Source organism: Poeciliopsis prolifica, unplaced genomic scaffold (assembly GCF_027474105.1).
Source record: "Poeciliopsis prolifica strain line A6 unplaced genomic scaffold, Auburn_PproV2 SCAFFOLD007, whole genome shotgun sequence".
Lineage (NCBI taxonomy): Eukaryota > Metazoa > Chordata > Actinopteri > Cyprinodontiformes > Poeciliidae > Poeciliopsis > Poeciliopsis prolifica.
Genome location: NW_026562382.1, coordinates 1,971,649 through 2,178,020, shown reverse-complemented (window position 1 = coordinate 2,178,020; position 206,372 = coordinate 1,971,649). Strand labels below are relative to the sequence as shown.

Below are 206,372 nucleotides of genomic sequence, written 5' to 3'. Positions count from 1 at the left end.
AGCAATAACCTGTGAGATGTTGAAGGCTTGGTTGTTTTAGAACGGCGTTCTTCTCCACAACTTTGTCCCTGACTTGTCTCATGTGTTTTCATGATGTTTGCTCAATAATATTCCCCAACAATCCCATTGAGGCCTTCATCGAACAGCTCTACTTACCAGTTTGGTGACTTCTGGTTGTCAAAATTAAGAGCACTGAATACATTTTGGATTTGAATATGTGCAACATTTGTACAACCGTGTGACGTTTTTCCGTACACTTCACGTCTTCGCAGATACCAAAACGATCGATTGAGAAAGCAAAAATACATTTCTTCCTGCCTGCTTTCAGATATTTTTTACGTAATGGCGTTGGTCAAGCGGTGAGATATTGTTAGAGATAGTTTTCAAATGAAGGTGCTTCAAGGATGTGAATTCTCCATTTATGATCTTATTGACTTTGGTTGTGAGGCATGAGAAGCGTCACCATTACTGTGTTTCATGGCGGTGCGGTGCGACGTGTTCAGCACATCTCCACATCCAGTCCACAGGTGATAAACAGTGGCAACGCCAGACGACCGGTGTAACAAGACAGCAACACCCTCCGCAGGCGGAAACGAGGTGAAAACAAGGCAGCTGACAGCTGTGATTTGCATCCAAGGGCCATAACAAGCCCTTGTTACAGGACCGAAGGAACCGAAGACGCCTTCAATGAAACGAGGGGACTGGAACGGAAAGCCGATGAAACGCCCGAGTGTGGTCGAAACATTTTAATTGAACAGTTTTCCTAATGAGGGAAGCAATTTTACTGACTGAAATTTTGACGAAGATTGTGAAGTTTCATCCGGGCATCAAAAGCAGAGGCTCTCACTCTGGGAGAAGGACTCGTTTTTAAATCAGTCTTACTTGTGAGTCAACACTGTTCCCATCATCTGGGAGTCAGTAGAAAGTGGGATGTGAGTCATGAGTCAAGCTCTGCAACGTCACTTTGTCAGAGATAAACACTTACTGTCGACTGCGGGTCAGTGTGTTAGCTCATAAACAGAACGAAAGCCGGAGGAACCCGGTTCGACTCGTTGTCGGTGTGAACTCTGGCGCCCCTACCTCTCCAGCGCCCGCCAAAGACTCTCAGAACAAAAAGAAATAGATCCTCCTAAAACTTTCTCAAAATACTTTGACGAATGGGTCACAGAACTTACACATCAAGAGTATCTATTTAGAAGAACAACCCGGAGTGGACTGTCGGACATTTCAGGTTTGACCCCAGTCAGTAAAAGGTTTCTCCACACAAACCTTCTTGATTTTATTGTAATAAAAACGTATTGGTCGTTTGGAAGCTGTGTTTTGTTTTCAAATCTAAGATTAGATTTCAGTGATTTTAGCGCGAACCAGCTCACTTGAATTACAGTTTGATGTTTGTGACCCCAAATTAACCGATTACTTTGTCTTTTTCTTTTTTGTAGTAGCACAGCAGCAGAGTGGTGCCGAGTTTCTCATTATTTCCCCAACCCGTCTGTTGTTTCCTGGCCAGATTCCTGCGACCTCCGAGCACGGGAGGAAAAGCCTCGCCTTGGTTAGAGTCGTTTGTGAGAAAATCATAAAATCCCAAACGTGCTCTGCATGATTTGCACGTTCAATAATTCCGAGTCCGCCGAGATGAGCCGTAAAGCATCCCGCGTGAACATAACGTCGGCTCAGGTGATGAAAGTCCCCCTTCACAGCCTCAATAAAGAGATTGTTTTTGCAAAACACAACTGAAGCTTGATGAATAATTCAGATAAATAAAACCTGGGTGCCGTTCTCCAGCAGCTCCGTTTAAAAGCAACAGGCGGACATGCCAAGCCGCACCAGGTGATAGTCGGTGCCCAAATCATTCACTCGGTTCTTTTATGGCTGCTTTTTAAGTTCGGTGTAGCACACACGTTGAGATTTTAGAGACTCTTGTATGACAATTCTGGAGCTTTAATGAGTTCTTTAAAAAAAAAAATGTATGTAGTCAATCATCCTTGTGTACTGTCCACATCTCCCCTATTGCTCTCTGCTACGCTACAGCTTCTTCCTCACGGCAGAGCCTGCCAGGAACGCTCAGCCTAGTTAGCATAGACACCGATGACGGCGGATAAATGGACGTCCCATAATAATAAATTGTTTCTCAGCCATTAGAACATCAACTAGCATGCGCATAACTACAATTGACAGCGCTAGGACCCTCCTCCTGGCTCTGATTGGTTGTTTCTGAAGTAAACTCAATGATTTGATTAAGACTGACTTAAATTTGTCAACTTAAACCAACTTAATAACTTAATTGAATCACTCGTCACCAACTGAAGCAGTTCAGTTGAGTTTGTCCAAACGTTTTCGTTTCTCAGGGTGGTGGGCATGAGCTGGACAGTCGGTCGCTGCCACCTTCTCGAACTTGGACATTGATGAAGATGAGTGAAGGTGAGACGACGACGGAAGTTTAGCATTGGTGACTTTCAGGAGGAAAAGTAGACGTATAAAAGCAATAATAATAATAATAATAATAAATAAAACAATGTGTTGGACAACCTAAAGTCCACATCACTTCAAGGTGGCTAATCTGGCCTCGCGAGGCTCACTCCGAGGTGAGTCAGAGGTGTTGTCGCTGTCGCATGCAAGCTGTAATTAAGGTGAGGAAGGTGTGGGTGCTGCAGCCTCTGAAGGGGGCTGTTGATTGGTGGCACACGGCAGGAGCATTAGGCGACCTGCGACGTGTCACCAAGCAGCACACTCCTGATGACTCGGCCAAACGTTCACACCCGTCCCCAGCGGTGTTGACGGGTTAGTCAGGGAGGATGTGTGTGGGATCCTATTTGCTGCTCGTTGTCCTCACAAAGACAGACAGAGAGTGAATATTAGTGGCTGAATATAGGTCTGGCGTAGCCGCTATGCTTTTCAGTGTACTATTTTTTTTTCTTTAAGAAGTGATGTGAGGAGCTTTTTAGGAATGAGAAACTCAAATATTATGTTGCATGAACTGCAGCTCGAAGTGCACGAGGCTGGAAAACGTATTTAATCCTGAATCAGTTGTAATCTGCAAAATAAAATTTGTGTTGACCGCAACCCAAAACTGTCTCTGCTCCACATTTGCTCATGGATTCACAGGGTCCACAAATGCACACATGCACATGCATATTTCATTTCTATCCATTAGTCTGCTAAAATAAAAAAACGTTTCCTTTTTTTCCATTTGCTTTTGAATAGCTGTATTGCCATTAAAAGTTCCTATATTATGCAAATGATAAGCTACTTAGGCTGCACGAAATGTTATTCACCTTATCTGCTCTTATTATGTGAAAATATGAATATTTAAGGCTGTGCTGTTTTTGTCCTATCTACACATTTTAATGCCTCATGCAGAGGAAGCAGAAACTTAATTTAAACACCTAGAAATGTACTGCTTGACCTCTCAGTGACATGTTTCCCTTCCCCGTCTTCTTTCTGTATTTCATGGGGTGGTTTGTTTACGATCCGGAGATCTTTAATAAAACTTGCCCTCTGCATGTCATGTATGTTTTCACTTTGAGCTTCACCGGTGGTGGAGCACCGCCGTCTCTCAAGGTGGCCTCCCCAAAGCATTTCCGTTTTGCTACCAACACATCAGTAGAACGGTGTCTCGAAGGGGATCAATTAATGCTGCCCTTCTGGTTGCGGCAATGCATTGCTCCTCTCCTCCCCGTGGAAGTGGCTGGCGTGAGAAATGTACGCTGGATGTGATGACTGAAGTCACTCCTCGGGCTGCGGGGGTTGGGGAGTGGGTGTGCTGGCTTGAGGCTGGTAATAAGTTTGTTTTCCCGTTAATCATGCCTGACTGCACCGTGCAGCTCCAGCTGGCTTCATGGCCCGAGAAGCTAAGAGCTTCTCAGGCATGAAGAAACGCATTCTGTTCTTCCTGGCTGCGATCTGCTCACTCATTCAGTCATTCAGTGACTCATGGGGCAGCAGAACCAAGTGCAATGTTGTTCAGGAATTTTGTTGGCTTGGAGGAAGGAGCATTGCACATAGAGGGAGTTTAGTGAAGATGCAAAATGTGAGATTTTCTCAATCCTACATCACAAGTGGGGTGTTTCTTTCCAAATTCTGATTTGGAGTGAAATTGTTTGCACAGTCCAAATTATACGCCTGAAAGCAGTCAGAGCAACAGATGAAGAGCTTGTAATTTCTATGCGGCTGTCTAACAGGTTCATTAATGTGGGGTTGCCTCATCACTCAGTGTGAAGAGCAGGCGCAGAGGCAACATGGGCCTCAACGCAGGCGTCCCCTGTTTGAAACCCGGCTACCAGCCGTTTCAGTTGCTCCACGTCTTCTCCTCCTCCTCCTCTCTCTCTTGAGCCTTGTTCCTGTTCATAAAACCGATTCGTAAAAAGTTTAAAGAAGAAAGAAAGTAAAAGAAAGGTAAGACTTTGGCAGTGTGTAAAGCACATCTTTAGAAGTCTTTAGACTGCCATCTAGTGGTTCAATCTGTTCTGCTGCCTGCCTTAATCCTTTTCTGTTTTTAAATGAGGTCACAGCATGAGGTTTTAAAAACTAAACCAGTGTGATTTCTTTATTCAAAACTGTGCTTCATTCATAAACATGTCCTTAACATTCTTGATCTGAGTTCATTCGGATCTCCAGGCGGGAATGGATTGTTTCAAAAACCAACGGAGACTTAAACATGACTGAGAAGAGAAAGGTAAGATCAAGCAAGGCTGCATGAGAACATGCACAATAACCAATTTTCTTCGAGAACATTATTATATTTTTAATGAAAGTCTCAAAAGTGTTTGTGTTAGGTCCCCGTCACTCTGATGTCCCAAAATAAAATTGAGCACACTCGTCCGCGAGCGTCACAGAAAAGTCCACGTCCAGTATTCTAGCAGGTGTGGATTCAGTTGTCGTTGCAACAAAAAGGTAAACAGATGAAACCGAATAATTGCATGCAAATAGGATCTGTGTTGTTTTCTTTATGTAAACTTGAACTGAACATGTTGCCATGGTCACCACAGCATCTCCTTTATCCGGCTTCACGTGTTACCCGCCGCACGCTCTCATTATTAACTCCCACCGACTCCACACACACACACACACACACACACACACACACACACACACACACACACACACACACACACACACACACACACACACACACACACACACACACACACACACACGCAGCTGCTTCAACACACACAAAGAGCGGACGACAGGTGACGTTCAGGGGCCTCCGCACATGTGTTGATGCTGCGTGGCACCGGAGCCACGTGAACGCCACAGCGGAGACGAGTGAACCTGCAGCGGTTGCACAACTGTACCTGCTGTGTGATGTCCGAGGAGAATCACTCGGGAGATGAACACGCCATGAAGCGATCTGGGGTGGCGAGGGCTCGAGTGTCAAACCCGACACACGGTTCACACAAAAGAGGTCAGAAACACATATTTTTAATATTTTAATATTCAGAGCCAACCACGAGAATCAACTCGTTTCAAGTTTAAGCTCCGTTTCACACAAACCTAAAGGCCTCGGCTTGATGTCTGTCAGTGGAACTGGACCGCTTTATCGAGTTTGTTTCCTATTAGCAGCTTTAATAGGAAATCAAAGCTGCTCTTTTACATCGCGTTGCCTGACCAAGGCACATTAAAACAAACCTTCATCTGCGCTTTTTTCCTATTCTTCCTCTTTTTTTACTCCCTCCCTGAAGGATGAGTCCTTTTTTTTTTAGACATTGTTTTGCTTATTTATCTGCTGACAGGAGCTTTGGACGTTTGGATGCTCACTGCAGCTCATGATACCGACGAAGCATGCGGTACCTGCCGCGGCCACCAGGGGCCCCCCACGAGCAATTTATTTATATTTGTCAATAAAATAATAATTTCTACATACATTATCAAATATATATTATTGTAAAATCAAATCACTTCATAGTGAAATTGTGTGTCTTTGATATTATAATGACAGAAATTTTTACTAAAAAAACAAACAAACAAAAAGTAAAATAGGTCGGGGGGCCCCTAAGTGGCCCTGGGGCCCTAAGCAGCTGCTTAGTTTTCTTATACCTTGGGCAGGCCCTGCACCAGGCAGCTACATGAACCCATCCAAGAACCGAATGGACCCTTAGGACAAATCAACGTGAGGGACGTGTCAAAATGTCCTCCAAAGTGAAACAATCATTTTTGGACCTGAAGAGGAATAGATCATCAGAAAGGTGAGACTTTCCCACGCTTCTTACAAGCCTTGGAGCTGGAGCTATTTCAACAAGTAGTTGAATTTCAATTTATTTACCCATGGCTGACACAAAACCATTGGATAAAATCTGGTTTAAATGCCTCAGCAAGTGCAAGTCTCAGACAGCATCTTCTTTGAAATGTATATATTTTAAATTCCTATCAATACAAAGGGACTGGACGTTAGCCCTTCTCGGAGCACGTTCCTGTCTTTTTCCTGCAGCGCAACGGAAAGATAATTTTCCTTATTTTGATTCAATTCTGGCAGCATGGAGCACAATGAACTGCACTTTGCTCCTGACTCAGTCCAGCTCTGTGATCCATTCTGGAAGGTGGAGGGATTGTTTCCTATGATGAGTCTGGACTGTAAGTAGATTACCAGTGAGCTACTTATCAAATATAGAATGCATGAGTCACAACATCTGAATAGCGTGAACACGAAGGCTTTCTTTGCACCCTTTGTAATATTATTCATAGTTATCTAATCTGATTGGTATTTGCCTCATCAAAATAGCAAAACGTGTTTTCTATGATGTTTCGGGACATTTCTCTCACTCCTGATGAAAGCAGAAAATGTCCTTTGCTGTTCTTCTCCAGACCACTCGACACGACGGCTGAGAAATGATCCCTCGCTGAAATCTTATGCCCACACTGAAGACGCTCTGCTGCATTTTAATGTTAAGACTAAAGAAATTGTGCAACAGGGTTGAATGTTTGTGTAAGTCGCTGCAGGTAGTTTCATAGGGGGGGGGGTGAAAGAAAAAGAAAAGCAAACAAAAACACAACTTCACTATCATCAGACATCACTCAGATCTGCATATGAATTTCTGTTTGGGGGCATTTTGTTCAAACACTTATCAAACCACGCATAGACACCCCACCGGCAGAGAACATATAGGGCAAAACGGTGGTTTTACAACACGGCAGAGAATGACTCACGGGCGTTTTTGCAATCATTATGCAACTTTGCACTTATTAAACCTGCTGGGGAGGAGAGACCGGACAGAAAGGAGGGTCATGAAGAATATAAAAACTAACAATATGTAAGGTTTCTCCTGTCCCGACTACATAACTTCATGGCTTAATTGTGGTACATGTAATGTGTTTGACTGCTGGTTATGAAATATTGGGTTCAGAGCTTTATGTTTTAACAGCGTGTCCTATTTCTTACAGTCGAGCATGTTACTGAACCGTTCTTTATCTAAAGGTACAACGGGAGCAAGTGGAAAAATCAGATTTACATTATGAATAACAAAATGTTATGTTACAGAAGGACAAAAGATGTATGCGTTATAGTGTTTCTATGACTTGAGCAAATATGAGCGTTTGCTTGTTTAAGGCTGACCTGCAGAGTTTAGGGTCAGGGTTTGGGTTTGGGTTATGCTTGTGTAATTTGAAATGAAAAGCTTAAATTGAGAAACAAATGTCCATTAGCGACAATTCCCAAAACATTGATTCAAGCACTGAGAGATAAGCACCAGCCGTTCAATGATTTTATGAAATTTTTATGCCTTACAGCATGACATGCAAAGTCACATAACCAATGGAACGAGCTGATTGTAGGTCCAGTACTGCTGTGATTAAGCTATGCTAAACTACAACAAGGTCTATCAACCAATTCATCTCACAAGATGTCAAAATAAAGGAATAAATGTTAGTCTAAAAAATGACAGATTCTTCAATTTTTGAGTCATTCTTATGACAAGTAAATTAAAAAAAAAGTGGAGGACTTCTGTTAAAATCTAATGAGGGCATTTCAAAGAGGCTAAAAGGAGTTCTTGTAGTTAAAGATAAGATCTCTCAGTGTTCAAGGACACATGAGGAGTGAGGGTGAACACCACACTGGTGAACACATGTGGGGGTTTTTTACATCTAAAGAGATGTTTTTTTAAATGTTACCCACCCTAAAATGAAGTATTCTCCATCACTCTCCTTTGGACTGTCCGACCCTTTAGACCAGCGTTTCCCATCCCTGCTCCTCAAGGCGCATTGCTCTGCATGTTTCAGACGTTCCCCTGCTTCAGCACACCTGATTTTCAATTGTAGGCTGATCAACAGGCTTTGACCGAACAGCAGCCACCTGACTCAGGTGTGTTAAAGCTGGACAACACCCGAGAACCAGGGTTGGAAAACTCTGCTTCAGAGTCAAGGCTGAAGAATAAAGATATTTCTAGAAACTCTTTGACTGCACAGTCAGCTAAAACTAGAGTTTTGCATGTGCAAAGTTTAATATAAGAACGAACTCAGGACATCGTGTGTAGCCTGTTGTGGAAATGATTTCTAACTCTGGGAGGAATGGCAAATGTTTTACTTCACAGCAGATCACAAAAACTGGGCCACTGTACATATTCAGTGACAACTTTAGGCTATTTTGAGGAATTGGGACAAGTCCCTTATAAGGACTTTATATATAAAGGTTGTCTGATGTTCTGATTCTGTCTATTTAACCATCTGGACTCTTCAAAAATGGCTAATGGATAGAAGTTTAAAATTTATGGACTCTTTAAATATGTAGTCAAATCACAATGAGCAGATTATATTTACCAGTCAGATATTTTACAGCAGGCTGAAAATAACCCCAAAATTAAAATAATGTGGTAATTTAATCTATCTAGTTTGTGCAGCTGGTTTGGTTACACTTTGACCTCTTTTATGAGGTCAGTTTTTCTTTTGTCATTTATGATTTTTGTGTTAAAATAAAAACCCTATTTTTTCTAAATATATCCTGTGACTCCTCCTGTTTTAACTTGGTCCATCACAGTGCTGGACTGTAAAAAATTTAACTCTTAAATTAAATAATTTAACTGTGTTTTATAAACTGACAAATAATACATTCTCTTGGAAGCATTTATTTATTTATCTAAAGCATAAATGTAATACTCATTTATGCTTTACTTGGCATGTATTGAATTGTGGCATTTTTTGTACTCCACACATGGGTCACAACTTGATCAAGGGTCCTTGATCTTTTGATCTTTTTTTTTTAAGCCAGAACCACGATATGTGTTCAGCTTTTTCACAACAAAACAAGAACCGACGCCGCGCTTACATAAAACATTACATAAAACAACGAATCAGGCCCACAACCGGACTCAAGGGGCGAACTGTGTGACCCACAGACAAACACGACGCTTTCTCCTGGTTTGCCCAGGAGAAAGTCGGGCTGTGCGGTCACGCGTGGAACCTCTGCGCGACAAAATAACTGCGAACTTATTCTGCCAAACCCCAAAACAATCCATTCCCTGCTGTCAGCGAGAGGGTTATACAATATTATTAAGTTATATAAGTGAGCCACATAACGAGCCAATAGCAACGCTTCTCGCGCGTCACGTGGTGTCTCGCGCCTGCTTCGGCGAATTGTATATGAAATCCAAAGCAGCTTTAGCAGCCGGACACAGTCAGCGAGCGGACAAGATGTTTCTCCTCGGCGGAAGCTTTCCTCTAACTCGTGTTTTTTCGGTTTTTCGCCGGGAGCTATGATTACCGGAGTCGTGAACGGACAAGGATTTGGGAATATTGCGTGTGTAAGAGTTCGTTTGAGGAGTTCGGCGAGCGGTAAAGGAGCAGTCGGCGTTAGCTAATCTGTGTTAGCTAAAGCTTATATAAACCCGGCTGTAGCTAATGCTCATTGAAGTCGAACTGATTTTGCTCAGGTAATTCAATTATCGGACATGAGTTTGATACCCAAATATTAGTATAAGTTACTAATAAAATAAGTTTTTTTTCCACCCCTGTTCAGCTTAAAGGATTTAGTATTGGTGTAACGGAACACCTCTGGGGCAGTTAAATGCCCCTTAAAAGTGCCATTTTTCTATTTTGTTTTTACTCGTCTCCTATGATTTAGTAGTGGGTAGCAGATTGACATGGAGTGGTTGAAGATTGCATTTTCTGTGAAACCTTTTAGATAAACTCTGATTCATCGTCATATGTTGGGGTGGGGGTTGGATTTTATTCTTTTATGTCACATAGTTTGGAAAAAGCCTCAGTCTTGTTCCAATGGCCGCGGTTGGGAGGCAGTCAGAGCGCTGGTCTGTTTTAGGATCAAAACTTTCAAATGAACATTTTGGAAACGAGGTGAAATATAACAGCAGAGAACTTTATCTGCGCTGGTCAGACCAACATTGAGCCTCCGATAATATACATTTAAGTCACTGTGAAGAGAGAAGATGGAGACGGGGGTTCTGCCTCACCAGGGCGACCTGCTCCTCCACCCGCTCTCCTGCCCTGGAGCCGCGGGGCTCTGCCCCGAAATGCTCGAGGTGGCCGAGGAGGCCAGCCGGGCCGGGGACTTCAACCTGGCCGTAGAGATCTACAGCTCCCAGCTCGCAGACCTCCAGCAGCCGGACCGGGGCTTGTGTCTGCGGAAGGGCGACTCTCTGGCCCGCGCCGGGCGGATTTCGGAAGCGCTGGAGGCGTACTGCACCGCGGCCAGCCTGGGCAAGCTGCGCCCGGAGGAGCTGCCCGTCCTGGTGGACTCCGTCGCCCGGACGCTCCGCGGGAAGGAGCTGGGCCTTCCCGTGACCCTGACCGGCCAGACGAAAAAAAGCGACGGCGGACAGGACGGGGCTCGCAACGACGGGGAGTGCGAAGACGACGAAGCCCTGGATTTGTTTTCCTGCCGCCTCTGCAAGTGTCTGCTGCAAGAGCCCGCAACTCTGGAGTGCGGGCACACTTTCTGTAAGCGATGCGTGGAGGACGACGCCGTCAAACATTGCGTGAGCTGCAAACAGAAACCGAGCAAAAGCGACCGGAGAGTTAACGTGGTTCTCAGCGGACTGCTGGACAAACTGTTTGAATCTGAGAGCAAAGCCAGGAAGATGTGGATCGAGGGGGAAGTTCTGTGGCGTAAACAGAACCTGGCGGAGGCTTTGGAGCGATATAACGCAGCAGTAGATCTAGGTAAGTGTGTGTAACTTTTTTGTTTTGTTTTGTTGCATGTATACCTTTTAATAAAAGCTGAAGTGACCTACTTTTAGTGCAACTACCTCGTGTCAACGATAGTCGGCGCCCTTCTGCTGTGACTTTATTTTTGGTTCCGAGAGACAAAAAAGTCAGCCTCACTGCTCTCTAGCAGGAGTGTTTCACAAGCTGTTGGATAACAGCTTTCATAACATGGAAATGCTGCACCTTCTTATTGAAATAACCTTACAAATATAATCTGTCTGCTGTTCATTTTCAGCATTGTTGTTGTGCTGTTGCTTTTTTAAATAATTTGTAATGCTGCTGAGCCAAAATGCAGAATGTTCTCCTATGTTCTGGCATTATATAAAGAGTGCCAGCACGCCTCAGTAGCCACAGGCCCGGGCGGGGCTCACGTTGCACAATTTGAATTGCCAGAAAAAAATCTGAGCTGAGACCCTCCCCACATCTGGCCTATATATTTATGTTTAAAATTATTGATTTTTTTTTTTTCCAAACAGTTTTCCCTTTTGGTGCCTGGAGTTGAATCCCAAAATGAATGTCTTCCAGCGCTCTGTTGGCACTACTGTAGATATTTTCCTCTCTGTGTCAATATTGATTCATGCCTTCTGTGTTGTGAAGACCTCTGGGTGACAGAAGGATGGAGTGCATTCACAGTGTTGTCACTGCCAGCTTCTGTTTTCCTAATACAGACAGCAGGAGGCCTTCTGCTGTCTCATACAGCATGGGTGTAACTGTGCCATAAATAAAAATGCATCTTTTGCCTAAAGTATTCCTTTTATTTAGGCTATTTAGGTGTATTATAAGCCTGGCAGGCCACCAGGCTTCTCTTGTGCCTCCACCAGGCTAAGCATGGCTTAGGTCTTTTTAAAATGTTTGCATATTTCAAGACTTTATAGTTGGTGTTATTCTTCAAACCTTTCATTAACACAATTATCAGGTGATATTTTCAAAAAGTTTTCTGGGGGGAAACCTTGCGATACAGTCCTTGTCTCTCTTCCCGTTTTCTGTTTAGTAATAAAGATCAATTTGGCCTTAAAAATCTTAAAAAGAGATTGTACAGAAGAAGATGGCTTTCTGTTTCTACATTATTCTTTTTCAACCCTTCTTACCATGTTTACAGATTGTTTTATATTTCCGTCGTCCTGTTGCGCTTGCTTCTCTTTAAATAATGCCCTTTGAACCTGTGACTGCCTCAGTGAGTCAGCAGCTTGTAGTCCAAGACGTCAGACCTCTTGTAATAAAGGACTTCTGAGGTGTAATTTTATCCCAAGCATCGCTATTAAGAAGCTTCAGGTCTTCTCTTTAGTCTATGTAGCATTAAAAAAAATTTGATTGCAATTTTATCCATAAAAAGTGATGCTTGTGCAAACAGGAAATGGACTTCCCCCTGAAGAACGTGATAATGTAATGTACTCTGAGTCATAGATAAGGATTTATCACTTAGAAGGGGTGAGCACATCCATTTGTTAGTGATCATAGAAAGAATTTATGGCTTAAAAAAAAAGTAAATGAATCCTTGTTCCTGGTGCTAATAAAATTCTAGCTGTATCAACATGGGTTTTATTTTTAGAAGCGAAGTCCATTGTGTCGTCGCCGCATTGTCCCGTGGAGGCGTTGTGAGAGCAGCCCACAAATCGCTGCTATGTCAAGGAAACCTTAAAGTGCTGTACTGTTGATAAAAAGGAATCACTCAGTAGAACAACAAGCACACCAAACTGAACTTGAAATGCTGGCAAGATAAAGTTTGTTTTTTACACCACCAATGTGCCGCTGGATTCTGCTGACCTGTGCCATCTGATCATTGAACTCGACACCGAATGGGTCACAATTGTAACGCGATGCGTTCCACTCCCAGCAGCTCTTGGCTGAATATCTAGGTTACTCTAGAGTCCATGATTTGTTTCCAGTGGCCGCCATCTTATGCTGGCATCGGCTGTTGGAGAGTAATTGGTTTAAGCCTAAAATTGGAGCCATTTGAGCATCCAGATGGCAGGGATGTAGATATTTTAGTTCGGGTATCAATATTGATTCATTCCTTCTGTCTGCTTTGGGTGACAGAAGGAAGCTTTGCCACCTTAAGCCTCTGTTTCCCCGGTACAGGCAGCAGGAGGCCTTTCGGTGTCACGTGTAGTATGGGTGGAACTGTCATAAATACTAATACAGATCTTACCCAAGGGTAAAAATGATTGTTTTATACTTCGTATAATTGATGAGATGCGAAAACAGCTTTTTAATGTAGGCTGAGTTCCATAAAAAGGGATAATTTAATCACTAAAATAATGTTGTACAATTATTTTTGGGAAATTGTGACTATTTTGTTTCCATCCAATGGATAATAACAAAAGGATGTGTTCAGCAGTTTCCCGTTAGTCAGATTTTTTTTTTTTTTTTATGAAGAAAATAAATGTGTTTTAGACGTGCCAACGTTTGACTGAATAATGAGTTTACAAATCTATGTATAAAAATAAATTGGAACAAAATAACACACCTCGGCATATCACTACACTTAGTTTCCTAATTCTAGGATCTAATTTGACATACTCTTCAGTATAAAATTATTTGTAAGGCTCGGAATATTTTGATTAAAAAATTTTTTTATTCAGACGATAAGTTTGTTGCAGATTTTATCTTCAGTTCCCTCCAAAAAGATTCTCAGAATTTCGGCTAGGTCGCTCCAAAGTACGATTAAAAGTATTTTGGAGCCTAAATGTACAGCACAAAAATACTCTGCTTATTTTCTTCACTTTCTGATGCTGAATTAGACTAACCTTTTCCTGTTAGGATGGGAAGAATTATTTCTATTTGCTAAATGCAAGAGTCGTTAGAGATTCCTCTTACTACCTTGTGGAAAGTCAGACGTATACTAGGATTATGATGCATTTCGATTATATTGGACAGAATCTAAGAAAATGTGGTGAAAAAAACCCCAAAAAACTATTCAGCTATTACACTTCTATTGTAGGGGTTTTGCTGTACGAGGGACTGGTGCGCTTCACATAATGAACACCTTCATGAGGAAAGTATGACACAGGAATATTGAAGCGACATCTTAAGACGTCAGATGGAAAGCTAAACGCTGAGCAGGTTAGCTAATTGGCTACAAAATGACCAATACAAGAAAAACAAGTCAGCGCTTTAGAGAGGCCTCTAAAGCTTTGACCTTTGTCCCAAATTCATTGGCAGAGATAAAATAAGGTTTTTGAGTACAAGGCGGCCTCCAAGCCCGACTCACTCACACCAGTTGTGTTTGGGGGGGAGGGACGGGCAAAAATTCCTGGAAATTGAGATGTTTGTCAAAGAATATCCAAACCATTGACACGAGTCGTACAGTTCAAACTAGGGCAACTGAATGACTCTTAACACTTTGAAGGAAGCGTTTATGCACACCGGTATACAGCCTCTCTGCTTTCAGCTGGATACAAGAGGAAGTACAGTCGGCACGTATCAATCAGATGTTGTTTGTTGTTCCAAAACGTGTGCAGCCACTTTTTATTTGGGACACGTAAATTCTTCCATCTGCAGACGTCATAAACTAATTCAGCAGAGTCATGACAGGCCGAGCCAGTTGTTTGCCAGCTATTCTGGTTTTAGAAGAACCTGTGTCAGTCCTGCGTCTGAGCACAGATGGTTCACAACACAATCTGTTCACATTTGTGACAGATGAATTCAGCTCTTAAAGCGGTACCATAATCTGTTTGATCCTACATAATAGGTTGATTTTATTCCGTCAATTTCAGGCAAACGTTATTTACTTTGACTCAGATATTGTAATGGTCTGTACACAATGTCCCAAGCTGGTGACGCGCCACTTTGTTGCTTTATTGCCTCACTTGTCTGACCTAGAAAAAAGGTTGATCCCATAGAAGACTGTCTGACCTTGCTCTGTGTTTTGTTCTTTCACTCCTGCGTCTACAGCGCCCTCTTCAGGCAACCTGCTATATCAACGGGCTGAACTGCACATGGAGATGAGGAACTTCAACCAGGCGGTGGAGGATGCTAACAGTCTGTGCAGGATAAAGCCGCTATGGACAAAGGTGAGTTTCCGTTTTGTAATGAATGTAGATGACACAGTTGGATGTATGAAGAGCTTTTTTCTCCAGGTGTGGAAAAGTATGAAAAGTTGCATTTTAATTTGGAAAAATGTTTGTTTTTGACACTGATTTTAAATTGTATTTATTCCAGCAAATTTGCTGCTAGACTTGTATATTTTTTAAACTAGAGTCAATATCCTTCAGATTTCATTAAGTTCTGTCAGGTCTCAAAGAAAAGACTAGATTTTAAATTTTATAAAAATGAAATCAATATTTTTGATTTAACTTTTATAATTTTATAAAAGTGAGGTATCAATAGTCCAAAACCTGAGCCTTAAACATGAGATGCAGCGAATGGCTGACACATATTCAGGCTTTGAGGTCTCACCTGCCAATTCTGGTTAAATGGTATTTGTACATCAAAGATATACAAATACATTAAAAGATGCAAATACACAAATAATTTTGTTTCCTTTGTTAAATAAAATGAAAATTTTACTGCCTAATGCAGTACAGTTGCATTCCTAAACCTGTACCACTTGATGAGTTTTGACTAAGACACATTTGCAGACAAACGTGTTTTATTTTTTTAAATCTTAAACACATGTTTTTGACAGTTTGGGTTGAATTACTGCTCTGAATGTGGAGGCTTTTTTTCACCAAATTGCCTTTTTTGAGTCTGTGTACAGCCAGCAATTAACCAATTACTAAATTGATGATTATTTTCGTAATCGATTAATCATGAATAATTTTTTTGGTTCGTCCAAATGCCTGGAACTTTACACCTTTCACATTAATTGTAATGTCAAACAGTTTTTATTTTTTCAAATATATGCCTTGTATGGACTAGCTTATAAATCCACATAAGGCATTTATATACTAGTTAGCAAACGCAGTAGGTTTGGTGAAGTTAGGTTAGTCAGCCTTTGATTGTTTGAAATAATGAGTTTGGTGGGAACGCAGTGTTGAAGTTGCTGAATTTTTCTTGCGCGTTTCAGGCTCACTGCCTCAAAGCCACGGCGCTGAGTAAAGCCGACCGAAACGACGAGGCCTTGCAGGAATACCTCCTTTGTCTGGCGCTGAAACCGGACTGGACCAAAGTGAAGCTTGAGGCTCAGAAGGTCAGACAAACAACTCAATGGCAACAAAGCAGCTGGTCGCCGTTCCATCTCATCCCACATAACCGATTGAGCCGCTCCGGTTTTGTTTGCAGGTGCTCAGCGCGGCGTTCTCCTCCGTGTTCGAGAACGAGGACATGCCCACGCCGCCTCACCCCCTGCAGGGCGGGCTGGCCACACGCCTGATCAAACCCCCCGCCCTGCTCCAGTCGCTGAGGCCGCTGACACAGAAACCGGGCTGCTCCTCGCAGGTTAACGCACACACAGTGCAGCCGTCGACACGATTCTGTTTCTTTTAAAATCCCGCACATCTACGTCTGTTTGACACGAGGACACTTAAACTCACTCTGCAGCTTCTCATTCTGTCTCATTTGCAGGATTCAGAGTTCAACGTAGCAAAAAGCTCCCCTGTGGACGGACCATCTTCCGAACTTTCTCCCATGTCTCCCGCTAAGTCAGACGTGCCTTCCCCTGTGGCTGCAGGGGAAGGCAGCTCCAAAAGTCTGGCCAACGTTCTGGCTTCACTGCCGGCGCCCCACGGTGGCATGAAAAGGAAGCACAGTGGTGACGGAGCCGCCGCACCGTTCAAACCTCCGTCCAAACTCTCCAAACCTGGTAGGAGAAAATCCCATGGCAACCTGATGTCTGTCACCATAACAAGTTTTACTGGGCGATAAATTGTCTTATTATTGTTGATAAATGATAATGTTTTGAGACTAATTTCAAGTGATATATTAATGTTAGTTCATCCTCTAAAAAGACCAGTGCATATTAATTTAGTAAAGAAAGCTTAATTCTGGAATGGGAAGATATTTAAAACATTCAAAATAAATCATAACAACCAAAAAAGAGGAAAAAAATAAATAAATACACAACCAAAACCATAAATAAAATGAATCAACAAAACTGCCCTCCAAAAAATATTAACTATGAGGAGGAAAATTATTATTTGATTAATTTCTTATTGTGACATTTTCAACCTGATGCAGCATCATTTTACACACACATTCTGCTTCATAAGGATGGGATTTATTTAGAAGTTTTTAATAAAATAACTAAATAATTCAACTAATAAGTATTTATTAGGTGTTTTTATTAATGCCGTCCAGTTTGGTCATCTCAAGGTGCAAAGAAGCCCCTCCCCCCAAAACAGAGATACTGTTATGTCGGAGCGCCCTCTTGTGGCTTCTTTTATGAACTCCATTCATTGGATCTTCAGATAAAACATGCTGCATTTTGCGGCTTGGAAATGCCGTGTTTCCTTTTGTCAGATCCAGCATTTTGAGCTTGAATGTGAATAAGTGGAGAAAACGCTTCACATTTTAGAGAACCAAGCAGGAGCACTGCTATGAAAAACTGTTGCACATGCATTACGGAGCACTAAATCACCAGAGGACATACTGTCTTTAAAAAAACATTATTTTTGTTTTTCTCCAGATGATGTAAAGGCGTTTCAGACGGCTTCAGTTTGTGGAGGCAGAGTGGTTCCTGTTGATTTGCTGGACAGTGGAGACCTGGAGTGTTCACTCTGCATGAGGTTAATGTAGTTTATTTTTCATCATATGCTGCAAATTTAACAAAGAGATGCAAAGATTGTATAGCTTCAAACAGGCAAATAGAGTGGACAGTGTTGCCAGTTGAAGGCTAACTGCTTTTTTTTTTTTGCTTTTTCTCTGCATTGTGCTGCAGATTGTTCTACGAGCCTGTGGCTACTCCCTGTGGTCACACCTTCTGCCTCAAATGTCTGGAGCGCTGCTTGGACCACAACCCCAACTGTCCTTTGTGCAAGGAGAATCTGTCTGAGGTACACAGCTGAGCTACGCTGCAGAGAGCTGAATGAAAAACTGGCAGTAGCTACAGACGCTAGTTCAGCTACGGACGCTAGTTCAGCTACGGACGCTAGTTCAGCTACGGGTGGTTCTGTGCAGCTTGGAAAAATTTGTAATTTTGAAAAAACCCTGTCTTTCCAGAACTAATTTTTTCTTTCTTTCACTGTGTTTTTTTTTTATTTTTTTATTTTTTTTGCTCTTTGTGTCTTTCTTTTCTCCTCCTTTGTTTTTCCCTCTTTCTTTATTTTGCTATTTTTTTGCTAACTCTGTTTTTCACTCATTTTTTCTTTCACTTTTTTCACTCTCAGTCTTTTGCTTTTTTCTTTCGCTCTTTTTTGCCTTTCCTAACTTTTTCTCTTTTTTCTTCTTTCCATCGTTTTTCTTTCAATTCGTTTTGTCATTTTACTCTTTTTTTTTTCTTTTGTTCTTTTTTTCCACTCTTGCTTATTTGTCATTTCTTTCCTTTTCTGCTTCTTTTTTCTCTTTCCCTCTTTCTACTTTCTCTTCACTTTATTGTATTTTTTTCTCTTTTTTTCTTCCTTCTCACTCATACATCTCTAGTGAACCTCAATATTTTGTATTTGAAAACCTTTGCAGCCATCTTGTTTAAGGACTAAAGAATGAAACTATGATCTTGGTATGGAAGGAGTAACATGTTCTATGTGTTCTGTTACAGTTTCTCGCTAGCAGAGGTTACAATAAGACCTTTCTGATGGAGGAAGTCCTACAGCGTTACCTTGGAGACGAGCTGGCAGAGCGGAAGAAAATCCATGAGGAGGAAATGAAGGAGCTGTCCAAGTTAGTTTTCCACAAATCACAAATTCTTGAAAGTGTTAAAGGGTTTATATGTGTAGTTAATTCGATATCAGAACAGCGGTTCTGATATTGATATTGATCTAAGCATTGCATCCTGGCAACCAAAGCACACACTATAGGTTGGAAACTTTCCAGTTAGTAAACAATATTCGTCCTGCCAGAAATTACAAAGGAAGAATATTAGAAACTTTTTCTTCATTTTGTTTTTTGAGCTACATGAGCTCCCTAAAAATAAACATCCATAGTTGCTGATTCTCTGCAATGTGCTTTGGTTTTAAATGGAGCTTTTGCAAAATTTTTAAACTTTGGGACTAAAAACAAAAACCTGCATTTAGTGGTAATTATCATTTCTTGTCTCTGTGTTTTGCAGTTTGAACCAGGAAGTGCCCATCTTCGTGTGCACCATGGCCTTCCCCACCATCCCCTGCCCGCTTCACGTCTTTGAGCCGCGCTACCGCCTCATGATTCGCCGCTCCATGGAGACGGGCACCAAGCAGTTCGGCATGTGCATCGCCGACGAGCTCAGAGGCTTTGCCAACTACGGCTGCATGCTGGAGGTTGGTGGCCAGCTTCTCCAGAAAAATCCACCTTCAAAGTTCTATTCACTTCGCAGATTCTCCTCATACTTCAGACTTGATTGATTGGATTATTTTGCAGGTGCGTGATGTCAAGTTCTTTCCCGACGGCCGCTCGGTGGTCGACACTATCGGAGTTTCTCGGTTCAAGGTCCTCAGCCACGGACAGAGAGACGGCTACCACACCGCTAAGATAGAGTACCTGGAGGACAGGAAGGTGAGCTCTCTGATCATTTCTGGAGTAGTTCTGATCTCACACTTCGAAGTCTCAATAGAAGCTTTTCTTTAAGTCGAGAAAACTCGCCCCGTCGCCTTTATAGATGACCTGTAGATCGGTTTACATTTAAATAAATCCACAATTGTATTTGATCAGTAATTGTCTTCTGTCGTTCTGAATGAAAATAAAAAACTGTCTTCATAATCAGGTTGAGGGGGAGGAGATGGTGGAGCTCCTGAAGCTGCACGACTCTGTGTACGATCAGGCCAACAACTGGTTCACGTCGCTGAAGGACAACATGAAGAGTCAGATCCTCAGCCACTTTGGACATCTTCCCAGTAAAGATCCAGACCCACAGGTTGGGAAAACCTTCTAATTATGCCTTTTCCACTCAAACAAAGCTGCATGTTACCTGCTTTAATGCACTACACTGCAAAAACACAAGGCCTTAGCAAGTCATTTTGGTCTAGTTTCTGGTACAAACGCTTAAACGACCAAACTAGCTTTAAAGTAGCCGACTCAGTGTTTCACTGATCAAAAAATAAAACTCTGCTTGATATGTTGGAATGCAAACTATTCTTCTCAGATTTTTTTGGATTATTTCAAAAATAGAAAAACATGCCTCCATTTTATTTTATACACTTAGGCACTACTTTTTGATTGAAACCTCCCCAAAAATGCATAATAAAAATTAAAGGGGTTTGAATACTTCTGCTCATACCACATACTTGTTGAGAACTGAGGTATTTAATAAACAGGCACCAATTCAATATAAGTATATTGGACCAATATTCTTTTTCAATATCGCTTTCGATATTGAAAAAATTCTAGATTAGATATTGGTGACAAAGTGCCTGATCCATAAGAGTAGATCTAGTCAGTCTAATTCTACGCTTTGTGCTCTGGGCGACATCATGCTTAATTATTAATTTGACAGTACATTAAGAATTCCTGATTGCACTTTCTGAAACATTTGAAAGGTTTGCTACAGTCAGTCTTCAGTATCGAATCGGCCGATGCTGAACCTCCAATATCGGAAGCGGATCGGCGCGTCCCCAGCATTTAACGGTGTCTGTGTTTGGTTTTGTTCCCCTTGCAGGCGGTTCCTGAAGGCCCGGCCTGGTGCTGGTGGCTCCTGGCCGTCCTTCCCCTGGAGAACCGAGCCCAGCTCACCATACTGGCCATGAACTCCCTCAAGGACCGCCTCATCGCCATCCGAAGGGTCCTCATCTTCGTCACCCGCAAGAGGCCGCGGTGATTCAGCCTCGTTTCGACCAGCTCGGGTGTCTATGCAGTTCAGAAGCCTGATTTCCCTTGCCGCCGTTTGACTCCACCCGTTTACTTTTCGGTTTGCTCCTTTTCGCCCCGTGTCGGTCCGCTCTGAGATGTTGATGAACATGTAGCCCTTCAGAGCACGTCTTTCTGCAGATGGCATCAGGTTGGTCGTGGGGGAAAAAACAAAACAAAACAGAACTTGAGTCATCATCACATCATTTTGTAAAGATGTGCCAGACTTTTTCATTGAAGGAACAACTTGCAGAAACATCGAAAGCAAAGCAGCTTCAGGATGAATAACAATTCCCCTCCTGTCACACACTAAGCAGTATTCACCGGAGAGGGGAACGGGAGATGGCCCACTACAGAAATCTGCTGAAAAATTATGCAAAAACAAAAGGTTTTTTTGCATAGCGACATATATAATGAATGTACTGAATGTTTTCTTCCTTTTTTGTTTCTCCTCCCCTCCCTTGCCTTACTAACTTTACCGAAATATGTTCAACAAATTTCCTTGTAGAAGAACTAGCAAATGCTGCCTCACTTTAAGTATTCCTGACCGAGCCAAAACCAGGCCAGGTGTTTGGCGTGTAGCTGAGGACGATGTCATAACGACAGACGCACCGAGCCAAATTTTGTTGCCAATTTCCACTTTTGGTAAAACTTCTTATTCTGTTTTTACAGACTCTGACATAGAACTAACAGCGTTAAAATGATATGTGATCGGGAAGCAGCGTTACACTGTGAGTGTGTGTGCGCACGCATGTGTGTGTAAGAGAAAGTGTGCACAGTTGCCTGGAAACAGAATTTCCAAAATGGATTCCAAATCCCACTTGTTTCAAGTCAGAGGGCAAAAGCTCTGAATAACAAAACTAAGGATGCACCGATCACGATTTTGGCCAGTACCAATTTTTTTTTTTTTTTTTTTAATTGAACTGATGCTGTCAGGTGTTATGAGGTCACAATACGCCTTTCAGTGCTCCAATTTTATTGAAAACCATTGAACCAAAGACAATACTGTCGTGGAATCTTCAGTTCACTATTAAATATTTTCTGACAATTTTGACTTAATTTTATTTTTGTTTTTTCAAATGTCTTTTTTTTACTTTACTGCAATCTACTTGAGACTTCTTCCCTCTGTGACAACGTCCACACCAAAGAGCATTGACGGTAGTGCTACCTGGTATGTTGGGCTTTATGCAAGGTGCGTTCAGAGATCGGGACAAAAAAAAAAAAAAACAGATTTCTGAGTTTTCTACCAACCAGGACCAATAAGATAAAAAAATGTAATAAAATTCAGCAATTCCTCGGTGCGTCTCTTGTCATGGCAGCTGTCGTGGGCGAGGACGTGATTCAGCGCAACCTTTCGACTACAGCGTGCAAACGCGTGTTTAATCCTGGCTTGGACGGATCCAAGAACTTGCGTTGCGCAAACTCTGGTCACAGTAACGGAAAGACTGATAGAAACTCATCCAGATGTTGCCGAAGTGGCACATGGTGTCCTATTGTAGCAGACCGCCGGGACAGAACAGACGTAGTTTTAGGTTGTCCATGCACTCTTCTGTTTGTGTCTCTCTGCTCTGCCTGTAGCTGGGTGTCAGTGTGTATAATTTGGGTGAATTATATGTATCAGTGTAATTCAGAGGCCTTTTTTAATGTCTTCAAGGAACAACTTCATCTTCTTTCTCTTTCACTGTCTGTAATATTAACTTGCACACAATAATAATGCAATTCCCGCCCCATGGGGGTTTCCTTATAAACAGTAAGACATATTTAAGCAACCTTGAAAACTTTTTTATTATTATTATTTATAATTCTGCATCATTTAATTTTTTTTGCTTCTTCAGACATTTGCTTTGAAAAATAAACCCCAAAACACCATTTATGGCCAACTTCTACCTTAGTTTTTTTTTTTTTATGTGAACCTAAAATGCATCTTTTTTTATTAAGCAGTCGTGCAATTTCCACAGAATCTTACACATTGATGAAAACAACAACGAAAAGCATAACGATTCAGTTCAAAGTAAAGCTGCGGAGAGCTTTTTGCAAAATACATTTAAAAAATCAAGTCAGCGCCTTAATTTGAACTGATTTTGTAAAGTCACTCTCCGGAAAAAAAAAAAAAGCCCGTATGTATGCAGAATGGGGTCCAAGATGAATGTGAGCGGGGGACGTTTCAATAACAGTTTGCGTGACATTTCTGTGGATGGCAACATGTGGACATGCTCGTCTTGAGCAACATATTTACTCGTGAATACAAGGGGGCTCCTGGCCTACGTAAGCACTATGGCGTTGAATAGCAGACCAGTGAGGAAACCGATCAGGTGGCACGTGCCCACGCTGATCCATCTCGCGAGGCGGTTGCATTATTCTTGTGCATTTTTTCTCTACGTTATTCTGTTCCTTCGAGAAGCTTGAGGCTCCTGCGGTTTTCACAGCGTGCTGTGACTCTCCAGTATATTTGTAAAGGGCGCTCTTGTACCTATTTTTATTTCAAATAAAAAGAAACTCATCACATCTTGCGTTTGTGGTTATTTCATTTACAAATGCCGTCATAAAGAGAGCGTTTTTTTTTTTCCGGACCCTTTTCCCCGGCAGCTCCTTGGATGTTAGCTCCTGAGAAGAATTCAGAAAGTGTAGAAATATTGTTTCTGGATCAAATTCTCCCGAGAGCTTCATGGTAAACGAGCGCTGACCTGATCCGCACTGCCAGGCCGTTGCTAGATGATTGCTAGAACTTACTTCCGCTTAGAATTGACTTCCGCTACGCTTGTTCCGGTCTTCCACGCGAGAGGGCAGTGTTTGCTAACTTGTGCCGCGAACTGAGTGGACGGTGAGTTCTTTGGAGCAGTGGTCACTGCTGTTTAATTAGAGAAAATCAAAATACCTTTTTTTTATTTTTCATAAAGAAATTAAATGTTCTAAATCTGGAAAAAGGTTACAAAGCTTTGAAGCTAACTTTCAAATGCTAACAGGAACAGAATTGCCTGAGCTAGTCTGAGCCAACTGACAAATTAGCCGAGGGTGAGTTTATAGGTCTGGAGAGCACTCTGTAATTGAGACGTCTGTCCAGCCTGAAATTCTAACCATATTCCAACTAATGATGGCACATAAAAGCAGTAAGCTGCACCCAGTGTCTTTATACCATAGTTGCATCTCAAGGGCCTCACCCAAACAAGCAGCAAGATCCTTTTTTTGTCTCCACACACAACCCAAAGATAGTTCATTTTGACAACAAAACTGGCCAAAATACCTCCATAGCACTGTAAATAAATAAATAAAAACTCACCAGAAGTTGTCACAAATGCTTGACTGTTAACTTTTCTTTTCTCCGATAAGGATAAGCATAATTTAAAAACTGCCTTTCGCATTTACTTGTGTTGTATGTGACTGATGTATAAAAAAATGGTTTTATAGTCTGTAAAATGTAAGTGGGAAAAACATGCAAAAAAAAAAAAAAAAAACAGGACAACACATTTTCCACTCCATTGTAGATTTATCCAAGTGAAAATGCTTTATGTCAGCAGCATCACTGCGGCAGCTGAAACATCTGTCTTGGCGAGACGGGTCTACATTTAGTTCTGTGTTTTTAACCAGCACTACTTCTGCAATTTGACTGCAATAACATTTTATCCGGCTGGGAAAAATGTCTCGTTTTCTTCTTCTTTCAGTGACGTGGGTGTGGGAAAGTAGAAGAGTTAGTCACTGCACAGAACACAACACATCCAGCAGCCTGTCCATAAAACTAACAACGTGAATATTGTTCTGCAACAAATAAACAACTTGTTTTTTGGGAGCAGCGACGGTTGTAAAATGTAACAGCTCGTGGGAGAAAGGATCTGCCGTGGCGGCCCTTTGTGCACCTGGGACGCGACATCCAAAACAGGCAGCGGCGCAGCTTTATTTATCTTCCTTCTCAACATGAGATAAAGCATTTCCTGTCAGGTGTAAAAAGAAAATGTGTGAAAGTGTTGCTATGTACAGATGGGTTTAAAATAATAGCAGGCCGACATCAACAACCAAAGGTTTTGGTAGAAACTAAAGGTTGGTCATGGGAAATAATAACTGTAGAGTAAGAGAAAGCCGTTGTTGTTGTTATCATTATTAACATTATTATTATTATTATTATCAATGTAAAATTAAAAATGTAACAACAATAATAATAGTAATAATAACAGTTTTTGATATGGATCATTTAAAGGTGATATGAATGAATCTACGGTAGCCGCAGAGCCCCCAAATCAAACTGTGCTCCGGCTCCCAGACATTTTTGGCTCGGCTCTGGCAGAGAGCTCATTCTCCGTCTCTCTATCTCTCTCTCGGTCTCTGGGCTTCCACAAGGCTACGCTGTCCCTGTGTGGGGCGGCGATGGAAGACAGAGGGACAGAGAGACTTATGGACCGAGTGGGAGGGAGGGAGGGCGGAGAATCCCGATAGAGAGACCTGCACACAGACAGAGAGAGAGAGAGAGAGAGCGCAGGACAGGCAGGACTCGGAGTCCGGCAGGCCGTCAGCAGCGCAGGCTCCACGGTCGGTATGTAGCAGCGGAGGGAGCTGTCTGTCTGTCTGGGACTACAGGAGCAGAGGGAAACGCTGTGAGCAGACCCAAAACGGCCGTGGGATTTAACACGAAAATGAGACGCAATTCGTCCACTTGAAGGAGACCGAAAACGCGCCGTCGCTCCTCTGATTTATCACCGCTTCTTTTCTTCTTTTCTGCGAAAATGGCGAACGACTCTCCGGCTAAGAGCCTGGTGGACATAGACCTGGCATCACTGAGGGTGAGTTCGTCCTGGCTGCACCTTTCCTCGCAGTCGTTGTGTGTTTTTTTTTTAATGAGGGAGATGAGCGCGCTGCGCCGCGGTGACACAGCCCCGCGGTGGCTTTTCTTTGTCTTAATATCCGCTGGCAGGAGAGGCGAGCCGGGCGCTGCCGGCTTGACACACCAAACAAACCCGAACGCAATTACCAGCACGAGATCAATTAAACGCGCCTCTCTTTATGTGTGTTTTATGTCCAGGATCCAGCTGGGATTTTCGAGTTGGTGGAAGTGGTGGGAAATGGCACCTATGGACAAGTGTATAAGGTTGGTGAAAACCTCCATCAGTGTGTGTGTGTGTGTGTGTGTGTGTGTGTGTGTGTGTGTGTGTCACAGTGATTCAGCTGAGAACAAACCGGCGGAAACTGAAGCACAAACATGCAGCGATGTATTTTTTCCTCTCTCAGTCTCAGGAAAACGTTTATTATAGCCCACCATGCCCCTCCCCGCCCGCTCGCTGCTTCCTCTGGGACCGGAGCGGTCTGGCCTGGATTATCTCTCTGATAGCGTTTTTGGCCTCTCAGCTGCTTCTCTTCCAGCCCGTATTATTTGATGCATTCAGCGATGCAGACAGTTAAGAGAAATGCACACTATTTAGTATATTTTTATTCCATTAGGAGTTCCTCATCCACCCGCCCCTCCTGCCCCTCTCGCTGCTCCTCTCATCCACGCCCCAGTTAAATATCCCCTCCACAGGCCATGCTTGGAGCTGGGCTGATCGGGCCAACCCCATCCGTGCAATGACAGGCCTTTACCACGCTGACCGACTTGTGCGCCATTGGGTGGGCGGTGTTTCATTGCGCATTTGTGCACACCATTGCCCAGCAGGCCATTCGCTGGAGTGGCTCTGCGCTGCATTAACGGGGATGTAGGCCTGCACATCCACTCACATCCATGTAGCAGAGAAGGCATGCGATGGGGGGAACCTGGTGCTCCTGCATCCCAGATCCCCATCAGGGAGGAGCAGCATCAGGATTCTATGGTCGGCTGATAGAAATGAGGGGAAAGAAGTCAGATCTGACTGAGTTTCTGTTGATTATAAAGGCCTGTTGGAGAGCTGGTTGCTTAAAGAAATCTGCTGTACTCTTCTGAATGCAGTTGAGTGATTTCTGTGTTTTATTTAACAATAATAGCTACAGAGGGACTGTCTAGTTTTTTGAAATATCGGGAAAGATGTCAAGAGATTATACCTACAGCATTCACAAAAAACAAACCTGTGATTTATTTGACAGGCTATATGTCTGAGCTCTATGAATTAAATAAATTATTAGAGAATTGTGGGTTTATCACAGCTGATGTCATCATCGAAGCAGCTCCCAGTTATGTTGTTATATATGTAAGTGTCTAGCGTTTATGTGGGGAACTGGTCAGCTGGCATAAACACTTTCTTTTATCATAAGGCTTGCAAAATGTGGAAGTTTGTGGTCACACAGCAGTGTGTGACCACAAACAGCAGGTTTTGATGTTCAGTTCCCCCCCTTTTTTTTCTCTTGAAGTCCAACTTTTTATTTTTATGTTTTGTGTGGTTGTTTATAGTACTATTAAATGGAACTTCTGTGCAAACGTCCACGACACGCATGCACAAAAGAAGAACATAGACGTCGCACAGCAGCGTACAGCAGCGCACAGCAGCGCACAGTTTACAGAAGTAATAACGGATAGCGCCGTCTACAGGTCAATTTTTAAAGTTGTTGAACCGCCTGCTTCGGCGACTGTTTGCTTGGATCCACTGCGTTCGCGACGAAACAGTTGGATAAAGTGCGACGCTTTGAAAAGTATCGGATACGTAGATGTTTCTTTGGGTGAAAAGATTGCAGTTCTTTCAGAGCGCCATGAAAAAGTTGGATATTTGTTTGTTGTGTGAATGTCAGCTATAACATCTGGCATGCAGTATTCAACAAATATTGCATTCCAAACGGTTCTCTTTGATAGCGATTTTGCAACCGTTATGATTCACTCGGTTGATTATGTTGTAAAGCACACGATATTTGGTGTGGTACAAGCTACATGTTAATTGCCTTGGGAAAAAAATGACATTTGGGCAAATGATTCAGAACGAATAGTAAGGAATTTTCAGTAAGTTGTTACGAAATGTATTTATTTATATTATGATTGGACAATGCATTAACATTGGTATCAGATGATGTTAGTAACACACATACAAAAGCGGTCACAGCCATACAGTTACAAAAAAACTAAGTAATCGTATTAAAGACGGTTTTATCATTATTACAACGCTACCACAAAATATCGTGATAATTATCGCGATAAAACTTTTAAGTCCACATCGCCCAGCCCTACAGTTACATTTATGGGGACCTCTCTGTGTCTCTTGCCTGACTCTACAATGCACACACAGCCCAGGCTGCTGGTGGAAAAACTGGAGCTGCTGCAGCAGAACTGGGTCGGAAAATGTGGGATCTTCCAACCCAATTAAAATTGTTTTGTTACTCAGCGGAATAAATATGCTGGACTCTTTCTGAAACCGCTGCCTGCGGGGCAGCTCTGGGCACGCGCCTCGAGCGCAGCACCCGGACCGTACGGCGTCAGCGGCCGCGGAACGATCCCGAGGTCGGTCGGGTCTCCGCTTTGAGTCCGACTTCAATTTGGCGCGTTTGTGGACGGTGAAGCCGGCCCCGAGGCGAGTTCTTGTGGTTGCCCGCTCTGCTGTTGCACCATAATTTGAACAATGAAGCCCTCCTCCTAATTAGGCACAGTGGATTCACTGGGTTATAATTTTTTTGTTGCTTTGGGAGCCAGCATTCCCCTCCTCTCTCATACCCTCCCCGAGAAGCAGACGTTGACCTGCTCCGTGGAGTTGTTTACCCCTTCTTGAGACTGGGGGCGGGGGCCTGGCGGCGGCAGTAAACGTTTCATTAAAACCGAGTGTTTGTGGAAATGCTCAGACGCACTGGAACACAAACTAAACGTGACATTTCAGGTCTAGTTCCCCAGGATTTAGTGAATCATACCCACGCCTGCCGCGTGGGTCCTGACTGAATCTGACCCAGTGACTCGCACGTGAGTGTGCGTCTTCATGTGCGTTTTGGTTTGCAGAAGTGCGCTCGATGCCCAACACTTGGCAATTTGCTGCGCTTTCTTGACCAGCGAATGGCTGAGGAGGGTGACCGACGGAGGTTTTGCAGCTGTGTGCGCCAGCTGCAGCTGTTGGGATAGAAACATAACACAGAACGTGACGTTAGGGGAGGAGGGAGCAACACACCAGAAAGAGGAGCTCTCAAGTTAGCTATGTGGGGGAAAAAAAAAGACTGGAAAAAGCATTGATGAGTGTGTTTTTGCACCGTTTGTATTGGTCTCTTGCAAAGGGGTATTTGGTCAATAAATACAGTGCCTTGCAGACATATTCACACTCAGCCCCGTCACAGGAACAAAATTGTGCTGGACGATAAATCGCCCGAGAAATTATTGCGATGAAAGATGATATTGTTGTTTTTAGACATTTTTCAACTGATAGTACTCTAGCGATGCACGTTAATTCTCTCCAAGACTAGTAAACTTGAACTGAACACTCCGCACTGGAAGACATTATAATCATCCAAAATAAAACACAACAATTAAAAACAATAAATATTACACAAATAAAAACCAAGGTGTTGTAGAAGGTGGAAGGTGTCAAAGTAGACTCTTTTTTCTTCTGATATGCAAACATTTTTCTTCTGATATGCAAACAATAGCTGCAGGGGAAAAGTAACAAATGTGTTCGTTCACACCATGGTGGCAGCATCATGGTGTGGGGATGCTGTTCTCCAGCAGGTCGGCGGAGTTGATTGGAAGACAGATGGAGCTTAATACAGCAGAATCTGCTGTTTGTGCTCAAGCCCAATCAAAGTTCAGATCGAAATCCAACTGAGAACCTCTGGGTAATACTTCCTTCCCCTCTGTCACGTAAACTCCCCCCACTATGATAAGAAATGTGTTTTTATAAAAAAATAAAAATAAAAAAAAAGCACAGCGAGTGTAAATATGTGCACAATGTGCGAGTTTGTCCACAGTGTAGAGAACTTTACCATTACAGAACAGGAATCCAACAAGAAATGATGATTTAAATGGCATTACAAGCGAGTGCGGAGGTGAGATATTTCATGTTTTTGTTTTGAAGTAAATCACCTAAAAGAGAGAAACTGGATTTTAAAAAGCCTCTGGGGGAAAGACCACACTCAGCTGGTGGGTCTGGAAATCCCCCTTTCTGAGGAAATGGTTTAACCCATTTAGAACCGGCTGAATTAAAGACGTACTCTGCCTCTGTTTTTTTTTTTTCTTCCCTCCCCCCCCAAAATTGCTGCTCCTCTAATCGTTTCAAGCTCGCCATATTTTCTTCAAGTTCTCAAAAGGTAGAGGAAGCGCAAACGGATTCCAACTATTTTGTTTTTCTTCCCCCATGAAAAGTGGGCCAGAGGACCGGAGCTCGTTGCAGTGAGTGTGTGGATGTCTGCGGGGGAAGCAGTGAAACGGAGGAAGTCATCAGCGCAGCCAGGAGAAGCCGGTGGCTTTGGTGCGATGGTTGGATTAGAAAACCACAGCCCTGTTCCTGTCGCCCCTGTCATGTCGCAGCATAAATAACCGCTGCGTTTGTGAAAACCTCGAGAAGTCCAGCTGAGATTTGGAATTTAAATAAAAAGTTGGTGGGAATGCTGAGACGTTTTGGTGTCGGTACAGATCCACTCCGTCAGTTTGTCCAACAAAACTCCCAAAGTTTTCGTTTGAACTAATGAACATAGACAAACATACAAAAAGGGTCTGTTGTAAGCTTTCTGAATGATATAGTTTGCATATATTAAAGCTACTTGCCGGACATTTTGGTAAAATCAATCAAACTCACTTGCGATATATTCAATCACCTACAGAATGATATTTTATTGTCAGTTTTTCCAATTCCTTTTCTGATTTAGCTGAAGATTATTATTTTATCAAGAGAAAATCTACAAACGCACCCATACTTCTGATGACATCACAAAAGGCATAAAGTAACCATTTGGAAGTCTTTTTGTCAGTTTTCCGTCTCCATTTGCTTTTTATTCAAAAATACACTTTAAAAGTAATTACTTGTACGTGTGTACATGCATGTTTATCAGAACACATGGAATTGATTTGTAAATATAGACTGGAAGGATTATATTTCTTTATAAATAGATAATATGAAAAACATGGGTATAACTGCAACAACAGAGACTAAAATCAGCTTATTTCCGCTTAATGTAGTTAGAACATTAACACTTAATACAAGTGATTATGTCCAGCAATGTTATGTGCAATAGTGTAATTGCTGAGCTTCTTCTTGTTGTATTTTCAATACACTTAAATTTGAGTGTAAAGGCAATTTAGAGGTGAAATAAACAGCGTAACTAATTAGGAGTTATACAAGTAAAAGTGAAAAAAAAACAAAAAACAACGTGACAAGTTTGCAAAGAGGCACCAACGGATTTGTATAGGTGAAAATTCAGAAGATGATTTGTAGCTATGTTATGCAAACTTTAAGAGAACTTTGAAAATATTGTAAGGAAAAAAGAAGAAGATGCGAATTAGACGTGTTCGCATCTACTAGTTCAGAGCGAATCAGCCAAGCTACTCAAAACGTCATTTTGACAGATGTTGCGTTACGTCAGCATGGCTGTAATAAATAGAGAATGGAGGCTGGATACCAGCAGAACTGTACAATTTACAAACATGTCAGAAAAACGCAGGGAGCCTCTCAGGAATGTGTTGCTGCCAGGCATGTTGTAGTTGCTCGGTCTTGTTACCTGGATACTGGTGACTCTACATGCTGGAGAGAAAGAAATGCAACTCAAACGCGCGCCAAGAGCGTTCTCAAGTGACTTAAATGTTCAGAACTCATCTGGCAAATGTGTTTCTTTCTCGACCTTTAGCGGAAAAGCCAAAATCGTGAGCAAATTATTTCAAATTCTGCTGGTTCCATCAACCTTTTCTAACATGATACTTCAACGTACACCTAAAAGAAAAAAAAACTAAACTTTGATGGAAGCATGGTTACTGTTATTGTCACCATCTGTCAAAACAATGCAACTAAAATCCACACCTAATTACCCGCCTGCATTTTGATCTTAGTAAACATGTGACGGTTAAAACGATACACCACTCGATAGCATCTTTAAGTTCAATCCTTTCTTCCCCTCTCTGTGGGATCAGTTTGTCTGCTGAAAGCATAAATATTGAGATCTCATTTTATGTCTAATATGTTAAAGGCAATCTTTAAAATAAAGAAAATAGAGGCTTGTCCATCACATGTCATCGTTTTCGAAGCACAGTGCACTGATTTAAAACAAGCCGGTCTTAATAAATTTCATCTGCAGGAATGTACAATAAAACTCTTAACTTTAGTCATTACAAGGATAAACTGTCCATATCAGGGCTGTGATTTGCAATGTAGAAGTCTCTGATACTATGATATTCGTAACTCAAGCATCCCTGATGTGGCGCGCTTCACCACATCAGGGAAACTCCGTCGTCAGACGTTATGCATCGCAGGTGAAAGGTTCTTGTGCGCTGAACATCTGTGGCAGGAGCTGCAGACATGCGAATGCAACGATTCACTGGCCTACAACTTAAGCCGAGGACGCCAAAACAAGTCAAACTAGATATGAAACAGCAATTGGAGCAACTGGAAGTGGGAGGAGTGAATTTTATTTACGGTTTTGGTACAGAAGACGCGCAGCCTCTCGAGTCGGTTTCACTTCCTCTGCACCCCATTTGTCTGACCTTCGCACTGGAAGGATGCTCGTTTCTCCGCTCTGCTTCGCTGATAAAGTGAATCTGGGTGTGGCTTTCCTCCAGCCAAGCAGAGCCCCGTTAATGTGCAGGCACCAAGTGCACAGGCGATCCTGCACACAGGATCACCCGTCTGAGTGTTCATGCTCGGAGGGTTGGTGTTTTTAGCCTCCAGGGACTCCATTTAGAGCCTCACATGGAGTTTAGTTCTTCTGTATTTTTAATGTGTTAAATGCTTTCACTCGATATCTCGCCAGATTTATGCCACCTTCATGAATCATGTAGGATTCTCCCTAGATTAGGCCTGTTAGTTCCAGTATTTAAAAAGAGAAATAAATGTAATCTGAAGTGTTATTATCCTGTCTTGATCTAAGCTAGGCCTTCTATTGATTACGGTACATCTATTGTCATGGCTACAAAACTAGCAAAACCATCGAATAGTAATTATTTCCTTTCATTTAAAACAGAGTAAGGAAGAAGAAGCCCCATATTGCCAATAAGCGCAGGCTGTTATATTTGTTGAAAATTGAAATGGTAACTCTTGAATTTATATCCATGTTTACTGAACACAAAATATTTTTTACATTTGCGTCGAGCCCATTTTTCCTCATCGTTTTCTTTCTGCTCTTTTATCACAATCCTCCCATACCTCTCCTGGTCACTAAAATCTATTCTAAGTGTTGACATCAGGGTAAGTTCATCCAGCTGATTGAAAAGGCTTTCTGCACGCAGAGGGGGGATGTGGGGCCCTTGAAATGCAGAATCCAAAGCAGCAGTCGTTGCTATAGGTTCACTTTGTCGCTGCAGTTCCTTATGTTCAAATATTATGGTCACATTGTCTTCAAAGTATTAGGGTGATTGTGGATGGAAGGAAAACAGAGGAGTAGATTTCAGCCAAAAAATGCAGGAATTTTGGGATAAAACGTGGACATTTTTGAGCTTCATTTCAGAATTTTTCTCAAAAATACGTGGACATTTAAAAATGTGAAAATGTTTTACAATTATTTTTGTTTTGTTTTTTTAAATGTCCATATTTTTTTTCTCTATAACATCTTTGCAATTAATTTCCAAATTTATGAGTTTTTTGTGCAAGTTTTTGACTTTCACAGCTCAGAAATTTTCTGTTTTTTTTTTCTTTTCTCTAGAACATTTTTGAGATTGTGCTCAAAATTTGAGTTTTTTGGCAGGAATTTACTCCTTTTTATTTCTCACTACAACATTCTTGTAGTGAACAGAGTAAACATTGAACAGAGTAAACATAAATTCACAAATAGATTGTAAGTTGTTTTTGTGAAAGATATTAAATTTCTGCTATTCAATGGGAAGCAGGTATAGGAAACCAATGTTGGCACGACCAGCTAGCAGTTCTATCTTCTCAGGTAGCTAATGCTTCTTTTTTTTCTCTATGTTATACCTGTTTTGCAATGTATGCTTTTCAGAAAATCCACAATAAAACCAAGATAAAATACACCAATAAGTAGAACATCACATTAAAATATACCAACACACACATAAAAAGAGAAAAGCAACCCTTACAGCTAGTTCAGTCGAACAGAGGAGAGGTAGGTTTTCATGGACACTTTGTTCAGAACCAAACCAGTTGTGTGATTTTGGCTCTGAATCTGGATTTTAAGTGAACGATGGGGAAGGTCCATGATAACCAGGGAAATGTAAGCAGGACATGGGGTCTTGGAAAGGGGTCTCTCAGCTGAGTTCTGGACCTTTTGTAGGCTGGACTCGGAGCCACAGTTTAGGCAGGAATAAACGGAGGCAGGTCAAAACAAAGCCATGTTTGCTCCAGTTTCCAGCTCCTCAAAAGGTAGCGGGAGACTTTGTTTTTTTGCTTTTTTTTTTTTGTGTGTGTGAAAGTATCCAGACAGAACTGCAGCTGTAATTTGTTCTTCATATTTAATTTGATTGTAAAAGTTGAAATCCAGGTTTTTTATCAGATGGCTTGATATTCTTAACTAAAGCTTGAAGAGATTAGACAATATCACTGGGAATTCCCTCAACAGCAAAAATCTTCCATTATGATTTTAGCTGGATTAAAATAGCCAGCTCCTAATCTCTGCTAAACATTTGTTCAAAGTATTCAGAATGTTTTTCTTTTGTAACAGTAGCTGAAACATTGTCTGTAAAAAGTATTCGCCCCCTTGAGTGTGTGACCCTTTTTCAGCTGTATCAGTTTTCCTGCGCACTATTTAGCTTTTATTTAAGTATGTTGAGTTAAAAAAAAAACTTTAATCAAGTAAATTTGTGAAAACAAAATTTACACGGTTGTCAATTAGTTGCACAAAGGAGAAATTTTATCGGAAACAGATTTTCTTTCTCTGAGTCTTAAGACGGAGGCTCTTGATAGCGTGGCCCCGATTCCTTAACGTGGAGGAACTACAAAGCTGTCAGGAGGAATGGACTCATGCAAAGCTGGCTCACCGGCCTTCCGGCTATTCAAACTGGAATGTTAGCCGTGCCTGCCGTGACCTTTCACGGCGCAGGAAGTGAAGCACGGCCGCGGCCGACCGCGACAGCCGCAGCAGTAGAGCGAGCGGTGTCTCCACTCCGGACTTTTCGTCACAGTCCGACATGCAGTTATTACTGTGACCTTTCCAAACGGAGGAAGAGGAAGCTCCGCAACTGATAGCAGCTGCAGGAAGTCAACTCTGCCTTGATTTGTGGCTGGAAAGTTGTTTATGAGCTGATTCAGAACTTAGCGTAACGTTGGGTTCTAGATTGTCTTTTGTCAGAATAAGAGGGTCGTTTTTTTGTTTTTTTAGTGCAATCTACTGCATGATTTTCTTTCTTTTTCTAACAAGGTAAATCTTTGCACTGTTGTTAATGAGTTTATTTGGAATGACAAATTCTGCCTGCTGGCTATAGTTCATCTAAAAATAAGACCGAGCCTCTGACATTATCTGGGTCACGTCCTATAATGCTCACTGCATGGACTGCTGCTGCTCTCTGGAAATATTTGCACATCAGCTGGAAGACTTCTGTGATTTATTTCCTCTTGTTTTCGTCACAGATCACATTTCATTGAAGATGTTTTTTATTTTTCTCTCGCTCTTTTCTAAGCATGTTATATACATTTTTTCAATTTGATTTATAAAATGCAGGATGCTTTTATGGTCAATTATAATGGTCAAAAAGAGAAGATATCTGTCAAATTGAGAAGACTTGCTATGCAACTTGCTTATTGACTCATAATTGACATATTTATTTCAGTAATAAATAAATAATAATGATTCAATGCTAATATGGAAGTTATTGCTGAAGATTTTACACATAATACAACACTACAGTTTGAAGTGTCAAACTGCTTATTAGGATAATAACAGATGAAGCAGTTGAGCTGTTGCTTTATAAAATCTCACTTGATTTTATCCACATGTAGCTGTTGGCTTATCTACATGCAGACGGAATTTACAAAAATACAAAAATTATTTTATGTCACAATTACTGCATGTACATAATATTTCATATATAAACCTCATTTAAGGAGATGGAAACGATTTGTACAAGAAATTGTTTCAGTGTATAAAAAATTTCATGAATGGAAGAAAATATAGATGGAACAGGATATTTACAATCATTATATTGCAAAAAAGGTACTTCCCCCCCCCCCTCTTTGTCAGATTTCTGTCCATTTCAAAATGATTTCTGTTTGCCTGAGGCCTGTCACGGTTACAAATAGTCTCAGACGTTATTGCGATAAACAATAATATTGTTGTTTTGAGACCATTTTACAGTAATATAATGGAAACGGCATAATAATGGAAGAGCACATTCTCAAAGATCAATAAAATTTTAACACTGGAACCGGAAACCCTTTTAAATACTCACAACAAATAAACAAAACAACAAATATACTGAATTATGAAATCTCTGTAAAGAAAGGTGCCCTTTGAAAAAAGGGGCTAGTTGAGAGCAAAGCACCAGACTGAAGATGTTTGTTGTCCAGATTTTGGTGGAAAGAGAAACGAGAATTAGAGGAGAAGCGCAGAGGAAGGTCATTGGAGACTGAGCATCGTTCCCTCTCAGCCCTGGTCATGTGTTGCTGGGATGAGGATAAAGGGAGGCTGGGTGAAAATCGGAGGGAGTGCGCTATGATGGAAGCCAGTCCACCATGGTGACCGTAATCCTTCAGAATGAGATGAAGCCATGCTAACTGCAACTAGCTAGTGCTCGTGAGCTAGCAGTCACCTCAAGGGACTTCCTAAACTGTGAACTTTTAATATCGCAACATTTCTTATTACCAGCTCTTGTTACACAACTATTACTTGTATTACAAACAAGATCTTTTATTTTCTCCATGTATTCAAGCCAGTTAGTTATTTATGAACGTTTTTGACAGGAAGCAGTTAAATGAAGCGTTACTAATTAGTGATGTCTAAAGTAGCATTAATTAGGGCCAGTGTAAAAGCTTTACTGCTTCCATGTTGATTTGTGAGGATTTGCTAAAATTAATAATTGAAATAAAAGCAATACAGAACCCAATCCTATTGTTTCCCTTTAATACAAATACAAAGAAGAAGCCAGTTTGATTCGATCTGATTTTCTACAAGGTTTGCATATCAAGATGTTTAACTCATTTAATCTTTAAAGCGTCTCCCTAAAGTTTATGTTTTGCTGAAAAACAGACTTCTTATATAATTGGTTTTTACTAATGGATGGACCTGCTAGGAGTAATCAGTCAGTACAGTCTTTAAGTAGTAGCTATAAATCTTACATCACGCTTCTGTCTAAGGGAGAACTACATTCCATCTGATCTGAAAGGAATATAAAGTACACGCGTCCTTTATGTTTTATTTATGTTGACAATCTTCATGCTCGGACTGTCTTTCCAGCAACACTAACATGCTAAAGTTTGTAGATTCTCAGTCAAATGCTTCAGATTTGATCTGAAAATGTGAGACGGTCTTTGTCCCCCGCCGACATGTGACTGTGAATCCATGCCCCTCGGTTCATAAACCTACCGCTCCTTTTCGTTTCGTGCCTGCTGGCTCCTGTAGAGATGGTTATATAATACAGAGTGGTAACATGGTGGAGGGATGGACGCTTGCGGACAGTGTGACCAGATGGCTTGTTGAGCGTATTAGCTGCGTCTTTGTGTGTTGAGGCAGTGCAAGAAGGCCGCAGAACAAACGCAGTCGGATTTAGGTGGGGTTCACAAAATGTGGACGAAGCAGCATTGACTGGTTGAGTTATTCTAAATCAACATTTTTATCAATATCCTTCCCCACCCCAACCCCCACACAGCAATCACTCCAGCTTGTAAGTTTCAGTTTGATGCACCACTCTGCTGAACAAATAATTTCCTAGTTCTTTTTGTCTTGTCGTTCATCATCTTCCTTCTGCTTACTGTCCGCAGAAAAGTGGATGCACGGGTTGGCCTGATCAGAAATGTTTCTTGTTTTCATTAACTTTAGCAGAAATGTCGCCGTGTCAACATTTGTGGTGATACAGTTAGCCCAAATGCATGATCATTTGTTTACGAGAACGAGGACAAGACAGAATTTTTAAACATTATTTGGGACGATTGTAAAGCTTTTTCACAAATAGAGTAAATATTTCACAAAACAACCTTATTTTATTTTTTTTTTAAAGTGCCATCAGTGTAGAACCTTCCAGTCCCATTTCACTAATGTACATAATTGGTTTTCCATGCATGGATTAGTAAATACTTGCTTTCACTGAAAGGTTTTATGAATCTCCAACTGTGTCTTATTAAGATATGCAATATTCAGGGAAGTTGGTACAATGGTCTGACTTCAATACACAAATAATTTAAAAGTATTAATCTATTTCTCCAAAACATAGACTGGAGATTTTGATCTGGATTTTATTCGATCATTACGGGTGATCGAATAAAGTCCAGACTCGTATAAACCTGTCTAAAGCTCTTTGTTTTAGTGTCATACCTAAATACTAAATTTTGTTGATCAGTGTTACAAATCGTTTGAATCTCTCCTGTCGTTATATTTGTTTTTTCCTTGATTAAATCGTCAAAATGACTCTATTTAAACTATTTGATAGTGGTGATTTCTCTGATGCTAGCACGAAAACTTTGTTGCTACGTATTAGCTGACCCAAGAACATCTTTCTGTTTTACATCAACATAATAATCTCAGTCCATTTCTTTTTGTAGTGTCTGAATTTTAAGTTGGTCATGTGAAACACAGCAGAATTTTTAATAGCAATGTTGGATGTTCTGAAATTTGAAGGCCAATTTCATTTCCAGATTCAAACACTGACTTCTTTGACCACTGCAATGAAGCAATACATTTCTAGAGCTATGTTCAAATTATTCATCTTGATGTCTTGGGCTTCTTTTATTTTACTCGTGTTGACAGCCTCTGAGTCAGGCTTCACTTTGACAAGAGATATCATGGCAATTTAATATTGCAAGATCTCATTCCACATAATCTCATTACGTCCCTAGTAGGAATTATTTAAATCCACCAGAGTCACTGAACAAAATTACCCAGCCTTTTTTTTTTTTTTTTTTCGCGGAGTCAGTGTTGCTTTTCAGGGCACGTTCAAAAGTCTTTGTTTTTTTGGGTTTTTTTTTTTCTGAACACAGGAAATCTCATAATTTCTTTTTCCATGTGAATGTACATAACTGCTGAAGACTCGTCCAAACACTCATATTTCCAGGGTTGGATAATCGGTCACGTGTTTCCAGCAGTTCTAGACGGGTTTCAAGCCTTTCTTTCTGATTCTTCCCAGCGCTCATCATGTATTGATTTTCCACAGCAGCCGCTCACATCTTGTATAAAAGCCTCTTCATGCTCTTATCTGTGACCTCCTGCTGCCTGATAAACTAACTAAAAGCCTCTCTGTTTAGATCCAACATGGCCGCCACTTTGGCTGGGTGGCAGTCAGAAGGTTATTTTCACTGGCAAACTTGCATACTCTTTCTGCCTTGTATATTTTGCATGAACGGGATGTATACCAGTATGTGTTCAACAGCCTCTTGGTATGTTGATCAGTGTTAAGAAATCATTGGTATATGCATACCAATGTGCATCAAAGCTTTGAGGTTTTCTGAAGGGTAGTGCATGCAATATGGCTTAAAATAATTTTAAGGATTTCAATAGACTGGAAGCTCTATGAGTCATAATATTTCTTTACTCTTTTTTGAGTGAAATAAATAGAATTTTATCACTTTGAAAAAGTCTTGTACCTTTCAATGTTGGTGCAAAGATCTGAAGTTTTGTGGCTGATTTTCCAACCTGCGTTTTTGTAAAGCTTTGATACCAAGCTTGCTTTCAGAGGAATATTTTGAAGCGCTTTTCTTGGCTTTTAAATAAAATATTTATATTATGAGAGAGTCAGATGCTACATCAGTCTGTGTAAAGGAGATGAGTCACTATAAAAAAAGGGCTTATAAAAGGATTTATAAATAGGTTCTCAGGATACCTTCCCACCCCAATTTTTTTCTTTTTAAACAGATAAACACATTTTAGAAAAGGTCGGTGCCTAAGAAGGACATTTAACTTTCACTTAGCTTCCTCTGGCTTCGTTTTTAAAAAATACCCCACTGATGCTTGAAAATAGCTAGCCTTGTGTTTTCTTTTCTCAGTAATGGCATCCACACCGAAGCGTGTTGCTGTTAGCACCGCCTGATAGAGATTAGGTTAGGTTTCTCAGTGCGACGCTATTTTTAAGGCCACAAGTTTTACTGTACTTCCCCACCTTGAAGCGACTTGTTTTCAGTGCAGTTACCATTGATACGTCGTCTGTTGAACTTTAAAAAACAAACTGCCATGAAGAGCTTGGTCACATTTAAACTTCAGTGATTTAAAACAATGAACTATAAACTACGTGTGTGAGCAAGGTGTAGGGAAGTTTTCTCTATTTTCACTTAAAAGCAGCCAATTGAATTTTACATCCATGCTTGTTGTTTGCAGTACGTAATGAGCCAACAGAGGCCAATCGTGGCTCATAAACGAAACTCTTTGGTCAAAGTGTGAAGGGATTTAATATGACTTCCTTCGGATATCTGGAGGAAGGTCTCTTAACCTAACCTTGTGTCTCTCCTAACCTCAAACAAAAACTAAACGAAATGGCTTAATGAGGGCTTTACAGTAAAGAACATCGACGACCATCCAGGACTGTTGGCTCTCGTTTGAAGCTGGTTCTTCTGTGCCTAGGCTTAAAAAAACCAACAAAAAAAAAGTGGTGTACCAGATAAAAACCTGACTGGTGTCCAAAGTTTTGGCTTATTGCAGTCCCCCCTGGACGCCTGCACGCCGGCTCACTCCTAGCGTCTGGCCAAGTCTCTTAATGACGGCTGTCAGCCTGTCTGAGCTCCTGTGGGCTGGCTGGACACGGTGGGCGATTGCTGTGAGTGTGTGTGAAGTTCCTTCGTGGGACGGGTTACTGTATGGGTGGCCATCTGGAGAGGACGAAGGGTGGGAGGGGGGTCTGTTTGTGCTGAGTGCAAGCTTAAGGGAAGTCTTGGGGAACAGACAGCTGAGAGAGAAGTCATGGTTAGACGGCATCTTTGTTTTGGGGACAGGAGTTGGGTTCGGATTCGCTTTGACTTGTTTAAAGTATAAAAAACCAACCACCTGAGGTCTGTATTTGGTGGGTGCTGAGGTGAAACCAGACCATCTAGTTGGATTATTGTCTCGGTTTGCGTGTCAGCACACAGTGTTAATGGTCTGAAACCTGCGCCTTTCCAGCTGCCGCCTTAAAATCCCTTAATTTGTGCTGTTTAACTGTTTGGGAATTAATAGATTTTTCCACACTCAGGGATCACCTTTCAGAGCATAAAGAGCAGTCTCCTTTCATCCCCTTCTGACTGTCCCCCTCCTCTTTCTCTACACACACACACACTTGTTGCTGTGGTCATAATAAATCCTATTCTGTTGTCCTGGAGCTCCGCGGCTTCGTTCAGCCCTGCATGCGGCGAAGGCAGCTGGCGGGCCCAACTGACGGCCTCATTATTATTAGCTTTTTGTTTTCATCTGCTTCAAAAACACTGAGCCGGTCTGAGCCCGTCACCTGACCGCACTCCGAGCCGTTCCATTGGACGGCTGGGTCAGCTGACCGCGAGCGTCGGCTGCGATTGGCTAGGAGTTCCTCAAAGCACTTCCTCCTGTAGCCGGGCAGACTGCACACACTCCCATGAGGACAGAGGAGGGTTCGGAAACACACACACACACACACACACACACACACACACACACACACACACACACACACACACACACACACACACACACACACACACACACACACACACACACACACACACACTCATGGATAGGATGAAACCATGAGAGAGAGAGGCAGTTGTGGCCTGAAGTACATTTTTGCGCAGGAATCATCTGTTTTTGTTATAAAAGCAGGCTGTGGGGGAAACATAAGGGTCCATTTTTGTCAGGCAATAAATATATATATATAAAAATCATGAACAGGTTGAATCAATCTGCATTTGTGATTGTGTAGCGAAAATAGTGTCTTAATCGGTGTTGTCGTTTGGTTGAAGGGACTCTGTGAAAGAGGAGGTTTTCTGAAGCATGCCGCAAATTCTTCCCTTTGCTCCTCACCCTCATTAAATCTGGGTAGAAAAAAAAAAACAAACAAAAACAATAATGGGATGAATGCAGCAGATGCTGTTGTGACTGTTTCGAAAAAACCCAGCACATTTAAAGGACGAAGGATGATAAACAAGACATTTTAAGGAGTTGAAGAAGCAGTTTCACCTTCTGTAATGATATTTTGTTTTCTTTAGTGATTATTAATCTAGCTCCTGGATGCAGGGCCAAATGTATTTGTAGCTCTCAAAGTTTTCCACATGTTACAAATCACATTCATAAATGTGGATATTTTTATGTGGAAGGTGGAAAGAATACGATTCATGCTTTATCATGTCCCTCCCCCCAAATAAAGAGTGTCGAATGCATTTGCATTAAATTCCTTTTTATCAGACAGGCAGATAAAAACCCTACTAGATAAAATGAGTCAATAGCTCTACATAAATATGAAAAGAGTATGGCACGACTACAAACTTAACAAGATATGGCCGTCAGCCTCCAACAGGGATGTCCAATGTGCGGCGCAGTTGCCGTTTGTCTCACTAACTGGTTGAAAGTTACATTTCCATGTAAATATTGTCTCTTTGGAGTATCGTGTTTTCCAAGTCAGTTGTCTTTGGAGGTGTCAAACTTTTTCCCCATGATTGCATCTATATTTGCTTTTGTGGGGCCACAGTTATGAGAGCGTTTGAGCTTTGCAGCCGTGTCTTGACACGAGAAAAAGAGTACGAGAGGAGCAGGAAGCAGAGAGACCCACCCACTGCGCTTGCAGGGGCACATACTGCTTTAACAGCGCCTAATAAAAAAATCAGTCATTCTGACGGCATCACGTCAAACAAAACAGGGAGCTGTGGCGTTGTCTTATTAGAAATGGCAATAGGGTGCTCTGGCGGTGCAGGGGCAAAGAACGACCCACATACTGAAGTCTTAGTCCTCGTGTTGGTGGTCGCAGGCTCGATTCCCGACCTGGCAACATTTGCTGCATGTCTTCCCCCTTTCTCATTACCCTGTTTCCTGTCAAACTACTTTCAAATAAAGGTCACTAGAGCCAACAAAACTTAAACAAAAAAGAAAGTCAAATAAATATTTTTGCAAATCCCAGGAAGTGTGTATTTGGGCCTAAAAAGCAATCATTTGATTAAAAGTGCTATTTACATGTAAACACTTTCATGCAGTTAGCTAGCATAACGATGCTAGCTAACTGTGTTTGTGTCTGTTATCTTCTAGCTCAGATTTACCTCTGGAGAATCATTTCTGTGTTGTGTGTGTGTGTGGCTTTTGGATGTGTTTGGCTGTGTTCTGATCATGCTGACAGCAGCTGGTAGATGGGTCACTGCGGGGTCAGACCCCTGCCCCCCTGCCATTTCTCCCCAGGCTTTAGCAGGTTGCTGTAGAGACTGATTTGGAAAGTGCTTAGTAGGCAGAAGCTAAGCTTCAAAATAAGTGTAGTCTGTGGGTGATGCAGTAGGTAGGAGTCCCTAATGTTTTAAAGGGATACAATTAAGCACTAATAAGGGTTTTATGCTGTAAAGCTTGATTTTTACTGGTGTGTGTTATCCTGGATGTGCGTGTTTATATGACAGTATACATGTGGTAGTAATTTAGCATCTAAAGCTAAAGGAGTCAAAAGTTTTGTATCAAACCAGACTATGCTACTCTGAAAGGATTCTTTTGCCTTTTTTGAGAAAATGTCCTGAAGTACCCATGCCAATCCAGTAGATGGCAGTCAAGAAAACAAAAAAAAACTACATTCAACATAGAAGAAGAACATCACAATCATCAATTGTGATGATTCCAGGCGTATTCGCAAAAGGTTCTTGTTGTTCAGGCTGCGCGTCCACACAAATATGGAGACTTGGGAAACTAGAAATGCTAATTTCAGAAGCCAGATTCCAGAGTGGATGAATCCCATTTGAATAAAAATAAAAAAATAAATAAGTTCTGCAAAATTTTGAGCTCCATCTTGAACCGGCTTTGTTTAATTCCCTCACAATTGCTAAGCGACAGGATTTATGTCGAGAGGGAGAGAGAGACAAACGTTTCAGATGTTTTCCTGCTTTAAAAGCGTGATTCAGATGAATGCTGGTCAGCAAAGCCCTGTGAATTAGCCATCAGCTGTGATTAGGTGTGTTGAAGCAAAAAAAAAAAACATAAAACATAAAACACTGGTTGGATATGATCTTTTTTGCCATGTCTAGCAATGTTTTGGATGGTCACTAAGGGGCAGGTCGTTCACAACCGACAAATCAAAACCAGAGATTCATCCAGAACAACAAATGTTTTACCTGATGTTATTTTTTTGATGTCCTTTTGTATGCCTTCTCAGTCTTTTATCTTGTTCAGATCCACATGAGAAGGTTGTGACTCTATTGTTTTGCCATTGGTTGACCACAAGAATCCAGCTGAAAACAATTCAACAACCCTGTCAAATCTGTGTGTTTTAAAATAAATAGAAAGTTCTTTCACCAAAAGCTCAAATTTCAAGAAAAAAAAAATCAAAGAAAAGAGCTGCAAGATATCAATGACAGCGGGGACGTGCTGAGCGAAAATGCAAATGGAGTTCGTATTTCCTGTTACTATTCACGGAGTTAAAAAGAGGATCTTATCTGGAGGACAGGACCGTTGTGTCCTGCAATGATCCATTGTCATTTACAACTTCCAAAGATCCTGAGTGGGACAAGGAACGCTGTTGGGTTTCTTTTTGTTGTTGTTTTTTTCCATTACCTGTGTTGCTGCAGGTGTGTGTTGGATGTTCAGTGAACTGTGCAGGATTGGCCTCAGATTCAAAGAAACACATGATCCACAACTAACTGTTTTCTGTCTCTTTAAATATTGCTGGCGTACTTCTTACCCCCGGGAACAAGTCTGGACATGTTGGTGGACCACTCTGGCTGCTGCACTTGAGTGTGTGTGAATGTGGGTGGTTTGCAATATTTTTCTGTCCACTCTGATTTTATACTTTGGAGTGAAATAATGAGTTTATCTCTTTGTATTAGAATTACCTCCTATATTTTTGTTATCTGTACTAAAGATTAGAGCAACATGCATGAATATGCAACTTGAAGAGCAGAAGGTTTGGTTTATTTTTCCATTGTAGGCCATTTTCTGCTAGACTCTAGGGGGCAGTGTAGAGTGCCCATGTTAAACGTACCACAGGACAATCACGTCAAGCATAAATCAGCTGTCATCGTTACTGCAGGAACAAACGCATGCAAAAAGTGTTTCAGGCTGTTCCCCCCAGTGTATTTTAAGCCTGGCGGGCCGCCAGACTTTACTTGCACCCTCACCAGGTGAAGAGTTTGTTTTTTTCATTTAATATATGTTTTTTTTTTTTAATACAACAATAACAGACGTGCTAAAGCGTCTCTTTGGTGAAACGGTTGGCAGAACAATGGCAATGAAGTATTGGCAACTTGTTGCCAACAACAAAGACTAACAACTTAAGCAAATAAAGTGACAAGTCACGGATAAAGGATTAAAAAAAACTGTTAGACACAAAATCTCTATTTATTTCAATTGTATTTGTTTTACGCTTGGCTTTTCTTTGTAGTTCGTATGTAGGTTTTGTTCATAATGTCTTCCACTAACATATTTTCACATTTCCTGTCAACTTGAAACATTTGTTTCAAACTCGCCAACACGCTAAGTCGCTAAACGACTGACGAGCCCTGCTCTCTTCTGGGGAAAACCGTGGTGTGTGGATAGCCTTATAAAACCAAACTGCATTAAATCAACACAGGAGATCATCAGAAATGTATGCTTAAAAATTGCCTCAAGTTAAATCAAGAGGAAAATGTGTAAATAGTAATTACTCGGCACACAGTAACATCACTGGGCTTTTGTCTACTAAATCTCTCATGGTTTCCCTTTCAGTCGGAGATATAATTAACACATCAAGCCATTCATTTCCTCTGCTTTCTCACACCATGTTCTTCCCCCTCTCCTCTCCTCTCCATGTCACACACTTGTAGCTCCCTCTCAGGGGAGAGTGGCATTGGTGCAAAGTGCTGATTGCTGTCAAGGACTCTGCCGCATGCAGTCTGCTCCGTGTTACTTGACCTGATTCTGTCACACACCACAAGGATTATTAACACATAAAAAGGTAGATAAACGTTCCCTGAAACAATCCGCCGGTGCTAAGGTGGCAGCTTCCGGATGTGGAGCGATGGTATTTCTTCCACCGGGAGTGAGACTTGCTTTGTATAAATATAAAGGACAAAAATAGTAAATATGCCAGATTCTCACAAGATATATTTCTTAAGCCAAGCGAAGGACTCATTGTTGATCTTTTCCCATCATGCCATTGCTCTGCAGCGAAACCGCTGTGTAATCGCCCCGACCGTCCTCAGTTCCCCCTGCTGTCGCTTGTCATGTCTCCTCCTCCGCGTTCTCCACCCGGTGATTAAAAAACCCTCGGTGTCCCGCCGCCTCCCATATTGTTTGATCCCATGGCAACTTGTGAGGCATGCTGGGATTGACGGTTATTTTTGGCCCCTCAGCTGATGAGCTGCGCAGGCCCCTCAGACAGGAAGTGCCCACACTTTGGAGGTGATGAAAGAACGCACAGCGATGCTGTGGGTCAGTAGGAGTAAACGATGGCACACGTTAAGAATTCCCTCTTTACCCCTTGACCTTTGGGTCTGTAAAACTTGTATTGTTGATGTTAATTTTTTTGGCTCTGCAACGTTTCATTAATTTCTCTTTGTTCAAATTTCCGCCGTTTTATATATAATGTCTCTTCAGTGAGGATGGGATCAGGAATCTAAACTTAATTCTATGATGTAATTACAACACTGGTATTTTGGGGTGTTTCTTACATAAAGGTAAGAAACGCCCCGGTAGACTCGACTAGATTGGGGATCAAGATTTCCACGTTTGCGATGGTTCAGCTGGTACATTTTGTCAAACCAAACAAACTCTTTTAACAACCCGTTCCCCTCCTCGTCTGTGGTGCTGCACCAAAAAGCACAGACACAATAACCTCTGAAGAAGACATGAGCGCAGCTTCCTTCTTCATAAAATGTAAACAAAAATGGTGCGGCATCAGATTCCAGCGGTTGTAGGACTCCTCTTTTGACAACGAGTCATTTCTCCCGCTAGCGCCAGACTCACAAGCTTGTTTTGGTTGCATTTACCCACAATGCCCAGCGCTCTTGTCCAGTTCCTGGAGCGGTCTTCAGACTGCTTGGCATTCAGATATGTATTCGGACCAGAGTTCACTGTCCTTTGTAGGCAAACGTACTGGAGTTCGATTGAAGCGAGACTAAGCAGGGCTGCTGTGAATGCGCTCTTACACTCGCCGCGCTTGCCGAACATCTCGGATGCCTTGGCAGCAGCGTGTTTGAATCCTGTGACTTCACACTTTCGGATTTAAAAATAAACCAGAGGCAGAAACAAAAAAATATGATGTAAGCCTGCAGCCAACTCTTCCTAGGACAACACCTGAAGGAAAATTATTATTATTATTATTATTAGTTGTTTTTTTTTCTTGTTCAGTGGAGGATTCAGGCGCTTTCTGCCGTAATCCCGAACTCCACTTCACTTGTGCAAATCATTTGAAGTTTCAGAGCGGCGGCGGGTTTGCCTTGGCAGAGGAGAGGAGCAAGGCCGAGGGGGGATTATCTGTCGGAGCAGAACCAAGGACGGTTCTGATCGTCACTGGCTGGATACGCTGTAACCCCTAAATCTGGCTGCTCTCACCACAAGCGTCCTTGAATTCTCATGTACACCATCCAGACCGTAAGCTGCTTCTCGATTAATGGTAATGTTTAGCTTATAAATCATTTTATCACTTCTCTACATTTCAGAAGCTAAAAAAACAACAACAAAAAAGCCCCCCATTACACCTCATGCAATTGTCAGCAGTGAATTACATCAGCAACAGGAACAAAATCCCTGTTCGTCTGCCATCACACCTCTTCATTCGCTCGCTCCCTCCTCGGCTCGCTGTAGGTTAAATCCCGCTCTATTTTTAGAGAGCGGCGGCGGAGCTGGATTGTAGGTCAGTGTGTTGAGAGGGAGGAGGGGCCCCGCTTTCCAAAAACATCAAATCATGCTCAAAAACATGCCAAAGGGAAAGAAAAAAAAAAGACATACAGTGCTCTTTAAAACTGTTCACACCTCTTGAACTTTTTCACGCCTTTTCATGTTATAGCTACAAACGTCGGTGTTTTTCACTGGAATTTTATGGGATAGACCAACACTAAATAGTGCAAGAAGTGGCAGGAAAAGGACACTGATAAAATCTGAAATTTTGTATTCGATCCTCCTCTGTAAATAATTCTTTGAACGTTGTAAGTATAGTTTGAGACCCGTTGGTGTATTTTTCTAACAACGTTAAGTCTCTAGAAACTCCAGACATTTTGCCCATTCTTTGCTAAAAATGTCAATCTATAAGACTGATTAAAAAGCATTGAACTTTAAAATATTGTAATTGTTTTTGTTTCACTTGTTTGATATTGATTTATATCTCCTTTTTGTCATTTTGTTGTATTTACTGTCAAGCTTTCAGTTTCATTCAACTGATGAAGGTCGTTCTAGAGACGAGTGTTGTGAATTAGCTTCTATAAAATCACTGGGATGCAGGCGTTAGATCTATGTTTTTGTATCTGTCCTTATCAAATAAACAATAAAATATATAAGTTATGAAAATCTTTTAAGTCAGCAAATTCTGAATTTAATTTAGGCATTCAAAGCAATTTGACACCATTTTGACATTTTCACTTAAAATTTCATCACAAAAATGTTTATTGTTCAAACATAAAATTAGGTTTTCTTTGCTGCATTTTCTTTGTTTGGTTTAACTGACTGCATGGCCACAAATACACCACTGATCTTAGAAAACATAACTATTTGGAGATGTGCTACTTCTAAACACTAGTTTCATAAAGGAAAGGTTTTTTTTTTTTATCATCACAATGCACAAAGTAACTGCATCAATCAGATTTTCCAATTTATTGATGCTCTTATTAAGCCAACATTATGAGCTAGAGATATATTGTTCAGGTTGTCAATCAGGTGACTTGTCAAGGCAATTGGTCGCACTGTGTTTTATTTTGTCTTACCAGAGTAAAAGGGGTCGAATGAAACTGCATTGAGCCTTTTATTAGTAATTTTGAAAAGCCCACATTATATGTGCCGGTGTTTTAACAGCGGCTGGACAGGCAGACAACTGAAAATCCCAATAATGTCTTCGTTTTTCTTCAGCATCTTCAAAGACGAAATAAAATCAGCCCCGAAGTGTTTCTCATGACTTTCTGTCTCAACATTTTTGCTTTATAACCTATTTAAACAGTAACTCACTTCCCCCCTGTCACATTGGCCCGTTTTGTTCCGTCAGAGGGAAATTGTTGGGTGGAGATCAGCAGGGCTACGGGCTAATATTAGCAAAGCACGCCGGTACATTTTAGTCATGTAAACATGGGCCGTTGTGTACATTTTGTAGCGTCCAGACTCTGTGTTTCTATGGCGTCTCTTCCAGCGTCGTCCACTTTGATTTGACGTCGACTGAGGGTTTTGTCTGATTGCGTGTCATCTTCCGCATGTGCCGCCACTCTCCAAGTCTCGCAGTTCCTTTTGACATGTTGCGTCCTACGTGAGTCCGATGCCAACAACGAGTTTGAGCCAGATCCACTTCCCTCTGTCGGCTTCTCAGATCACCCAGGAGCCAGGCGGCGCTGGGAGACTGACTGTTGACTTTAGACTCTGACTGAGTTGCTCTTTATCCCGCTTCTCTCCGCACATCTACAGTGACATAAAGGAAGGTTGTTGTTTTTTTGTTTGTTTTTTTAACCACAAATCTGAGCACTTAATTTTTATTGTTGCCCCAAACAGCTCCCTTTGCACAGTTTTGAATTGTGATTTGTTTTTCATTCAAGCAAGTTCCCATAGTCAGAGGATTGAAAAGTGATGCTTTAAATCAGTTTGAAATGACGTTGAGCTTCTGATCGATGACCAGCCGGTGCAGGTTTTAGCCAGTTCCAGTTTCTTTTAGTAACCACAATCAACATTTGTCTCACATTAAACAGGCAGATTGTCATCACTACAAAAATATTGCGTCACAATTGCCCCTATTCGGATTTTAATAACATATAGCTGTAATAGTGTTATCTATCATCAGACGAATTTCTGTTTTTCTGTCAGGGGAGAAAAATGACCTGCTTCTTTGAGCCCTTTCACAGTTTTACGTCGTGTGCGTTTTGTCTAATTCTGAATGAGCGTCGATCAGGGAGGGAACATCTCTGTCCTGTAACAGAGAGCCAGTGTCGGATAAGCCAGGGTATAGTTTCCTCTCCCTGCCACGCCACCCAACACTCAAGCTGTCTTTTTTTTTTTCTTTCTTTCTCTTTTTTTTTTTTTTTCAATACTGCATGTTTTTGGTGGCCCTTTAAAACATCTCTGTCTTAATTAAGTGCGCCTCACCCTTCGCTATGCTGGGAAAAAAGAAAGGAGTCACCGTCTGTTATTACGGCCTTCTGTGAATATGAAACCTTCTTCTTTTCGGGCCTCACCGCTCGCCTTTGCAGCTTTCTATATTTACCCGAACCAGAGCAAGAGCCGCCCCCCTCCAAACCCCTCAAAAGAAACCCCTTCATTACCCTCCCAGGCCTTTGAAGAGGTGATAAAAATGCCAGTTTAAATAGTTCCAGCGGTTTGGATATCACCCTGCCCGTGCCTGAGAGATCATTGGCTGTGATCTCGAGGAAATAATCTCAAGAACCGCCACATCTCTATTCTGCGGACAAGAAAATTCCTGTCATGCCGGCATCAGACTCCAGACCGCTGCCTTCCTGTGATTTTGTGTTTTTTTTTTTTTGTTTTTTGCGTCTCTTCATCTGGCAGCAGCTTCCTGTCTTAGCTAAACATGTCACTGCTGGAAAGTGGGGAGGGGGGGACACACACGGTCTGGATCCTGACTTTTAATGACAGAGAAGTAGGAGACTTCATGAAGAAAAGCGATCAGTTTCCTCGGCCCTTTGAAGACGCGCTGCTTCCTTTCTTCTTCTTCTTCCTTCCTCCCGCTTGTACGTTCGGAGGATTTTGTTTGTCTGCCAGGTTTCCCAGCGCGCTGCAGTGCCCAATGCACCATCTATCAAAGGACCGAATCATTGAGAGAGCTTGGGGTTTGGCTGGAAACTGGGACGGGACTTTTTTTTTTTTCCTTTTTAATTTTGCTCAGTCAGAAGAATCTATATATAATTCCCACTGCAGGGGTTTAGCCCAGCCTTTCTGTCCTTATCACGTCTTTGAGTCTCTCTACATCCTAATTGGATGTTTAGAGCAGAGCTTTAGCTTGTTAAGCTTCAAGGTAATATTGATAGAAATAATTATACAGGAAGTCAAAGTTTAAAAGAAGTTATTAGTAGCTCCAACTGCATAGGGGATGCAATAAGCATGTAGCAGACTTTTTGATCAACATGCACTGCACTAACACTATATAAGGCACCAAAACCCACTGTGAAATATGGAGGTGGCAGAATCATGCTGTGGGATGATGAAGTATGGCTCATTTTTCTGGTTTTAATTTGCTTAAGAAATATGGAAACCACAGGTGTTTTTTCTTCCACTATACTTTAAAGGGGAAGTGTTCTGCAAAATTGACTTTTTTGAGCTTTACATCATGTTATAGTGCTATTTCTTGATCAAAAACATACCGTGATTTTTACGTTTGATTCGTCAGTGCATGCCGGAGAAAACCTGGAATCTCCAGGGTAACCATTCAGCTGTGCAAAAATGCCTGGTTGGGTCTAGCCCCGCCTTCAAGACACACACCTACTCCTCAGAGCTGTAGTTTCCAAGCTTCCCTAGCTTCTGCCTCACAGAGGAGCCCTTCCCTGTGAGTTTTGGTGCATTTAATGAACACATAAAAGAAACAGATTTTTCTTCATTTGCCATGCCAGTTGGATCCAATTTAACAAAAAAGGGCTGCAATTCCTGCAAGAATCTTTACTGATCTAATCATAGACTGATAAGCTGGTAATCTCTCTTTGTAGTGCAGATTGTGTCCTCCTCAGTTTGGTTTGGCAGGAGACCTGACCCAGAGCCACTTACTGGACATCCACCAGTCAACCGGACAGAGACAAGAATCAGATAAATTTGTTTTCGTCTAGTTCATCCAACCACAGAACTCCCACTTTTTATGTCTTTAAGCAAACAAGCCAACAGCATATTCCCTGATGGACCAATAAAAAAGAGTTTCAGAAAAAATTAATCTGATAAGGGTTAGGGGCCGAAACAAGCAAACAAGCAACAACAAAAAGAAGCAATTGGTCAAAATCAGTTTCAATCACTTTCTTTCCTGTGCGCATTGACATGTCACTCTGTGCTTGTTGCAGGCGGTAATACATCATGGGAACGAGTAAACACTTACACACACACACACGCACGCACGCACACACACACACACAAGTATATGAGTATATACTCATATATACAGTTTAACAGATGTGTTAAAAATGATTCAAAGCATTTTTTCTGATTAACACAAACAGGTTCGCAGAGAAAAACTCCTGATTTCTATCTTTCATTCACCCAGTCAGCCATCAATAACTAAAATACCCAACATATCATTTTAGATCCAGGTTAATATGTTTTAGTCCTCACAAAAAAAACAGGCAATTCATTTAAGCAAAAAAACAATAACACATTTTGCTAGGTGGTAATTTGTCCCAGAAGTTAATGTGAAAAATCATCGTTTTGAGACCATTCTCATGTAATATAAAGGCAACAACATTATAGTGAAAGAACACATCCTCAGAGATCAATAACTTTAAATGCAAATGGACATTTCATACTTGAACTGGAAGGCATCGAACATATCCACAATAAGTTAACAAAGCAAAGTATGAAGTCTCCAAAAACAAAATTGCCCTTCAAAAAAAGAGGCTGAGAAAGGCTGGTAGAAAGAGAGAGAGAAACGAGAAAACGTTAAAACGAGCATGTGGAAATGATTGTTTTAATTTATGATGCGACTCCATGTTTATTGCGACAGGCCTGGTCAAAGCCACTCGTTGGGTGTGTATCCATAGTGATGCAGGACTGGATTGGTAGCAGAGTGGAAGTAGGCCACCGGCGCACACAAACAGGGACACAGCTGATCACCGCGGCGCTGTACGCGTGGCGTCATCAAACGAGCCTGGTCTGACGCACGCGCCGCCCTTACACTCGCGCTCTTTTCCTCCCCCATCGGATGGAGCTGAGTGAGCACACACATGCTCCTTGATTTAGGCAGTCAGTGAGTGCTGCTCAGCATAAATGCTAACTTTTTATTCCTCTGTGAGTGTGTGTGCGTGTGTGTGTGTGTGTGTGTGTGTGTTTCCACGTGGAGAATGAATTAACAAGAAAGAGGTTTCTTCAGATGTCGTTGTTCCTGTTGCTTTGCTGTGATGTTTTTGTTGGTTTTGTTTCAGACATGTTCAGATAGAGAACAGAACGCGTCCTGTTTGACATTTTGAGTTAAAAAGCTCAATTTAAACAATGTCGTTACCCCCACCTCTTCAGTCGTTAAGAGGGGCTAAAAACATGCTGTTCTTTGACTATCAGGCAAATGAAGTTAACATTTTAGTCTGGCTCGGCCCCGCTCTGATTAATCTCCTCACTGGTTTCCTGGTTGAAATTAAGCAGCTTCTGGCCCCCGTGGATTAGTTGGCCTCTCTTTAACACGGTCGACTTATTTTCTTCGTGCTTCAGTGCTCCTTTTTTTTTTCTTTTCTTTTTTTTTTTTTAACTCAGATCGTTTTGCATCATTTTTGCTTTCAAAAATTAATCTGGGAGTAGATGGTGGACGCAGGGGGATTAAAAGACACCTAAATGGAGAAATTAATATTTCAAGACTAATGAGCCTGGTTGCATGGATACAGTTTCCCTGATTATTGTTTTCCTTACTACAAAAGATCGATTTATGAGGAATGCTCACCAACAGTGAAAAGTTTGTAGTTTTGCCTAGCTTAGTTTTTTTTAAAATGTTAAGAATGTGGGTAGAGTCTTTTATCCTCTTTTTCTTAATTCTTTCAGTTTAAACAATGTCTTTTTTACACTCAACAAAGATGGAACCTCAGTATTAAAAATCATGCAGAGCATCAACAGTCTCTGGAGGGGAGAGGTCATGTGGATCAAGGTTGAAACTGACGGTGGAGTCGCATAAACCTCCGCCGTACAGAAGCAAATGATGTCAGTTTTGCAATCTCCTAGTCCAGATGTGAAAATATTATTGTCTTTGGATAAATGGAATATGCAGGAGTGAAAAACCAGCCTGCCAAGCACTAAGAGCATACTCGTGGCCCAATTGCCTCCTAACAGGAATTACATAAAAGGATCAAAAGTAACACATTCTGAAGGTTTTTCCAAATCAAAGATTCAAGTAACAGCATCATAAAAAGTGATTTTTGAGAATGTGAAGCAGCCAAAGAGGTAGCATCATGACAGCAGTTTGTTGTCGCTTATAGGGATGCTGCAAAGCTGCGTTCAGGTGTGTTGCCCGCCTTGTTGCATTGCTGGTTGTGTAACCTCGAGACGTTCATGGTGCCTGTTTGAACGTGGCCTCTGCGGGACGAGCGTGAACGGTTGCGATGCTGCAGTGGAAACATCAAAACCAAACTGCTAAAGTGTTGCTCAGCCAAAACCCACAGCAAGGCCGACTTGAGGCAGAATTCAATTACCCTCCAGCAGGAAGACGGATTATCTTCCGTCCTCAGTAACATTGTTTTGTCAGTTTATTAAACCTGATCCTGAATCTGCCACTGGGCCTCTATAAACGGATTTGTGCGATTTCCCCTATTCATATCTGAGCAAACCCTCGTCAGCCGAGATCAACTCTAATGAGCGCTCTGGTCCATTGTGCTCTCTTTGAACCAACGGGGAGCTAGGGAGGCATCAAAAAGGGGCGGAGTCACAGTAATAACAGTGGTGATAGCGTCAGACAGCGAGATAATTCCTCCAGTGCACTCAGTCACTTTAACCAGACTCACACTATCGCATTTCGACTTGGACGATGAAGGTTTTAATGGGTTAACACGTTTAGTTGTTCCACTGAGGAATCTCCAAGGTTGTATTTGTACAGAAACGTGCACACATGTGGGGTTTTTCACTCTATTACACAGTTAAACTTTTTTTATTTGGTTGAATTTCCACTTTTAAGTACAGTAACCTTTTTGTAATCGCTCCACGTTTCTGTGTTTGTTTTTTCTTTTCTGCTTTTGCTTTACTCAATCCATGCAAGCAGCCTGAAAAAATAATGTCACACGGATTCTGCTTTAAACCACTCATCTCTTCTGTCTTCCATGTTTTCTTTCCAAATCCGCCTCTCTCCCGTCCTTCACGCCTCTCTCTCTGCCTTTGTCTGTGCCGTATCGATGTGTTTTCTCTGCCGATCCTCCGAGCTCAGATGGGTGATGGAGGAATGTCATGATGAATGGAACAGTGGGAGGACGCTTTTATTTATTTATTTTCCCCCTTTACAATAGCGGTACAGCAGCACCTCCTCTTGATGTTCTGGATAAAACTGAACATTTTTGTTCCCATTACCTGCAGGTTTCTCCAGCATGTGGGAGCCCGACTAACACCAAAAAGAGCTTCTTTTTATTCTGTACCAACTTCTACACCAGCAGAGTGTTATTTTAGCATGATGTGGTTGTTCTTGGTTCGCTGATCAGAAAGGATGTTTTTTAGCTTTCTGACTGGATCACCAGTCGGGGCCAGTCAAGCTTGGAATCACTTGGTTCTGTCCAACAGCAGATTTCCGATCATTGATCAGATATAAAAACAAAGATTAAATGCAATGACGTGAAATATGTGATCTTGACTAAATGAGCTTTAGTGGCAATCTGGTGTTTCTCATTGGCAGCAGTCCAGAAAGGTCATGGAAAAGGTCAAGGACACAGAGGGGTTAGAGGTATTTCGGTGGACCCTTCCTCTCCCCTCTCTATCCTCTGCAGGGTGTCTTTGTCTGCTGTATAGCAACTGAAGTTTATACAGATTAGAAAAGGGTAGATTAAAAAATAAGTATGTCTAGTAGAAATTGAAAGCGAAACTAACTTTACTATCCAACTAAACTTTGACCAATTATTTATCTTCTGAAATTTCTTTAGTCTTGTGTGACTAACAAGAGGTTTGCTGCTGTCTTAAAAAGATGTTTATGAATCTCTCGAGTGAAGGTGCAATTAATCGTTATCGTTTTAATGTGGCTTAAAAGTAATTTAAAAGAAATGTGGCTCGTTTACTTTTGGTGTTTTTAGTTTTTCAGTAATCGGAAACAGTCGATGCTTCTTTTGATCAAAGTCATTGTGTTGGCGTTTCAGTGTAAATCACAGTGTGAACTCACTTTAAATGGATTGCCGAACTCAGCATTTGTTTTTCTGTTGTTTTTTGTTTTTTTTCCCCCAGCTTTCCATGTTCAGCTCTGGAAAAGCCCTCAGGCTGCGGTTTGCTGGCTTGGTTACGAGCCGTATCCATTTCAATGACACGTCGGTGTTGCATGCGTGTCTAAAAATGGGGTGATCGCTCATTACGTTATGGAAATTTATCCCCATGCCCAGAATTTAACCCCTTTTACTACAATGAGATCTAATTATGGACGGTATCCAGTGCGACATGCCTCTCGACTGCTTCCTTTCTCTCTGAATTTATCCGCTGTGTCACTTTGTGTGTTTGCGTTTCAGTTCGTACTGTATTTAACCCAAAGTTTTTCCCAAAAAGTACACTTGCAAGTAAACTCAACAACAGGCACTTGAAGGTTTTCTTGGAATAAAAAGGCAGTCTAGTTTGGGTTTTTTTAATCTCCATCGCAGCCCTCAGTAGAGATTTGTAACTGACCAGCCTCTGGGCTGTTCCCCAGAGAGACACTGTTTTCTTGGCCTACTTAAACCGCGTTGCCTGTTTGAACACTGCGACGGAGCAAAGCAGCGCCAGAACCTGAACTAAATGATCAGCGAAAACTTAACCTCTCTAGAGGCTGAAGACCGGAGGGGAAGTCATCGTCGACAGTCAAATCCTGTCAAAATCCTGAGGAGTCAAATCCTGTCCAAACGCATCATCTGTAACAATAACTGAAAAAATATCTTGAATTTTATGTCCTCCTTCCGGTGGGAATGAGTAAATGCATCGAGCGAATTAGAACACTAAAAAGTAACTGAATAAGGTTTTCATCAGTAATGATCTTGAACGTGACAAACAATCTCTCTATCCAGCATTAAACCATAAGAAGATTCAGTAAAGTGGTCCTCCAAAATTGGTAGGATTTAGAACCTCTGAAATTGATCAGAGCTGCCGATTTTAGTAACTAAAAAGCCAAACACACTTTAATATGCACAGAGAAAATCACCTGGATACAATGCACAATTTTTCTTATTTACACTCTTGAGGGTATGACCAGTCAATGCCAAGGACTGACCGATCATGGATTGGCCAGTAGTGTGTCAAGTCGTGTTGTCTATGAATTTGAACTTTCCAAGTTGCATTTTTTAATATCTGTCTGTCTGTCTGCCTGCCTGCCTGTACGTACGTACGCACATACAGACACACATACATACATACATTAGAGATGCTCTATGAAAACGTTCCAGAATATGCAAAGATTTTACAAATATTTTTGAGTTATGTTCCACAAAAAATCAAAATCAAAAATATACGACTAGGTGTAAATTCAAAAACTGAACCGCGAAAAGTCTGCTGTAAAACAACTTATAAGGAACCAGCCTGTCTGACTCTTCTGTCATTGTGAGTCTAAGTGACTGAAAGAAATCTGATTAAGGAAAAAATATGCTAAGATAAACTTTATCCAAACACTGGATGATCAGTTCCAGTAAGAGCATAATACACTGGCCTTAAATGTAAATGAAATTCTTTGATGCATCTTATATTTACGTTTCACCATAAAAGTATTTCACTCTATTTATGCCGTTCTCTCTCACTTTCCCTAAAAGCTATCCAATGAAATATGCTGTGAATCTTGATTGAAATCCTGTGTTGGAAGTTTGTGTTTTTACATTTCCAGTTGAGGAAAAGTGGTGAAAACTGCAGCTCTAGAGGAAAATTAGGAGCCTTGACTTTACCTTGACCCAAGCAGTTTCACTCTACTCTGCTAAAAATGATCATCATTACAGCATTGTAGATGAAAGGTTGGAAATCTTTTGGCAGCTGCTGTGTGGAACCATTCATGAAAAAAAGGAACTATTCTGACTTCTCGCTTATTGGAAATATCTAAAAATGATGACGAGCATCTAGCTCACCACACGCACCGGCGGTTCGATCAATAAGAACTTGTTGTTGGCTTTCACATTTGCTGAGCTGCACAAATTAAAAGTGTGCGTGTGTGTGATTTTTTTCTGCATGCTTTTGTAAAAGTGTGTCCGTCACAAAGCTTGCACCTGGCCTCCTCGTCCAGGCTCCCAGAAACCTCAGAGATGAAATAAAGAGGTCGTTGTCCTCAAAACCCGCAACCAGGACGAGTTGAGCCTCAGCAAAGTCAGATGTATGCTCCAGTTTCATCTAATCAGACAAGTTATTTTGAAGTGTGTACATTTTAGCTCGAAATGATTCAAGGTCTTCATTCACACTCGCACACACTCGTTGTCATCCCAGCTTCTTTTTTGTTTTTCTGCATTAAACCGTGTGACACTTTACCACTAGCCCCTCCTTTCTTCTCCAGCTCCTCTTCACAAGTAAATTTTCTCTCTCCTCCAAGTCCTTGTGGTTGTTCCTCTCAGTCTAAAAAGGCATGGAAATAGATTTTAAGTTGTTTGTTTTTTGGGGTTTTTAGCATCAAAAAGTTTCTGTAAGCAAAAATTTAATCTGAAAGATTTTTTGGGCTTTGATTTTTTTGAAGATAAAGAGACACCATCTGATCATAGAGGCCACATCATGTTGTACTTCACGAGAAATTAATGTTAAAAGATTTCTCAAAGACGTCTTAAATAAAATAAAAAAAAATATTGAGCTTGCGTTCAAGAAAATCTGGACATTTGATCACATTTTAATAAAACGCCTCGTCGTTTAGAAAAATAACTCCATGATGCCTCATACTTTGGATCATGTGTTAGTCCTCCCGAAGTCTTAAGAGTCGGGGTCATTTGGACCCCGCGTGCGCTTATATGAGGTTTGTTGTTTTTTTTTATCAATGTAGTGTCAGATTAGGATTTGGTATTGGCAATAATCTATTCTTAAATTACTCTGGAAGAGGAAAAAAACTCTTGTCTGTAGCATTTAAGAGTTCTAATCTCAATAAAAAGTGTTTAATATAGAATTTTCTCCTACTAATATACAATAATAATAATATTAAGAACAAAATAATGCTGATAGAATACTTATGTAAATACTAGAAATATAAACACATTTTTCATTTTACGTCATATTGCACATCATGGGTGAATTTCTACTACAAGGCATCATGAAATGGTAAACAGCTGCTTTGCACTCAGTATGAATAGTTAATGGTTTTAATGGTTTTCCATGAGAGCTGGTGGAGGAAGTACGAAGAGTTGGCAAAAGGAAATGAACGTTGTAGACCCATAATTTATTGCCGTTCTGGTGTAGAAAAACAGACTTGAAGCAAAATACAGACACAAGCTCTTCAGCTTGAGCCATCATTGGAGAGCTGCAGGTTTGGTCATCTTCTTAAACTTTGCCTGCAGATTAATGTTGAACATCAGCAATATTTAAATCAACTGTCTGCAATACGGTAGATGTGAGTCGATCTAGAACGGATGCAAAAAGAGAAATCATCAACTGACAGGCTGCTGGTCATGAACTCACCGTCGCGAGCCAATCTGATCCATCGAAAGGTTCTCACTTTCTGCGTTCTCACTTATTACACCTGAGGAGAGCCAACCTGTTACCGTCTCCATCACTTCGTCTTTGTAAAAAGACGCTTACATACTCTTCTCTTTTTATTTCCAAAAATAATACAAGACACACCATTTATTTTAAAATCTCAGTAAATGGAACCAAACAGGGATTTCCTCTCACTTCCCCGAGTCCTTGCGGGTTTTTTTTTTTTTTTCCATGAAAGATAAAATTGTGATCCAGACGTCTGAGAACTGTGGAACCACGCCGAGCGCCGATAAAGGTAGTAGTCATGGGAGAGCAGATGACCAGCGGATTATATCATACTGGCATGGAGTGTGGAGTCAGCTGGGAGGTGTTAACGGGAAGCTTCAATGAGTGCTTTATCTTTAACATGCTGTCTTACGAAAGCTCAAACAAAGTCAAATGAAAGAGTTGGCAAAAACTGTGTTTAGTTTCTTTTATTCCTCCTTTCACAGTCATTTTTTCACGTCATTTGGGGTCATTTGTTTCCAATGATGTGCATTTTATTTTGGACCTTCTTGGTCCTGACTGTCCACCCACCCGTTTGCTTTTACTGCTCCTCTTTAAATCTCTTGTCTCGCCATACGGTTAGAAAGCCAAGCACAGAGATGTTGGAGTAGGGAATGTAATCTTTGCCTTTTGCAGTCATCGGGAGAGATGATCTGAACCTCCTGCTTGACACAGACAGGAAATGAGTGTACAATAGTATTATAGTACAATAGTATAGTAAGGAATTGAGCCTTTGGCCTCAGATGGCTATAAACATTTTAACAAGATAGCGTCATGTGAAGGTACTTACATTTATTTGGCAATCGTTTCTTGTTCTCCACTTCTCCATTTGCTAAGTGCAACAAAACAAATGGTCATAGTCTGCTTCATGAGGTCTGCTACTAATTTTTGTTAATCAGGAAGCCACAACCGGCTCCAGTTGCGTCTGGTCCAACTCGCTCTCTCTGTCTTTTTTTTTGTTTTTTAATTTAGCAATTTTTGTTTCCTGATTGGTTCCGGATGAAGCACGTTTCCTTTCCTCCAGCTCTCCCCATCAAAACACTTACCTCATTTCTTTATTTCACTTTTCGTTTGTGACTGACAATGTCGTTCCAGAATAATCGTCCTTTGAGGAAACATCTATATCTATTCGTGACTAAAGCCGGCCTAGAAACAAATCTGCGTGTAAGCGCCTTCGCAGATGTAACACAACTGAGAGCCAATTTCTGTTTTAGCGTCACACTGACACCAACTTTCTGTAGAAATCTGATTAGGTCTATATCTGTCATCAGCAGATTGAGAGCCGTTTTAATGGCAGACAGATGGGATTTCTCTCTCTGGGCCGGCCAGGTGTGTGCCTGGGTCTGCGTCTCGGTGTCGAACAAAGGAACCAGAGAGGGTGATGTCATCTTCTAGCCGTTGTGGGTCTGTTTTGTGCGTCGGGACTACAGAAGGGGATGGTGGCGAGTGTGGAGGGGGGCTCCATACTGAGGTCACCTTTCTCAAACACAAAGAATCGGCTCAGCTACAGAAACATGTTCACAGTTGAAACAACATCTTTTGGGTGATTAGTTCAGTGACACATCATATTTTCCCCCCCACACACAGTGTGTGTGTGAACACAGTTATAAATGTGGGGTTCTTTTTCACTTCAGAGACTCAGTGTAACTCAACCCCAGGAAGGAAAAAATCACGTTTCTTCATCAGTGTCTGTCATGATGTAATCTGCATGATACCAGCTGCTGTCTTGAGTGTGTGTTGATGTGTGGTGTGTGTCCACCTGAGCTCATTTGTCAGCGAGTGAATGTATGTTCAGGTCGTCGGGGGTCACATGCGATGTTCCTCATGCGGCGCTTAAATTGAACAGTTTGTGAGACTGGGAACAAAGTCTGATCTATTCAGCTGGTCTGTCATGGTTGAGATTTGACTTGAAGAGTGTCTATGTGCCGTCATTTGGGAAGAGATGAGACAAGCAAGAAATAAACGCAAGAGTTAATCGAGGACTGGAATGTATGGATAGAGCCAAAATCAGATTTGATCGTTCTTCAACACTCTGATGTTGGTGTCTGAGGGACACAACTCAGATAAATTCATTAAACACATTCAGTAGTTAGTCATTTTATTATAGTCACAATTAAAATGATCTTCTGCAACCTCAAAGGCTATGTTACAGACAAGTTGCCTTCTTGGAGAGTGGTTTTTGTTAAGAGGTTCCCTGTTAGTTTTGACTCTGTTGTGTTCATCTTCAAATTTTCTTTATAGTTGGGGGTTCAACAAATCACTGTCCTGTTGTATGCTTTTCTCCAACACCACTTGCTTTAGCTTTAGTTAGAAAAAGTATTTAGTTTTGTCCACTTTTAGACATCATTCATAATGTTGGTTGAATGAAAGTTTGATGTTTCTATTTCAAGACGACTCGGTGAACAGGGGACTCTTTCTTTCTGTCCGTTTGTTAGGTTGCCTTCTCTTTACCCAACGTGTCTCTGGTGCTGTAGCACTTACAGGTTAACACCAGCTCACATTTGTCCTCCTGTCACTCTCAACCAGCCCTGACCTTTATTTGCTAACCCCGCCCTCACACGTATCGTACACACATTCCCACATGTCTCCAGTGGCCAAGCCCAAATGGGTTAATCTCTCATCGTTGAGTTTGCGGACTTCACCCATTCGTTTTAGCCCCCAGAGGGCCGAAGGTTTTGGGTGTCAAAGCTCCCGTTTTCTCACAAAAGAAAGTGGGATCATGTGGCAGTGCAGACGTGTATGACATGACAAGGTCCAACAGTCCAGCTGCGGTGTTATTTGGTTATTGCTTTTCTGTCTTTTAAAGGCTTTTTAACTCACTAATTACTGGAGGCTCTTTCTGTCCAGCTGTACTGGGTATAACAAGAGTATGTTTGTGCTCTGTTGGTGGAGGGTTGTGTTTCTTTTTTTTCCCTCCTTGCCTGAATGCACACTGAGTTAAGTCTGTTAAAGAATGCCGAATGTTTGGATGTTCGTCTGTGATTCTCTATGCCATTGTGGCAGAAAATAACATGCTTCCAATGCGGTTTTTGGTTTTATGACCAAATGAATCACCCCGAATGCTTTCGCAGCCTATAAAACTGTCATTTCGAAGGCTTTTTTGATTCCTAGCATCACTTTGCAAAGCTGGTCCACAGAGGAAATTGGTCATTTTGTGCTTTTGTAAACAAAATGGAGGAAGTCAGAGTGTCATCATTGTCTATGTGTGCAAAGGGTTGCCTTATAGCAGAACTATTCACACAAAAAATAGGCACATATATTGAGTAATTACCCAGAATCACTGGTTTGTGGTTTTCTCATCTCTTTCTGTTTGTTTTCCAGGGTCGACATGTCAAGACGGGACAGCTGGCGGCCATTAAGGTCATGGACGTCACAGAGGTCAGTGAGATCACTTCATCTTTTATTACCGTCAGATGGGATTGTAAATTCCAACAAGTTGGCATACAAACCATGCTGGTGTATATTGGTGGTGGAAGTGAAATAATTTATGCAGATTTGAATGGTTAAAATATTTGGGGAAGCGCATGTTGTCCAACTGAAAGCTGTAAAATTACACTTGAACGATTTATTTTAATAAACGAAAATATACAGATGTTCTCAATGAAGTTAAAACTTGGCTTTTACTTTGAGTTTTTGACCAGGTGGAGCCCTTAAAAATTAGAATAATTCATTATAGATGAGTACAATAGAATGTTTTTCCCTTTAGATTGCAAAAATATTAGTTTTGTGTTCCTCTGCAGAATTTTGATCATCAAAGCATGAATATTTGCTTCTTCTGGAGCTTTTTATATATAAATATAAATATTTATTCGAAGACCTAACAAAATGGAAATATAGATAAAGAAATAAAGAATGACGTTATCTCAGTCATTCTGTCCAAATAGAACGGTCTGTTCTAGTTCGTGGTCTCCATCCCATTCCTGTCGGACAAAATCCGCTTCTTTGACCAATCTTAAAAGTTACTCAGCAGATTTGTTGAAGCCGTGCAGAGAAATCCACTTATTGGGAAGCTGTTTCAAAATCCCGCCATGACATTTTGAGCGAGAGCCTCGCTGTGGCCGTCAGCAGCAAATCTGCATTTCTAACCATTGAGATCAAAGAGCGGCAAGCAGGGGGATAGATCAGCGATGTTTATGGATTCATGTGAGCCGCATCGCCGAGGAGAAATGCAAGTGTTGGGGAATCAGGACATGGCAGGACCTTTTTAACTCTATTCCAGTCGAATGTTTGGATTAGTCTTTTTTTCCCTCTCGCTCCAGCTGTTATCTAAAATAAATGTACAGTTCCATTCTGGACGCCCGCCAAGAACGACAGCTGGATGGAGGAAGTTGGTGGCACTGGGACGGATTGAATCGGCAGTTCTGGGGAAACACTAAGCACTTCTGTTCCACATTTCTTTGGACGTAAAGAAAGGAGTGTTCAAATGTCAAGGATCCACAAAATCCCATGACTTATTTCTTCTAGACGCATAGGTGTCCACCTTCAACTCCCTGTGTATAATACACATAAGTGGTCTGACCCACATACAGCTTCCTGTTCTACATATTGTTTGGCAGAAGAAAGCAGGGCTGGACGAAAGATGACCAGCTAGGAGAGGAGAGAGGATGTAGACTAAAATTAGGTTCACATGGTTTATGTGTTATAAAACATTTGCAGTTGGGGTAAACAGACTCTGTAAGTTGTGGGGTTGTAACATATAAATGTTCTAGTCTTCTTAAGGTTTGCTGTACTTTATAGAAGCACACCTAACCTTCTTTCTCACTGTGCAACCCAAGATAGACTAACTTTTTTCTGTTCTATATGAGAAAGAACAAAGTTATTCCTCCTTGTTATAAATGTCAGACGAACAAAAAAAGGATAGTTTGGATGGTTCCTTCAGACAGTTGCTGCAACTTGGTCAGGTTTGTAGGCCAACTTCCTCACATGCATCTTCATAGCCCACATTCTGCCCACTCCACTGGCTGCGACATACCAGTATTGTTACGGTGTTGTACGGGACAACACCGTAACAATTTTAGAAATTTTAGAGATCCCCTCTAAAATTTGTACAACTGCACATTTTAATGGTTCGAACACCACAATCCAATTATTATGCACATCTTGGCACTACTGCAGATCTACTGTCTCCCTTATTTCCGCTCTTTTTGGTACAGCCAGTGGGAAATAAATGGTGCTTCCGGATTGGCTGCTTTGTAAACACCAGCCTATAGTAGTCAAGACACATTACGCCAGTATTTCAGCTTCCCAAACTGCGTTTTCTTTTGAATATTGTAGATACTTTTGAGTAATTGGATTTTCCTCCAAAAATTTGCCGTCTCATTCCACAGAAAATGCTGAAGTGCGGATAGCCGAAGCTGGAACTGTGCAATCCTTCACAACAGCATTGAAGAGGATGAAGCAAAATTAAGAAATGAGACGTTGATGATCACGTGGCTTTGACTTGGCTTTCAGGAGACAAATAAGCAAACTGGTTGTTTCACATAACCACTTCAGAACTGGGTTAAGCACCAGAGTCAGTTAACCTCTTTCATGCATTAAAAATCAACGTCACACCAATAGCTACACCGTAACGTTGACTACGGTATAGATCTAACCGAATTGGTCTATTTCATAAGAGTTTTATGCCGCGGCCTGTCTGTTGAGCGATGGTTCAGTAGCAACCTTCTCCCATGTTTAGAGAAGACTGATGTCAGTGCAGTGCTGGGACGAGAAGACTGGAATGTTGTGGGTCACCGCTTGCAGTGGGACGGCTTCAGGAGCTTCTGTTTCAGATGGATAGGCTGCAGCCGCTTCAGGTTCGAACTCATGTCTGTAGCACATGCGTCAAGTTAATTCAGTGGCCTGCTTAGTTCATCTGTTTTAGGTTGCTGGAAAATTACTCAGGCACACTACGAACTCTCTTGTGCTTCAAAACTACACCGCCCATCACATGTTGTGAATATGCATTCTGTTTTGAAGCGATTGCTCCTCCAAAGCAGGAGTTTGTCTAAATGGATGTTATCCCAATCAATGAGCGCTGATGGGTTGTAAGAGGACAAAATTGAAGGGAGGGAACAGAGTGAGAGAAATCATGGTAAGAAAGAGTCTAAGAGCTGAGATAAGGAGAAGAAATGGGCGAGTTTCCCCTCTGCTTTACTCCACTAAGAAGGTTCATCTAAAGTGCAGTGGGACGGGCGCCTGCTGCTGCCTGCCTAATTTTTATTTCCTCAGCTCTCCTGCTTACATCTCTGTACATCCACCCTGTCAAGACCAGTGTTGTATAAAGTACTGAAATCTCAGAATCAAGTAAAAGTATAGGTAACTCTCCAAAATATGACTTTGGTAAAAGTCCAAGTCACTGAATGAAATGTTACTTGAGTTAAAGTCTTAAAGTATCTGAAATGTCTTGTACTTAAGTATGGAAATTACTGTAAAAATGGATGTACTCAAGTAATGTAATGAAAAGTGTAAGTAAAAAGTAAAACAAGGCAAATGCAGTTTGAATGACATTTTTTATATTTTGGTAAACTTGTCAAATTCAAACCCCGAATCTGACGCCACAGATTGACGTCATGACCGTCTGAACCAAAGTCTTTGAATGGAGGCTGTTTGTAATTTGGTCACCAATCCCTTTTCTGTCTTGCAGACTGTAAGAACAGTCTGCAAGGTTAGATTATCATTTCTGCCTTTACCCCTCTACATCTATCCCTCCATCTTTTTAGATGTAGGTTTCATCATAGACTGAAGACGAGGGTTCATTGACAAGTCCAGCCACATGAGACGAAAAAGAAAAGTATTAGTGCTTTTTTTTAAAGACGTAGTCTTTAAAAAAAAGCGACAAGGCTTGACCTTGCCACTCGAGGGGCCTTTTTTAAAAAAGACAAAAGTCTTTAAAAAAGAGGCCATGTCACTAATACTTCCCTTTTCCATCTCTTTGTGGCTGCATTGTCAACGAACCCTCTTCTTCAGTCTATGCTAAAGCCTACATCTACAAAAGTAGATGTAGAGAGAGGGTAAAGGCAGAAATGATAATCTGGCCTTCCTCCAAGAGGTTCGTTCTTACAGTGAGCCTGCAAGACAGAAAAAGGATCAGTAAAGGTCGCAAAAGGCCTACATTCAAAGACTCTGGTTCAGCCGGTCATTGACGTCAGTCCGTGACGTCACAGTTCTATTTACATACAATCTGTGACGTCACAGTATTTTAATGTAGGCCCTTTATGGGTGACCAGACGTCCCTGATTTTCCGGAAAAGTCCCCGATTTTAGCATTTTATGAATGAGGGGAAGAAAAAAAAAAGTTCCCTTTATTACGGTGGCCGGAAACTTCATTGCCCCTTTTCCACCTGCTCGGCAGGGAGTGGTAAAAAGCGTGTTGCGCGCAACCATAGCACTTACGGTAGCTGCTCGCTCCTGTTAACGTTACAGAGAAGACGAGCATCGCAGCCAACAGCCAATAAACATCAAGAAAAGCAGCGCGCGCTGCCAGAAAAGACAACAAGCTGGAAGAAGAGAGCTCGAGTTTTCACCTGCTGACCTGATTCGGTACAACGTGTTTTGTCTGAACGGGGCTAATCTTTGCCGTCATAAAGATTTGGATCAATAAACAAACACATCAAGACGACGAACAGCTACAGAATTAGCCAGAGAGAGAAATCGCAACAGGGTGATAAATCATCGCAAAGGAAGATGTTTTGCAATTAACAAATGGTCATCGTCGGGTCGTATTTTCCAAGTGTAAAGCAGTGCTTAAGTGTTCCAACAGAGGGTGCTGTTGTTTTCTCTAAATGCTGGCACTACCGCAATTCTGACATGTTGTCCTGTCGGGGACACCGTAGTGCCGGAGATTTTTGTGCGCGAGCTGCCGTATTCCTTACGGTGTGTTTACCGCCTGTAAGGTAAGCAGCGGCTCTGTTAGCCCGGTGTAAGATATACATTACATTAATATAATGAGCTGGTGATGTTTGATTATTTTGTGAAAGGAAAACGATTGAATGCTGACGGTGTGTTTACTGCCTGTAAGGTGGACGAAATAAATGCGCCAAAGTCTCCCCACAACGAATAGCCGCAGGAAGAACATTAATGACAAACTCAAGAGAATTGTGATATGAATGGTTACTAAGAAAGAGTCCAGAACAACCAAGTCCAGAAAGTAAAAGTCCAAGGTCAAGGTGGGCTTCATGTGAGATGACCAAGGAGGAAAGCAAACAATTAAAAAGTGAGACTGGAATTTATCAGAGACCTTTGGACAGAAGAGACAAAAGGTCCATCAGCTCTAAGGTCACAGACACCAAACCTCTAATAAGTTTGAACCTTTTGCAGTGTATAACAGCATTCCTGCTGTTATACACTGCTTAAAAAAATAAAGGGAACACTCAACTGTTATTTGAGTGTCGAGTGTTCCCTTTATTTATTTTTTTGAGCAGTATATTTGATTTTTAATGTTTAAGTATTAATAAATATGTAAACCATAATTGTCCCAGTTTCTTCATTTTATCTTGATACATTTGCTCTTTCTCTATTGCTGAGTGAGAAATGTCCAAAGATTTAGTCTTGGAAATCTGGTCACCTTTCATGCAAATGAACATTTCCTGTATGTCAAAATGAACTTCACTTCAGTCGTCAGGATGGATGAAAAAGTAAAAGGGCCCGCATGCAAATGCCGTAAGTAAATAGTACTGTGATGTCACCTCCACCTGATTGGCTCATCTTGTCACGTGATCCTGTTGCATATTCAAAGCCCTAATCATACGTCACAGAATGACGTCATGACGTATGAACCAGAGTCTTTGAATGTCGGCCCTCTGCCACCATTTGGTCACTAATCTTTTTTCTCTCTTGCGGGCTGTTTGTGAGAACGAACCAGCTAGAGGAAGGCGAGATTATCATCTCTGCCTTTACCTCCCTCTGCATCTGTCCCTCCATCTTTTTAGATGCAGGTGCTATCACAGACTGAGGACCAGGGTTCGTTGACAAGTCCAGCCACATGAGACGAAAAAGAAAAGTATTAGTGCCTCGGCCCTTTTTTTTAGAGACTTAGTCTTTAAAAAAAGACGTGGTTTGAGTTTGCCACTCGAGGGGCCTCTTTTTTTGAAGACTACGTCTTTAAGAAAAGAGGCCATGGCACTAATACTTTTCTTTTTCGTCTCATGTGGCTGGACTTGTCAACGAACCCTCTTCTTCAGACTGTGCTAGAACCTGCATCTACAAAGATAGATGTAGAAAGAGGTAAAGGCAGAAATGATAATCTAGCCAGCCTCTAACTGGTTAGTTCTTACACCCTGCGAAACAGGAAAGGGATTAGTGTTAATTTTAACTCTTTAGTACCTTAGTTAGACATTTAACCCTGCGTAACACTAACTCTTATTAGACATTCAGTAGAAACTTACTGAATACCAGGTTGGTCTGTTCTGCCAACCTGGTAATATCCAGCAATCTGCATGTGTTAAAAAGAAAATCTACTATATCTTATTACATGAATTGCATGCGATACTTTTTCCACCTTGCACTTTGAATAATTCTACATACTGAAGAAATATGTGTTAAACGTACTGTTATTTGTATTCTCATGTATGCCCAACCTTTTGATAAGCTATCTTTGAATGAAAGCGACGTGTAAACATGAAAGTACGTTATTCCACGTTGAAAAATGTTTTATAATTATGGGTCATGTTTCAAAATAAATTCATCTTTTAAAATCATTGCCTCTTTATTAGATGTTTATTTTCCAAAGACTTTTTAAAAGTTCCAAATAATAATATGTCCACCTCTTTAGTAATAGATTAGATTAGTAATTATCTTACGTAGAGCTCTTATGAAATTGAAAAAGTAGAATGGGAGAATTGATATTTAGAATAAAACACCGACAATCTGTGTTAGTGACAGCACTCACTAACACAGATTCACATTCAGATACTGGATGTGAAGCAGTTCATCTGCAGTCAGGGAATACCATTATCAGATTTAACCATACAAAAGGTTAAACTTGTTTTTTTTTTTTTTTAAATCACTGACCATAACATTGACTATTGCTTCTGTTGTAAGTCCCGGGTGTCAGGACTACTGTAACAGTAATGATACAACCTGGAGGACAAACAAACAGGAGTCAGTGTGACCGGTGTACTTCTGCGTTGTGTGTGTGGTGATCGGACAAACCACAAAGCACCAAGTCTGGGTTTGGAGGCGATCTCCATTTATTAATCTGTAAATCGGGAGATATTAGCATTAGCACATAGAAACAGGTGCATCCTATTGGTGGTGATGAACAAGCCCAGGCATCAAAGTCAGCTACCGACTTTGTTTCAGTCAATCAGTAGGTTGGGTCAAAACACTTGCGTTTCTCTCGCTCACTTTTTTGTAACGAGTAACTAAACCACACATTGAAAATGTATCGGAGTAAAAGTATGCAATTAAGTTCGGAAATATAGTGAAGTAAAAGTGAAAGTTATCAAAAATTTTCATACTCGAGGAAAGTATGAAGTACTCCAAAATATACTTGAGTAAAGTGAAGTATTTTTACTTAGTTACTATACAACACTGGTCAAGACCATTCATTTAGTTTTTTTATTATTAGTATTATTACAGTTGATCTCGTTCTACTTCTCTGCTCTTTTTACTCTAAACCCCGTTTGTTGTTTCTGTTACGAGCCGCCATCTTTGTTGGGCTCACGAGAGAGAAAACGTGACAGAAATAACACAGGAGGACAGGAGACAGATGTGACTGCAGCATCTGTATGCTGTGTCTCCAGCTGCAGCTGGTGGCTTGACGTAATTGACCAGGGTTCAGGTGGAAAGACATTGTTCTTGATTAGTGAGAAACGAGAAATTTCTCTCAGCTCCTCTGGGGGATTTGTCTGCTTTTCTTCACATTTTTGTTCTCCTTTACCTTTTCGTCTCTCTGGGAGTATTTTGCTTGTAGGATGAAATGAGCACTCTGTCACCTCCCACCCCTTTCCACCACTTGCTGCAGAAGGGTGAAACAAAAACCAATGTTTGAGGACGCCTGTTTCCAAAGATAGCTCGCTAGCTATCTCAGATAGATGGGTAGAAAACGGTCAATAAAGGTGATTGTATTGCTAATTCTGAATATTGCAGCAGGAATCATCACTCATCAGACCAGGGAACCTTTTGCAACCTAGATTCCTAAATTCATCAAATTTGTGTTTGTGTTAGGAAGTACTTGTTTAGTTCAGTTGTTCTCAATGATTAGTGAGTCAGGCATAAATAATATTTCATCTCATGCTGCCTGATGCAGATTTACTTACCTCAGAATACTGAATGCTTGAAGTGTTTTAAGCATTTAAAGATACAAATATACTGTAAGAAGGAACTTTGTCTCTTCCTCCACATTGGAACATATCAGCATCTTCAAATCTTGAAAGGAATGAAGTTACTTCAGTAAAAATAAAAAAAAATCCACACAAAGTGTCTGGTCTTAATTATAATTTTATAAATCCTAAACACATCGTACTTTTCTATTTTAGATACACATAAGAGGACACATACTCTGCAAATTCTTACTTTGAATGAGGGTTAGCTAATGCCATATTTCACTTATTGACTCAGCAGCTTCATGGGGTCTGTACTTTGCGTTTTGTATTCACAAAAATCCTTTCAGTATTTCAGCAGAAGCTAATTCAAATATTTAGGATGATGGACCATTTTGGCCTAATGGTGTAAAAATTTGGCAAATTAAACACTTGCAAATGGAATAAAAAGGAATTTGTTTGATTGAAACGTCGGTAGGCGAGTTCATCGGCAGGTAAAATGTCATTATGTGATCAAAGATATGGCTTATCACACATTTTATTTTCAGACATACAAAATATCTAAGGTTTATAAATCTACATGTATCCACACACTGTCTGCTACTAAAACAAATAATTACCCGTGTGTGTCGTGTTCAGATCAAACCTCCTGCTATCAATTTCTTGTGTTGCTGAGTAACAAGGAGGGGTTTTCAGACATGTCCTTTTTTTTATTTTTTAGATATGAGAAAAAAATGCTTTAGAAATGAAGAGGGACGGGGTATTTAAAAAGATTGTCCAACTCCTTCAGAACGACTCGGTGTTTGCTAGACATGTCAACGCCTGTTGGTCCCTTGAGGCCAAAACCTTGATTTCTCCATCACATTTCTGCCTTGTGGCTGTCCACTCCCCTGGTGTCGTGGTTCTCTTAGCTCGGCTCCCATTGTGTGCTGTAATATTATAGCAACAATATGGCTGCCACCGAGTCTCCCCGCATCTGTCATACCCAGGAATGATAATGAGAGGCTTCAGGGCGCTTTGTTTTGAACGAATGACTGCACTTAAAGGAAAGTAAGGGGAACAGGATGACGAAGGAGAAAAGGGAAGCAGCTACGTTGTAATAATTAATAAATGACTGTGGCACTGAAGTCATTATGGGAGGCAATAACGGAAAGTGATGCTGCAAGGACAAGAAGGACGGAGACCAATGCACAAAATAAAGGTGCAGGGTCCAAATAAGCTGATGAGGAAGAGACGATAGTTTTTATTTTTTTGACCGGGTCGTCCTTTGTTTTCATCGGCCCATATCTGATGAGTCAGTTGACTGATGGTGGCCGGGTGGGTATCTCCTGGTGGTCTGCTGCTGATGAGTGGATTAACAGACGAACTAGCTGGCTGGAGGTCTATCCCCACTGGATCCCTGACTGACTGGTTGGCAACCCGCCTTCTGAAATATCTGGCTGCCTGTTGGATTTCTGAAGCAGAAACCAGCTGACCAGCTGCTTGACAGTGACTTGAGGAGCTGACTGATTGACTGACTGTCTCACTGACTGACTGACTCACTGACTGACTTACTACCTGACTAATTGATTGACTGACTGATTCACTGACTGACTGTCTCACTGACTAATTGACTGACTGACTTACTCACTGACTAATTGACTGACTGACTCACTGACTAATTGACTGACTGACTTACTCACTGACTAATTGACTGACTGACTGACTGACTAATTGACTGACTTACTCACTGACTAATTGACTGACTGACTGACTATTTGACTGACTGACTGACTCACTGACTAATTGATTGAATGACTGACTGACTGTCTCACTGACTCACTGACTAATTGACTGACTGACTCACTCACTGACTAATTGATTGACTGACTGACTGTCTCACTGACTCACTGACTGACTGACTGACTGACTCACTGACTCACTCACTCTGTCCTCTCTATGAGAGTCAAATCTGACTCTCTCCAGACTGCTAAGGCAACAACAACAAGCTTACATGTTGTAATGTTTGCCTGCTACAGCTAGCAGCTGAATAAAACTGAATATTTATAGAACAAATCTACTCAAAGCTGTTTAGGTTGTTGAACTTTTAAATCCAGGGAAACAGTAAACTTAGATTCATTTTTAGCTGCAAAACTGAGCTGAAAATACGGCATTTTTAGATCAGCTTAACATATTAGCAGCTTAAGATTTATAAAAATAGGGAGTGGTTTGATAAAACAAGAAGACTTAGGCAGTAATGCTCTGAAAATGACAGCCAGGATATAAAAAAAACAGCTTTCAGACGACTTGGCATAAGGTCTACTGGATGTTCTTTATTTTAGAGATATGAAAACTCTTATTTTTAAACGCTGGAGTTTGGCCGCATTGCCCTTTAGCCTTGTTCTAAAATGGCATTGCAGCTTTGTTCAATAAAAATCCTGCTAAGGAAAGAAAACGTCACACATCCTAACAAGCAGATGGCAACCTGCAGTAGAAATGAGCCAACTTTACTTGCATGCGGTGGCTAGCCTAACCGCCCTCGGGTAGAAACTACTCCAAAGTAACGCAGCAGCCAGACGACTTTTTTTGTTGTTGTTGTTTTGACTCCCCAGTAGGTTGTTGTTAACAACCTTATGCAATAGTTTTCAGTCACATTGGTTGATACGGAGTCTTTGTTTCTGCGAAAAAGAAAAGAAACCCCACCTCAAAGCATGTGTTGATGTTACTTAATTGAACACAGAGCTCTGCTTGTGCTTCTTCTTCTTGGGTTTCTTCCTGCATATTTGCATGGCACAAACTGCACAGAGAGGCCAAAGACTGGGTAATTAATACACATTGGCAAGAATGGGATTCTCGTGGTTTTAAAAACTTGAGTAAAAGCTGCTGCAGTGTTGATGCTGACTACAAATTACTCTCATTTTCCTGACTGTCTCTTTCCCTTCATCCCTCCATGTGAGATTTGCCATTTCAAATTCTTTTTACTTACAAAGATGTTGTTGGTGTACAGAATGTACATGTAGGGCACTTCAATGAACAGAAAATGAAACTGCAGAAATAAATGACCATATGAATTATTGTAGTAATTACGAAAAATACCAGTCTGAGTGTTTAAACCTATAGTTTGAAACCACAACATATGACATGATCGAATTGCATTCATTCAAGACTAAAACGCGTCAACCGATCACTTTTGCTAAAATACAACATTGATTTTTGAAATGATCGTCAACCACTTCAGAAATCAATTAATCGTTCACCAGAGAATACAAGCTATAAATAAAAAGACCACTTGGTGTGAAAAATACAACTGACTGTAAAATAAAATGTTTATTTTCTTATTTAAAAATTAGTTGAATTACTTGTTTTTTTCCATTTTTTAATGTGTTGCTAACATATTCTGATATTGCTACACAGATGTAAAGGAAGAACCCTCTAAATTTTGTATTAGTTTTCAAGGTGCTTATTGCAGAGAATATTATGGCTTCTGAAATTAGCAAGTTAGTTTTTCCCACTATCTGTTTGAAAAATAAACCATTTTAAAACTAAACACTTAGAACTGATGCTGCCTTTTTTACTTACAGTGTCTTGGTCAAACAGTACAGCACAGATGATTTAAGTGATTGTTTCTTCACTTTGATGGGGTCTGAGCTGACGATGCTGTCGCTTGTACAGGGAAAGGTTGTTTTGTACTCAATGATCTGCAAGTTCAACAGAGAAGGAACATCAGTAGTGATAAATGTCATAAAGTCCCAAGCCATGGTGTGAAAATCCAAATGTTTTTCTTCTTCAAATCCTCTGAGTTTTTGGATGTCGAAGCATGTACCGATCATTTGTAAATCGAAATGCGCTTGCCACGGTAAAAATGTCAAGTCTTGTTTGTCAGTTCGGTTGATCAAGCTCGGCCGCAGGGCAGCACCGAAAACTGTCGCCGGGCTTCAGTGACGAGGGAGCGATGGAGAAATAACCACTGGATCTTATTATGTTGTATGTAAAACCCAGAGAGACGATGGTTCTGTTTGGGTCTGTTATGAGTTTCAGCTGTTTGTTTGGAATGGAGGGACATAGTTCGGTTCCCTGTGTGGACCGGTTTTCCATAAACACACTGGAAAACAAGTTATGGGAAAAAATAAATACATTTTTTTTTTAAGTTTTCAGTGAAGAGGAGGAAGACCTTTTTCTATATAAATGACGGTTTCTCGCTAATCAATGAGGAACAAGCCTGAATTTGAGAGAAAAAAAAAATTTCTAGTCAATTATTATTTTTCTCAAATTTGGGCTTTGTGTGCTTCAGTAAAGGACAACATAACCATTTCTTTATCTTGAACTTATTTTAAAGACACAAAACCAGCAGAGATGGAGTACAAGGGAGTGTTTCATGCCTTTCTGTTCCCTCAAAAAGACAAATTTCAAGAGGATATTAAAGTTGATTTGAAAAGACAAGACAAAAGACAAAATTATGTTAAAAATGTCACCCAGTTCAGTTTTTAGTTTTTATTTTTGGGTTTTTTTGGTTCTCGAAGAAAGTTTTTGTTACTTTAACCACAAGAATGGAAATAACTTCTGAGATTGATGCGTAAAACAGGGAATTATAGTGATGTACTTTCAACGTGACATGACTGCATCTGTTATTCTTCCATAGGATGAAGAGGAGGAAATTAAGCTGGAAATCAACATGCTGAAGAAGTATTCACACCACAGAAATATAGCCACATACTATGGAGCTTTCATCAAGAAAAGTCCACCGGGCCACGATGACCAACTCTGGGTGAGTTGACCTCGTTAGTAACACTAAAAGTTCTGTACCATAAGCATATATATCTCCATTGGTGTTATATCCTGGGTCACGCTAATTTGCATACAGACTCCACAGATGCTGCCGCAGTGATGCTGTAATAAAATGATTAAACTCATGCCGTGCTGCACAGAGGCTCTGTCTGCGCTAGTGAGCAAAAAAAGAAGAAAAAATAGAGAGGAGATTCTCTGTAAAAATTTAATTCTGCATGTTAGCTCAAGTTTATCGTAAACATGTGCATTTCTATCAGGGCCCGCAAGTAGGAACTGGTGGAGTCAACCTGAGTTGGCAAAGACAGGCGGCGGTTTCTAGTTAATCTGGTTTCGGCTCAGGTGTTCAGTAAATACAGGCTGCATGATCAGGTGAATAAATGACACCACCGTGCTGTCAGATGACGCTTCCCCTTTCTTAGTTTATGAGCAGTGACAGCATAACTGGGTCATTTATTCGCAGGACGAGAGTCAACATTATCTAAGCTACCTAAAACATGTTCCCTTCATCTTTCAGGAAGTTGCATTTTAACACAAAGCTGCACGCTTTATTTGACGGGAACCTGGTGTAATGAATAACCGCAGTAAAACAATAGGCTGTTATGAAAAGAACTGGTTGTATAAAGGAACTTAAATCATTATTGTGGCACAGCAGCTGAATAAGAATAATGAGCATCAAAATGTTCATTTGGGATATTTTCAGCTGTTTTTATTCACTTCAGCTGTGTTTTATTAGTCGTAATGTAGAGTGGTGGTGTCATTTGAACTCTAGTGATAGATTACTCTCACAATAATGAGAAATAAATGAGCAGCGGTTTAATAGTCAAATCGTGTTGCTTGAACAGATTGGTGAAGCCTTTAATAATGAAATGATAAAATCCCCCATCTGGAAAAAGGGTTGCATTCAAGTCTGGTTTTAATGAGCTAATCAGTTAAACCAGACAACAGCCGAACAATGTTAGCTCAGTTTATATGACAGTAATAATTCCCAAAAAACAGATTTGCTTATTTATTTATTTAAAAAAAGGGGTTTTAATATAATTTAAATTAAACTGTTGTAGTAGAGAAGGGGAACAGCCATGAAATGTTTTATAAATCAAGACAGATTCTTGATTCTTTAAAATGTCAAAAAATCAAAACGTCTTTTAAGGTTCTGTCACACTTAAGAGACATGACAGAACCTAATACTCTCCAAATTCTCCTTCACTTTTTATTCATACTGAGAATCACATGCTGTCTTTTTTGATATGCTAGCAAACAGTGACAGCAGTTAAATAGCGAGGTCTGACGGGTTCGTATTGCTGATCATTTCTGAATTTAAGATCAGTTAGTGTCCTTCACATGTGAATGCTAACGAGAAAAACCGATTAACGGAGTTGCTTGTTCTATGACCAGTGGGAGCAATATTTCCGTTACCCCACAGCACAGCCATGTGTTTGTTTTCACAGCTGCTCCTTTAACCTCCTTTAACGGTTTCCACTCGTACATCACCATGCTGTCCACTGTGTGTGCATAGGAGGCACAAAGCCCCGAGTTTTATGATGATTATGTTGTTAAGTGAGCATCTCTGAAGATGCGGCTTCCTCTTCTGAGTGGAAGCACTTAGCGTCCTTGTGAGGCATCTTCAGGTTGACGTGTGGAGATGCAGAAAAGCACCACAGGCTTTTAAGTCACATATAACTTTTGGGTCTGTGCAAAAATGTAAGGGATAAAATGAAGAAGTAGCTGAAACAAAGTATTTCAAGCATATTTAAAGATCCTGATTTTTTTTATCCGAACATGTATGAGGTGATTGCAAAGGATTTCAACAGAAATTTGCTGGATTTGTTCTCTCATAGCTGAATGTGTGAAAGTTGTAGGATAAAAACAAAGCCAGGAGTAAAGTGAATGTCAAAGCATCTGAAAGTATGTTGAGGGCTCTAAGGTAGCATTTCTCTCAACAGGAAAAATAACCAAAAAAAATGTATGAAGCAGCAACTCTCACCAGGACAAACAACTCCAGTAAACGACCCAGATTTTACAGAGGAGGCAATTAAAAGGAAACTCTGCTTGGATTCATAATGAAGTGCTCCAGATAAGAAGGGCTGCTACCTGGCACGTCAGCATTTCTTGAGTATTTTAGAGTTTATAGGTGACAACAGTTCTGACGGGTTCAAGCCTGAAGTTTTGACAGTAATTTCTTAATTTGTCATGCTTTATTCCTCTGCTACAAAAAAAAAAGAACTCTATCTTGAAAGAATATTAAAAGGAGGCTTTGATTTGTTGCTGGAAAACTGAATCAGAAGAAGAGAATAACCTTAAAGTGTTGGATCTTTATGGTGTTAGACCAGTGGTCTCAAACTCCAGTACTTAAGGAGATGTGCCTTATTTCGTCCTACATTGAACAAATTAAACGACTAAACTGCCTCACTAGCATCCAGTCAGGCTGTAGAGAGCTCTGCTAACGAGCCGGTATTGGAGCCAGGTGTGTTGAAGCAGAGAGACATTTAAAAGTTGCGGGACAGCAGCTGTTTGAGACGACTGTGTTAGGCTGTCCACAAATTCTAGGAAAGTTGTAGATATTAACAAAACATAAACACGGCGTTTCTGGAATCCCTATAAAATAAACTGTACTAAGACTCAACATGGTGTTAAAATGGTAAATTTGTTTCTCCTTCTTTCATGCTAGTTTTCTTATTAGCACAAGAGCTCCAGTCTGAATTTAGCTAATTTTGACCTTAAGATCCAGATTTTGGCCAACTGGGATTAGGAGCAGAGGCAACACCATCATCAAGTTTATGTTTTTAGTTAACTTTAGCATCTTCTACTAGCAGTTTGTACGGTTAGCACGCCTAGCAACTAACTGTGCAAATGATTAAGGAGTTCACGTTTTTAGCTCGCATCTATTAGCGGTCGACATAATTTGAACAGTAATCTCGCTTGGTGCACCTCAGCTACAGATAGCACCCACCACAATCAGTTTGCTTACTCTTTAAAACCCACTGGTTTCTATTCAAATGCAAAGTTTTTAGGTGATGGCCGATGAAAGGACCAAAGGTGGAGAAAGGAGAGTGCTTATTTAGAGATTTGCATTGTTTTTCAGCTGAACTAGGCTATATTATTAGTTTAGTGAAAGGCAAATAAGTTGGGTGGTTTTGCCTTATTTCTTGACATGTTTGTTTTGGGGGAAACAAATCAACATTTAACTTTAGGTCATTTGAGAAGTGTCAGATAACGAAGGATCATCTCTAACTTGTTATCTGTACGTTCTGCCCTTCAGCTTGTCATGGAGTTCTGTGGCGCCGGCTCCATCACCGATCTGGTGAAAAACACCAAGGGCAACTCACTGAAGGAGGACTGGATCGCCTACATCTCCAGAGAGATCCTCAGGGTGCGCTACCAACACTTTCACTGCATTGTTCTCTGTCATAGGCTTTCCACATCATCATTTGTATATTACAAAAACAAAAAAAAACAAAAATCATATCTCCTTTTGATTTTGCACTAGATTTGCATTTGAACAAATAGCGAGTATGCAGTGGAAAATGTTCTTTGAGATACGCTCATGTTTTGTCATTTAAATTCTGTGTTTGTGCAGGGATTAGCTCACTTACATGCTCATCATGTGATCCACCGGGACATCAAGGGACAAAACGTGCTGCTGACTGAAAACGCTGAAGTCAAACTGGGTAAAAACGCTTTAAGATGACACCATCTGACCAGGCACTAAATGATCGATTTTGGCTCATTGGTTAAATGGTAACCAATTTTTTTATTTCATTAAAAAAAAAATCCTATTTTGGTCTTTTAACATTGTTGGTAATCTTCCAGTAGTCCATCTTATCTTCATTTCTCTAATTGTTTTCAATAAGATTACAGTGTATGATCAGAGGTACTCTCTGTGAACTCTCTGATTTCTGTCCTGTGACACAAAGTGGAGGCCATGTGTTTCCACTGCAGCTGCGATAAAACACTGGAATTTATCTTGTGTTTTAAAATATACAATATTTTGTAAATATAAGTCAGATAAAATCTGTTTATGTCTTACAGATATAAAGAGAGATAAAACTCCAGCTGTGTGTTAAGTAAAACTGGAATAAAATCTAATTTTATGTGCAGTTTTCACATCAAAACTGAATTCTTTTATTTTCACAATTCAGCACAGAAACTGAGAGGATAAACTTGCTTGTTCATATGTTTTATCAAGTAAAGTTAGAAAAGCGACAATTAAAATATTAAATGATCATGTAGGATTTTCTTCCACCTGTTTAATTCTCACCTGTTCTCAGAAAGTGAAATAAGTCTGAAGTGTTCATAGAAAACATTATTCACACTATGACTATGTCTTTCATTTTTCAAACCACTGCAAAGTCAATTTTCAGAAAAAACAGCATTTCTCTGTCGCAGCTTTCCAAAAAAAAAGAAAAACAAGAAGAAAAAAATGCCACCCATGATTGCACTTTTCTAACCGTAACTGAGGTCAGCGTTCGGCTGGAATATGATGGATTACAACTGTATGTTTTTTTTTTTTTTTTTCTTAACAGTGGATTTTGGTGTGAGCGCTCAGCTGGACCGGACGGTGGGCCGAAGGAACACCTTCATCGGGACGCCCTACTGGATGGCTCCGGAGGTCATCGCCTGCGACGAAAACCCCGACGCCACCTACGACTACAGGGTAAGGACGAGCAGAAGAGCTGGGGTAACAAGGCCCTATGAAGCAAAACACCTGCAGTATTTGTATTTACAACACATGACATTATCCAGGATGTATGAAACAACATCTCCTTTTATTATTATAAAGAAAACGTGTGGGTTTTTGTAGAAATGCCTCACTGACCCTGACCCTGTCTTCCAGAGCGACCTTTGGTCCTGCGGCATCACTGCCATAGAGATGGCGGAGGGAGCGCCCCGTAAGTACATCTACGTTTTGCTGGGGATTTAGCCGGGGATTTATTCAGGGTTTCCTCTTTGATTTTTTTAAGGTGTGGCACTTTAATGCGTTAATTTTGATTAATTAGCTACATAGATCTTAACGTGTTTAAAAGTATTCTTGTAAATGATTGCATTTATTTGTTTGTTTTTATTTATTTTTTGCGTGTTTCTGGTACGGCCGTAAATCTGCCGCACAAGCTGTATCTGCAAACAAAGCTGCTTCTCTAGGCTCATCCGATCGTGTTTAAATTTTAGTTCAAAACCACAATCTGATGAGATGCAGGAAAAGACTCTTGTTGTGCTATCAGAAGTTAGCCTGCTCAAGGCGAAAATAGCATCTCAATGCAAATCAATACGTCCCCAATGCTAATATTAGCTCTCACATCTTTAATGAAGGTTTTGTGAATGATCAGGGGTTCTTGGGTGTAGTGTCACCTTACTGATGGCTAAGTTACCTAATTAACAAATTAGAAACAATCAATATATTTGTTGTTGAGTACATATGTTTATTTATGCAATAATTTAGCATTAAAGAGGGTTATTGAATTTGAAATGTTTATGCTTTGATTAGTTTTGATTCTGGATTTATTTACAGGCCCTGCAATTAATTTGATTAATTTTATTTATATTAAAAGAAAAACACTTGGTGAGTTTCTACTTGTGTGTTTCTGACAACCTGGTGAAAATACTTTGAAATGTTGGATTTGTCAGATTTCCTTAAAACAGAAACAGCCACATGTTTCTGCAGCTGACAGTTTAGCCATCCTAATACATGCTAATGTTAGATTGTGTGAAACAAACGGTTAGCGAGGGGCATCGAAGTAAACACTTTTTAAAAAAATCGGAACACGTGGTTTTGTTCACAACGTCTCTGTTTTTTGGTGTCCTTCGCTGCAGCTCTGTGTGACATGCATCCGATGAGAGCCCTCTTCCTCATCCCCAGGAACCCTCCTCCTCGACTGAAGTCCAAAAAATGGTGAGATAAAAATGAAGCAACCGACCTCTCTTGCGAATACGTAGAGGCAAAATATTCCAAACTTTGACGTTTAAACGGCGTTACAGGTCGAAGAAGTTCTTCAGCTTCATTGAGGGCTGCCTGGTGAAGAACTACACCCAGCGGCCCCCCACTGAGCAGCTGCTGAAGCACCCCTTCATCCGGGACCAGCCCAACGAGAGGCAGGTCCGCATCCAGCTCAAGGATCACATCGACAGAACCAAGAAGAAGAGGGGCGAGAAAGGTGAGTTGTACCGTTTGCAGCTGATTTGAGGTCAAATTTTAGATCCTTACTATTTGTTTTTGTTTTTTCAATTCACAGATGAGACAGAGTATGAATACAGTGGGAGTGAAGAAGAGGAGGAAGAAGCTTCTGAGCAAGAAGGAGAGCCAAGGTAAACGCACTAAAAGATTTAGTAGGACTCGAAAAGTTAAAAATACTGAATTCACGCTCTTTCTGTACTTAAGTAAGCATGACCTGAAGAACAGAGAAAAATGCATACGTCACGTTTACATCACGTAAACAAGATCAGCCTAAGAGAAAACACATTTTTGGACAGTACAAAACGTCAACGGGAAAAGAAGAATAACTACTTCGACAAGTTTAGCACAAGAAATATGGATATGTTTGGGGGGCAAAACATAAAGTTTAATCAAACCATTTCATTCAGCAAATGACACAAAATAGAGAATACACTTAATTTCTTAAAATTTAATATGGCTGAAAACCGCTGGAGAATCTGAAATCCAACCAGACTGACTGGAAGCTGGAAAATCAGCAAATCAGTTCGATAAACAATCTAATAAAAACTGCAAAACATAATGAAATACTGCGATGTTTGGTAATTTTCCAATATCTTATGACCTGTTTAACATTTGACTGTTTCTAGCTGGAAGTGTGGGGGGACTGCTTAAATTTGTTTCATGTGTTTGATTGATTGAAAGCCTCCGCTGTTCATCAATAGTTCAATTTAAGTGACACACTTTTAAAAATATACAAGTCACACAACTTAGATGTCCTGTCTTGAAGCAAAAAGTGTCATTTTTATATATTTTAGAGGTGGATGTAGCGCCAAGATCACCAAAGTTGCTAGATCCCAAATGAAAATGTGAAGGTACTTTCACTGCAGCATTAATATTTGGTGTAGACGCCACTGTAAGGAGCTAAACGTCACACATCCTATCCTATTGTCAGAGAACCTGGGTTTATATCCTGTGCATCATTTTCAAACAGCGTCCCTATTTGTTTCCGTGTTAAACGCTTATTATTCCTGTCGTGTCTGCTGCCGTGCAGCTCCATAGTCAACGTTCCGGGCGAGTCGACGTTGCGCCGCGACTTCATCAGGCTGCAGCAGGAGAACAAGGAGCGCTCCGAGGCCCTGCGCCGCCAGCAGCTCCTCCAGGAGCAGCAGCTCCGCGAGCAGGAGGAGTACAAGCGCCAGCTGCTGGCCGAGAGGCAGAAACGAATCGAGCAGCAGAAGGAGCAGCGCAGGCGGCTGGAGGAGGTGACGAGTCGAAAACCCAAACGTCTTGTTGTGCTTTAGGCAAACTGTTCAAATGTTCTCTGTCTCGCAATTCATCCAGGTTTTTTTTTTCTTTAACAGTAAGTGTCCCAAAAATTAAGAAATAGATACAAGAAAGGCTACATTTTACTGTGCAGAAATCAAACCAGCAAAACATTTTCAATCAGCAAGTGAAGCTCTTTAAATTTGCATAAATCCATCTCAAACGAAACATAATCATGAGAGGTTTTCTTCGAGATTAACTAGAATGTTGCAGTAAACCTTTACCGTTGCTTTCTTCAAAACTGTTTTCTGAAAACATGCAGTCTAGTTAGGAAAATACATCAATTTCCAAGGATTTTTATTATTTAACTCAAAAATGTTGTTTCTATCAGCTTTAAACATCCAGAGACTGAATGTTTGCAGATTTTACTTTGCAAAAGAGGCAAAGAAAAACTAGGCGGGCTGCACAGTGGAAGAAAATAGATTGATTAAAACATTTTGGATCAATAAAGAGTGAAAAACAGCAACCTAATCCTAAAAGAAGACGTAAAGTGTCATCTGAAATAACCCACACTGCCTTTGTGACAGTGTGTCCCAGGAGAAAGTTTTAAGACTCGGTTGATCGTATAAATTCGAAACCCTACATGCTTTATGGTCTTACCAAATCTTCCACCTCGTTACTCCTGTTCGCCCACAGCAACAACGGCGCGAGCGCGAGATGAGGAGGCAGCAGGAGCGCGAGCAGCGCCGACGGGAGCAGGAGGAGAAGAGGCGCATCGAGGAGATGGAGCGCCGTCGCAAAGAGGAGGAGGAGCGAAGGAGGGCGGAGGAGGAGAAGAGGAGGGCCGACCGAGAGCAGGTACCAGAGCAGAGGATGGTAGATATTCACATAGATAAAATGAGAAATATGAACATATCGTTTCAGACTGGCTTGTCCTTACCAGTTGTGAGTATCTCTTTAAAAATGTATCGGAAAATGAAAACGAATCCCGACAAACTCCCAAAGTCCTACTTCCTACCCGCCTGAATGAGTAATCTAAGCTAACTTTACCTCTCATAGGAACCTTGCATGTTTTCCTTTGTCTTGTTATAGTTTTTCAGGTGTGTAACTGTTGCGTTTGATTGACAGGAGTACATCCGGCGGCAGCTAGAGGAGGAGCAGAGGCACCTGGAGATCCTGCAGCAGCAGCTCCTCCACGAACAGGCCATGCTTCTTGTGAGTTTTAGCCGTATCGTTCCATCGCAGCGCCGCTGGCACAGCCGTCTCCTCTTGGCTCCGCTGTTTATTTGCTCTATTGTCTTATTAGTCACACTCTTCCGTCTGTTTTTGCATCCCAAGTGTAATCCTCCGAGTGTCACGTTTCATTAGGCTGGTAAGTTGGACGGCAGGAGTCCCTCTGTGCAGATGGTTTCTGTTTCCATTTACCTCGCCGGCCAACCGAGTGCCGATGTTTAGTTTATCTTTTTTTTTTTTTCTTTTCTTCATTTTCTGGGTTTCAGAGATCCACGGGGAGCCGTTAAAACCTGAGGTCAAAACATAACGAGTTTTCTCAGGGTTTGAAAGGGGAAGTCGGGATGTTTACAGGGCCCTCAGTGATGGAGATGCCGTCACCAGAAAACCAGTCATCCAGCAGGAAGAGAGGGTTTCCCCCTCGCCCTGCCCCCGTTTGTCTTCTGTAGACGTTGGGTTGCTTTGTTTTTTAAGGATTTCGTCCCTTTGGGTTTGACAGTGAATACTCCTTTAATGTAAGGAAGTGACTGTCATCACCTCTACATCATTGTCAGCGGCCAACACTTCCTTGAGAGTCAGTTTATGAGCCCATAATAAAAATGAGCTTCCTCATTAGCTTATTTCAACAAGTCAAATATTTATGAATTACCCAAAACGGCACAAAATGGTGGATGGTAGTAGCATTTTAGTTTCCCTCAAACTGAGACTGAGTTGGCACTCAGAAGAATAACTTGCTAATAAATCCTAGTCATAAATTGTTGGTGAATGTTTGGGGTCCCAGAGGAAGTAAAAGCTGTTTTATTGTCCTCTATAAAATCAGCAGAATAGTCGGTGAGGCCCGTTCAAACCCAGCCCCTTATGGTGACTGTTCTTCTCTTGTTTTTTTTAAATTGAACTCCGGCCTCCCTGTACTCAGGAGTATAAATGGCGGGAGCTTGAGGAGCAGCGGCAGGCTCAGAAGCTCCAGAGGCAGCTGCAGCAGGAGCAGGTCTACCTGCTGTCACTGCAGCAGAACCAGAACCAGAACCCGGACGGTAGCAAAACAAGCCAGCAGCAGAGCGCCAAACCCCCGCAGAGCCTCGAAGCAGACAGGGTAAAGCCCCCGCAGACGCCTGACTCGGATCCACCCAAACAACCGCAGGGCATTAGCAATGAGAAGACGCGGCCCGGCCCGGAGAAAACGTCAGAACCCAGGCTTCCTGCGGCTGAGCGACAAGGCCCCGCACCTGACTCTGAGCCGGTCAGAGAGGTGAACGTCCTCACTGAACGCCTTCCCTTCGACTGCAGCAACAGTATTGGCTTTGCTTGTGTGAACTTACTTGCTTTGGGTCTGTCGTGTTTTCCTCCTGCTGCTGAATGGGTGGGTGCTTGGTAGATGCCGTCCTTTCCTACAACTCACAACCCGCATGATGAAACTCGGTTCTCACACTCTTAATAACGGTAAAGCTGAACCAACTAAAGACAACCGTTACATTCACGAGAGTCTCTGTCGGCTTTTCTTTTGGTTCAATCCAAACGCAAATACCCCTGGCAAAATGATGAATGTACTCGGCTTATTTCAAGTATCAATTCTTTATAATTAAAATAAATAATATTTGCAGTTCTCTTCTTTGTACTGACCAAATTTGTCACTGACGGGTCAATGCAACCAGATCAATGTGGCTAAAATTTGATCTGTAAACGTAAACCTCAGTCAGATGCAAGAAGAAATTCATATACATCCTAACATTGTATATATTTACAGATTAATGCTCAACACTCAATGATGATCTGCACGTCCTTAAAATGTCTTAAATTTATCTATGTAATATTAAAGCCTTAAAATGTCTGAAATTTGCTTAAAGATGTAAGTTGACTTTAATTTGTTTCTCACAGGTCTTACATTTTGTCGTGGCAGCACAATTTTATCTTATATTATGTTTTTTTCCTGTCAAGTAAACATTTGAGTCGTTTGTACACATTTTAAGTCTGTTCTGTCGCAAGATAGCATTTTTTGCATCTATCTTGGGAAAGTGTGCATTTGGCACCAGCTCACTTCTGTTGCCAACCCATGCAGCGTTGCATTTTGTGCACTGCTTCAATACAAAACATGCTTTTTTTTTCTTTTTTTTTTTTTTTTTTTACACATTTCTGTTGTGATCTTAAATTTTATTCAAAATGATCTTAGAAAGGACTGAAGTTTGAGTCGGTGAGGCCTGCAGGAACCCTGTCAACGGAAAGCAAATAATTTTGTTTTGTGATCACGACTTGACCGATTTAGTCTAACAGTTTACATAACCAAAGCAAATCCCAGGGCAATGCCTGAATGTCTAGTTTAATTTCTAGTAGTGACCTGTGTTAAAGTTAAAGTCATTGTGCTTTCCATGCACTGTCGATACAGAAGTGCTTGTTAATGTCATACTCTGTTTATGGAGGCCTGTGAACTGAACGCCTTCCATTCATTTCCCAATAACTTATTGGTGATGGACTTGGAGCTTAATCACTGACTATTACTGCCTCAGATTCACTGTAAGGTAATATTCTTACAGTGGTCATATGACTTATAAATAGGTAAATCTTTGGGACTGTAATCAGTCTATTCTATACACAAAATGTTACATCCAACTGGTCAAGTCTTACAATGAAGAAAAGGGGGTTTGAAAAACAAAATCTTTAACAACTATGTTTATTAGCATTCAACATTTTCCAGTCATAAGCTGTCTTTATTACAATCAAGAATCAGACGAGTGTAGCTGATGTCTTGATCGAAAGAACAAATCTTGCTTTAAACTTCTGGCCATTGAAAAAGGAGCCCTCATGTTTTCATAACTCATCTCTGTTACTTCTTCTGGGAGTTTAGAGCCTGATGTACGTGTCTTAACTTCTCCTCTCTTCCTTTGAGAAACAGCATGTCACTTTTACTGGTCATGTTGCTCTCGTCCTCGCTGACTTGTGGGTATAATGCAGGGACAGTAACACTGCCGGCCTGGTAAAGAGTCTTTTGTTTTCTGCTCGTCCGAATAACCCTTTTTTCTCTGTGGGGAATTAACTAACCAACCGTGCCGTCTGATGACTTCTGTCCTCGTCGCAGTTCCGTCTCGTCCAGACTGCGGGTTTTCTGAAGCCTCTTGTGTGTCGCTCCGCAGGCCGACGAGCGGTACAGGAAGAACATTCAGGGTTCCCCGCAGTCGGCTCAGACCAAACCCCAGCAGCCCCCGGTGCCGCCGCGCTCCGAGTCTTCGCACGCTAACGGGAACGCCGCATCGGAGGCGCCCGCGATGCTCCGACCTGTGGAGCCGCAGGTAACGACAACGTCTCCTGCTCAGCTTTACTGGTCATAGAGGCGCAGAGATAATTGTTTGCTCGTCATGTGAACATCTCCAAAGTGCAAAGTACTTTTTTTTTTTTTTAACTCTGAGCAATGCACATTTCCTGGATCTGATCTGAGGTAAAAGTCTCACTTTTTTGCACATAGTCAGTCCAATTTCTTCTCATGACAATTTAGATGCACATTTTACTTTTGAAGAGTTTTAAAATGCTAATATTCACTTATTTGTGTTTCTCACTTTACATATTTTTAGGTTTTCTGCTTATAAAATATGACTATCTGACCTTTGAGACCTAGTTTTTCACTAACCCTCTCATTTTCAGGTGACTTCAAAAGCACTCCATTGTTTGCTTGTTGCCGTAAAACATTGATCAATAATATTTTGACTAATGGCACTTTTTTTTCTTCAGTATTTACTCTTTGCAGATCAGGAATTTTAACTAACCATGTTTTGGTCGTTTCTTCTGGATCCACGGATAAAGCATTTTTTTTGTGTGCTTCTCCATTTTGAGTCTCGTCATCACCTTCCTTTTCAGTCCCCTCCCAAAATGACTGCAGTGCTCTGAGGAAAGTCTTTAAATCTCCAAACTAATACTTTATTCATTTGCTTTGTTCATATGACACGACATGCCGGGAACTGTTTGCGCGTTTTATATTTCCTGTCCTTCTTTCCCCACGATTGAATTTAAACTTGTTAAACTGATTCAGAAAAAAAAAAATATATATATATATATATCTGTTTTACTTTTGAATGAAAAAGCTCACGTCAGAGTTTTATTTTATGGGAAATGTCCTGGTTGTGCTGTGAACAAGTCCTCCAGCATCAGCTTCCAAATGTTTGCGCTGGGAGTGGAAGGCTCCTGGGTAAAGTCATCTGTAATATTTACATCTCTGCTCTGTATTTGGCATCTCCGCTTCATGTTCTGCTTCTCGTCATTGCGCTGCTGGTATTCAACAGCATCTATAATTTACAGGCCTCCAGATTCCTCATCGGAGTGACTCGGGCTGCGATAGTCTCTTCCCAGCGAGGGGCTGAAGCAGCTTTGCATGAATAACTGCGGCTCATTAAAGTCAATCGGCATGAACGTGCCACACAGATTAAATGAAGCGGAGAAAGCGGTGCCGCCGCGTTGTGCAATCGGGGTAATTATATAAATCACGTGCGTGTTATTAGACTTTCATTTTTAATGTAAATGTTACGTCCGCCAGGACGCCATATTTAAAAGGACACGCAGACAAAAGGATTCCAAGAAAAATATTCCTTTATTCATTTTTTTTTCTTTTCTTTTAAACTTCCTTGTCCTTTTCTACTTGTTTTTTCTTCTGTAAAGGAAGGAAAGAACCCCTCTTCCCGTGTCCCAAAACGTAACAAAAAAAGTAAGAGAAAAAAGTTCAACAGAAAGGTGGACCTGGTGAGCCGGTCCAAAGAAACAAAAAGGTACAGCAGGGGGCCAACCCTATACAGGGCCGTCGAAGCCCCTGCTAGTACCAGATTAAAGAAAATAGAAAAATAATATAAGCTATTAACACAAATGACCGAAAACAGGACAACCGGACTCACCAGGCCAAAACAAACCAAAAAACAACCCAAAAAATCCCCATGGCAGGCAGGAGGCGTCACATGGGTCCAAAGGCCGACAAAGTTGGAGGAGCCTCCTCCGGGCGCATCCCTCTTGGAGGTGGAGATGGAGGTGGATGAGCGAGCTAGAGAGAGAGCGGCTGGGCGGGCCAACCATTACAACCCAGCCTATATATATAGGCCGTCCTCGCCCACCAATTAAAGCCAAACTAATTACAAAAAGAATCACTACACTAAAAATATATTAAACACAAAACCACTCAACTTAAATCAATACAAAATTATTTAAGAAAATAATAATTAGAGAGTGCCCAAAGAACATAACAGTAAAGCAGAGCAATCTGCTTTCTCCTCTTAGATGGTTGTCAGTGAGCTCCGATGTGGGTTTGTGGCCTAACATTGCCTCTCTTTTCATTCATATAAATATTTAAGATAATTGATTGAAATTATTATTTTTTTACTTTAGCGGATTGAAAACCTTTTTGAAACTTTTTTTCCTCACTTATACTCCCATAATCCCCATTTATGACATTACTAGAAAATAGAGGAGGTAGTTATATCTCACGATTCAGGTGAAATATAGGATTCGAACTTTACAACAAGAGGTTGGTTTTAGAGGTTTTGCTGCCCGGTGGAGGGTTTGTGTGCATGCAGAGTGTTTGTCTTTAAATGCATGTTTGCATGCCAGCCTGTGTTTTAATTGTACGACTTTATCTTTGTTCTTTTTTACAACATTAGTTGTGGAGAGACTAATACAATTAATGTACTTAGCTGAAGCTTCAGCTTTTTTTACAGCTGCAAGCCTAATTATCTGTTAATCAAAGTGAAGTGGCGTTTCTGTCAACGTGTGTCGAGAGTCACGACAGAAATTGATTAAAAATACATTCTGGTGTCTTTGCACAGCAGCAGAGATGCAGGAGTAGCTACTGACGGCAGCAAGCAGGAGTTTGAAGACTTGTTTTCATTCAGCCGTTTGCAAAACCACATTCATGACAATATTTCTGCACGTTGCGGCATGTGCAAGAGTCTAATAATGTGGTTAAATTTTGATTTTTGTAATTCCACTGTCGATTAAAAGAAAAAAAAACCATGGCATTAGAGGAGGGTTTTTTTGGCAATCAAATCAGAAATTTTGAGATGAACTTCTCACATTTACAAGGAAAATCCTGGAAATTCTCTGACATTGAAAGGTCATAAGTTAGCTTGAAAAACACTACAGATGTTCACAATTAAATGCATAAATTTGCAGTGTTGGAACAAAGGTACAGAGCAAGAACAACACTGAAGTTCATAGAAATTACACTCAAATATTTGCGTCAAAATGTCACACAGGTCCTAAGGGTTAAGCATTTAGCTTCGGAGATGTGCATCTTTTCCAAACTGTGAGTGTAAGTAAGTACAATAAAAAGTTCTCCTGGGTGCAGACTTGCCATTGCTGCCTCAAACGACACGCCTGCGACGGTGAGGAAGAAGCTGCAACATGTCTGCATCACCATGTCAATAAATATAGAAAAACCTTGTAATACGTAAGAGTTAGGGAGCTACGGTTGGAGGTTTTAAACTTCAGTATTTTTGCTGGTAACCTCTCAAAACCTGTCTTGCATGCAAGTCTCTTGCCAGTTTATTTTTTGTTCTCCGTTTTGAAGGGGCTCTGTAAAGGTTTGGAGCTTTGTTAGTCACTGCTTTGCTAAAACATACTTATATCTTTGGGTATTAATGTTACATAACACACTTCTGCAACAGATATTGCGCTCTGTTTCATAAATGTAGCAGATACCTGTTTTTTTTTTTTTTTGTTTTGGAAACATTAGTTATTCTTAATCTAAACCCTTACATTTAGGGAGTGAGACTGCCAGTTGCATTTTCTTACTTTTTGTTTTTCAAAGGTTTCTGACACACTGACAAGATTAACAAGAAGAAGGAGATTTGACCCCAGCTCAAAGTGTCCAATGTAGCATCCTTGTAGCCCGTCCCGAATTTAATGAGTGTGTGAGAAGTTTAACTATAGTGCTTTCCTTTTGCTTCTGCATTATGTCATTTAATTATACTACCAGATTTTAATCCTTACCAGCTGCAAAAGGGAGTTTATGAATATAAAGTAAGGCCTGTCACATGAAGGATTGCAGCTAATATTACAGCTCCAGTGTAATGTCTTTTATACAATCATTTAAATATTAATTATACAACATCCTTCTTCATTATTGCTACCAGTTTCATAGCGTCAAAGTGAAAGACTAGCAGCTGTGTTGTAAAAGGCAGAAAAGCCTCTCGCATGAAGGCCTGTAACCTTGGCAGGAGGCTGAACATCAGTAAGCGGTCCTCTCTGCTGTGCTGAAGCTGTGCCTCTGGAGCCTTTTCAGGCAAGCAGCTTTAGATAAAGTAAATCATTTTAAACTATAAATCATTTTAAAACTACCATGTATTTTTTTGGAAATTTTAGTAAACAGATTAAACCGTAAGAAGTAGATAATTTACAAATCACAATGAGTGTGCCATGCCTTTAAGTTTAACCCGTTTACTCTAGTAACCCCAAGTACAATTCGAAGGCCTCAGAACAAGCAGAACCACGAAGACGATGAATCACAGCATAAAGGGCAGTGAAAAGGTTATTGAAAAGGTTAAAGCAGGTTAAAAGCAATAGTCCAAGCTTCAAAGTCGTTCTCAGTTCATCATCTGAGAACGAAAAGAACAAGGCACACCTGCAGACCTATCAAGATGCAGGCATTGTGCATTGAGCAAAGATATAGCACAGTCTTTATGGACAAAGAAAGGAAAGTCCAGCATAAGTCACCGTTAGAGATCTACGTAGGTAAGCGAGGGGAAGTCGGTGATTCTGCGTGTCTCAGAAATTGAACACTACCCCCTTACCGTAAACACATCATCATGTCGTGGGCATGAGTTTCTTCAGGAAAGACGAGGAAGTTGGCCAGAGTGGGTAAGAGGGACAAATGGAGCCAAAGATGTGAGTCTACCTTCCAACGAACTGAACCAACAGCCAGAGCTACAGGACAATGGATTGGGTTTACTCAAAATACATTCTTGTGTTTGGATGAGCCAGTCAAATTTCAGGCCTCAGTACGATTAAGAATCCGTGACAAACCTAGAAAATTAATGTTCACTGATGCAAACATAAGCAGCAGAGAAACCAAAGGGCCAAAAGTGAAAGGTGGTTCTACAAAACATTGATTAGAAAGTCCAAATACCCATGTGTGCCTTACTTTTAGACATTTTATTGTAAAAACAATAGAAAGCATTTAGTTTGTGTCTACTACCTAATAAATTACATTGAGGGTAATGATGCTTTTCCGGTGAACTATAATTTCAGTTCATGTCATAGTTCCTCAGCTACAAGATGCTCCAACCTTACAAGACCCTAAGAATGAATGAATACCCCTTCCTTGTTTGGGTTATCTGCATGCAGACTGATCCGTGCTCCCCACTGTGTTCTGTCTTGTCCTCTAAAAGGTCCGTTCCCATCTGGCTGCTCTCAAGAGCAGCAGCAGTGTGGCCTCACCAAACTCATCTGCTTCAACCCCACCCGTCATGTCCCGGTCGCACTCCTTCACCGAGCCGCTAACGCCTAGCTTTGAAAACCACCGCCCGCACAAAAGCCATGAACCCCACCAACACCGTCATCCTGCATCCTCCTCATCATCACCGTCATTCTTACCATCAACGCCTGCACGCACTGAGCCACAAACCCATCCCCAGTCCCGACCCATGCCCCACGAAAAGGTCCCGTCAGAGGACGGCCCGCCCAGGGTAAGATCGGGCCTCGTATGGAGTGGTGGAATGTTGCTGGGTGACTTGATTGCAATTTGTATGTTTGTTTTTTTTAAACCAATGAGATGGCAATTCTGGTCTCAAACATTTTAGTGTTGGCGACAGTATTTCATCATCTTATTTATTGAAGAAAAATGTTTTTGACTTTTTTATGGGTTGATTGAGCAGATGTGAGAAATTTCATTCCCCCTATTTATGTAGATACTCTTGGAAAGAGGGAGAACATATCTGAATTAGCATTAGCTCAAAGAAAGTCCGTCTCACCACTTTCTTTCTGACTATACTTGGCTGCCTGACCACTAAGACATGGTGAAGCTACACACCATGACGTCTACCTTGCTACGCTGTAGAAAAACGTTCCTGTTTCTCCACCAGTGAACCCAGACGGCTAAGTATAGGCAGAACACTTACTGCTCAGCCCACGAAGACCTAAATCCAGCCTGCAGAGCCAAAGTTAGCTCTTCACCCGCAGATATAAAAACCTGTCATGAACAAAATCATCACCCAGCCATGTTCCTGTCGTTAGGATAATTCAGTTATTTCAGCCTTTAGGCTTTAAATGACTCCTTAGTAACATATCAGCATCATGTCTGCTTTGACCCTGCTGTTTCCCACCGATCATGCTTTTGTGTGAAGTTTGAAGAGCGGCTTAGATGATGCGATGAGAACTGGTGTGTGTAGTTTACCGACGAGTGTGTGAAAGATGTATATTTTTGATCAGGACTCCGCCTGACCAGGCTGCTGCTGTTGGATCTCCACAGACTGTGTTCTGCTAATGACGCGTTGATGTGTAAGCCGGTCACTGTTTTTATCACAAAAGGTTCCTGTCAGGACAACGTCAAGGTCTCCGGTGTTGTCGAGGCGAGACTCGCCTCATCACCATAGCAGTGCCCCACAGAGCAGGGACGTGCTCCGAAACGCTGGCAGGTAAACACCAAGAGGTGGAGGATTGTTTCTGTTTAGTTTTTCAACACTATGGGAACTTTTTTCTTTTTTTTTAGCTTTTGGTTGTGTTATTGTTATGGAGCCTTTAGAATATTATATTATTTGTGGATGTACAATATACTGCATTCTAGTGGGATTGATGTAAAGTGAAAACAAAAACAAATTGACATAATCTACATTCATATCTAAAACCACTGAACAAGCTTGTAAATTCAATGTAAAACCTTCTAGTGGAGTCTGACTGTCTATGAGTTATAGGAGTAAGACTTTCCTGCAAATATATTAAAGAACAAAATATCTGAACAGTTCTCACCATAACTATCGTCATCCCAAGAGCATTAAGAATAAATCTAAACTTTTTATTTTTTACATGACCTATGTACCAAACAACTTTTATTTAGGTTCATGTATTCTTTACAAAATGAAAATGACAATAATTTAGGATCAATTCTAAAACTTGATCAGGAGGGGGAAGAAAATGAAGTGCTTTCTGTGGACATTGTGCTTCGTTAACATTTATCTCAAGGCTTTTGTTTCTCACATCAATTCTTGTGGAGAATATACTTGTTAGTAGAATTAAGCAAGCAAAATTAGATCTTAAAGATGTTTCCTTGTAAAACGCTTCCAGGAAATGAGTTTGGATGTTCAGCAGGATTCTCCTTCTGGCTGTGTAGTTAAAAAGTTTCTTAAATTGGATTATTTCTTTATTGAAACTGAAAAATATATACTTATATAAATACAAACTTTCTAATGTCAGGAATCTGAACTCCCTCCAATTACTTATGATTTTTGCTCTCTATTGGTCATTTTAGTTATTGTCTGCACCGTTTTATACTTTTCTGCATCAAGAAATGAAGCAGCTTGCCACTTAAAGAGCCTTACTTTTATGACTAATTCTAGTAATTAGAGACTTATAGGTGCGTTTAAAAGAAAAACCGAAGTATCAAAAAAATCGTAGAAAACTTGAATTCTTTTCTTTAGCATTTTTTGTAGTTTTAAGCATCACGCAGCCACAGTGTCTCCCCGGTTGAGGGTCTTCCTCCCCGTGTGGTCGTTTCACGCTGCCTCTCTTGCCTCTGCAGTTCGGCAGAGCCGCGGCTCCTGTGGGAACGCGTGGAGAAACTGGTTCCCAAAGCGAGCGGTAGTAGCGGCAGCGGAGGCTCCAGTTCCTCCAGCAGCTCCAGTAACTCCAGCTCTCAGTGCGACTCTGGAGAGAGGTTCAGGGCCCGCTGTGAGTTCCCACGCACTTTCGACACCAGACACACGGCAGGCCGAAGCGGAAGCCGTAGATAATCCCGCTGTAGCGAAGAAGCTCCACCAAAACAACCCGGGCACATTTTTAAGTTGTAGATACATTTATTTATTTATCAATCTGACATTACCGCCTCCTCCACCCTCTTCAGCTTCTTCCAAATCGGAGGGCTCGCCCCTCCAGCGACCAGAGAATGCTGGGAAAAAGCCGGAGGAGAGGAGGGACTTGGTCAGACCAAACAAACCAGCGGTGAGATCAGAACCAGAACCGTGTAGCGCTCTAGCTGCCTTAGAACTAGAACCTGGAGCTTTGGGGGTTTGTTTGACATCTGAAGTGTGTGTGTGTAGTTTTTGGGGTTTTTTCCCCGCTCTTTCTGCTCTCCATCCTTGAGCGATCCAATCAGATGTTCGTTGTTGGACCGAGCCTCCTTGCTCCACTTCTTGTTTGACTCCTTTCCCCGCCGGACTCTCTTGGCTGCCATTTTAACCCACGCTTTCTGTAACATTGATAAAATGATTCACCTTTTCCATCTTTACAGCTCTTTGTTATGGTTTAATCATTCAAATTAATCCACTAACCTTCCCTCCAGCAGCTTGGAGAGCATCCGCTTTACAGTCATTTCTCTCCTCGCATCTGTTTGGCTTCTCATTGGTTGGTTTTTCCTCTATAACTTCTTCCTCTCCAGCAGCTTTCTGTTTCCTGCTTCACTTAAAGACAATCAATAATACGACATGCTGTCATCTCCACTAACAACCGGCGTCAAAATGGGGCAAAACTCGCATAAGCAAACAGAAAATCCTTTGAAGTGAAGAACTTTCCCACCTTCCCGATCTTGCAGGACCTGACGGCTCTGGCCAAGGAGTTGCGTGCAGTGGACGATGTTCGTCCTCAGAACAAGGTGACGGATTATTCGTCCTCCAGCGAAGACTCAGACACCACCGACGAAGACGACGACGAAGAGGTGGACCAGGAGGCAGGCGAAGAATCGACGTCTGGCCCGGAGGATTCCAAAGCTGTGTACGTAGCCACAGACCGAACAAACCAGCCTAAAAAGCACCAGCGCTTTATGCTGCCTTCTCTCCCGCAGCTCTTCCAAGCTGAGCAACGGCGAGACGGAGTCGGTGAAAACCATGATAGTCCACGACGAGGGCGAGAACGAAGCAGGAACGACTCGGTGCAAAGACAGCACGCTGGTTGTCAGACAGGTACCGGCCGAGTGAGGAGGGAAAAGAAAGAAAACTGAAACATTTATTTACTGCACGCCTCCTGTTTTCACCATCATGCTGTTGTTTTTATTCATATCCCCAGTGTCCTTTCATCTTGTTTGTATGTGTTTGATTATTTTCTGTTCCTGCATATTTTGCAGTTGTGATGACAGTAAAAGCCTAACATTTAAAGCCAGTTACATATTTTTATTTTTATTTCATTTAAAATGAAACTAACAAAAAAATCTTGTTACAAAATAAATTCTTTATGTAATATAGGTAAAGCTGACATTACCTTTTCAAGGGATGTAAACATCCCTTTAACATTTTTCACATTTCTTCATGTTCCAACCACAAGTTGTAGTTTTTTTCTTTCTTCTTTTTCATTTTAACATATTAAACTGTGGCATCCATGTGTTTTCAGTTCAAGGTCAAGACAATGATGTTTCTACCAGTTTTGACCAAGAGCCTCCATTTTTATTGCGTTTTTCTTTTTAAATGCCAGTCAGATTGAAATAAGATCTTGAATTTCAAGTTTCACGTTTTGCCACAAATTCTCGAGTGGATTGCGGTCTGGACTTTAACTGGACCGTTCTAGCATGAGCTCTGATTTAACCTACCGAATTGTCTGGAGTTGCATCAATAACCGTGTTCATGCGTGATTTTTCATTAAGTTTTTTATTAAATGGAACCACCGCAGTAGCAAAATTGTCTTTTTTTTTTTTTTAACATCAGGAGAGTGTTGACAAAGATTTACCCACATTTGTAATGGAAACGCAGCTTCTAAGGTCTGTGGTTGTAACATGACATGTGAAAAAGTTCAACTTACCATTTTCATGCACCGTAAATGTCAATCCGTCAACCCGAAGACGACTGCTGTAGTTTTAAATAGTTCAAAGGAAGAGCAGAGATAACTTCAGAGTCTAACCCAATAACAAGCTACTAACCAGAGTTTTTCTTTTCACCTGTAGATTAGCCACTGTAGCTTGCCCTTCGCTCCAGCTAACACGTTCCCGTTCCCTGAGCTCATCAGGAACACACATAGACCCACAGTTGTCTACCCCTCTTTCTACTTCCAGAGCGCAGGTGACAACAGAAAGCGCGCGGCCCCCGCGTCGGGCCAAACGCAGACCCTTAGCCTGCTCGTGGGCTTCCCTCCGAGCCCTGGCTCGGCGCCGGCGCAGGGACTCATCCTCCACACCCCCAGCCCCCCACACCAACACCACCACCACCATCACCACCACCACCATCACCCCACGCAGCACCCTGACCGGAACGGCTTTGCCGGCCGCATCCATCACCTCCCAGACCTGATCCAGCAGAGCCACCACTCCTCCCCCTCCTCCTCTGCATCCAGCTCCCCTTCTTCTTCCAGCCTTGCCAGTCCCTCCACCATGTCCCCCCAGAGCCCGCTGGAGAAGCTCGGCATTCTGGCAGAGGTACGTCACCCGGCCCCGGCGCCAGCAGAGCCGGACAGACAGCGGCGTAGTCCAGACACGAACGGCTTGTTGGGCCTCGTGGTGAAGATGCGTGAAAAGCCTTCAGATGAATTTGGCTATTACTGCGGCTGCATAATCTGACAGACAAATTTAGAAAAAAACAAAACAATAACTTTAATGTCAGTACATTACCTCATTTGTGGAGAAAAAAAAAGATGATTTTAAGCAATAATTATTGGCACATTTATTGATACTTGTTCTAGAATCACTGCTGAACAACTAGTATGTTTGTAAAATGATCCTTTATCTTCCACCTATATTCAAAATTCAGTTTGATTCAAAATTCAAAACTACTTTATCCCTTTATTGATCCCAAAGGGAAATTAAATGTTGGGCCTCAAATTCTTCAAAGAGTTGTTGGATCTCCTGTAGCAGTCTGTATTCCAGCGAATTTGAAGAAGCCTCTGATGGAAGACACTTTGTTTTTCTATGACATCCAGCTGTACTGTGTTCATGACAGTAAAATTCTCTTGATTTTATGTAAACTCTTTCTTTGCGCTGTGACGTCAAGACGTGATCATGTCACATCCGCTCTAAAAGTAAACAGTAGTTATCGGATTACCAATTAGAAGTTACTAAAAATTATGATTGGCTTTATAAACTATAGAACAGCTTAGCGTACATTGATTGTTTTCCCAATAACTGTCACTCATTAATAAGTTTGTTAGATGTTTTGCTACAAATGTTGACATTCTTTCCCACCAAATAAGCGTGGACAAAGATTAAAGTTTGGATTCTTGCTGCTGGATTCATTTTCACACATATTCGCCAGGAGGCCAACATGTTCGGGCTTTAGATTGCAAACAGAGCGAGAAAAACTAATAATTACAGAGTATTTATCAGAACAGTGCCCTCTACTGGCCACTACTTGCGCACTCCTCTGAGGGAAATTTGCGAATAGGGTTGAATGCATTATTTTTTCAAAGATCTATCATCAATGGATTATTGATTACAGTTCCTCCTGAGACAGATTGTGTGCTTTTGATGGAAATATGTCTAGGAACTTCTACTGTGTGTCTCATCATCTTTCTTAATGTTGCCTGTTTTCAGCAAACAGGGTTCGCTCTTATATTCCCCAGACAGTAGCTCATAGCACACAGGCCAGTAAACAGTACAACGGCAAGTATGCTTTCAATCCACAAAAAAAAAAATCTACATTTGTTTCCCTTTTGTGTTTTTCACTTAGTCGACCACATTCATGTGGGGTTTTTTTCCTCCCTTTTTTTACCTTTTATTGTTTTATTTTTGTACCCCTGGATTGCATTGCCCATTATGTTTGCATGCAACATACAGAAACGCGAGTCATGTTGGCTAGTCTTCATGAATGCAGTATTACTTTTGGTCCTTAAAAAACTTCAACATATCCACGATTAATCAGTGATTGATCATTTTCAATACCTCCTTATTCCCTGAATAGAGCCAGTCGAGTAACAACATGCAGAAACACAAGTCCTCTTCGTCTTTCACTCCGTTCATCGACCCGCGCCTCCTCCAAGTGTCTCCGTCGACCGGCAGCGCCCTCAACAATGTCGGTAGGTGTCCGGATCACTTTCACACGGCACGCTGATTAAAAACCGATTCAAACAAACTGGTTTCCTCTATCGCTTAGTGAACACTTCAGGAGGTGATTATCTAAACACAAAATGCTACCAAGTATTTTTGATCTGGTTTTTAGTGCAAATAAAACAAAACTAACTTCGCATGTAACTTTTCAGGAGGACGTAGAGGCTTGTTTTAAGTAAATAATACCTTAATATTGATGGAAAAAGTCCTACTTTCATTAGCAGATATAACAAGATCTTTTTCTCATGTTATAAGTGAAATAATCGGCTGATGGAACTGGGGCTTTTTTTTGGTCAATATTTACCCAAAACAAGCCTTTATATCTTGTTGAAAAGTTCATTTGTCTTATTTCAAGTGCACTGAGATATTTGCACGAGAAAGTAGATGAAAAATACTTGGTTAGATTTAGTGTTTTTGCAGTGATGTTGGACCGCGGATACGATCTGCTACAGACTGACATAAGCCACCTCTGTTTAACCTTAAAAAATCTTCGATTCTAAAATAAGGCCTTAAAATGTCTGAAATTCCTTTTTAAAAATGTAAGGTGGCTTTAAAGGCGTTAATCATAAGCTTTAAATGTCAGGCCAGGAGTATTTAATGTTATTTTTGTCTCCTGGACTTTGCTGTCAGACAAAAGCTTGAGTTGCACAGAAACATCTTCATTGTGTTTTTTGAGGCTACCGGTAACTAGCTGCTAAAATATTCTGGCTAGTCAGCTAGCTCTTTTATTTCTGTCATGGCCAGACAGTGTTCAGCTTTACTCCCTCACAAGGTTAGGAGCAAAACAAATACATGATGCCTGGTACTATGGAAGAGAAGCATAAAGCCGGGTTAACAGTTTTTGCTATACTTCATGGTGAGGCAGCAAGTTCCCCCAACAATCTCTTGATATTTACAGTTTTTTGTCTTAAATTTTATTCAAGGTGGCATTAATAAGGTCTTTAAAAGTCTTAAATTTTATGTGCTCAAACCTGCAGATACCAGGTTTTAAAACGTTGCCATTGTAACGTATTAAGACTTCTGCTGGGGGAAACCGTTATTTTGCTCTGCTATTGTACCCAAAGAGAAATGTGCCTTCAAAAATGGATTTAAAGCATTATGCACACATACACGTTACTTCAAAGTCTGATGAGCGTCGGGGAAGATTTTGATCCCCGCGGTCCGTCCCTCTGCTTTAGTTTTATCTGAGGTCAAACAGAGAGTTTCCTCTGTTCTCTGATCAAACAGATCCTCCTTCATTTGGTTTCTGACCAGTCAGCTTCTCTCCTGAGTTACTCGCCGCATCCAGCTGCACGTATGGTCTCCGGTTGGAAACCAAAATCAGAACCAGACGCTTTGAACTCCAAAGGTTAGAAGCTGAGCGTGTGAAACCTTCCCAGAAATAATCCGTACAGACTCGGCTTGGTAATTTGGACTCTGCCGAGTTCATTGGGGTTAAAATTCACCCCAGTTTACAAACAAAACACTCTTATCGCAGCAGCCCTCATGTTTCCATCGCCGTCATGCTGCTGTAATCAAGGCCAACTATGCTGAGTCCTCTAATGTGACTGGTGACCAGCCAGTGACCTCTGCTCTACGTTGAGTTAATTGTTCAGATCTCTAAACATTTCTAGAAAGCAGCAGTGAAACAAGGGTTGATCCTGTCTGTAATCACTGAAGGCACTCTCAGCATGTTCCGTATCGAACTCATTCCTCTGATCATATCAGTTTTCCAGATGCTGTTTTACGAGAACGTTTTTCTTTAGTCGCCTTTAGTTCACCGTATCGCGAGGATGTCCAAAGTGCAAACATTTGCACTCAAAATGGTTTTGTGCGATCCTTGACCACAAAAAGAAATGCTCAAACTCAAGGATGGAGTTTCAAAGGAAAAATGATCTCGCAAAATGTCAGTGCCTTTCAAAAGCAAAATGCATGTCTTCCAGAAGTGGAAGGCACAACACATCAAACATCATATGGTTTTTACTCAACAGCAGATTTTGCTGCACCCATTTGGTAAATTGGCTAAATAAAGCAAGATGTTTTTCGAAGAACGAGCGACAGATATCTTGTCATGCTGACTGCGTATCCATAGAAAGTCTTAAATTTGTAAACATAAAGCCTTCAAATGTTTCAAATTGATTGTAAAACACTAAATTTGTTAATCATGGGTCTTAAACTTTGCCGTGGCAGGACTGATTAATAAACTACATATATTCTTTGTAGTTTTCTGTTTTCTTGTACTGTTTTGTGAATCGCTCAGATATTTTCAGTGCATTCTGTGACTGAAAGCCATTGCGGCTACCAGTCTGCCACTATCTTTGCAAGATCGCTCGCTAAACGAGGGTTCACTCTACATCGATTGGCAGCATCTTTTCTACAGAAATCACACTTCTTTGTTTTATTTGAAAAATTGGTTTTGTTTATAATTTGTCCAGGTGAAAGAGAAAAAATAAAAATAAAAAATTTAGAAAATTCTGTGGCCCTCAGTTTCTTTCCACTTGAAGAAAAAGCTTTTCTAACCGATCCTCACCCCTTCTGGTGAATCCCTTCACCATCCTACCTGAGCCCTACCCTTTGACCTTTCAGGCTACGCGAACGACGCCCGGCTGGCGGAGGCGCTCAGGGCCGACCCGTCCCGGAAAGGCTCCGTCGTCAACGTCAACCCGGTCAACACCCGCCCCCAGAGCGACACGCCGGAGATCCGCAAGTACAAGAAGAGGTTCAACTCCGAGATCCTGTGTGCCGCACTTTGGGGTAAAGGTCGTCTGTTTCGGATGGGGGATGAGTTTCCTGATGGTTCTGTAGAAGAGAGGAACGTTGTGAGTTAAAAAATGCAGAAATCATGTTTACATCGTCACCACAGGGTGTCAGCAACGCCCTGATGGGAAGGGCTGCTGTGTTTCTCACATGGAGAGTCCAGTAATCGCTGCTGATGCTTGGCAACAATTACAGATTTACAAGAACGGCAGTGAAGTCATTTTGGATCATTTTCAATTTTAGAAGAATTAAAAAAACCAAAATGTTCTGTACTTTTCAAGAATATCCATAAGCCTTGAACTCTTATTCATTCACCAACAAACTTAAATGTATTTTATTACGATTTGGAGGAAAAATGATGTATGGTATTTGCATTATATTATAAAAACATTCTAAATGGTGTGTCGTCTATTTTGTCAACTAGTAGTTGTGCATTCCACTCATCTGAGCGGCAAAAAGAAAGTCAATGGTGACGCAGTAAAAATGTGAAAGAGGCAAAACCTTTTTAACACGGCCCACCACCCTGAACACACCGCTGTAAAACATGGTGGTGGCAGCATCATGCTGTGTGGATGCTGTACCTCACCTGACTATAACCCAATTCAGAATTTATACCAAGACCAAAATACAGATTTATTTTGCTCAAACCTGGCAGAGATGTGCCACTAAAGGCATCCTCAAAGCACTGAGGCTCATCAGAGAAAAATCCACACCTTTCAGATTTTTATTTAACAAAGAAAAAAAGAAGCAATGCGGAAAAGTCGCCTTTATGTTGGTCTGTCACCTAAAACCATCTGTCTTACTGCGACCCTGCAGTGAAGCCTGCAGTTCACAAAACCTGCATCAACGTTTGGTTCGGTACCACAGCTGTGATTCAGTTCAGGATATTCTCCTTGACGTACATTTCTGTCTGCGTGTTTCAGGCGTCAACCTGTTGGTGGGAACAGAGAGCGGCCTGATGCTGCTGGATCGCAGCGGTCAGGGGAAAGTTTACCCTCTGATCAACCGGCGGCGCTTCCAGCAGATGGACGTCCTGGAGGGACTCAACGTCCTCGTCACTATATCAGGTGAACGTCCTTCACAGAAGGTACCAAAAGAAAGAGGAAAGGTTTTGCATTTCAGACGGCAAAGTCTGTGCAGGTGCCACACACGCTTAAGAAGTCTAAAAATCACAAAAAATTAAAGCCTTAAAATGTCTCACATTCGTTTTAAAAAGTAAGTTGCTCTGAAATATAAGACAAAATTTAAGACTATTCTTAAATATCATGTTTTTAAGAATGGTCTATTCTTAAATACTATTCAAGATCATGTATTTTGTTCTCTTTTTATTTTTCATTTTCCTGGGAAGGTTTGTGTCTCAGACTCCTTGAGACGGTTGAGGCTGCTGTCTAGTAGCTGCAGGCTCGCTTTTTTTGAGTCCATTTCTCACTGCACATTTATCTGCAGCTGACTGGATGAACTTTGCCCATTTCTGTCAACGTAGGGCTTCAGCTAGAGGTCCTTAAAAGTCATACATTTGAGTAGGTGAAACTCGCAGAAACCCTGGGTTAAGTTGAAGACCAGGACAACAGACTGATGCTTGCAGCCTGAAAATGCAGAGAAGCTATAATTGACTTTGAGACATAAAACTAGTTTCACTTCCTTCTCTCCGTCTCTTTTTGTCCAGTCTGCTTCTCTCTTTGAACTATTTCCCCACACCGTAGCACACACTCCTGCAAGTGCAAGCAAAACGTGCAGCATTCTGTATTCCTTCATGACAAAAGCGTTCTCCTGAGGAAACAAAGCGTTCGCAAACATAACAAAGATGGCCGTGAGGTTCGGGCCAATTTAAGCCCAATTTTCTCAGACTGAAAGTGGATCCGCATCTGTACTTCTCCTCTTTCTCAACAGCCCACACGCAGTGTCACAACATACATTTTGAGCTCAGCGGATGTTGCGTGAGGAGCATGTTGTGTGCGTACACGCTTTGTGATTCTGACACACGACCGAGCTTTTCCATGATGGAAGGAAACGCGGCAGGGTTGCACACACACGTCCATGTCCTCCTGTGAAACCCGTTTGCATTTCCGACATGTAAAAATAATTGACGCGTCATGGTCGGTTCTCGGCTCGTCGGAACGTGTGAAATAAGAGTTAGACCACATCCTGACGAACTGATGTAAGAAGATTGCCAGGATACAACGTAAATAAAGGCCATACATTTTAAGGGAACGGGATTTAATGCAATTTGGACGTTTCTGATCACGAAAATCAGATATTCTGTAATTCTGCAACGTCACCAGGACATTCTTAAATTAAAAGAGAGGCACATGGCGTCTTTAGAGTGTCCAAAAGACACAGCCAAACAACAAAAATATTTCCATTTCACATATTTTTGAGTCATTGAGATATAATGTCATGCCAGACAGCCACACATTAAAATGCTTTGACCATCCAACCTGCAAGCCAGGAAATGCCTCTTGTCTCAACTTTCTGAATTGCAGGACCTTGATGACAAAGATCCTAACAACTTCTGTGAACATTTAAAGTCACCAAATACATTTTTGGAAAGCAGAATTTTAATGCACGACACTGGAACGACACAGCCCAGCAAGAATTGCATCAAACCTGTCCTGTGCAGTTGCAGATTTTGCATACAATGATTTTGTGACAACAAATGTGGTTCACTGTATTTTGCAGCTGTGATGGCAGTGCAGTTTTGCAACAGTTTTAAACACTTGTTGCTACCCTGAACAAAATCGTCCAAGGCTATAAAACTGGCAACCTGCCTGAATACCTACTGCCTCTCTAGCTTTATTCCCATTGACCATGTGACTAAGCAATTTGACGTTTCAAGAATAAATTTGCTTACTGGAAACGAGCCAATCTGAAAACAACAACTCATTTTTGAATAGGAAGTTTTGGCACCAGGAAGAGGCGGCTGTTTGAATCAAAATGAGAGTATTTTTGCAGAACTGCAATGGAAATGCTTTTTCTTTGCATCCCACGAAACGGGATGTCAGAGGTTCCCATAACGTTACAATCCCATGGAAATTGAAGCAAACTGAATTATCTCAATCAGGTTTGTAACTGAAGCAACCTTCATCTGATTTTTAGCTCAAGTGAAAACACAGGGTGTTGTCGGCGGATATGTTTACACTGTTGATGTGTTTTATGTACAGAAAGAAATATTTTTTTAGACTGAGATTTTACAGAATGGGAAGATGAAGGGGAAAACAGTCGATCTTAAGTTTTTGATCCGGTCATCTCAGCCGATTTGTTTGCTGTACTGATTTTACACACATTGACACTCTGACATCAACACACATCATGCATTATAGATGCTTAGATTACAGTAATGAAAATCTTTTCTTCCTTCCTTCCTGCATTCTTGCTCCATGCCAGGTAAAAAGAACAAGCTGCGTGTCTACTACCTGTCCTGGCTGAGGAACAAGATCCTTCACAACGACCCTGAGGTGGAGAAAAAACAGGGCTGGACCACCGTAGGGGATCTGGAAGGCTGTGTTCACTACAAAGTTGGTATGTGAGATTATACGAGGAATGTTAAGAATGTCACCTCTAGGAGTGTCCGTAAATATTTTCTTCTCCATAGGGATTATATGGTTTTCCCTCTGTAGCTTAGTCTGAGCCAAAGATCATTTCCGATGCTCTAAGTTGCATTAAGTTCACTTGTTTAGTCTTTAAGGGACGCACACGCTCCCAGTCCTTGGTTAAAGCTCGTTGATGCACAGGATTAGGTTAAGATTCCTAATTTGTGAATTGCCAACATGTCACCAACACATTTTCCCAGACAAACAGTGATCTAAGACACTGACAAATTATTTCATCCTCACCCCTACCTTATGAAATACTGACGTTAATCTGACCATCTGTGGGGTTCAATCGGGAGACTCCAGCTTTATAAACTCACCCGATGATACAGAGCGGGTTTATGTGTCCGAGACGGGCATGTCACCGATAAATAACAGGAGGGAAAACCTCGATTAGGAAATTTTATGTCAGTGGCATCCGAGAGGGCACGCAGCCAATTCAGTCCTGTCTAAAATGCAGAATGTCCTTGGTGATTTTAGTGCCACTGAGCACTTCCTGTTGGAAACTCCACTCTCTCTTCTGGAGCTGTCGACAAATACATTTCCCATCAGAGATCTCGAGTTGATGCCAGTTTATGCATTTCTTGAATTAACACATGTGGAAAGAAGGGGATTATTTATTGGATATTTCACAACACAAAGTATTAAGTATTCTTCATTTCTCCTAAATAGTTTACTGAGAGGTTTGATAGATTAAAAATCTCACTTAAATGTGCGCCGGCAGCATCAGTGCAGATTTTTCAGGAGCAGATTTATCTTTTTTGACCAATGTCAGAGACAGGAAGGCGTGGAAACTCAGGTTTTACAAAACAAATACCTTTGAGGATTTGCCGCCAATGTGCTAATAGCAGAGCTAACATCTCGCTGAGCCCTTAAGCTAACTTTGAAAACTTTCAAATAGCTTCAAAATGTAGAAGACTGAAGGACTGTTTTGTAAACTTTCAGTTGATTGCATTCAAGCATCATGAATCTGATTGCATGTGAATTACAACCTAGTTAGTTTTACAAGATTATGAACGATCTGAGCAGCTTTAACCAAGCAACATGAACTGGACTAAAATATTGTCCTCTTGCTTCTTGGTGCCGACCTGCTGGTTCATTTCAATGTTTATTTTCCCAGTAAAATACGAGCGGATCAAGTTCTTGGTTCTGGCTCTGAAGAACTCGGTGGAGGTCTACGCCTGGGCGCCCAAACCCTACCACAAGTTCATGGCCTTCAAGGTACAGGACCGATTGGGATAGCTATCGCTAGCAGCTGAGCCGCTAGTTTGTTTGTCTGAACTCAAGTTACTGTCTTCAACAGTCTTTCGGTGACCTGGTGCACAAGCCCCTGCTGGTTGACCTCACTGTGGAGGAAGGGCAAAGGTTAAAGGTCATCTACGGCTCCTGCTCAGGCTTCCACGCCGTCGACGTGGACTCCGGCGCGGTCTATGACATCTACCTGCCGACCCACGTAAGAAACGCCCCGCCACGGTGAACGGCACAGACACCGTGCTGTTTCTCACTCCTTTGCTTAACGCTGGACAACAAAGCTGCTGAGACCGGAGGTCAAAGGCCGACATCTTCCGATTTCTGTGCCTTCAGATCCAGAACAATATTCAGTCTCACGCCATCATCATCCTCCCCAACACCGACGGCATCGAGCTGCTGGTGTGCTACGAGGACGAGGGGGTTTACGTCAACACCTACGGACGCATCACCAAGGACGTGGTGCTGCAGTGGGGGGAGATGCCCACCTCAGTGGGTGAGTCGCTATGGAAACGACTCCCCAACAGTGGCGGGCGCGCCTCCGCCAAGGCGCTAATAGCTGAGCTCGCTTTTCACTCGACGCTCGAGCATGTTTGCCAACTTTGAAAACATTTAGTTTCCGCTGAATCAAATTGTAAAGCATTAATTTATTTGGCTGTTTTGTAAACTTCCAGTTAAAGTTCGACGTCTGTGTTGAAGTTTTGGTCATCGACTGATGAGAATGCTTCGAGGAGCTAGACGTTTAAATTTATGCTTATTTTGAAGTGGATGAAGACTCACCCTCCAGCCACCATGCGGTGCAACAAATGATGTTTGTTATTATTGTTTTGTACCCAGAATGCATCCCTGTAGATCCACACCCGGTCCTTGAGTGAACAGTTTTACTCGTGTCCATTGTGCTTTCTGACCAAATCCCTGCTGCGGTCAGTTTGGCAACAGAATCAGCAAATCTCAACAACTATAAAACTAGATGAAGCTATAAAAGTATGACCACTTGCTAAAGCGTAACCGTACATGTGGGCGCATAAAAACAAAGTTGAACCTGTATCGTGTGTTGCGACACGTGTTGTGTCATTGACACATGGGTATTTTTGTTGGTTGTACTTAGCAGCTTAGCAATAGCTTCTGCTAAATACCGTGTTTGTATAACTCGCGTTTACTAATACTTCAGGGTTAGCGCAACTGACTGTTTTTAGTTGCCCGCTACTGCTACACAACAAACAAGCATGTATGTAGATTTATCTACATTTTTATCTACCTGCGTCAGTTTTTAGCTGTTGGTACCACTGAGTACTTGTTCACTTTAAGCCTATACTCCTAGTGACTTTAGTGCATTGACTTGTAAATCTCTCCTCAGCCTACATTCGCTCCAACCAGATCATGGGCTGGGGCGAGAAGGCCATAGAGATCCGCTCGGTGGAGACCGGTCACCTGGACGGAGTCTTTATGCATAAGAGAGCCCAGAGACTCAAGTTCCTCTGTGAAAGAAATGATAAGGTGAGAACGAATGGTGGAAAAGTGCAAGAAAAGAAAAAAAAAACACTTCATATCCTACAAAACCTTTTCGCCTTTTGTTTCATTACAACTACAAACTTGGAGGCGTTGTGTTGAGGTATTATGTGATAAACTGCAACAAAGTTGATGTTGATTGGAAAGCTGAAGGAAAATGCTTCGCTCATGTTTTACAAATACAGATTTTAAAGCTCATTGCTGAGCCTCCATATGCAAAATTAATTATTGCAATGATTGATATTATGTTTTAGACTATTTAAGACCAAGTTTAAAGTAATATATGGCATAATAATTCAAGATTGCCTCTAAAAGACAGATAAACTGTAATTGTACACATTCTTAACACTGGAATTGGAAGATAATTCAATCCCAAATGAAACAGCAACCAAAACCATGAATAAAAGTTTCCGTAAACAAAATTGCCCTTCAAAAAATTATCAATCATGAGAATGGAAATTATAAAGCTCATTTTAATTTAATTGTCTGAGTTGGACTGGGATCAAATTACACATAAGTGAATTTTATGTAGGAGGCATCAGAGTAAGAAGGGGCTGAATAGAAATGGCCACAACATCTTTCAGATTTTTACTTGTCAAGACATTCAGAAGTATGAATTATCTGCCCTCTGTTTCACAATCATGCACCACTTTGTGTTGCTCTATCAAATAAAATCCCAATTTGACATTTGTGTTTGTAAAACAACCAAATGCAAGGAAGTTAATGAGGTTTGAGTGGCGGATGTGAATGGGTCCGATTCCAGATTGCAACACATTTTCTTGCTTTGGCTGCATGGCTGTGCTGACATGACTGCAGGACATCCCAGAGTTGCTCCGAAACTTGCTCTCTGAAACTGTCTGCTGCAGAAATTGGCTCCACATTTCAACCTGCGCTACAAAAAACAAAAATCACAGAGAGAAGTCGCACACAAATACTAATATTGAACCTGTTCTGCAGAGGATGGCACGTGTGAAACTGAAATGATTTTCTACATTTTTCTCCAGTGTTGGCTCAGCTGTGTCTGAATTGCCCAAGTTTCTCTTCTCTCTTTTCTGAATTTACTTCCCTTTTGTCCAGAGAAAAAAGCCTAATGAAAATTAGACCTTGGATTTGTTTTTGGTCTGTTTTTTTTTTTTTCCCCTCTTTGTGCACCCCAAGTTTTGACAAGCTACGAGGGAAATGATACTTGAACTTAGGGGAATTATTTATTTCAGGAAACATGTCGGTAATTTGTCAAGCAAAAGCCCCAGATAAAATTCCCACTGTTTCATGTTTCCTGTCTAGGTGTTCTTCGCCTCCGTTCGGCCCGGAGGCTCCAGCCAGGTCTACTTCATGACTCTGGGCCGAAGCAACCTTCTCAGCTGGTAGAGGTCCACGCCCTGCCCTCCTGTTTGTTCTCCTCCTCGTCCTTCGCATCGTCCCCCTCTCACACCTCGCTAACACTGGATCTCAGAACCCACCTACCGTGTTTCTGTCGACGCTAGGACAACGAAAACAGCCGCCGGCTCGAGACCCCATCAGCGCGGTCCACGGCGTCGACCTCACCCCGTTTTCTTCTGCTGGTGGGCGCCGGGGCCTCGACCTGGCGACGCGGCGACGACCCCGAGAAACAAAAAGGTCGCCCGCTTTCCTCAGAAATACCGGAAGTGACGACTTGCTTCCAGAAGTAAAACCAATAGCTTACATGCTTAAGGAGGTAGAAATTAAAACAAATGTGAATTTAATAAAAGAGGACAGACGACGTGTGTTTTTCCTCTCAGCCTGTCTCGGTGCTCGTCACGTTGCGATGGGGTCGACGTTGAACTCCCGCTTTGTTTCCGTGCTCTCGAGTTGGTTCAGTAACATCGATGTCGTTTAAACCAGGAGCTCGGCGAACGCTACTCTCTCTTCTACTACTGTCCGCAGCTCTGCCTCTCGGAAGGGAGTTCGTCTTATTTACGCGACGGCGGTGTGTGTGTAGAAGCAGGTCTTGGGTGGGATCAGGTGTTTTTAACGGGGGACGCATGTGTGATGATGTTGCTTTAAAGAAAAAAAAAACACAACAGGATGACGGAAAGAGAAAGGACCAGTCAGGCAGGCGGGTTTCAAATTAGTATTTTCTGAATTCTTCTAGAGAGATGTGACAGAGTGGAGTCAAACGCGTCTTTAAGCTTTTATTTTACAGCCTGAACGCCACACGGGGAACTTGAACTGCTGTGAATAGCTATTCCACGAGTAACTTTGAGAAATAAAATGAAAAACGGTGGGGTGTTTATGAACTGACCAGGTCAGAAGGACGGTCAGCATGTGTGTGCCAGGATGTGTTGTCGGCGAGTTGAGTTTCCACGGCGGCGGAGAGGATTCAGCAGGTTTTGTTTCAGAGCGGGAGGCGGACTTCGATCTTCCAATCCCTACACCCCGTTTCTTCGGCTCGATTCACCTTCCATCGATTATTCTTATTATTTATGTGTGCGCCATGCACTCAGTGTCCAGAATGTAGAGAGACTTTTTGCTGTGTGGTGGTCCAAGGCATGAGATGATGTTTCGCTTCTTTGTCACAAGTGGTCGGTTCTAGGTGTTTTGATTTCAAGTTTTAAGTGAATAAAAGCTGCAGCGGCAGCAGCAGAGCCTCGGCTTCAAGTGTGGAGACGTCTTTGTTTTCCCAAACCGTGGCTACACCCCCGAAACCCCGACCCAGTGTTTGGGAGCCGAGGAGCGTCTCCTGCCGTCCTGAGAGCCCTGCTTGCTTTCACGTGAGGACTGAAAAACTTTTGTCGTTCTCAAACTAACACTTTGGACTTCAGTTTGTGCCGTGATGAAGTGTCCCCAACCTGGCAACGCGGAGCAGAGCTGCTTCTTTTCCTACTCGTTTCAACAACACACGATGTTTTCTGTGCATTCGCCACAAATCAGAACATCATCCAAAGTTTTAGCCGTTTTCATAACCCCGATAAGCAGAGCAATGTTTCAAGGCGTCCATCTCTTTAATTTTAGATCGTTGCTGCAAATGAAAACCTAAAACCAGCCAACTGATGACGCGGCTCCCCAAACGTTACCATTGACCTTAAAATTGCACAAATTGGCATTACCAAAAGAAATTAGCTGAAAAGGTTTTTGCACAAGGATCAAGTTGTTTCCCCTCCTGCCTGCTGGCTGTATTGAAATTAGTGTAAGTTGAAAAAGTGCAACGCCATCACTTATTTTGATCCAACAACCAGATGTTACTACTGACGGAAAACACAAAGAAGCCGACAGGAAGTGGTTGGAGGACGATGTTTTTTTGTTGACTCTTGCTCTTGTGATTTTAATTGCGCTTCTTGTTCAATGGAAATGCAGCAATGGCAAAATTGTCTTCATTTGACATTAGCGGAATATATCAGCAAAGTTTTGTAACAGAAACGCAGCTGCTGAATATGGAAACTTCTCATTAGACCTCAAGCAGATTAGATTCTGTTGCTTTTCCACCAGACCCTTAAGACCTTGGTTTCCAAATGAAATGCAAAACTTAATGCCATTCGAGAAGCGGACTTTGTCAGCCCAGTCATTTTTCTCACTAATCCAGACAAGGAACTTCTGTCTCAGAAGTGACGTCCAAGTTTGCTACCCCTTAATCTGCCCCAGACTCTTGAAGGGCTTTGGTACACCATCCTTGAAGGGCTTTGGTACACCATCCTCTATTCATGCCACTTGTCCGTTTTGTTTCCTAACACACATTTCCAATCCGTTGTTATCTTTGGATGAATCTTCTTTAACCTTTTTGAATATTTCCTATGTGGATGTGTCAAAAAACAAAAGAAAGGTCCCTTTTACTGAGAGGCTGAGTTCTGGGTTTTCATTGACTGCAAGGCGCCACCATCAAAATTCCTGAATTAATCTGATTCGATCAACATACAAGTTGAATTGTTCTCTATAAATGTTGAATTAAATGAATATTCTGATCAGTGGAGATGCTCCTCTTTTCTTTCACCCTAAACCTGCTTAGATTTCAGACATCAGATCTCCTTCATCCGGTCCTACTGGACGTTCCTCCATTTCCACAGACTTTTTTAGTTTTTTATTACTGGTGCACATTTCTGTTAAAAAAAAAACCCAAACAAACAGGGGAGAACCGAAGAGAATCCCATTTGTGCTCTGACTTCATGTCCAAACATGTTTTCATCAGGATATGAACAAGATTCTCTTGCGTGTGTTTCCCTCTCCACTCCTCACAACAATTACACACACACACACACACACATGCGCACCTACAGGCTCTTGTCAGTCACGTAGCTCATGTCCCAAATCCTTTGCTCCAAAAGTTAACGGAGACGCTGTTCGATCCCCAATGCTGTTGTCTGCAGTGGTATCCGCCATGTTTGCTTTACTGCATTAAAGGCCATCGGCGTGTGGCTGACTCTGTGAGCCACACACACTTTGTGGATGACTTTGTGAAAATAATGTGACTATTATGACTATTGATAATGGATTAAATTAAAGGCGAATGATGTGATTCGGGGGAAGCAAAAGCAATCCGCCTGCAGGTTGAAGTTGGAACAAGTGCCAAGAGGGCAACATTTAAAGCGTGTGAAACTATTGTTATTGAAAACCACTTCTTGGATATTCTTTTTAAAAATTCAAACAAACACAAACACACACAAAAAAACTAAAACAAAAAAAAAGTCACTTGAAGCATTGTGTATTCTTAAGTTTTAGAGGTAGTTAAGAAACTTACTAGTTTTCTGTTGTTTCTGTAAGTCTATGTACACGTAAATATGCGACTGCGGTGGTTGAATATTATTGCACTCACCCTAGGTGGGGAAAAAAAAATGTTTACAGAGGCAATGTTTCGTTACACCAATGTGTGCATCATGGTATTTGTGTTTAACACATCTCAGTTCCTTATACTTTGGTTATGGTTCTTGAGCCTGTTTATTTTTTTTGTCTTTCTAATTGGATATTTATTGTTTTCTATCCATCATCTCCCCACTCAACCACCTACGGCGGAAGCGACAACGACCACGTTGTCGTTCTCTTCAGGTATTCGCGCGACGCTTCGCGCCCACGGTGACGTCGCAGCGACGCTCCCTGCAGGCTCGGATGTGTTTTCCTCTGTTTCTGCCATGCTTCTCTAACTTATGTCCTCTCTGTGTATGGCAGGAAGTCGTGTAGTTTCCTGATTTGTTTTTTTTTTTGTTTTCTTTGAATAAACTTTAAAAGTACGTTTCAGAGTGCGTCGTCCGTCGGTGGTGTGGTGCTGCTTGTTTGTTCCCCAAACACAAACGTGAAGAAGAAGAGGAGGAGATCTTGCGTCACATGTTTGCCAACTCGACCCACTTTGTTCTGTTTTCATCCTTTTCAAACCAACACAGTTTAGTACAATAACAACAACGACGCACGGCGTTCGTATTCAGGCGGCTCGACCGTGTCGTAAATCAGAACTTGTGGGAGAAGTCGCGTGTCTGATTTCAGGTTGACTGTGTGTCTCGACTCAGCTCAAAAAGGAGAAGTATTCGCAAATCAAGGTTTCAGAGACATCTTGTGCAAAGGTATATAAATAGGTTGGGGAAACTTTAAAGTGTAAGGTTACCAAGGTGAAGCTAAAAAAAAGAAGAATTGGAGTACGTGTGAGGCCTGATCTCCAAAGGGAAGAACAAAAGCAAATCTTTCAATCAATCCATCTCCTTTTTTTGCAGTGAGGTTTGTTTCAAGGTTTCAACACGACGACTGTCTGAACTGTAAAAGTCAAAGCTCGTTCGTGCTGCTTGGATGAATCCTCTGCTGGGGGGAATAAACAAAACGGGTTTGTCAAGCTGTAGTCATCTGACCTGTCGAGTATCAGGGCCTCGGATGCCAAGGTGCTCGGAATAATTCCCAAAACATGCAACATCTTCTGATTTCTCAACGGCCAGACGTGAGTTGAAAGAACACTGTGCTGATCTTTCAACCTCTGTTAACAAATGGTAAATTAGAACGCTTTGTTCTCGTCAAAGGTCCGTTTACGTCCAGGTGAGCCTTCACTCGTTTAGGAAGGATGATCCAGTGTGGAAAGAGAATAAGTGGATAAAATTTCAATATCTGAATTGAATTGAATCTACCAGTAACATTTTTTTTTATCTGGAAGGATTTTACTTAAACATTTTGCGTTGTTTTGGGCCATGTCCTAAAGCCTGTTATGATTAAACTAAAGCACATACAGACAGTGATGCTGGTTTGTCGTTGCACACGTCTGAAATTACATGAGTTAGGATGAGCAGCATTATTGTTTATTTTTACATTCTTGTTTTAAATTTGTAAAATCTGAACCACAGAATATTTTTCTACACATCTGAAGTGTAAAACTGGACACTAAGAACAATACCAACATAATTAATAAAAGTGACAATACTTTAATTGCCATAAATGCTGCTGACATCTCCTGTGGCAGATAGATGGTCAATGGAACAACAAAAACATTAATATGAAGCCAGCGAGCTTTTAAACTGTCTGCTGACAGTTTAAAAGTTTGTCTGTGGACAGAGTTCTGTCTTTTCATAACTAACCAAATAAAGCAAATATGTTATATTTCATGCATGTTTTTATCATTTATGAGATGTGTAAAAAGTAGATGCTGTCATACTTTAGGCCCTGAATAAGTTCAGCTGTAGGTTTTGGTGTCACATAGTCTCAGTCGACCAATAACAAAATTGCATCATCAATAACAAATTGTTGCATATATATATCTATATATATAGATATATATCTATATATATGGTATCCGCCATGTTGCTGATTGTAAAATCTTCAGCATAGATCAATGTGTGGTCGCTACTGGATCCTTTCCAGAACCTCTTTTCGAGTGAAGACGTTCAGACCTCCCGTAGAGAGGCTGAAGATCAGATTGGCGTTATAGACGTAGCTTGCTCTAGACAGAGGCCCGCGCCGCGGCAGAGCTGTTCAAACAGCAATAATGGCGGCCCACAGCTTGCATCACCGCCGTGTCAAACGGGACAATGTCCACACAGGAGAATGTCCAGTCAGGACTTCCTACGTCGCTCCAAAAGACGAGCGCAGCCCAGAGCGTTCTGGTGGAAACCTCTTTTGCTCTGCAGGGAGATGACAGAGCAGTGAGTCATGCTGTTACTCAACTGTTTCACGGACGGTTTGTATACAAAGGTTGTGAGCGAGGCTTTATTTGGGATTAGATTTCCTTTCTATCGTCACCTCAGTTTGAAATAAAACAAAACAAAAAAAGTGTGTTGGCATGGAAAGCTTTGCAACAAACTGGCAACACTCCCTACGTCCAGTGAGCGTTGCACAACGAAAGACGGTTCAAAATGTCAGAACGCTTCACACCGCCTGGCTGATGGATTCCTGTCCTCGTGTCAGTGTCACGTCACACATAGGAGGAAAAAAAACCCAAAACAAACAAAACGGGGAGCGTCAAGGTTTATGACAGCCTGGCTGATTTGTTGTGCGTTAGTCACAAGGTATGAATCCTTGGGATTCATAGAGCGGGAGCCGCAGGAGCCTGTTGTCCAGGTCCACCACAACAAATCCTCAGGGCCCTGCTTGAGGTGACTCAGCAGGGCCCTGAAAGCAAAAATGCCGAGTCATCGCGGCTGTTTTAAGACTCCATGACGTACGATTGTCCTTACAAAGCAAAAGCTCAAAGATGAGAGTTAGAGGTGCACCGGTCTGAAATGTGGCGGCCGATTTCCAATCGCCAAGTTTGTGAAACTTTTGCTAAAAACCAGCCAGGATTTTCCCTTGAGATCTACAATAGCACAAAAAATGTCAACACTGGCCAATAAGTGAAATCAAACAATCTTAACCACAATGTTTTTATGTCACAAACAATCCAACAGTACTTCATTGATCCGAAAGTGGCATTAAATTATCAATCCGCTCAACTTGCAGCATTCTCAGTCTGCACCGCTGAAAATCTACAACTTTTTTCCTTTACATCCACTACTAAAACGTAGAAGTGAGGCATCTCATATTTAGTTTCTTTCTCCTGTAAAACCTTTTTTTAAACTTTATTACTGAGTGGAAAAGGACAGATTTATTGTTACATGTGAAACTGTTCAGCTCATGCAGGCATGTCAAGCCGTCTGATCATTTACATTATGACCAGAGGTGATGTCACACAGTGTGTGAAAGACAACAAGGCAGCGTTTCACAGTTGGATTTCCAACACTGAGCAACAGTTCGCCTTCCAGTCAAGCTGCTAATAAATAAACACTGCTAGAGCTATAAAACCTTCAAAAAGAAAAGATTTTCACTTTCCAGTCGATTTGCACAGAGCAGTTGACTGAACCGCTCCGGTTGAGACTCCATTTCTTGTTAGTTTTTAGACCTTTAGCTTACTAAACAGCATAGGATGTACTGTGAGTCCAAAGATCAAGTTATTTGTTTTACCTATCAAAGTTGGAAAAAAAAACACACAAATAAAACAATTAAGAATCAGCTTTGTTATGTTTGTAAATACATGGAAGAGAATAAAGATCAATTTCAGTTCAGAAAATGAACACAAGGTTTGACAGAGCAGAGCCATAAATGTCCATTCAGAGCACTTTTAATTTCAGCTTTATTATTAATAACAAGAAATTAATTTTCTCCTTGGATGTCACTTGTTTTTTTTTTTTTTTTTTTTTTTTTGTAACTCCCCCTCTCCACTCGCAGGTGTGTACATGCAAGTGTGTGTTTTTGTGCTAAAACAAATAAAGATGTCCGCCGCCAACATCATGAGGAAGTTCCTGCCAGGGAGCAGCGGCGGTAAACAGATTGGAGACTCAAGCAGACATGTTTACTTCCATGAACTAACCTGAAGGAAACCTGCAGGTCTTTCCACACAATGTGTGCTGGCTGTAAAGAGTTTGTGTGTGTGTGTGTGTGTGTGTGTGTGTGTGTGTGTGTGTGTGTGTGTGTGTGTGTGTGTGTGTGTGTGTGTGTGTGTGTGTGTGTGTGTGTGTGTGTGTGTGTGGAGGAGTCAGCACACCAGTGTGTAGAGCTGTGCAGTACACTGTGTTACATTGGGAAACCTGAGAAATTTCCATCTCATGAGGGGTGGGAACCTTAAAAAGCAGAGCTGAGGTTCCCCATGAGGCCAAAGGAAAAAGGACACCGATCACTTCAGTCTGAGGTCCATGAACCAGAACCAGAACGCTTCCAGAACCACCAGCCGACTGTGAGTACTCTTTAATCTGTGCTTAATCAGCTGTGTGTGTGTGTGTGTGGTACCTTTGCTCTCAGAACCAGCTCCAGACATTCCTGGTTTAAAATAAGATTTATTGTCATTGTTTTTATACATGATGTGCACAAATTGATTTTGTATCTAACCAGATAATGTATATTAACTGCTGTTCAGTTATTACATTTAGGTACTTTCTTTAGTATTTTAATCCATGTTTATTCTGATTTTTTTTTTGTTGATTTTTTGGTCTAGTTTAAAAATAATTCAAAATACCCAAATGTGTTTTTTTTTTCTTATTTGTTTTGCAAATGTTTATTTTAGAAATATTCAATTGTTTGTAAAAAGAAAAAATAGTACATGTACTTTGTCAGTAAATAAAATTCAAATACAAAAAAATTCAAACTGATTTATCCAAAACAAAAAGTCAAATATCTTAAATCATAACATGTAAAGCATTTATATACTTTAGTTATTTATCCTTGAGTCTTAAAGCAATATTTGCAGCAATCAGGTCTGTACATCTGCATTCATGCTTCAGTGATTTATGAACATACGACTTGTTGAATAATGTATTTATATAATTTATTTGCATTCTAAAACATCTGAAAATGTCCAGTATTATAATAATTTGCTTGATTCGTGAACCGATACTCATCATCTAAATGTTTTCGGGGAATATTTTAATGAGAAAACGATGAAATGACATTTAAAATAGGTTCGTTGCTCATCAGATGCAGTCTCGGCATCAGACCCAGCACATCATGGCGAAGTTTCCATTTCATGTCGCATGAGTCATGCAAACTCGGTTACAACATCGAAACTCCCGCAGCGTTCTGTGAATGGCTCGACGCGGTGACGACACTCCCGCAGCGTTCTGAGAATGGGCCGCACTGTGACGGCCCGGCCGGGAGTTCGCTGAGGAAAACGCGCATCACTTCCCTCGGTGTGACACGTGGGAAAGCGGTGACGGCTCTCGGCCGCCCGCTGTCGTCCCCGGGAGGAAAACTGAAGTGAAAGTCGGCAGGTTTCCATGAAAACGAGGCTCGACCTGCAGACAGGTCATCGCCTGAATACACACCTGAAACGCACAACTTTACCGCGTCTCCAGTGATGCAATCAGTCATGTGACAAGGATGTTTTCATCACTGCTTCATAATCTCAGCGGTGAATTTTAAGGACTAGCGTTTCAGCTGCTTTCTGTTACACGCATCTCTGTAAAGACATTTCACACGACAAAATGCAACTGTTTGAAAGATGGTGAACATATAAATAGGCAGCGACTATTGTGATCAATATTTACGATCACAGTCAAATAGAAACACATGAGGCAGTGTGGTGCGTGTTTCTCTCATGTCTAAAACTATCCGTGTTTATCTAAGCACGTATTTCAGGATATTTTTTTTCTTTAGCTTCTGATATGTTAAAACGTCCAAATCCTCCACCCGTCTGAACAAATGGAAACGGTTTTTTAAAACAATATTACAAAAGTAGGCGTATATGTAGGAATTTAAACGTATGGACTTCCGTCAAGATCAAAATCTTCGGATTACAAGTTCAAAATGAAAAAACAACAAAAAGTGGGCTAAATGAGCCAGATCAAGTTTGAATCTAAGCGAAGACAAACTTGTTTCCCTTAATAAATGTGTGTTTTTAATCTGTCATTTCTGCTAAATTTCGCCGACCTTTGACACAGTCACTCTGTCGCTGATATGACTAATCATGTGGTTTTGTTGGTAAAGTCTTGTGGTTCAATGGAAGTGTGGGAGGGCCAGAGGTGTGATGGTGACAAGCCTGTGATGTCACCGTTTACGGCCCATAAAAACAGTTGAAATAAATCCTTCTGTCAGAAATCCCGGACCAACTCGGGGTCAAGGCCAGCGTCCGCAGCTCTCCACCCTCGTATTTATTCTTTCGCTTTGTTGTTACGGACGCAAAAGACGGAGCGCGTTTGAGCGACCCCTCGGACGCAAACGGGGACTGATCTCTGTTGTTCCTGCAGACTGCCGCCATGGTCTACTTCGCGTTGACGTGCGCCATGATCTTTGCCGCCGGTGTTCATGGGAGACGTTGGCTTCCTCCTCTGCCAGTGGAAAGTGAGTAATTTTTTTTTTTTTGTGCAATAAAAACTACCCTGTTGTCAATTTGATTGGGGGTTAGGGTCCCAGTAGATGTGCTGCATGAAAATAGAAAATTAAACAAATAGATGCACTAAGAACTTCAATATCTAGACCTGTCACAATAACAAATTTTAGGGATAATAAATTGTCCCAGCGGTTATTGCGATACCCGGTGATGTTGTTGCTTTGAGGGTATTTTTGGATAATCTAATGAATAATAATAATAAAGTGAATAATTTGGTCTTTTTCAAACAAATTGCCCTTCATAAAAAGGACAAGTTGAGACCAAAGCAGAGAGACGAGAGAAAAACGATAAATCGTGCAAAGGGAAATTATTGTACTTGTTTCAATTTATCATGCAACTAATAGATGTATTGTTCATTGTGACAGGCCTACGAATGACCAAATTAGTCACATGAAAAAGGATTTGGGTTTGGTTTCAGTTTTTGTGGTGCCGTTTCCCACGCAGACGGCTGTCACCAGGCGACTCCAGAGTTGGACTTTTTCCGAGTGGAGGGCGAGGCCGTGATCCTCGAGTTCCCCATCTTCATGCAGACCCTGGAACTCCGCGGCATCGCCCCGCCACCCGGCCAATACGTCATCAGCGGGAACAACGGGACGTACGGGAACGAGGGCCGGATCCAGCAGCACGGCGGAGAGCTGTGGCTCCTCCCGGCTCGGCCTTCCGATGCTGGGGAATACACCTGCACCTACAGGTGCTGCTCGCTCCTTCAAACGAAGAGGAGTTTCCAGTCAACCGGTCGAGTTTATTCGCACGGCACATTTTCAGCGGCCAGGCAGTTCAAAGTGCTTTACGTCGCAAAAACACAAGAGTAAAAATTTGTAAAGGACAAGAGTTGAGAATGCAGAAACAAGTGTTGATATTTTGACCAACGAAACGTTTCCGACACACATCGGAAACGTTGGTCAGAGCTTCATTTATGTGGTCTGAAAGTAACTGAACTTGTGAGCTTTTAGCCTTGATTTATTTTTAGTTTTTTTGTTTTTTACTTATTGACTATTAGTACCTAAAAGACTTAAGAAATTAAAAGTTTCTAATATGATTGATTCATTTATGCAAAATATGCATTTCCTTTCATATATCATTTTCTCCGTCATAGTTTTGTTTTGCATCAGATTTAGTAGCTACAGAAGCAGGCAGTACTTTATCATTATTATTATTGTTATCATTATTGTTATTATTAATATTATTGTGTTTGTTATGACGTGAAGCACTTTGCTGCTGAAATGTGCTGTGCAAATTAAATTTGATGGACGGATTTTACTCTCAATCATAATGAAATCACACCTCTTATCAACTGCAGACCAAGTTTTGTTTTCTTTTAAAGGAACATAAACATTCATTCGTCTCTGTGCAGGAATGAAACGTACTGCGTCTCGGGGAGGGTGACGCTGCACATGTACGAGTCCTACTCTGCGGACATAAAGACCATCTCCTACGGCTGGTCGGCCACGGTTGGCGAGAGAGTGGAATTTTACTGTCCGGCTCTGGAGCGCTTCAACAAGACAGGCCGGCCAATAGAGTGGCACAGGGTGAGGGAACCAACCCTCCAGCCGGGATCTTGTCTCTTAAAGCCTGAACTAAAAGTGACAGCATCTTTTTGTTTTTTTGTTGTATTTTTTTTTCTGACAGGGCGCAGACTTCACTGCCCGGCTGAAGGTCAGAGATACCCTCACCATCCCGGCAGTGAAACACTCCCATGCCGGAGTCTACACCTGCCGGCTGACGGTGCTCATCAACAACCTGCCGTACACAGTCAGCAGGGCCTACCTGCTCCATGTGGAAGGTTGGTTTTGTTTAGATGTTCCCCGAATGCACGATTAACTAATCATCCATATTACGAATATGCTTCACTTACATAACACTAAATATGAGGTTTAAAAATAGAAAAAAAAATCTCACTGACTAGTTCATGTGCAGCTGTTAAGGGAAAGCAACAATCTATTGTTAATCTATGATTTTAAAAAATGTTTCACTGCCCTCTGCTGACTAAACAGAGGGGAAAAAATATGTATATATTTATTTATTTATCTATTTATTTATTAATGACTCTGTTTCGGGGATAACCTCTCGAGACGTATCATCTAATTTTCAAAGACGTCCTTACAAAACATAAAAATTAGCAGTGATAATACAAATTACAATCCGTAAAGCCAAAATAAAATATCTTTCCTCGTTTTTGTTGTTGTTTTTTTCTAGTGTAATGCAACCAATCACCTTCCAAAACTCATCTATTTAGTAAACAGAGCCTAAACGTGTTCACTTAAACATTTGAAATGTATTAATTAGTCAGCATGGACAATGCACATCAGTTCATGTTTCTGTAAACGCGCCAAAATGAGCCAGAAGGCTGTTTTTCTTCCGTTGTCCCTGGACAGTGAGTAATCTGTCCCGCTAAGAACAAAAGAAGCTGTTATACAAAAGGGAACATTACCAGGTTTAAAGGGTCACCAGGTAGGGGAACGCCTGTCATTTGAGTTTCTCATTCTGGATGCGCTGTCCGCCAGGTTCAGACCCTGCAGTCACTGCCTCCAGGCCCGTTGTCACCACGCCCTCCGGTCCGGGTCAGCCCAGCAGCAGCACCCTCAGTGCCGTCAGCGGTGAGTTTTGTTTGGTTCCTGGACTGATCCAGTGTCCTCTGGGAAAAGAGTCAATTAGATTTAACTGATGAATATCTGTGTTTCACATCCTGCAGTTGTGAAACCACCAATGATTGTCTCACCAGTCAATGGGACCGTCTTCGAAAGCTCTCATGGTACGTGGTCATGTGTCGTCGTGTCTCCTGCTTTTTGCTCACAGTCAAGGATGTTTAACTAAATACTTGACCGATGTCCTTATATTTTTCACCAACCAGGTTCAGGACTGGAGCTGTTCTGTCTGGTGGTCACTGAATGCCAACAGGTAGACTCCACTGTGGTCACATGGCTGGTGAACGGCCAATCAGTGGAGTCGACGTACCTCGACAGGCGGGCTCTGCAGGGAGGAAGAAGGTAACACTATGCGTAAACCAAAGTGAGGGGAAAAAATAACAAGACCTGACTTAAAAATGATTGTAGAGATAATCCATAGAAGAAATTATGTTTGTGGACTCCAACAGTGGTTGGGGTTGTGAAAAGATGACCCTAACTGCAAAAATATTTAACCACAAACACAAGAGACAATCTGAAAATCTGAAGAAGGAAAAAAAAAGGAGTTATTACTGCAAAACGTGCCTTCTTAAAAATGAAACGCACAAAAAATAATGCATCACTTGTGGTTCTTTTGCTGTGCAACCTGAATAACTGTTTGCAGTGAATAAAGAGTGGGTTGAAAAGGATTATTACCACCAAATAATATTAGTATTTAATAATAATTTAAAAAAAAATCTAAATCAAAAATCATTGCCTGTAAGGCCTTATGCCTCATGATCAGTTCTTTGGCGATTGTTAAATCACCAGATTAAAACTCCATCATCTCAAATGAAAAAGAAAACTTGTTCTCCAGTGTGTAGTTGAGATCAATAAACAGGTATGTGACATTAACAGCATGAGACAATGTAATTTACCATCTTGCTGTTTCTTATTTTGTCCCGTTGAAGAAGTTTAGCAAACTCTGGTCAAGTGGTTCAAAATGGCCGCCTGTTAAATAACGTGAAGGCTCCTGTTCGTTTCGTCAAATATTTCGTTCCAATGTTTAATTACAACCACTCAACAACTCAACCGTCTCCTCAGGAATACATCCTGGCATTTTGTCTGAACTCTGTCTGCTTTTAGCCCACCCCACGTCACTTCCTGGTCTTCTTCTTTGTGCTGACCATTGTCATAAACAACTATCAAAGGCACTGACAATAAATTCGAATATCCACTAAATCTGTGTTTGCCTTGTTGCTTTTAGGGTAACTCGGGTCCCTGAAAGGTGTCAGATCGAAGTGAGGTTCGTCATCTCCGCCATGACTGAGGAAGATGAGAAGACGGAGATGAAGTGTGTCACTCAGAACGCGGGAGGGAAACAGGAAGTCGTCACAATGCTTCGCCTAGAAGGTGAGTGACCTTGTGAACTCTCCAAACTGCTGTCCAGGGAGGTAATATGGAGCTAAAGTAATATTTCCCGTGTTGGAAAAACTGTAGGCAAAATAGCTAAAACCAACAATGTCACACGATCGTCGACGAAATGCAAAAACACACAATGCAACAACAGAATCCACAACAGAAGTTATGCCAAATCGGAAGTTTTTCACAACTTCCGATTTTCATAGCGCTTGTGGCTTTTTGGTGTTGCGTTGTGGCCTGTCTGGAGCCCCGTAGAAAACACACTGGAAACATCAGAATCAACGGTGTTGTCACATCATAATAACAATCTTAACCTCCTGTCTTTGTTTTTTCCAGATGATACCTTCACATGGCTGGTTGTGGGCGTGGTGACAGCGTCCTGCTTCCTGACGGTGGTCTGCGTCTTCCTCTACGTTCTCTTCAAGCCAAAGACCAAGAAGAAAATGGATTACATTCTCGCTCGCCAGAGCAGCACCTTTTCAATTTAGCTTTTGTTTCACGCACTCCCTCTAGCAAACAAGAAATGCTCCTCTAAACAAGATCTGGGTAAACTGTAAAAACGTGACCTCCGTTTTGATGGATCTGGTACTTGGAGTTCAGGTGGCACCAAAACTTTTCGTTCATGAACGGACCAGCCACTGGAGAGGAAGAAGGAGGATGTCACGATGACAACCGTTTTCATCAGCACCACTAATTGATGAGATTGTTTGCTGTGGTTTTACACTTCTGTAATTTAAACCATATCAACCTCCATCAGTTTAATTAAGTTTTTTTTTTTTTTTTGCTAAGTAAAATGAAGTGACTACCTCAGTTACCAGATGTTAAACATATGTATTTTTTCTGCTCATTTGCTGTAGTATGCATCAAGTATAACGGATATATTGGTATGACTCGCAAATGTTCTCAGGGAGAAATTGAATATTAACCCGTTTAGTTTTTTGATTATTTTTTTTAATGTCAAACATTTAAAGGACAGAAATAAAAGAAAACTTTGAACGTGTTTTTTATTATTATGATGATGATTATTGTAATTGAATGTAACACTCCTGCTGTTGTATCTTACATAGAAATCAACCAAATGAATTAAATGTCTCCTACGTGAATATTCTGGTGTTATTTTTAGCCTCAATGCGCATAAATATTTCCAGTGGTTCTGCGGGTCATTTCTGTCAGTAACAGTGACGGCAACATGGAGAGTTATCACGATGACGCTTGAAAACTTCCCTGGCCTCATGCTAACGGCTAGCAGTTCGATATCTTCCTTTTGGCCTCCTTGTTTTCCGCTAAGCTGTGGCTTCATGACAACAGAGCCTGTCGTAAATGCTAAGGCTAGTTAGCATGAGCGCCGACGACGGCGAGCCCATGCTAACTAGCCAACGGCGGCATTAGCATCGCCGTTAGCACATTTAGCTACACTAACCAATTCTGGCTCCAATTGGTTGTTTTTGGTCTCATTGTCCTGTCACGGTGCGTTAATAGTGTTAACAAATATGTAAAATAGATAATTTTTTAAAAATAAAAACAACATACTGCAGATTTGATGGGAAGCTCCACATGACGCAATCCAGATTAACGACTCTAAACTATAAAATTAGATTGAAACCACCCACGCGCTTCCCGTGGTATCCTCTCAGCTGTGTCCAAAACAAGTCAGAGGAGAAGGAAGCAAATAGACAAACCCAGTTTTTTTTTTAATTTTCCAAAGATTATTGATCTTCATGTAACATTTTGACCATAGATTTTATTCTTCTGTTGCTAAAAGACGGGAGCAAATAGGAACAAAAATGACACTTTGAACATTTAACGCTATTATTCTAACGCGCACGTTCAATAACTACCGTAAAAAACAGAAAAGCCTCCACTTAGATAAGAAGCAGAAACTATCATTTACACAAATGCGTTTTGTGCTCCATTATAAACTAATCTGCACCTCAAACATAGAAACATAAATAGTGAATGTAAAGATTTACAATATTTAGGAAAGTGTGCGCTTTCTTTAAATATTGTGTAATGTCTCATTTCAACCACAAGAGGTCTCTGCACGCTCTAATACAAACCAAACGCACGTGAGAACGAGGACAGGCCCGAGGGAAACCGGTCTTGTGCGAAATTCGGTTCCCCTGCGTCGGGAGCGCGCATTACAGCCAGAGAGGCGAAAGAGGCGGATCTGGTCATTTTCACGTCGCTTCTGATTGATTTCTCGGTAAAAAAAAAAACAACTAATACAACCATGTCAATGTTGTAACACTCAGTTTAATTTGCAGCTGTTGTTTACAAAAATTGCAAAATAAATAAATAAACGAGGTCTTCTGACGCTGTTTTGTGTTATTGTAAACACCAAGAGAATCGCTCTTTTCTCACGAAAGTGAGACAGACAGAAATAAAAGTCAGTCACCAAACACAGTTTTCCCAACACGTAGTGTGTATGTAAAGGTTTTTGTGAATTTGGAAACAGTTGTTCTTTATTCCCCAAGGTTATGGAGTAAGGAGAGGAAATAATGGATGATTCAGCAGCCTGAAATATTCTGTTCCCCCTCCATAAAATGGGAACAAATTATTTTACCTGCAAATGCTTAACTTTGCCTATTCCTCTCATCATCAACAATAAATACTGTGATTTTGGTATCATTTGCTCTTATTTTGCCAGAGTTATGAGGGGGGAACCATATATTTCTGCTGGCTAAAATATTCTGTTCCCCCTCCATAAAATGGGAACAACTGCACTTACCAGCAAGATTTATATTTATGAAGAAATTCACCATAATTAAACAGTTGACCATTCTCATTAAACAAGTGTTTTAAAGTTAGAATATCATTATCCACCCAGTTCTTAAGAAATATAGATTTATGCTTGAAGCAAATATTTTGGTTATTCCAAATAAAACATTTATGAGAAATATGTTTACAATTTGTCACGCTTCCTGCTCCTCCAGAGACATCACACATTCTAGAACAACTAAACAGTCTAACTGTTCATAAGGACAATGATTAGTGTTAATGCAAGTTAATTCAAACCTATCACTCATGTTTCAACCGTGCTGCATCAAACTCACTGAAATCGATCCTTGTCCTCCCCCTGACAGGAATGTGGTCCAATATTTGGTGTGTGTGGCCCAATTCCTCCACAACACACCCAAGAATATCCTTAAAAATCATCCACAAGCCACGATTTATCCAAGAATTATGAAACTTGGCACACATTTGAAAGAGGAGTTTGATTTAAGTCAAAATCCTAGTGGCCAAAGCTACTTTAAGCAAACGAGAGGGGAGAAGACTTGGGAATAAGGTCAACTAGAAAAGCCAAGTAAACCAACGGTCATCTTTTGGGACCGAACCGGAGAGAATCCACTGATTGGAGAACATGCAAACCATGAAGGCAGAAAATAAATGTTTTAATCACACTAGACAGAATTTAGAGCCAAATTAACTAACAGTCGTAATGTCAGACTGTGGCAGGAAGCCGGAGCGCCCGGAGAGAAACCTGCAAACAGGAAACCTGTCTAATCTTTTTAGTTCATAAATTTAGATAAGACCCGGTCAGATTTCTCCAGCCTCCAAATGGTCACTAATTGTATCTTTTGGAATTTCCTCATAATCCAAATCAGTTAAGTTTGGCTCCTCTCCAAACGCGCCTTGGTCGCCTTGGAGAGGAGGGGCTGGAGAACTTGAGACATCAGTGACTAGCTGATGTCTCCTTACCTTTTCGTTACGTACAAACAAAACTCCCGTTTGATTCATGTCTTCACTGCAGAGGTCATCTGCAGAGAAGACATGATCATTTTCTGCCTTCAGAATTTGATGTTCTCCCATCAAATACGTATAAAACTGGGTCGACAATGGACCCTGACAGATCACAGAGGACAGACAGAACCGCTCCGTCCCGCAGGCAGACTGTGCGGGCACATCCATAGTCTGGTTGGCCGTCACTGGATGGATCCTGGTCCGCCTCGGGAGAAAAAACACCAGAACGTTGTTACCCCAACTGGTGCTTCTTCTCCAAGGCAGACTTGCAGCCTGAGCAATGGCGCCTGCCTCCCAATGCCAACCAATCGTCAAAAAGAGTAACTAAATCAGTTGGAAAAGTTGCCGCTGGCAGGGCAACCACGGGGCCATCGCTCAGGAGCTCCAGGCAGCTGGTATGACAGACAGAGCAATTGTTGGAGCAGTACAAGTCTCTGTCTGTCTCCCCACCAAGTGAGTCCAACCATATTAACAAGGACTCCAGCAAACATTTTACAGCGTAATCCCTACACATGTCCAAAAACAGATTTCTCTCCATCAGCTCTACCAGAGCTGGGGAGAGGTCTGTTGCTGTAAAATGTCTGCCCGGATGGCGGACGGCTGCAAGGATTAGACTTGCGCAGCACGGAATGGATGAAGCCTCCAGAAACACCCGTTCCCGGGCAAGACACCGTCTGGTGACACCCAGGTTCAGGAGGCTCTGGAAAGTGGCATTCATCCAGCTACTGTTCAGTTCATTGGAGAACTGACAGTAGCGTTCCATGCCCGCTTGTCCGGATCCTGCAGCCTCTGTCTTCCCTCCATCTGTCATGTCTAAGCCGACCCTCTCTTCCGAATTAAGATCCTCCTCCGGTAAACAGTTAATTTCGAAAGAAATCGTGACCCTACCATTTAAAGACCTCTTTTTTGCCTCTGAGGTACCAAGTTCCCCAGCTGGGGAACTTGGTACCTCAAAGGCACTGGTAATGGTGCCTTTCAGAGACTTCGTTGATGACCTAAGAGCTGGGACCACTGAAGCCAAGGCTTCTGCTGTGAATTCAGCAAAAGCCTTGGCTGCAAGGTCGGCCGCAGATACATCTTCCTCAGCCGGGGCAGATGCTTCTGCGGCTCGTCTCTGGCACGCAAAATACTTTGAGCAAACCTCCCCAGCCGGGTTGGTTTGCTCAAATTTAGTACCGTCAAACTCGGTACTGTCTCCTGTCGTCAGGTCTCCGTCTGCTGTCTCACACTCCTGCCCAGCCGGGTCAGTTTGTCTGGAGACAGTACCGTTGTCTGCGGTACTCTCTGGTAGGGTCACGATCGGGTCTAGTTCTACAGTCCCTAAGATGTCCGCTGGTTTGGAACAAACCTCCCCAGCCGGGCTGGTTTGTTTCTCCTGAAAATCCTCAAAGTCCCGCGAGTCCTTAGAATCCGGCAAGTCCTGACAACCTCCTTTGTCCTCCTCAGGAAGGCAATAATCTAATAACTTTTTCATGCCGGTGGTAACGGCGTATCCCAAGCCCCAACCCAGTGGGATAAACAAAGGTATGAGTCCGTTCAAACTAGACATCTTCACAAATTCTTCGCAAATCTTCTTCACTGAAAGCTGTCTGAATCCTGACTGAAGCACTGAGATTCCTACTTGAGAATTTCTTTGTCATTGATGACATCATCAGTGACCTCACTGGACTTCAAGGGCAAGGTATTGCCTCTGGTCATCACTATGGAAACGATATCAGTTCTGGAAAACTCAAGCTGAAATAATGACTGAATATTTTAAAAATAAGTAATATTTTATTTATTCAACAATAGATTTCTATATGATTTAATTATTGCATTTGTGGTTTTCCAAACCTGCTGTGGCATTAACAGCCTTAAGCCATTTATCCACTGATATTTTTAAACGCAATCCTATGGTAAGCTAATTGTAGCTTCGCACTCTGAGCTCAAGTCACATTATAAATATTTACATGCAATAAATTGACATATATTAAATATTTACAATATTTTGCAAGCAATATATCTACACTTTAATTACTCATCTGCTTTTATTTTGACACAGTGCAGTGTGAAAGTGAATTAAGATCTCTTCCGAATTAAGATCCTCCTCCGGTAAACAGTTAATTTCGAAAGAAATTGTGACCCTACCATTTAAAGACCTCTTTTTTGCCTCTGAGGCAAAAAAGAGGTCATCATCAACAATAAATACTGTGAATTTGGTAGCATTTGCTCCTACTTTGCCAGAGTTATGAGGGGGGAACCATATATTTCAGCTGGCTAAAATATTCCGTTCCCCTTCATAAAATGGGAACAAATTATTTTACCTGCAAATGCTTAACTTTGCCTATTCCTCTCATCATCAACAATAAATACTGTGATTTTGGTAGCATTTGCTCCTACTTTGCCAGAATTATGGGGGGGAACCAAATATTTTAGCTGTTTTACCTGACTGAAATTATCCGTTCCCCTCAAAAACATGGAAACAAATGTATTTATCAACAGTAATCATCAACAGCAAACTGGCTGTTGGCAAACAGCAAGTTTGAAAACATTTCATCACTATTTGCTCCATCACCATCTCCACCTGCTGCAGCACCTCCCCTGCTCCAGTCCCTCCACCGACTCCATCCCCACCTCCTGCTCCATCACCGTCTTCCTCTTATTTTAATAAAAGGAATAATTTCAGTATCATTTTGTTTTAATAATATACTGAAATTATTCCTTTTATTAAAATAAGATGAAAGCATATCAGTACAAAGACATAAAGTCTTTGTGAGACATATATGTATGATAATAAAAACTGAAATGCATGTGCATTGATATATATTTATAAGAATTGGAAATCAAATTTACATTTCTCAGCTTGAGTTTTTTTCTGGACTGGACAGGAGTCAATGGCAGAGCAGAGGAAGACGTCTTTGCTTTCATCTTATTTTAATAAAAGGAATAATTTCAGTATATTATTAAAACAAAATGATACTGAAATTATTCCTTTTATTAAAATAAGAGGAAGACGGTGATGGAGCAGGAGGTGGGGATGGAGTCGGTGGAGGGACTGGAGCAGGGGGAGGTGCTGCAGCAGGTGGAGATGGTGATGGAGCAAATAGTGATGAAATGTTTTCAAACTTGCTGTTTGCCAACAGCCAGTTTGCTGTTGATGATTACTGTTGATAAATACATTTGTTTCCATGTTTTTGAGGGGGAACGGATAATTTCAGTCAGGTAAAACAGCTAAAATATTTGGTTCCCCCCTCATAACTCTGACAAACAAGGAGCAAATGATACCAAAATCACAGTATTTATTGTTGATGATGAGAGGAATAGGCAAAGTTAAGCATTTGCAGGTAAAATAATTTGTTCCCATTTTATGAAGGGGGAACGGAATATTTCAGGCTGCTGAATCATCCATTATTTCCTCTCCTTACTCCATAACCTTGGGGAATAAAGAACAACTGTTTCCAAATTCACAAAAACCTTTAGATACACACTACGTGTTGGGAAAACTGTGTTTGGTGACTGACTTTTATTTCTGCCAGACTTACGTGAGAAAAGAGCGATTCTCTTGGTGTTTACAATAACACAAAACAGCGTCAGAAGACCTCGTTTATTTATTTATTTTACAATTTTTTTTAAACAACAGCTGCAAATTAAACTGAGTGTTACAACATTGACATGGTTGTATTAGTTGTTTTTTTACCGAGAAATCGATCAGAAGCGACGTGAAAATGATCAGATCCGCCTCTTTCGCCTCTCTGGCTGTAATGCGCGCTCCCGACGCAGGGGGAACAGATTTTCACAGGGGAACCGAATTTCGCACAAGACCTGTTCTCAGAAACGCTGGGAAAAAGCAGTTCTCCTTGTCCAGCAGGCTGGGAAAACGACACACGCCGGTGATTCTGGCTGCAGTGTCATGAGTTAAACCGCACAAAAACAGAGAGAAAAACAAGGTGTAATGCCTGCCGTGTGACAGCAGAGCCCGGCGTGAAGCATGAAGAGCGGAATCCCAGCCTGCCTGCCTGCTCTCCTCCCAGCTGTTGCTCAACATGTTAGCACATCTGCTGGCGTTCAGAAGATTACTGAAAAGGAAATTGCTTCAGTCTCCACAGAAGAGGAAGTAAGAGCCGGGAAGAACGCGACGACTCAGCTTACTTTTTTTTCTGTTTCTTTTTTTCTTCTTCTTCTTCTTCCCTCTATAAAGATGTTTATAGAGGCTTCCTATGGAACCTGAGGAGGAGAGTGTCTTTACAGAGGGACTAGCGTAACACCAGGCTGGTGAGTTCTACGTTTCAAACGACATTAGCACGAGGAGTCAGAACCTCTTACATCAGAACCGACCTGGTGGGTCGTTCCTTTGCATCTGTTCACTGCTTCCGGAGCTAATACACATCTGAGGTTAGATTCCCCTTTGCTCACAAAGCACCACATTTATCCCCAACAATGCTTGCTTGTTTTTATTTTGTTTGTTTATTTTTATTTTGTAAAACTCAACATTCTTGACATTTAGCACGTCTGATGAACTGAGGTGGAGGGTTTTTTTTCTCCAAACACAACATAAAACAGGAAAGAAAAACACTTGAAAAGAAAAATCCAAACTCTGAGGACAATCTGCAAACGCTTCAGTAATGGTTTACACGTTTTGTCACGATCCAGCGTCACAATCCGAAAAATCACAATGTGCGATTTGGTCGATCGATCAACCAAACAGTCAATCGAATTTGATTTGCGTCACATTTCAGCAGCAAGGCGGTTCAAAGTGCTTCACATGGTGAAATCATAAAAACATATTTACTGATCCCAATGGGGAAATTGCTTCTTTTTTTTTTCTTTTTTGACAAGCTGCTTTTCAGTGTTACATATTAGCAAATGTAGCAATAGTACATGAGATGTATAATAGAAGTGACAATTGCATGTTTACATTAATAAACATAAATAAATAAATAGAAATAAGAGCAAGTATGTACATGGAAATATGTGGATCTGTAGAACGACAACTAAAATATCTGATACATTTCAACCAGATTTTAAGTGACGGACCAAAACAAACGGGGAAAGTGGGAGAAAAACAATAAGGAGTTTTAAAACAGTTTTACAAAAAAACACTTGATGGATGTGGACTGAAAGAAACTTGAATAAAACGAGTCACGTTGTCAGTAAAAAAAAACAACAACAACAAAAGACATCCAGCTGTGTGTCAGTATAAATACAGATGTTCAATGAAGGCCTTAGAGGTTCGTTAACGAACATCAGCGTCAAATACCGTAAACAGAAAAAAAATCTGTTAATTTGTTACAATCAAATAAAGTTTATCCAACTAAATACATAAAACTGTCATGTTAAACAAACGTAAGTAAAGCAAGTTTGCGAAGCTTCATTTTATTGCACATCAGAACTGAAGCTCCGTGTTTGTTCTTTCAGTTCAGCAGGGGGAAGGTCGTGAAGTTTACAGCAGGGTCAGGCTCTAGATCAACACCCCACGCTCTGGGGGTGTTGATGGATTGCTCGGTTCAATCCATCTTCCGACTGTGGAGACGGCGCAGCACGGCAGCTGACCTGCCAAGACACGACTATCCACTGAAATATGCGTCCTGGCTCATGATTTCTTATTCATATACTCACCCGTCTGGCTTCTTATTTTGCCGTCTTAGTGATGCCTTTCTCTTGGTTTGCGCCGCTCTGCCGAACAACGCTGCGGTCCGGCCGGCATGGTTTGCGAGCTTCAACTTGACTTTGACACAAATCTTGTGAAAGGGTGTCGAGAAGAAAGCTGTCCCAAATTGGAGGCAAGATTTGAAAATCGGCGTTCAGAGGCGCTCTTTAGCAGAGCAAAAATAAGCTGGAGATATTTTTGAAAAGAAGAATTAGCAAAATTGTGAGTTTCTGGATATGCAAAACTGATATCGGCTTACACTGAAGGATTTGCTGATGTACTTTGAGTGAAATGTAATTCTCCAAAGTATTGATCGAAGTGAGGTAATCGTAAATTCTCAGATTGGTAATTATGCACGATTATGTTTTGAATTCATGACAACAACAAAAAACAGAATGTGGAAAAGTTCAAGGTCATTTTAAAGGTGATCTGGAGTTCATCCCAGCTGTCAGAGACGTTTTATATATATATATATATATATATATATATATATATATATATATATATATATATATATATATATATATATATATACATATATATATATATATATATATATATATATATATATATATATATATATATATATATATATATATATATATATATATATATATATATATATATCACTTTTTCCAAAGATGGAATGAAAAAAAAACCAGTTGAGTTAATTTATGACCGTATATAAAGACTGGGCAGATCTTTCTAGAATATTGTCGGGATATTTGGATCACATTTGTTCCCAAATAAATAACTTTTGTTGATGATGCATTGTTTTTTTTAATCTGTGCACATGGAAATGGTTGTACTTTCACTGCTGAATGTTGTGTAGCGTTCTCCAGATGATTTTATTTATTTGCTCAAATGTGTTTGTAGTGATGTGTTGTAATCTTCTATTGAACTGAAGAAAGTGTACTGGAGGGGGGAAAAAATCCTGTAGATTTATTGTTAGATGACACAGGGGGAAATAAAGAAGTCCAGGCTTTTGCTTGCTGTCACTTTGTGGGTCGTAGTTGTTTCACGCTTTCTTTGAACAGTGTGACGTTTTTGCGGTGGGCTGTGACTGATTGAGACTGACTCATAACTAAATGCTAATGTATGACTACTGTGAAGTTCGTAATCCAATGGGGAAACCCGTGGCCCTAAACACTTCTGGGAGACAGCAAGATGTTTGTTTTATGGGAAACCGTACTCTTTTCCTCTCGTCGTAAATGTACATTTTTGCAAGTCCTGCAGAGCAATATGAAAGAAGCGCCTGGGAATATAGCTGCTAAAAAAAATGATGCTTCTGATGCACAATGTGACTCTGAAGAAAACACACACACACATATATATATATATATATATATATATATATATATATATATTTTTTTTTTTTTTTTTTTTTTTTTTTTTTTTTTTTTTGCATTCACAAAGACTAAATTTTGACTCCAGTTCTGACCAGCATTTTTTCTCTAAATTGTTGTATCCAGTCCCTCCAAGCAGCCGAGGGTATGCTTCTTTATATCAGTGGAGCATTCAGTGGTTTTATGAAACTAGTGAATGGAAGCTGCAGAAAGTCTTCCTTTACTACAAATATAATGAGAATTTCATCCTGTAATAATGTAACTAGTAAAAATGCATTTGTCATTTATCTGATAAAGACAAAGGATAAACATTTATTGATTTATAATCAAGTTTGTGGATGTCGGCAAGCTTTGTTTATTGAAACAAGGAAAAGAAAGCCAATTCTATAAAAAGCTGTCCTTCTTTGAGAAAGTTTATGCTCACAAACAACACTCGGGAGTCACCTTAAAGGTTTGTTTGCTGACTCTGCTAGAGGTTTTGTTCTGTTGCCATGGCATAACGACTGGCGTGTCCTCATTGCTCAACTTCGGGTTGTGTCATGTTATTAGAGGAAAACAATGTTGTGGTGAGTGAGTCCTCTTTGCTTTCTAAATTATCAGCCGTAATTTATTCACAATGGGAAGTCGTATTTTCAGCCTGGATTATTGAAAGGCAAGTTTTCAATTTTTGGAACTTGAAGGGATCATAATGAGGGGAGTTATTTTTATGTGCAAAAGTAATACTGCAAAAATTAATACTCTTTCATCATTTTTTATTTTATTTTTTTTGTTGTAACTATTGAGTCCATGAAATTATTTCCAGTTGCAGTCATGACACAGTGGCTGCTATCATTTAGCTGTTTCTAGGTGAGCTTACGGTCAGTTAGTCACCTGGGGATGGGCGTCAGAACGACTTTGTCAGTGTGCTGAAATGCCAAAGGAAGGTGAGCGGAGAGCGTCCAGCCGCAATCCAAACACACTCTTCCTTCTCTCTTGTGTTGTTTCGTCCCGTGGAGGTGGAACCAAGCTAGTGACTAACCGGCTGAGCTGCATGGTGGAGACTCCACTTTGCACGCAAGGGTCAGAGGTGAGGTTTCCTCTCTTTGCTCTGGCATCCCGTGTAAACTCTCTAATCCTTCCTGTGTCTCTCGCCGCCTCGCGCGTTGCTTGATCTTAGGTGAGTCAATGCACTTTACATGTTTGCTCTGAGCTTAGGGTACAGATTTTTTATTTCATTTTAGATTTTTTTATTATTTTTTTGAATGCTCTTGTAGGAACTGAATCACCTAATATTGCCCGCGTAGTCTCATTTGTATAAATAGGACGTCAAGAAAACACTTTTAGTGTTGAATATCCGACTGAAGAGCTTTTTAAGTCCAACTTCAAAAGGAGGCTCACTTCCTTTCTCTTCCTGTCGCAGATGGAGAAACTGCAGAAAGAGTAACTATTCTTAAGCAATGTATCACAAAGCATGTATAGAAAGGCTTGGTGATGCAACACCTTAATGCTGTGCTTACCCGAGATTGGTTTTGGGATTACTAATTAACAGCGTTGGGATTTTATTGTCCTCCCTGTTTGCTCTTCTGTCTACATTTATTTCTACAGTTGCAGCTACATGTGTTTTTAACAACAATCACTGCTTCTGGTTTGGACATGGTTAACCACTTTATGCATGGAACAAGTCAAGTTGTTGTTCAGTAAACCGCCAGTGGGTTTTATGTAAGTCTAAACTCTGAGCTGAGGTCAAAACCAGTCTAGATTGGCACCTACCCCTTCCGTCCCCCAAGCCATGGAGCTTAGTGTATCTTGACTTGAACATCGTTTCTTCTTGATGCTGTTTGCTCTGTTAACACGCAGCCTTGCCAGTGCATTTTGTTCTGTTGCATCGCAGCTACTGTTGAAAGAGGTGTGATAAATCAGGCTGCCAGAAATCTCTCAGAGCGTCTCACCACAAACCAAAGCAGGAAAAAAATCTACGCTACAAGAATACGAGATGCGCTTTCACTTTGCAGAATGTTTCTCTCCGTCCGTCTTGCCCTATGTTGATCCCCAGTTGTCGTGGCACGCTGAACTCCCGTTGTGTTGCTTCTTTAGTGCAAAATGAGTCATGGATTTTGACAGCCTCCCACATTAATCTCAGTTACAGAGATTACAGTAATTACACTTTGAAAAGTCATTACAGTTCGTTTCATTCTTATGTTTTTTTTTTTTCTTTCGCTGGAACGATTTATTTTGACGCCCCTGAGATTTGCTGCTCCTTCCTTCTACCCCAAGTCTGCATCGTTGGTTGAGAGATCTTTTCTCAGGCTTGGCTAAAAATAGGACGGGGTTCAGACCTCGCTCTTTGACAAAAGAGAAAGCACGTCCAGTTCTGATCCTGAGAACGCAAGACTTTCCAGAACAGAAAACGAACCCAAATGTGAGAAACTCGAAGATGCGAACAGAAGCGACAAACCCGACACCACCAGACCGCAACCGGCAGATGAGGGGACCGGGGACATTTTTAACAACCAAGAACATTTTCATGGAGCATGTGTGATATCTGTCTACCAGTAAGAGAGAAATCAAGCATTTTTACAAGAAATAAAAACTTCCTAAACATGGTAAATATTACCAAATATAATCCCTCATCCATTTACAGTGGAAGGGTGAGTACAGAGTCTGTGTTGCCTTGTAATGAGTTGGCAACCTGCCTCAGCTATTGACCACTATTTCCTCCTTAATGGATGATTGGAGAACTCTTCACTTTTAGGAACTTCTAGACCAACTAAAAACATTTCAAAAACTTGCAAGTGGACCTTTTTTTTAAACAGTTTCATAACCTACAGGAAAGATGAATCCATCCATCAATTTTTTTATACCCGCTGTCCTTGCAAGGCAGTGCCTTTCTCCAGTGGTCATTGGGCAACACCCTGTGCAGTTCATCAGTCTTTAGGGCAACTGAGACAAACAGGAGAACCATGTGCAGACTCTCTCAATTTAGATAGCAACGAGTCGTGCTTTACAGGATGCTGAAGTACCCAGAGAGAATCTACCCAGGCACAAGCAAACTCCATCAAGAAATAGCCCAGACCACAAATCGCACTCAGGACCTTCGTTGCTGCAAGGGACGAGTGACTGGTTGCAAAAAACCTCACAAACATTCAAACTCTTACAAGAACAATGCATTTTTCTTTTCTTTTTTTTAAAGAAAAAAGATTTGCAGAAGTTTGAAGAAATTTGTCTATTGATACCTCAAGGTGGCTGAAAGGTTGTTGAGGTTAATCAAACAGCCCACTCAAGACTGTCTGTTTCTTTTTCAAGGCTTATGACGTTGTGGTGCTGCAGGCCGGTAAGGACACAAATTCTACAGGGAGCAGGCAAGGAAAAAGAAAAAGGGCGGGCGGGGATGGATACGCTGTTCCCAAAAGTCAGGAATGGCACCCTGGAAGGATCGCGTTGGAGACTAAAACAACTACATGCAGCCCCGGCTACCTTAGTCTAATTTAGATGACACTGGCTAAAAAGTACCTCTAACTGGAATGGATATGTTGTTCATTTTATTTGATTTTTACTCCTTCATCTTTATTAGCGGCTACAGGTGAACTCCTCTCTTTCAGGCAGTCCATGACAGCAGGTGGAGTGGCAGCGAATTGACCTTCTTGTATAGGCGTCTGCAGTAATTTCAGGTATTAGCAGATGTTATCTCTCTGGTCAGGGATGAATGGCAGCCGAAGCTCTACACTCATCCAGGGCGTGTCAGTCCACGGAGCAGATTGGGACTTGCCTTGCAGGCTCAGTGCACGAACCAAGGATCGAGGTTTCAATTCCTCAATTCCCCTATGTCATTCGAAATCAAATCATTCTCCCTTTAACAAAAATTTGACATTTTTGCTTACCATTTCTTCCTAGTGATATAAGGAATGGGAACTAACTTAGCTGATGTGAACCTCACCCAAAAAAACTCATTGTCCCAAGCTGACCTTTCTAGATCTTTTTCCCGTGTCGCGACGCGAGCCAGCGCGTGCGACCTCGACATTTCACACGCACAGATTTTGTTGGGTGTTTGGCGATTGCACCTCATCGTGCAAGTTCCATAGGAAATGAATGGAAATGGAGCGACGTTGCAAACCACAAGAACTTTCAAGCAACCATGTTAAGAAAAGACATATTACTGCACCTTATATTCAGAGTTACATTCAGAGAAATTGATTTGCAGGTGAAACTGAGGTCGGAAGCAGAGCATCGCCAACATACCTGTGGAGGCATGAAGACATGGCATGAAGCATTTCCAGTGGGACAAACTGTATGGCAGAAAAGCAACGTAACTTAAAACACCTACATTTTTGGTTTGTATACAAATTTATTGTCTGACACTCGTAGTAGAAATGATTTGCATGTTTGGCCTCAATCACCACCTCCAACGTCACTTCTGTGTGCCAATCGGCTTCTTTGCAAATAACCGTCTAATGCAAACGTGATGACGGTTTGAAGGTTCATAAATTAGCGTTTCTGTCACCTGTCATGAAACTGCATTTGTTTTCAGACAGTAAGACTGTAGCCTCAGCCAACTAATCTGGGTTTATACTGAACAAAGACGCAGGAAATGTAACTACTACATGCAACATGTTACCTTCTTGTAAAAATAAAAAAAGCTCCGTTCAAAAATGTAGAGTCATCCCTTTAATTTGCAGAAATTAAAGGGATGACTGAGAAAACGCAGACAAAAACCACCGGCATTTGCAGCGTTCATATTTAATTAGCCAGTAAAAATTTAGTCTGTGTCTTTGCCATCTTCTCTTTGTTCCCTTCTGACTTGTCTGGAATCTGAAGTGCTTCGTTACATCACATCAACCACATCTCTGTTGCATTATGAGTAACACTAAACTCATTCCTAACTTCAGATTTGATGTCTCAGCTTGTGAACATGACGCAGTGCTGACTGCAAAGCTCTTGACGTCCCATGTTTACAAGCCTATCGGTTCCCGACATGTCATCAGGGACCTTGGACCCGTGTTCCCTCCTGTGCCTGAGTGTTGAAACGGCCGTCCCACAAACAGATGGACAAAGTTCGCGTGACTGAGCAGGACGGCTCGTCCTGCTCGCCATTGACCGAAGGCAAACAGAAATAAACACCTTTCCGTCGGTTTGCTGTCGTGAAATCACGTTGCACAAATCTACTGCGTCCGAGAGGCCCCATTACCCAACAGCGTGCTTTGCTCCGGAGAATGAATGAGTTTGTTTTGTTGGGAGCAGAAAAGTCTGTCCGGGAAGCAGTGAGAGCTTTGTGTTATCGCTTCAATGAAATAAAGATGAATTTTCCAGTTCTTCTTTGACAAGGACAAACAAAGTAACCACTTTATTGCTCTCTCAACCTCTCTGCCGCCTCCACAAGCGATTGTAACATTTATCTTTGTTTGCTTGAGAGATTAAGTGGATCCTGATAAAAAAAAAAATTAAAAAAAGCCTGGCTCTATTTTAACCCAACGTCCAGAAAATCTACTTTACAGTTTAAAAATGAATTTCAGTGAATTTTTTTTGTTGTTGTTAATCTTTCAAAACTTCGATTTGTTCCACAGCCAGTTACCGACACAGTGGAAGAGGAAACGAAAGTTGTAACTTGTTTTCTCACAGTTCAGACTTTTGATCTCAGAAGATTTAAGTAAAAAAAATCTAATAAAAAAAAAGTCTGAATTCTGAGGGGGGGGGGGAAAATCAGAAATTCTGAATTCTGGCTTTTTTTCCCCCTCAGAATTATTTCGTTTGTTCTCAGAAGATTAAATAAGTCCCTCGAATAACAATAAAAAGTTAGAATGCTGAGGAAAATATGTCATTGTTATACCCCCCAGTTGCTCTGTCTAAGCTTGTCCCAGATTTAAACTATATCCAACATGCTTTGACTCTACGACTCTGGATGGTTATGCTGGTTCTCAGTCATTCAGCAATCCCAGGTGCTTGAACAGAGATTGGCTGGACTTCTACTCCACTGAGATCTATGACTCTTGACTCGCCATCGGAGCTGAAAATTAGCGTCCGACTTTTTGAACCGAGTCGGCTCCAGACGAGTCGTGTCTGAAATTGGTGTTAAATCGTGAGGTTTATTGGTGCGGCCGGTAGAGCTGTTGCCTGGCAGCAGGAAGGTCACGGCTTTCAGCGTGGAGTTTGCATGTTCTCCCCTTACAGTCTGTTTTTTGGGAAAAAAGCTTAGCATCTCAGGTAAATTTCAACTTTATAAGCTCTCGGGCTGCATCACGGATCTTGCAAATTTATTTTTGGAGTGCGCTTTATGTATGTTGATAACCGTTTATTTTTAGTAGTTTGTTTTTTTTCTAAAAGTCTCTTCAGTGACAAATAAAACATTTTTATTTTATTGCCTTTGTGGCATTCAGCAAAAGAGAAGGACCTGAATTTTAGATATTTGTTCATTTACTGCTGCAGCCACTAGTCGTCCTGGTTTTATAATGTACAACTGCATTATAAGTTTATTACATGATTAATTTGGACTTCTGTGTCTAAAGAACAACAAATGCAGCATGATCAGAAGTAAAGGTCAGAAAAAACAAAAGAATGCAATTCTCCAAATCTAATCTGTATTTAAAAGGAGATCTTAATTCCAACTTGTTACAAGCCGGTCAAGGATTTTATTTTTTAGTTTTTAGTTGTTTTTTTTTTTTTTTGCTTTCCTAGCTTTTAATTCAACAGGAACATCAGGAGGACGTGTATCACACACATCTCTTTCAGTAACATTAGATCTCTGCAATATTGTTGTGAAACTACAGTTGAGAGTTGAAATAGTGCCAAAGGCCCGGTCATAATACAGACACACAATTGTACCTGAAACCCCCTTTTGTCAACTGATTCATCGCTGTTAGTCAAAACTGAAGCCCAGTCATTGCTTTGGAAACGGAAGAGCAAAGCTCTCCTGTCTGCCGCTGCAGTCAGTCACACGTTTGGTGAAAGATGCGGTTAGATGGAAAAAAATAAATAAATCGCTCTCCGTGGAAAAATCTGTGGCGTTAGAAACGCATGTAACCGACGACGATTTGATTTTTTATATCGATTCTTTGCTCTTTTTTTTTTTTTTTCTCCTCCTTTGAATCCAGAGAACGACGATGAAGCCGCATCTGTCTCCAGATGCGGGTCAAGCTGCACCTGTCGCAACTGTTGACGCGCAAGCAGCATGAAGCGCTGTGAAAGAAAGAAAAAAAAGTCTATCCATGGTAACCAGCACGGGCGTCGCTTTGGAGCCGGTCAAAAACAGAAACGCAAACGTTTCCTATTTGAAGCTGAACGCGCTCCGTGTGAACGTGGAGGTGTAAATAATCTACGGCGTGATGTCGAGGTATTGCTGTTTAATCTGGGCAGGAACAGGAAGTCACACTTGTTTCTGACGCTTCACTCGACCGGCCGCATTTTCCAAAACAGCCTTTATGTTCCACTTAAAAGTTATTCTCATCTCCATCACCTTAGAACAAATAAATTGTATTGTATTCAGGTAAACATAAATGTACTTCTCTGAAGAAAGAAAAAGAATGAAAGGAAGTCTATGGGTCAACATAATCCAGATTTTTAAATTTTTTTAAAAAAGATTGCCAAAAATAGATGTTGATGGGTTATTTCCTGGCCATCATAAAGGAAGGAAATCCTGCCAAAACAACTAATGTAACAACCAGAATGTACTTAACTTGCTTAGCAGCTGCAAAACACACTTTAAGTAGAAAACATAGCAGAATTTTCTGCCATTTTACTCCTAAAATGCTTTCCCACTCTGCATGGTCATGAAAACTTCATGAACTCGTGTGTATTTGCACAGTTTCATTTGGCTGAGGAGATCAAACGAAGGTGTGGAGAGAAATAAAAGTCATTACATTCTTGAAGATAAACCCCAGCAGGAAGAACCGTTCTTGGTATTAAATTTATCCTTGTTTTTAGTTTTGACTGTCTGACTTCAGCATTAGCTCTTTAGGTTTTAAGGAAATACAATCCTAAGCACAGAATACAACACCTTTTTTCTTTTTTTTTTCTCTCTGTTTTTGGGTTCATTTAGTCATCAGATAGTGAGAATGGCGTCTCAGTGCTCCCGCTTTGAAAGCATTACTCAGCGTTTTCCAGCAGGTTCTGCAGTGACTCCGATATCTGTGGTTGAGGTGCAGGGGGTGGGAGAATGGGGAAGGAAGGAGCAGAGAGAGGAAGAGAAACACATGTTATGAAAATCTTTACACTGGAGGTTTGTGTCAGAGACCCACCGGGTGGCACAACATGTTCAGACTGCTGCTCTAATCCATAAGACACAGTCATTTATGTCATTTATGTTTTTGCGTTTATTTTCAGCAATGGGCCCGAGTTCATCGCCGGAAAACTTTCTGCTGTTCCTCTGGATTTCAGGGATCTGTGGTGGACTGGCCCAGGCTCAGCTCATGAAAAAAGGTTGGTTATGTTTTCTGTCTTGACACAGATGTACAAAAAAAATTTTTTTGCTCTGTTGCTGTTGTTTTGCAATGTCGCTTATTAAATTACAAGTATATTTCACATGGTTTTGCTTAGTCAACAGCCTCCACTCGTCATGTGCAAGTATTTTACTGCCCTCTTGTGGAGAAAAATGACCCACCCGACTTACAAGAGCCAATAAAATGATAGATCAGTTCAACGTTTTTATTGAAGAATCTCGAAAATTAATTTTTTTCAAATAATATGGAAAAACTCTTTATTTCCATTACAGCAGTGTAATAGTTTGAGCTTTTTGCAGGGCTCCACTGGTATTTTGATAATTTATCTTTGGTGATCGATATTTGAGGCTGGAAGGTCTCCTTACCATCACCATAATCTTTTGATCCCTTCAGATATTATTTATCAGATTAAAGTCGGGACTCTGACTGGAACAGTTTTAAAATATGCACCTAATCAAACACCTGCAGCATTGCTATCAGATAAAGTTGACAGAAAGGATGCATGTGCTCTGTTGCTCACAAAAACGAGCGCGTTTAAAGTTGATGAAGTTTGACTCATACCTGACAGCTAAAAATGAACTTTAACAGGGACACCCAAAGTGACGTCATGCTGTGTAAGTTCACAGCATGAGCTTTCTGATGAAGGGACAGCGAATCTTAGCAGCTAAATCTGACAGAAAATTGAGATCTGAACACCTACTGGACATAAATAGTGTGACATGCATTGCAGATAACTGCACCAACTACCAGCTCGTGTTTGAGCGGGTGTTCTCTGTCCCCGGGGACGCGGCCATGCTGAACAGCACCCTGCTGTCTCCGGACGTCTTTGACTTCACCGCCGTCCCCTTCAACATCACCTGGTTCAGCACAAAGACGGGACAGGAGATGAGAAACGAGACGGGTCGGATTCTGGTGCTCCAGGAGACGCTTTGGTTCCTCAACACCACCATGGATGACGATGGGGAATACTTCGCTGTAGTGCGGTGAGAAACTGTCTGAAGCCAAAGTCATAATAACAAAGCCAAGGCTTTTGTGAAGGCTTCTATTTAGGCTACTACTTGTTAGAAAACTGATATCCATTGCAGGGTCTTTCTACATTAACTGTACCAAGTGAAGATATTTGCATCTTTTTTTTTTACCTCACTGTTTGAAGTGAAATATAACAAAATCGCTCTTGTTTTAGATTAGTTACTATTAGCAAAATTGTTTCTACTTGCTAAATGCCACACAGTCAGAAGCTCTCGCACGTTTTCTTAGTATTTGGTGGCATTGCCTTTGAAAGTTACAACTTGGGTCAAACTGTTTGGGTTTCCTTCCACAAGCTTCTAACAATAGTTTGCTGGAGTTCTGGCCCATTCCTCCCGACAGGAACTGAGTCAGGCCTGTCCAGATCTGCCCACAACTTCTCCAAAGGACTGCGATCAAGGCTTTGTGACGGCCACACCGCAAAGACTTGGTTAAAGACTTGGTTGTCTTTAAGCCATTTTGTAACCACATTGGTTATGCTTAGGGTCATTGTCCATTTGGAAGACCAAACTTTAACCTCCCGGCTCATGTCTTTAGATGTTGCTTCAGTGTTTCTGCATAATGTTCTTTCCTCTACTTTCTGAAGCGCACCAGTCCCTCCTGCAGCAAAAACCGCTTCACACTGCGATTCTGCCACCATCCAATTAACTCAAACATGTTAGCCTATCAGAAGTTTCCAAAGCCATGACATTATCATCATCATCATCATCATCATCTGGGCTTTCCTCTACTGAATAAAGAGACGGTAATCATTCTGAATGTGAACTTCAAACCTCATTACATTGTCTTTCCATGCAGAACTCCTTCTCAGTGCTACATGCAGTCCACTAGGCTGGTGATAAATCTGCCAGAGGCCGGAGAGTGTGGAAGGCCACAGAAAGCACATGACACTCTCACAAATGGCGTGGCTGATAGAGTGAACTGCCTTCTGGGGGATTATGTTGAGAAACTGGACAGCTACGGCATCAGCTCCTCTGTTATGTGGTACAAAGTGAGTAACGAACAATCCTTCATAGGCCTGGTCTACATGAACCCGGCAAAATCAGTGGACCACAACTTGTTTTCTATTATTCCATTATTGTTGTGAAACCATTTTCTATACAGTCAGTCAAGAGAATTTCTACAAGACTTGGTGGAGTAAAAAGCTTCCGTTCTTATGAAGATGAGATGAATGCCTTCCTAAATATGTCTAACTTCAACTTTCTGCATCTGGTTTCATGCTGCTGAGTTTTCTGCAACAGTTTCCTCTCAATAGAACCGCAGTTCAGGAAAGTCACGCCTGTCCCTTTAGGAACAAAGTACAAAACGAGATAAAAAACTTGTCCTCCACCCTTCAAAAGAGGATAATCATAGCCTTTTTATTATTATTATTATTAAGTTATTAAATCATACTGAGTCCTTATAGAGTGCATCTTCTGTAAAGTTAAACATCGGTTTTTTTTTGTTCACCCAACTCAGGGCTGTGATCCCATACCGAAGGACCCAAGCAGCCAAATCTACTATGACAAGAACAAGCTGGCTTTCTACAAGGTGAACACTCAAGACAACGGCAATTATACCTGCACTCTGACCTTTACCCTCGATGGGGTGACGGTAACCGTGTCGGAGACCACCGAAGCAACGGTCAATGGTCAGTTCAGATCAGACTATATTTATACATAATGGCAAAAATGACTCGTATGACCTACTTTCGAAGTGTCCGGTTAAATATTTCAAAAACAGGTTTTGGACTTGTTTGCTTTTGTATGACCTTGTTCCAGTTCATTCTTTCTGTTCGTTTGGATTCTTTTTTCAGGTGTTGGGTTTACTTTGTGAGCGTTTCTGTTCAGGTTTCCCTCCAATGTCGTTCTCTCTTCTTCTTCTCTTTTATGGCGATCGGAAGCAACTTTAATGTGCACACCGCCACCTACTGTGCATGAGTGTGTAGCAACACTACCATTCAATTCTATTTTTTTAAATTACGCCATTATGCCAAGGATGGCAGAATTAAATTGCAAAAAAATAAATAAATGGTAAAACAAAAGAGATGATCAAATAGTATTAAACAAAATCATACTTTATTTTTTTCTCTCTTTTCAGATAACTACTCCCTCGCTCCACAAGTTCATGAGCCGCAAAAAGAAATAATCAAGGAGGCAATAGGTGAGGTCTCCCAATGAACATGTTTTGCTTTTATAAATATGCCTGCCTGTTTGAAATGTTTCCAGTTTTTAATCACTACAGCCTTCTGTGTTTCAAACGTCCATGCAACGTTCTTATCCGATGCACAAAGTTTTCTCGAACATATCTAGTTTATTTTACAAAAGCATAAATACATGCAGATTTGTTTAGTACAGTTCATTTAACTGGTCTGCCCTTCGTCTTTAAAGACTTCAACATACCGAGCAAGACATGCCAAATAATATCAAATTTAAAAAAAGACAAAATTCAAATAAATCAGTGATTTATCTCAGCTGAAGAATTTTCTCCTTTTTGCTTTTAGGGTCAAGGTTCACAAAGCGGTGTCTGGTGTTTGTGCCCGGTGTTGGGATACCGTTCGTTGACGTCATTTGGTTGGTTGATAGAACGGTCATGTTTGATTCTCGGCCGTCTGAACGCATCTACACGTCAGATCTGCGGTTGGTACATTTCAGTCAACGTCTGCTGGTGGGAAAACGATGCCACCTTTTAAGGGCGACACGTTCAATGACTTGATATATTTAACAGTTTGTGGACCCAAGATAAACCGAAGGGTGTGTGGCTCGAACGGCTGCTTATCTTCGCCAAACTGAAGAAGGAGGATTTCTACATAAACTACACCTGCAGGGTTTTCAGTTCCCGAGGCTATCCGGATGAATATTTTACTTTGTTACCAACAGGTAAGGCCTGTGGGCATTATGGGCTCTAGCAATACAATAATCTCACGGTACAATATACAATATTCTGATCACAATACATCACAATATTTGGCAAACAATTTGATACAATTCGATACGATTTGATGCACTTTTACGACTTTGTGAAAGATTTTAGAAGGACAGAGCGATTTTAGCGACATTTTGTGTTCCAAAGACTTGGATTCAATTAACTGAAAACTGTTAAAAGCACCGACTACACAATACCCGACTCTGATTGGACAGAGTCTAACAGTCTACAGCTGGACAAAATGAATCAAAGGTGCAGTGAGAAAGTTAGCTTCTGTCATTTAATTCATGTGGATTTGATGTAAAAGTCAAAGTTTCAACAATGATCCAGGAGCTCAGTGGGGAGATTATCAGCCTCTAGAGTCTAGACTGTCAGTATGCAAATGATGGCACTGATGTTGTTCTTTTGGACATACTGAAGCTGCATTTTGGAGTAAAGAAAGTCTTTTGGACTCTAGGGAAAAGGCTTTTCTACCTTGGCTCCCGGAGTTAGCCGTGGATGTTTTGCCTGTCGCAATAAACAATAAATCAATTAATGGCACAATAAATGAAAGTTATCGACTATTTTTAATTTATCGGCTTTATCGTTTCTTCCGGCCGTTTTCTCTTTCTGTTGACACTGGATGGAAAAAGGCTCAACTCCGGTGCTCTCCACACACCCGTCCCTTTGTCATTTCCTTATTGCCCAGTTAACGCTCCATGTCGATCGTCGCCCTTTCACAAAACCTGAGAGACCACAAACTAGCAGATAAAACACCGTAAGTGTAACTGGTTCAATCGGGTTCGAACGTGCAGTGTGTCTAGCTACACGGCAAGAGCAACACACCACACACACCAACCGATTCCTCTCACCGACATTCACATTTCAGACAGCAAATCCCGGAAAAGCCACTGCATTAGGGTGACCAGACGTCCCTGATTTCCGGGGACAGTCCCTCTTATTGGTGACCTGTCACTGGCTGAAGCCGTCCCCGGAAAAGTCCCAGATTTTAGCATTTATGACAGAGGGAAAAAAAGTTTCCTATAGATCGTTATTACGGTAGCTGTAACAATCTTTTCCACCGGCTCGACTCGGCAGGGAACAGAAAGCGTGAGTGAGGGAGTTGCGCGCAACAACAGCAGTTACGGTAGCTGATCGTGCTACCGTTAACGTTACAGAGAAGAAGAAGAGCATCGTAGGCAACCGCCAATAAAAATGAAGAAGAGCAGCCCGCGCTGCCAGAAATGGGAGCTACGAAGGGGAGCTGATCTGAAATGGTACGTGTGAAACAACGTGTTTGGTTTGAACTGGGCTAATCTTTGGCGTTATAAAGATTTGGTTCACGGTAAAATAAAACTAAGCTTTTATTAACAAACACCACAAAACAAGAGCACATAAGCAGCTACAGAATTAGCCAGAGGGAGAGAACTAGTAACAGGAATGTCAAAAATAAATCACTGTAGAGGAAAATATATTGGAATTAAGCGGTATTTTCAAAGCTAGATATGATTTTATACATATGAAGATTCTCACAAAAATTGGCTCACTCAGTGAAAATATAACTGATTGAAGAAGAGCATTAACTGAAACTGATGAGGATGGAGAGATCGTCTCTTCTGTTCGTTTAGTTCAAACTTTTTTTTGCTAAATGTGGCATTTTTGAGATTTCATCAGCTGATGAAAATTTTTTTTATATTTATACTAAGATTTTTCTAGGAAGAATCCAGCTCCTCATCTCAACATGAACAAATTCTAAAAGAGAACTAATCTAATTGCATTTATTAAATTGTACATTTTCAGTATGTCATATACATGCTAATGATTTTGGAGGAGATTGTGATATGCGTCTGTCTAAGAAGCTGACAGGAGGAAAATATTCTGACAAACTGAATGAGTGAGGAAGATGAAATATAATCATGTTATTATTTAATATGTAATATATTAAACATCTTGCATTTTAAGTGTTTCTCTAATATTCTTGTGATGTTTCTCAGTTTTTCACATAATCTTGTCTGCCCCTATTCTATCCAGATGTCTCCTGATGGTCACGAGGCTGATGGCTCTTCACACAGAAGAGGGTTTTCAGATCCAGACATGAAGAGATGAGCTCATGTCGGTGGACTTCCTGACCAGAGTTCACTCACCTCAAACACACACAGTGTCCTCACATATCAACTACATAACGTTACACACACACCTCGTGTATTTATGGACGCTTTCGTGTCCATTCATGCACAACACTCACTTGTGGACAAAGTTGTTGGTGTCTTCTGTTAAAGACTGAGAAACCCACAGTGTCACTGAAACAACTTGAAACTGACAAAAGTGATAAATGAAGATTTACTGAAATTAAGGTTTAACAGAATAAGAAAATGACTACAGTTGCTCCTGGACTGGAGCCAGCCTCCCTGGCTGTGGCCACAGGAGGAAAATCAATGACCAATTCAAGAGAATTATGATATGAATGGTTACTAAGAGTCCAGAACTTTACAGTTCACCTGTAAAAACTTCATGAGAGATGACCAAGGAGGAAAGCAAATCATTACAAAGTGAGGCTGGAATTTACCACAGAGACCTTTGGACAGATGAGACAAAATGTCCATCAGCTCTATGATCACAGACACAAAAATACTAATAAGTTTTAACTACCATCATTTTAATTGAGCCACAATCTAAATCAGTTTGTCAGTAAACATTTTTTACTACTTTCGTCAGTTTCAAGTTACTAGTAAAGTTACAAGTAACGTAGTTACTGTGTGGAGAGACACACTCCTGCTTTTATATTTGATTTTCAATGTTTAAATGTTAATAAATACGTCAACTGTAACTGTCCCAGTTTCTTCATTTTATTTTGATGAATTTGCTTTTTCTTTATCGCTGAGCAAGAAATGTCCCCAGGTTTAGTCTTGGAAATCTGGTCCACTGTGCATTATGACATAAGCTGTGCACAAATTGGAATTATAGAAATAAATTAGCTTATTGAAAACACTATTTTTAAATTTATTTTTAATAAAAACATGCTTTTTGATAAAAAGTTTTTTTGCGCGAGGATGAAGTGGGAGTGGGGGGTTTTGGCAGTATCAAAATTTGTATATTTTGCAAACCGCCAGTAGAAATAGTCATGTGATCAAGAACCTATAGGTCACGGCTGAAAATGACAGAGATTGTATTGATGACTTGCAAGAGAATAACGTTAATTGTCCCTCGCTGGGGAAATCATGGCGTCTCAGCAGCAATGAAAGCATGCAGATTCCCATAAAACTGAAAAAAAGAGTAAGAGTAATTGCCTTCAACTCTGAGCATTTCTAAAGGTGGAAAACAAAGAGTTCGCCTCTGTGCTCTTTACAATGAAAATCAAACTGGTTTTTCTACATCACTTCCAATCAAATTTCAGCAACAAGGCAGTTCAAAGTGCTTCATTTTACAAAAACACAAAATGCAACAACTGAAACATTGCATTTTTCTTGGTGCAGCCATGACACATCAAAATGTTTGTTCAAGGTTCATTAAATGTGGTACAAAAGCAACTATAAACAGGTCCGTTTCCAGTCTTGATTTAAAGGAGCTCAGTGTTTCGGCTGTTTTGCAGTTTTCTGGAAGTTTGTTTCAGATTTGTGGTGCATTGAAGCTAAATGCTGCTTCTCCATGTTTGGTTCTGGGGATGCAGAACAGAACTAGAAGACCTGAAGTGTCTGGATGGACAGCAGCAGATCTTGAATGCATCGTGGCGCTGAGCCATTCAGTGATTTATAAACTAACATTATTTTTTAAAGTCTGCTCTCTGAGCTTTAGGAAGCCAGTGTTAGGACTGTAGAACTGGGTTGACGTGCTCCATTTTCCTGGTTTTAGTCAGAACGTGAGCAGCATCATCAATATTGAGATTTCGCAGCAGATTTGAACATTTTTCAGAAAAAAAAAACAATTGTTTTTGAGAAAATTTTAGTTGGGGAAATCTTTTTTTTTTCCTCAATTCAATAATTGGAAAACTTCCAGAACAAATTTATAACTACATAGCTAAAAACTCAATATTCCCAATGTAAATTGATTTTTCTCTGTCATTTCTTGTTCCCACAGATCCGAACATCATCCTTCCCATCGGATTAGTCTTTGGTGGAGTGACTGTTCTCTTCGTCATCAGCGTCACCGTCTACCACGTCTTCAGGATAGACATTGTGCTGAGCTTCAGGAGAGCATTTCCAGTCCTTTATACAAACAAAGGTACCACTTAACATCAGAGGCAGAGCTAATATGTATTACAACACCATGACTGGAAATAAAGTGGAAAGGATTTGAAGCAAGAATTTAAAAATGGCCTTTGTTTGATATATTCTGTGTAACTTGGAACATTCGCATGATTTTGACTAAAACATACTCACAATTGAGTACACAAAATAGCTTTTTTTCTCACTTTGTCCAGGTTTTTTTTTTTTAAGAAAAAAAAAAACTTAATGCCTAATAATTACCACAATATAAAAGGAATAAATTGTGTTTTTGTTGCGGGCTGCAGAGCGGACCAGAAGGTGGCGCTGTTTCCCTGTACCGAGGAGGTGGAGCGGGTTTTTTCTGATCGGAGTGTGCATGTTCTTCTCATTCATGTCCTCCCTTAATTTGAATCATTCATTTTAGGTTGACAGGTCCCTGCAAATTTCATTTGTGCATTCATGTTTTTTTTTTTGTTGTTGTTGTTGTTCTTTTTCATTTTCTGGAGCCATCGTTGTTTGACTTTGTGCAATTTTGTCTGTTTTCTGAAAGCAAGCTTTTTATGCAACTAATTCAAATTTATTTCCAGATCTCGATGGGAAGCTGTACGATGCCTATGTGGCGTACCCCAATCCTGGCGCCTCCGGGTTCAGCGACGCAGTGGAGAAGTTCGCCCTGCAGACGCTGCCTGAAGTGTTAGAACAGGCCTGTGGCTACAAACTGTTCATAGCGGGCCGTGACGGCCTGCCGGGGCAAGGTGAGTCTGCCATGTGGGAAAGTTAGCTTCTTAAGCTCATTTCGCACTGGCGTGAAACCCCAGTCTGAAGGCAAACTGTGCTGTAAGTCCGGGACTTATGGAAGAGTGGCAAAAAAAAAAGACAATATAACAAAGACATGGATATGACATGTACTTTTAAACATAATTTCTGCTGATTTAACACCCTAAATACGTCTATATGCGACAACGTACACTAGAGACGCCATCTTGAACAACCTCACAAATCACGGGTGCTTTCCCAAGCAAAAAGAGCTCTTTCAAATAACGCATCGGTGGGCTACATCTTGCGCAGAAACAATGTTACAAAATTATTTCTTTCGTACATGACGGTATATTTCCGCAATCTTAAGCGGAAATATATCTGCAGTAATGTCCAACAGGACGGCATTCCCATTTTCCCCTTTAGCTCGTCCAAGTCCTCACTCAGCAGACTGAAGTCCACTCATCTGGTTTGCCATTTCACTTGGCAAACCAGATGCCAAGTGAAATGGCAACAGTGAAGCCAAGTGAAGCGGACCAGCAGTGCCACCTGCTGGTCCGCTCTGCACCCGCCACTGGCCAAATGTGGGTAAAAGTATGAAGTGGCGTGTACATTGGACCAACTCACCCTCCACAATTTGAACTGCAAAAAAAAAAAGAAGCTGTATTCAGTTTGAACTTCTGTCCAGGGGGACAAACTACTGCACATACTGTATATGGGACGGTACTGCGCTGTCATTATTTAACAAAAAAAAGTATAATTTTTATTGACGCCGATAACCCATTGGTTGATTTTATTGATGGATATTGGGTTTGCTGTTATTACTTCAAGTGAACTTATTGCTTTACAGCTCCGTTAAGGTGTCCATGCCTTATGTTGAATCAGTCTGTGTATGTACATATGTACGGTAAACTTATTGTCAGAAAATCGGTTTTCATTGAGTTAAGAATAAATCGTACATTTTATATAATTTGCTTGTGGGGTTTGTAGTCAAAAGAGAAAAAAAACAGCGACTGAAATGTCTGAGTGGCCTGTAAAAATAATTTCAACATTTTAATTTCCTTGTCACTCCTGGGGTGGTTTGGGATAGTTGACATGAATATCCTGCTCTACACTTTCCCCTCACGGTTTTTCATCCCTCTCTGTGCTTTCTGTCTTCCTGCAGCCATCGTGGACTCTGTGGATGAGAACCTCCAGGCGAGTCGTCGTGTTCTCCTGCTCTACACCGCTTCCACTTTCATCAAAGAGAGGCACACGAGCGGCACCGGCAGCAACAACAACAACATCACCAAGACTGGCGAGGAGGTCGACCAAATCCAAAGTAGGACCAGTGAGGGCGACGGCAGCCTGGGTTTTGGTGGTGACGACAAAACGTTTTCGGACACAAGGCAGCATCTGGAATGTGTGGCATCCCTGAACAGAGCGCTGCTGGAGGGCTCCTTAAAGGTGATCTTATAATGTAGCCACAGAAAGTCACAATTCAGCCAACAAGCAACTCCTACTCATACCAAAGTCTCCCAGTGTCCTCAACAAAGAGGTTCTAATGGAGTTCTGTCCTCTCAGGTCATTCTGGTGGAACTGGAGGAGATCACCCCGGCCCAGCTGGCCGTCTTCCCCGAGTCGGTTCGCCACCTGAGGAAGAAACAGGGCGCCGTGTGCTGGTGGAAGGCTCTCCAAACGAGGCAAAAACGGAGGACGAGGAGAGAAGACGAGGGAAAGGACTCACAAGTGTCTCCGTCCCTCTCTCCTTCCTCCAGGTTTTGGAAAGAAATTAGGTATCATATGCCAGTTAGAGGCAAGAGGGCAGTTTATCCAGAGAAAACTGCCTTGTTGAACTTATGACCCAAATGGTCAGAGGACATTTTTGCCACTTCTTGTCAGTTAAGGGTCCAGTGCTGCGCAACATGTACAGAAATCGAAGAAACCTCAAAACCATTTGATGTGTGTAGCATGACAGCTATTCCTGAAGACAAGAGTTGGAATTATTTTCTAAGTGTTTATGTAAATAATTGTAAATACAATTGTAAAAGTTCTGAAAGTATTTGTACATATTTGGTCTTGTTTATAAGGTTGTATAGAGAAAATGAAAGCTGTGAGTTTTTTGTACACTAAAAATATAAATATAAGCCGTTGGCAAAACAGTGAAATGACTCTCCCTCAAACGTTTTTGAAAATATTCTGGCATTAAACATAGTTTCAAAGACTTTTAAATAAAAGAGAAGTTCATCAAAAATACACTCAACAATTATTCCCTGGTCAAGTTGATAGCGGATGGGTCTCGCCTACTCTGGAGGGACGATGGGCGGGCTTTGTCTCTCAGATGGCTTCCACGTAGTTGGCGGGCAGCATGCCGGTCTTGCCGGTGCGCTGCACGGTGCCGTACATCCGGCCCTCGTTGATGAACTGCACGTTGATGATGACGTCGCCGTCTTTGAACGACACCTCGTCGCTGTCTGCCGCCATGTCGTCGTTCATGGCGCGCACGGAGGGGTTTGAACCCTGTGCACTTCATTTTCCACGCTTTGGTTTTTCCGCGGCCGACCACTTTGAGGATGAGTCGCGTTTGCTGCCGATCGCTTTCATCTCGTCATAATGTCAACAGCAGCTGACTGGGGAATATTTGATGGTGACAAATACTCACCACACGAGGATTTGGATTTGCCTTTGTTCCCCCATTTGAATCGGTCATTATTCTCTACTTTGTATTGCGTTCATAATAACATTGGAAATACATGGTTTTAAGGCTTAGACGGTTTTTGCGACCAATCCAGGGCAGGAAGTCTGAATGGATGTGAATTCTTATTGTTTGTCTTTGTTTCAGTCATGGAACAAAAACAACTGTAGAAATCCAGATCCGAGAGCCTGAACAATGCAGGATGGGTTGTTCAGGCTGAGCAAAGCCAAAATCAAAAATGACAAAAAAAACACTTTCGTCTGTAAATGTGAGAATTGGCAGTTGTGAATTACCAACCGACTTTAGAGGTGAAAGGGGTTTCGGGCCGTTTGCCTGTGGACAGGTAATGATGAGGACTGACTCATAACTGAATACAGATGCAGGTTCGCTGAGAAACCTTCAGCTCAGTGAGAAAACCCATGACTCAGCATTTCTGGAAAGCAGCACAATGTACTTCTCCACCTGCAATTCTGGATTTACGTTTTCCGATTTGTGCGGCACTTAAAGTCACTGAAATGTCCGTGGACCTTTGAAAACTGTTGTCTTTTGAGCCGACTGGGACACATCGCTTCTTTTTAAGCCTTTACCTTCTTACCTGGGTTGTGTGTTGCTCCATCCCTTAATTTGAGAGGTAAAGGAAAAAGTCAATTCGAAGGCGAACAAGAGGCCGTCGACTGGTGACGACGTTGAACCACAGAACTCAGGAATCGAAACGTAACTCGAAGTTTGGCCAAGAAATAAAAAACGGGTGAATCAAATATGGCTAGTTTGAAAATATAAACAGCAACATACATGGTGGTTTATCCAGTGAGGGGGACAAACCACAAACCGGTCAAATCTGAACCACAATTTTCCCCGTAGAGGAATTTTGGAAACATTTTTTCCACATGACCACAAATGTGAAACGAAAACTCACATTTTGAACCCAGATTGTGAAGCGACTCATTTCATTTGATTTCAGGACCTGACACTATATTTTCCTGCCAATAACAGTAGCTGTATGACTTGGTATCCTCTCTTTTGTTTTTGTTTTTTTGTTTTTGTGAAAGTCAAATCCAGCAATCTTTTCCTTTAACACTTGTTAAATAGCGGTTAGTTGTGAATTTGTGATTTCAGTGAAGAGAAGATTTTTCATGTAGGCAGTAATTAAACTTTGTAAGCTGTTTGGTTTTCAAAGCAGGTGAGTGGGTGTGTGTGGGTTTCACTGAAATGAATGTATGTCAAAATAAATATTTTGGACTGATAGAAGTACAAAGATGAGTGTGTGTGCGCGCGTGTGTGTGAATATTTTCTTGCTGCGCCTGGCTTTGAAACCTTGAAGCAATGTGCTGGTGTTTGGGGCTTCCCCTGCACATTTCCAAGGCTGACATGGTTAATATTTGTGTTCATCTGGTTTTCTTTATGGGTGAAACTTCTCAAACAAAGATCAAGGAAAAAAATGTTCAATAAAAAACATAAAAACAGACTTACAGGTAAACTTAAAGAGAAACAAAAATCTTTACTTACACTAAATATACATTTTGTTCTTTTTAAATTCACACATTTCTGTCTTTCAAAGTCGAAAGGCAAAAATCCAACACATATGCTTGACACTGACATAATTAAAGTGAAGGGAGCATCATTGTTGTCTTTGCTCAGTGAAATCTCCAGATTCGCAGGGAGTGGCCAAGGAACCACAATGTGAACAACCTCACATCTTGGCTTCACACTCTTCCTTTTTTCTTGTGTTGTTTCGTGGAGGTGGAACCAAGCTGGTGGCGAACCAACTGAGCTGCATGGTGGAGACGCCACTTTACACGCAAGGGTCAGAGGTGAGGTTTCCTCTCTTTGCTCTGGCGTCCCGTGTGAACTCTCTAATCCTTCCTGTGTCTCTCGCCGCATTGCACGTTGCTTAATCTCAGGTGAGTCAATGCACTTTGCATGTTTGTTTTTACCTGAGGGTACACATTTTTTAAATTTTATTTCCGATATATATATATATATAGAATTGGTATATATATTGGTATTTATATGTATATATATTTATTTTGTTTTTTTTTTTGATCCCTCTAACATCACCCGCACACTTTCATTTACATTAAGAGGAAGCAAACAAACACACAGCACTCAGGGCTCAGTGTTGAATATCCAACTGAAGAGCTTTTTAAGTCCAACTTCAAAAGGAGGCTCACTTCCTTTCTATTTCTGTCGCAGATGGAGAAACTGCAGAAAGAGTCACTATTCTTAAGCAATGTATCACAAAGCATGTATAGTAAGGCTTGGTGATGCAACACCTTAAAATGCATCTGTCTGCAGCTGGTGTGGACGTCTTAGCAGGTGCAAGACAGGTTGTTGATGTTCAATGAACCAGCTAATGGGTTTCATCTATGACTCTCCACTCAGAGGAAAGTGCTAGAACAAGTCCCGCATGCTTGCACATCACCCTTTTTCTTAAATCAGGGTCCTTCTTTGATCTTGATTCGCCGCGTTGTGATCTAGCTTTGCCAGAGCGCAGGTTGCTCAGTTGTAACCAGGCTGGCTGAAATCTCTCACAGCATCTCACCACAGCACGCTGCGGTTTGTCAGACTGCATAGCTCTGTACCAAAGGAGCCATGAGCAGAAGATGGCTTTTGAAAACAGGAAGATCTAAAGATGAGAGTATTAGTGATAAATGCGCCGCCACCAAACAGCGGGAGACAATCTCCTGAATATCACAGGTTTTCCCAGCCATGCATAATCCCTCATTCAGTTAAAGTAAAAGTGACTCTTTATTCGAAGGGCTGTGCATCAGACTGTCATGATGTTGTCATAAATATGACATAACACTTTCTATGAACATGGAGGAGTCTTTATGAATATTTATGACTGTTGCCTTAGGATAAATAATGACACTTTTCTTTTAAAAAAGGTTTTATTGGCCCTAGTGGTCTTTATTTGAAAGCGGTCTGACAGAAAAGTGGGTAATGAGAGAAAGGGGAAGACATGCGGCAACTGTCGGCAGACTGGGAATCAAACCTGCGACCGCCGCCAGGAATAAGGCCTCAATACCTTGGCCGTGCGTCGCCACCACAGTTGCATTGATGACACTTTTAATGCAAAAAGTTGCTTTAAAAGTGACAATTTTCCTTTAAATTGTATATATTTAGCAAATAATGCAAAGTTGGCAGTTTCAATGCAATTTTTAAAGCAACTTTGCACTAAAAGTGATGACAGTCATAGACGTTTATAAAAAACTCCTTCGTGTTCATAACAAAGGCAGCGTCATATTTATGACAGTGTCATATCAGTCTTCTGACCACCCCTTCACATAAAGTGTTTCTGTTCATCATTATTATTCTTATTGTTATTACTGCTTTCTTATAATTAATTTCTTGAAGAGCCAAAGTGTCGTGACCTCATCAAGGTTTTTATTCAGTCCCTATCAAAGGAATTCACCCCCTTTGGGTGTTTACATTTTTTTTATGGCTTTTACAAATCGTACATAATCAACAAAATTATATATATATTTTTTTTTCCAAAAAAGGAAATGTCAGACTGATTTGTACAAAGTGACGGCAATTAAATAAAGCGGCTGGTGACTTATTCAGCGTCAGAAGCGTGTTGATGGCCTCCACTCTGTTATGATGTTGGGCTTTTTGTGACGAACTGCTTTAACTGCATGACTGTAAAATAGATCTAAAAGAGTTGCATCTTGTTTAATTGCCTTTAAAATGCTGTTGTTAGCTTATCAACCACTAAACGGTCGTTGAACTCAGAGTTTAACGACTTAACAATCGTGTTTTGGTCTTTGGGAGGAAGCTGGGTCCCATCCGAGGACCAGGACAAGAGTCAAAGTTAGAGACCTTCCAGTGAAACGGCGTTGAGCAATTTAGTTGACCAAGTCAGCATGAAGGCACGATTGTATGTCCTCAGGGTTGTGGTTATAGGAAGTCGTTGGGGTTGATCGAACTGCCCACTCGAGCGTGTCTTTGTTTTCTTTTCAACACGTTTTGTGGTTCTGTCGCTTTCTAACCTCAGAGGACCGAAAGGAAGCAGACAGAAATAAAGAGGGGGAGGCGTGAGGGGTTTCACGTATTTTTCTGCACTAAACAAAGACAAAGACCGACCAATCTCTTGACAAAAACATAGAGGTCTCTCTATGCCTGTCAGAAATATTCTATACCTGACATTTCTGTCAGGCATAGAAATCTTTTTGTCTTTATCGTCTGCTGCAGGTGAACAATACTTCTCTTGTTTAGGCAGAACTCGAAAAGATCTGCAGGCATTTCTGGCGTTGGCCGATATCGATCTCCACAGTTCATTATCAGACTTGCTGGGGGAGTTTTATCTTTTGTTCAGGATGTGCGCAGTTCAAAGAGGGCGAGTTAGAAGTGTGTTTTTGTTATGAGGTGTAAAGTTGATCTGAGAGATAATTAGTAATCAGTTTAATAAAAACACATTTTCCACACTTCCGAGCAGCCGCAGTTTAAGCAGCAATTTGAGTAGGAGGCATCGTGTAATTTCTGGGGACATAGTGTCCTTTTATTGCGCAGTCAAGTAAATGTGTTGCCTTCAGTTGCTTGGAAAAGGGTGTGTTTATCCAAATGAACTTAAATGTAATTTGACTTGTACATACCGTATAGTATGCCTTGACGTTGACTAACACTTTCCGAAACTCGCAGTTCTGTGCGTCAACACCACAATGCTTCTCCACGATGCCGCTCACAGCAGTCGCCGAAGAAGCAGTTTCTACAACAAGCTCAGCAGACGTATTTGCCAAGTGCTGCTGCCGCTAGTCTGACGGGGCGAGAGGCGCTCTCTGGGGTTCAGCTGGGGACTGAGGGTTGAAGCTTTGGGTGTTCGCGTTGATCCTTGCTTCTCATAAAGTTCGTGTCACATTCCACGTGCGTGTAAACCTGCCCAGGGCTCTGAAGAAAGAGGAAACCACATCAAGCCCTGATGACGCTTTGGTCGAGATCTGCATGTTTTTCCCGTACATCTGCGGATTTCCCCCAGGTGCTTCTGTTTCCTACCACAAATTGGTCTGAGAAAGAAGAAGAAGAAGAAGAAAGAAAAAAGAAATGCCCAATTCATTGTCACCAAATTAACTGGTGACATTGAATGGATGGACGTGTCTAGTTTCACCCTGTGTACCTGTCCAGGGTGAACGTCGCCTCTCGTCGTTTGCTGGGTGTGTGTCACAGTTTGCAGCGCGTCGTTGTCCATGCTCTCTCTCTTCTACATTTGAGACTGGCATACCATCTTTTTAGAAGGGCTGGCTTTTAAGACGTGGCTCCTGCAATGTCTTAAAGGAGCTCTTTAAAATAATAATAAAAATAAAAAAAAGATGGTTCTTTAGAACCCAAGCGTCTGGAGAAAGAGAAACCACGTGAGGGTGAAACCACAGGAGCTACCGGATGCAGCACAGCTTCACCACACGTATTTTCCACCTGCCTCTCTAACTGTGGACTCTCCTGAAATTTGAGCGCAGCGCGTACCGTGGTTACATTAATCCCCCCCCCTCTGTACTCTCTCAGCGGCGGTTTTACACAGCTTTCTGTTTCAGTGTTTTTTTTCTTCTTCTTCGTGTCAGCTTCAGTTTGACTGACTCTTGCCAACCTTTCCACGCTTTTACAGTTTCACGTCTTTTGGCCTACTATATTTCTTGCCAACATTTCTGTAAGGTTGCATTGAAAAATCAATTTCTCCTGAAGTTCCCAGAGAGGCAAAACTGCTAAGAAAAAAAATTGAAAATCTCATTTGTGTCCTCAAACCCTCACTGCTGCCCTCCACCGTAGTTCTAACCTGATAAAAGTTCATCTTTAGCTAAAAATCTTCTCCTTACTTCGTTCCCACCTGTTCAGAAACTGTGTTGAATGTCAACTTCATGAACTTTGGGCTTCATCATAGATCCAATTCTCACGTTTGCTTTCACGGGATAATTTCATGTGATTTTTAACATTTTACTTACTTTGTTTTGATTTTTTTCCCCCCCCAAAAAGTCTCTTTGCACATTTTCCTCAGCCGCTTTGGTGCATTTCTAAGCCAAGAATTGAAATTCCCTAAACGACGAGTTCAGTCTTCAAATCACTGTGTCACTTGTACAATTCTCTGCTTTTTCCTACATTTTCAGTTGCTTAAGTCATATTGGTCAAAATGAACTGTAGTCTATTGAATAGTCGCACCCTCCACAATGTTTAAACATCAATTGTAAGTCCTAACGTGCGAAACGTTCATGTCTGGCTCTGGTCTAGAAATTTCCATCAGACATTATCTTTCTTAATGAATTGGTAGATTGCTCCCAGGCAAATCTTGACTTTCGACAAAGTAGGTAAATGTGTGAGACATTAAATCAGTCCAAAGGTCCACCTCATATATATATATATATATATATATATAATATATATATATATATATATATATATATATATATATATATATATATATATATATATATATATATATATATATATATATATAACAACATGTTACATTTTTGGTGAGGACAACGATTTGAATGGAGTCAACAGCCAGACAGAAGAAGAAGAGGAGGAGTGAGGCTGCAGCCGAGGAGTTAGGAGGCGAGACAGAGGAAGAGGAGCGAGGCTGGAGACAAATTTCAGTTCCCATCACTCTCACATCATCAGGCAATGGCTTTCACAGGACGCCAATGGAGCTCCTCTCAATCCGTTCCTCATTCTGAAAAGACTGTCTCCATGCTGCATCAACAGAGAGTAATGTCTGCTGAGGCTTCACCAAGGACATTGTCCTACATTCCCATCGCAGCTTTAGTTTCTTTCTTCACCTCTTTAGTGCCGTCTGTTCCTTTGTGAATCGCCATGGCATGGTCTGTCAGCAAATGACAAAAAAACGTGAACGCCAATCTCCTGATTTTGGTCGCCCACAATTATAATTTACAATATTTGTCATCAAAAGCTCCACCACAGTTTAAGCTTTTGTCAATGTAACTGGAGGTTTGTGTCAGAGACCCACCGGGTGGCACAACATGTTCAGACTGCTGCTCTAATCCATAAGACACAGTCATTTATGTCATTTATGTTTTTGCGTTTATTTTCAGCAATGGGCCCGAGTTCATCGCCGGAAAGCTTTCTGCTGTTCCTCTGGATTTCAGGGATCTGTGGTGGACTGGCCCAGGCTCAGCTCATGAAAAAAGGTTGGTTTTGTTTTCTGTCTTGACATAGATGTACAAAAAAATTTTTTTTGCTCTGTTGCTGTTGTTTTGCAATGTCGCTTATTAAATTACAAGTATATTTCACATGGTTTTGCTTAGTCAACAGCCTCCACTCGTCATGTGCAAGTATTTTACTGCCCTCTTGTGGAGAAAAATGACCCACCCGACTTACAAGAGCCAATAAAATGATAGATCAGTTCAACGTTTTTATTGAAGAATCTCGAAAATTTATCTTTTTCAAATAATACGGGAAAACTCTTTATTTCCATTACAGCAGTGTAATAGTTTGAGCTTTTTGCAGGGCTCCACTGGTATTTTGATAATTCATCTTTGGTGATCGATATTTGAGGCTGGAAGGTCTCCTTACCATCACCATAATCTTTTGATCCCTTCAGATATTATTTATCAGATTAAAGTCGGGACTCTGACTGGAACAGTTTTAAAATATGCACCTAATCAAACACCTGCAGCATTGCTTTCAGATAAAGTTGACAGAAAGGATGCATGTGCTCTGTTGCTCACAAAAACGAGCGCGTTTAAAGTTGATGAAGTTTGACTCATACCTGACAGCTAAAAATGAACTTTAACAGGGACACCCAAAGTGACGTCACACATGTAAGTTCACAGCATGAGCTTTCTGATGAAGGGACAGCGAATCTTAGCAGCTAAATCTGACAGAAAGTTGAGATCTGAACACCTACTGGACATAAATAGTGTGACATGCATTGCAGATAACTGCACCAACTACCAGCTCGTGTTTGAGCGGGTGTTCTCTGTCCCCGGGGACGCGGCCATGCTGAACAGCACCCTGCTGTCTCCGGACGTCTTTGACTTCACCGCCGTCCCCTTCAACATCACCTGGTTCAGCACAAAGACGGGACAGGAGATGAGAAACGAGACGGGTCGGATTCTGGTGCTCCAGGACGCTTTGGTTCCTCAACACCACCATGGATGACGATGGGGAATACTTCGCTGTAGTGCGGTGAGAAACTGTCTGAAGGCAAAGTCATAATAACTTTATTTATTCCATGTGTTGTCAGAAAACTGATCTTGGTGCCATTTTACGACGAGGCTGCCCTTATAGATGGATAATAAATAACATGCTATCAATTCATCCATAAACGCTTTATGAATGATTAATAACTGTTTATTGTTCATTAATTAAGGGTGAGAAGGAGACTACATGCTAAAAGTTTCTGCCTACAAATGCTTGTTGTGTTTACAAGGTAGTCTAGTATCATAACTCTTAATAAAATGCACATTTGCCTCACTATTTGGCAAGAAACCGGTGGATCTAGTCTCCTTCTCAACCTTAATACATAATAAACAATGCATAATAATGTATTAAGTGTTTAGAGTTGAGTTCATGTCAACTCTAAACACCATTTGCAAAGCGGTGCCCTATAGAAAGCAAGGCAGCTTGGTATCAACAAAGATGCCAAAATGTGTTTATGTTGGGATGCAATGTCACGAAATTAAGACTAAAAAATGCTTCAGAAGGGTAAACATGCGTCACACCAGCAGCTGGGTTTTGTATGAGTTACAAAGTTTTGACTCCACGAGATCAACGCCACGTTGAGTCGTTTTGCTCGCTTGACTTGTGGTTCAGCACTCCACGGCCGTTTCTCCTCGTTTGGGAAGCCAGAACTGGGAAGCCAGAATTGGCCACAACGCGACATCAAAGTCTGTCACTTTTCCCCCCAAATTATCGGAAGAAGGGCTCATTGGGGATCTGAACCTCAGCATCTTTCTAACCACAGCTTCCTGTTTGACCTACTTTGTGTTTTCTAGCACTGTTGCCTGACTTACAGTAAAACAGGCCTCTAACCGCTATCTAAAAAGAATACACATAAAGTAAAACCTTGTCTTTGTGGAGAAATGATCAATCAGGCTCATGAAGATCTAGAAATTCAATTTTTAGACGGACAAACCCATTTCGGTTGCGCTAGAGACGCCGTGCCAAACTCATTGGTTTGTCTTTCCATGCAGGACTCCCTCTCAGTGCCACATGCAGGCCGCGAAGCTGGTGATGGAGCGGCCAGCAGCTGGAGAGTGCGGAAGGCCAAGAAAACGTTCTCGAGAACTTGATGTGAAGGGAGACCTGCAGTGCCCTCTGGGAGATTACACTCGCAAACTGGAGAGCTTCGGCATCAACGTCTCTGTCAACTGGTACAACGTGAGTGGCAGGAAATTTGGCCTTTCATTTTGCATCCTCCATCTTCAGGTGTGTTTTTGTCTTTGCGGAGAGTTCAGCGATCGAAGAGCTGCAGTTCTTATTTGCAACGGTAGATGGCGCTACGGACAAAACCGGAACATGTTCAGCTGGTTTTTGCTCAACTGACCGAAACTTTAAAAGTCTGTTCTGCTCGAATCCCTGACTGTTAGAACATAAAATTGACCAGTTAAGATTGGATGAGGATTTATCCCTCCTTTAAAACACAAATGATCATGGCCTTTTGTCTTTTTTTTTTTTTCAATAATTGTCAAAAGATTCAATCAAATTGGCGCTTAATCTTTGTGAATATGTATATTTTTGTCTTCCATCTCAGGGGTGTGTCCCGTTACGGACATCAGGCAGTCAGACCGTCAGGGACCGCAGGTCCCACATGGTAGAAGTTGAACGCAGTGGCGCATTCACCTGCACTCTGACCTTTGACCTGGATGGTGCAACAAGATCCCTGTCAGAGACCATTAGTGCAACAGTCACAGGTCAGTTCAGATTCAACAGCAAAAATGTTTTATGCAACCAACTTTGGAAACATCTACAGTTTTTTTGTCTTTTTTTTTAATTATTCACAAAAAAAGGGAAAAAGTGGAGTTAAAAATTTATGCAGGGACTTTTTCTGATAGACATTTTAAAAAGCAGGGGCAACTGCAGCCATGTGCTGCAGAAAAGTAGCACTGCAACGTGAAAGTGTGTATCGGCTCACCCAAATAACTAAATAAAGCCATTCTCCATCCAGTCTGAGGTTGAGCTATAGAGGTTGAGCTATAGAGTTAGTTCATCATTTGTTTCGGTCGCTTTGTTCGATTTGACTGTTGAAGGAAAAACCAATGCGAAAGCCGCAAGCGTTGGTTAAGTAAACATAAATAAAAGGCCAGCAAAATTGTATCTTCCACTTCTTTTCTTTACTCGTGACGGTTCTGGTGTAGTTTGTATCAAAACAGCAGGCAAACTCAGAGAATAAACCGCTGGAGAAGTCTTTGACTAAACCTAGAACAGCAAAACCAACAAGTAACACCAGAAAATGACACATAAAAGTATATATTTATTTGTTTTTCCAACAGCGGATCACTTCCTGCCTCCACAAATCTATGAACCGCACAATGAGATGGTAAAGGCAGCGAAAGGTGAGGTCTCCTTTTAGACTTTCTTTTTCAGCAAAAAAAAAAAAAGAAAAAGTCTCTCAGTTTGAAATAGTTAGTATTTATTGCTGACGCAGTCTTAAAAACTGGGTGGCTCAGCGCAAATAAGCCGTGTTTTTTTTTTAATCTGCGTAATTTTTACTACACAGTTTTATTGATGACTATCCATGCTCCAGCATTTCAGCACATCATAAGAAAAGCATGCATGCATGTTGAGTTGCTCTCGGTTGCGTCTAATTCGTCTGGTTCGTCTCAGCAAGTACACTCGTGCTGTAATTTCTTCTTTTCTTTTTTTACTCTCAGGGTCGAATTTCACCAAGAGGTGTCTGGTGTTTGTGCCTGGTACTGTGAAAGATCATGTTGGCATCAAATGGTTGGTCGAAAACAAGGTCGAGTTTTATTCTCGGCCGTCTGAACGCATCTACACATTGAACCGCAGGTTGGTACATTTAAATCAACTTCTGCTGGTGGAAAAATGACGCGAGCTGCTAAAGTGCACGCTCTCGACTATTTCACCTTCAACAGATCGTGGACCCAAGCCGAACCAAAGGGCATGTGGTTTGAACGGCTGCTTCTCTTCTCAGAAGTGAGGGAGGAGGATTTCTACCTCAACTACACCTGCATGGTCACCACTGTCAAAGGCAAAGACAAGGGATGTTTCACTTTACTGCCAGCAGGTAAATCTTGAGCGCTTGCTCCGTTTGAGATTTGGATTTGACCAGATGTGAGGTGTTTTAGATTTTGGACCAGAGACAGACAACCCAGACACATCGGAGCAGAGAAAAAGCCCTTCAGGTGTCTGAATCAGCAGATAGACAAACGCCTGCTCTCCACTGACTGGATTACAAATACACAATAGAAGAAAATCCCCTGTTTATATTTATCCCTGGACAAGCGGCGAACGATGGATGGACAGACGTTAGCGCCGCTAACAACGTTTAGAAGTTCATCTGTGACAGAAAGAGATCTGTCGAAATGATCACCTTATGTTCCAACCACGATATCACCCTCATTTTCACAATTATGGGTCATAACCATGTCGTTCCGACGGCCTCGTTGTTGTGACCTGAGACTTATGTCCTCTCAAGTTTTCAGCATGACAAAAACGCTGACAGAAAAAACCAAAACGTTGACGTTAACGTTAATTCAAGTCACCTTTGTGTCCCCAATGGACTTCCCCTTCTTTAGCTCTGACTTCCTGTTCTGGTGTCTCAAGTTAGAAATGGCTTTGCACTATTGAAGCTCGTTATGATAAAACTTTATCCAGCTCGATTCCTCAGCCTTGGAGGCAATGATGACGTAGAATCAAAAGATTGCTGCTTAAAAAAAAATTGATGGACTAAAATGGTGGACAATTTTTGTTTTGTAGCTTTTAATTGAGTTTGATTCGGAGGAGCATTTATAAGAAAAATCTGTCTAAAACTAAATATTCCCACTGTAAATTAATTTTTCTCTGTCATTTCTTGTTCCCACAGATCCGAACATCATCCTTCCCATCGGATTAGTGTTTGGTGGAGTGATTGTTCTCTTCATCATCATCGTCACCATCTACCACTTCTTTGGGATAGACATTGTGCTGAGCTTCAGGAGGGCATTTCCAGTCCTTTATACAAACAAAGGTGACCCTTTACATCAGAGGCAGAGCTAGAATGTGCTGTGGACGATAGGCGCTTGAAAAGCCATCGCAAATTGGAATAAAATGGAAACACCCGACCAACCAATCTTAAAAAAATATATAAAAATAACCGATATAGTAGCTGCAGCATACGGTTTACCCACACATCATTCCAAAGTTGCAGAATCTCAAAGTTTTATCTCGCATTTCACCACATCTTCATACAGTGCGAGAGACGGAGGAAGCACACAAACCACAGGGCCTGCCTGCTCTGTTTCAGATAAAATGTCACCCGCCTCTCATTCAAAGGTCCCGCAGGGGCTTCTTTCACTGACACAACGTCAGCGCTATGCAAATCACGTCCGACCTGAAAAACTCCTGGATGCAAAAATGACTCACGGCAAAACATCCACGAGACGGTCTTCACTCAAACTGGATTCATGATGCTTTATTTTTTTAACTATTGCTAGCTGGTTGTCTAGCTGGTTGTCTACCTGGTTTATTGTTTTCTGTAAACAAATATGGAAGTGACCTTCGTGTTGTCTGCGCTCAGACGGCGACCTTGTTGTACGTCTAATGAGAACTTTTTGCTTTTAGATCTCGATGGGAAGCTGTACGATGCCTATGTGGCGTACCCCAATCCTGGCGCCTCCGGGTTCAGCGACGCAGTGGAGAAGTTCGCCCTGCAGACGCTGCCTGAAGTGTTGGAACAGGCCTGTGGCTACAAACTGTTCATAGCGGGCCGTGACGGCCTGCCGGGGCAAGGTGAGTCTGCCATGGGGAAAAAGCTTGTGTATAGTATAAAATGGAAGCACCTGCCTCTTTCATGTTTGAATTTTGGGTCCTAAACAAACATTATGTTGTGTTGAAGAATGAAGGTCAGGAGGTCAGAAGAGGCCAAATTTAAACTCTTTGGTCTACAGTGAAACATAATGGCGTTGTCTTTGGATAGGGCTAAATAAAAGGCAGTATTAAAGTAAATGTTAGACTAGGACATGGATTCGACGCACGGCAGTACATTGATGCCAAAAATACAGCTGGTGCTACATAGAGGAATGGTTGACATGAATATCCTGCTCTACACTTTCCCCTCACGGTTTTTCATCCCTCTCTGTGCTTTCTGTCTTCCTGCAGCCATCGTGGACTCTGTGGATGAGAACCTCCAGGCGAGTCGTCGTGTTCTCCTGCTCTACACCGCTTCCACTTTCATCAAAGAGAGGCACACGAGCGGCACCGGCAGCAACAACAACAACATCACCAAGACTGGCGAGGAGGTCGACCAAATCCAAAGTAGGACCAGTGAGGGCGACAGCAGCCTGGGTTTTGGTGGTGACGACAAAACGTTTTCGGACACAAGGCAGCATCTGGAATGTGTGGCATCCCTGAACAGAGCGCTGCTGGAGGGCTCCTTAAAGGTGATCTTATAATGTAGCCACAGAAAGTCACAATTCAGCCAACAAGCAACTCCTACTCATACCGAAGTCTCCCAGTGTCCTCAACAAAGAGGCTCTAATGGAGTTCTGTCCTCTCAGGTCATTCTGTGGAACTAGAGGAGATCACCCCGGCCCAGCTGGCCGTCTTCCCCGAGTCGGTTCGCCACCTGAGGAAGAAACAGGGCGCCGTGTGCTGGTGGAAGGCTCTTCAAACGAGGCAAAAACAGAGGACGAGGAGAGAACGAGGGAAAGGACTCACAAGTGTCTCCGTCCCTCTCTCCTTCCTCCAGGTTTTGGAAAGAAATTAGGTATCATATGCCAGTTAGAGGCAAGAGGGCAGTTTATCCAGAGAAAACTGCCTTGTTGAACTTATGATGTTAGATGTAAATATTTGAGTGAATTGGTACAATAAAAAGTTGAAAAAAAAACCCAAACATTTTTCTTTGTTCTTTTGTAGTGTTAGAAGAATACTTCGCTTTAGTCGAGTCCAAAACTGTTTGACATGTAATGAAGTCAAAGAAACGTGAAGAAGCTGTAAAACCAGCCAGCTGTCCAGCATTTGTTGTTGTTCTCTAAGTGTTTGTGGAAAGAAAGAAAAATGTAAATGTGAATTGTGAAAGTTATTAAAGTATTTGTACATATTTTCCATGTTTCTATGGTCACATAAAGGATATGGAAGCTTTTTGTTCCTGCTGTTTTTGATCACTGGAAATGTTCATAAAAAAACATTTCCAGCATAAACATAATTTTCCATGTAACATTTTATATTTATTGGTGTTATACATGGTTTTAAGCTTTGAAATAAAAGAGGTTTATCAAAAATGAATTATCAACCTGTTTATGGATATATTGATCAAAGCCAGCTTTGCTCCTTTCGTGGGGAGGCTTCCCAAGACGTTCCCAGGCCAGCGGAGGGACATGGGACAGCAGACCCCGTCCCTGATCCCGGAACAAAACCATCGTCTCAGGTTTGGAGGTGCTGATCCTCGTCCCAGCCTCCTCAATCAGCTTCAAACTGCTCCAGCAAAAGCTACAGATCACAATCTCATGACCTGTAAATATCAGAGACACCAAACCAGGTCCCCTCAAAACCACGGCTGTGCCTAGAAAGTTTGACCGAAAAGGTTATGAGCAAAATCAGAGACAAAAGACAACCTAGACCAAGTCTGGCTCTTACCGGAAATTAGCCCGACTTACTACCAGCAAAGCAGTCCAAAGTTTTGACACTGATCGTACTGGGACCTAACATCCTGTATCAAAGGGCCTGGTACCCCATACTCCCAGAGAATCCTCCACGGGATTCCCAGACAAACACGGTCAAACATCTTCCGCAAGTCCACAAGGCACATGGAGACTGGTTGAGTGAACTCCCAGAAACCTGCTGAGGGTGTGGAGCTGGTACAGAAAAGCTCCTCTTGAATCTGAGCTTCCACTGTCTGACCGACCCTGTGACCCTCTGCAGTTGGATGAGGGGGATCCTACCCGGGTCTTCCAATCCAAGAGAACCGCAGCCATTGTTCACGCAATATTACAGAGCTGTATCAACCAACAACCCATAGCATCCAAGGCCTAAAGGAACTCCAGGTGGATCTCCTTCAACCAGGAGCCTTGGTGACCTTGGCACCAGGTCTTCCTCAGTGGAAGCAGCCAATGAGGATTTGGCAATGAAGCATTTTACTATATGAGCATTAGCAAGTAACAGCTGAAGCAAATCAGACTGAACCAGATCTTTCATGACACTTCCATGAAGTAGCTTTTTCATTCTATGCAGGGCCAAAATCAGGTTCGATGGATCCCATGTCGATTTCATGTGTGTTTGGTCTGTTCACTTTCTTGCAAAGCAAGACAAAAAAGAGGAAAGAGGATGATGGAAGAGCAGAAAGTAAAGCTGAAGACTATTTTGAAAGTAGCGAGGAGGATGAGTACAAAGGGAAGACAGGAAGAGGTTGTGCCTATGTGAAGGAAGTAAGCATTTTCTCAATGTAGCAAAAATGTGTATAGGAGACGACTTACCAAGATGCTTTTTTATCTGTGATTCACTGACAGATAAAGACAATTAGATTGTACATCAAAAAACGAGGCGGTTCAAAGAGCTCATGTTCAGACCGACAAATCAGACGTTTGAGAGTCGACTTTCCTTGTGAACCTACTGGTTCATCAATTCTCATTTGTCATGACGTGCACTTTCTCAAAATTCATGTGAACTTTCTGAGGTCAAGTGACCTACATTTAAATTTGCACACAACCAAAACCCTGTTTGGCTCTCAGTGAATCATTGCGCATCACCTGTACTGCAGAGTACATGGTGCTTTTTTTTTTTTTTTTCCAAAGCTGAGTGGAAATTTCAAGTAGGGGTTATGAGACGAAACACCAGATGCAGCAGGACGGAAAACCCAACAAACCCAGAGATGAGCGCCGGGGCAAGCAACCAGAAGTTTGTCTACACATAAATTGGTAAGTTAGGACTTAAAAGTGGAACTTCTTTCACATTCTGCTGCTCATTCGAATTCGGTAATGTTTTTTGAATGACAGGTTTTTTTTCCTTTTTTTTTAAAAATAACTTTTCCAAATAAATAAGCCAGCGCGTGGAACTTCCTTGGACTTTTGTTATTTTTCACCGGGCGTGCTTCAGCTCTGACTTCCTCGTGCGATCTCTCACTTCCCTAACAGCAGCGGTCGGGTGTTTGAATGACTTTGCCAGGAAATGTGTTAAGAAGCGCCGTCCAATTGCAGAGTGGAGCGACAGCTCGGCTCAGAAAATGAACCCCGTCAGAGGAGACGACCAGGGGTTTAAGGAATCTGACCCGTTAAGATCCCGCAGGCGAGGACCATGACACCCGGAGGCTGGATCCGCTTCCTGACTGGACTCCTGTCTCTGGCTTGGGCTGTGGGTCACGGTGAGTGCTGATCACCACACGGGCGGGGGGGATCGGCGGCTTTTGACGCAGGGGTGACTTGTAGAGCCAGGCTCTGTCTCCGTGGAGCTGAGACGTGGCAAAATGTAACGCAGTTGTTTGGGTCAAAGAACTTGCTGACTCTGTGAAATCCAACTGATTTCAGTTTCAGTAGAGGTTGAAAAACAAACAAAAATAAACATTTTTTTTTCTTTCAGAGACATTTACAAAGAGCTAAATGTCAAAAGATTTAAAGTCTTGAAGATGGCTTTGTTTGCTGAATAATAAACCAGCAGTACAAGTTTTAATCATGAAGAGTCTTAAGAAGACAGAAAGGCATCATGTGAGAAAAGCAACATCTGTGGTTTCCTCTGAGCCAGTCAAACAGGCCATTCACAAATCTCTTCATCAATTTACATTTTTCATATGATTTCAATAATCGGATCTTCAGCAAGTGAGTTCATCAGAAAAATGTAGTTTCAAACAAATGAACTTTTACCCCCGACTTTCACGCTTTTGAAGAGAACAAAATATGTTTCTTTTTTTTTTCCATCTCTTTGTGGAGCGCCGAGAATCATCAGCCCTGGTTAGATATTAACACGTTTGCTCCTCCAGTGGATATTCAAATAATATTTTTTTATTTCCCACTAGACGTGAACATTCAGAGTAAAGTGGAGCCAAAGTCTAATTATTTGTTTGTGTGCACAGATTTGGCAGATGAAGTCGATTCTGATGGCGGAGCCCATCACTTTTAGACTGCAGGTTGTCCTAGGACTTTCAAAAAGCGGAATTAGATTTATCTGATTCCTCCGCAATGTAAACAGCTCGATGTTTCCGTCCGTGCTCTTCAGACAAGGCTCGAGACTATACTTCATCCTGATTTGTCTCTGGAGCTAAGCTGCTAAAGGCTCGGGCCGCTGCAGGACTTGTTGAGCACGTTTTGTCACTCTGCTACCTTCTCCTACTACTCTCCGATGATGATCCGTTCGCTTACAGTTCGTTTTCTCTGCACATGGAATATAAAAAATAAAAAAAAACGCACTTCAGAAAGGTGTTTCAACTGGAAAGCCTTCAGGCTTCTGCCAGGGGAGCGATTCAGTTGTAAAGACATGCTGTGAGATCAAGACAAAGGTCAACAAAAGTCTCATCTCACAAGAGGAAAATGACAGTCGTGGCGTGACCAGAGTGCAAAAACCAAAGCCGAAACTCGACGAGTCTTTATTGAAGTGTGTGATTTATTGGTGTGCAGATTAGCTAACAAGTTGTTGCGCTTTGTTCATTTATCTTCTTCTTTTTTTCCATCCGGCTTGTTTTTCAGTTAAATATTGTGGGACACTTTCATGCGAAAAATGAAGTGTGTGCAACAATATACTGTAGTATATCAAGTTGCAATAAAAGATCCCCACTGCACATTTCTTTGAGGTTTTCGACAAGTTTCTGACATTGCTGCGGTGTTTCGGAGGAGATGCACACGAAACAAAACAAAATGTGTTGAACATTGGTGGGTTCTTGATATGGTCAAATTGGGAGGGAGGGATGGCTTGAGGTGGACCACCTTTTTTTTTTTTTTTCTTTATTGCCCCACCTTGATGGAAAGTGACCCTGAACTCAGAGATCAGTTTTACCACCTCGAGTTCAGAATTTTACGTCCAAGTGGTTGTTTAGACGTTAGCTGGATGATCTCAGATTTGAATTTAATTAAAACACATAATGGGCTATATGAAGACCTTTGCTGTAGCTCTTAAAATAAAACAAACAAAAAAAAACATTTTTAACCCCTTTTCTTGGAGTTAGAAACATCCGTATCCTAGGGCAATCGTAAAGCCGTTCAAACCCTAACTTGGTAATTTTTCAGTCACGACAGATGCTTCAAAACAAATCGATACATCAACCCGTCTAACTAGATCAACGGTGATATTTGTGATAGGCTCATGTTTCTTATGCAGTGGGTTATACAGCCTGTGTTGAGGATGTGGGTGTTTTGTTGTGTTTGTTGAGGAGCTGCGGACCAGCGAGGTGACATTCAGGAAGCGACTGCTACAGATTAAATCCCTGAGCTTTTTTTTTTTTTTTTTTAAAAAGGCAGATTGCGTTCTTTTGTGAGGTGTTAAAGCCACATCGTTTTCTTTGTGTAACTTCCACTGGTGTAATATCGCTTCTTGCATCACTTGGCCCCACACCCACCCACACAAGTGTTGCACCTGCAGCCGAACTCTCAGTCCATCAGAAACGACGCTTTCCCGCATCTAAAGCACATTGAGGCTTCACTCATAAACCGTGGTGCGAATATTCCACCCGCCTTCAAGTGACTTCTCCTTTTCTCTCTGTCTTGAACTCATCGTAAATCAAAATCCTCACCGAATCAACCGGTTCTCTCATGCTGCCTCCCCCGATGAGCAAACGAGGCGCAGACTTCAGAATGGAGCTCCTGGAGCTCTACAGGAAGCACGAAAGACGTCAGACCAGCAAGAAAAAGTGGAAATTGTTCACACAGGAAGACGGCGCTGTGACAAAAGGCAGTTTTGCATAAGTTGTGCAAAAACCAACAACAAAAAACAACATTTTCCCAAACAAACAAACGGTTCTGACTAAGACTGTCAGGTGAGCAGAGCTCGCTGTAGGTCACAGCCAAAAATGGTGAAAATGAAGAAACATTTCCTAGTCAAGGAAAAATAATAATCGTAACAATATAATCCAACACATAACAAACAGAAAAAGAAATAATACAACGATGGAAGTTCATGAGTTTGAGCAAAATGCAAAGAATAAGTGGACAGCTATGACGCACTATGTTCATTACATATGATTTCTAATTTACAACGTGACTAATTAAGACAAGCAATCACTCAGCTGGTAGACATTATTAGACAGTAACGTAATGTAAGAAAAACAAACAAGATAAAATAAAAAATCCAGAATAAAACATGTTTGACTTGCTTTCATAAAAGAGGACGGGATTGCAGGACAATTTAAGAAATCATTCGTGAGGGTCTGACTTGGTTTTGGGTTTGTTCATTATTTCAGTTTTATTTAGTTTCTATTCTTTCATCGGATCCTTTGCTGCCCACCTTTCTTAGTTACTCCAGTTTAACTATGTTTTCATGTTTAGTTATTCTAGATCAGCTTCTGATTTGCCTTAGCTCAGTCCTTTAGTTGCTTTAGTTTTTCTATGTTCTTCATTTCTTTTTTTTTATGTGATTCCATTCATTTTCCTGATGACCCAGTTTGTGGGCTCTCCCTCAGCCCCTGTGCCACTTTTTCTCTTTCTCCTCTTACACCTGCAACCTGTTTTTATATTTATTCGAGAATCATTCTCAGTCACTCCTTGCTGGATTCTTCCTTTAAATTCCTCTGATTTGCGCCTCGTTTTCCCGCTTCCTGTTTTCTTTCTGCTTGCGGCTCATCTGGCTGCTTGCAAGTTTTGTTCAATCATCACTTTACGACTGAAACCTGCAGCATCCACTCGACGTCTGCCTCTCTGCAAAGAGGTCAACTTCAACAGAACGTGACATTATCAGTTCATATAAATATTATGATTATGTCTGAGTAATGCACACTCTTTATACGCGACGTCTGTTTGATGTCAGCAGTCGGTTGCTGCAGTACAACATGTTGTCGCTGTTATAAAAGGGTTTTTTCTTTCTTGTTTCGAGAGCAGGTCATGTACAGAGTTGTCCAATCAAGGGGAGAAACACGAGCGAAGCAAACAGCCTTTATTATACAAAGAGAGGGGATTTTGGCAGCACCTTGTGCGGTTTACTGATGATTTACAGAGTCAAAATTGCACAAAGAAATCATTTTAGATTTATTGTTTTAAATCTTCTATAAAAAAAAATCACGGCATGCAATAGAAAGGTTACAATCAGTCATATCAGAAGTTTAAGGTGCACATGAGGGCATGTGTAGGTGTGTGCAAACAAAATGAACTTAGAGGTGTTAACACGTAATTGGAGAGACTCGGGTGTTACACATTACTATTAACGATTGAACACACAAATAAACCATCAATCTAACCACAAGGTCGGAGGCGATTGTGGCTTAGTGGCATGAGGAGAAAGTTGTGAGTTCGATTCCAGCTCACTCTCTTGCACTCTTAGTCAACCAGTGTGCTGTCAGGTGGATTAATGTGTCACTTTGAAAGCACTTTCAGTGTATTGCGTGGCGTAGAGGAGCAGCTGCTCAAACGAGATCATGTTAGCTGGAGAGTGCACGGCAGATCATCAAAGTCTGCTTGTTTCTCACATTTTCTCCTGCATTTGGCAGCTGCATTTCAGGATGCATGTTGCATTAAAAACATATTTCCCCGGGTCTCATTTTAAACAATGACAGTTAGACTTAAAGTTCAACGTATCGGATAAATGTAGGATTCAAATTGCTTTTGTCTGATTGTAGTTTTTTAGTGTTTGTTTTGGTCACTAGTCAGGCTCTGTGATTCTGCAACTTCCAGAAGAGATTCACAGTAAGCATAAAACCCAAACGTCGATGGTAAAAAAAACCTAAAAAAAAAACACTTTTACATCATTCAGTGACTTGTTGCGCAATTTCTTCTTTAATATGGGTCATCTGCGTGTCTTGTGGGTTGTTTGGTCCTTTTCTCTTTCTTTTTTGTACACGTTTGACAAGATGTGCTTTTTTGTTGTTTTTGCTTTTGTTCCTTATGCGTTTGTCAGGTTTGGACATTCTGGCATTTCTTTGCTATCATTCCTGGGCAGCAAAAACAATAAAGTTCCCCATAGAAAAGTGGCCATGGATAATAGTACGTGTTTGTTTTTCCTCTGTATGTCATTTGGCAATTGTTCATCCATTTTGGAAACATGACATTTTGCGTTAAAGCACACAGACATTTTTTGGCAGGTTTACACTTAAACCTGTACCTGGAGGCTCTCTGCATGTGTTGTTAAAGTGTCCAGTGACATCTTCATTGTGTATATATATATATATATATATATATATATATATATATATATATATATATATATATATATATATATATATATATATATATATATATATATATATATATATATATATAAAGTGTTTTGGGCTGCAGTTGATGTCATATTTGCAATAAATAAATCATTTATTATTATTATTATTATTATTCTTATTATTATTATTATTATTATTATTATTATTATTATTATTATTATTATTATTTTATTCAGGCAGTCCTCGGTGACCTAAGACTTGTTTCTTTCTTCTTTTTTTTTTTTGTGCACTGCCTCATCCAGACCACCAGAGGGAGGCAGACACCTACCACGTGAGCGCTGGCCACTTGTTTCTGCTGAGTTGCCAGATTGCCGGTGTTCACTCCGAGGTGGAGTGGAGCAGAGGGGCGCGGGGCGGCGAGCGGCTCCCCGGCGGGGTGGAGGTCAGAGGCGGGACGCTGTGGTTTCTGCCCGTGCAGGAGACGCACAGCGGAAGCTACGTCTGTGAAAACAGGTCAGACGAACACCCCGCTAATAAGTTTGTCCTGGACTGTCTGCTGACTGTATCAAGCTTTTCTCTGGAGTGTTTTTTTGTCACCCACATTCTTGTGTATTTTTTTCTGTAGGAATAAAACGAAACCATCAAAAAGACGGTTCAGAGTTCTGGTGTCCGGGTCGAGCTGCCCGGATCCAAGCGAGGAGATTTTGGCGACAGAGGAAACAAGTGAAGGTCTTCAGTGCAAACAGACCGAGGTCTTCAGACTGAACCTCCCGAGGAAAATACGATGGACGAAGGTTTTTATTTATTATTTGTCATGTTACTAGTTCTCCTGTTATAAAACGGTCACAGCTGTGATTTGTGGCTTTTTTTCCCTCCCCATCATGACTGATGGGTTCTGACTTAACCAGTGCAACACTGCCCCCTGTTGACGTACCTCGTACAATGCATCTGCCTGAACAAGCAGTACAGTTATGTAGTAAACCTAACATAACTGCTATGTTATGTTAGCCACAAAATTTACAAGTGTCTCCAATATTTAGCAACGATTAGGGCTTTTTATCTTGATGCAGGGTGATCCTCTCTCAAGTCTTTAGTAGTCGTATTTATTATTTATCTCTTTTTGTCATAATTCCCCATAAGATATTTGCCATGTTCCCTTCATGGCTCGCAGCAGTCTGAAAACAGAACTTCTTCAGGTCATTAATAGCCTTCGTCCTGCCACTCTTCCAGTAAGAGCAGCTTGCCAGAGGGCGTAACTAACACGTCTCATGTTTCTTCCCGGTCTCTTTCTCATTTGCCTCAGTTATGGTAAGTATTGCTGTCAGAAATACTTACCTGAATGGGCAGAATCAGGTAGATGATTCAGGAGGTTTCTTTTTGAACCTCCTGGATGAGTCGTCAAACAGTAAAAGGATCAAAGAAATGATTGAATGTTTCATCATCCTCCCAGAAAAGAAACAAAAAAGAGAATAGGATGCATTTTGCTTGTCTGCACACAGGACTGTCAGCAGGTGCAGCCGGATAGAGAGTCCGTCTATCTGAGCGCAAACGGCCTCATGACGCTGGCGAAGGTTTCGGGGGCAGATGCAGGAAAATACACGTGCCACGTAGACGTCACCGTCGACGGCTGGAATTACACTGCAGCACGCAGCGTCCAATTGACTGTCAAAAACGGTACATCTCAAATTTGGACACACGCCAGTTAAAATGAAGGATCTTTGTGATATAAAAATAGCTTTTTTTTTTTAAATGAATTTCAGAATTCAATCTTATTTTGTAAAAGATCTATTTGTACCCCACATTTTGACTTGACGACACCTAATAGATTCTTCAAATTGATTAGACTCAGAACAGATTTTTGTTCCCAAATGACCCCACAGATGATCCTTCAGACTGAGACCTGAAGGCCTTCAAAACAGGAATTTTGCTTAGCAACAATCCATTGCTTTATTAACGTGAGCCAACACTTTGGTATCAAAATCAAACGGCCAAAGTAACTAACTAGTGTTTGGGGCTGGTTAATTTCCGCCATGTCAACATAAACTCTGGCTCCAAAGAAAAGGAAGGAGCCGCCGTGTTTCTTCAGCGTTCATTTTGAGGCTGATTTTGGGCCAGACACACAGTTCCAGTTTGGGTTTCTCCTAAGGACGAGACGATTTCAGACATGTCACCTGACTCCGGAGAAACGGACTGCTGACACAGACAGAGGCGGCCATTGTTCCATGTAGGACCCGCAAAGGGTTGGCACAAATCCCAGCAGCTCTTGTAGCATTTCCAGTTTTTGATTTGCTTCGGTAATATCGCAACTCCCTCATGTTTTCACCAAATCCTGATATGTATAGATATGTATTTTAATATATAGTGTTGTCCTCTTTTTTTTTTTTCATTTCTTTTTCTCTGTTCCCTGATTTCATTTTCAAATGTATGTGGTTGTAGATACTCTGGACCTCTTTCCAGAGATTCATGTTGTGAGGCCCAAAAACGAGGTGGTCATAGTTGAAGTGGGTAAGTAAACAAACAACAGTGACCCCAATGCATTCTGCTTTCTGTCTCTATTGTTTTTATTGGTCTTTGTTCCGTGTGTCCCTTGTTTCGTTGAGTCTTGGCTTCCGTGAGTTGGTGGGAGAGCAGATTTGTCATTCATCTCTTGCTTGGTTTGTTTGCCACTTTCCCCGACAGGTAAGAGAGCAGAGCTGCACTGTAAGGCCTACACCGGCTTCAGTGAGGACGAAGAGATCGTCATGTTCTGGACCATTGACGGGACGTACGCGAGTGACATCAGCGGGCTTGTTGAGTCCTGGGAATTGTGAGTCTCTCTGCCTCCTGAAAATATATCCAATGTGACCTTTTGCATTCCCAAATAAACACAATATACACACCAGGGGTGAATAAAAACTACACACAGAAAAGACAAAACTTGCTGCACAAAACATGCTTTGAGTGTGCTCCTGTACGCGGCAGTTTAAGAAACAGCTCTGTAGTCGGCGTCTGTTACGGTTCAAATTTTTAAATGACTGATTTTTGTTTTAAATGTCTTTTCTAGTATCCACGAAAGAGGCAAAGTATTCGGTCAGTCCACTCTGTCCATTGCTGTAGTCCGAAACGAGTTCCTGAACATCCCCATCAATTGTCACATCTCAAGCCCGGCTGAAGCGAAGGTCGGGGAGGTCCGGCTCCAGGAAGGTATTTTGCTCCAAGCGTCTCGGTTACGCAAAGGGATCGCTCCGTGTCCGGTCCAACCAGAAGACACGTTGACGCTTGTTTACATGCTTCCCACTGAGTAACCATTTGTGTTTGTCTGCCTCGTTTCCTCAGCTGACCCAACTGAACACAACAGGTTCTACATGATTGTGTCTCTCTGGCTCTCTGCCCTCTTTACCATCCTGATCCTGACGGCCTTCTTCCTCATCTGTAAAGTCAACCTCTTCTTAGCATACAGGGCACTTAAAACATTGTTTTCTAAACAAGGTGAGCTCTTCTTCTTGTATCATCCAAGTTTTTTACATACAGTGTTTAAAAAGACATGTAGCCATCTTCTCTCACTGTTGGACTAATCCCTACCCCTCTCGCTGTTCCAACAGCTCCGGATGGGAAACTTTACGACGCCTACGTGAGCGTCGGTCAGTCGGCCATGCCGAGTTTGGACGGCGTGGCCCACTTTGCCCTGCGGCTCCTTCCAGAAGAGCTGGAGCAGAAACACGGCTACTCCCTGTACATCAGAGGACGGGACGACCGCCCCGGAGAAGGTCAGGAGCTACGAAAATATCACAGATGTAATTCAGCAGGATGCTTCGTTTTAAAAGTGCAGCCTCGTCCAAAATCTCCCGTTTTGTGCGATCGCAGCCACAAAACTGCGGCAGGAGGGCACACGAACGGTTTTCCGTTCGCCGTGTGTAACCGCTTAGTCACGCTTCTCGTCTTTCATGTCTTTCAGCTGTCCACGACGCCGTCTGTGCTGCGGTGCGCCAGTGCCGCCGACTGCTTATCATCTTGTCGTCTGCTGGTAAACTGAAGGAGAATCACAACCAGCTGGCGTATGAGCAGAAAGTTGGCCTTCATGACGCTTTGATGCGAAATGATCCCAAAGTTATTCTGGTGGAAGTCGGTAAGGGCCAAGAGTCTTCTCGGCTGACTTTTGTGAACGATAAATCTGCAGCATGTAACAGTTATTAAAAATATGTTTGTTTGTTTTTACATTTTTGGTAAAACTGTCACTATGTTGTGTCAGTCGGACAGGAGACTGATGATCTGTGAAAACCTCCATCTTCACCTCCTTCCTGAGCATCAGACAGTAATTCAAACTATCTGAAGAAATGCACCAAAACCAACCAGTCAGAGCCAGGAGGAGGGTCTAAGCGCTGTCAATAACCGTTCACATCGGAAAACAAAGAAGGAGCATTTTCTGTTAAATCACTGGCTTATCATTACATTAGTGATCAGTAAAGATTTCATTGTCGGTGCTTTTAGCAGATTAACTGGGAGTCATGTCTTACCTGGTCTTTTAACCCTCTCCAGGCAGATGTTGCAGATTTGCAACAGCTCAGTGCTACTTAGCTAGTCTTTGCAAGTGATTTGAGCCTGAGAGCGCAGGCTCAAACGGACGCAAATCTCTTTCAGCAAACTTCATAAGGCCAAAATGTTCTCAAATTAAGAAACTGCTGCTTTATCTCTCAGCTTGAGAGTCAGATAACTTCTCTTAGTGCCTGATACCGAGCATCTCTAGTTCCTGTGTTGAGGTGCTGTGATAACGAATGAAGCGACTGACAACACACGCTTCATGTTTTCAGAGAGTTCTGAGCTTCTTCATGCAGATTGTACCGAGTCAGCATGAATTTTTCCCAAACCTTCCTAGTTGGAGGTCAAATCTAAACCAAAAGGAAAAGGGAAGCATTTTTAAAGGTGCATGAAACATTTGAACACGCCAGCTCTCACGCCTCTCTGTTCTCTCCTCCCAGACGGTCCGGTGGATTACAGTCAGCTGCCGGAGTCGCTGCGCTACGTCAAACGGACACAAGGAGCTCTGGAGTGGAAAAACTCGTTTGCCGAAACCGACAAACTGACTCAGATTTACTTGAGGAGAAACTTTTGGAAGAGCCTGCGCTGCCGCATGCCGGCTGCGCCTGCGCGAAGGTTGCAGAGCATCGCTTGAAGCGGCGGACGGGCTTCCATTTACCCGGAGGGTTTAAAGATGGCATCCATCGGAATCTCCGGTCTCCAGAAGCCGTCCACGCGCGGGGACTAAACGTTTGAGACGTTGTTGTCGTCGCATGGATTATTTATGTCAAACAACGTATGCTTTCATAAAGTAAAAGACGTTTTCTGAGCCGAGCCGAGTCAAACTACCAGCTACTGTACAGTTTTTAGGCAGCTTTCTGTTACGCTTAATTGTTGACGCATTTTAAAAGATCCATTCTATTTTTTTTATGAAAAATAGCAGTTCGAACCAAGCACTAAAGTGGTGGTGATAAGTGCCATTTCTGATAGCGAACAATGAGTCTTAACATCAATACGAGGGGAATCTGACCCACTCTTCTTTGCAGTTTTTTTTTTTTATTTCAGCTACATTGGAGGGTTTTCAGACATTTTTTGTTGTCAACGGATTGCACCAAGTTGTCCACATTACACACAACTTGCACAACTTTGAAAACAAATCTGATCTCTTTTCAAGTAACAGAAATAATAATAGCAATAATAAAAAAATGTGGGACTAAAAGTAATGATATTTCACCTATCTTTTTAACATTAAGCTGATGTGGGTTAATTACAATATTCTACACAATGAGAAGAAAAAGTTTTGCGAGAAAACTTTGGCTGATTGTTGGCTGCATTGTTTTTTGTTTTGTTTCTTTTTGCTGATGCGGGAAACATGTGGAACACTATTTTCCAAAGTGATTTTGTCCAGGCAGCCTTCATCACACTTTCAACTGGACTGAGCTCATTATGTCGTAAATATTGACTTTAATGCAAAAGTTGGGGCTTTCCATGGACTTCCAATGCAACTTTTCGAGCAACTCTGCATTAAAAGTGTCGATGTTTACCGAATGACACTTCATGACGACAGATTAAAAGACTCCTTCGCGTCAGTATTATTACCGATATTTGACTTTAAATGAAAAAACATTCAAACCACTGGTGGGTTTGATGGATGTAATATCTGTGTCTTTGAATGTAAGTTCAGTTTTGTAATGTAAGAGTTAAGCATCACTGTGGGTGACTTTAAAGAGCCTCTGTTTTCTCTTTCTTTTTTAAACCTACGTCATCTATTTGTCTGACTTCACCGTTCTTTACTCTCTTTTTTTCCTCTCTTTCCAAACATTACTAGGGGATTTTATTTTTCTGGATAATTCCTGAGTGGACTGTTTCCACTTGCAGCTGAAGACAAAATCAAAGCCGCGACCGCGGCGTGGCAAAGTGCGAGAAGATGCTCGAATGCCCCGAAACGCGACGGTAATCCCCGTCTTTGCCAGGCGGATTAAAAGCCCTCTCCTGAGCCGACCGCTCCGTCTAAGACGATCCCACCTGCAACCAGTTTGCAGCAGCCAGTTTTCATGATGCGGTCGTCTGGAAGGAAACTGAATCACTGAGGAAAGCACCAGTTCTCTCCCAAAAGGAGGAGTTTACTCATCGTGATCTGAACGAGGAATATTGTTTCAGTGAAGCCGGGCGTTTTTTTCCGAAGACTCTTTAACAGAAAAGTCACCGCAAACTCTTGCTTTAGCAGAATTTTGTTATTTTTGGAACAGAGTTGCACTAACGGAAGGAGCGGACTCTCGCCGAGCCGTGGTTTGCAACAATCCACTCAGTGGACTGGCTTTCGCTGGCACGCTGACGAACTCTGCCAACAAAAAGCACTCGGGTCAAAGGTCGAATAGAGATGCTCTTCAAAGCGACGCTTCCCTCATTTACTTCCACCGAGTTCTTAGCTACCGTTGCCGCCCGATTAATTAATGGCATCAGTGACTGGTTTTTGGCATCAGCCACATCTGGCCCAAGATCTTAGTTTCACTGAGACGCAAATAGCAACGACAGAACGCAAATGAAGTGAAAACACATCAAGCATTTGGAGGACGATCTGCATTTCCAGAAGAAATGTTTTAGTCGAACGTCAAAAAGGCGTCGCCTCCACCAGTGGAGAGAAATGATGAGACCCACTTTGCTTGTCAAGGTTATGAGTGAAGGACTTTTTACTTATTTATTTATTACAAGCAAAGCTCTGCTTTGCTCAAACCTTAACGGATGATGTGAGTCGACACAAAGCGTCTGAATGGAGGCATCTCTTTTGTTGTTTGTTTTTTCGGTGTTGCACCACTCACACCCCTTGAAAGACACCTTTTTTTGCGTTCGACCTATCTTTAACTCTGTCCACAATTTGTCTCTCTGATTTGAAGGCCCATTCAAGCAAAATGTTAAATTCTGGAATCAAGGTTCAACGAAATCAGGGCACTCTAAACCAAATGTCAGCACCAGTGGAAAACTGACGGCTTGACCTTGATTGATTTCTTCATTTATTTTATTTTATTTTTTGTCACCCAAACCCACGGATTCAGTTTAGTCTAATCAGAAAATCTGGTTTCTGTCTTATTTTCTGCGCTGAAGCAACCAGAAGGAAGTGACGCAACTCCCTCCGAACAGATAAAGCTTTTCTCTACGCATTCACACTCCACTTTGAGGAATATTGAATAAATAAGGCGAGACGCAGCACAGAGCTCATAAAATCTTGTGTTGTGTTTTACATGTCGGTTTGCTGAAAGCGTATTAATCTCCCATCTCATTCAGATTTGCATGCCCATAAAGATAAATCACACAAAAACACTTAAAAGCATGAACAGATTGAAGCATCCTCCATCTGAATGGAAACAAACAGAAAGACTCCCGGGCCGGGAATCGAACCCATGACCTTCTTGCTGCAAGGCAGCGGTGCTACCCACTGTACCACTGTGCAGCAAAAACACTCTTTGAGTCAATTTAAGTTAGTTAGATTTCTTTATTTTTATTTAATAAAACACATCAACCAAATGAATTAAGTTAGAATAATGTAAAAAAAGTTCATAGATTAACTTTTCAGAGTGTAGTTAAAGGCACTTGTTTTGTTGTTTTTGTTCTTTTCTTTTAGCACATTGCCTATTCAGATTCAAATAGATTCATTAATTCACATCCAGGAAAGGAAAACAAGCCCAGTAGAATCACCTGAGGCAGGACGGCGCTCCGTAAAGAGCAGAGAACCGAGAAGAGCCTCTTCCTCAAAGAGGTGAAGGCAGCAGGTGTGTCTGACCTCCTGCTCCTCTTCCTCTGGCTCCCCGCAGGGAGGGAGGGAGCTGCGGCGGCGCGCGCGCGCATAAGCTTCACTAATTTCAGTTTCTTCGTTGCTGTTTTTTTTTTTTTTTTTTCGAGCAGTAGGGGAGGGTCGATGGAAAAGATGAGAGAGAGCTCATGCTAGCGGCAAACTTTTTCTTAGAAGCCATTCAACCTGCGCGCTCGAGGTAAGCAGAAACTTCGCGCGCCGCTGGACTCATCAGACTCTTCATTTAATCAGTGAGTTTGGCGAACAAAATACGACTCACCTGCGCTCTGGAGCCGCTGGTAAGACTCCCTCCTCAATGGCTAGGAGTTTCTTTTTTATTGTACTTTTTATTCTTTTATCGCGTTTGGTTTCCTCTTCATGTCATTTGGACTTTGACTCTGTCGTAAAAGTCTGTCTATTGTGACGACTGAGGGGCAAACAGGTGGGTAGAGAACCAGCTAACTGCCCTCCAGGAGGAGAAGCATCACTTCGACATGTTTTAGAGGAAAACAGTTACCTGGTTACAAAAAAAAAGAAGCATACTCTTGAGTAAGTGATGATTGTCATTAATATTTAGCAATGACGTCATCAGACTGAGCAAAATCTGAAGTCAAGTGGAAATTTTTGGTATTTGAAGGATCAAAGTGACAATTCTTGAGTAAGAATGAAAAATGACAAAATTAGACAAATAATTGACGTCTCCAAATCAGTTTCTTTCAGTAAAAATTCTTAAAAAAAACAACAACAAAATAAATTTCTTTAACAAAAACTGCAGGTGTGCATCTGTGTCTGGTGAATTATTATTTTTCGTTTAGGTTTTCATTCTGCGGCTTGAGAATCCAGAAATATCACTGTAGTAAGATCGGCTAAACTTCATGGTTGAATCACTCTAGTAAAAGTAAAAAGCATATTTTGATCCTAAAAGTAATTTTTTAAAAAATAGTACTCAAGTAGATTTAGTAACTAATAGACTCTAGATGCAAATAAAACTTTTGTCTAAAGATACTCGCTTATTTCAAGAAAGGCGAGTACTAGTTACATTTAATCGGTTACTGTTTGCGGAAAAAAAAACAACCTCTAAGTATCACCGTAGTTTTTCATTTGACTTGAGTCACATGATCGTACTGCATTGCTTCTTTTGAGTAAAATTTCTGGAAACATCAACCGATGTGAGACACACTGGACACATTTTAACCACCTCCCCCCAAAAAATGCACCAGACACAAAAATATGGAGAGCCTATTCAGCCAAAATTAAATAAATAAATAAATACGCAGGGAAAATAAATAAATGTGTAAAATAAATAAAATGATTAGTAATCGGCACCTTTATTCCCATTTATATTTATACACTTATTTATTCCAGGATTTATTTCTGCCTGGCCTTTTCTCATTTTCCTATTTTCCTTGCCTTCCAGTTTGGCTGAAATGGCTCTCTGTACATAAACACACCTAAAGTTTATGTTAAAGTGAAATTTATTTTACACAAGCATCATTGTTCTGATGTCAATTTTTGACCTGCCATTTTTACTAGTTTCACAAGTTTTATATTGAAAAAGAAAAACATTTGAAAAAAATTTTCTTCTTAGTTGTCGTGAAATTTACTCGAAATGTTTTCATCTCAGTCTTTAAACTACGTGACTTTGTTCATAACTTTATGTTCTTGAGAGCCTTCCTCAGAAAGTGATACGTCAGCCATTGTTTGGTGTTTTCAAAGAGTGAGTAATTCTTTGGATAACTAATCGTGAACGCTAACATAAAACCTGAATTATTAGAATGTGTTTTCACATGCTAAGAAAACCAAAACAAAACATCTTGACACAAGAGCATCAGTAAAACTTGAGCATTAGAAGATGTTCATAGATCAATGGTGGGTAATTTCAATTCTCTCCAAATGGCATTTTGACACGAGTTGACGGCTTGCAATCACTGCCTGTGTTGATGATCTCAGGGACATAATCTGTGTGACAAAACATCAAAATGTTTCAGAGCAATTGAACGCCATGTTGAAGACATGGCATTAAGTCTTGGTCAGATCTCTGACCTGGTGTTTCTGGCAATGGCCGAGCAGCAACATCAACTCACAGAAACATTGTGGCTTGTGTTGAAAACAAACGCCGCACTATTCTGTAACCGTGACAAGGCATCTTTTTGTGTGTGACAGTTAGTTTAGTGTTGAGAGGGAAAGTCACCGTGATGCTTTTGGTCCAACACTAGTTATTCATCGCAATATTTTCGCTGCGTATGAGTGCAGGCCGTTCGGGATTCTTTTCAGCAGGAAAGACGGTTGTTGATCTTCATGACTCAGGAAATGGATGCAAGGAAATGGTTTCATGCTAAGCAGTGAACATCTGAAAGTGTGACAAGCAAGACTGTATCTCGAGATCACCTCGTCAGCCCAAAGGTCACAAAAATCCCCAAATCTCACCATTGGAGAACCGCAGCAACGAGCGGCGTCTTGATAAGTGTAGAGGTCACCTGTGTGTGGATCCAAATTATAGTCGTGTGGCTGTATGTGATTATTGAGAATGGGAAGTTCAAATGAAAAACAGTTTGAAATACAGTGATCATGCAGAGCGATCATTCAGCCGTAACGGTGAAACCACATTTGACTCAACCCACTCACAAAGGAAATGAGCAGAAACTCATTCAGTGGTATAAAGTTACATCACCCTGTCCCTTTTTCAAAATAGCTGCTGTAAATTTGAACTGCTGTCAGTCAAATCCAGGGGAAATTGAAATATGACAGTATGAGAATCAGCCTGCACAATCTAAGACCTGTGAATTCACACTGCTGTTTTCTGTGGTAGCACTGCAGTGAAAGCTCATAAAAATGTCCGGGTTTTTATTGACAACAGTTTCTGGTTTATTGTATTTGTAGCTGTAAAGAACAAAAAAAAAAAAACAGGATGATTTTTTTTTTAGTTATGAAACATGATTTCTGATAACGTTCTTCAGAAAATGATTTTGTAACTGCACAGATTGTAATCGTCTGCAGAGACGGCTTTCTGAGGAACTTTCCAGAGCCCCTGCTGTCTAACAAATCCACCTGTGAGGTGGAGAAAAATACGATTGAATTTCTTCAGACAGGAATTTAAAGAAATGCAAATGAGTGTGTGAACAGTTTGAGAAAGAACTTTGTCTCTTTCAGCTAATGGACGTCTTCAAGCTTCTCCTGTCCGTCGTCATGATGATGTCAGCGTCTGAGGGGAGACCAGGTAGTGTGTGCACAAAGAGCATCGACGAAAGAAAAGAGAAACGTTATTCGTTTTCATCATTTAGAGGTAGTCAGACTCATGAGGCCAGACTGGGATGCAGGACGTAAGAAATATGATCATTTATGTGACTGCAGAGTTTATGATGAGAGACACAGTTCATCATGTAAACATGCAGACCAGAGGGCAAATTTAAAGGAAAGTTTGTTTTAACTGACTTTAATGACAAATGATAGAGAAAAACATTCTGGGAAATCTGGTTACTCCCCAAAATACTTAATTAAATTTAAAAAAGTAAAAGACGACATATTTTAATAGATAAACTCCACAAAAAGCTTTGCAAAAAGGTCAAATTAAATGTCGTATATTTCCATGAAACATTGACCTTTCTTGTTTTAAGTATCGTCTTTATCCTCATTTTCAGAAGCATCAGATTCTTCCTGCCTTCCCCAGGATAAATATAAAGTCATTAAAGGTGAAGCTTTTTATTATGTGCCCCGCGACATGGGCGACCCCAACCTGCCCGATGAAAACATTACGTGGTACAAAAACGGCCCAGAGGTCATGAACATCACCACAGACGAGACACACAGGATCCATTACCATGGAGGAGCGCTGTTTTTCTTAAACATCAGCGCTAACGACGCTGGTTATTATACTGCCAGGTAAAAACATTTGTTTATGTTGAGCTCTGGAGCTGCTGTGACACTGCTGCTTGGTCTCATGTGGTGATATGTCAAAAAATGAATGTTACATTGATTTAAATATGAGGAAATTAATGGATTATGTCAACCCTGAACCCCGATCATGTGTTTGAAGTATCGCCCTTATTAACCTCGTTTTTACCTTCGTTCAAAAAGAACCTAATCAGAAAGAACTGACATGCTTCCATAGTTCATCGCCAACCTATTTTGAACAGCTCTAACTTGTACTAGATTTTATTTCTTGATCATAATTTGTCTGAAATAAAGTTTCTGAGACTATACAAGTCTTGAAATCATTCACAAATCACACAAATATGGATAATCCTTTGGTTTCTACTCTTGTCCTTTTATTTAAAGCATCTTTATGGTGGCTTACTTCCCAAAACAGCTGCTCTTGTTTATGTATTTTAATAGTTTCATCAACAGAACAAAAAAGTCAATTCATATTTGACATTACAAATAATGTCAAATACCTACAGTTGAATCTGTCTGATCAGGTGAGTCCAATAAGCTGATTCGTTGCAGTGGTTTAGGAATATAATCTGGGGCAGCTGATGTAGACTGACAAGTAACGCCTGCAGGGCCAGCATAGGTAAAACACTGACAAAACGACAAATGATGTAAAATACTAAAAAAGAAATCCAGAGGAAACGTCTGAACAAAATGACAACAGAGAAACACAGGGATGACTAAACAATCATAAAACAACATTTGAGCAAACACTATGAATATGGAAGCAAAGGAATGAACTGACTACAGAGTGAGTGACAAAACCAAAATTCACAGGTTCTAAAACTGAAGATTTACAGTAAGATATTGATACTCAATAACATAAAAAATGTTTCTGTATTCTTTCTGAGTGCATATTTTTCTGCACACCTACACACCAACCGTGTGTGATCGGTGGCAAGATTACATTTATCTAAAGAACTGAGAAATGATGAGCTCAACAACAATAGCTGCACTTCCTGTGAGTCAGTAAAAATAACTAATCTGTTATTCTGCCTTGTTCATCACCAACATAATGAAGAGTTTGACGTCCTTTATCAAGGTTGCGGATGCAGCCGTCTTTGATCAACAATCCCTGAGTTGGTCTTTATTTGAGACCACAATATTGAACTTTCTTAGTTCAATATTTATCTTTATCTGTCCAGTAACACAGATTTGCAGAGAAAAGCAAAACCTTTTCTCTGCAACACATTTAACTGACTTAAGTGCATCAACAAGGGAGAAATGATCAGCGACACAAATTGTGTGGAAGACAAACAGGTCAGAAAACAGACAAAGCTAGTTTTTCACCTGCAGGTGTGCTTCTGACGACGCTGTTGGTTCTGTTTGACTGCGATGTGGCAGTCCGAACAACAAGCCAAGAACATAGATAAATGTCTTTCTATTTTCACTTCGTACAAGTCCTCCATTGTTAAGATTTTTAAAGTACCGCTTACAATGGTCACACAGTACATCACTGTTATTACTCACTTATTACTGGACATTTCAAAACTGCTCAATTTGTCATACACACAGATAATGCTTCAGCAACCACAGCAACATCAGCAGAGAGACATTGCACCTAGTCTCTCTGCGGAAGAAAATGAGTTTTCCCTCTTCCACAAGGCAGGAAGTGATGGTTTTAGTACAGGAACTTCCCACATATGAGGGGATTTCCAGAGATTGTGTTATTAGTGACAATAACATTGTGTAGACCAAAAAGCAACATTTTTAACCATTTTGCTATCATGCTGTTAAACAGCATAACATTGTTAGTCCACAATCTGATAGCTGATGGTTGGTGAGGTTAGCAAGACAGTCTGCTCCTGTAGCTGGTCTGCAAGTCATTGGCTTAGTTGACACACTGCCCCTGACTTACCAGCTGTTGAGAGCACTGTGAAGTGACGGGCGGGGCTCTTCTTGCTTCCATGTCATTTTAGTCTGTGTTTTAAACAACCAGAGATGGTTTTAAGCAGCCAAATTTGGTGTTCGTTTAAATGATGAAATTCACTTGGAACTGGGTCTTATTTAGAATGAACTGGTACAACATATCCCATATCCCTGGTCACCAGAGGGCGCTATTAGACAAACTGTACTGTTGAAATACAAAAAGTGGAACTAGAGCCAAACGTGCTGACGATCTAGTCTGCTGTTTCCATTTCAGTTTTATGATCGACAGTCATCATCAACACTTATTTTCATGACTTCAAATCAGTGCACAAACTAGCATAAATTGTTTATAAACAGTTAATTTAAAATTGTTCATTGGCCTTTGAGATCAGCTCATCTGTGAACGTTTCTTTCTCCACAGGCACATTGAGCCATCAGGTGAATGTTTCTACTATCACCTGAAGATCGAGGTCTTCAATGAAGCAAGTCGAGAGAATATGACCTATGGCTCAATCCAAAACTCTGCGCAGAACATAAACATTCCTTGTCCGCAGCCTGTTAAAGACACATGCAAAACATTTAATGGGAAATTCACCTGGTTCAAGGTGAGGGAATCTCTGATGACAACAACACTTACAGCTGTATCAGCATATGCAGCTATGCTCTAGTGGCATCCCTGCAGAACTATTGTAAAGCATGTGAAGATATTTTTTAGTGGATTTTGTTTTCTGTTTGCAAGAGATGTGTACCTAGTGAGTATTTATCGTAGTGTGGAAACATCATAAGAGTGGTTAGTTTCCGATACGTTAAAAGATTACATTTTTTTCCATCCCTTCTGACGTTTTTCTCATTTTTATTGCAGGGCAAGAATCTCATTCCTGGTGAACACAAAAAAAACCTGTGGATAAATGATGCAACAAAAGATGATGAGGACATCTACACCTGCTTATGTACCTGGACTCACAACCACATGGTGTACAATTCTTCTGGTTCCAGGAGACTTTTTGCTTTAAGTGAGTCCTTTTAGATGGTTGGGTATTCAGATGAAGGCAGGAATGTGTTTTGCATTAATAAATATAAAGCCAAATGAAAAAGTGTTTGCTCCTTCTCTGATTTATTCAGTTTTTGCTTCTTTGTCACATTTGTTTCATCAAACTGATATCAGATTTTCACTTTAGTTGGTTTCAGTTTGTATGTAGCTTTTTTTCCTAACAAGAAAACACAACACAGTGAAAACTTTTCAACTCTGCTTCCTTACAGAATTATCCATCTTTCCAAATGCAACAATTGTCTCTCCCACCAGCAAGGAGCTGTTTGCTGATGAAGGTAAGAAAACGGCTTAAAACGCTAGAAAGACTTAAAGTTTGCGTCCCGACTGCTGGTGAGTTCTGGTCCGAGATGCTTTCCACCATAATGGGGCTATAAAAAATATTTACTCTTTTCTTGTGTTGTTAACAGACGTTTATTTTATGCTGCCATGTTCAAGTAATCTTTATCTGTTCAGTAACACAGATTAGCATAAATTACAAAACAAAAATAAATAACCAAATACAATTTTGTTGGCACCAAAAACATGTAACTTTTAATGGCATCTGATACTGTTTATTCCACACAACATTAGTTTTAGTCTAGCTGTGAATATTTTATTGAATAAATAGGTTTCATAAAATAATATGTTACCTTTAACCTTTTTTCATCTGAAACTATGGACACATTTTATACAAAGAGTCAGATTACTATAATTTCTACACTGTAAGTTTGTTTATTCTTTTATTACACAATGTTCAATAAAGTCAAACTCAGAAGTTTTCACTGATTCAAGTTTCAGTAGAAGTGAAACATTGCTATGAAACACAGTGAATGGAAACTATATTTCAATGTAACAAACCATCATGTGTTCAACAGGTTCCAGCATGAAGCTGAACTGCACTGTTTACTGTGGGATCAATGCAGAACGGGAGTGTGAGGCCACCTGGTTGATCAATGGAAAACCAGCAAAGCAGAAGGACGGATACAACGAAACCACCAAGTTGTAAGTCTGAACATTATGTTAACTATTCTGAGGTAAATTTAGATTATAATTCTGAATTTGAACTTTTTCCACCCGACGCCGTCCGATTTCCTAATGGAGTATTTAGTAATAATCTATTAGAAAAGTTGAATGAAGTTATTTAAAATGTCCATTCAGAAAATTGACGTTTAAGTTGGTCTTGTAGCAGTTTTGTGGCATAACGATTTAGTCAAATGCTTTAGATTATAATTCTGAATTTTAAAATTGTCCTGAGGGGGAACCAGTATGCCAGTAGAGTATTTTATGATAATGTATTAGAAAAATGGAGGAAAGTTAAATATCCATTAAGAAAATTGGCATAAATTGATTTCCTAGTAATTAAGTCAATGCTCAGTAAGCATTAATACACATTTATATAACTTTTAATGAAACATTTTACTTCTCAGAGAGATAGAGGATGCTTCAAAGAGAACCTTCTGCACAGCGATCCTGACCATCTTCAGGGTTTCAGCAGAAGATTTCCAGTATAAGTTTAAATGTCAGGGCTCAAACTTTTATAAGACGAACTCTTCAACTCTGACTCTGAAGCAAAGAGGTTAGTGTCACCACACCTTCCTTCTCATGTTGCCCTAAACTTTTCAACTTCTGGTATGAGATATGAGTTACAGGAGCTTATAGTCTTTAATGTCACTGGAGATATTATGCTAATGTTGCAAAAAAAAAAAAAAACCAAAACAAAACTAAACAAAAAGCCTAAATCAGATATAAAAATAATTCATGTAGAACCAATAATCAGCATTCTGTCTTATCCATGGCTGGTTTTTCTTTATTCATCTTTCAACGTTCTTGTCAAAATCTGCCAATTTCTCTAGATGTCACCAGATTAGTTCATTTCTCTATTTTAGTTTATTTTTGTCTTCAGTTTTCTTTATGTTATTTTCTTTAGATTTTTTCCCAGGTTTGTTTTAGATCACTTTAGTCTCAGTTAAGCTTCTGTCTTAATTAGACTGCTTCCTCGGTTTCTGTGTGATTCTCTTTCATTCTGATCCTTTGGATCTCTTGTCACTTCACTGCTCTACTACGGTGGCCACAGAGGGTCAACAGAACGCAAAAAGCAGCAACACAACAGGAAAAGGCACAAACCAACAAGAAAAAGCTGCAACCGAAGCAATGTTAACGAAAGTCATGCAAGTAAAGTGCATCATAGTTTCTGATTTAGTTAGCTTCTATTTTAGCATACTTTAGCGTTTAGCATGACTTCTGTAACCTTTTGCTGTTGCATTGACGCTTTTGCATTTTGCCCGTCACACTCATGCATTACATTTATTAGAAGACCACTTAAATAGACAAATGTTTCAATAATTTTTTCTGATTTTCCTAACCCAGTGCTTGGCCTAAACGTTGGTATTCTGATGTCTCTTGGAGCATTTGGTTTAATCAACACTTGGTCTTCGTTGGGTTTGTTGTGAATCTTGTTGAAACATATTTGCGCTTGTCTTCCAGAGTCCATCATCCCCCTCATCATTTCATGGATGTGTGTGTTGCTGATTGCTGCGCTCGCCGCTGTGCTGGTGAAGTATTTTGCCATCGACCTCGCTCTGTTGTTCAGGCCCTATTTCCTTCCAGGAAGACGCAGTGAAGGTACGACAGAGTTTTAGTTTTTCAAAACATTGATCCTGGAGATTTCTATCAATTGGAGCAAAAGGCTCCAAATAAATAAGCTGAAATTAAGTCACATACAAGTATTTTGACCAGTCACAAAAATGAACAATGCTAAATAACTGCTTTTTATATAATTGTGCTAAGACGTTCTGTTAATATCACATTCGTATTGGGTGTTTCGTGGTTAATTTGAGCCATTCTTCTTTGGGATGGAGTGATGACACAACAATCTGAACAAATTTGAGAAACAAAAATGTAGTGCTCAAGTTTGAATATGTGACACATTTGCCCGAAAATGCAAACTTAATTCGTATTGCTTGGCTCGTCTGCACGTTTCAACCACCGGACCCAAAATGTTACTCACCTCAGATGAAGTTGATTACGATGGTCAAGGAAAACCCAAAGACGATAATGTTTTAAAGGTATTTCTTCATCAATACCATCTAAGAAAGAAACACAAAAATTAACATTATCAAGCTGGATAGAAATGTAAACAAACTGAGTGGAATACGAAAGGAAGACGACCACCTCAAAATGGTTCCAACTGGGGAGTTTCACAACTCATGTCTGGTGAGTGAGCAACAAACAATCAGAGGTTTGCCTCAGAATCTCCCCATTTATCTTCAACAATTGGTCTGAAATGGAAAAAAAAATGGGGATGAGAAAAAAACAACAAAATAAACAAGAAGTTTAATGGGACCACATCCAAATCATGATCTGTAATCAGTCTCTCATCAGACACGATAGCTGAGGGCTAAAATCCAACATGAGTGAAAATTAGCATGTAGTGGAGCAGCGCACAGATTCAACAGAGCAAGAAAAAGGCAAACTTTGAGTTTAGAGTGTGAGAGGCTGAGGAACTGGGTTTACTGTGTGTTGCGTTAAAGGAGAGGTAAACATTTCATTTAAGTTATCAGAACAAGTCACGGCCTGCTGAATGGGAATCTTAAACATCTTGTTGTTTGTGTGACCCAGACATGAAGATGTACGATGCCTACGTTGTTTATCAGACACAGAGCTTAGACAAGGAGACGGAAGACAAACTGTCCGACTTTGTCACAAAGACTCTGCCCTCTGTGCTTGAAGACAAGTGTGGATATCAACTCTTCATCCAGGGAAGAGACGACATACCCGGGGAAGGTCAGTGATGTTAAAGAGTGTCTGTCTGCGGCTGAAAGACGTCGAACAAGTTCAAGGGGTGTGAATACTTTTGAAAGTACAGAGAAACAAGAGATGCGATTACTGTGCATCAGTGGATGAAATGCACTTGAACTAATAAGTATTTTTGTGATCCATCAGATCGTGTGGAGCAGGTTGAGAGCTGCATCGAGCAGAGCAGGAGGCTGATGGTCATCCTGACACCAGGATCAGGACCAGAGATGATGGAAAATCCCACCTCAGACCAAACCTCAGTGATTGGATTTGACTGGCAGGTAAAAGAGTCTGGGGGCTAAAGGGGACAGAGGGACTAATCCAGTTCGTATTCTTCTTGTTTTAATTAAATCTGGGTGTTTGAAATGCTAACGGCAAGGCAGCAAGTCACATTGCAACTCCATATTTTCACATTACAGTTTTTTCCTGGTGCTTCGATGTATTTCTCTGATCAGAGAATTAAACGCAGTGTTGGGAAGTAACGGAGTATAAGTACTTCGTCACTGTACTTAAGTACAATTTTCATGTATTTGTTCTTTAAGTAGATTTAATAATGGATACTTTCGACTTTTACTCCACTACATTTTACAGTAAGTATCTGTAATGTTGTAATATTCGTTACATCATTGAGCTTTTTTTTTTGTTTCCGTTAAAATGTGAAGTTCAGGGACTTAACCGGGCGCTGTAAAATTTGCACTAACTGTTGTGCAAATGCCAAAACTGATGTAACGTTCCAAAGAAAAAGATATAAGCATGATAAATAGTGTGTCATACCAACAGCCGCCTTTGAGGTGAAGTTGTCTGCAACAACCATGGTCTCTTCTTGCTTTTATGAACTGCTGTCTAGTCATGGCTCAAGCACGTCTTAGAGAATTATAAAATATTTTTGTTTTTCTGAACCGGTGAACTCCAGGTCGGGCTTCACCACGCGCTGGTGCAGAGGGACATGAGTGTGATTCTGATTCAGCTCGGAGAGATGGGCCCAGGAGGTTACGGGCGCCTTCCTCCAGGCCTGCAGCACCTGATCCGTCAGAGCGCCCCCATCAGGTGGTCGAAGGGCTCTCGGACAGCCTCCAAGTGGAACTCGCGCTTCTGGAAGAGAGTGCGATACCTGATGCCTGCCAGACCCGCCAGAAAACGTGATTCGTCTGCCATCATCTAAAACCGCTGAGCTTTGAAATGTGAATATGGAAAATTAAATTGAAATGGCGGACGGGTTCTCGACAACGAATAAAGAGGAAGGACTTTATTAGAAGTCCTTCATAAAATCCTTTTCCAAGCACAATAATAAAACATTGCATTTTACCCAAACTCAGCAAAGGTTTGAATAACTAAGTAGTTCAAATAAAGACTATTATTCGACAACAAGATGAAAAGAACAAAAACCAAATGAAAAGCACAAAATATGCTCACTGATCTCAGTGCAGCACGTCCAGAACAATTATATAGTTTACACTAGACAGTGTAAAAGGCATATTTTTCAAGTTTTAACTTCAACAATATGAACTGAATAAAATAAAAATAGATGATTATTTAGGCTTTACCTTCAGTTGAACGGAGAACAACTGCCAACCAACTGCCAGAAGAGCTAACAGTTCCAACTGATCTTAACGGCTCTAACAGCAGAAAAACTGAAGTTTTTCCTTGAAGTTCAGTTTTTCTGAAGCTTACAACTCTTTCTAGCTTAGAAGTTGGACTATAAACAAAAAAAAGGAAAAGAAAAGTTTCTTCAAAGTCAATAAACAACATTAAAAACATATCAAAAGATTCTCACTCTGTCTCAGCTGTCTCATCAGGGTTGGATCTCCAGCACACAATCAACGCTGCCAACACGGGAAAGAAGGTGGAGCCTCTGTGGCATTCCGCTCTCTGATTAGGTCATTTGGGCCTAAAAGTTGTCCCAAGTGACAATCAATGGTTTGTGGTGTCTGATTGAACTTCCCATTGGCCAGGCAGACCACCCCACCTACTCAATCTCTACTCCTTAAAGGTCTATCCCCACTTTATGTGAGTTACACCGAAACTACTACAAGGAAGCTCGTCTACGAATTCATTGCCAGGTTTGGAGCTCCACTTGAGCTACACACAGATCAAGGTCGTAATGTTGATAGCTCCCTGTTTCAGAATGTATGTAAGCTCATGCAGATCACTAAGACCAGAACTACCCCTTACCACCCTTCCTCCAATGGACAAGTAGAACGGTATAATAGGATCTTATTGCAGATGCTTCGATGTTATGTGAATCAGGACCAAAAGAACTGGGACGAACATCTGCCACTACTCACAGCAGCTTATCGCAGCTCACGACACACAGTGACAGGGTTCACACCCAATAGGCTTATGCTCGGCAAGGAAGTCCACCAACCACAAGACATCCAGTCTGGCACTGCAAAACTCAAGATTGATGCACTAGAAGCTACAGATTTCCTCTACAACCTGGAAGAAAGTTTAAAGAAGCACAAAACCTGGCAAGAGTCCATATTCGTCCTGCACAAGATCAACATGACTTCCGGGCCAAAGAACACTTCTACAGTGTAGGAGACCTGGTGTTTATCAAAGACGATGCAAAGAAGAAAGGGTTAAGCCCTAAGCTTCAGAAATGATGGAAAGGCCCATTAATTATTTCAGCTTGCCGTGGTCCTGTGCTGTATGAAATACAAGGTCCCAAGCGCAGCACAGTGATGCACCACGATCGGCTCAAGCCATATGACAGTGATGCGATACCAGTCTGGGTTTTACGTCAAAGAGGCAGACTGCTTAAAAATTTCCAAGACCAAGAATTCCAACCAAAAGGAGAGGATGTTCCCCTGGTTCCTCTGCTACCGCTATCCGATGATCAGGATGAAGACCTCCAGCCCAGACAGCATAGCTCCCGCGGTCACTGGGTTGCTCAAAGCCCTCCACCACGATAAGGTGGCAGCCCCTCTCCCTGGGCTGCCACCGAGAAATTCTTCTTGTGAAATGCAATCAGAATAAAAACAAAGAAAAAGTTCAACAGGTGTGAATGTCATCATATCCATCATGTGTGCAAATTCAATCATTTGTAATATTTTAGGTCATTTGGGCCTAAAAGTAGTCCCAAATGACAATCAATGGTTTATAGTGTTAAATAAAAAAAAAAAAAAACCTATTCAGGATCAATTTCTTTTTGCTGTTAAGTGCTGAGGTTTCAAAGAAGATAGTAATCATCTGCTCGGTCCTATTTTACTATTGACGTAATGATCACAAACCACAGCAGTTTCCAAAATTCAAAATAATCTCTTCTATCTCCACAGTCTGTATCTGTTGCTGTGACTGCTGACAAACCAAGTCAAATAATCTCTGAATCAGTTTCATGTGGTGAGAACCTTTCTGCTGCAAAGTTCTCACCACAGTCTGTTGCCTCTGCACTTCGGCAGAGAAACTACCATATGGAAGTTTCTTCCATATTTCCTCCGATAACACAACATTGCTGCAGTCCACGAGGTCGGAAAATAAACTTGTGTATGAATATGAAAAAAAAAACTCTGAACATGATAGTGTGTCTCACATCTGGCGAGTATCCTTTTGTAGTTATGCACCACTTTGTGTTGGTTTGTCCACTAAATCTCAAAGGTCAAAGGTTGAAGCTTGTGGCTGTCACAGCTCATCTAATGTGGAGTTCCTCAAAGCTCCGTTCTGGGGCTTGCTTTGTTTTTATTGTATATCCTCCTTCAGGTCTATTTATGGAAATATGCATATCCCAGTTCATTGTTTTGCAGATGATACTCAGATTTGCAAGCCCATAATGATAAAAGGATCTGGTCTGGAATTCGTTACCTCAGATCTGCTGAAAGTTTGGAGAACTTTAAAGTCATTCTAAACATTCAAGGAAAGGTCTGGAAGTTTGATTTTGGACAATCTGACCAGAGCAGTAGACTATGAGAACTGACTTGCGTCAGAGAGTCACAAAATGTGGAATCTATAAATTTCTTTTCCTCGAGTGTTTGGGAACCGTTTGTGCGGCGGAGGGAGAAGGCAGAGAACGAACCCAAGACGCGGCTGACTCCACAGAGCTGAAGCTAACCTCACCACCGCTCAAACGGCATCATCCTCTCAGTTCGATAACAACTTCCTATATATAAGGCTCTGCCCAAAACCGCTTCCTCTGTTTTTACATTTCTAGCTTTGTCAGGATGGCAAGCAAAATAATAATAATATGGGTAAAAATGTGGGTATAAGAACAGAAAATATTTCAGTACTTAGTAAATGAAAGAAAATAATAGCATTTGAAAAATATGCTTTAAGTAGCTCTGGGTGGTAAAAAGGGCTTTGTCGTAATGCTGTTTGGTAGAACCCAAACTAAGATGAGGCGGTCTGACCGAAAAAAATGTATTTAATAAAGAAACTGAAATAAACATAACTTTTTCACAACTACTGCTCATAAAAGTCTTACCGAATAATTGATCAATCACTAAAATAATATATTATTTAGTTGCATGTAATGGCAGACACTTGTCAAATTGGGACTTTGTAATTATTTATTGAACAGTAATTTGGGCAAGCCTGCATTTATTCGTAATTATGGTCCCATGCTGAAGGTAACAGAAGAGTCCTAAAGGAGCTTTAATCTATCATACAATATATTCTACTTGCAGATGAATTATATGTACATCTCACATTTGAAGAAATGATGAGCACAAAGAGGTTGACTGCAGCATCTTTGCACGACTCTGTCCAGCTTGACATGTGCCGTTTGAAATAAATGCCCGTTTTCTGACAAAACCTACCTGAAACGTGAATGTCAAGCAACTTGAAATTACTTTTAACAATTCACTTTTATGACCTGGCTTTCAGCACGTCAGCCCAAATATCTGTCTCTTTGCTTTTTCAAAAGTTTCAAACATTTGTACTGTTATGTATTTCATTTATTCGTAGTTGCGCGTGCTTTCTGAAGCACCTTGTGCAGCAGGAGCCGTTGGAAATGGGCTATTGATAAAATCGACGTTGACGTTAAAATCTTTAAACGTGTCTCTGCTGAAACTGTTACAATTCTCAGTAAGCAAATGTGAAAATTCAAGCATTTTTTATTTTTATGGGCTCCCTTGAAGGCCTGGGGGCCCTAAGTATCTACTTAGCTCGCTTTGCCTTGAAATGATGTTATTGCCGATCGCTGACGCATCTCCTGGGCCACTTTTTCTCCCCAGTTCACTTCTGGTGTAGGAGCAGATCTGCCCACATCCTCGGAATTGGTAAAAATAGGCTGCACTTTAAATCTCTTATACACATATAGCTCATAAATGGGCCATCTACGATGGAACGCTGAGTTCCTAGAAGAAATATTTAATGGAATACCTTCAATGAATGTATAAGAGCATCTAACTTTAGACTGAGTGCCTTCTAATTACACAGATTTGCCATCTTCTGAATGAACAGGCACATTAAATCCAGCCTGGTTTTTCTGGTATCGCTGTCGAGCTCTCAGCATGCAGAGGCTGCACTTTATTTCTACATTTTCCATTCACTCATAGTTTCGCCTCTGGCCTGCAGGTTGACGTTCCAGAGAAACACCGTCTTGTTTTGAGGAAAGCTGTTATGCATAATTGTGGTAAATGTTCAAATTAATACATATTTTTATTGCAGTAATGCATTCAGATATAAATAACTCTTATTTAAATTGAAAAAAAATCACATTGCGCTGAGGAAGGAGGAATGTAAAAATAATTCTTGATCACTAAATAATTCTTGATCACTAAGTTATAATTATTGATCATTCTTTTCTAATAAATGGATCTATTGTCAGCGTTTTAGTAATATAACGGACTGCGAGGGGATGAAAATGAGCTTTCCTTCCTTTGGGAAGTAGGAGGATGTTCACCTGTTGATTGAAAATTAGATGGAGGAAATGAATTAATTGATTTTTCTATATTTTCTCCCACTGCTTCCCAACTTGGGAAGAAACTGAAAATAAAAAAAGATTTGGCTTAAAAAAGAACAAAGACAAGTTTATGAGTGATTCAACAAGTAGAACTTTTTCAATCTGATTTCCATTTACATGTTCTTGCACAATCTTAACCTTTCGCTACAGATTTTATAAAGTTTCATTTCCTCTTTAAGAACTTCATAGGTGAACTTGCAACAATAAATTCAGCATCGTCTTTCCACTTTCTAAAGAGGGTAAATCCTTGCTTACTTACTCCACAGTGGCTCCATGTCTTATTCTTGAAGGCTTGGTCTCCCTCGCTCTCTTGCAGCCTCAATAAACAACAGATTTGTTTCAGGTATCCGCAACTTTATTTTTTTGTCATTTATTTTGCGCATCCACGTGGATCCAGAATTTTCAAACCAAAATCAATCATTTTTGAAATTGAGGTATTGGTTTTGACTGAAAAAAATCCCAGAAATACCCCTCGTAATTTTGATTTCCTGTATTTGTTGGACATTGTTATCGTTTAAACAAAACTGCCCCACTTGCTTCTATTTAGAGTTGTGGTAAGTTTGTGACAGTAACCACTTGATTCATCTTAGTCACAGCAGGAATCATGTGAAGCAACTGTTGGGATTGTAGACGGCCAAAAATAAAAAACAAAAGCCATCCAAAATTGGTGCGGGGGTCAAAAAAGCGTGACAAAGAATCAAACACCACTGTAAAATAAATCAAATGACAAACAAGGAGGATTTGGGCCCAGCTCGGCTGAGCAGTAACTAATATCACAAGACAGGAGTGGGGTTTTACCAAAACCTACCACACGGGGGAGGTATAACATCAAGAGACAAAAAAAATCATTTAAAACAAATCAAGTCAAAATAACTTAAACTTAATGCAAAATATGAAGTCAATATTAAAGTGACTTACAATCCTTGGAAAAATCTTAAACTTAAACAAATAAAAGTTTCTTTGTTGAAATATGAAGTCCAGAGCATTAAAACGGCATCATCTTTTCATACCAATGACACCGTTAAAATAAAATGCAGCCAGAAAGCTTTTACTTCTGGAGTCTTTCTGAAATAAATCAACAAGTCTTTAGCTTTGGCTGTAACTGTTTAGACACACCAATATATAAATATATCTCCAGCAATGGTTTGATAGCAATTTATAGCTCACTTACTTGTCCGGACTGGTTTAGGAAAAATGTGTCATGATGGTGAATCTGCGCTACATTAAATGATTTGCCGCTCAGCGTCGACATGCTTCCTCTCACCTTATTTGCGTCCTCATTGTTATTGTGACTTACCACGCTTTGTTTACTGGATGACGGCCCGCCGCTGAGTTCGTCAGATTGCCGAAGGGCAAACCAGTTTACAGTACCCAGTTTACGTGATGCAGTTGTCTGGAAGGAAACTGAATCACTGAGAGGACACAACTTCAACCACAAAGGAGGGATTTATTCATTTTTTTTGTGTCGCGAAGGTTTGAACAAGACTCTCTTCAAAGAGGACGCATTGGAGACTTTCAGAAGGAACTATGGGAGTAAAGTTAACAATTCACTCAGAGCCTCTGCTTTCAGCTCTCGCTCAGATGCTGATGGGAGTTTCTGTGAATGAAAAGCACTCAGTTGCATTTTAAAAATAGCTTTCAGGTGTAATGTATTATGCACAATATTGGTAACCCGCATATTGTGGGACTCTAAATAAATAATGCAGAGATTTGGCTCCAGCCTTTGAGTACTAAGGACAGACACTAGAGCATTTGTTGATCCATTTCAGAAGAGGATTGCATTCCTCTGCTCTCCTTCATTTAGTCAGCTTTGACAGCAAAGTCTAGTTGAAAACACAAAAAAGAATGAATGAAAAACAACAATGCTCATTCACAATGCTTGGGCTTTAGAAAGAGGCTGAAATAAGCACAAACTGCCAGAAGCGAATTTTGACCCCAAGCCCTTAACCCATATGACTCATATGACAAATGGACAGTTAGCATGACTTTGGCATCACAGAACGTTACACCGTTTACATTCTAGATGATTATTCACTTTCGTAGTACTGCACAGAAAACCACAATCTGCGTCTTCTGTCTTTCCACTTGCTTTTGTCTTTCAAATCGACTGACTCATTTCCACCGTCTAATTTTTGGTCAACAGGCCAAAGGGAGGCGCTAACATGTTTCCCCTCTTTCCAAAGAAATGGACGTTTATTTTCATCCTGATGCAGTTTGTTATAACACTAAGTGTCTGACATCATGAAACAAATCCACTTTAATCTGCACTTCACTTCAAACAAATGCTCTGTAGGTAGGTAGGTAGGTAGGTAGGTAGGTAGGTAGGTAGGTAGGTAGGTAGGTAGGTAGGTAGGTAGGTAGGTAGGTAGGTAGGTAGGTAGGTAGGTAGGTAGGTAGGTAGGTAGGTAGGTAGGTAGGTAGGTAGGTAGGTGCAGAGTGAAGTCTGTACTTTGTATCGGTCAGTTTCTTATTTCCTCACTGCGACACACAGAGTGGACGTAGAATCTCGGTCCCGCAGGAAATGACCGTTGCAAGTGACTAAAAATAAAAATGGGCTGGTTTCATTTTCCGTTCCTTGACGGTGATCACATTTGGAGATTTCCAGGGTTTCCACACTACAATTTGTAACGATCACATTAGCAAGGACATTATGGTCACTTGAGTCACTGACCCACTCATCCTTGATCCAGTGAGTAAATGGGAAAATGCCTCCTTTGAAATGCCTACCCATGTGGAACGTGTGAAGTGTTTCAATGTATGTATGACTGTAAAGTCAAGGCTTCAGTGACTCAGACACTTCCTTACACTCAAAATCCTGCATGACGATAATGTGATTTATCTGCACATTTTATGTGTTTTATGAGATGATTCATTTAACATGTGTCAAACCCAAGGCCTGGGGGCTAAATCTTGTCCACTATAGCTTTCTATGTGGCCATCCAGACTCCAAATTACATCAATACTGTGAATTTTCTCGAAACTGATGAAAACCATTGGGTTTAAGTAACTTCAGCCTCAGCCTCACTTGATATCGAGCTGTAGTGTGTAATTGACACGGCGAGCGATAGAAAGTCGCATTTAACTTCATACATACATTTCTTAATTGGCACCGCAAAATCTGCAATAACCGCAGTTATTGCTGTAGCAATAACTTTTGTTGCAACACCAATAACTGTTGCAACAAACAGTTATTTATTGATATTTTAAACAGTTTTATTGGTTTTATCAATACATTCTGGCACATTCAGGTTTTTCACCTGACCCAACTCAATTGAAATCAGTTTTAATTGACTCATTACTTTGTTTTTACGTTATTATTAATGTTTTCTGTCTTCTATTTTTGTTGTACAGCATTAAAGCAACAGGAAAACGTTAAAGTTGTATGAACACCTTTGCAACGCAAGGTTTTGTCAAAGATTACTGTTTGAACGTAAGACGTCTGATCTGTTGTCAAAAGTCAGCCAAAAAAATGAGTTATGTTTATTTTTAGTTTCCAATCATTTTTTTACATACTTTCCCCCTTTTTAAATACATGTGATCAAAGTAATGTAATAAAACATCAACTTCTTTCAAGGCTGTTTTCATTGAGTTGGGCCACCACTGCACACACAGCTTCCACCGAAACACAACAGGGTTTCTCAGGAATATCAACAGACCAAAAGTGAAACCGCCAGGAAAACATTTAAAAAAAAAAAGAAGAAAGAAATACACCTCTGCCTCTTAACAGCTTGATAGTGATGCCAGGAAAACCGACCTTAATGCGTGTTTATTCTAAAGATGGCGCATCTCGGCGGAATCCCACTGAGACGAACTTCGGGGAACACCGAGCTTTGTTTAGTTCGTTGTTTATATACGACGAGTCTATGCTGCGTGGATGAAAGCAGAGTTGTTATTTAATAATTCCACTTCCAGGAAGGAAAACAAGCCCATTATGACCGTCGCTCGGCACTTACGAGGCAGGACAGCGCTCTATAAAAGAGAGGGCAGCGGTGAGCCAAACCACAGAGTGTAAACTGTGAGGAACTTCTTCCACCGGGAGACAGAAGCAGCTTTGTTCCTTCGTCCGGTTCTCCTTGAGCTGACTCGCTGGGGTAACCCCTGGTTCACTTCTGGTTTGGTGGTTTGGTTCTTCTGCCAAACCAACGCGGGACGCTTGATAAATAGGTCGGAGCGCGCGCTGGCAGCAGGCTCTTCCCAGAAGTCTCTCGGCCTGAGCAGTGGAGGTGAGCAGGAAGTTACCTTGAATTTACTGTTGGCTCTTGTCAAAACTCTGCTAACTATATATAATAACTTTTATTCCCACAGAGGTGGCTCGTGACCAGTTACATTTTATCAGTTATTTATTTGACAAAACCTTTACTTTTACTTGAATAATATTGTTATTAAATGTTTAGTTCTTAGAAAAGTGTCCGATAGTACTGTTATATTTCATATTTCATAGCTTTACAGCTTTATTCATGATTTTTTTTATCACTGTCTATGAGGACAATATTAAAGGATTAATCAGAAAGCTAGTTTTAAAAAATTAATAAAGTTCCTTATTTGATGCAGACGAGACAGTTTGAAGTGTTTAAAGTGCTGGAATTGAAGCGAAATTTAGTCTCAAGTTAAACATTCATGAGTGACGTAGCGACGTAAAAGGAAATATAAATAAATTATAAGTGCAATTATCAAGCTGAACATGTCACTATGTTCAATCCATTTTCCTTGTGAGAAATAGTTTCCTACTCGAACTTAGTGAATTTGGCTACAATTTATAACAGCCAAAGTCTGTATGTTAAAAGTGTACTTGAATTATTTGTGGGTACAATTAACACTAATACTCTAGTTCAAAGATTTCTCTTTTTCTTAAAATAATATAATAATATTAATATGCTATATTAATATTATAATAACAAAATAAAAATATATAATAGAATATTCTAAATAAAACAGATATATAATAAAATTTTCATAAAATCTCCTACTCCTGCACATTTTTTTTATTAAGGAAGTCTTTAAAAAGCCATTTTTTAAAACTTTTAATATATATATATATATTTTTTTTTTTGACACATCAACTAACCTCATGTTACTGAGTCACTGCCTCAGTAATGTGAGGATGTTACTGTGCCAAAAATAAGTATTCACCGCATGTGCCAGAACACATTTGAAAAAGTCATTCATTATTCGGCACAACACCAAGAGCGAGGCTGAGTCACTTGTAAAAGTTGTGATGCATTAATAGTTCACAGCCTGCATGACTCACGAGGTGAATGATAATTCTGATGTCACATCGTATGTCATGCGTCTCCTCTATAATGTAACAGTTTCACCCAAAAAAAACAAAAAGACAAATTAAAAAAAGAGAAGATTTTAACAGAATTAGGAAGAAAGCAGCATATTTAAAAAATCAAAAAACTGTGCAAAATCTAAAATCTAGATGAAATCTGGACATAAATGTTTGTATTTTATTGCTATAATTTG

General features: G+C 41.1%; 6 protein-coding genes, 3 long non-coding RNA genes and 1 pseudogene across 28 annotated transcripts; 7 read left to right on the top strand and 3 right to left on the bottom strand.

Annotated features, from left to right (window-relative positions):
* The first annotated feature begins 9,584 nt into the window (after nucleotides 1-9,584).
* On the top strand, nucleotides 9,585-23,505 carry lonrf2 (LON peptidase N-terminal domain and ring finger 2). Its single transcript, XM_055031899.1, has 12 exons — nucleotides 9,585-11,103; nucleotides 15,043-15,161; nucleotides 16,157-16,279; nucleotides 16,372-16,527; nucleotides 16,654-16,891; nucleotides 17,714-17,813; nucleotides 17,966-18,080; nucleotides 18,782-18,903; nucleotides 19,292-19,478; nucleotides 19,579-19,713; nucleotides 19,922-20,071; nucleotides 20,813-23,505. The coding sequence occupies exons 1-12, from the start codon at nucleotides 10,371-10,373 to the stop codon at nucleotides 20,969-20,971; spliced, it is 2,337 nt and encodes a 778-aa protein (XP_054887874.1). The 5' UTR covers nucleotides 9,585-10,370; the 3' UTR covers nucleotides 20,972-23,505.
* Nucleotides 23,506-23,746: 241 nt separating this feature from the next.
* Nucleotides 23,747-110,842, top strand: LOC129361157 (mitogen-activated protein kinase kinase kinase kinase 4-like). Of its 8 annotated transcripts, none has more exons than XM_055031886.1 (32): nucleotides 23,747-23,821; nucleotides 26,009-26,074; nucleotides 63,226-63,282; nucleotides 75,765-75,890; nucleotides 79,167-79,277; nucleotides 79,485-79,575; nucleotides 80,431-80,561; nucleotides 80,742-80,796; nucleotides 81,716-81,794; nucleotides 81,881-82,056; nucleotides 82,135-82,207; nucleotides 83,107-83,317; nucleotides 84,015-84,176; nucleotides 84,447-84,533; nucleotides 85,465-85,797; nucleotides 87,674-87,829; nucleotides 92,900-93,196; nucleotides 94,038-94,144; nucleotides 95,245-95,393; nucleotides 95,566-95,663; nucleotides 96,253-96,431; nucleotides 96,502-96,619; nucleotides 97,699-98,058; nucleotides 99,536-99,650; nucleotides 102,247-102,414; nucleotides 103,341-103,484; nucleotides 105,802-105,936; nucleotides 107,128-107,228; nucleotides 107,311-107,460; nucleotides 107,592-107,751; nucleotides 108,613-108,752; nucleotides 110,049-110,842. In XM_055031886.1, the coding sequence occupies exons 3-32, from the start codon at nucleotides 63,268-63,270 to the stop codon at nucleotides 110,130-110,132; spliced, it is 4,311 nt and encodes a 1,436-aa protein (XP_054887861.1). In that variant the 5' UTR covers nucleotides 23,747-23,821; nucleotides 26,009-26,074; nucleotides 63,226-63,267; the 3' UTR covers nucleotides 110,133-110,842. The 8 variants fall into 8 exon arrangements, with proteins under 8 accessions (XP_054887861.1, XP_054887859.1, XP_054887862.1 ...); XM_055031884.1 differs by lacking the exon at nucleotides 23,747-23,821 and adding an exon at nucleotides 25,337-25,769; XM_055031887.1 differs by lacking the exons at nucleotides 23,747-23,821; nucleotides 92,900-93,196 and adding an exon at nucleotides 25,338-25,769.
* Nucleotides 95,658-96,331, bottom strand: LOC129361162 (uncharacterized). 2 transcript variants are annotated; one of them, XR_008606132.1, is made up of 3 exons: nucleotides 96,237-96,331; nucleotides 95,993-96,121; nucleotides 95,658-95,910 (listed from the first exon to the last, which is right to left on the bottom strand). It is a non-coding gene; the product is annotated as an uncharacterized LOC129361162 (long non-coding RNA). The 2 variants fall into 2 exon arrangements; XR_008606131.1 differs by having other exon boundaries at nucleotides 95,993-96,116; nucleotides 96,237-96,322.
* LOC129361163 (uncharacterized) lies at nucleotides 102,371-127,745 on the bottom strand. Of its 3 annotated transcripts, none has more exons than XR_008606135.1 (5): nucleotides 127,115-127,745; nucleotides 124,376-124,479; nucleotides 122,756-123,006; nucleotides 122,468-122,671; nucleotides 102,371-102,459 (listed from the first exon to the last, which is right to left on the bottom strand). It is a non-coding gene; the product is annotated as an uncharacterized LOC129361163 (long non-coding RNA). The 3 variants fall into 3 exon arrangements; XR_008606133.1 differs by lacking the exon at nucleotides 127,115-127,745 and adding an exon at nucleotides 125,592-125,663; XR_008606134.1 differs by lacking the exon at nucleotides 127,115-127,745 and adding an exon at nucleotides 125,592-125,663 and having other exon boundaries at nucleotides 124,405-124,479.
* On the top strand, nucleotides 117,582-125,182 carry LOC129361161 (interleukin-1 receptor type 2). The gene is made up of 10 exons (XM_055031897.1): nucleotides 117,582-117,888; nucleotides 119,894-119,987; nucleotides 120,481-120,727; nucleotides 121,391-121,565; nucleotides 121,666-121,819; nucleotides 122,541-122,633; nucleotides 122,729-122,788; nucleotides 122,888-123,023; nucleotides 123,907-124,052; nucleotides 124,398-125,182. The coding sequence occupies exons 1-10, from the start codon at nucleotides 117,802-117,804 to the stop codon at nucleotides 124,547-124,549; spliced, it is 1,344 nt and encodes a 447-aa protein (XP_054887872.1). The 5' UTR covers nucleotides 117,582-117,801; the 3' UTR covers nucleotides 124,550-125,182.
* A 3,847-nt stretch (nucleotides 127,746-131,592) lies between the features above and the next one.
* Nucleotides 131,593-168,971, top strand: LOC129361160 (interleukin-1 receptor type 1-like; annotated as a pseudogene).
* LOC129361158 (interleukin-1 receptor type 1-like) lies at nucleotides 135,654-154,239 on the top strand. 4 transcript variants are annotated; one of them, XM_055031894.1, is made up of 13 exons: nucleotides 135,860-135,930; nucleotides 138,952-139,081; nucleotides 143,064-143,159; nucleotides 143,910-144,162; nucleotides 145,004-145,196; nucleotides 145,664-145,835; nucleotides 146,285-146,347; nucleotides 146,688-146,823; nucleotides 146,912-147,063; nucleotides 151,163-151,306; nucleotides 151,878-152,045; nucleotides 153,212-153,492; nucleotides 153,610-154,239. In XM_055031894.1, the coding sequence occupies exons 3-13, from the start codon at nucleotides 143,066-143,068 to the stop codon at nucleotides 153,886-153,888; spliced, it is 1,935 nt and encodes a 644-aa protein (XP_054887869.1). In that variant the 5' UTR covers nucleotides 135,860-135,930; nucleotides 138,952-139,081; nucleotides 143,064-143,065; the 3' UTR covers nucleotides 153,889-154,239. The 4 variants fall into 4 exon arrangements, with proteins under 4 accessions (XP_054887870.1, XP_054887868.1, XP_054887869.1 ...); XM_055031895.1 differs by lacking the exons at nucleotides 135,860-135,930; nucleotides 138,952-139,081 and adding an exon at nucleotides 135,654-135,840; XM_055031893.1 differs by lacking the exon at nucleotides 138,952-139,081 and having other exon boundaries at nucleotides 135,847-135,930.
* A 1,699-nt stretch (nucleotides 168,972-170,670) lies between the features above and the next one.
* Nucleotides 170,671-182,339, top strand: LOC129360880 (interleukin-1 receptor-like 1). Of its 3 annotated transcripts, none has more exons than XM_055031360.1 (12): nucleotides 170,671-170,739; nucleotides 170,956-171,182; nucleotides 176,411-176,621; nucleotides 176,734-176,902; nucleotides 177,608-177,782; nucleotides 178,545-178,613; nucleotides 178,788-178,914; nucleotides 179,152-179,291; nucleotides 179,424-179,576; nucleotides 179,690-179,854; nucleotides 180,043-180,213; nucleotides 181,064-182,339. In XM_055031360.1, the coding sequence occupies exons 2-12, from the start codon at nucleotides 171,116-171,118 to the stop codon at nucleotides 181,255-181,257; spliced, it is 1,641 nt and encodes a 546-aa protein (XP_054887335.1). In that variant the 5' UTR covers nucleotides 170,671-170,739; nucleotides 170,956-171,115; the 3' UTR covers nucleotides 181,258-182,339. The 3 variants fall into 3 exon arrangements, with proteins under 3 accessions (XP_054887335.1, XP_054887337.1, XP_054887336.1); XM_055031362.1 differs by having other exon boundaries at nucleotides 170,680-170,739; nucleotides 171,019-171,182; XM_055031361.1 differs by having other exon boundaries at nucleotides 170,704-170,739; nucleotides 170,987-171,182.
* A 2,176-nt stretch (nucleotides 182,340-184,515) lies between these two features.
* Nucleotides 184,516-196,411, top strand: LOC129361505 (interleukin-1 receptor-like 1). Its single transcript, XM_055032388.1, has 12 exons — nucleotides 184,516-184,688; nucleotides 187,540-187,606; nucleotides 188,028-188,268; nucleotides 190,607-190,790; nucleotides 191,048-191,198; nucleotides 191,446-191,511; nucleotides 192,091-192,217; nucleotides 192,643-192,791; nucleotides 193,700-193,837; nucleotides 194,834-194,998; nucleotides 195,158-195,291; nucleotides 195,924-196,411. The coding sequence occupies exons 2-12, from the start codon at nucleotides 187,543-187,545 to the stop codon at nucleotides 196,170-196,172; spliced, it is 1,668 nt and encodes a 555-aa protein (XP_054888363.1). The 5' UTR covers nucleotides 184,516-184,688; nucleotides 187,540-187,542; the 3' UTR covers nucleotides 196,173-196,411.
* On the bottom strand, nucleotides 192,995-196,934 carry LOC129361506 (uncharacterized). 5 transcript variants are annotated; one of them, XR_008606152.1, is made up of 5 exons: nucleotides 196,785-196,934; nucleotides 195,785-196,102; nucleotides 194,387-194,493; nucleotides 194,223-194,301; nucleotides 192,995-193,815 (listed from the first exon to the last, which is right to left on the bottom strand). It is a non-coding gene; the product is annotated as an uncharacterized LOC129361506 (long non-coding RNA). The 5 variants fall into 5 exon arrangements; XR_008606151.1 differs by lacking the exon at nucleotides 196,785-196,934 and adding an exon at nucleotides 196,555-196,592; XR_008606155.1 differs by lacking the exon at nucleotides 196,785-196,934 and adding an exon at nucleotides 196,555-196,592 and having other exon boundaries at nucleotides 192,995-193,808.
* Nucleotides 196,935-206,372: the final 9,438 nt, after the last annotated feature.

What these genes read in the sequence shown, in the direction of transcription:
- lonrf2 (XM_055031899.1), top strand. Translation starts at nt 10,371, where the DNA reads ATGGAGACGGGGGTTCTGCCTCACCAGGGCGACCTGCTCCTCCACCCG. An exon ending in AACCGGGCTGCTCCTCGCAG is followed by an intron (nt 16,528 to 16,653) that starts GTTAACGCACAC and finishes TCTCATTTGCAG; the next exon opens with GATTCAGAGTTCAACGTAGC. An exon ending in GCAAGGAGAATCTGTCTGAG is followed by an intron (nt 18,081 to 18,781) that starts GTACACAGCTGA and finishes GTTCTGTTACAG; the next exon opens with TTTCTCGCTAGCAGAGGTTA.
- LOC129361157 (XM_055031884.1), top strand. Translation starts at nt 25,713, where the DNA reads ATGGCGAACGACTCTCCGGCTAAGAGCCTGGTGGACATAGACCTGGCA. An exon ending in GCCACGATGACCAACTCTGG is followed by an intron (nt 75,891 to 79,166) that starts GTGAGTTGACCT and finishes TCTGCCCTTCAG; the next exon opens with CTTGTCATGGAGTTCTGTGG. An exon ending in AAACGCTGAAGTCAAACTGG is followed by an intron (nt 79,576 to 80,430) that starts GTAAAAACGCTT and finishes TTTTCTTAACAG; the next exon opens with TGGATTTTGGTGTGAGCGCT.
- LOC129361161 (XM_055031897.1), top strand. Translation starts at nt 117,802, where the DNA reads ATGAGGCCAAAGGAAAAAGGACACCGATCACTTCAGTCTGAGGTCCAT. An exon ending in TCCTCCTCTGCCAGTGGAAA is followed by an intron (nt 119,988 to 120,480) that starts GTGAGTAATTTT and finishes TTTCCCACGCAG; the next exon opens with ACGGCTGTCACCAGGCGACT. An exon ending in CACCCTCAGTGCCGTCAGCG is followed by an intron (nt 122,634 to 122,728) that starts GTGAGTTTTGTT and finishes CACATCCTGCAG; the next exon opens with TTGTGAAACCACCAATGATT.
- LOC129361158 (XM_055031895.1), top strand. Translation starts at nt 143,066, where the DNA reads ATGGGCCCGAGTTCATCGCCGGAAAACTTTCTGCTGTTCCTCTGGATT. An exon ending in ATCTACACGTCAGATCTGCG is followed by an intron (nt 146,824 to 146,911) that starts GTTGGTACATTT and finishes TATATTTAACAG; the next exon opens with TTTGTGGACCCAAGATAAAC. An exon ending in TGACGGCCTGCCGGGGCAAG is followed by an intron (nt 152,046 to 153,211) that starts GTGAGTCTGCCA and finishes GTCTTCCTGCAG; the next exon opens with CCATCGTGGACTCTGTGGAT.
- LOC129360880 (XM_055031360.1), top strand. Translation starts at nt 171,116, where the DNA reads ATGACACCCGGAGGCTGGATCCGCTTCCTGACTGGACTCCTGTCTCTG. An exon ending in GGCTTGGGCTGTGGGTCACG is followed by an intron (nt 171,183 to 176,410) that starts GTGAGTGCTGAT and finishes TGCCTCATCCAG; the next exon opens with ACCACCAGAGGGAGGCAGAC. An exon ending in GGAAAATACGATGGACGAAG is followed by an intron (nt 176,903 to 177,607) that starts GTTTTTATTTAT and finishes GTCTGCACACAG; the next exon opens with GACTGTCAGCAGGTGCAGCC.
- LOC129361505 (XM_055032388.1), top strand. Translation starts at nt 187,543, where the DNA reads ATGGACGTCTTCAAGCTTCTCCTGTCCGTCGTCATGATGATGTCAGCG. An exon ending in GCTGGTTATTATACTGCCAG is followed by an intron (nt 188,269 to 190,606) that starts GTAAAAACATTT and finishes CTTTCTCCACAG; the next exon opens with GCACATTGAGCCATCAGGTG. An exon ending in GGAAATTCACCTGGTTCAAG is followed by an intron (nt 190,791 to 191,047) that starts GTGAGGGAATCT and finishes TTTTTATTGCAG; the next exon opens with GGCAAGAATCTCATTCCTGG.